The sequence below is a fragment of the Marmota monax genome, unplaced genomic scaffold, assembly GCF_021218885.2.
Source record: "Marmota monax isolate L192 unplaced genomic scaffold, Marmota_monax_Labrador192_F-V1.1 WCK01_AAM20220418_F8-fsc00019, whole genome shotgun sequence".
Taxonomy (NCBI): domain Eukaryota; kingdom Metazoa; phylum Chordata; class Mammalia; order Rodentia; family Sciuridae; genus Marmota; species Marmota monax.
The window spans coordinates 18,427,945-18,716,302 of NW_026695242.1; the positions used below are offsets into that span (position 1 = coordinate 18,427,945).

The following is a 288,358-nucleotide window of genomic DNA, read 5'->3' on the forward strand; positions in this document are numbered from 1 at the left end:
TAAGCTACTTGATTCAATAAATGAAGAAAGTAGGAGAATATATAGAATATATATATATATATATATATATATATATATATATTCATTCTGAAAAACTTTTTCTCTAAAGGATCAGATAGTAAATATTCAGGATTTATGGGCTACAGTTTCTGTAAAAAACACCCAACTCTACTACTATAGTAACAAATAGTCATAGACTATATATATATATATATATATATATATATATATATATATATATATATATATATTATTGAGTGGCTGTGTTCTAATAAATTCTTATTTATGGGCAGTGAAATTTTCATATGGTTTTATTATGGCTTGAAACATTCTTCTGTATTTTTCAACTTCTTAAAAATGTATAAATCACTCTGTTCAAAAATAAATGGCTCATCATGCAGAATGGGAAAAAATCTACTAACTACTCTTCTGACAGAGGATTAATATCCAGAATATATAAAGAATTCAAAATCCTTAATACCAAAAAAAAAAACTAATAACCCAATCAGTGAATGTTCAAAAGGTATAAATAAACATGTCTCAAAAGAAAAAATACTAATGACCAACATTAGCATTGTCTAATGACCAAACATTAGTATATACTAATGACCAAACATCTGAAGAAAATGCCTAACATCCTTAGCAATCAGGAAAATGTGAATCAAAACTACATTAAGATTGCATCTCACTCATTACAATGACAATCATCAAGAATACAAATAACAACAAATGCTGGTAGGGATGTGGGGGGAAAGGTACACTTACACATTGTTGGTGGGGATGCAAATTAGTACAACCACTTTGGAACGCAGTATGGGAATGGAACCACCATATGACCCAACTATTCCACTCATTGATATTTATCCAAAAGATCTAAAATCAGCATATAGTGATACCTGAAAAATAAATACAGACATGCCATCGAGTATTTGCTCAATCATAAAGAATGAAATAGTGTCATTTATGGGTAAATGGATGAAACTGGAGAACATTTACACTAATTAAAATAAGCCAGACTCAGATAGTAAAGGCTTGGATGTTTTCTCTCATATGAGGAAGTTAGAAAAAGAGAGTCAGAAACAAAGGGAATATTTAAAAAAAGGTGGATGTCACAAAAATAGAAGGAAGAGCAATAGAGTAGAAGAAGGGATAGAGATGGAGGTAGGAGGGGAGAGAAAGGGAAGGTACTAGGGAATGAGATTCATCAAATTATGTTATGCACATGTAACAATATGAATAATGAATCCCACAATTATGTATAATTATATTGCACCAATCGACATATAAGAAAAAATGAAAGGCTTCTAGTGGTTTGCTCATTTGGTCTACATTAATAGTTAACTGTAAGAATCTTGGAAACTGTATTTCTGGAGATAAGTTTCAATTAATAAAGAGCATTTAAAGCCTATTTGCAATCACTGAGTCAATCATTTTTCAGTGACTTTTTTTTTGCCATACTTATAGCTAATGTTTGCTCAGTTAATAGGACTGGCTACACAGTGAATTTGATTTGAATGTTAAATGGCCCAACCATTAGATTTCTAAGTAGTTGTTGAATAATATTTTCCCCTAAGGAGGCTTTTACATTATAGAATCTACCTAGACAGTGAATTGAAGGGATCCACAAGTTAGAGAATCGATCAATGTGGTAAATAAGAAGTAGAGATTCACTATTAGAGAATACATTAACTTAGCCATTGGGAGAAATGACTTATAATTTATGTCCATGATCTAAATAGCAAAGAGAATAGCTAAAAGAAGAAGGTAAAATTTAGCAGAAACTCCAAATACCACCTAATTATCAGATATACCAATGTAAAGTGTCCATTGTCATCACCAACACTCTGGTCTTACATGCAAGGCTATGTGCTAGCAGCCAATTGCTCCTGTCTGCTGTCTATCTACCTGTGTATCCATCATTATCTATTAATATCTCTTGATTTATAGATATAAATTGGTTGATATATATAGATAATGATGGATGCATACATAGGTAGATGTTCATGGTATGTGTTGGAAGCTATTTACTTATTCTTTCTATCCATTTGGAAATCAATACAGAAGATACAAAACAGAAATTATGGGAATACTCTTATGTGTTAGTAAATTAAGGCCAATTGAAGATTGTTCAGGGACTTAGTACAGGGAGAAACAAATATATCAAGATTTCCAGATAATGTTCAGATGTATGAAAGTCTGAATTTAATAATAAATTAAGTAACTCAACATCTTATTAGCTCTCTTTTCAAATAGTTCTTGGGACAATCATTATTTTTAATATGTATATAGAGGATTGCCCCCAATCATTCCCCAGGGATTACTAAATCAATCTGAATAAACTTAATTGAGGACACTGAAAATACTTGAAATGACTTAAATAATCCTCAAGAGTTAACCCTAAGGTCTTCCTTTCATAGAGATGAGTTTCTTAACTGAAATATAACTTTGGAACGACCTGTAAGAAGTGAGAGGTATACAAATGCCTGAATGTCCAAACACCTTGGTGCTAGTATGAAAAGCATTTCGATTCAAAAGTAAATGCTCTTTCCCTTTTGTGCAACACTTGAATTTTATTGAGATAGCACTATTTTGTATACTAAACCCACCTTAATTTCATGAATAAAGCAGAGTGTGTGAACAGGATCCTGTTTTCTTTTGTTGCAGAAAAAGGCTAATTCCTGAGAATTGGTGGGTTTTCTTCTTCTTTTAATTTGGTTTCTCCTGTTAGAGGTACTCGGGCCTCCATGTCTTAATTCCTGTTGGGGCAAGAGGGCTTAGGTCAGACAACAGATCGATAATACCAGCATTAAGCTGTAGTGTCTCTAAGTGAAGATGGCTCAGAATTCTTTGATGCATAGTAAAAATCCATGCCCTTTCTTTGCAAACAGGATTAAAACAGTGATAAAATAATTCCCAATACCAACATCTTTTTCAACTATTTTCTAGTGCCAAAATTGCTTTTTCAAGAAAAGAAGCTTATCTGAAGTTGCCTTCTCTCTTTTCAATTTACTTCTCTTTTCTATTCTGCTACTCAGACCTTATTACTTCCCTATTAAAAAGCTCTCAGAGGCTCCCAAAGGATAAAGGACACTCAAAGTTCAAACTCCCAGCAAATTTACAAGGCTCTCCACAGCTAATGGGGACTTGCTCTCCCACCCTGTAACCTACCAGTACACTCCAGACATTATTAAGAAAGCCAGAAAATCTCACACTTTCTGATTCATAACCTTTCTTTACCTCTCTCCAAACCTTTTTTTCCAAACTGTTTCGTACTTCTCCATATATTGAAATTCTACTCATCCTTCAAATTTAGTCACTTTCTCCAAGACAAGACTTCAATATCACAATGGTCCCAGTGACTTCTTTTTTTTTCTTTTTTATTTAGATACAGGGTCTTACTGAGACGCTTAGCATCCTGCCATTGCTGAGGCTGGCTTTGAACTCACTATCCTCCTGTAATTGCTGGGATTACAGGTTTGCACCACCGCGCCCCGCCCCAGTGTGCTTTCTTATAACACTCATTACAATCTATATTGGATTCCACAATCTAAATTGGATTTATACACACACATTTACATAATATCTCATAATATCTCTCTTTCTAGAGGACTAAGTATTTTTTTTTAAGAATGATCAGATTTTTTTTTCATCATTGTAATTCTAGAATTTTCCATGAAATAGAGAGCTAGGACATTAGAGACTAAAATAATACTTCTCTTGTCTCTTTCCTTCTTCCTTTATTTCCTTCATTTATTCTCAGTTTTTCCTCGAGTCTCTTTTCCCTTTTGCAATTCTGTGGCTGATCTTTCCCCCATTTTCCCCCCTTTTCACTTCCTTTCCATTTTTTCTTCATCTATTTTTTTACTCATTCACTTTTTTGCCTCTTTTTTTATTCAATATTGTGAGTTTATAAAAAAAATTTCTACCATTTATTCAACTATTCTTTTGTATTTTTATTGTAAAATGTTTAATATGTTCAGACGCAAATTTTGGCAATGCATATTTAATAACTCACTCATTTATTTAATGTCACTAAATAAATATTTGTTGTTGAATCACTAGTATAAGGCATTTTTCTAAGCACTGGAAACCCAATTTGAATAAGACTGATAGAGTCACTGTTCTTTTATAAAAGTTATTGTGGAGACATACAGAGAATTAAAAACAAAAAAAGCAAAGAAACAAAAATAATTCTAGAATGATGGGTGTTAGGTATAGAATTTAAAAATAGACTGAAAATGATGAATGCCTAATCTGAGCAATGACAAAGTTATAACTGTCAGACTTACCTTCATCCATAAACAAAGGTAAAATTTTTAAAAAATAGCAACTGTTTTCAGATATTTAACAATAGACTGTCCAGGACTGATATCCTCCAAAGAAAAGAAACACATGACGTGAACAATCCATTTGCTCTGGCTTTTGAATTAAGAGTGCAGTGAAATAGAACCCCAAACAGAGATCAGTGGAGTCCAAAGTAGGAATTAAGAGAGTCATGGCGAAGCATGTTAGTAGAAAGGAAGTAACTGTTTAGAAATGTTCAGAAATCTTTACCAAGGTCCTCTTGGGTCAGTCACTACTAGGCCATACACTTGCAGGGCAAGATTCCATGAGGCTCAGCAAGCGCTTGAGGGGTAAAATGAACAGAGATTTTAGTGGTTGCTATTAATAGTGCTAAGACAAACTGGAAGTCTGATGAGCTCAAGAAGTGGGACCTTGCTGAGCACAGGCAGTGTTGGACATTCAGGTGAGATGCCAAAAAGCTCTCAAGAGGATCAGATATAGCTAGCAGTGAGGTAACTGTCTGCCATTTAAAAAGATTAAAAAAAAAAAAAAGCAATAGTAGAGAGAACTTCTTAAAAAATTGTAATTAAAAAGGACATATAAAATTTACCATCTTAAATATCTTTTCATGTATGATTAATTCGTATTTACTATATTCACATTGCTATGCAAAAAAAAAATCTCTAGAACTTTTCCATCTTGCAAAACTGAAATGCTGTAATAATGAAATAGCAATTCATCTTCCCCTCCCCCTAGTCCCTGACAAATACCTTTCTACTTTCTGTTTATATGAGACTGTCTACTCTAGACACCGCATAAAAGCAGACTCATACAGTATTTAGTTTGGGGGCTACCTTCTATCACTTAGCTCATGTTCTTAAGGCACATCTATTTTGTACTATTTTGTAATGTGATAAAATTTCTTCCTCTTTTTAAAACTGTATAATGTTCTACTATATATGCATACCACATTTGATTTGTCTAATGATCCATAGGCAGACATTTGGGTAGTTGCACCTCTTGGCTATTTTAAGAAATAATACATGAACATTGGTGTGTCAATATCTCTTCCAGATCCTGCTTTCAATTCTTTTAGATGTAGACTCAGAAACAGAATTACTGGATCATATGGTAATTCTATTTTTAATTGAAGAATCTTCATACAATTTTCATAGTGGCTGTTCCATTTTACACTCCAAAAAACAGTGCCCAGGAGTTCTAATTCTCCACATCTTTAATCAACTTTAGTTATTTTCTGCTTTTTGATAGTGACCATCCCAATGGGTATGAGGTGATATTGCTATTTTGATTTGCATTTTTCTAATGATTAGCAATATTGAGCTTCTTTTCATATACTTGTTGGCTATTTGTATTTATTCTTTGGAAAAATTTCTATTCAAATCTTTCATTCTTTTAGTTGGATTATTGGTTGTTTTTGTTATTGTTGTTAGAGGAGTTATTTATATATTCTGAATATTAATCTCTTATCAGTCACATGATTTTCAAATATTTCTTTTCATTCTAAGAGCTACTTTTTATTATGTTGGCTACTTCCTTTAATGCATGGAAGTTTAAAAGTTTGATGTAAACCCATTTGTCTGTTTTGGTTTTGTTGCCTATGTTTTTGAGGTCATATCTAAGAAGTAATTGCCATATGCAAAATCCTAAAGATTTTAACCTATGTTTTCATTTAGGAGTTTTATAGTTTTAGGTACTATATGTAGGTTTTTAATCTATTTTGAGTTAATTTTTGTATATGATGTGACATAAGACTCAACTTCATTCTTTGGTATTTGGGTATCTAGTTTTTCCAACATTATTTGTTAAATAAACTGTCCTCTGCCTAATGTATAGTCTTGGCACCCTTGTGGAAGATAATTTGGCTAAACACATGTGTGTCTATTTTGGGGCCCTATATTCTGCTCTACTGTTCTGTATATTTGACTTTTTGCCAGTAAGATACTGTTTTGTGTTTTGATTACTGTGATTTTGTGATTTATTTTTAAATTAGAAATTATGAAACTTCCAACTTTGTTCTTTTTCAAGATTTTTTTTCATGAGTTTTTTTTTTCTTTTAAAATTTTTTTAAATACATGACAGCGGAATGCACCACAATTCTTATTATACATATAGAACAATTTTTCATACCTCTGTTTGTATATAAAGTATGTTCACACCAATTCATGTCTTCATACATGTACTTTGGATAATGATGAGGTCCCTTGAGATGATGTTTTTCTATTTCAAAGAATTTTTGATTTTTTAAAAATTTATGCACACATACAAAATGTCATTAGGATACAGATTACATTGAATCTTAGAAGGTAGTGTTAACATTTTAACAATTTTAGGCCTTCCATTGCACATTGCATTACTTCCATTCATTGGTATATTCTTTACTCTCTTTCAGCAGTGTTTATAGTTTTCAGTGTACAAATCTTTCACCTCCTTGGTTCACTTTATTCCTAAGTATTTTATTAATTGTTATGATATTTTAAAGTGGGGTTGTTTTCTTCATTTTATTTTCAGATTGTTCATTGTTGGTGTATAAAAACACAACAATTTTTGGAATGATTTTGTATCACACAACATTGCTGAATTCATTTATTAGTTCAGTTCTTTTTTGTGGAACAGTGTTTCCTAGGTGATTTTCACTCTACCATGTAATGTCATCTGTGTACCAACATAGGTTTACTTTTTTATTTCTGATTTGTATTTCTTTTATTTATTTTTTTCATATCTAATTGGCTAGAAGTATATATAATGCACAAAAATGATGAGAATGGGCATCTTTATCTTTTTCATGATCATAGAGAATAAGCTTTCAGTTTTTTAGCATTGAATGTCATGGTAGCTGTGGACTTTTCATAATGGCCTTTTTATGTTGAGGTAATTTCTATTTCTAGTTTACAAAACTGTCTTAAATGCTTTTTTTCTGCATCCATTAAGATGATACAGAAGGTTTTTTCCCCTTCATTCTGTCAATATGGTGTATAACATTAATTTTAATATGTAGAATCATTGTTGCATTGAAATAATAAATCCCACTTTGTCATGGTATATGATCCTTTTATTGTGCTGATGAATTTTGTTTTGTTGCATGAACTTTTCACTGCTAGTACAAAATACCTGAGAAAACTCAGAGGAGGAAATATTTATTTTGGCTCATGGTTTCAGAGGTTTCAGTTCATGGTTGACTGGCTCCATTGTTTCTGGACTTGCGATGAGGCCATACTTCATGGCAGAGGGGCATGGTGGAAGTCAAGAAGGAGAGGGAGGGGAATGGAGGAGGAGGAGGGGACAGCCAGAGACAAAATACAGCCCCCTAAGAACATGCCCTTGAGGACCTTTTCCTTCAACTAGGTCTCATGTCCTACAGCTTCTACTACCTCCCAATAATGCCATCAAATTATTAATCTGTTAATGAGGCTAAAGCTCTCAAGACCCAATCACTTTCCCAAAGTTCCACCCTTGGGAGCAAGTCTCCAACACATGAAATTCTGAGGGATATTCGAGATCCAAATCATAACATCAGTATTTTGTTGGGAATTATTTTCATCAAATATTCATTGAGGACACTACTCTTTGGTTTCCTTTTTTGTAGTTATCTTTGTCTAAGTATAGCATCTGGGAAATGTTGATCTCATAAAATAAGACTGTAAACTTTTTTTTCCTCTTCAAGTTTTTGCAGTACTTTGAGAATGGCCTTAATTCTTCATTAGATATTTGATAAAAGTTTTCCTGTGAAGATTTTGGCACTGGGCTTTTCATTGTTGTCAGGTTTCTGTTGTTGTTTTGTCACATATTTTATTGGTCCATTATCGTTGTACGTAACAATGGGATTTGTTATTACATATTCATACATGTACACAATATAACAATATAATTTGGCCAAAATCACTGTTGGCAGGTTTTTGACTACTGATTTAATCTTCTTACTAGTAATAGATTGGTTCTGACTTTATTTCTCTGCTATTCAGTCTTAGGATGTTGTATGTTGGAATGCAGTGGCTCATATTAATCTTTTAACAGATTTTTATAAGTTTCTGTGGCACCAGATGTAATATCTCCTCTTTCATTGATGATTTTATTCATGTTTTCTCTTTGTTTCTTAGTCTAAGTAAGAGTTTATCAATTTTGTTCAGCTTGATAAAGAGCTAACTTTTGATCTTGTTGATGTTCTATATCATTTTTTGTATTCTTAATGATTTCCAGCTTGCTCTTTTTAATTTTCTTCCTTCTTCTAACTTTGAGTTTACTCTTCTTTTTCTGGATTCTTGAAGTTAGATTACTTCTTGGAGGGCAAGCACAGTGAGGATGACCTTCCTTCCTCCCCCAGCTTTTGTTTATCTGGGAAAGTCTTAATAAAACCTTGATTTCTGAAGGACAGTTTTTCTGGATAGTTTGATGGCAGTTTTTTCTTGCAGTACTTTGAACATATCATTTCACTACCTTCTGACCTATAAGATTTCTGCTGCTAATCTAACAGCATCCTTTCATGTGACAAGTTGCTTTCCTCTTGCCATTTTCAAGGTTCTATTTATCTATGAATTTTGATGGATTATAATGTGCCTCAGCATATGCTATTTGCTTTTATCTTAATTGTGGTTCATTGGGCATCTGGACTTTGCATGTCCATTTACTTTTTGAAAATTAAGAAGTATTTGGCCATTAGTTTTTGTATTTATTCTCTCTCCCTTTTTCTCTCTCTCTTCTCATTCATCAACTCTTTATGCCTATATTGTTCTCCTTGATGATGTCACATAAGTATTTTAGAGTTTCTTCATTTTTCTTTATTCCCTTTTCTTTTTGTCCCCCAATAAGATGATTTTAATGAGTTCTCTCCAAGTTGCTCATTTTTTTTCTGTTTTGACAAGACTTCTATTGAACCCCCAGTTAAGTTATTGCACTCTTCAGCTCCAGAATTTGGTTCTTTTAAACAGTTTTTATCCCTTTGTTAACATTCCCATTTTGTTCATATATTTTTTTTCTGATTTTTGTATTAGTTGTCTATCTGTGTTCTCTTTTGATATTTGAGCATTTTCAAATAATTAGTTTCAATTCTTTGTAGTGTGATTTATAGATCTCTTGATTTCTTCGAGTTGTTTTCTGGGCTTATTTGGGCCTTTTGGTTGGGCCTTGTTTCCTGTTTGTTGAATGCATCGTGTGATCTTTTGTTGACAGTTGAGCGTTTGAAAAATAGCCATCACTCTCAGCCTTTAAGGACCAGCTTCATACTAGAGTTGGCTAGAGATTATGGGGACTTCTCAAAACTTTTCCTGTGTGCATCATGTCTGAACTTGTATGTGTGAATTACCTATTAGAAAGGTCTGACATGTTTTATCTGAAGAGTCCTGTGATGGTTAATTTTATGTGTCAGCTTGACTGAATCAAATATACTCAAATGTTTAGTCAAACATTGTTCTGAGTCTTTCTTTGCCGAGTGATTTTTTGGAAGAGATTAAGGCCTAAATGGGCAGATGGAATAAAGCAAATGGCTCTTCCTAATGTGGCTGAGCCTCATCTACTCCATTTAAAGTCTTAATAAAACAAAAAGGCTGATCTTCCCCTGAGTAAGAGAGAACTTGTCCAGGCTTACTGCCTTTGAACTCATCTAATCAGCCCAAGGTCTTAATAAAACGAAAAGACTGACCTTGCCCTGAGTAAAAGAGAATTTTTCCAACCTGATTGGCTTTGAACTAGAACATTGGCTTTTTCCTGTCTTTAGATTCAAGGTGAAACATCAGCTCTTCCTGGCTTTTGAGCCTGCTGCTCTTCAGACCCAAACTATATTACTGGTTCTCCTGATTCTCAGGCCTTCAGTCTCAGGCTAGAACCATATTATCAGGGTTCAGACATTCCAATGAAAAGTTGTAAATTTTGACTGCATAAAGGAAAAACAAGATCTAGTTATATTCTGTTTAGAAGAAAGAGACAGAGAAAAGTAAATTTCAAAGAATGATGTATCATGAAAACACTAATCACCAAAAAACTAGATTTGCTAAATTGATATCAGACACATTATTATTTGATGGCAAGGCGTATTACCACAGAAAAAGCAATATATCATAATAATAGGGTAGATTCGTCAAGAAGAGATAACAATCCTTTGTGCATGAAATAAGCCTACTAGCAAAATTTTTAACTATCTGAAATAAAAATTGAGAGAATTAGGGCTAGTAGGATATAACTCAGTGGTAGAGATTGCCTAGCATGCATGAGGCTCTAAATTTGATCCTGGCACACCAAAAGAAAGAATAAATTAAGAGCATCAAAGGGAGACACATTAGTTCCATGGATATGTCAAAAGATAATTATGCTAAGTAGTTACTATTTCACCCATGAAATTCTAGGAAATGCAGAATATCCTGTATTGACAAAAAGCAGAATCTGTTATTGCCTTAGTATGAGGAATGCATGAGGAGTCTTGAAAGGGAGGAAGAGATTTCATAGGAGTCCTTGCAAATTCTTGGGTTTAGTGGATTTTTTTTTTTTAATCTTGATTGTAGTCATGGTTTTATGAGCATGCATCCACATAAGAAATTTACAAATTTAGACTGAATATATGCAGAATATTATATGTTAATTATACATCAATAAAATTGGAAAACATAAACAAAAATAACTTATTTTCAAAAAATCTTTATTTTTCTTTCATCCCTGACAGATGGTTCCACTGGGAACAGAATTCTAGGTTTACATTCATTTTCACTTATTTCCTTGGAAACTCTTATTCTACTCATGGGTCAGGTGAGACCACTATGATTGGTCCTTCAGGAGGTGGTCTTTCTCTTTGTTCATTTTACAATGTCTTCTTATCTTTAGTATCAGAAGTTTAATTATTATTTTTGTACATTTCTCATTTTAATTACTTCGATGTACTTATCTTGTGTGAAGTTAATAGTACATTTTTGTATCTGTGTCTTAATATCCTTTACTTTTGGGAGAAAATTCTCATGGTTGCATCTTCAAACATTGCTTTTGCTTCATCTAGTTTATTCTTTGTTTCTGGGACTCCAATTACAGTTAGGCTTTCAGTTTATCTCATTTGTGTATTACTGTTCTTTACTAAATTTTCCACTCTTTTATCAAAATTCTCACTCAATTCTAGATATTTTTCTATTGAACTGTATTTTTTTTCATTAGTCTTTCCTCTGAAATATAAATTTTAGGGACCTCTTGACTGTTTCTATAAACTTGCTGAAATTATGTTTGTGATTGTGATTTTGATTCTATCAGTTTGATATATTGAGCAGCTCAATCTATGAATCTGATAAATTCTTACTTATTTAGGTCTTTTTTAATTTCTCTCAGCAATGTTTTAATACTTCACCAATTTTTATTAAAGATGAATCCTAGCCAATTTTTATTAGGCTTATTTCTAGAGTCTTTAAATGCTGATTTCAGTAGAATTTTCTTGTTTACTTTTCAATTGTTCACACATACACACAGACTAATTGTTTTTGTATGTAAATCTGTATCCTGTGACCTTGCTAAATTCATTTGCTAATTTTGTTAGGTTTTTGTTGTTGTTGTTGTTGTTGTTGTTTTTTTAAATTCCTTGGAATTTTCATTGTAAACAATCCTTATCAACTGCAAATGGGGGCAGTTTTAATTCTTCTTTTTCAAACTTTATACTCTTTCCCCCTTGCCTTATTGCAATGACTAGCATGCTAATCAATATTGAATAAAAATAATAAGTAGATATTCTTGTTTTGTTTCAGATTTAAGGTAGTTAATATTATCAAATATTATTAACTAGAGGAAGTTTCTTACTATTTCAAATGTGCTATAAGTTTTCATTATGAAAAATGGATTTTTTTCACATACTTTTTATCACTATACTGAAATAATCATATGATTTTTTGCACTTTATTATATTATTCTAATATAATATTATATTTATTATATTATTCTAATATTCTAAACCAAATGTGCAATTATAGGATAAATCCTGCTTAGTCGTGATATATTATGCTTCCTCTGTATTAAAGAATTTGATTTTGTTTTAGGATATATTGAATAACAATCATTGAATTCAGAAGTAAAGAGAATGAAAAGAAGGAATAGTAACCACATGGGGCTTTTTTAAAAATTTATTTTTTAAGGAATTTGATTTTTAATATATGGTTAATTCCTTATTTTGAAGTGTCTTAATGAGCTTATAGTGAGTATGGCTTCTCAATAAAATATTCCTTTTATGTTATAAAATGTGTCTCTTTATGCTTTTATTTTAGTCGATACGTAGCAATCACACATTTTTTTTAGGGTACAATGTGACATTTCAATCCATGAATACAAGGTGTAAAGATCAGAACAGGTAGCAGGGTAATAAGCATGTATATCATCTCAGACATATATCATTTTTTTGTGTTGGGATTATTCAAAATTTTATCTACTAGCAATTTTGAAATAGTTACATGCTGCCAACCATAATCATCCTACCTATACATAGTAGTATGTCAATTAGTATGTAAATAAATAAATGAAATATATTTTATATTTAAAAGAATATATTTTAGATTATTTATACATACATATATACATGTATGTGTATATATGTGTATATATTTATACATATATATCTGTGTATAAGTAATTTCAAATTGTACCACAGGTTTTGATTGTTTTCTTTTTTAAAAATCTATTTTTCATATCAAACAACTCATACTAGTTTCTATTAACTTATTTTCACCATTCTGTTTCTTGTGTTGAATGTTCTTCTAGTAAGCCCATGCAGTGAATTTTAAAATTTGTGATAAGTACATTTAGTCCTAAAAGTTTTATTTAGTTCCTTCTTGTAAGACTGGAAGACGCCGCACCACACGACACAGATCACCAAAGAGGTTTCCACTTTATTACAAAAGGCTGTGTGTTTATATAGGTCTCAGGAGAGGTAGCAGGGCTGAGGTAGATAACAGGTCGCCTGTTTATTGGCAAGCTCTTCCATATGTCAGTTCCGGAGCCCAAGAAGTTAATTCTAATTGGGGCTAAGGCTTCCCACCAGCAGGGTTTGAACGTTGGCGCCGGCGCGAACGTTTCGCACCAGTGAAAGAAACAAAGAGGAGAAAGAGGGTCATTAGACGCCATGCTGGGGTTTTTCTCTGGGGTGCTGCTGCCATTATATGTTTTTCCAACACTTCTAATATTTTGATTTCTTTGTAAAGGTTACCCTACTTTTTCACTTATTTCAAATGTGTTTTACTTTGCCATGTGGAGCATATGTATGATAATTTCCATAGAATATAATTATTTCAATAAGTAGGCCACCTTAGAGCTAGCTTTTGTTGATTGTATTTTCTCTTGAGAATTAACAATCATTGAATTTTAATTAAATTTTAATTAATTTTTAATTGGATTTAAACATCATTAATGTTATGTCACATGGACTTTGGGTCCTGTTATAATTATTTGGGGAATGTTGTTTTTGACCTAGCAGGAAATCATTGTGGTTAAATCTATACCACAAGTTCTATCTTAGCTTTTGTGGAAAGTGTTTGAAATTTTAGTTAAATTCTCCAAGACTTTGCTGTCACCACATTCTGACCCGCACATTCAAAACTTAAAGAGAATCTAAGGTTGGTACAGGTCTATGAAAAATATTAAGGGATCCCTTTTTTCTGATTCTCTCCTAGGCTAGTTTCCTTCAGTCCTTTAATAAGGCACTATTCTATTTATGAAGGTGAAACCTTCATGACTTATCACCCCTAAAGACCCTACCTCTTAGTACCATCACAACAGGGATTAAGATTCAACATGAACTTTGGAGGGAACTCCATCATTCAAACCATAACAACACATTTCTCTTAGTTTCTCAGGAATTTTCCTACATAGCTTAGGGACCAGCCACTTTCATTAGTCAAACTAGGGAGGACAGGATTAAGTTGTGGGTCTTTGGCTGGGAGTGGGTGGGAAGGCACAAAATAAGGATACAGAATAAAGAAGCACTAAGCTTAGGATGAACTTCTTTAGTGGCAATGAGGGCAACATTTTCTTTGGGCTATTTTGGCACTCTGGAAAAAAGAGAGATTCCAATGACTGGGTTGCTTGATTATCAAGGACATTATGGATTGCTCTCTTTTCCCTATCTTGGCTACTCCAATATCTTTGGCTTATCCAATTTTCCCTCATGAAATGAAAAAATATGTTCTCGTGAAATTTATTTTGCTGAGAACAAACTCTGTTAGAGGAAATGTAAACAATTATGTAAAAGCACTTAGAAGACCTGGAACAAAAGAGGAGTCCAATAAATGCCATTTTTCTTAACCTCACTTTCTCTTGAATTATACCAGCAGTCACACATTAACTAGCAATTTTGTTTTGTTTGAACCATAATGTTGTTGTTGTTGATGATAATAATAATAATAATTCATGATATTAGAAATCCACTTTGCTTAATTCTCTCCATAAAGAAAGGAAGTTGAAGAGACCTGGAAATCTGGACGTGCTTTTTCACATTGTAATAATTGGCTGATGGAACAGTGTCTGCCCATATGCCAGATCACAGGCACTCCAATTCACCAACTCCTCACTACTTACTATCTTTTACCGAGACTGCTTCACTACAACCAGCTTGACTTCTGTAGGCTTTTCTTGCCAACTAGTGATGTATATTTCAAACACAGATTCTGGTCCAAAATTCCCTCATTACCAGTCATCATTATCTACTATGGCCATTACCCACTGATGAAACTATAAACCATTACAGAATGTTGATTTCAAACTTATACTTATTGAGATATGCCTTGAAGACTTGACATCTCGAAATGTGAAATTTGTAGTTAATTTTGAATGGAAGCAGTTTAAACATTTGGAAAGAGTCTTAGAGATTCAGTTAGAATTTTGCTGAGGTCCACCTCTCTGACAATGGCAATTTGAATCCAGATGGTGTGTTTCTTAATTTCCTGTGATACTCCACTATGCCTATTTAAAAAACGTTTATTTTAAGACTGCTTCTCTAAGTGTCTACAATTTTTACGTAATAGTGATTTAGTTGGAATTTGGAACAGGTTTAGCAGTGATTTTCATGAACAGTGGTTTAAGTAAAAGCTGTTGTTTCGGACTACCTGCCTTAGAATCCCAGCTATAACACTTATACACTGTATGCTCTTTGGTATGTTATCTAACTTCTCTATTATATCATTTCTTCATGTATAAGATAGGGGAATACTAATAGTACTGACCTTACAGTATTATTGTGAAGGATAATTAGTTAATATATGTAGAGTGTTTACAACAGTATCTAATACTTCATAAATGCTTTATAATGATTGGTAATTATGTTTTAAGTGATTTATAATAATTAGTCACAAATTTATAATAATGATAATAATAGTTGTTATTGTACAAAAATCTTTGGAGTTTGTCTTAAAATGTAGACTTTTTTTAGGCCTCACCCCACTGATTTTCGTATCCTAGGTCTCCATCAAGTCTGCATCTTTCTTTTTATTATGTCACAGAATGGTTTGTTAACTTCAAATAGACTTTCTTTTATTAAGATAGTTTGATTTTTCATTTGGTACAGAAGAAAGTAAGGACTCAGATTTTTTAAAAAAATATTAGCCTAAAATAAAACTTTAAAAATTACTATTTTTGTCTGAGGAATTTATTGCACATGAATTTGAGTAGTGAAATGCCAAAATCAAGCATATTATACCATATTTGATTGAATCTAAGTCATCATCAATTTTAAGAACATTATTTTATATACCTCTAGAAAGAAAAATTGACGCATCAATCAAATGAAAATCCTCCCTGTGGATGACTAGGAACACTCAGTTGAAAAATAAAATCTTTCTTAAATCTTATAGTAAAATCAGATTAACCATCAGTCTATTTTTGCAATTTGGGAATGTTCGGAGCATTCTGGAAGGCCCTTTTTTCACTGAAGTCCCTTTTCTCTTCTTTCTATATGACTTGAAGTACCACCAATAGTAGAATGGCATCTTTGAATGAAAAGATTGACATTTTCGACATGAAGTTCTTAGCTCTTTAATCTGATGACATTATAAAAGGGAAAGTTAGCTAGTCCATACTTGAGATCCTGAAGGAAATAAGCAAAGATCTTTATTTTAAAAGAGCATTGTAGGTTTACAGTGGCCAGATGTAAGAAAGAATGAAGAAAAAAATTCTCAAAGAGAATTGAGAGATGAAGTCCATATGCCAAACGCTAATGGGACATTTTATTTTGGATATAGTCTCTAAATATTTTTTACTAATCCCTTCCAAAACTTGACAAACATACAAATTATATTTCTGTATTAGATAAACATAACAGTCCAACCAAAATGAGGTAACAGGGTTCAAAATTTCCTTCCTTCCTAAAATAATCAAAAATTAGGACAAAATATGTAAATGGTTTCTAAGACTTTGGGCCTCAGGGAATAAAGGCGAGTGATTCTTGAGAGACAGAAAATAAATGGGAAAACTCCTAGGTTGCCCCATTCTGCTATCACATTTAGAGAGTTTCTAGACTTATCTACAGACAGGGGATCCCATGTGAAGCCTGTGGACTCCATGATTTGGGAAGACAGAACTGTCAAGACAGAGTTTGCAAGTCAAAGAACCAGAAAGAAAAAAGTCACATAAACAGAGAAACCAAAAGATCTACATATACTCTCTTTGAGGAATTAGCAATATCCTAGTAAGTATGTACATGTTTTAAGAAACTACCTGAGTTTTGGGAGAGAAATACCTGGGAGAATTAGAAAATAATGACTAATTTTCTAATAGGGCAGGTAATAATGCCTATTTCCCCAAGCCAACTGGAATATTTGTGGGTCACTGCTTATGATACTCAGAAGCAGTATATTGTCTCAGTTGTGAGGAATAATTGGCTGTAAAACAAACACTTCTCTGATCCCTGTCTAACAAATATTAAAATCAAGATCCAAAATTATCAAACTATATCTAAATAAATCAACTACATCTCAGAACAAAGTTCAGGCATTTTAATGGTAATAAAATTTAAGCACACAACAAGATAAAATTCACAGCATTTGGTAAATAAATACCAAGTATGCACAGAAACAGAAAAATATTACCCATTATCATGGCAAAATTCAAGCAATTGAAACTGGTGTAAATGTTGGTATTAGTAGAGAAAGACAATAAAACATTTATTACTACTCTGTTTTATATGTTCAAAAAATAAGTAGAAATGTGGAAATTTAAACCAGAGAGCTGCTTTTTGAAAAGTACTGTTTTCCCACCCTATTCCTTTTCATATTGAATGTTCTAGGACTATCTTATGCTCCTAGATTCAAATAACTCTCTTATCTACACCAACCTGTTACAACCTTTTGGTCTTCTTGTATCTGCTCTCCACAGTCCTACATAATATGTTCCTGTCACATGAGTTATCCCTTCCTCTACTCAAACTGCTTTAGTTAGTTGATAGTGTTTCTTCTATGTCCTTGTTGATTTTCTGCTTGTAACCTAGAAAATAATAACGAGACTTAAAAATCCCACTTTAAGTAGTGAAAATCCCCAATTATTATTGTTCAACATAAAAATCTTCAATTCTGTCTGTTTTCATGTCATATTTAGGGTTTTTTTTGTTCTACATCTATAATTGTTGTATCATTTTGATGAGGTGACTCATTTATCATTATAAAATACCTTGCTTTGTCATTTAACATTTTTGTCTTAAATTCTATCTTTCTACAATTACCTTCTTCAGCTTTTGCTTGTGATTACATAAAATTAATCTGGATTCATTGGGCTCACAGTGTTTCCCCTTCTTCTACTTCTAGCGGAATACCACCTTCTTCTTGCCTATTTTTATGTGAGTTAAGTAGACAAAAGTAAAACAAGGAATATTATCCCAAGTAATTACATAAAATACAGAAGAAAAAACAATACAAAAAATAAATCAAAAGTTGATTCTTTGAAAAGATCAACAGAATTGCCAAACCTTTGGGCTAGTGCAGGTTGATCAAGAAAAAAGAGAAAAGACCCAGATTACCATATCAGAAATGGAAAAGGAGGCATTACTTCTGATCTTGCAATAATAAATATAGTTATCAGAGAAACAAAGCTGTGTGGGCCACAGCTGTTTAGGTAAGTCCTGCCATGGGTAATAATAACTTAGGCATTACAGACCAGTGAGTTGTAAACAGTGATCCACAGACAAAATTAAACAGGCAGATGTTTTTCAGTCATCACATCCAGTACATTTTAATCTTTAAATAACTTAATGATATTTAATAATCAAGGAATTTCACTTTTACATTTTTCTTTCTGGCTGCTCTAGAAAAATCTCAATATTTGCCTGCCTGTATTCCAAAGGGACAGCATCAGTGTAAGAGAGACACACCGTTCTCTAGAGAGGAGACACGTGTTTTCAATTATTCACAATATCATTAGCCCTTATTATTTTATGCCTGGCCATTTCTCTCATTTATTCAACTTCCCAGTTCTTCTAAGCATTTTATCTTTAATTCCTGTTTACAGAACCATATCCATGACCCATTCAGCTTATGACAATGTACAACAGAAGCTCATTGTTCCTAATATCAAGTTCAAGTGTTAATTTCAGGGAATGTCAAGCTCAACCCTTTTATTCTTCTTACATATGCATGTACAAAGTAAGATGAAAAATCATCAAATGCTGTCCCTAAGGTCACACAGCCAACTTATGGCAGAGCTGAATGTTTAGAACCCAGGTGAGCTTGCCAATCCTTTTCCACTGTGTTTTCTAACTTTACATGTCTTCTAAATTCCTTTGAGAACATTTCAGGTATTATTTATACCAATTCTCTGAGCTGTTAGTTCCATTTTCATTAATTTCTGTGTGATAATGTCTTTTGGTAAAAAGGCCCTAAATTAGCTACTTTCCCACAGAAAGTGTGAGATTTTGTTCAAATAATAATCCATATTCCCTGCTTCTCTATAGCTTCCTGTTTGACAGACTGTAGCAATTTTTCCCTCAGACTTTGTCTTTTGGAATAAAGAACACTAACTTCTCTGTGGGACTTGGCTTAGAAGTGTTGAGAGGCCAATTTGCTACAGATTTTTCTGTTTTATGTTTTAGGGAGACACAGGAATATAAGTTGTAAGAGTTCTCTTCAGCCTCTTGATGCCCCACCTGCAAGGACTACCCCACTTACAGGTAAATCCCTTATGATGTAAAATAGCTCAGCCTCAGAGCTGCTGACCCCGCCATATCACCCTCTACTGAGGCCCACCTGCATGCCCCACCATTGTTTTCAATGGTTCTCTAACATTTGACTTTTCATTTTTAGACCTTTAAACCTAATTTTCTTTAATCCTCCTTATATTAATTTTTTCATAGTTTTTACTTTGCCATTTTATCTCTTAATTCCTGCTCTCAATCCTTGATCTCTTATACTTATATGAGTTTTGTCTAAAATTTTATTTCATAGAGTTTTATTCTTTACCTCTTTTGCTTTTAGGTTTTTAGTTTTTAATCTCATTGACCTCTAGAATTGTATACTTTATTTTAAATGTCATTTATATTCTTTCATTATTTTTAACTGTTCATCTCTTGTCTTTTTGGGCATATTTATTCTCCTATTTAAACCTGTGCTTCACTCTTCTTACCTTTTTACTCCCTTATTTTTAGGGTTTTAATGTTACTTCCTAATCTCCTATTCTTCCTTCACATTCCTTTTCTTCCTTTATTAACTTTGTATCATGACTGACAAGGAGTGTGATCACAAGGCAGTAGCCACAAAGAGCAGCTGTGCTAGAAACAGGGAGAAGTGGAAGATTTCTTCTATGCATATACTGTCTTCCCAGACCCTCTCTTAGTGCTCTTATTTGTCCATATTTCAAGTGAACTGTTCATCTTTTTTTCTTATGATTTTATGAAAGTATTTAACATTTATTTAAACATTTACCAAAATGGGATTATTTATCTTTGAAGATTTGGGTTTGGGGTTTAGCAATGGTCTGAGGGGTCCCACCCAGAACCAAGAGAATAAAATAAACTTGTTATGAAATATTTATTTGAATAAAAATTTTCTCACAAGAGATGTACCTATGAACTGAGATGATGCTGTTTGGTGTATATGGTAGCTTAAAAAACATTCCAGAGAATTTCATCCCAGGGCCTACACTCACCTTTAAGAGTGAGTTGATCACATAGGCTATATACGATGTCAATTATGCCTCCTAGGTTTATGCAATTCCTACAGTGATCTGACTTTATCAAGATTACATCTCTACATATCACCATCTTCAGTATAGTTTATTTGTTTTACATTGAAAAATAAACACAGCATTTTAAAATGTAGCTTGGTTGTCCTATAGTCCATTAATCATCCCCAGACCAGGAGCTTACAGAGCTGAGAAGCTTTCAAACACTGTTGGGACCTACTGATATTCAAAGCATGTTTAAAACTCTGCCCTTGATGCCCCAGTAGAAAATTTATCCTCCCTCTTTTATCAATGTTTTATCTGAGCTTAAAATAAAAACATTTTTACTGTGTGACAGCAAATGTGGGTCTCATCCAAGTGCTTGTTTCAAAATAAACCTTTGTTAGTTTAGAGGGGAAATAGGAACCTAAAAAGACCATCCAAGTCTTGCTTTAAATCAAGTTTCAGTAATTTTGTAAATTTTTAACACTCTTGAAATCCCTTAGATTTAAACCATTGATGGAGGAAGAATTGAATATGAATAATGTGTATGGCCACAAAGGCAGTGTGCCAACAGGAAGTACTGGCATGCGAGGCTAAATCTTGATGGTCAAGAGGGAGTTCAGTCTCTTAGTTTTATAAATAGGACTTATCACTCCAAATTTGCTTTGATAATTTGAAGCTGCCTGCTAATCAGCTCTTTCACAGCACAGATGACCAAATGAACAAATGAATAAACAGAAAATCTTATAATCTAGATAAAACACCTGGGAAGATACCATGCCAATGAATTCACCTTTATCAATGTAATAGCAGAGTATTGTTTAACTAAATCCAGAATGAGGACTACTTCCGAGGTTCTCAAACCATATCCCAGAAACAATCTAGGTCCATAATTTTACTGTGAGAATTTAAAGTACTTTATTTTAATGAAAATCTTTAAAATATAAAAATAAATAAACTCTCAACATAAGCTCTACCTGGATTGTCAGAAGGATACCCTGAAATGGGAGATTTTTAGGAAAGCCAGTGGCCATATAGGCATTTTGTATTCTTGTCCTTGTGGAAGGATATTAAATTGGGAATTTACACAGAAATATTAATAGGGGATAAAATCAGATTTTAAAAAAGAGATAGAGGGATGAACCACCAAGATTCAAATTTTCAAAGACGATATTTGAGAATTGCTTATGACTTTAGGTCTTTCATCCAGATGTAGAACACCAGTGGATAGAAAGAATGGAAATTCAGTGAGACTATTTTGAGACTTCATTTGAAATAAGCTGAGCTATGAAACAGAGAGACAGACAGACAGACAGAAGGCTGGCATATGTCTCATACCCAAGACAGCCCACTATACACTTTAAAAATAAATAAATAAAGAAAGAATACATCTATTAAGTAAGATATATGGTAATAATATTTAATTTTGTATATGTATATGTGGTGCTGAGGATTGAACCCATGGCCTTGTGCATGTGAGGCAAGCACTCTACCAACTAAACTATGTCCCCAGCCCCATAATATTTAATTTTTGAAGGTACATCATTTATTCTGTAAAAATGTTTATTACCTTATTATACATTTATTTTACTTATTTGTGTAAGATATACATTTCTTGATTGCAAGTCTGAGCTTTGGGGATCAAAATTCTAATCAAGGAGCAAATAAATTCTGTTTTGCTCATCATCATGTGGAGGAGGGATTTTTCTAGAATGAACTAAAGCAAGTTCAGTGCTTTTATCCATTTTTTTTCTCCCTGAGTTTGATTCAAGGTAACAGATATCAGTTATGGACTGAGTTGATGAGCTTAAAATAAACCCTTTGTTTTGTTACATATACAGACTTCATATGACTGCAAGTGTCAGGATTATTGTTATATTCTTTTGATTAATCACAAAGCAATTTTTATCTCAGGAGTGTTTTCTGTTCATTTTCCTTTCAGATCAAAGCTTCCCGATCTGAATCTCCTTTAGATGAGATAGAAACACACTGTCTCCCTTTCATAGAATGCAGAAACAAAAACATTTTTGAAATGCAAATGTAATTATTTTATTATCACAAACCAGCAGTTTCCCTGATGGATAACCAAATTGGCTCTGTAATTACTGCCAAAAAAGAAGAGATTCAGATAAAATATTTTTAATATCAAAGACATTGTATTGGAAGGATGAGATTCACCCTGTTTGTGTTTCTATTGTGGCAAGTTTTAACTCTTCAATTATGTTGCATTATAGTTTTAACTGATTTATTTTGGAGGGTATACCAAAGTACATAATTAAGAATATTATCTGGCTTTTCTGATAGTTATATTTTTATTGACACAAGTGAGTATTTGATGCCATACACATTCTCCAGTCTAAAATTACTTTAGCTATGTTCTGTTTGGAATACATGTCTCAACAACTTTTTCATGTATGTGCTAAGTGTAAACCAAAACAATCTCCTGAGAAGCCACACAGTGATTGTAAAGGCAGCCTCTCAGCTCAAAGGTAGAGTAGTGTATTGTCAGACTCCACATTTTTAATGACAGAGTATTAACCCCACCTCATTTCTGTTGGTTGTTGAAATACAAACCTGCATATTTAACTAGAAGTAGGAACTACAATACAGATCTTGATAGTGAACACTCAGTCCATCTATTGTTTTGACTGTCCAACATCACTCCCTATCCTGGTAGGAGTAACTTTCTTCATTAGAAAATGGCCAACCCACCTTGTTATAGATTGAATGCTGTGTCCTTCCAAAATTCATAGCTTGAATTCCTGCATAGCTGTATTTATAGATGGGGCCCATGAGACAGGAATTAAGGTTAAATGAGTCATAAAGGTGGCACCCGGATCCGATAGGATTTGTGTCTTTGTAAGAAGAGACACCAGAGAGCAGCATATTCTCTCCCTCTCCACGCACAGGCCCTAAAGAGAAGCCACGTGAGGATATAGCAACAAGGCGGATGTCTATAAGCTAGGAAGAGAGCCCTTGCAAGAAATGCAACCAGGTACCTCTATCCTTTAGAACTATAAGAGAAAAAAAAAATGTATGCTGTTCAAGCCTCCCAGTCTGTGGTGTTTTGTTACATCAACCTGAGCTGCCTAGTGCAGATCTCTTACTCCCTAGTTTTCTAGTGGGCACTGCCTTATAAAATACTCTCCAATCCTGGCCATTATTTAAACTAAGCCAACCAGAGTTTCTCTTAAGGTGTTTCACATTGAGAGAAAAGGGAAGAAAGTATGGGGTAGTTGAAGATGCCATTCTCAGAATTGCCAGTGGTCAGGATATGAATAGTACTAAAGAAGCCCCTCTGAAAGAAGGAAGAGAATATCCAAGAGAAGCAGAGACTTAACAGGGAGAGTCCTGCTTGTAGTCAAGGCCTTGGTTACAGTTGCTGGTTGTAGGCAAGTTGCTTCTTGGTGATTTCAAGCTAAATTTATTAATTCCTTTTAAACAATGTACGTAAAATTGGGTTTCTGTCACTCATATCTTTCAGTGCTTCTTAATGCAGGTAGCATGACTTTCAAGCTTAATGTAACTCAAGGTTCAGAAAAATTTTTTTCAATGAGCATTTATGAAAAGGAAAAATAAAAATGTAAACTTTTGTCTCCTCAGTCTTCTTCCTGCATTCGCACACGCACACACACACACACACACACACACTCACATATACATACACACACACTTGAAGCAATAAATCCAAGGTTTGAATCAAAATAGATTTGACATAGAAGCAGACAACAGTCTGATAACCAAATAAACCTTTGGGGGAGCCAAATTAGATGAGTCTGCTGTAAACACTCAAAACTTTGGCTGACCTTGCCTTTACCTGCACAGAAGACTCAGAGCCAAGTTTTGGAGCTACATGGCAAATGGAAGATTTGCATTATCTCAGGACAACAGAATTGCTGATCTATCTCACAGATATTTTTGCTTTTTCCACAACCAACTATTCTTCTCAATGTGCAAATTTTTCCAGGAATAAGTATTCAGAGCTCCACTACAGCGTGAAAAAAGAGAGTTAAACAAAATACATATAATATAGAGGAAACATTCATACAAATTAAAATTTATTCAGTAATTCATCTATGGATAAATATTGCTAGCTGCTTCTTTTCTATTCATAATATATTTCTATCATTGAGCTTATGCATATATGCAATTCTGCATCCAGGCTTTTGTGTGTATGACTTCTTTTTAAAAATTAAATGTTAATTTTTAAATGACAAATAGTAATCTTGTGTATTTATGGGTTATAATGTGGTATTTATTCATGTATATACTACAGAAAGATTTAATCATGCTAACATATCTATCACCTCACTAATTTATTATTTTTTGGTGGTGAAAATAGTTAAAAATCTACCCTCTTAATAAATTTCCAGGATACATAGTTATTAACCACAGTTACCATATTGTACAATAGATCTCCTGAACTTGCTCTTCTCATCTACCTGAAATTCTGCATTCTTTGCCTAGAAGCTCCCACTTCGCCTGTCCCCTACCACCCTAGCCTCTGGTCATCATTTTTCTCTCTGCTTCTTTATGTTCAGCATTTTTAGATTTCATAGTAAGTATTTGTATTACTGTGTCTGACTTATTTCACTTAGAATAATGTCTTCTATTTTCATCCATGTTGTCACAAATGACAGGATTTCCTTCTTTTTACGGTTGAATAGTATTTACTGTATTTGTGTGTGTGTGTGTGTGTGTGTGTGTTTATATGTATGTGTGTTTCACATTTCTTTATGTCTCCTCCTTTTATTCACTGATGGTCACTTAGGTTGCTTTAATAGCTATTGTGAATATTGGTTAAATGAACATGGTAGTGGAGATATTTCTTTGACATATTGGTTTGAATTCCTTTGTGAACATACCTAGGACTAGGATTTTTAGATCATATTGTAGAACAACTTTAGGGTTTTCTAAAATATTTTACTAATTTGTATTTCTACCCACAGTGCATAAAATTTCTATTTTCTCCATGTTCTTGCCAACATGTGTTATTATTCATTTTTTTGATAATAACCATTCTAAGAGGTGTGAATGATATCTCATTATGAATTTATTTGCATTTCTTTGATGTTTCGAGATGAGCGTTTTTTTTTAAATATCTGTTGATCACTCATATTTCTTTCATTTCCTGAACAAAGAATTATCTGTTTAAATTCTTTGCCATTTTGTAATTGGGTTATTTACTTTCTTGCCATTGTGTTATTTGAGTTCTTTATGTATCTTGAATACATAAACATGCCCCTTATAAGATGCATGGTTTATAAATATTTTTCCCAATTTCTGGGTTGTCTCCTTACTTTGTTAATTATTTCCTTGGTTGTGCAAAGAAATTTTAGTTTGATATAATCCCGTTTATCTATGTTTGCTTTTGTTGCTTATGCTTTTAATTCCTAGCCAGATAAACGGCATGGAGCTTCCCTCCTGTATCTTCTTCTAGTAGATTTATAAATTCAGATTTAAGTCTTTCATCCACTTTGAGTTGATTTTTATCTATGGGATGATATAACAATCCAACCAATACATGTGTATATTTACCTTGTCTGACATCATTTATTGAAGAGACTGCTCTTTCACCATTGCATGGTCTTAGAAATTTTGTTAAAATTTAATTGACTATAGATAATGTGGTTTTATTTATGAGGATTCTACCCTATTCCATTGGATGATGTTTCTGTTTTTATGCTAGTGTCATGCTGTTTTCATCCCTAAATCCTTGCACTACATTTTGAAATAAGGGAGTGCAATGCCTCCAGCTATATTCTTTTTACTCAAGATTGCTTTGGTTGTTTGAGATCTTTTCTGAGTCCCTAAAAATTTTAGAATGATTTTTTTATATTTAGGTGAGGAATGAGAGTGGAATTTTGATGGTGATGATACTGAATCTGGAGATTGCCTTGGATAATATGAATGTTTTAATAATATTCTTCCAATCCATTAATATGAGTTATCTTTCCATTTGTTATATTTTCTTAAAACCTGTCATCAGTATTTTATGATTTTTAGTGTACCAATATTTCATGTCATTGGTTAAATTGAATGTTAATTATTTTATTCTTTTTGATGCTATTGTAAATGAAATTATTTTCTTAATATCTTTCAGTTGGATAGTTCATTGTTGGTGTGTAGAAATGCTATTTATCTTTATGTTTATTTTTTAATTTGTTATTTTGCTGAACTTGTTTATTGTTTTTAACAGTTTTTTTGGTGGAGTCTATAAGTTTTCTATAAGATCATGTCATCAGCAAACAAAGACAATTTTTTTTCTTTCTTTCCTGTATTGATGCCTTTTTATTGATTTCTTGCACGATTGCTGAGGATAGAACTGTGTTGAATAGAAGTGGTGAGAGGGGACATCTTTTTCTCTTTCCTGACCTTAGAGTAAAGCCTTTAATTTTTCCTTGAGTATGATGCTATCTGTGAATTTTTCACATATGGCCTCTATTATATTGAGGTACATTCCTCCAATACTCATTTTTTGAGAGTATTTAGTATAAACACATGTTGAATTTTGTCAAATGCTCTTTTTACACCTGTTGAGATGATTATACAGCTTTTGACTTTTGTTTTGTTAATATGGAGTATCATATTTATTAATTTAGGCATATGGAAGCATCCTTTCATCTCTGGGATGAACCCCCCTTGATTTTGGTGAATGATCATTTGAATATACTGTTGAAGATTGCTATTATTTTGTTTCATATTTTTGCATCTGTGTGTATCAGGCATCTTGGCCAATAGTTTTCTTTTCTTGTAGTGTCCTTGTCTGGTTTTGGTATTAAAGCAATGTTGGTAATGAATTTATATAACAAAAAATGGAAAATTAATCAAGATGATACATTTTAAATATATATGCAACCAACACCAGAGCATCTAAATATTAAGTAAACATTAATAGATTTGAGTGGAGATATACACTGCAATAGAGTAATTGTAGGAGACTTCAATACCATACTGTACATATGGAACAGTTCATCTAGACAAAAAATTAGTAAGAAGACAATGAACTTGAATTACACTTTATACCAAATGGACCTAACATAGTTCCAGAATATCCCTTCAAATGGACCTAACATAGTTCCAGAATATCCCTTCAAACAGCAAAAGAATACATGTTTTCTCAAGGGTTCATGTGGGCGGGAGTGTCCTCTACATATCAATGAAAGAGCTCTGAAGATAATGTGCAAGTTTATTTGTTCCTAAGTTTAAAAGGACCAGGAAGTCTAATTTCATTTATTGGTGGTAGGAGAAGACAAAGGACCTCTCTCATTATCTAGGTCTTTAAGTTCAAAATCATATACAGAGTATCTTTTCTGACAACTATGGCATAAAACTAGAAATCAATTAGAGGAATAAACTTGGAAACCTCACAGATATGTGTAAATTAAACAACATGTTCCTGAATATGTTGATCAAATAAGAAATTAAAAGGAGAATTTTAAAAATATCTTAAAACAAATAAAAATGGAAACCAACTTACCCAAACTTATGGGATACAGAAAAAGCAGTTCTGAGTGTGATGTTATAGCAATAGATATCATTATTTAAAAAAGAAGAAAGATCTCAAATAAACAACTTCACATTATATCTCAGGGAACTAGAAAATGAAGAACCGGGTAAGCCCACACTTAGCAGAAGGAAGGAAATAACAAAGATCAGAGCAGAACCAAAGACATCAGAGAGAAGAAAAACAATAGTAAAGATCAACAAAACTAAAAGCTGTTTTCTTTGAAAAGTTAAAGAAAGTTGACAAATCTTAAGGTAGAGTAACAAAGGAAAAAAGAGAGAAGACTCAAATAAACAAAATTAGAAATAAAAGAAGTGGCATTACAGCTGATACCACAGAGATGCAAAGGATCATAAAAGAACATGATGTTCATGTCAACAACTATACACTAAAAAACTGCATAGCCTAAAAGGAATGAATGAATTTCTAGAAACATGAAGACTATCAACACTGAATCAGAAACAGACCAATAAGGAGAATGGTGATTGAATTGGAAATAAAAATTCTATCAAAGAAAATTCCAGGATCTGACTTTGCTGTTGAATTTTACCAATCATTTCAGAAAGAATAAACTGATATCAAATTTCAAATTCTACCAAAAATTGTATCCTGTTTTTTAAAGTAACTTCACATATTGATAATTTCCACAAATCATTAGAGTTCTTTGTAAATATAACCAATAGCTATATAATAATCTGTTATGTAGATGTATTGTTCATGTCACATCATTGCCCTATTTGTAAATATTTATTTGAATTCCAAACTTTTACTATTACAAATAATGCTATGATTAATGTATTTGTTTAGAAAAATCAGTACTATTTAAAAGAGAACTTCCCATTTCTCTGTGGTATTTCTTTCGCTATGTGCCCTGCAGAAAGCCATTGGTGAAATACATGAGGATCATCTCTCAGCATAGAAGCCAGAGAGAGTTAGGAACTGAGAACTTTCCATGGCTCTCCCACATTGCCCAATGCCTGTGACCTTTCCCTCTGCTCTGCTAGGAAGCTTCCTCATAGTAGCTCCAAAGATGGGTGTAACCTGCTAGGAATTGAACAGCCCACTGTAACCTTTTATGGAAAAGAACTTTCTATAGATTCTCTGATGTTTCCCAATGTAAATAAAGCAAGTTTGGGCTCCATTTTGTCTAGAAGCTTGATCCGTCTGATCAGCTTGCCCATCCTGGCCCCACTTTTAAAACTACTTTCTGTGTTCTGTGTTTTTTTTTTTTTTGCCATTTTATTTCTCTTAGCTTATATTTCTCAGCCAGCCCCTTCCACCAAGGGGAACCCCATTCATACCACCTGCGCGGGATGTGGGCCAGAGTGTCCTCTACATATTAATTGAAGAGCTCTGAAGATAATGTGTAAGTTCATTTGTTCCTAAGTCTAAAAATACCAGGAAGTCTAATTTAATTTATTGGTGGTAGGAGAAGATGAAGGACTTTTATCATTATCTAGGTCTTTAAGTTGAAAATTTATAAGAAGATGAACTCCTGAGCTAAATTCTTACATGCTGGATCTATTTCTAATCTATTACACAGGTTATCCATTTACCCAATTTTATATCTAGTATATTTTCAAAAAACATATTCTTATGATTATATATATTTACTGTAAAATATGAAATACATATGAATGTATGAAGAAGAAAAAGATACAATGATCTACAACTGTACTGTGCTTGACCTTCAGACATGTATGCTTTTTTCATTGTATGATTTCATGTGTTACTGCCTCCTCACCAATTAAGCTTATAGTACACATGCATGTTGTTATGCTAAGCTCCTTATGAATCAATCCTGATGGTGTGCATTTTACATACTGGTGTAGGAGTTAACTCTCTAGTTTTTTGGTGGGCCATTTTTGTATACTGTATTTCTCTTGCCTTACCCAGTCCTATGGCTGATTACTACTAATAGTGAACTTATTGGTATATAGAGTATATTTTGTGGTCCAGATGGAAAGCAGACATGTAGTCCAATTTCATACTATGTCTACAAACTTTATGACCTTTAGCAAAGTTTATCCTCTCTGAGCCTTATTATTTAGACTTATAAAGCCGAACTGACATTATACCTACTTCACAGTGTGAGGCTCAAATAGAATAATGTATATGAAAATCAAAATGTGTTATCTAAATAGATGCAGAAAAAGCATTTGACAAAATACAGCATGCATTTATGCTCAAAACACTAGAAAAACTAGGAATAGTAGGAACATACCTCAACATTGTCAAAGCTATCTATGCTAAACACAACACAACATCATTATAAATGAAGAAAAACTGAAAGCATTCCCTCTAAAAACTGGAACAAGACAGAGATGCCTTCCTTCACCACTTCTATTCAATAAAGTCCTGGAAACACTAGCCAGAGCAGTTAGATAGAAAAAAGAAATTAAAGGGATACAAATAGAAAAAGAAAAACTCAAATACTATTTGCCAATGACATGATTCTATATTTAGAAGACCCAAAAAACTCCACCAAAAAAAAAAACAACTTCTAGAACTCATAAATGATTTCAGCAAAGTAACAGGACATAAAATTAACACCCATAAATCAATTGTATTCCTATATATCAATGATGAATCAACTGAAACAGAAATCTGGAAAACTATCTCATTTGCAATAGCCTAAAAAATAAAATAAAATAATTGGGAATCATTCTAACAAAAGAGGTGAAACACCACTACAATGAAAACTACAGCAATCTAAGAAAAGAAATTGAAGAAGACCTTAGAAGATGGAAAGATTTCCCATGATCTTGGACAGGCAGAATTAATATTGTCAAAATGGCCACATTACCAAAAGTGCTATACAGATTTAACGTAATTCCTATTAAGGTTCCAATGAAATTCTTCATAGAAATAGAAAAAGAAATCATAAAATTCGTTTGGAAAAATATGAGGCCCAGAATTACAAAAGCAATCTGTAGAGAAACACCTCTGTGGGGAGACTTGTGGGGGAGGTGCACAAAGGACAGACACAGACACACAGGGAAGGTGCAGACAGACAGAAGGATGGCAGACAAAAGTGGGTACCTACCCCTCTCTGCCATCATCTTTAATAACCCAAAAAGTTACATATTACCCGCCACCAATGACTATACTTTAGCCAGTATTCCTTTTAATCCTGAGTGCTAGCTAGCTGAGATAAGGTCCAGGTTAATGCAAGCACAGAGTCTCTCTCCTTCAAAGGATATCAGTATGTAAACCAGGTAGTATATTTGCGTAGTTATTTTAACAGCCTCACCAGGGAATTGCTGAGCATTCCAATAGTGGGAATCAGGGCACCAGTTACCCCCCCTGGAGTTTGCTTGCCAGGGGAATGCTCCCCTGTCTATTTCCATAGTCAGAATACCTACAGCACTCTTTAGTGAGAAAAGTGAAGCAGGAGGCATCACAATACCATACCTTAAAGTATACTACAGAGCTATAGTAACAAAAACAGCATGGTAATGGCACAAAAACAGACTTGAATATCAATGGTACAGAATAAAAGACACAGAGACAAACCCACAAGGTACCATTAACATACATTGGAGAAAAGATAGCCTTTTCAACAAATGGTGTCAGAAAAACTGAAAATCCATATGTAGTAGATGAAAATTTAACCCCTATCTCTCACCCTGCACAAAACTCAGTGGATCAAGGACCTAGGTAGTAGACCAGAGATCCTACACCTACTAGAAGAAAGAGTATGCCCAAATCTCCATCCTGTTGTCTTAGGAACTGAATTCCTCAACAAGACTCCCAAAGCACAATGATTAAAATCAAGAATCAATAAATGGGATGGTATAAAACTAAAAGGCTTTTTTTACAGCAAAGAAAACAATCAAGAACATGGACAGTGAGCCTACAGAATGGGAGAAAATCTTTGTTATCTACACCTCAGATAGAGCATTAGTCTCCAGGATATATGAAGAACTCAGAAAACTTAACACCTAGAAACCTCATAAATAACCCAATCAATAAATGGGCAAAGGAACTAAACAACTACTTCACAGAAGCAATACATTTGGTCAACAAATGCATGAAAAAATGTTCAACATCACATGCAGTTAGATAAATACAAATTAAAACTACACAGATTTTATCTCACTCCAATCAGAAGGGCAATTATCAATAATACAAGTAACAGTGGATGTGGGCAAACATGTGAGGAAGAAGGTACACTCATACAGTGATGGTGGGACTGCAAATTGATGCAACCACTCTGGAAAGCAGTATGGAGATTCCTCAGAAAATTTGGAACGGAACCACCATTTGACCCAGTTATCTAATTCCTTGGCATATTCTCAAAGGACTCAAAATCAACATAGTGTAGTGACATAGCCATATCAATGTTTATAGCAGCTCCATTCACAATAACTAAACTGTGGAACCAACCTAGGTGCTCTTCAAGAGATGAACAGATAAAAAAAAGTGGTGGTACATATGCACAATGGAATATTAATCCACCAAAAAGAAGAATGAAATTATGGCATTTGCTAGTAAATGGATGGAACTGGAGGCTATCCTGTTAAGTGAAATAAGCCAATTCCCCGAAAAAACAAAGGTTTTGGATATGCAGGATGCTGCCTCACAATATGTAGAGGGGAAGGAGGAGTGGGAGTTCATGGGATTGGACAGGAGGAGCTGGGGGAAGGGATGGAACATGGGAATGAGAAAGACAATAGAACGAATTGCATAACTTTCCTATGTTCATATATGAATACATGACCATTGTAACTCCACATCATGTACAACCACAAGAATGGGAAATTACACTTCTTGTATAAATGATATGTCAAAATACCTTCTACTGTCATGTGTAACTAAAAATAACAATTTAAAAAAAAAATCAAAATGTGACCTAAGTACTATATGGTTGTTCACTAACAAGTGAAAGTGAAAAAAAAAATGGTGAATAGAACATCTGAAAAGAGCTATCTGTCCACTTTTATACTACAAAAGCCTAAAATCCAATACTATATTCCATTTCTGGAAATATGTTTGCTTATCTTTGACATCTTGCCAGATTAGCACTGGCTTAGAATCTTGTGGAAAACTTATCTGAATAAGTTATGACAATGTATTTATATGATGATACATTTACTCATTGGTTCATATACTCATTTATTAATTAAATAAAATATTAGTTAATATTCTACTGGTGTCAGGTATTGTGTAAAACTGTATTTTTTTTAAAATTTTTTATTGTTGGTTGTTCAAAACATTACATATTTCTTGATATATCATATTTCACACTTTGATTCAAGTGGGTTATGAACTCCCATTTTTACCCCATATGTAAAACTGTATTTTTAAAAATATAAGTAAAATGTAAAAATTGAACTCATGGGTGCAGAGTGTGGTGTGGAAAACAGAGTGGAGGGACAATCTTACAACCACTGTGCACAAAACTTATTGAGGGAACACAGATAAGGAGCAGTTAATTTTGGTGTTGAGTTGGATCAGTGAGTTTGGTGGTAAGTTGATGGTGAGAAGACCACCAAAAAAGTGGTACTTAAATAAGTCTTACACATGCAAAGAATAGGGAATTTTCCTTCTCATCTAAGAAGACAACATATGCAAAGGCCAGAGAAGAAAGAGGGAATAATGGGTAAGGATAGGGCAGAGCAGATAAAAAGGGAGTTTGTAGAAAATAAGAGAATTTAGTCCAGGATTTGTGGGCTGTGTTTTTCTCCACCTATCCAGGTAAGAACTTGCCTTCTCCTTTTTTTTTTTTGCAAGTCACTTAAATACAGTTGACCCTCCTCCTGCTTGAGTATCAATAGATATCATTAATAAAAATAGAAAAAAATACTTTCATGAATATATCTTTTTGATTTAGTTATTTTATTTTGAAATTAACAGACTTTAATTCTTTGAGTTGCTTTAGGTTTATAGAAAAAGGAGTGGAAAAAGTATAGTTTCCATATGCTTCCTCTCCTTGTTTCATGCTAATATTATTATCTCACATTAGTAAAGTATATTTTGTTACAATTTATGAACCAAGATTAAAAACAGCTTGTTGGATTGACAAAACCTTGCAAGATGCAGAGCTTATCAAGAAAATTAATGAAAGGGACTCCTGGCCTTGATCAAGTTTGGAAAGCACTAATCCATACAACTGGAACATGTCTCCAACTCTAATTTCAATTCAGTAACATAGAATTAGGATATGCATGCAATCCTAACAGCAAATGTAAGATATTTATTTATAGAAGAGGGAGTATAAATTCATATAGACCAGACAATTAGAGCATTTGGTCCTGCGTGAAGAAGTCTTCAAAAAATTAGGCCAACCCCTGGCAACTGTGTGGTTCTCAAAGATTAAATATTTATTTTGGGGTGTCAACTGTTTAAATAATTTAGGTTAGAATAATTCCTTTTCCTGGAATATTTTTTCCCTGGAATAAAAGTATACATCTTTAGTCTTTGCTTCATTTTTTGTTAGTAGACAGCTGGTTAATAATTAATTAACAATGTAATTACGAATGGGGGAATGGATTTCTAAAAAGTATTCCTGGATTTACTCAGAGTGGAGTTGTGTATTCCTGTAAATTCTGGTTCTAATAATTGTGAAATAGGGAAATTGTCAAATTTTGGAAACTTTCAGTATTCTGATGCCATCTTAGAAGCGATCAAGATTGAGTCAGGCTTTATTACTACTTTCTTAACTTTGCCATCCACATTAAAATGTTAAGTCATTTTCTCATCTTACAACAAGGACAAAACAATGGAAAGAACACAGGCCAAAATAACATCAGTAGCTTCTGAATGGAAGAAAGCATTTGGAGGCTACCTGAACTTCCAGTGTGTTACAAAAAGAGTAAAGAGCTTCTGGCCTAGAAAGCTTACTTTTCCATTAATAATGTAAGCATTGATGTCATCATTGTCTCTCCTTTGGCCATGGCTATTAATCTTAAGTTTTCTCAACCATCAACTGGAAGTGAAAAAAAAAATACATGGAATGGCTCTTTTTGTGTGGGATTGAATATAGAACATAGTTCAGAAGAACCATTCCTAATGACATCAATTTGAAGTCAAGATGAAAGATTGTCTAGGCATATCACCCAGCAGCTACATGGCAATAGAAATGTTTTAGCTGGGAGAGATGTGAAGCTAGAAAAAAAAATTATAGGTATAAAAAGTACTTTGTTAGAGATTTGGATGGGAGAAAGAGATGCTCTGTGTTTGTGTGAGTCACACTATTCTGCTGAAAATGGGACATTCTAGCTTGACACAAGTGATATGAAATCAGCTTGATCCAGCTGTCTGAAGCATCAGAAATGATTGCAGCTGGCTAACATCTAATTATAGAATCTCTGTTATTGGTGACGTAAGTGGCTGAATTTGTGGTTTGACTTCTATGATCCCTAGCTTTGTGAAAAGTTGGGATCTTTTAGATAATGTTTTTTTCCCCTCTGCATAATAAATTAAACAAATTTAAATTAACTCTTGGAGCAAATATAATTAAGGAGCTGCAGATGGTATTTTTGTTCCTTTTGCTGACCAGAATATGCCCTAACTGTGATTTTGGATGAAGCTATTAAATCCTGTATCCATGGGACTCAGACCAGAATGTTCAGCTTTGACGTCCTAAGGTATTTGAAAGGGCAAGGTCAACATCAGCAATTCTGAGTTTCAGAGAGAGTTTATTTCTTTAGTGGTTTTGTGTTTAGAGAAGATTTCAGACAGAATTATTACATTTCAACTTCACTCTGAACTCTTCATCGATCATCTGCCTTTCTCATTCTCACTCTCTCCACTAATTTTGCTCTTGCTGACTGGTTTAGACAGACAGAAAGTGTCAAGCTTGAATCTAAGTAAGTCATCAGTGCCAACGTATTACTTTGTATAGTCTGCCATGATGAAAACAAAGACTGGGTGGCTGAAACACAAACATCTAGCCAATTCCATTCCTGGTGAGGGTCCTCTTCCTGGCTTGTAGATAGCCAGTTACTTGCTGTGCCTTCACCTCATGTGGAAGAAAAAGAATGGGCTAGCATTCTGGTTTCTTCCTGTACAAGCACTACTCCATGCATGAGGACCCACCACCAAAGCTTTACCTAAACCTAATGACATACAAAGGCCCCTTCTACAAATACCATCACATTGGGGATTAGGACTTTAACATATGCATTTTGTTGGGGAGGGGGGAGAAACACAAGCATTCAATCTATAATGGTCAGGAAAAACTTTGGTTAATTAGGACTTATCAGACTATAACCCTCAACTTATCACTTTGAGAAAACGAAGCAGATGGGATTTGTTTGGTTAAAGGGATCCCAAACAGTCCCAGGAAGGTCATCCACACAGTCTCTTACATTGTCCCTGTTTGGCATGCCACTGTCATGATTAATATTGAAAACATTAAATAATACACAAAAAATATTGAGGCACCGAAGAGACAATATGCAGTATTCACTCATAAACCTGTGAATTAAGGTTTTCATGTGTTTTGAAGTAACTTGAATGACAAGTAAGCCAGGAAGTTCATGTGACTGGGATTCTGCAACCCCTAAATATTTTAGCAAGATATTCTCTATTATAAAAATAAATAATACAACTTCAGTTTTGATTTTTAAGTAGATAATTCTTGGATGAATTTAACTATTCTTCACTTCCTAAATGAATCTGCTATTGAGCAATCTGCAATCCTAACTCAGAAAGCATGTCTTTTGGGTTTTTCCCACCCCCACCAGAAAGCACAGCCTAAAGCAAAGATTAAAATGCTGCAGCTTGCAGCCAGGCTTGGTAGCACACTCCTGCAATCCCAGCAATTTAGGAGGCTGAGGTACCAGGATTGCCAGTCCAAGGCCAGCCTCAGCAATTTAGCAAGAACCTGTCTCAAAATAAAAAGACTTGGCAGACAACCCCTGGGTTCAATCCCCAGTGTGTCCCTCCCCACCAAACAAAACAAAACCCTGAAGTTTTATTTCAGAGGTATGGTGAGTAGAATAGGGAAGAGGAAGGTGAGTTGAAGAAAGATGAGTTGCTAAGTGATGTGATATGCTCCCAAGCTGGCTAACATATCCCAATGAACCACAAAGAGAAATGTCCAGTTATTCTGGAGTCAGACTCACTAGCATGAAGAACTCTCCAGAAGGGCTTAGAGGACATGCCCTCCCCCACCCCCCTGCAGTGGCAGTGTAGCACACAGAAGTGGAAACTTGACCAGTTTCCCACTGGTCAAGCCTAACTGCTTAGGAACCCCTCTCCTCCACACTTCTGGATTGTATTATCAGGCCAGGTCCCTTGGCAGGTTAGGGAGCCATTTTAGTATTTGAATCGTGAAGCACGGGGGTGATTTGGCATAACAGACATGGGGGCCACAGACACCGGAGAATTTGTCTCATATCTTCCATCTTGGGGACCCTAGTGAAGACAGCAGCACTGTTGTCCAGAAAACATAAGTTGCCTTAGAAAGCAGAGGTAACTCAAGCCAAATTACCTAGCTGACAGAAAGGTTCAACATGATTCAAAATACTTCTGTCCAAATTGGAACTTTGTAATACCAGAAATGTAGAAAAAGTAAAAAGATAAGAGGAGTATTCAAATTATTATTGTATAGGAAAATTGATCTAATTCAGGAATACTTGTGTGAAGAAGGCTGCAATAGAAAAGTAGAAACATATACAGATTTATTATAAGGCATTAGTTCACACAGTCATTGAGGCTGGTAAGTCTAAAGTCTGCAGGGTGAGCCAGTGGCACAGGGTGCCTACAGAAAGCTCATGTTCAAGTTCAAAGTTCAGGAGGCAGGGAAGGCAGATGTTGCAGACAAAGTCTAAAAGCAATATGCTGGGAAATCCTCTCTTACCTCTGGAGGTGTTAGTCTTTTTGTTGTATCTAGACCTTCAACCGATTGAATGAGACCCACCACATTATGGAAGGCAGTCTACTTACTCCACTGATTTAGATGTTAATCAAATCCAGTATTCAAGTGCACCAATTTTAATGTTAATGTCATCCAAAAACACTTTCACAAAATAATCCAGAATAATGTTTGACCAAATAGCTGAGTATCCAATGGCCTAGTCAAGTTGACACATAAAATTAATTATCACCAGGATTGCCCTCTACAATGTGGTGGTCCTCATTAAATCAATTGAAGGTCTGGATACTACAAAAAGACTGAGCCTGCCACAGATAAGAGAGAATTTCCCAGCACATAAAATGATCCATCTTGTGTGAAAATTAAATTTGAAATAATAGGAAGGTTCTAAACCTAAGGAGGTCTGAATCTAAGCCCAGGCCCTGCCAATTATTAGTTTTTTGATTCAAAGTAAATCAATTGATATATTTGGGCCTGGGGCTCCTCATTTATAAACCATGAAGGTTTAGATGTTTAAGGATTTTACAGGGCTAAGATTCACTATTTATGTAAATCTTAAAACTCACTTACCCAAAATGTGTTATAGAGAGATGACAGGTCATTCTCTATTGTTGAAGTTGAATATAAGAAGTTTGATTTAAATTTACAGTAAGATTGATTGATGCCATACATATAGAAAAATTTCCTGATTTACTTAAAAGGATGAGTGAGGCTGAAAAATAGTTAACTGGATAAGATTAAGGAAACAATGAAACCCCTGTTTTCATATGCTTTTTACTTAAAGTAAGGTCCACCATTTGGGACTTGCAGTTCAACATACCACTTCAATTCCGGATGAATAATTACACAGATTGTGTATTTTGTGTTGCAATGTTTGCTGTTTTAATTATTGTTTGACATTTTAAATGTCTAATCTGTGAATAGTTGCTGAGAGCAGAGAAATGTAACTCCCACCATAAAAATAAAGGTTTCCAAGAACAAATTGGAGAGATCGATTTGGAAAGGTCAATTTTTGGAACATCAAGCAAAATGCAATTTTCCCATCCTGTACAGTCTTTTGTGACTACCCTATAAGACAAGCGGTGTTTAGCTTGAAAATCTACCTCATCAGCTTTGACAATTCTCTTACTGGGCTCTCTGTGATGATTTATTTAGCATCATTATTTTCTTGCCCCAGGTATTCTCTACCCCAGTGTGTTTATGTGGTTTATGTGGGAGTAGATGCATTAGCACACAGAATGCAGCCCTAAATGTATTCAACCCTTCCAGGTATAAAAATGGAAAGTTTATTAAACTCAGTTTAATTATCATCTGTTTTATTCATATGCAACAGTCATAATTTAATTACAATATATAGTATGTACACAAATGAATAATTATAATTATTATTAACATCCCAAAATTTACTTCTGTTATTCCAATTTGAGAGTGGGTGAGGTTGAAAAGTTTGGCAATATTCTATATAAAACAGTCAACTTGAGAAATAGGAAATATTTGGTCATTTGGGAACAAAATATTCCTTAAATGTTTGCCCAAATATGCTTCCTCAAAGAATTTTAATCTCAGATTATTCATCTTGCCATCACTGGGGAAAACCTATGGTGCCCAACCACATTCTCCAGGAACTTCTTTTCCTGTTCCAAGGCAGGTAGTGCAAGAGACTCCCTTAGTTAGGCAGGTTCTAACTGGTGAATGTGCCATGAATCACAATGAGAAAGAACAAATTTGAGAGTGAAAGGGGAGAGGAAAGGAAATGAGAAGGGAGGAGGGCAATGAGAGAAAGGTGGAAGAGGAAAGGAAGAGGGAATAAAGGAGGAAGAAAATAAGGAAATAGAAGACAACAGATACCCATAGAGGAGAATGAATGAGAGATGACAGAAGAGTACAAGGTGTGTTAGTTCATGCCCTTGTTACCTTAGAGATTGAAAAATGGTATTTTATTAGTTTAATCTGACCCACAGACACATTTATTCTATGTAGTTAAAAAATCATTTCAATCTGAAAAATTTTATGTGAACATATGCATATTTCCAGTTTCTTATTTTAAAAAGCATAAACTAGCAGTCTGCAATCCACATTCTCACATGGCAACAATAGCTGAGCCTGAGCAATGGGTGTCCCCTTTAGACATAGTATTAGCTCTGCCCATTGTGTCCAAGTCACTACCACTCCACACTACCTTCCTTCCCATTGACTTCACTTGTTATGACATCTGTCTATGGTTTATTGAGTAAAAGACTTTCATAGGAGCTTTTCCTATGGTCTAATCACCTTTAGGTATGTATCCTCTTCAATTTACTTATTATATCATTGGTGCTAATAACTAGTTGTGATTAATGAATAAAGATATTTCCGGAAACAGGCCTGCACTGATCTCTGATAGGCTTCGGACAAGAGTACACACAGTTAGGGTAAAAAGCAAGTCAACAAAATCTTAAGTAAAATATGTTCTATCTTCCTACAATGGCAAATACATCTTCATAACACAACAAAACATTAAGAATGCCTTTGAAACTATAGTTTTAATAGAATTAAATCTGGCAAAGTATCATAAATGGCCAACTTTATTTTTTGGATATATGTGGTCTGTTTCTTGAATAGGCTAGTGATGTTTATACCCGTAGTCAAATACAGACCTACATAATTCATAAAATGTTTTATATTTAAAATTTATGTTTCTTGTTTGTATTTTAGCCAAATAAAGAACTATGTTGCTACAATCAAGATTTTCAAATAATTTTTGATCTCTTCTCTGTAATGTAATTTTTGTGAGTTATTATAGTTTTTAGATAGTTTTTTTAATTGATTTTCTTTCAGATAAACTTTACCCTCCCCAAACAAAAGTAAATGGAATTATCAGGGGGAAAAAAAAGAAAAAAAAATCTTTAGGTTTGGTGATGTAGTTTGGTGGTAGAGTGCTGGTCTACCATGTATGAGGCCCTGCATTTGATCCCCAGTACCACACAAAAAAATATATGAATAAATAAATAAAAATCTTAAAAAAAATTTTATATGTTGATGAATCTTTATTTTATTCATTAATGCTTATTCAGTGCTGAGAATCCAACCCAACGATTCACATATGCTAGGTAAGCAAGCACTCCACCACTGAGCCACAACCCCAGCCTCATAAATAAAAATCTTAAAGCAATATTTTGACTTGATTTGGAAATAATCATGTGCTTTCTATATTACATTAAAGTCATCAATGTATGTATCATGTCCAAATACCATAATAGGATTGCATATGATTAAATATGATCACAAGATATGTTATAAAATAATTTTATTATGTAAGTCTATGGCATACACTCCTCAGTTTTCACCATCTCTTAAAACAATTTTAGATCCATACAAGAATATAAAAAGTGTTATCATGCTTAACACATGTTACCCCTTTAGACATAGGTGTGTGTATGTGTGTTTGTGTGTGTGTATGTGTTTGACCCAGAAAAGCTATCTACAATAAAAGGGCAGCTTTATATCATTCAACTTAATATATATTTTTAAATAAATGAATAAAATCATATTGTAAACTATTCCTTAGCTGCCAACACCTCAAATAGCTCACTAATTGTGAGAATCTCCAGAACACAGAATAACAAAGAAGGAAGAAAGGAAAAACGAATACTCAGCACTCCTGGGGTAACTTCGTTATGCAAGAGCTTAATACATTTATGCTCTCTGAGAGGGAAGATTGACAAGTTAACTAATTTGTCTTTTTACTTCCTCAAGCTGTTCTGTCATTCAGATCCTCCCAGCACTGGAGCATTGTCTGTGGAGAAACACTAAACCACCAGGGCATTTGGACAGTTGTCTTCCTTTCTGAGAACACAAGACAAGCCACAAGAAGGAGTGTGTCCCTGGAACCAAGACAGTATTAGATATAGGAATTGTGGGTCATACTCTGCCAGTCCTGAGACCTGGACCTCAAAGCTAGCATCTCTAATAGCTTGCTAATGATCTTTTAAAGGCTGGTGCCAAGCAGTCTTTGAAAAGTCAAAGCATGACACAGGCTAAGAAATTCATATTGCCAAAGCATGGCTCTAATCATTCCAGCATCCTATTTATAGATATTCATTCACACACAGACTATAGTAAAATATGGCATTGTGAATCATAGATGATCAGACCCCAACATGACCCGCTGTCCTTCCCTCCTACTCTTTAACAGTCTCCTCAAGGGCAAATTGCAATAGAAACATTAGTATGTTCTAGATGTCAGACTCTACACATTCATGACTTCTACCTGATTTTAAAAGCTTGTAAGATGTTGTATTTACTTTTGAAACTTAAGAGACATTAAGAAATTAGATACTAAACAATTCTTTCAAGATTCCCACCCAGGTAAAACTCCGAGGTTGATGTTTCCCTCACCGAGGCAAGCTTTTCCCTTCCGCACAAGCTCTTCTTGTCCTGCATTTAAAACAGGCCCAATTAGGGCTGTGGATATACCTCAGTCAGTAGAGTGTTTGCCTCACGTGCACAAGGCCCTGGGTTCAATCTCCAGCACCACCAAAAAAACAAAAAACAAAAAAACACAGGCCCAATTAATGTTTGTGGCCTGAATTCACTTAATATTTATCAGAACCTCAAAGGAGCAAAGTTCAAGAGCTGTCAATTTACTATTCCACTGCTTTCATTAAAGGACTTCACTATTCCTTAGTATGCTTGCCCAGGAGATAAACATTGTCAAAAGTTTACCTTTTGTTAAGGCTGTTTTCCTCTTTGGAACAATGCTTAATTTACTAAAAGGGGGCTGACTTCACCCAGTGTGCTGCCTACAAAGTCCACATTGAATTGGTGCTGGCTGGTTCTCTCTGTTCCTGGTATCATGGCTTAAACTGGCCGTTTGCCTAATAAGGCAAGGATTTCTGTTTAGAGCTTTTTGATATTCTGAATAGTCTTCAGCATTTTTATGCCAGAGTGTGACAGTGAACTTCTAGCATGCAAGTTATTTCCTTGGCTTTTCTGATGAAGCTAAGAATAGAACAACTGGGAGGAAAAAAAGCAAGTATGTAAGGTTCTGGATTTTAGAGATTTTATGTAATTGTAGAGTGTGTACATGAGTTGGATACCATTGGTAACTTAAAAAAAATAGACAAGCAATAATTTAATATATTCTGGTAAAAAAGAATAAAAGTGAGAAGGGGCTAGAGAATACTGAATACCCAAACACATCACCCACGGAAGGAATGTGTACATTAACAGACTTTAGCTGCTACACTAATATGACTTTACTCTTTTACTGCCTTCATCCATTTGATTTCACTGTTCCAGGGTACCCTTGCCCAGGAAGATAAACATTGCAAATAAATGGGTTTTTTGTTTGTTTGTTTGTTTGTTTCAGGAACTTCCCATGAAACAATTCAAATCTTCAACATATAGTGCCAAGCCACAGTTAATGCACCAAGATTCTTTTGAATCTTTCACCTCAAAATCCTACTCTTATGTCTACAGATCATACATTATCATATCATGATCTGTACTTAATCCTAATGGTGCCCCCTTCGATTCAGAGATTCACCTTATAGCAGACTCCACAACTTCGCAAATACTCCAAGTTTGCCATATTCCCTTCAAGAAGGTGCTAAGACTCTGGCAAGATAGTATCTAACCAGGTGAGCAGAAACTCAGCTTTGTGTTGTCAATAGGTTTTTATTGATTATATTTTGAGGGAGCTGGCATTTGGCAAAAGAGAAATGGCCAAATTCAGATAATTGTTGATGCTGAGTAATGAGCACATGAGGGCTTATCATACCAGTCTTCCTACTTTTGTGTGTGTTGGAAAAGTTAAAAAACAAAAACAAAAAAAAAAAACAGCTAAAAAATCCCTGAGTTAAAGCCTCTCTGGGCTGGAGGCCAAAGAAGGGAGCTTCAGCGATGAGAGCTCAAGACAATGTGATAAGTTGATTGGGAAACAGCCCGGATCAGCTTTCTGTGGCTTCCCTCAATTTAAGAAGTGTGAACATGAAACTCCCAACTCGTTGTTAACAATATACAGCACAAACCCCTCCCTGCCCACTCACCAGTGCCACAAGGTAGACCCCAGCCTGCAACACTGTTCTTAGGAGCTCATGTTATCAAGCAGCAGGCAGTGTTCATGCCAGACCCCGGAGAGTGTGCAGTGAGTCCCTTTCTACTGTGTCACTTCTCATGATGGTAGGAAGAAGATAGATATTATGTACACAGGACAGGGAGGGTTCTATGGGTGTGAAATAGCATAGGAATCAGGTGGTTAGAAGAGTCCAGGGCCTGACTGAAAATGCAGACATCCCCATTGCCTCATAATATCCATGCATACTTCGCCAGCCACTTTTTCCCTCATGCTCTTTGGTACTTCTCATTACCCTTAGTTTTCTCCTTCTAAACCTTCTTCTTGATCTCAGTAGCCTCTAAGATCTTTGCCTTCTCTCCTTGTACTCCTAGACCTTCACTAACTCTAATGGAGGGAGATGTCATCTCAGTCCCCTCAGCTTCCTCTCACTGAAACAACGTCCTGAAGGGTGGAATCCTAGCTGTCCAGGCCTGTGCACAGAATATAATATACCCATCATGTTGCAAAAATTCAAGTCATTTTCCATTGGAAAACCGAAGCAACTACTGAAATAGTCCCTTTCTATTTCCAAAAATACAATTCAATTTTCTGATAAAGTTTTTGTGACTTCTTAGAAGCTTATACATAGAAACTACAAGTTAACAGTCTGTATATTGAGCCAATAATGTTTAGAAGTGCTGTATACCACTACCTCAAATTTGTAACTACTGGCCAGTCCTTTACCATGGTAGTTTCATTAAGCCATTTATTGTGTTAATATCATTAACTAGATAGAGATTTCATTTCAAAGATTTCCCCCCCATATATAGTTTTCTTTCATTTTTCCTTTATTCCTTTTTCCTCCCTCCATCCTTTCTTTCCCTTCCTCTTTTCTTTCTCTTTCAAACATGGGCCATACAACTTACATCATTTCTCCAAAAATCATAGGTTTTTGTTTGTTTGTTTGTTTGTTTTGTGTTGCTGGGGATTGAACCCAGGGCTCTGTGCATGAAAGGCAAGCACTCTACCAACTGAGCTGTATCCCCAGCTCCAAATCATAGAATTTTTAAAGCTCTTAAAAACCATCAAGTCTGGCTGTCCCATACCTAGTGTCTTCTAAGGCATTAAAGTCCAGAAAGGTTTATATATTCACCTCTCAAGGGCAAGGGTGTCAATGGTAGAACCAAGGCAGCTTCCAAATCCCAGAATGGTCTCTGTTGTGTACTTTTTCTTGTATTAATGTTGCTCTTTCAGGGTTTTAAGCTTTCAGTATTGTAGCAATCAGATGCAAAGTATTTCTAACAGATGATACACATTTTTCAAAATTTGTATTTCTTTATAAGTTGATTCTAGATATTCAGTTTTGCTCACTATATTGACCATTTCTAATCAATTTTGTGGCAGAAATTTAAATTGTACTGATTCTAGGACCTGATATTTACTACGGGGTTGAAAGTCATAACATTGCACTTGAAGTTTCAATTTCTTCTTGATTACTAAGAAGCTAGTTGGTTTCCGTGCAAAGTGAAACCTAGTGGTGCAAAGTGAAACCTAGTGACAATAGGCCTAGCAGTGATCTGAGTTGAATCCTTCCCTGAGGGATTGATACCAAATATAGAATCACAGCGCCCAGAGTGCTCCAGAGCCAAGGGAAAGCTGCTATCTGTGGATGCACGTAAACCACCTACATGCCAGGCAACTTGCAAAGGCCATGGAAAACAGAGCCAAGTCATTATCTGAAGGAGGTGATAGGACAATTATTATTTTGTATAAAAATATACTTAGTAATTAGAAATAGTTGTAGAGTAAAACATGATTTTTGGAACTATATTTGTTGTATTCAATATTAGCAAACATTATTCCTGACCCAATTTTACCAAAGTATGACATTGAATTATTTTTGCAATATGATTGGTAGCTCATACATTTTACCAAGTCTTGTTGGTTCACATTTGCAATCCCTTAGGGGAAAAGGCTAGGAAGGAGAGATAAAGGATAAAAAGAGAAGGAAGGACAAGACTATGTTTCTCTCCAACAAACTTCAAACTACTTCATATCTGAGTTTGGTACAGCTTTTATCTCACTAGTTAATACTAGCTTTGTAAGAAAAATGCTCTAAAATAGGATTTTCAATCTTTTTTTTTTCTCTAAGTCAGGTTTGATAAATGATGGCTGGGGTGTAGCTGAGTGTTTTAGTCAGCTTTTTCATTGCTGCTACAAAAAGATCTGACAAGAACAATTAGAGGAGGAAAAGTTTATTTGGGAGCTCATGGTTTCAAAGGTCTCAGTCCATAGAGAGTATGCTCCATTCCCTGGGATGAGAGGTGAGACAGAAATCATGGAGGAAGAATGTGGTGGAGGGAAGTGGCTCAAAAATGACCAGGAAGTAGAGAGAGACTCCACTTGCCAAAGGCACAACCCCAATGTCCACCTCCTCCAGCCACACCCCACCTGCCTTCAGTTACCAGCCTTCGGTTACCATCCTGATGGGGATTAATTCACTAATTCTGATAAGGCTTTCATAACCAATCATTTCACCTTTGAGTGTTCTTGCACTGTTTCACACATGAGTTTTGAGGGGATACCTGTTACCTAAACCATAACACAGGGGTATGAGCATTTCCCAGGGGGAAGAGCTGTAGTTAGTAATCCCTTGTTTCCATTGAAGAACACAGTTAGGAATGCATGTGTGTGAAACAATGATGTTATTATAGAGTAAAACTTGGATCTGATGTATTATTTAGAAATTGAATTATTCACAATTGTCAATATTTGACAAATGACTTCCAAGTGGCAATAGGCCTTACAACTAATCATTGTGTGCCACAGTGTTAAACCAACACTGCAAAGGACTATTGCTTGAGTTAGCTAAGTTAAATAGCCAGACTTTTTGTTCATTGAAAATATCAGAAATTTTGTTTGTCTTCTTAATAGTTATTTCTTTCATCCACCCATATCTTTGTTCATACATATGACGTGTATATATTGGTATCCTAGAAGGGTATATTAATGGTCTACTGATATGAGAAATATAGCTCTCTGCTGTCATGGCCCAAAGAACAAGTAAACCAAGAATTATTCCTAGACACATCATTGCAAATGCCTGTGACAGATTAAAGATTGTCATAAATTATAATTCTCCTCCCAGAAGGAGGTAAGCTCTTTTCTCCTGCCCTTGAATCTGGGCTGACTCATATGTTTGACCAATAGAGTTTGGCCAGTTCTAAGCCAAGCCTTTAAATTGACTACTAGCTTCTGCCTTGGTTTCTTGGAAGTCAGAAATTGTGTAAGATAGATTGCCCTAAAACCATTACATTGGAAGAAGTTCAAGCCACATGTCGAGGCCTTGAATAATGAGATGATACAGGGAGAAGCCATAGAGTGGCTATGTGAGTGAAGAAGCTATTTGGAAGGTAATCCTTCATCTCCTCCTGTTCTAGCTGACACCACATGGATCAGAGATGAATGGCCCAGCTGAATGATACAGGAATTCTTGACACTCAAAATCATTAAAAAAGTAAAATATTTGTTATGGGCCATTAAAATAATAGGGAACCAGAATAATATCCATGGCTTGAGAATTTCAAAGAGATCAAATTATCTGGTAAGAAGCAGACAAAAGCATTTTTATCAAGAGATCACTAGTGGAAAGGTGGATAGATTAACCTAAGGCAAAGTTGAGATGGCATGTATAAAGAAGGAACATATCAAAATTGAAAAAAAGTGGAGGTAAAGGCAACATGGGAGTAGAAAGCAAAACAAAAACTTCTCTTTGAAGGTTAAGGAGGAATTTGGGGGGAGAAAATACCCTTTTAACCTTCATAGACTGGGGAAATTTCTCCTGGTGAAGCTCCCACATTTCATTGTGTCCTGACTTATGTATACTCAAGGAAACACAAGCTGTCCTTCAACAGGGCAACTCGCTAAATTGCTCTCTGTGTTTGACTAGGGCTTCAGGTATACCACCTTACTGAGAGAAAGAGAATGCAAAAGGGGTTAGAAACGCTACTGTCACCTTGCATGGGTTTATGCCTCCATGTTTCCCGCCACCTGGCAACTCTGGGGTCCCCACTTGGCTTTCTCTCACCTAGCAGCACCTCAACTATTAGGTCTAAGCCCCATTTCTCATTTCTTCTCCTTTTACCTACTACCTTTAAAGAAATAATATCAACAGTTTAAATTTTAATATACTAAGTTATTACTCAATAATTTCCCCTAATTTATAAAAGAAAACATGAATTGAATAAAAATGTATTAATTACATGCTATACATTTTTGGAAGGACTTTGTCCACAGAGAACTGATTATGTGAAACTGGAAGGGATAGACACTGTAATTTTTGCTAAAATCTATATCCTCGATGACTTGGAAGGTTGAAGTTAAGGGTACAGAATACCAGATCAAACAATATAGAACTTCATGGAATATACACAAAGATGGTATTTATGTTCAACAAACCAATTGCTCTCCTGAATGGCACAGATACATCTCTGGTATTTTCAATAATGTGAGTCTGAAGTGTGATATAACTGCCAAAACCACTCTTGGAGATCTTGGGCCTCACGCAATGGTATATTGTTAAGGAGAAGGAGGTACAAGTTGCATTTCACTCTTCACTAAATAGACCACACTTGGAGTTATATGTCCAGTGTGGGGGCTACCCTTCAAGAGGATATAGTTGCACTTCATCCAGTACCACGTAAGATGCTGAAAGATTCTGTCATGTCTTATGGGCTTTTACTGAAGGAACTTGGGGCTGGGAGATGAAAAGATAAAGCAGATTAATTCTGAAGGTAATTCAGCCATGGCAGAAGTAAAAAGGAGCAAAGGAGGACTCAAGTTAATTGTTTTTTCCTTCAAGAACTATAGGATCTAATAATGGAGCTTTGTGAAGTATGAATTTCTGGGCCCTGATGATTTTAAGCAGGAGTTGGAGATTGTTCTGGAAGTTTAGGTATTAAAAAAAATCCCCATAGCACAGGAGGCTGAGGCAGGAGGAGGATCACAAGTTCAAAGCTAGCCTCAGAAGTTCAGTGATGCCCTAAGCAATTCAGCAAGACCCTGTCTTAAAATAAATATAAAAAAGGGTTGGGGATGTGGCTCAATGGTTCCCCTGGATTCAATTCCTAGCACCAAAAACAAGAACAAGAAGAAACAAACAAACAACAACATCAACAACAACAAAGAATAAGACCAGATAATTTCTGAGTCTCCACATCAATAGTTGGAATGTATTTGGTTATCTAAAAATTAATTCAAGCTAAGGTGTTAAAAATAAAATATGCTTTTCCCAAGAAAATTTTTATTTTAATAGTTTTCTAGGTTGATACCTCCACTACTATGCCCATATCCTGCTCCCATAGCAAACACTGCTGAGTAAACAATCCCAGAGTTCTGCTGGGTAGAATGGGACCACACCTCAGAACAGTGATTTGGACAGCCAGTACCACCAGCAACTGGGTGCATTACAGAAAGAAAGCAGTTTGTCATCCTTGCAAAGTGAAGGAAGGAATGTCTGATAGAGGAGAGTCTCATCACCTGAAGATAACTTATCATGGAAAATCCTACTTAAATTTGAATCTCTTAAAACAGAGGCTATACCTTCATACTAAATAGAAAAAAGTAGGGAGTTCAATGGAGCTTTATCTTGAATAAAATAGAAGTATTCATTAATTTCATTTCATAAGAATTTATTGGGTAGCTACCATAGTAGATACTACTTTTGGCCCTGGAGAAATAATAGTAAATAAGATCCAATAGTCTTTGTTCCCACTGGGGGAGGCAATTACAAAACAATTAGACAAATGAATATTAAATGCAAGATAGTTACGGGTTCTGTGAAGAAAATAAAGCAGAAAGAGTCATAGACAATACTAATTTAGGAAGGGTGGTTGGGAAGCTCTCCTTGAGGAAGCACATTTTAGCACATTTCAGCTGATGCTCCCGGCAAAGGAAATGATAGGTGCAAAAGTCTAGGGCAGGATCAGGTTCACCTTGTTCTAATAGCAGGGGCACCAGTGTGGTTAGAGAAAAGTTCAGTTGTCCCTTGGAGGAGCACTCAGGACTGCTAGGCCATGGCAAGCAAAAAAATAAATTACAAAAGTATTATAAAAATATTCTTATTTTATATTCTGGATATAATTGACATATTAAGTTAATTCTTAGAAAGAATGGTGATTAAATCTTGTCCATTACTGGAGTTATAAATAATTTTTTAGAAAAAATTAATAACTCAAAATGATAAACTTCACCTGACCTGTGATAACCATTGCATAACTGTAAAAAGGTAACATTTGCAAAATTAATTAAGCGTTTCATAAATTTTTCCAAAGACCACTCTTCATTCTTTTATATTTGATGCATCCCTTTCTGAATTGATATGTCACCAGCTTTGTCAATTTTTTTTACTCTTTGGTTGCTACCACCAAAACCTTCCTTGTAATTAGTTTTGAATGTGATTCAAGCTGTTCACAAATATCATTTTCAATGACTTCATGTGGTTCCAAATCTTTGTAAAAATTGAAATTTCACTTAGTAATCAATTTACATGGTATCTACATTTTATTTTCAGATGAGTCAGAGAGAGATTGGCAGACAAAAAGGTGGACTTGACATACACTAGCTAGCATTAATTAGGGAAGAATGTTTGAATGAAGACCAACAAAATAAACAGTCTGTTTCCAGTATGTGTGTGTGTGTGTGTGTGTGTGTGTGTGTTGGTATCAAGACTTTGCTTCGGTGGGCACCTTTGACTTCTCAAGAGTTCAAATATTGACTACTCAGATAATGAGGCCCCTTTTGTTAGGGTGTCAGGTATTGGGGTTGGCAGAGGAAAATATTAGTGGACAGGGAGTCAAGGAGAGTTTCGATTTTTTTTTAAATGGAAAATTATTGTTTCAGGCAAGAGTCCTCTTTTTCACAGGGAGGCCTGGTCATTCCCGAGGGTACTGGCAGGAAGCTACAAGTCACTATGTCCAGGCCAATAGAGCAGGCCTCTGTTGACTTCCTGTCATTGTGAAGGTTCTGGCTCCTTGCCCCAGCATCTTGCAGAAAGTGATTTCTCAGAATTGTCTGTTCCTCCAGGGATGTGCAAGTATTTTAAATTGAAGAGTCATAAAGTGAGCATAAAGCCATTCTGAGTAAGCTCATTTAATAAAGTTTTAAGTTTTATGACTCTTAAAAATTAAAAAAAAAAAGAAAAAAAAAAGCTATGTAAGGACTGTGACATCACAGGAAATAAAAAGAAAATAGCATCTATAAGTCTACTACCGAAGTACAACAGGTTTTTTCATCTTCTCAAACTTTGTTTATATACTATTTGTTGTACTAATGACAATGAGAATAATGATGATGAAGCTAGTATTAATCAGCTGTTATTTTTTTCATTTCCAAGAATGCCATAAGCTTTGTAAGAACCTACAAGTAGGCAATTATCATCTCTGTTTTACAGATCAGAAGATTGAGGCACATAGTGGTTTTCAAATTTAAGCTCCTGTTGTACTCAACTCAAGTTGCTAGTGTTTAGAGCTCCAGCAACTTTGGAATTTCTTTTTTGATCACTAGCCTATTGTTATACATTTTGCATATGGCTAGGTTAATACACAGAAATTTAAAATTTTCCAATTATAATAAACTATTTCTATTAAATCTGAAATTCAGTTATGGGTTTTGTTTGTTTGGGTTTTTGTTGTTGTTTTTGTACCAGAATTGAACTCAGGGACACTTAATGACTGAGCCACGTCTTCAGCCCTTTTTATTTTATTTTTTTACTTTGAGACAGTCTCACTAATTTGCCAAGGCTGACTTTGAACTTGTAATCCTCCTGCCTCAGCCTCTCAAGCTGCTGGGATTATAGGTGTGTGTCACCACACCTGGCTAGATGTCAGTTTTATGAGCACTGACAGAAAAATTAAAACGTCGAAAATTTTGGCATGTGAGTTAATCGTATTCAAAACTGGCATCTCTATTTTTCCTGTATTCACTTATCTTGTCTAAAATAAGTTTGTACATGTAATACCTATACTATGTATTTTACACATATATACATGTATATGATATATATCTACACTCGAAACTTTATAATAACAGGGACTATGTCTGTCTTGTTCATTACTATGGAATAGAGATAAACATATAGCATCGTTTGTTATTCATTAATTTTTCCCCCCTGCTATATGCAGGAACTGTTTTCTCAAAGTTCTCAGTTATATATGATGTTAACTGGTATGTTTAAGCAAAATATTATTTTACTTTTCAATGAATTTGAGAAGCACCGGTTTAAAATAGATGAAATGCTTTTCTTTTCTGCCAAGTCTCCTTTGTGAATTTATAACATGTCTCCTTTCAAAAACTTATTTTTGACCATGTAACTTAAAAAAAAAAAAAAAACAAAAAAACCTGAACCATTTGGGAGACTAGAATGCCATTGCCACTTTGGGAAATACTAGTCCAGAACTTACTTCTTCACAAATTTCTGTATTAATTTTTCTGCTTCTCCTTTTGAACACTCCAAACTGCTATTTAGATAAGCGAAGGGTCTCAAAAATAACCATATGCTGTGTGATATTCATTAGTACTGTCCTATGTTGAGTAGTACAAATCTTTTTTTTAATGCATTTGAAAAGACATTATAAAGACAGTTTTAAAACTGACTTAAGATAAAACCAAATATAAGAATTGGGTGAGTAGTAGAAATTAAAATGGTTTCTTACAAACTGCCAAATGACAGGATATTCTGGGACACTTTTAGTTTTTAACCATAATATACTATACCAACCAATTGTTTTCATCGTATATGAGTAGTACTTAAAACTTAATTTTGGTTCCTTCTATTCATGAATTTCTGAGAATTCTCATTTCTTTTTTGTGGTCTTTATTTAACACTTGACTTTATGGAATACATTTGTTATTTCATTTCATTTCCAAAATGTCTCCATTATTTTATATACTTGTCCAAGTCCTGGTTCAAAGTTCAAAGCATTACACTTTTCCATCCCAAATGGATTACGAGGATCCTTTACATGAGAAAAGTATGCTCCTTCTTCATACAGGAACAGCTGGAAGCAGTATGACAGCTAATGAGTAAAAGGGCTTTCTGGAAACTGACAACTTCTTGAATCTGTGGAAACAAGAAGGCTGGAATAAGACTTACATTCATCAGTTTCAATAAGTAGAACAGACCTCAATTTGTGATGAATTCAGTGAAGAGACTGTATCTGTCACTCTTGAACCTAGCTCATCTAAGTAAACCACTGTAGGTAGTTTAAGAACAAATATGCACAATATACTTATACATTCAGGGGAATGTATTCTAATTTAATCCGTAGAATTCAAGTTAAAAAAAAACACACTAGGCTTTTATGCAATCGATTTAAAGAATATTTGGAGAAAAGGAAGATTGCAAAAAAACTATTTAAACCTGATTTTCTTTAAAAAATTAATTTTGATTTTTTTCAAAGTATAAACTTTTAAAAGTTACAAACAGACTCTTACAAAAATATAGGCATGCACCAGAGATCTACTCATATATCAATGAGGAAAGCCCTAGTATGGTGAAGCTGCTTCCAAAACCATTTTGAGGATCTGAATATTTGTAGGCATTTATAATGAATGTTAGTTTAGTTAGATGCAAAATTGCTTAAATCCTGCAGTGCAATAAAACATTAAACGTTGACATTATCTTTTTTTTTTTTTTTTTTTGGTGGATAGGCTCAACAAAATGTGCAAGTTAACATGTGACTTCACCTGGGATATAATTAGTAACTAGTTGCAAAGTCAAAAACAAGTGTTTTCCTAGAGAATCAACTAGTCCCAGGCTGGACTTGTTAAACAATGTCTTGGTGTAACAATGGAAGTCATGTTCCTTATTTCCAAGTTTTGGGTAATTTTTCCTAATTAAAAAAAAAAATGTTTAAATCTGAGTTTTTCTTGTTGCTATTGTAATTGAACTCATTAGGTTGGATATTTGGACTAAAAATCACCATCTCAACTGCTTTCAGTAGTGAAGATAATAAAAAAGAGGGATGAGGATCTTTTTATTTTAAAATTCAAATAAGCATCTATCACGTGTGAGTGTTTCATTCCATATCAAGGTCAACATGGGAGGAGACATGAACAATGGAAAGAAGGCAGAACAAATACCCCCATGGGCTGAAGCAAGTGGGAACTGTCTTCCCTTCCCCCAACAGGGTTGCTTTTATTCAAGGGAACAGCCTTTGTGGAATCGGTATCTCCAGCCTTTTGTATAGGTGCCAGGCCGAGGAGCTTATGCAGGCACAGCAAGCCCCACCCCTTGCACCGTGTCCTAGTCACTAGCTAATGCCTGGAATAAATTCGCCACTCGCCCTGCGTGGGCTCATTCACAGCTTCGTCGTCCAGGGCTGGGCGCTTCCTCTTTGGGACTGAAATAACAGAGCACAGACAGCTCGGGCGTGATGCTGGGAGCTCTCCTTCCTAGGCTCTTCTTTTTCCTAGGCAATAAAAAATCAACTCGTAATAAAAATAAAACAAAACCTGCCAGCAGTGTCTCTCTCCCCCTTCCCGTTCCCTCCCGGCTTTTTCTGAACGATGGGTGAATCTTTGCAAGCCTCCATCCCTGGAGGGTGGGGTGGGGGTGGGGGAGGTAGCTCAGTAAAACTGGTAGGAGACGTCTGGAAGAAAGCGAGTCTCCCGGGTATTTCAGCACCTAGGCACAAACAGTGGGGCAGTCGACTGACAGCCCCCCGATTGGTGGGTCTGGAAAGCAGTGAATTCAACGAGGCGCCGAGCCTGGCTAGGTTGGGGTCGTGGGGGTAACTCTCCAGGTGCTCTTTGCTGGATCTTGGGGTCTGGGCCACCGGCGCGCCCCGCCCGGCTCTGTCCCCGCAGCCTCGCCGGCTGCCAGGCTTTGTGGTTCGCTCGTGCGGCTGGGCCCCTGCTGGGGGTGTCGTTACGAGCATGTGCAGACAGCAGCCCAAGGTAGAGCGAGCGTGCCGGGCAAGCCCTGAGACTTGCCTTGCAATGCCATGTTTGTGTATGTGCTCTAACTCCCGGAGAGCAATCAGGGAGACGGCTCCCCCGCCGGACTTGGCTCATGTTTTCTTGTTTCTGTTTCAGCCTTCAGGATAATTCCTTCAGCAGCACCGCTGTAACAGAGTAAGTGATTCTTACCATTAAAAATTAGACTTGCATGCCTTTCTCTGGAAGCAACTATCATGAAGGTATTCACCGTCCCCTACCCCTCTTCGTATTAGATGCATTGTCTCCTGTAATCTGGGACTGCGAAGATCGCCAGACATGCTGACCGATGGGGCCCAGAAATCTTTACAGGTTGAAGTCAGCATTTTAGCAGCTGCAGAGAGATATTAAAACCAGCTGGTTGCTTGCAGAAGCTCCATGCTCCAAGATGAGTTCTTGGAGCTCGAATTTTTAAAAAATCTATCTGACATGTCAGAAAGGGAGCTTGGTTGTATTTTGCCAACATTAGTGTCAGTTTCATGCAGTACAAGCTGTGTACATGTACCACAAATAGGAGATGGATGCGAAATGACTTTGAGTTTAATTTCCAGCATGGGATAAACAAACTAAACTTACCCTTGTTCTCTCCTGTCTACAGATTTTTAAGACACAGTGGAGTAAACTTTTCTTGCATGCTCTTTGTCGTTTTTGTCTTCTGACCTCAGAGATGTGGCTATAGGAGAAATGAGTTATCTGGTCCTACAGTGAAAGCTGTTGACTAGGGCAACTAACACTATTTAAACATGGGACGAAGGAGTACAGTGTTTTACTCAAGTCCAGCAGGCACAGTATTTTTTTTATTAGATATTTATAGTTAATCATTTTAAGTCTTGTCATCCCTTCCTTAATGTTTGCCCAATATTATACTCTACATGTAAAAAATTAATAGGTAGCTTATTTTGCTAATACTGTATGTAATTTATATAGACATATGTGTACAAACTATATATATGCACATCATTTTGCAATATTTCTCTAGGCTAATTTATGTTGTTAACTTCTGGGACCTTTTGTTAGAAGTGGCTCCTAACAGCTTTTTAGGAACAAGACAAGCATAAAGTTGTATTCTTAAATGTCATTTAAAAATATTTTAGAAGTTTGACACAGAAACCCCACTTAACTTGGGTGATGTTTACCGAAGTTTTCAAAAAAGCAAATAAATGTAGAAATGAACATCATTTGAGTTTCAGGTCCCACCACTATCACAGTGACTTGGTGATAGAGAGGTAAGATTCTACAGTACTTCCTATGCCCTCTATTTCCATTATTATTATTATTATTATTATTATTATTACTACTACTACTACTACTACTATTACTACTACTACTACATAATTTCTCTGTATTTGGATTGCGATTCTCTTAGTGTCCAGCTTTGAGCTCACTTAAGTAGTCACTTTAGGGGGAAAAAAGAAGTCAGGGTTGACTTTAGAAGATGCTCCTGTTAATGAGATTTCTTAGTAACCTGTGCTCCACTTTACTTTTCTAAAAGCATAGATAAAAGGAGAGATGTATGACAAAAGTTGCAGGGTGAAGATGAGCTCTTGACATTCTGGTTCAGGTGCACAGGTACTGCTCTCCTCCCTTTGCTGTGCTTCTAAGCACCAAGAGCTTTTCAGAACCTGATTCTCAGGAAGTCTGTGTGATTAAATCCCTGGAAACAGTCACAGGCCTAACAACTTCAAAATGGAAACTCTTAGTTCCATATTTCACATGCTTTTTTCTTCTTCTTCTTCTTCTTCTAAATTTTGGTAAAGGTTCTATGGTTAAATGCTGGAGAGAGTGTGGTGCCTTGTCTTTGGGTACTCCCCAAGGAGTACTGATTGCATAAGATCATGTTGTTACTTTCAGAGAAGTGAGAATGATTTATTTTAAAAGGCTCTGAGTGATAATTGGGAAGCCATCTGGCTAATATAAGAATCTAAGAAACATATTTGGAAACATACCAAAAGCTTCATAGGTATAACACAGCACAGACTAGGGTCATTTAAAACTAGTCATTGTCCAACATAACTCCTGCCACCTGCCTCAATAATCTGAACCATGTTCCTTCTTTCTCTGGGAATGCTCCCTTAGCCAGAAGGACTAGGAGGCACTATCCTGAGACACAGACATAGCAGGTGCTCAGTGAATGTTCCCTTGAGATCTTGCATTGGGGAGGCACTTTCCTCCCTTATATGTTTCAGAGACAAGAAAAGTTGCTCTTCCTCCTGTCCCCATTCTGTTCCTACTTTCTTCTTACTCAAACCCCCTGAAATTGTACCTGGAGATGATTTCTTTGAGATTAAGGATTCTAGTCGTGAATGGAAATATAAGTCTATGCTCCTGGAAGGTGGATTCAAGTTGTCATTAAAATTTTAATATGAGTTATTTTATCAGATATTCTGAAAGGGTTCCACTTGGCCAGTTGGAGATCTCATTAAAGTCAAACAGAAGCGGAATTGGGAAGGACACAAGGACAGATTTTTTTCTCTTCTTGTTTTTTCCTAGTCCTAGCATTGTCTATGTGGCTCTGAACCAATTTCAATTTCTTTTTCTGTCCAGCTTCTTTTAATATCAGAATGGCCTTGGCCTTTTCTTCTGTATCTGCAGCATCTTTCTGTCTATTATTTTTCCATGGTCAATTTCCTATGTTGTCCTGGCTAACTATGTATTTGAAATGAAGCCTGGCCTGGCTTGCAATTATTCTGACTGGTTATCATTCAAAGCATTGATTCTCAAAACCTACTGATCATCACTATATACTGGGAAACAAGATTGGAGTTTATAGACAATATAGACTCCCAGGCTTTATCTCCACAGGGAACTCAGAATGAGTGGGTGGTTGTGTTGGAATCAGCTCAGTGCTGGTCTGGATTTTGGAAATCTTTAGGTGATAACTTTTTAGAAGCTTACTAGTTAAGCAGATGGGTAATCTGGCTTAAATTCTGCATTTCTAGGCCCATTCTTAAGAGAGTTGTAGTGGAGTAGAGATGGTGGGGCAGGGGAAGCTGGTGTCAGCTGTTTTGTTGGGGCACATGGTACTATAGGGTGAATGGAAATCCCTTTCTAACCCAACTACATTTCATCTACCAGCCACTCTTTTCTTCCTATTTAGTCAGAAAAAAGTACTTTTCATGGATACTTCTTTCACTACATTATTCTAAGAAATGTCCTTCTCCCTCTCTCATGAGTCTCTGGGAATACAGACTAAGGAGGCGTTTTGACTCCTGCCTTGTGGACTTTGTGTGGGTAGAGAATAAACAACCCTGGCTCCACTGTTCTAGGCCTTGGAATCCTAGGCAATAAAACCCTGTGAGTGATGGTAATTTCTACCTTGTAGCATGGTCAGGTTGAATTGAGATAGTATAAAAACGCAGGTAAGATGTGAATCACCATGTACATTTACCACTGAGCTACATCTCCAATTCTTTTTATTTTTATTTTGAGACAAGGTCTCACCAAGTTGCCTAGGCTGACCTCGAATGTGGGATCATCCTCCTTAGTACCCTGAATCACTAGGATTACAGGCAGGCATCACTAAACCTGACTCACATTTTTTTTTTACTATGAACAACCCTAAGAAAAACATTCTATATGTCAATCCAATGCACATATGTGTAACTTAAATAAGTTCAGCGAGTTAATAATTAACACTGTACTAACATTTTCTACTGCATCTTACAACCCAAACAAAAAAAAGTGCTGGTAGCTGCTGTGTAATTTTACAATTCACTAACAGGTCACAACATACAATTTGAAAAACATTTCATTACAATATATTACATATTGAATATCTGAGAAAGATCGTGCAAAGGATTGGGCTTAAAATTCCTGTGTAGGGCTGTAAGGTAGGAAGAGAATGCCATGCCCAAAATCAGTTGATCTCTTGGTTTGAGTTTATTTTTTTCCAGGAACGAGGATATGTGGGTATTGGTTCCCACTGTGGAATATGATTTTATAAATGGACTATACATTTGCAATGTACCCCTGAGCAAGAATAGAAAGGAGTTGCTAAATTAATGGAAGCAGATGGTCTTTATTAAAGTAACCAGAAACTCCATAGAACTCAAAGGGTTTGTGTACCTGTGCTCTGTATGCTGGTAGGGAGGTCTACATCAATTGCTAAACTATAGTCTTAGAGTTGTGTTTCTTTGAATGGCAAATGGAGTTATTCACTCTGTATTAAACTTGGATCCACTAATTTGGTCCAGACTCATGTTTCAGAAAGCTTCTGCAATTTTGTATGTTCTGGTGCTCAGTTTCCATTTTTAACTGATTATATTTGAGGAGAAAGATTAATAAATCAAATGAGGGAAAAATAAGTTGTTGCCAAATCCCCAAACAATTGGTATTGTTGAGCTCCAGGGTTAATCTCAGATTGAGTCTTAGAGGCAGCAATTCTAGATGCCTATTCTTCATAGATTTTGCTACTTTGCTATTGGAAAACATTATTATTCACATTATAAAGCACAGTTGATCTGGTAGGTGATTGCTGCTAATGGAGTAGAACAAAACAATACTTGTGAATATAATATTGTTTTCTGTGAGATGGACAGAATGGATTATTGGTGGTCAAAGCCTGGAGAAAGCAAGACAATTTAGATCATTTGGTTAAAAGGAGTGTTTAGGTTTTGTTTTTTGTTTTTTTATAGAGGGAACAAACTATTTCAGCAGGTAAAGAGGGTTAGAGTCTGTAGGTGGCTTTGTTTATTTAACTCACTACAAAAGCCATAATTTAAAAAGATTATAAGGAAAGCTAACTGAAACTTTTATTAACTCATTTTGTGGGTTATTTATATACCATTGCAAGTTAAGACTATTTAAAAATTAAAACCTATTTAATATAGTACAAGTACTATAAATATGATCATCTTTATATGTTTAATAGGTATTCATTTACCTGTTTATTTTTGTCTACTCATTATTCTCCAAATTCTTCAGTGCAGGGACCAAATCTTTTCAAAATTTTGCATCCTTTAGAAGCAATGTTTCTCAAAATGTTGGTATCCAAACTGTAACTTGTATAAGAGAAGAAAAGAACAGAAAATAGGGAGTAAACATTTAATAAGTTTAGTAGAAGTTTGACATTGCTGTGACATCCTTACCAAAGTATTTGTACACAGGGGATGCATTATATAAAACAAACAAACAAACAAACAAAAAGTTGGTCAGTCCTGAACCCCATAAAGTTTTAGAAGCACAGTTACAATGCCTAATTCAGCACTTGGGCTCAGTTAATGTTCAATTAATATTTGTTAAATCATTTCAGGAACTAGACTTGCTGAAGGAACGGAAATAATGTTTTAATTCAAGTAGTTTTTGAGTGTCAACTCTGAAATAGCACTATATCAGTGTATCTAGAAAATGAAATTATAGTTATTTCTTCTCATGAATGAGTAAGCCATTAAATCTCAGAACTGGAAATGATTACATAGCAGTGTGAAGCAAGAAATGGTTTGTTACCTGAGAATGAAGAGTAAACACTGTCAAGGTTGAAGTAAGAACATGGCAGGTGTGTGAACTTGGCTGGGAAGGTTCTCAGAGCTGGTGAGTCCTAACTTGGGCAGTGAAGAATGAGTAACAACTTTAGATGAAAAACGCATTCCAGGATGGGGTGAGGCAAGGTGAGAATGTCTGAGAATAGGAACACAGACTCCTTCCTACCCTAGAGTCGGGGAATGGTCTTACTCCAAGTTTCCCTAGGCAGTATATGAAGTACTGGAGATTTTTCAGTATGAAAGAGCCAAAGCTTTTCACAAGATCAAGAAAGTCTGAGGCCAATGGGAGCAAGCATGGTTTGAGACTACTTGATGCAGAGAAAATGCTAAGAGGTGTGAGATCGAATCTCCTTTGAGTTAACCTCCATCCACTCATCATGGTTCCTGAAGTCCTTGTGCTATGAACATCTATGTCCTTGGTAAGATCTTATTATCTTAGGTAATATCTGTTAGCATGGAGGCAAAAAGAAAAGTCATAGCTGGTTCTGAGCTTTTACGCTTACATGCTGTGACAACACTAGTAGTGACACTGTGACAACACAGGCATCATTATCCAATGACATGTTAGGGCTCAGTTGGTTTGGGAGAGATTTTTGAGGATTGTTGAATTTTGTAGTTTATATGTTAATCTTGATCTAATTCTAGATCATTGCTGCTACTGCCATAGTGGACAGTTGGATCTGACGTGTTTTTCTCCCCACTTTCTTTAGGTGTGACGAAGACATAGTCTCTTTACATGAAGATCAGACTGACTGTTCCAGTCTCAGGTATGGACCATGATTGCTTGATTCTTATTTGTGAGAATCAGAAACCATCTAGGTCTGGTGTCTCTGCATTCTGGTATCTTCTTTATACTCAAATTATTTGTTTTCATCTCTTACACTTGATTTTCAGGGTTTTTGTTTGTTTGCTTTTTATTTGTTTTGGTACTGGGGATTGAATCCACAAGTGCTTAACTACTGAGGCCATATCCCCAACCATTTTTAAAATTTTTTGTTCTGAGACAATGTCTCACTAAGTTGCTTAGGGCCTCCCTAAGTTACTGAGGCTTGCTTTGAACTTGTAATCCTCCTGCCTCAACCTTCCAAGCCATTGGGATTACAAGCATGCACCATATGCCCGGCTAGATTTTTAGCTCTTAAGGGAAGTTTTGTCTTGTATATTTTTGTATACCCACCTTGTACTTAGGACAATTATATCTATTTGGGAAATACTCAATAAATGCCTATTGAACATTGATTAGCCCATCTCACAGAACCCATGGTGCACTCTTAGTAAGAAGTTCTAGACTATTCACCAAACATGTTATTTGGGGCATGTTCTTGGCCATTAGGAGGATCATGGTACAACAGCAAAATGTTTATGGTCTGCTATTTCTTCAACATTTACTTTGTTTTGAGTACTTTCATGAACATTGTCTTATTTAACATAAACAACTGAAAGAAAACTGATGTTTTCTTCTTCATCCAGTAGATGGTAAAACTGAGGCTCAGAGGGATTATAGCTCATACAAATAACATGACACTCTGAGGCAGAATTTGGACCCAAATCTGTCAAATTCTACAGTTCAGTTATTGCATAACAACATTTGTTGAGGGACTATTTTGTATGTCAGAAATGAGTCAAGATTTGGGATAAAGTCAAACCAATCCTAATTCCTCTAGCAGAATTTGGTTGCCTAAAGAAGATAGGCAAGAACACAGATGAAGTATTGCAGTGTTAATATATTATAGGTAAGTACAGGATTCACCTAGGACTGTATTAGTCAACTTTTTATTGCTGTGACTAAAAATATCTGACAAGAACAATTTAGGGGAGCAAAAGTTTATTTTCCACTCGCGATTTCAGAGGACTCAGTCCATGGTGGCGACTATTGCTCTGAGCCTGAGGTCATATAGAACATCATGGTGGAAAGGCCTGGGGGAGGAAAGGTGCTCACCTCATGTCAGCCGGAAAGCAGAGAGAAAACTAGGAGTCACAAAATATATACCCTCCTTAGATTACAACTCTCATAATCTAATCATTTCACCTCCTATATTAACACAGGAGCTATACAAACAAACTATAACAAGAACTAAATAGCCCAGACAGTATTCTGGGATAGATTCCTGAAGAAAATTACACATGGCAAAAAACTGTTTTTTTTTCTTTTTCTTTCTATCTATCTATCTATTTTTTTTTTTTTTGTGTGTGTGTGTGTGTGTGATTCTAAGGCCACAAAAAATTTGATGCCACCAAGCAGAGGGAGCAGCTTAATGGAAAGCCAACAGTAGGCAGAGAGAATATTGGAGTTGGGGGAATAACAAGCAATTCAGGTAGTAGGAACCCTGAGAAGTGGGGGTAAAAATGCAAGGGGTGATAAGAAATGAAGCTTTAGAGATAAGCAAAAATCAGATTGCATAGGGTTTGCATGCCCTACTAAGGAGTTTGGAATTAAGTTTTTAAGTATTGAGGAAACTAAAAAGAACATGAATGTGTGTGAGTGTGTGCAAATAATCACTTGGCCAAGGCCCTGCCCAAGAGACACAATAGCTTTCATTTATTGGGTTGTGACCTGGAGCCAACTTTCTGTGGTAGGCATTTTATAGAGATCATACAATGCTGCGAGGTAGAGATGATGTCCATTTTATTGTATGAGGATTGTAGAGCTGAAGTGATGTAGCCCAGACTGCACAACTAAATGGAAAGATCTTTCAAACTCGTATCCTTTTCTGGACACCATGTTCCTTGTCAGTTATGATTTATTCCAATGAGTAGTGACATAAAATACATAACGTGTACTTTTCTGTTTTGGGAATCCTAAGGAACCAATAAATAATATGTAAAAGGTATATTTCTGGAGATGACTTTGATAATCAGGTCTTACATGTGTATATAGGTGAAAGATGCTTTGCTCCTTTCCCCCTTTCTTTCCCTTCAAAGTTAACATATAATCACATTTATAAATATTGGGCAACTTGGAAATATGACGTAAAACAAACTTTAGGCATTTTGGGGGAATGAGTCTATCAAAGTCATTTTAGATTTGAAAAAACTCCTTTTTTTCCCTCTTATTCCAGAGTGTTCCGGAATTCTACTTGAATCAGGAACATTAAGTTAATTGTAAACTTTTCTTTCTCCCACAGGAACATAAAGTAGATGAGTATTATTCCATATTTCCTTGTGGGAAAAAATTCATTTCAAATGAACTAGTATGATTTCCAATTCATGGTTTGATATTAATTTCTAAACTCATTAGTGACTTAGATTTTTTTTTTCAGGGCGTTTTTGTATGCCAGGTAATCTGTCTACCACTAAGCTGTATCCTCATCCTGGGGAAAAAATAATTGTGAATTATCTTAAGATCAGTGTCATTGGCATTGATTTTTTTTTTCAGTTACTGACAATGAAGAATTATTTCACTTGTTGAGTTCTCTTTTATCAGGGAACAGGAAGTTTGTCCTGAGACTTAAGCTTAACTGTTCTACATTGTTTAATTTCTACCCTTTGCCCACTGCACAAGGCCTCTACTACTGATTATCTATCCCAATCTTTGCTTTGGTCTTTTCCAGAGACTAATGGAAGTTCATTCTCCCCTGAGATTATCTTAGTGAATTTAATCTTTCTTTTATTTGTGAAAATGTGTCTTTAGCAGAGAGCATAGAAATCGTCCTTTGTTGGTCTTGCCTCTTGGCTTTATGTGTCCTTCAGCAAGGAGGAATATCTTCCCAGATCTCACCAAAACTCTTTTATGGGTGGTTCCAATAAGAGAGCATAAAGCAAAAACACCTGGGGAAAGTGGCTGCTCCTAATGAATTGCATGATCTGGCCTAAGTGATTTCCAGAGGGTTAAGGTTGATGAAATTCTGTTTGCTTCATTCTTAGCAAAATGAAAAATAAAATGTATTTAGGTTTAAGTAAGACCAATGGCTTCAAATAGGAGTGTTACCATGTCAGTATTTCTGAGAAGATTAGAACTGAAGGGGTGGGGGAACACTGTATTGAATTTGTGGAGTGAAAAATGCAAGCACCATTCCTTGCACCTGAAGTGTATGTATGGTGGTAATGCCAGCCTCTTCTATGTTCTTTAGTGACTTGGGACTAACAGAACCCAAACACCAAGATCTTTGACTTTCCACTAGGGGCTTTGCTCAGATGGCCTGGTTAAGTAAAATCAGGCTCTTACCTTATATTTGATCCAGGTGACTTGTATTCTATCAAAGTAGGTCCCATTAAACTCTTAAATGCCTCTGAAAATTGTAAGGAGATGATTATAAGCTTGGGAGGCATCCCATCTTGAACCCAGAATACAGGCTTGAGAAACTGAGATCTTCCTGACCACCGTGAGTCTGGGTAAATTGGCCCTTTCATTAGGCATGTTGTTTGGTTGCTGCATTTTAATCTATAAATTTGGGATTACAATGTCTACCCTGAAAATTTCATATTATTATTGTGAGGAAAATGTGATTTATGTGAAAGCATCTTAAAGTGTAAAATTTAAAACCAATGATGGTATGCACATAGTGACAACTATAAAAAGTATGTATCCCCTTGAAGAATGGAAGGGAGAGTAGAGAAATTAAAAAGCGTGAAATTCTCCATTTCTTAAGTTGTTCCTATAAAATTAATTCTTAAGTAGTTCCTGAGCCTGCACTAAAAATTTTGTTAGGAATCCTATTGGTATAGCAGCAATGAATGTATATCATCAGCGTCTCTTTTGTCCACAGCTTTATTCAATTTTTGGTGCTTTTTAATTGGGACTCTCTTCTTGTAGGGATGAAGACAATAAAGAGAATTACCCAGACGCCCGGGCTCCTGTAGAGGAGCACGCGCCGCCCCACGGAGAGGCACCGCAGCATGTAGAGCAGACGGTGCAGGTGGACTGCGTACTGCGACCCGCCATGGGCAACTTCAAGTCCAGGAAGCCCAAGTCCATCTTCAGAACTGAGAGTGGGAGGACCCACGGAGAAAGTCAGGTATGGCTAACATTTTGCTGGGTACCTTGGCAGAGATGAGGGTAGTTTGAGGGCACTGCCAGCCCGAGACACTTGGATGCTCTTGTGAGTAGAAATTGTGCATTCTGGACAGGCTAATAATGCTTTAGTGCCCTTTCAAACCGGCGTTCTTAAATATTGGATTTTCACGGAAAGGAGCGGTCTCTCTTTTGCCGGGAAGGGGAAGACCTCTTTTTCCTTTCTTCATTCAAGACAGTGTAGCTCTTGCTCCAAACTTGGGGATTCTAGTCAGCAAAATCAAAAGTGCCAGCTTGATCTGGAGCCATGTATTCTTAGACTACAGTTTAGTGGCCTTGAATAAACATTCAGGTGTGTATGTGTGTGTGTTTCTGTGTGCTGGTGGTATTGGGTTCTTTGGAGCCAATCAGTATTTAAATGAACGAATGCAGCGTCTTTCCAACCAGATTCTGGTTATCAGTTGGTATTTTATAATTGTTTTTCTAGTTGTCTAGACTATAGCAAAGAACGTGATTTTAAAAATCCAAAAGTTCCTCATAATTTATGATGCTTTTAAAAGAGATTAAATATAATCTGCTTTTATCTTACTACGAAGTTAATATTGCCAACATATAGATTATACTTATAATGCACTTAACATAGTTTTGAGGACATGGATGCTCCATAAATGTAAGCTTTACTCTTTTGTTAAGATGTTAACTTTAAAAATAATGCAGGAGACTCTTAAGTGGAATATGCTAATTATGTAGGAACTTTAAGTCCAATCCTATTTAGCAACGGGTGCCAGGTGATCTTCCTGTTAGAACAACTTTTGCTGGGCAGCTTATTTGACCTTGCAGTTTTGTTATGTACCTTGTGAATTTTGTTTCTCTTCTTCCTTGGCATTGTGACCTCTTATTTTTGCAGTGAAGTGTGAATGCCTCTGCATTCATGAAGCTGTATTGTGATTATCTTATTCTGTGTATGACTCCCATTGCAGAGGAGAGCCTGGACTACCACTGGGTTGTTATAAGCTTGATGCCCTGAGTGCTACTGAATGTACCCCACCATCTGTCTCTTTAGAGTTTCGCTGGGAAGGCACAGGTTCCAAAGGGTGCTTAAGTCTGAGTGATTTCAGGAATCACCTGTGACATTGTGGGCTTCAGAGTGACTAGCCATCTCAGAATACCCTCTTCTTGTCATTCTGTAGTCTGGCCTTACAGAAATTACACAGATGTCAGTTTGTAATAAGGTGGTAATGGTGTATGTAATTCCCAGCCTGTTGCTTATACATAGGAAAGTTAGAGGAGAGAGACATATTGGCATAGTCTTTGCACATAAAACTGTATAGGAATTCTGATGGGATTTGAGTGGCCAATTCTGATTCATTGAGCTTTATTTTCAAATATAATTTGTGTAGTCAAAATATTGGTTGTATTATAAATTCTCCCAATTATATCCTGGTTAAAAGGAAGATTATTGTTGAATGCATACAAACAACCTCTTTAGAAAAAGTAGGGACACTTGGTATGAATTTTTGAACTCTGGGGTTCAGTGAGACTCCAATATCATTTTTAAATGTTTCATTTTATTTGACATAAGCAGTGTGGGCTATCGATAGTTGAAATAGAAAACTCCTTATTTTCAGAAAATAGAACATTAAAAATACATTGAACAAAGAACATTATAATAATACTACTTAGAGTAGTCTTAACATAACTGATTCTTTTTTCCCTTGACCTGGGTTTGGTGGTATCATGAAGTGGTCTGCTTCTTCACAAAGTCTTGCAAATCCTGACAGTCTGCTGGTGTCACAAGATATCTATATCCAAGGTTCAGTTCTTTGAGCTGTCAATTGTTTAAAGGATGTGGTGCTTTTCCATGGAGTGCTTGAGATTCTTTGTCAGAGACACAAACCTGGCCTAAAACTGAGTAAAGCCTTAAGCATTGGAGGAAAACAAAACTATAGATGATTGAAACTGAAATGGCTATGATTAATTTACTACTGATAATTTTAAAATGTGAAATGCCTAATGAGCCTCATAATAGAATAATGCATAATGTGAAGTGCAAAACAATAAAATCATCCCCCTCACAATTAGACAGAATACCTTGAAGGATAATGACTAAGCCAGTGACTAAGCCTATTTTCAAATAAGCCAGGGAATATTATTTCTGGTATTATAAAAATGGATGAATATAGGTTTTCAGAGGAAAAAAAACCTTAATGTAAAACATAATTATCCTAAGACTATACCAAGAATATCAAGTAAAAAGATGCATTAAGTTGGGTGTAGGTCCTAGACATCTGTGTTTTTATTAGCTCCATAGGTAATCTGTCTTCCTTTTAACCAGGATTTAATTGGAAAAATCTATTATGCAACCAACATCTTGTGTACAGTGTTGTTTTCAGAATGAAACACAAATGAAGCTCGCTGCTATATTTGAGAAAGAACTGAATTATAACAGGCCACTTAAATTTTGGGCATCTTACTTCTGCTGTGTACCCTAGGTTGAAAACCTGTAGCTTTGATGATGCTAGATTCAAGTGAAGGCTGTGGACAGGTCAACATCTTAAATAGTAAATGTTTATCACTGATAACACTATAGAATTGCCTGATATCAGGTAAAGTTTCACCAAATATAGGACAAATATAGGGAAATTTGATAGAACTGTCTGGTAAGAGTTTTGATTACAGGGCAAATGTTATATTCATTAGGCTTACCATGCAAGGTTGTAGAGAGAATCATTTTCTGTAAAGCTGGATGGATGCACTTGGGGGAAACTAAGTTGAAATTGTAGCTGTGAGTCCTGTCTGATGCTCGTTGCCACTATTAAGACGTTGAGTTCTCATATTGTTATGGGATCATCATTCCCTAAGAGCAACTGTAAAGAACCGATGGGTATAACCCTCTTTGAGACTGAAGAACACTATTGTGTATGGGCTGGGGTTGTGGCTCAGTGGTAGAGTGCTTGCCTCGCATGTATGAGGCACTGGGTTCGATCACCGGCACCACATGAAAAAACTAGATAAACAGAAATAAAGGTAATGTGTCCATCTACAATTTAAAATATTTTAAAAAAAGAACACTATTGTGTGTGTTGAGCTATTGAGATTTCTGGGTTTTTCTTTTCACAGAATTTGTATGTAGGATCTGAGAGTAGTTTTTCATTCTGATCCCAATCAGAATGTAGGGAAGGCAGAAGAAGCCAGATGGAAGCCATTGAAAGTTTGGCTTGATGCCCACCTTTCTTACCTTTAAAGTTCAAAATGAGCTGGGAATCTAGCTCAGTTGGTAGAGTGCCTGCCTCGCATGCACAAGGCCCTGGGTTCAAACCCCAGCACCAAAAAAAAAAAACAAAAACAAGAATTCAATTTGGAGAAGGAAGATGGCGGCGAGGGGAGTGCATTACCCCCGTGTGCTGCTAAAGTTCAAAATGAGCAGTTCCACTTCTAGTTGGTCAAGTTAGGACTTTAATTTGAGCAAGTTTTCTTTAATCTTGGCCTTGACCCACCTCTATGAGAAGGAACCAGAGTAGAGTAGCAGAATCTAAGATTTTCTGTGCATTTGTGAATGACTAAAATTCCAGTTTTGCATCCACTTTGAATGTCTTAAAATGAGAAAGCTTAGTATATTTACAATAAAAAAGAAGACCAGGATCCATGAAGACAATGTAAGAATGTCCTCCAAGAAGTTAAAATGTTTGGGATTAGGAGAATTTTTATTTGAACCAGAATCAGTTTTCCTTTCTGCTTGTTTATCGGTTTCTCTCGTAGACAATGAGCTTTGGAAAAGAATGGCTTGGGTTAGGATCATTTAAGGACCTGTCTCCAGAAAGGCTGGGTTTTCATTGATATATTGAAGTTAAAACAAGATGTATGAGTCTGTGCTAAGCATAAATTCTTGAGTGAAATGTCTAGTCAAATTGCAAACACTCTTTCCAAGGAGAAGAACTGATTGAAGGCATGGATTGTATGTTTTAGTATTTTGTGGAAAAATTAAAAGTGGTCCTGTACTGAATGCTATGCAAGTTGTAATATTAATTCCTGACAGGCTGATTTGAAACAGATTAGATTTGATGAACAGAAACTACTTCCTGTATTGGACCTTAACACTGTCCAGAGGGTATTCATTTTTAGCATTAGTAGATGGAGTCTTGTCATCCTCACTCCCTGCCATCTGGCATCATACTATGCATCATCCTTCTGTCCTCTCCTCTGGTGGCTATTTTAGCAAAATACAAAAAGTACAAAGCTATATAGAGAGCTTTTCTGCAGTGAGCTGTGTACTGTGATCCTTCTGCTAATCCACTTCCTTGGGGAGACCAGCTGTTTGGGCTGTTGTATATCAGCATCAGGTTTCTTCTACTTGGCTGTAGTAGGTGCTGTAAGAAGCTGGAATGAAATCCAGGTCTGATTGTAAAATTTTCATGTTAATGTTTCTGCAGAAATAAAAAATTAAAAATAATAATTTCAAGCAAAGTAACTCAACTATAAAATATTTATTTATGGGGAATATTATTATTGCAATAGGCTCTGAATTAAAAGAAAGATAATAGTTAATTCTGGGTCATTCCTCCCACCTCTCCAAAATTCTGTTTTCAATTATGGATCTTCTTTATGCATTGTTTGCTTTTTTGCAGGGTGTTGAGAGCATGAATTCATTGATTCTAATAATGGGGAGGTAATTGTTTTAACTGTCAATTTATGACCCATTATTTCTCATGCATGATTTTTACAGCTCCAGTGTGGATGTTTTACTTTAATTTCTGTTTATGTATGGATGTTCTGAAAGATTTTACTGGTGAGGAAGAAAAGTGGTCCTCTAGTATGTTTTCTTTTTTTTTTTTCCCAGATCACATGTAGTACTGTTTTTATTCATGTGTTGCCTCCATGAGGAGGCACCACATGAATAAATCTATAGCTTGAATAGAATAAATCTATTCATTCACCACATGAATGAATCTATAGCTTTGTTCCCAAAGCTATAGATCCCATTCTGGAAGTTCAAAATCAACAGCCCCAGGAAAGCACCAACAGCTCCTTCTCACAGGCCATATTTCTAAGTTTTACTTATTTTTTATTTTTGATTCTTTTTTTATTATTGTTCAAAACATTACAAAGCTCTTGACATATCATATTTCATACATTTGATTCAAGCAGGTATGAACTCCCATTTTTACCCCGTATACATATTGCAGATTCACATTGGTTCCACATCCACTTTTTTACATACTGCCATACTAGTGTCGTATTCTGCTGCCCTTCCTATCCTCTACTATCCCCCCTCCCCTCCCCTGCCCTCCCCTGTTTTCTTAGTTTCCCTTAATTATCCCAAGAGTAAAGTGATAGAGATTCAGGAGAACAGGGTTCTGAGAAATGCAGTGTTCTTAAAAGTGAGGCCAACTGAGTCAATGTTTAGATTTAGTGGTTTCTCATGGTCTATAAGATTTGATACTCCTCTTTGAATTTAACTATCAACTCCTGTTCTTAAACAGTGAATCTAAAGATGTTTAAAAAGAAACATAATGTCTGCAACATAAATTTGTCACTTTTTCGAAATACGCAAATATATTTAGCTTACATACTGACACAAAGGAATCTCAAAGAGATGTGCTTTGTTTACTTGGACATTTAATGTGAGAAGTGTTAAAAAATTGATACTCGTATGGAATTTGCATTCAGAACAACTGATTTGAGACTTTCAAGTTTATAAGGAAAGGGAAACTTGAAAATTTTACAGTGCTCAGGGCTATATTATCTGATAGTCCATCTATTATAGAATTTACAGAAGGATTATTTTAAAAAATGAACAAGGACACTGGGGATATGCAGCTCATTGGTAGAGTGCCTACTTAGCTAGGGAAAGGCCCTGAGTTCAATCCCCAGCACCACCTCCCTGAAAAAACTAATTGAAATAATAATAAAGTACTGATGCTATTGGTTGAGTGTAGCAATGGAGGTTGGTAAGGACTTATCTCCAGTTACCACTGCCTATAATATTAAACAGATACAGACTGCTTCTGTATAGGATATTAAAATGGTCTGTTTTGCTTCTTCCTTTGCATCTTTTGCATACACAAATTCTTAAATAATTTCTGATTTTTCCTACAGAGTTCCCAGGATGGTTTCTGACATTATGCAGCCATTTAAATTCATCCCATAATAAAATAAGTCAATACATACATGGGAAAAAGAGCATCTTTGGGACATTTTCCTTCTCGGCTATTTTCCTTTGTTACTTTAAACATCAGCTAACTAGATCTTTAAGGTCCATCTTTTTATTTTGATAAATGGAGGTAATTATATCAATCTTAAGAGATTATTGAGGATTAAAAGGGATAGTGATATAAACTTAAATGTTCAACAAATTTTAGGAGACTAAAAGTAGTTTGTAGCTTGTAGAATATTTTATACCCATTTGGCTGGATATATAATAAATCTTATTATTTGTAAGTCTCCTGAGTTGTGCAAGGTTGGTAGTGTCCAAAGTAACCCAGAGCATTATGATTTAAGCCATCAAAAGTGCATTTTTCACACACACACTAGCAAGCCATCATTGGTCACTAGGAGGTATGTGGACAGAGCCAATTAAGGAATATGGTTAATGAAGCATTTTTAGTCTTGAATGTTTCTGGTTTGAGTCAGAGAGAAAAGATCTCTGAAGAGTCCTGTACCAACCATTAGAAACTCCAGTCCTGAAGTTGTATACAGGATTTCTTCACTCATTGACCAGAGTTGGTCATATGCTTCCTTCATTAACACAAGCCCAAAATACACTGGGCCAAGAAGTACAATCCTACCACACTTACTAAGGAGGAGAATAAAATAACGGCCAACAACACTAGTGACTTCCACATTCTTTATTCAAAATAGCAAGTAACCCAAAGCAAAATTAAATTATGTCCCCCTCTTTCTGATGTGTAAAATACTAAAATATTGATGTTATTAATGTGAAGGACTAGAAGAAGAAAAAACTTAGGTTGTCTCTAAATTATATACCTTATTGTTTTCAATAAGAGCTGGAGTTTTGTCAAGCATCCCTTCAATTAAGTACCTGCTTTATTATTATGTGGAACAAAGAAGTAGGTCTAGTATTGATTTCTTCTGGATTGCCAAATGAAAATTTAGAGCTCACTAATTTTGCTGTTTTGTTAGGAATAATTGGGGTCTTACTCTTGCCAGAATATTGTAGTATCTTTGGGTTATGATGGAGTGATTTGGAGGCAATTTGATCCAAAAATACTTCCTGTAAAAAGTGTATTTGGCAATTTGAATATTGTAAGATGTGGGAGCTGGGTTTCTGCATTCGCATACATATGCAAATTCACATCTTCACTTACTTGGTGATATTTATCCAAGAGCAGAGTGTTCTTCAGGCAAAGAAAACAGCTTAGCAAGGACTTCCACAGCCTGTTTTGGAGCTTGGAAGTAAAGCTGTTTGGAAGGTTTGGATAGTAGAAACGTAATGAACTGACATTTTGGGCAACCGAGAATCACTAATCTAAACTTTATCAAACACAGTTAAATATCACTCTGGGACTGAGACATAACATATCAACCTCAAGCCTACAATTTTGGGCCCCATATTTTGTGAGAGAAATAGTTGCCAGATACAATTAAAATTTGAATTCCAGATAAACAATATTTTTAGAACAAGCATGTTCCAAATATTACATGAGATATACTTAACATAAATTACATATTCAACATAAATTCATTGTGTGTCTGAAATTCAAATGTAACTAGGCATCCTGGGTTTTTTTTTTATTTGCTAACTCTAGTGACCCTATCAAGAATGAGCAGCCTGAGCATTTAATCATATGCACTGTCTCTTCTCAAGTAACCCATAGTATCCCTGTAAGCCTGAGAACTGGCTTGTTTTGTTTGTTGTTTGTTTCCTTGTCTTTCAAGAATGGTTAAAGATGGCCTAGGAAGGGAGGTCTGCAGCCTGTCTAAATGGAGAAGATTTGTTAAAAGCATTTATTTTATCTGTAGTGTTCAAAGAACATGAAACATTTTGGAAAAAGCTGCCCACTCTCTTGGGATGATAAATCCTTAAAAAAAGGACAGAAGCACTCAAAATTTGAAAATTTACCCTCAAAGTTTGTGAACCTATTCTATAGAATCCTGCTTGCTATGATCAGTGGCCACAATCAAATCAATAGGAAGGGTGACTTTTATGATCCAGCTTCTGCATTAAAGTGACCAAAAGTGACATAGCTTTTGCCATAAGCAGACAGAACAGTACTGCCATGTTTTGAGACTTAATTCTATTGAAGATAAGTGGCCAACCAGAGCCTCCTAGTTTTGAAAAGTGCTGCTCTGCACTGAGGCTAGTGTTGCACAAACATGTACACAAGCATGTGAGGATAGTTAGCTATTTTAAGCTTGATGTTATTATGTGTATGCCTCCAGGCACAGGTAACTTGATGTTTTTTGATCCTGATGGAACTTTATCTTTCCACCCAGTGATCCTGGGTGTGGTTTTGTTCTGAATCTTTATTTAGATGAATGCCTCACAGCTTTATTGTTTAATAAGTTGTAGCCACAATTAGGGGATTTTGTGTAGAGACAGATGTTTGGCACTATTCCTTTTGTGCTTTAACATGCTGAGCTGTAGGGTTATGATTGCTTGACTTGGTAATGTTGTGTGCCTGAGCAATTTCAACAGGAAAGGTCAATTCAATGTTAGATTTGGGGGCTTCTTCTCTGTAAATAATGTTAAATACCCCAGGTTTAAAGCTAATTCAGTTTGTCAGCCTGGTAAGGGGTTGTGATTGTCTTTCATTGTGTTTTAATCAGAAAACATGATTAAAACAAAAACCACCACGGGAAGCCATCAGATGAGTGCTTGTGGATCCACAGGAGGGCATATTTTTCTCCTACCTCTTTATTCTGTCAGTTTCTCCCTGTTGCTAGTCTTCTCTGCACTATTGAAACTGGCATTAGATTTAGAAATATAGCCTGGCCTTATGAACACCTGGATACTTATCTCTCTCTGAAAACCAAGAGGATTGAACAAAAGCCTGAATTAGTTGAGTTCTAAATATAAAATAGCTTTAAATCCTGAATATTTGCCGATTTCTTTTAAAAATTTGTTGAATTTGTTTTTTACTGGTTACTTACAAAGACTTTGGTAGTTTGTGACTCTTTCTACCTGATGTGAAGCAGCTTGATGGAAGTGTGGGGGTCAGGGAAGTCTTAAATCCCCCACTTTCCCATCCAGCTTATGCCAAAATTCAGGATGGGAACTCAGTGATTGGTTCCTGATGAAGTGCCTGGAGGTTAGAATCCTAGCTGGGCCATGTGCTAGGCAGGGATCATTAGAGCTCTGTTCCAGTCAATATAGCTTTGATGTCTTCAGGGTTTGGTGGCAAATGAGGGGCTTAAGCCCAGTTCACCAAGAAGTCGCCAAACCTATGTAGAGACTGTGGTGCTCTCAAGGTGGGCATCAGGATGGGGAGCAGTATGAGGGAACTCGTACTGGGTCAGACAGAGATTCTGATCTCTTGGAAATGGAGGCAAAATTTTAATACAACAAATAATGAAGGTCTTTGTAAACTGTTTTTTTTAAACGATTTTTAATAGAAAAAATGAAATAGGTGCAACAATTATTGAGCATTATTTTACTTTCATGTTATTGAAATTTTCATTATTTGGTTAGAATTTTAGAAATAACACACCCAGAATTTATTAGGGTGTCTGATTGTGATGCTATACCTCTGAATACATTTTGTTGTTGACTAAGGTACTTTTGAAGTTGGTTTATTTTGGCTTCCTCTTACTCACAAACTAGTTGCTGTGATTTGTTTCAGACTTTAATATTATGTTCTTTAAAGGGAGTCTTTTTCATTGTATTCAAGACTAAAGAGTATGCCTTTAATGCACATGCACACACAAAAGTAAACACCTGTCTCCTTATTTTGAAATAGATAATTTTAATCGGTTACCTGTATTTCTTTAGTGATGTCAGGATCTACATTCTATTCAAAGATGGTCCGCCCCAGACACATTAAGTTAGCCTTTTCCTTTTCAAACTGCCAATTATACTAACTGTCCCTTCCTGGGCAAAGCCTCCAGTTGGTTTTGTTTGATTTGACAAATTTGCTTGATTTGGGTCAATAACAACATAGTCTTTCATCAATGATGCCAGTTTAAGTGTGTCTGAAAGGACTTTGAGGGCTACTGGATTGAATAATGTTTCCCCCAAAATTCATATCAACTTGGAACCTCAGGATGTGACCTTATATGCAAATAGGTTTGATCATTGCATCAAAGATGGAAAATTGGCTACAAAGTAGTTGGCAACCACATAGAATAGATAGTCTTAAAGTCTGGCTTTCTTAAGATGATAGATATAGTTGACATATTGGTCTCAGTGTTGATTTTATTATCATCTGAGACCATGGTTGGATGGCAAGATGCAGAACTTGTTGACCTTTAGATCAGGTTTCTAACTAATAGGAATCCTAAGAAGCCTTGGACCACTGTAGCTGTGACCACAAAGACAGATGAGATCCAGACGAGATTTGATGCTTGTGGCAGGCATACTGTCTATCACAGGGGAGATAGGTGCCAAGTCCTTGGAGTCCTCAAGTGCTGGCAGCAACATGGTATCTGTTGTCATTGTGTTCACTTGGATCCTGGTGAAGCACCTAAGGTGACTGAGGGATGAGAGTACCCACCTATACATTTGTTTGAAGGATTGAGGTAATACTTTTAAAGTACTTACTATAGTTCTTTGTGTATAAATAACTATCAAATAAATGATAATATTTATTGAGCATTCATTTAACATTATTAACTAGTATATTTATTATATCCTCACATATTGTCACTATAGTAAGAATGAAAATGATAAGTTCATTTTTTCTTGGGAAAAGACAGATTTTTTTTCTCCCCTGTGGCCATGGTGACCAGTAACCATCAGGACCTGTCTTATCCCTGTCTATATGGATCAGTAACAACTTGCTTCTGCAATTTTGCATGTCTCTTTAAGCTAGCCAGTCAGGGCATCTGCCAGCACATGAGATTGTAAAGCCCGACAATTAGCAACAGCTTAACTGTCGTAATATGCTTCTGCAAATCAGTCAGTCAACAATATTCTCACTCCAGCTTTGCTTCTGCAGCTGAAGGTCACCTGATGCCTCAGCACATTCTGAAGTCTGCCAGTCCCTGACCTCTAAGGGTCTTCAAACCCTGGGTACGATGAGCTCTTTGCTTAGTTTAGGTAGACTCTCTTAAAATGCAGCTCTCTTGGTTTAGCAAGCAAGAAATTCCACTTTGAGTTCATATATTAAGTTGGGACCTTTTTCTTCAATGGTAGAGATCTGTATAAAGTGATAAGGGGGTCACAAAGATGGGGCCATATGGAAGAATTCATATAAGAGGTGATTTTCAATCCAAATTGTGCAACAGGAGTCATCCAAGTGGAGAAAATGGCAGGGAGGTTTCCTAGGTAGAAGGAATATACCATGAGTGAAGAGATGAGGGATACTGGCAGTTCAAAGGCTGCCACCTGATTTGTCATGCCTACACTGTGAGATGTGGTAAAGGAAGATAGACTAGAGAAGTTTGTTCTGGCTGCGTTGTAAGGGTTTTGGATTCCATTCTAAGGAGCTTTCTTATTCTGGTGTTGCTCTAACATTTTGTTTGTTTGTTTTCTAAGTCCTAACAGCAGAGGAGACCCAACTTTTACCATAAGAGGGAGTTTCTTTTAAATCTTTCTATAGAGGATATTTTTCATTCCATTTTGACTGCCAAGCATCTGAACTCTGTTCTTGTGTTTGGAGAATTTCCCACAGGAGAAAATAAAAGCTGACTCCTTTTCTTTTTCCTTCCTTTACTTCTGTAGAAGTGGAAAAGGCCAATATTTACTCTTCCATCTTCCTTTCAGATAGAACAGGGGGGCAATCTAGGTTCTGCCATTTGGATGTACTTGCCTCAATCTTGGCTTAAGAGCATATGGCTCAAAGAAACTCCAGGGATGGAGTGTTTGCCATAAGAAATAAGATCTGGCTGCATGCAGTGGGCATGGTGGTACCCATTTTTCAGTGTGTGGTGAGCATTGCATACTATAGAATTAACAGTTTTTCATCAATCCTAAAATTTACATATTACCAACATTTTGATATCATTGAAATGAGAAAGCCCCTTAAAATCAGTGTTGTGATAGTTGATAATGTTATAAGAGTTGACAATAATGTTAAGCAGCATTATTTACTTAGACTATTATGCTATTATTTTACTTTTAAAGATTAATTATCAAAAAATGCAGTATCCAGATTAGATTAGTTCTGAAGCGAATTTTGTTTTTATCCTGGCCTAGCAGTCCAATGGATTGCTTCTCCAGCCCTTAGGGTTGTTCTGTAAGTTTCCCAATAAATTCATTCTTTGCTTAAATTATTTAGTTTTTCATCATCATGACCAAAATACCCAATAAGAACCACTTGGAGGAGGAAATGTTTATTTGGGGCTTATGTTTTCAGAGGTCCAGTCCATATTTGACTAACTCCATCAATCTGGGCCTTAGGTTAAGCAGAACAATATGGTGGAAGGGAGTGGCTTAAGAGCAGAACTAGCTCATGGCAGCCAGGAAGCAGAGAGAGGACAAGTAGCCATGGTAATAAGATATCATCCCCAAGGGTATGCACCCAGTGACCTACTTTCTTTAGCTTATGGTTACCACAACAGTCCATGCAAACTATTAATCCATCATATGGATCCACTGATTAGGTTACAGCTTTCATTGCATTTCTGAATATTCCTGCATTATATATTACAGGAGCTTACTGGGAGACACTTTCAAATCATAATAGTTCATTTCTACTGTTTAAAGCTAAGGATCTTGATTGATACATGATATCATCTTAAAATGTTTGAGAACTCCACGGTTTATTAATGTTTAAGTGAAAAAAAAAATTCTAAATTATATTTGATGTCCCAGGAAATTATGTTAATAACATAGTCAACAAATATTTATCGAGTATCTGTGTGATATGATAGAGAATGAGTTCTGTGATAGAGTAGATACCATGAAAATTTCATTCTAATACATATCTTATGGGCTTAAAGCCCCTGGCACAGCACCCAGTGCATGCAATGAAACACTGGTAGATACCTTAACACCAGGAAATGATGTCACCTAATTTTGGAATCTCTTCTTATGGACTTTCTTCAGTTATTCTTAGGATTCCACCACGGAAATTATACTATCTCCCTTCAGGATTTCCTGTATCTTTAAGCCGTAGGGAAGATAGTTTGTAGTATGGATATGTGGCCTTTAAATTGGAGATGCTGTAATATCCATCAGCCCACCTCCAAATGTTATTGAATGGAAACGTTCTGTGTTGAGCTCTTCTTCTTCCTTCCAGATAACCTCTAGGTTTCCAAATAAAAATCCTCAGAATGAGCAGTGCTCATTCAAATTAGTATTTAAATCTAATAATCTTTTCTTAGACTTTTCTCAGGTCCATATAAAGACTTTCCTACAGTGTATGTACCCTTCACTTGGAATATTCAATTCAATCCAAATGCGTCATCTGATCCTGTTGTGTAAATGGAAGCCCTCTTTGAAACAAAACCTCTACATAGTCTACTTTTGGCTAAAGAGTCTGTATTAATCAGCTTCTGTCACTAAAAATACATGGATATCTGTCAGCCCAGCTCCAAATGCTGAACATTCCTCCTACTTTTGAATTAAAGAAAAGATTATTTAGCTTTCAGTTTTGGAACTTCAAAGGCCCAGATTGGGCAGTGTGGGTGTAGGCTTTCCTCTGGTGATAGCGGTGGCTGTAAGCACATTGTGGCAGGAATGTGTAGGAGCAAACTATTGCCTCTTGAACTGGAGCAGAGACAGAAAGAATAGGCAGGGTCCCACATCCCTTTCAAGGACATGCTTCCAGCAACCTTAAAACTTCTCATAGGCACTGCTTTTAAAGTTCTAAAAACCCTTCATCGACCACACCCTGGTGACCAAGCCTCTCTATATATCCCTTTGGGAGATACTCAGTAAACAAACCATAGCAGAGTATGATAAAAGACTTAGAGAGAGAAAGTCCTAATGGCTGTTAAATGGAGAATCAGACAGAGAATCTAAGATGAGGGTTGGCCCCTGTCAGGTCAGTCCTGCTTGTCTTGTCCCTTTACCTCTTACCCAAAGTCTAGCATCTTGGGTTCTGAAGATATGAATGGTGTATTATTGTTGACTTAACATTAAAGATTGGGCATCTTTTAATTACTGTTAAAATGGATGTGAAATCATAATTGTAAGTGAATATTTGAGATTGATAAGATACCACTATTTTCAATATGTCTTTTCTTTTTACATATCTTAGAAAATTAATCCCCAAAAGAAAATTATTTCTCATAATTTATTTTTAGTTTAAGATGGTATGGTACATAGAATTTCATTTCTATCTTAGTTTATTGTTGTCCCAGTTATAAAATGTTTCTTAAGTAATTTTCTGTGAAACTGAAATCCATCAAAGCTTTTCTGGTTTCTGAGATAATACTATTTCCCCTCTTTCTTCCCCTGTGTTCTGAAAAAAGATAAAACAGAACCATGTATTGTAATACTAGGAAATATCTGATGTTTCCACAGTCATTAAAAGGGGGATGTTCAAATGGCGTGATTCCCCTTTATGTTAACTGATCCATGTTTCAGGAGAACAGTTAGACTTGCCTTGAAATCCTCAATGACTAGTTCAGTGGCAGGGAAGACAGACATGTCCCTTGATGATACAGGAATGTGTTTAGAGCCCAGTGCTGAAAACTGTCAAATGTCCCTGCCTAATGCCGTGTTTTATTCAGTACTTGGATAGATTTCAGTGCTATATAAGAAAACCTAAAGCTGTTGAATTTAAATTTGCTCAGAATTTGTGAGAAAAATGTCTGGTTTGACTTTTACACAACCACCATCTATGAAAAATTGTTAGGCATAATCCTGATGTAGGCAAGGAAAAAAAAACACTTAAAACTAATACTCTCCAAGTACCTAAATGCCCTCATTTAAAAACATACTCGATAAGTTATGCTAATGGATGGGAAAGCAGTTGAAAAGTTTACATACTGCCAATGCCAGCTGCTGTTAGTGTTTGGCAGTTTCTTATTTATTCAGTAAAACAGCTGTTCAAGGCCCTTCCTTAGGCCAAACTCTCTTAGCCTCATTCCAGTTACAGAAAAGAGCAGGCAAGCAATGAGAAACTGGCATTTCAGTAAAGAGATTTAGTAGTTCCTACTTTCCAGAAATAATTCAACTGGCATTTCCCTTGAATATGTCCCAATTTTTAGAGGTTTTATGTTGTGTGTGTGTTTGTGTGTTTGTGTGTGTGTGTGTGTGTGTGTGTTTCATGTTTCCTGAACATACAAATGGCAGTGCCAGGCACTGGTGCTCAGAGGACCTGTCAGGACTGACTGAATGAATTGTCACATATTTTTTATGATGCTGAAAAACTTTGAGAGAGTGAAAAGAAATGTGAGACAGACATTCTTCTTTGGGGTGCTTATGTTTTTAGCATGGAGGACATACACCAAGCACACAGATTCTGTATAGACTGCAAAATACAGTTGTAAAGGATTCAACACCACAGAAAATGAGAGTCAAGAAAGACACAGGACTGCTCATGTGGCCTCAGGAATGGGGGAGGTGGGACATGGAGTCAACCATCCAGGATCCCTGGGATAGAACTACAGTGGGAGTTAAGGCAAATAATCCCTGGAATGAGGAAACTGCATTGAGAAAGCAAAGGGTGTGGATTGAGGGATGGTTGGGGTACAGGGTCCTCCTCAAAAGATATTTTACATCTTGCAGTGCTCTTTGGCTTGTTGGTTTGATCATTCATTATGAAAACTAAGAAATGTGGGGGAAATCTTCACTGATTGTGCAAAAGCCTAGAACCTTATTCTTGCTTTGTGGTTGTTGATTCCTGAGTTGTGATGTATTTTGTTTGCTACTGTAGTCTATGGCTATATTTGTCCCTGGAAGAATATAAAGTATTTCATAAATATTTGTATAAGGAGCCACCATAAAAGCACAGATTTTATTCACAACTAGAATTATAAAAGCCCTTTTGCCCCCCTCCCTCATTGAGTATGGACCTTTCTTTGAAGGTCCCTGATTCTCCTTGGGCTTAGCCCTAGTCGGGGAGCTTGAGCAACTGGGGTAATTGTTATGATGGTAATTTTGGATTTTTCTCATGACTGTTTTGGGAACTGAAGGGTAATTTGATTTTTGCTAAGCTAAATAAAATAAACAAGGGAGCTTGTGAAATGAAGCATTGAGAGAGCTTTAAAAGCAAAGAATAACTCACATATTTTAATAATTTCAGAAAAGAGCATGGTAGAGATTTCATATTAACAGGCTGTTTGCCTTGTCAGGCAAAAATGAATAAAAGATACTTTTTTTCAAGTAATTATCTGGAGTAAGAGGTATGTATGGGAACTTAAACATCAACTCAAAGGGAGACTATTTAAAAGTGTTTTTAATTGATATTAAAATCAGAAATATTTCCAATTTTTAAATTACAATGATCTTTTAAGGTTAAAATAATTCACTAGCTTCTGTCACAAGCCTGAGATGCTGTGTGGATGAGAAGGAAATGCACACTTGTCAAAAGGACCATTTTTTTTTTCTTTGATACCTCTGCATTGTGCCTATGACCAATTTCTGATAGGAAGGCTTGAGCTTGTGTTGCCATATTTATAGGCACTGACTCACTCTCGAGTTGTCCCATTTAACCATGAGTTTTGATTCATTGCTTTAAAAAATGATTGTCTTTAAAAATTTAACAAGCTGTGAGAAACAGTGACACCTAGTTTGAAACTTTATAACATCTTAAGACAGGTTGTATTATTGAATGCATTTTTACTAATATTTAATGTTTTAAATTTTTTTACCCTGTTTTTTTCCTAAAAATTCTTTAGCATTTCACTGAAATATGAAAGAGGTAGATCAGGCAATAATCTTCCTCCTTAAACCTTCCATGACAATACACACTGTATTTTCTTTCTATCTGTCTTTCTAGGTCTTCTTTGAGGTCTCCTTTTCATCTGCCTGTCTCTTAAATTTTTTTAAAAAGTCAGTATTCTTATTTTAAATTATAAAAGCAACACATATTCATTAAATAGGTCAAGCAATTGAGTAATTTATGAATCAACACATTCCACATTTTTTAAAAAACCATAAATACACAGTAATATCCACATCCTCACCATCCCCCCCCCACATTTGATCTTACTATCCCCTATTTTACAGCTTTATTTCTAATATGGCAGTATGTCACCAATCCCATAAATGTTGGCATTCCTCAGGGATTTCTCCTGGAAATTCTTTCAAGTTTTCTCTTCCCTCTCTGCACACTGACTAGGTACCCCACTTGTGGTTTTAGTCACCCTCACACTCATTCCCAAATTTGTAATCCTACCTTTGCTGTAAGATTCTAGCTCACCTATAATTTCCTACTGGATTCATCATAGGCACCTCATACTCCATTGCCCCTGATCACCATGTTTCATCTTGTTGCTGTCTCGGTGATGACAATAAGTCATTCCGTTTTCCTAACTAGAACATTTAGCATCGCCTTTGGTCTTTCCTATTTTTCATTCAGTCACATCCTGTCAATCAATAGGCCTCTCTCTCTACCTCTTTAGTCTTTTAAAGCAATTAATCTTTGTCCATACTGACAACCACCTCAGTAATCCAAGTAATGGTGGTTTCTTTCTTGGGAAGTTGTAATTGTCTAACTCTCCTCCTTTCTTCTACTCTTCCTCTTCACTTTGAAATTTACCAATGCACAAGCCTGAGATGGTCTTCCTCTGGTGTAAATCCAAACATATCTTTCTTCTAATATTAAGTGACTTGCTATTGTCTTTAAAGAAAGCCCAGACTCTTCAGGACTTAAAGGTTTTAATACTTATAAGGTTCATGTGACATGTGCTATGACTGTGCCCTCCTTGCTCGCCTTGTTGGTCACCATCTCCCCTTTTGGCTCCAGCTCCAAAGATGGCCACACACTCTGAAGTCCTTGAACATGCTGTGTTCTCACTTTCACATGTTTGCCTTGTAGCATTCTCTTCCCATCTCTGTCTCTTCTGGGGTTGTTGCTTCATCCTAGTGATACTTCTCCTGTGACTGGGCTTGGTGTCATTCCTATATGTTCTCAAAGCATCTCACACACCTTCATTCTATTGTGGCCTCAGTCATTATTGTACTATAGTTGGCTGTTTATGGTTTGTGTTGCCTACTTTTCAGTGCCATTCCCATCATCATTACTAGACTGTGAACTTCCTAAGGGCAGAACGAGGAAAAGAACAGAATAGGTACTCCATAGAAACAAATGACAAATAAATACAGCCAGAATTCCAGGAGGCCCATAAAGCTGTAGGGATGGTCAGTTCCTGAATCCTTAGTTAATAGCAGTCAAGTCTAGAAAGCCTCCTTACCTTTGAGGGATTGGTCTGGTTCAAAGGTCAGGGTAAGCACATTTCAGTGTTTGGGCCTGGCAGTTATACACACCAGTACTACCCAGGAGTGAAGCAACGTGATCATGACCAGAACTTGTTGGCTTTTGTTTTCCTTCATGCTTCATTCTATTTGGGGCATTCTGTAGACTGGATGAAGTATTATAATTGCAGAGTTGGAGGTTCATACAGGCTTAATTCCTCTGTGGGGCAGAAGAATAAATGTAAAGATTCTAGGAAAGAGGTAGTAAGATTTGGGGTAGCTCATTATTAGAACACCCAGAGGTTAATCTTGCATTTCACTTAGCTGATAAATCCTGCCCCTGATAGCATCTGTGTAAACTCATTGAAGAAAAGACTTTAATTACTTTATGAATCTCCCTCACTTATGAGTCTCTGTGTCTTTAGCCACATGCTGCAGAGCAGAAAAAACAAATACCATTGAAAATTCTTATTATATTGATTTTATATTTGAATAACACCAGCCCCAGCTGTTATATTTTGTTAACTGTGACTGTGTTCACACTGATTTCCTTGGGAGCACCTCTCAGTTTTTTTTTGTAAACCTGGGTCATTGAAACAGCAGGAAGAGCTTTGAATTTGGGTTTAGGAGATTAGGGTTTGGAACTGGGATGTTTAGCTCAGTTAAGGAATACAGAGTGGTCCTAATTTATGCAATTTTAAATTAAGTATGGGGTTTAAAGTAATTGTCTCTTTTAATGGAAACTACTTGAAATAATGAAGGTCCCCTCAAATTAACGAAAAAATGGTAGAATTCAAGGCTAATGGATCTATTGAATGATAAAACTGTATTTCATTGAATCTTTTCTACTTTAGCCAGAAAATAGAAATACCTACTATCTTCTGTCCTGGGAATAGTCTTAAAATACATGAATATTAGCTATAATTTGCAAGTTCTTCCAGAAAGCATTTCTTGCACGAAAGTTCATCTTTCTGGCCTAGGGAACTCATCTCTCTTCTTCATCATGGAGAAAACGGGCAGACTAAAACACACCTCCTAGTTTTCTTTTTGTTTCTTTTCTTTACATGACAACAGAATGCATTACAATTCTTATTATACACATAGAGCACAATTTTTCATATCTCTGGTTGTATACAAAGTATATTCACACTGATTTGTGTCTTCATACATGTACTTTGGGTAATAATGATCCTCACATTCCACCATCATTTCTAACCCCATGCCCCCTCCCTTCCTCTCCAACCCCTCTGCCCTATCTAGAGTTCGTCTGTTCCTCCCATTCTCCCTTTCCCTATCCCACTATGAATTAGCCTCCTTATATCAAAGAAAACATTCAACATTGTTTTTTGGGGATTGGCTAATTTAACTTAGCATTATCTTCTCTAAATCCATCCATTTACCTGCAAATGCCATGATTTTATTCTCTTTTACTGCTGAGTAATATTCCATTGTGTACATATACCACATTTTTAAAACCCATTCATCTACTGAAGGGCATCTAGGTTGGCTCCAAAGTTTAACTATTGTGAATTGTGCTGCTATAAACATTGATGTGGCTGTGTCCCTGTAGTATGCTGTTTTTAAGTCCTTTGGTATAGACCGAGGAGTGGGATAGCTGGGTCAAAATGGTGGTTCCATTTCCAATTTTCCAAGAAACTGCCATACTACTTTCCATATTGGCTTTACCCTCATTTTTCTAATGGAGCTAAAATTCCTTTTCATTGCAATGAAATATGAAAGAGGTGAGTCAGGCTCCTTCTTGAAACTTTCATGACAGCACACTCTGCATTTTCTTTCCATCTGTCTTTTTGGGTTATTGCCGCAGTCAGGCTGCAGCAAAATAACCGGGGGGTGACGAACAACTTGTGTAGATTGCTACAGCAGGAGTGGGAGCTGTTTATTGTAGGACAACAGAGGTATTTATACATTCCACACAGCTTATCTTAATTAACATAAACTAGATACAGCAGTCAACCAATAAGGAATCTCCACACTTAATGGCTCGCTGGTGCCACCTCACAAACCACTCCCCCTGGCAAAATACCAGGTGCCATCCTGACTTGTTTACAGACTCTAACAGGTCATCTTTGCAGTCTCCTTTTCATTTATCTGTTTTTAGAATAGTGGATAGTAGGATCCCATGAGGAAAGGTAGAGGGAAAGCTCAAATGTCGGGGTTGGGGTGTGATGGGATGTGGATATTACTGTGTACTTAAGGGTTTTTTTAAATTTGTGGGCTGTGTTGATTCATAAATTCAATTGCTTGACCTGTTTCATGATTATTTGTTGCTTTTATAATTTAAAATAAGAATAAGGACTGTTTTAAAATTTAAGGAAATGTAGATGAAGTGCCTGGTTTAAGTTCAGGCACTCAGTGCATGGGAAGTGGATAAAATAGACATTTAAATCTGTTTTCTACTAGAAATTCTTACAATAGAGCAATATCTGAGTACTACTTCTATATTATAGATACTTCTATATTACAAATTCCAAGGAGATCCTACTTTGTGGACATGTATGGATTATGAAACCATGCCTCCCTTCAGGATTTATTTATTGAAATAATGACTATGGTAACCAAAAATTAGTTTCAAAAATAGATCTGAAGAAACTGTTCATACTGGTCAGAACATTTTAAATAATGGATACATGTTTCTGAAATTAGCTCTTTCAGGGCCTCCTTTACTCCAATTATGGCACAAATGTAATAATCCAGTAGTTCTTTTAATCAGGAGATTAAAAAAAGTTTTTAAGCTTCTCCAATCATTCAACAGAATATTAAGTCACTTTCACAGATGTATGCAGGTTTGAGGTAAGAAGAAAGCTAAGGTGATATAGTATAGAGTAACTTCATAGTAACTTCATAGCACTTGTTTATCTTAAAGGTCGACTATACATAGTTTTCCAAACTGTCAAGCTATCAACTATCGTCATAGTGGTAAGAATTGGGACTCTTCGGGGCACATGCTCTGAAAATGCAAAGCATTGCTATTAGCATGAAATGATTAGTTATTGAACATTTTCTTTAAAATACAAGATAGCAGTTAAAGAAAATAAGTATAATCAATTTTAGAATAGAATGAACAAAGTGTGAGAAGATAAAAAAGATTCAATATTTTGATCTGCCACATCTCGGAAGGAAGATTTAGAAGATACATATATCTTGAGATCCAAAAGTACCATTTTGACTTATCAAGCAAGTCAAAAAACTGGGCAAGTACAGAGATGAAGATGTAGAATGCTCCCCGCCCCCCGTTATGGATTTGTACAAATTGGGGAACTTGGGAGGTTCTGAAGCAACAGCCATGCCATTGAAACAAAACTAGATTCTCCCAAGTTCTACAGGAGTCACCTGAGCTCATTAAAATCCCAACAAGGATGAAATGTATTTCATCATTCCTGCTTTGGGGAAGCTAATTATTCCTTAATTAAGCTGGGAATTTGAGCCTCTCAAGTTAATTCCTTTCCTGTTGTCATTGTGCACACTAGTCACTCCTCTGTGCATGGATCAGAAAATAACCTAAAAAGTGTGTTTCGTAGGCAGCGTTCTAATGGAATATCACAGAGCTTAGTCAATTTGATGGCTTATGGATATAGCAGAACTACAAAATCACTTGGCTGAAGCTGGACTTGGGATATATTGGGGTGAAGTAGAAGAAGATGACTGGGAGCAGGAAAAGATATACAATGACTCTTTTTCCAAGTGGCCATCCAAACTCTCCCTGGCCAGGTGGCAGGCAGGAAGACCAACATAGAAGAGAGGGGTTAGGCTTCTCCTTCCCTCGTGTTCGTAGTCAGCTTGGACCTGACTGTTTAAAAAATGCACAAATACAGAAGTAAGAAAATTAGAGTGTGCCATCTTATACTTTAGTCTTTGTCAAATAGTAGATTTAGAATTCTTTGGAGGAAGGCGTGTCTTATTCACCTTTACATAACCTCCTCAACTATCAAATGCCTGCTATGCAGTAGTGGATTTTTTTTTTAAGTAAAAAACGTGTCTCAATTATTTCAGAAGAAACACTCTAGTGTTCTAGAATTTTTGAGCTAGGTGTTAACACCTAATTCTGAACAAAGATGTGATGAAGCGTAAATGGGGAAGGTAACCAAATGCATTGTTTCTTGTTCGTATGTTGTCACCTTTGGAGGAGAGACAGGACTGGGGATAAAATGTTAACTCCCAATCATCCTGAAGTGTATTATATACTCTGACGACTTTGTGACTTTGTTTGATAGCCCTTGTTAACCTTGACACTGGCCAAACCATGGAGTCCAGCTGGAACAGATGTGGGATAACCAAGGGCGTGAGACCTGGTCTCTCCTATGTGTAGCTAAAGCTTTTTAATGGAAGCAGATACATTTGAGTACTATTGTTCTTGTTTTGTATTTTTCCTTTCCCTATGAATAAATTATGACTAGCACAATACCTTTGAAAGTTATTGTTCTGTTAATTCAGTAAGATGATATTCCCCTTTTCTTCTGCTTTCTCCTTTGAGGGAAAGTATGAAATTATTTTTAAAAACTAGTACAGCTTACGGGTTGGGTTTTCTTCCCTTATTGCTTTTGAGGCTTCCAGATTGGACTCTTTTTTAAAATATTTATATTCCAATTTGTTATAACAGCAGAATGCATTATAATTCATATTACACATCTAGAGCAAAATTTTTCATATCTCTAGTTGTATACAAAATATATTCACACCATTCATGTCTTCATATAGGTACTTTGGGGGATGATGGCCACCTCATTACACCATAATTTCTAACCCCATGCCCCCTACTTTACCCTCCCACCCATATGCCATATCTAGAGTTCATCTATTCCTCCCATGCTCCCCCTCCCTACCCCACTATGAATCAGCCTCCTTATAGCACAGAAAAAATCCGGTATTTTTTTTTTTTTTTGGATTGGCTAACTTCACTTGGCATTATCTTCTCCAACTCCATCCATTTACCTGCAAATGCCATGATTCTATTCTCTTTTATTGCTGAGTAAAATTCCATTGTGTATGTATGCCACATTTTTTTTATCCATTCATCTACTAAAGCACATCTAGGTTGGTTCCACAGTTTAGCTATTGTGAATTGTGCTGCTATAAACATTGATGTGGCTGTGTCCCTGTAACTGTGTTTAAGTCCTTTGGTTATAGACTGAGGAGTGGGATAGCTGCGTCAAATGGTGGTTCCATTTCCAGTTTTCCAAGGAATCCCCATACTCCTTTTCATATTTCCATACTGCACCAATTTGCAGTCCCACCAGCAATGTATGAGTGTACCTTTTCCCCCACATCCTCGCCAACACTTATTGTTGTTTATATTCTTAATAGCTGCCATTCTGACTGGAGTGAGGTGAAATCTTAGAGAAATGCATAACAGAACTACTCTAATTAGTAGTGATGATGAACATTTTTTCATATATTTGTTGATTGATTGTATATTGTCTTCTGAGAAGTGTCTGTTCAGGTCCTTGGCTCATTTATTGATTGGGTTATTTTTTTGGTGCTTAGCTCTTTGATTTCTTTATATACCTTTATAACCCTAGAGATTAGTGCTCTATCTGATGTGTGAGGGGGAAAGATTTGCTCCCATTCTGTAGACTCTCTATTCACCTCACTGATTGTTTCTTTGGCTGAGAAGAAACTTTTAGTTTGAATATATCCCATTTATTGATTCTTGATTTTTTTTTTTTTTTTTTAGAGTGGAAAATAGAAGTTTATTAAAGGACAGCAGAAAAGACTTCTCCTGGAGGAAGAAGGGGACCCAAGAGATGGAATCCCTGATTCTTGATTTTAATTCTTGCACTACAGGAGTCTTATTAAGGAAGTTGGGATCTAATCCGACGTGATGGAGATTAGGGCCTACTTTATATTTTATTAGACGTAGGGCTTCTGGTTAATTCGTAGGTCTTTGATCCACTTTGAGTTGAGCTTTGTGCATGATGAGAGGTGTTTAATTTCATTTTGTTGCATACAAATTTCTAGTTTTCCCAGAACCATTTGTTGAAGAGGTTATCTTCAATGTATGTTTTTGGCACTTTTGTCTAATATAAGATAATTGTAATTTTGTTTAGTCTCTATGTCTTCTGTTCTGTACCATTGATCTACCAATCTATTTTGGTGCCAATCCAAGAGCAAGGTAGATTTTTTCCATCTTCTAAGGTCATCTTTGATTTCTTTAAGATTCTGTAGTTTCATTGTATAGGTCTTTCACCGATTTCCCAATTTTTTTTTGAGGCTATTATAAATGGGGTAGTCATCCTTTCTGAGGATTTGTCACTGATATACAGAAATGTATTTGATTTATGGGTGTTTATTTTTATATCCTGCTACTTTGCTGAATTCATTTACTAGTTCTAGCAGTTTTCTGGTGGAACTTTTTTAGTCTTCTAGGTATAGAATCATATCATCAGCTTTTTGATTTCTTTATATACCCTAGAGATTAGTGCTCTATCTGATTTGCTCATTTGAGTTCTTCTTTTCCTATCCATATCCCTTTAATTTCTTTCATCTAATTGTTCTGGCCAGTGTTTCAAGAACTATGTTAAATAAAAATGGTGACAGAGGGGGCATCCCTGTCTTGCTCCAGTTTTTAGAGGGAATGCCTTCAATTTTTCTCTATTTAGAATGATATTGGCCTGGGCTTAGCATAGATAGCCTTTAAGATGTTGAGATATGTTCCTGTTATCTATAATTTTTCTAGTGTTTTGAACATAAAGGGGTGTTTTATTTTGTGAAATGTTTTTTCTATGTCTATTGAAATGATCATAAGGTTCTTTAAGTCTATTGATGTGATGAATTACAGTTATTGATTTCTGTATGTTGAACCAACCTTACATCTCTGGGATGAATCCCACTTGATCATACTTAATACACTATGTTTTGATATGTTTTTGTATTCAATTTGCCAGAATTTAATTGAGAATTTTTGCATCTATGATCATTAGAGATATTGGTCTGAAGTTTTTTTTTTTTTTTTCTTTTTTTGATGTGTCTGCCTGGTTTAGGAGTCAGGATGATATTGGCCTCATAGAATGAGTTTGGAAGTGTCCCCTCTATTTCTATTTCCTGAAATAAATTGAAGAGTATTGGTATTAGTTCTTTAAAGGTCTGGTAGAACTCGGCTGTGTATCCACCAGTCCTGGGCTTTTCTTAGTTGGTAGGCTTCTGATGGCATCTTCTATTTCATCACTTGATATTAGTCTGTTTAAATTGTGTATAATATATCATCCTAATTCAATTTGGGCAAATCATTGACTTACAAAATTTTTCAATGCCTTCAATAGTTTCTATTTTATTGGAATATAAGTTTTCAAAATAATTTCTAAATATATCCTGTATTTCTTTAGTGTCTATTGTAATTTTTTTTCATCATGTATGTTAGTAATTTGAGTTTTCTCTCTCCTTCTCTTCATTCGCATAGCTAAGGGTCTGTCAATTTTATTTTTCCAAAGATCCAACTTTTCATTTTGTCAAGTATTTTAATTCTTTTATTTCGATTTCATTGATTTCTTTTCCAATTTTAATTATTTCTTGTGTTCTAATGCTTTTGGTGTTCTTTTTCTAGAGCTTGAGATATAACGTTAGGTCATTTATTTGTTGACTTTTTCTTCTTTTAAGGAATCAACTCTTTGCAATGAACTTTCCTCTTAGTATTGCCTTCATAGTGTCCCAGAAATTTCAATATGTTGTGTCAGTATTCTCATTTACCTCAGAATTTTAAAATATCCTCCTTGATGTCTTTTGCAACCAATTGTTCATTCAGTACCATATTATTTAGTCTCCAGGTGTTGGAATAATTTTTATTTTTTATTTTATCATTGGTTTCTAATTTCATTCCATTATGGTCATACAGAATGCAATGTAGTATCTCTATTTTTTTTGTATTTGCTAAGAGTTGCTTTGTAGCATATTATATGGCCTATTTTAGAGAAGGATCCATGTGGTGCTGAGAATAAAGTATATTTGCTTGTTGAAGGATGAAATATTCTATATATGTCAGTTAAGTCTAAGTTATTGATTGTATTATTGAGTTCTATAGTTACTTTGCTTAGCTCTTGTTTGAAAGATCTATCCAGTGGTGAGAGAGGTGTGTTAATGTTACCCAAGATTATTGTATTGTGGTCAATTTGACTCTTGAACTTGAAGAATTTGTTTGAACATAGATGCTTCATTGTTTGGGGAGTATATATAATTATTATGTCTTGTTGCTGTATGGTTCCCTTGAGCAGTATGAAATGTCCTCCTTTATCCCTTTTGATTAACTTTAGCTTGAAGTCTATTTTATTTGATACGAGGGTGGAAACCCCTGCTTGCTTCTGCAGACTGTGTGAGTGGTATGATTTTTCCCAACATTTTACCTCCAGTCTGTGTATGTCTTATATCTTTTCCTAATAGATGAGTCTCCTGGAGGCAGCATATTGTTGGATCTTTTTTTTTTTTTTTTTTTTAAATCAAGCCTGCTAACCTGTGTCTTTTGATTGGTGAGTTTAGGCCTTTAACATTCAGGGTTATTATTGAGACATGATTTGTATTCCTAGCCTTTTTTGTTGTTGTTATTTAATGACTTGGTTTCTCCTTTGATTAGTTTTTCCTTTAGTGTAATACCTCCTTCTGCTGATTTTCATTGTTGTTTTTCATTTCCTCTTCATGGATGTTTTGTAGTGCCAATTTTCTAGTTGTAAATTCTTTTAACTTTTGTTCATCATGGAAGGTTTTTATTTCATCATCAAATCTGAAGCTTAATTTTGCTGGATGCAAGATTTTTGGTTGGCATCCATTTTCTTTCAGAGCTTGATACATGTTGTTCCAGGATTGTCGAGCTTGCAGATTTTTCAACCCAGACCCTGAAGTTATCCTAATTGGTTTCCCCCTATATGTAATGTAACAAAATTGGAGGAAAAGGGAGAAAAAAGGTATATACTACACAAGTATAATATACTATTAAGATGTCCCAGTCCTCAAAATCCTAATTCATGCAAAGTACTTGGTTTCACATATGTTGGAGATGTGAGGGTGGGAGAATAGAAGGGGAGAAGACAAATCTCGAAGGAAGAAACCAGGATTATTAATTTTTTTGGTTGGAGATGGGTATCTTTCCTGCTTGTCTTCTCATCTAATAGGTGGGGTTGTCTGTTAGCTGATATCTCCGCCCTAAGGATGGTGAAGGTAACCAGGATGGGGGCTAGTCCTGGTGCAAGGTACCTGGAAGCGAGGTGTAGCACCCACCAGCCCCTTGAGGGAGACTGCACCACAAGGGTCTCTTTTTGGATCCGCTCATTTGACTTGAGCACCGGGTCCTGTCTCCCTATCTTGCCTCAAGATTTCCCAGTTCCTGATGTATTAGTCTCCACACTGTTGCAACCTTTCCCTTTATCTTAATAGTTCCCAATTAATGGGCCTCTCTCACTGGGGCTTCTGTGGGCAGTGCCCTGGTCCCACTGAGCTGTTTTGTGTTAGGCAGTTACTGTGTGGGATTACAGGACACTGGGGAGAGGGAGGAGTTGGAAACCGGATACCTGGCCAGCTGGAGTTCCAATCTGGAAGCTGCGCCCCCCAATCAGAGATGGCGAGGAAGGGCACCCAAGATGGAGGTAGGCTGCTTCCCATGGTGGGGTGTTGGGTCGAGCGACACAAAAATGCTGCCTCCCTATGGCCCACCATCTTAGATCCCCCAGATTGGAATCTTGCAATAATTTTTTCTGGGTTTGTTTTTTTGACACAACTTACTGTGTCTTTCACATGCCAGGCTCTACCAGGCATGATTTGTGATTTCTTGATGCCAACACACAGATCCTTTCAGACTTTCAACTTTTTCATATCAGTACCTTAAAATGTATAGGTGCATTTAGTGTGCATTATTTTCTGCTAAAAATATTATTTAATCAAATAGATGGTGGTTTTTTTCATTATTGGTATCTTAGAGGAAAGATTTACTGCTGTGTGACAAATAACTCTTAAATTTAAATTAATAACTACTTATTACATTTCATAGTTTATGTTGGTCAGCAGCTCGGGACACAAGGAGGTATTATCTCTGTGATGTCTTGGACCTTAGCTGGAAGACTTATGGACTTAAAGTTACAATCACTTAAAGCCTTATACATTCCCGTGTGAGATTTGCTGGGGTTATTGGCTCACACAGGGACATTTCATGAAGAGATAATGGAATAGAAGCGACTAAATGGAAAATCTTTAATATTTTTCTTATAAACAGAAGGTTTTTCCAAGCTCATAGGGGCTTTGAAGGAATTCATTCATCATTTTCTGATAGAGGCTAGATTTGAGTTTCTGATTGGAGGGGATTTTGGAGATCTGAACTTTGGGGTGTGATCTTTGGACATTGGAAAGAGCAAGCTGTCATTGCCATCATGCATCTGTTTCACATCAGAGCCTGCTTTGTTCCTCAGTGTTCATGATGATTTTCACTCTACTCCTTACTCTTTCCCCATCTCCACACACATTGAGGTTTGGAATTCTTAGTGCCTAAGGAAGCATGATAGTTGCATTTTCTCTGCATTTGATTTGGCAACTTGATTGTCAGCCATCTCCAAGTACTCCTTATTCACCATCTCAGAAGTTCTCCTCTTGCAATGCTTTGAGAATTCTGACCAGATTAAGAGACTACTCTCTTCAAATTCCCTCTTATTGATCTCTGAGATAAATTGTTACATCTAAGGGAATCCAGCAGTGAGTGATCTCTTCTACCCTTCTCAATGAGTTGAAGGCTCAAAGAATTAGATGAAATACTGTCTTTGGAAAAACAAGCTGTTCTTTCCTAAAGAGGAGAGTTTTAATAACATGTGAATTTTGTGTTTAAACTTTTTTAGAGACTAGCAGGGTAATTTCTTAAGGCCTTAAGTCTTAAATTTCTTAAGTCATTGAGGCTGTAAATATGATGTTTAATATTAATGTTAATATAGAAACCTTTAGGTCTTTTGCTGAAATTAGGTTAAGCATTTCCTTAGCCCAAGTTTTAGAATGTTGATTTTTTTTCTAAGGGAATTTTATGTATCTTGAGGCCCAATATATCTCAAGGAATATTATCATCATCAACAGTTTTGATCTGCTATATATTCTAGTTGTCAGGCACTAAAACAGCTGTTAATCGCATCTTGTTTAACAACCTTGTGAGGTTGGAAGGAAAATTCCCATTTTATAGACGAGGATACTGAGGGCTACATAATTTAAATAACTTGGCCAAGGTCACATACCTAGTGAGTAATAAGCAAAGCCATCTTACTTGAAATCATTGTGTGGGGGAAGTTGGCCAGTGTTTGTGTAGCTATAGAATTTCTCACAAACTACTGTCTATAAAACTAGACATGTTCCACAAGTGGATGCTTGTGGAACATTTCATGTAAAGAGTCTTTGTCCTGAATAGGGAGGCTTGGAAGTATTACAGTTCCTAATAGATTTAATTCATTCCTTCCCTTCAGCTCTCCTACCAATCCCACCATTCAACTTACCTTATGTGAAGGCATTTGTAAGATTTTGTTTCAGAAGTTTGTGATGATGACTTGGCAAATAACCCCACCAGATTATTATAGTATTTTAGAAAAATGACTTCTTAGACGTTTGACACATTGTCACTTGTATCGACTTCAATGCAACTCCTAGTACAAGGGCTGGGGATCTATTTGTCAACACAATATACTACACAAACAAAAAAAAATCATTGCACTTGTCAAACATTTTGACTATATGGTGGTAACCATCTGGATTTATGGAATTTCTTATGGATTTTCATTTTATTATCTTGTTTATTAGGTAAAGAGGAATGTCTTATTCTAAGAATTTGGAGGTTTGCAAAGTTTCAATGGTTATAATAATTGAACTGCTAGACTTTTAAATCTTTCATTTTGTAAGTCTTTGTATTAAATCCAGACTATTTTTAGCTGGGTGTGTTTATGATATTCTCCAGTGTTTAGCACTCTGGAGTTTTTCTAAATCAATGAGTGGATTGCATCATGGATGCCCAATATGGTGGTTTTTTGGATGCGGTGTAGCCAATGGCAATAGTTATGTGTGAAAGGGGGACATATCAATCATGTTTGGGATTTGGATTTTATAAAATGGGTTGTTCCTTAGTTAACTCAGATTAACTTAAATTTCTTATTTTAGAAAATCCATATGGGCACCCAAAAGAGACAAAAATGACATCTCCAGAGTTAATCATAGTTAAGATTTTGATTTGGTTTATCCCTGTGTAAATGTACATTCACATAGGTTTGTCTTACAAATATTAGCCTATACTATAAATATTCTATAAATTATATTTTCAGATGTAGCTATTCATTAAATTGTCTTCTATAACATTATCTTTAATGCCTGTAAAAGTCTACTGGGTGGCTATTTCAGAACTTTTGGACATTGGATTTTTTTCAGTTTTTTTTTTCTTTTCTCCTATAATCTTGCAGCAACTGACTGATAGAAATATTTTAAATTTTTGACCACTGAATTTCTCCCTTCCCACACTATATTCAGTAGAGTGTGTGTGTGATATGTGGCTGCTTCTCTGCCCTAAGAAGGCCCCCAGCCACAGAAAGCTGTGGAACTGATCTCTGCTGACAGCTCATCTACATTTACAATTTCTTCTTGTAGGAGACAGAGCACGTGGGGCCCAGCCAGTTGGAGTGCCAGGGCAGAACAGGAACGCCAGTTCATGAGAGTCCACAGAACAACACCTTCAGGTGTCAAGAAGCAGTTCGACTTCAACCAAGGTGGGTCCTCTGTTGTCAGGAGCTGCACTGTGCCTGGAGTTTGTTTTCCAAAAGTACTAACTTGTGTGATGCCACCGCCATACAGTCAAGGCTTTCTGATCTTTGGCATTCTTTATAGTCTGAGAAGGGGCAAAGAGAAACGTAAAGACCTTTCTATTCGAAGATAATCAGTGTTAAGATTCAAGGAAGAGTGGAGATAGGTCCTCCTTTGGGGGAGAAATATTGATTTAATTTATTCTGCCCCTTTCATTTCATGGCAGAGGGATTAGATTTTCTTCTGGGATAATGACAAAATAGTGATGACTGTGTACACATCATGCCAGTTACTTTTCAACTCTGATCTCATTTAGCCGTCTATACTTGCTGAAAAAGCTAGTCACTCATAGTTCCATTTTGTGGAGGAGGTTGAAGCTGAGAGACATTAAGGCCCTTGCTGAAAACTGCACAAGATAAAAGACTGAACCAGAGGTAGGAGGATCACAGGTTCAAGATCAGCCTCAGACCTGTCTCAAAAAATAAAAAGGTTTGATGGTAGAATGCCCCTAGGTTTAATCCCCAGTACTGTGCCCCCTCCAAGAAAAAAAGGCTGAGTCAGAATTTGAACCTACAAATGTCAGAGTGTGGCATGGCAGGTATAGTTTCTAATGCTTCTATGCTGACCCAAGTGTCCAGTGACCTTAGTTCTGAAGTAACCCATGGCTGGCCTTTGTAGCCTATCAGATCTGCTGGACCCAGGGTAAGGATGTGGGTGGAAATCTGCCTGCAGAAAGGTTGGCATGACGTTCTGATGGGAGACTGGCACTGCAGCTGTCTATGGAAAGTCTCTTCTGAAAATAAACAGAAGAAAGAATTCAACTGTGAGTTGTGTCAGCTGTTTTTGTAGGATCTTGTGTGTGGTGTAATCATAGCCCTCACTCAGTGGAAAGGGAGTGTTGTGCCTCTGAGTTTGACCTTTAGATTTTTTTTTTTCCTAAGGCAGCACAGTCTAAGTGAACCAACTGCAGAGAGATTGGCTGTGCTCTATAATCATGCTTTAAAACGTTCAGCATACTAAATTTAGAATCCTAGAACCCTAAAGGGTTGGTAGGGACCTGCAAGGAAAAATGACCCACTAGCCAAGTGAATTCACAGGCACCTTCTGAACTCTCCTCACAAGTTGCTATCTCTTACCTGTTTATTCTTATCTGACCTTAGATAACACCTGTTGGACTCAATCATATCATTTCCTCATGGATAAGAATATTCTCCCTACTATTTTAGGCCTAATTGTAATTAAAATACTTTTAGCTGGCTAGAATCAACTTAGGCAATGACCGTGTCTCCCTGCACTAGCCTGAGGACTGCATCTCAGCAAGAATAAGGTCAACTAGTTCCCAAGCATATTTCAAAATAGTATAAGAGCAAAACAAAACACACAAGACCCAAAACTAAATCATTCAGGCTTGTGTGTGGAATGTATGGTGGTCCCTTGGGGGTGGACATTCAGCAGAAGCTGATAGGGAAAAATGGTATTGGCAATTAACTTTCTTTAGTTTGCTTAAATATATCCTATTGATGGTAGGGATGCTAACGATAATTTTAATGTTGTCAGAGGGCAAGTCTGAAATCTAGTAAGATTCTGTGGCGGAGATCATTCATATGAGTAGTTAAAAACAAAGAATATTGATTTTAAGATAGAACTATTTTAAATATTCCATTATTGGGGCGGGGAGTTGTACTTTATTCAAATCCTCAGATTCATAGTAACCTGCCACAAGAAAGAAAGAAAATGCACACCCAGACACACATAGGTTGGGTAAAATTTTAGGAGGTTCCTGGACCTTCTCTACATAATGGAGGGGAAAAATCAGGTATGGAATGACCTTTCTCATTAAGTCTGAGGACCAGAACATAGTCTTATTGATTGGCAGCTTCTCCTTATACACGCAGATTTGGTTTGTCTACAGCTAACCTTTAACAAACCTTTATAAGATTCAAAATACTTTGTAATCCTTTTCCTCTTCTAGCTCCCAATGCCCCACTTTTACGATTTTCATACAATCTAGGTTTCTGAACTAGCAGCACTACAGAATCTTCAATGCACTGGTGTCAGTCAGAGGATCTGATCTTAAGTCATAGATGGGGAGTGATGCTAGGCCAGTTCTGTCTAGAACTATTAGGTTTAGCATTTAGATTAGGTTGGTAACCTTTAAACTACAGGGTTATTCATTATAATTATGATGCATTACCCAAGGACCTTCTAATGGAATTTTTTAAAAACAATACATACCTCAAAATATTACTGGGATTGTGAAATTTGATGAACTGGTGAAAGAAGATCTGAGGCTAAAAACAACTTTGAGTCAGGTAGCTCACATTCCTGATAACATTCCTCTTCTGTCTTAAGCCAGGATATGGCCAGGTTCAGACACATCATGCCCAGTAAAATCTTGATAGAGACATGATACTGTAACAGGACACGCCAGACCTTGGTCTGGCTGAGAGTGAGGGAAGAAGCCAGGCTAAATCTCAGCAGGTGTAAAATGCCACCTTCTTGGAGGTGGGGGTGTGCTGCATAGGGAAAAGGTTATTAACATAACCAACCCCACAAGTAAAGAAGGAAAATCATTCTGTAGCAAGGAGCCACAAAGGGTTCACATGTCATGTGGCTGAGACTTGAAGGAGCAGCTTTCAGAGAATTAATTCATCCTTTTAAAAGTGGGATTTCAGAGCTTTTCGAGATCATGGGGTAGGTATTGATCTTTCCACACAAATCTACAGCTTATACAATTTGTTGTACCTTGAGCTCTTTCCAGCAAAAGTAGCTGTGTCTTTGTCTGTAGATGAGCTTCAGAAAGATGTAGGAATGCTTTTGCCAAAGTCTCAGAGTATATATACTACATTGATTTTTTTCCCGATTTTAATGTAGTAAGGGACCACAACTTGAGGCTTAAAACAAAACAAACTTATTATCTTACAGTTTTGTAGGATAAAAGGCTAACATGGCCCCATGGGCCAAAATAAAGGTGTCAGCAGGACTGTATTCCTTTTCAGAGGCTCTGGATCATCCATTTCCTTGCTTTTTCAGCTTTCACAGGCTGCCTGTGTTCCGTGGACCATGGCCCTTCCTCTGTATTCAAAGCCAGCAGCATTGCATCTCTCTGGCCTTTATTCCATAATCGCATCTCCCTTTTGACAAGGGCCAGGCCAGGACAGATTTTCTGGTTTTTAGGGATTCATGTGATTAGATTGGGCTCATTAGGATAACCCAGGATAATCCCTCTATCTCAAGATCTTTAATTTAATCATATCTGCAAAATTTTTTTAACTATGAAGTAACAGTGGTGGGGGTGGAATGGGTAAGGGAGGAGGACATGGACATCTTTGGGGAGTCCTTATTTGGCCTGCCACATTTAATTTTTCCTCAGAAAATCCCTGAAGAAAAGCATATGGAGTTAATCACACCAAAGAGCTTTAACATCACTGATTTGATATCTTTTACCCCCGAGTTTGCTTGCTCTTCTGAATTTCCTAGCGGAGCCAATCTCACTTCCTCACATCATTTTAGCCCCTCGGTCCTTCCCATTTACCGTGCCTCCCCGCCACCCCTCTTCTATGTTATATCCTTCCCTATGTTATGTTCCTTGACGGTAGAGTGTGCTACATCCAAACTCTCAGGTGTATTTGGTGTGGAGACATGTTTGACTTATACAATGTTTTAAAATATTTTGATCCAATATTTTAAAATTGAGAGATTTTATAGCTTTTCACTCTTATTTGGAAAAGTCTGAAGATGGGATAACCCCAAGCCTTGATTCCTCAGGCAGCAATCAGTTAGAGCTGAGGACCACCTCTACATTTTTTTCACACCCCCATTCGGCTCTTCCCATTTGTTTGTGCTCTTAGCCTGTCTCCTACAGGCATTTGATTTATAAAGCCTGCTTCAATCTTTTCTTCCCAGCAACTGCTCATCCTGGGAACTCTGATTGCCTGAAGCTAACTCCTAATATGGTGTTGGCTGATAATCTTATTGCCACTTTCCCCAGATGGTGGGTTTACATTTTAACGTGGACTTTCTGTGCATAGGAGTGGAGGGCATTCCACTACATTACACTACGGCATCGACTCAATTTCTGGTGCTTTTCCAAACATGTAAAATCGTAGAACTGCATTTAGCTGGAGCTGGAAGAAGCCTTAGTAATAGTTTAATACAACTCTCTCATTTTCTAGTGAAGCAAATCACAGCGTTGCTGGGTGCCAAAGTTCTTACTCCCCTTAGTAATTGAATCAAAAAAATCATCATCGATCTGTTTAGAGCAGCTGCTTGATGCAATATGTAGCAGTCTGACTGATTTTTAGCTAAAGCCAGTGCCAATCCTATAAACCCTTAGATATGACAAAGGGGAATTTGTGAATGTCAGAGAATACTAATGGAGTTGGGGATTTCTTACCCAGCTAAATTTATTTTTGAGAGTGATTAATCACTTGTATTTAAAATGTCTTAAAATTTGTGACAGAATTACACTTTTCATGTTATTAAAGACTTTGTATAAATAGCACTGTTACTGCTAATTAGGCAAGTGGTTACATTGATGAGTTCCAGTTCGCTGACTTTTTTTCTCTGGAAGTCTCCTATTAGAAGAGGTTGAAGATTCTTAGCAAGAATAATGGTCTTTGATGGTTTCCAATATTTTTGTAATATCCAGATAAAAGAAAAAAAGCTGGAAAGTTTTGTTGCTTTTCAGAAAGAGGAAGTTTTGTTGGCAGCAACTTTTCCAGAGGGGATAAATTCTTTCATCTTTTGATTTTGAGATGGACAACTGTGTGTGTGTGTGTGTGTGTGTGTGTGTGTGTGTGTGTGTGTGTGTGTGTTTCTGATAAGCAGATTCTCTCCGCCCCTCCCCTCCCCCATTACTGGGGATTGAACCAAGGGTGCTCTACCACCAAGCTGCATCCCCAGCCCCTTCTAATTCTTTTAAGATGAGATTTCACTAAATAGTCCAGGCCAGCCTGGAATTTGTGATCCTCCTGCTTCCAGAGTAACTGGGACTACAGGTGCCACCACTATGCCTAGCTAAGCACAGTCTTGATCAGTTGTGCTAAAAAGGGAAAGAATGAGAGAAAGAATGAATACCCAGGAATTTTTATCCATACATAGGACATAATCCTCCTTGGTCTGTACCAGAGCAAGAGCTTTGCATGTCTCTGGCATATTCTTCTTCCTTGTTAGTGTGATCCTAGTGTTTTGTTTTTTATGGGAGTGGCAGGGATGAGGTAGAGATGAGAAAAATGTAGCTTGTATTGACGATATTTAGGGTTGACAATGATTGGGTAATAAGTGGGTCCTAACTTACTTTACACTGAGAATATTGCATGGGAAGGTGATCAGGGCTGTCATTCGCTACCCTTTCCCACTGCCTCCACCCATGGGCACAGAAGCAGTTTGGTAGAATGAAAAGAATATTTGAATTAAGAAATTTAGGGTCTTATGTCAATCAGATGATCTTGGTTGCTTCATTATAAGTCCTGTCTTCTCATATAAGGAATTTGGTTCAATGATTCTAAGGCCCTTTCTGTCTCTAACATTGAAAATGCTCAACATTCTGTAAGTGTTCAGAGGGTTAGACTTGAACAGTTAATTTAAGAATACAAAATCTTAAAGACACAGATAAAAATAATTTTCCACTCCCTGCTGTAGAGTACACACACACACAAATCCCACACTAAATCCTTAAATTGCTGATTGAAAAGAACCCACACTTGATTATTTTGGGAATGAAAATTCCCTCCCTCACCTGTTTTCTCCTCTCTCTCCTCTCTTTAAAGGAAGATGCCCTTGCTCATTTGATAAATTTTTTGCACTTTCATCACACAACAATTAAACATCAGGATAAAAAAGAAACCCCAAAGTCCTTTAATAACAACAATAATGAAATACTGGAAAACAGAAAATCCCAAGGTCATAAAAATGTCTTATAATCCTGCCATCCATAAATAAGCACTGCTACTATTGTGTAAATTTCTAAATTTTGGTTACTATTTTAACACGGGTGTAAAAAGGATATGTGTCTGAAAGGAGCTCCCTAGTACATTGGGATCTGGATCTTCTAGAAGCACTGTTGATTTCAAATAGGCCCAAGGGTAGAAAGGCCAGAATGAATTCTGACCACATGATATTTATATTCAATAGTGTGTTTTTTCAATATAAGGCCATAAGTTGAGTACTAAATAGGTTAATCATCACAAGATAAGTTCATTCATGGCTAAAGTGAACAAGTTTAGTTTTCTGTAATAAATATGCTAATACACAATTCCTATAGTGAACATATTTTACAAGCTTTGGTGTCATTAAACCCTGCACTAGAAATATTTCTAGGAGACAAAACAGAAAAACTTGTCTTTAACATCTGAACATCTTGGAAAGCCTCTTGGTTTAACTTGGAATAGATTTAAGAGAGAAATTTTAGTAATGATTATACCATACTTAAGCAGGTGGTCAAAATTCTAAATTAGGATTAAGTATTCAGCACTCATGAGGTCACTAGAATGAGGCCATCCTTCCACTTACTTTTCATCTTGTCAATGATGAAATGGCTACTACTTCTGTTATAGTATTTGTCAACAAAATTATTCTTTTCAGGATTTATGTTAATTACCATACATAGCTCCTAGCCACCCCTTTTATATGTATTTTCCCTTTCTATTGTTAACTAATACTGGATTAAAAATTTGGAGAAATAAATTTATGTGTGCATACATCAATATTTTCTATATATAAAATAGAAACACGTTGCTATGTAACTTGTTTATATCACTTAGAGCATTTTATGATGTGAAAAATCATTATCATATTTAATTAAAAATTAAAATATCCCGTTCTGTGATATGCCATCATTTACTTAACTAATTACAGACTTTTTGATATATTTGTTACTTCTATGAGTTATATTTAGATATTTCTATAGAAAACATCTTTTAAAATCTTTTTTCACCTATTATAGTTTTCTTTATTTGTGCTCAAAGGTCAAGCTGTCTAGGTATAGGATTTGAATTGGTGAACTGAAATATGATTTAGGACATAAATTTTTCAGTTGTCTGGTTATGGAAGAAGAGAGGAGTATAATAGGAAATTAATAACTTTGAGAGAACCATGTGGCTGGATTTCTGAAATACTAACTTGTGGCTCTGGTTAGAATATTTGAAACAATTAAATAAAATCCCTTCTCTCCTTATTACTAGATATTTATATTTCATACACTGGCCCCATCATTCTAGTTCAGATTAAGAAGCTTGGAGTTTTCAGATCTACTGATTCAATGAAATCCCCTTCAAAGTACCAGTGACTTTCTTCATGGAACTAAAACAACAACAACAACAAAAAAAAAAACACAAACAAACAAAACACTCTGAATTTGTATGGACACACAGAAAGACCATTAATATTCAAAGCAATTCTGAGTAAAAAGAGCAGTGCTGATTATGGAACCCATCTAGGTAGATAAATAAGATGTTATATGGGCTGGGACTATAGCTCATTGTCAGAGTGGTTGCCTAGATATGTGAGGAACTGGGTTCAATCCTTGCACTGCATAAAAATAAATGAAATGCATTTTATCCATGTACAACTATAAAAACATTTTTTTAAAAACAAATATTTGATATACACACACACATCCCATATATACACATATTGGAGTTTGGTTCAGACACAAGAACACATTATGTTATTTGCAGAAAAATGGATGAAACTGAAGAACTTTATGCAAAGTGAGATCAGCCAGATCCAGAAAGTTAAGAGTTGTGTGTTCTCTCTCATGGACACTAGAGAGGGGCAGCGGGGAGGGGGATGGACTTAAAGGAAAGGGTGGTTAGTGAATAGATCAGGTTATGCATTGTGCACGTATGACTATATCACAGTGAATCCCATTATTATGTATAATTATAAGAAAGACTAATGCTGGGGAGGCTCACAATACCCAATTTCAAAATATACTTTAGAGCCATAGTGACAAAAACAGCATGGTATTGGCATATAAACAGACACATAGACCAATGGAACAGAATAGAGAACCCAGAATTAAATCCACACATCCACAGTTAACTGATTCTCAACAAAGTTGCCAAAAACATAAGTTGTAGAAAAGACACCTCTTCAACAAATGGTGCTGAGAAAATTGGATGACCATATATAGAAGATTGAAACTAGACTCCTCTCTCACCTTGTATAAAATTCAGCTCAAAATGGATGAAAGACTTTAATGTAAGACCTGAAACATTGAAACTACTAGAAGAAAACATAAGGAAACACTCCGAGATATTGGCATTGGCAATAATTTCCTAAATAAGACTCAAATGGCTCAGAAAACAAAAGCAAGACTTCACAAATGGGATTTCATCAAACTAAAAGCTGCTTCACAGCAAAGTAATAGGGTGAAGTGACAACCTACAGATGAGAGAGAAATCTTTGCAGCTATTTATCTGAAAGAAAATTAATATCCAGAATATATAAAGAAATCTAAAAACAAAATAAATAATCCAATCAAAAATGGGCAAATGAACATGTTTTTCAAAAGAACTTGTACAAATGACAATAAAATCATGGGAAAAAAGCTCTATTTTTATCCATCGGGGAAATACAAAACCAAATTACATTGAAATGAGATTCCATTTCACCCCTGGAAGAATGCCTATTATAAAAAATAACAAATTCTGGTGAGAATGTGGAGAGAAAAGAACCTTTACTGTTGGTGGGAATGTAAATTAATATATTCATTCTGGAAAAAAGTATAGTGGTTCCTAAAAACTAAAAATTGAACCACCATGATATAGCTATATTCTGATATTATATACACACACACACACACACACACACACACACACACATATATATATATATATATATATATATATATATATATGTATGTACATTCAAAGAAAATGAAATTGGCATACAGAAGAGATACCTGCATGCCCCTGTTTACTGTAGCACTTTTCACAGTAGCCAAGATATCAAATCAGCTTGGCTGTTCCTCAACTGATAAATGGATAAAGAAAATATGTAGATAAACACAGTGGAATATTAGCCACAAGGAAGAATGATATCTTGTAATTTACAGGAAAATGAATGGAACTGGAGAACATTATATTAAGCAAAATGAGCCAGACACAAAAGGAAAATCACATATTTTCTCTCCTATATGGAAATAGGGACTTGAAGGGAAGCGGATGGGGGGAGGGGATTATGGGAAAAGGAATGGCAGAGGGAAAAGGGAAGGTGGACAATATGATTAAGACACAATACATGCATGTAAATGTCCAATGAAATTAATTTTTATAATGCATTAATTATAATTAAAAATAACATCATGTTTGAGTATTAAAGTAGGTAAATGTTCATCTCAAATAGAAAAAGCAATTATGTAACAGTACTATAATGCTATCCATTTTTATATAATTATGTACAGAAATGTACTGAAAAAAGACATAAGTCAATATTGGTGATGGCTTTTGGGTGGGATGATTGTGGGCGATTTAAAAAAAAATATTATTTTTTCTGTTGCTTTTCAACTTTATTTTCCATTGAGTCCCCTATTAGTTGTAGAATTGGGGGAAGTGATAAATTTGTTAATCCAAGAAAAATGATAGTACATACTATTTCTATGAATTTCCTTGTTTGATTTACTATTATATCATACTTTGGAGTAGATAAGAATATTAGAAAAGTATTAAGAGAGAATGGATTTATTTTTTATATCATCTTAGAATCTTAAAAGGAATTTTCTGGGGTATTTGTGGCTTTTATGATTTGGGTTAGTTGGTATCAGAAAGCATATATTAAAGATGATTTCTCTGGACTTGGATGATATTTAGAACTGGAATTTATGCCCCCTCTTTCCCTGAATGCTTGACTCTGGATGAAAGCAGAAGAAAGGTTCTTTCCAAGCCTTCAGCAGCTCTAAGCCTTTCCAGGGTCCAATAACAGTGACACCCCATCACCAGCAGATGCCAGGAACAAAGGAAATTCCAAGGCCCTTTCAAGTAGAGTGGGGTCCAAAAGGAGAAAGCTTGAGAAGCAGTAGAAATAGGAGCCAGATATCAGATGCTTCTTAGACAATGCCTTGAACTTAGCACCAACATAAGAAAACAATTTTGGTCACACCCAGTCTATTGAATAAATTCAAACACACATAATAGAGCCTCTGGGAAGGGCCTAGAAGTATATCCAAGATGCTGTAATGTAAAAAGGAAGGGCTTCTGCAGTAGGCAGAACTGGATGCCAATTCCAGCTTTGCTGCTTTCTTTCTTGGACAAATTTGCTAACCTCTCCAGGCTTTGACTTCTTCAGATGTACATGGAAGTAAAAGGACCTGTTTCCCAGAGCTTCGGTTGTAAGGATTAAAGGAGATACTATAAGTCCAGCTTCCATTAGAGTCTGGCCTGCAGCTTATGCTTAACACATTGATGTTGCTGATCCTCAGAGACCAGTCCAGTTCCTTTACGCAGGTCTCCATCTGGCTTCACAGAACTGACCTAGGCACTGCCTACACATGCCTCTTGTCTCTGATGGTCTCCTTTCTCCTGTCCATTTATCCAAATTCTGAGATTGGTCTCAGAGCCCAGCTCACTTCTAGCTTTTCCTGCACTTTTCTCTTTTCCCATCAGGCCACATTAATCTCCATAGTTAGAGAATGTTCAACTGAACTGTGCACATGAGTTGAAACAAGAGTCATTTGCTTTTTCTTTTCAAATAGGATATAAGGTTATTTTTCTATAATTCTTTTGAATGATCTCAGAAAAGTTTCTACTTATTGATTTGTAGGTAGACAAAGTTCTTAAAATTCTAGGTGGCTCTCCAGAGTCCCATGACTCTCTTGGCCATGCTTCTTTATGAATTAATTACAGGCCCTTTGCAAACTCTAGTTTGTCATTATGTGCACTGCCTGCATTTGCCATGCTTCTGTGCCTCTCCTTCACAGAATTCAGATAACCTTCATGCCCTGCTCTTCTGTTCATCTTTTAGTTAGGCCTTATCTTCTTGCTGGTTGAATCAAAAACTTTGTATACTTGAAGCCAATTGGTTTTCCTGAATTGTCTGTTGAGACCTCAAAGATTTGGACTCCTTTGCTTAACTTGGACATTAAGATAATTTTGAAGAAGCTTATATAGGTACTATACATAGCCATATGGTCCTAGGTGGCTGTGGAAAGGGGCAATTGGGAAAACAGGCATCAAGAAGATGGTCCTGGGGGCTCAGTGGTAGAGCACCCGCTTTGCACGTGTGAGGCACTGGGTTCGATCCTCAGCACCACATAAATAATAAAGATATTGTGTCCAACTACAACTAAAATAATATTTAAAAAAAGAAGATGGTCCTGTACATTATGAAGTTTCTGGCAACTTTACTTTTTTGGCTTGTGTGCAGCAAAGGAGACCTAGGCTATTATTGCATGTCCAGTGATTATTTCTTGGTAAGAATCACATTTGTAAAAGGAAAGAGGATTGGTGTTCTTTGTAAACAGTGGGAAGTCAAGCAAGTAAAGGGTATCTAATGGAAGTTTATGGATTTAACTTACAAAATTGAACTAAGGGTAGCCAGCCCAGCCATGGGAAGAGAAAGGGTTCAGACCTGGTAGATGGATTTCTAGAATCTCAGTGACAGGGACTTATCCTCCTGGGGTTTCCCCATTAGATGATCCAGTGCTAATAGCTTTCCATTCCTGATCAAATTTCAACTTCCAGGGAGAAGTCACTAATGCACACAGCTTAGGCCTGTGTTTACTGTTGCACATGAAATAATGAAGGGCTTATTCCTAAATGGAAGGAAAGGAAATTGGTGTCAGAAAAAAGTGGGTTGGAGACAAAAAGTACTGGGCACATAAAATCAGTGTTGGGTGACTTAGGGGCATGGGAAGAATCTATAACTAATGAAAGAAAAGAATTAGGAACTAATTTTAAACAAACTGAAAAAAAAAGTCTGATGTACCTCATGAACCTTGATTGCAACAAAGGTATATAGGAAGACACAGGCTGCTCTGACTTGACTCTCAGACTGACCCTGGACTAGATACTGTTCACCTTGTGCCAAGTCCACATCAGCCAGGACAAGGAAGGCTGGAGAGTATAGTGAAATGCAGAGAAATGGGATTGGATGACTTCAGAAAGACTGAGAGTGACCAGACTGCGTGGTCCTGTGTGGGTTCTGAATTTATCTAAGTCCAGAGGGAAATTATTGGAGGTTATGAAAAGGGTAATGATGTGCTCAGATTGACTTTTTTTTTTAAAAAAGCCACACTGGGTACTCTCTGGTACTTGAGAGACATCTTATAAACTAATAGGTCATCCATATGGGAGATGATGCTGGCAATAAAGATGGTGAGTGAAGAATATAGGCTCAGGACTCTCTCCTTTTGGGAGAGAAAGAAAAGTTTTAATAGGGAACAGGTAGCATTTAGGTTATATCAGTACCTACTCAAATCCTAGGTGCTTTTCTTTTTAAAGTTCTTTCATTTTTAGAGCTAGTCTGACTCATACTTTAAAAGTTATAGTGTTCAAAGTCTGAGCACAGCTGTAATATCACAGTGCCAGTACAATAAGTATTTATACCTATGCAACCAGTATTCATCTGTGATCCTCTGTACCCTTCATTACAGCTGCCCCTGAAATTATTTGTGCAATTGGTTTATTTTGTCTTTCCCTGGCTGTCAGCTCCAGAAACACAGGGATTGGGTCTGCTTTGTCATGTTGCTTACTGTCTTACTCCAGCTTTCTCCTGAAAGCAGATCTTGGGAGGGAGGAGGACCTAGATAATAGGGAAGGTAGAAGAGCCCACACAGGTGTGTAGCTTAGTAGGTCACCACTCTGGTGCCCCTCTGAGGAGCCCCTCATTTACACTCTGAAATTTGGAGCTGTGCATTCCTCATTCCACAGACAGTGGCCTCCAGACAGTCGGCTGTAACACACAGGGTTGAAGAGCAAGCTGTGCCTTGCAAAAAAAAAAAAAAAAAAGAGGCAGAAAAGGGAGACTTGGCTGGTGCTTGAGGGGAGTTGAAGCAAATGATCAGAACTGTTCACAGAGCTGAAGCATCAGCTACAACCCCTCGGTCTCCTGGGCTACATGCTGCCTGGGACAGGGAGCAGGTATCTGATAATTACTTATTAATTAATGCAGTGAATGAGGCAATGCAAGCACAGTGCTTTGTGGTCTGCTCAACAAACCAGGAGCTGCTATATTGTTGCTACTAATAATGCATTACTGGGGCCTCTGCCCTCACTTCGTCCTAAATACAATCTGGCTGGATCCCAGTGTCCTCAATATCCCATCCCGGTCTTCCTTTCTGGTTCACAGGATGTTTTCATCCACCCCCATGACTATTCTGCTATCTTCCTTCTGCCAGTTCTGATCCTGATTCACTGTTTCCCTATTTTCCAGGCATTGGCATTGATCCTGCCTATTTCTGGCTACGTTGGCCCACCAAAGTGAGGAGAGGTACCTATTCCAGGGAAGCTCGTATTTGGGGTTTCTCTTAGTGTCCCCAGGGTCACAGTCTTTCCCTCTCTGGTTATGTATCCCCTTTGAGGCCAGGCCAGAAATACCTAATCATTCCTGCACTCCAGCAAGTCCCTCACCTATGCCCTTGAGCCACTGGTCTCCTCCCAGGGTGTTGCACTTGAACTTTAGGATAAAGAATTTTAGGATAAAAATTCCCAATTAAAATCCCCTGGGGTGCTTCTTAACTACACCTTGCCATTCTGCTCCTCTGGAAATTCTGATTCAGTAAGTCTGGATTTGGGCCCAGGAATTTCTGTTTTAATAGTACTGGTTGATTCTAATCTCTAGAGAAGTGTAAGGTGGGAGGTATGGGTGGGTTGAGGCTTGGGCCCAATTTACTAGGAGTGTGTGCAACTGGGAATTGGTCTGTTTCTACCTGTGACCTTTGTCCCCTCTACAGGAATTTTCAGACCTGGACAAGTGGATATGAGTTGGACAGTCAGTTCATGATTATTTATTCTAGTTTCTTTTCTGTTAGTGGTGGTCTCTGGGAATAATTTCAGACTCTGTGCCTCAGTTTTAGAATCTGAAGTTTGCTGTCCAATATTTGACCTCAGTCATTTAGCACAGAAAATTGATTCTTAAAAGAAAATGCCTTCAGTGTGGTTTAGACTCCCAGAAAATGGCACTTTATATTAACTGGTATTGAGGGTTGTTATTGTTTCTAATAATATTACTGGAATTTATTGGCATCTTCTCTGTGTCTGCATATAGACCAATTGTTTTTATATAAAGAATGTTTTGCACAGACGGTTGTCCTCTTGGGATATACCTTTTGTTTTCAAAAGAGTTTCAGGAAGCAGCAGTCGTACAGCCAGCCAGCAGTCATCCGGGTATACATTAGTATATCCCCAGTGTTGCTTTCTAATACAGAAGCTTAAATTAATGCAGTGGATTATCTTAAATCTGAAGAAGTGATCTGAGGTTGGCACTTTTCCGTCCTAAGGCTGTGTTTCTACACGAAGCATTCAAGTCACTTGTTAAACGTTAGTAGGTGTTCTTAGGGGAAGAAATGTATTTGCTTAGGGGAGCATGCTGCCAGGGTAGGAAGGAGCATGATTTGTGTTGCAGTCATTGTGCACACTCAAGGCTGTGCTGGAATTGGTAGCTGCACATAACCCCGTGATGAGTACTTCAGTAACAAACAGTTGAGGGCCCACCATATGTCCTAGGCCAGAGTAGGCACTAAAAAGAAAGTGCTAAATAAGACTTATATGGTTCCTGCCTCATTGAGCTTACTGTCATTAGAAAGAGTCAATTAAATATGTGATTAGAAACCAAGAAATAATTTTCTACTTCTACATGGCTGAAGTAGAAAATCATAATACAAGAATATATAAAGAATATATAAAAATGAGACCCACTTAGGAGCTACCTGGTATTTAAAGGATAAATTATTTTATTAGAAGAGACAGTTGCCTGGGAAGAGCTTTATGGACACAGGGACAGTCCATCTGGAGACATAAGCTTTGAAGAAGCATGGTGCATCCAAGGAACTGAAACAATGTCATTGTAGCCAGAGCCCAGAGAGGGAGTGAGGCACAGGGTGTGGTTGAAGAGGTGGGCAGGAGCCAAATCCTTCAGAATATCATCAGGTATTTTAAGAAATGTACTCTTTATTTTAAATGTTGTACACTAAGGGTAGTGACAAAATCTCAAATGGGAAACAGTTTGGGGAGGGCAGATGGGAAGATGGGAAATAAGGAACTTTGTCACTAGGTAGTGCAGATGAGAGGTGGAACAGATGCAAAAGTTATTTGGGTTACAAAAGTAATGAACTGGCTGTTGGACTTGAAGGAGAGGAATGTTTCAGATAACTCTCAAGTGTCTTCCATGAACTAGATGGCAATCTTTTCACTGAGAAAGGGAACGTGTTTCTCTATTAACTTAATTATAAAATGTTGATATAAATATAAATATAAAATCTTAAGCTAAAATGTGGCTTTTTCACAAAATACTGTATTCTGTGGTTTGATGTTGTTCTCGGCTAAGAAAAATACTATAATGCTTAGTTGGCTTGGCTGTTTTGAATTCCATTACTTGTCCAAAGAGAGATCCACTGCAGGATGACCCCGACTCAGCACATACTAGAGGGTTCTGGAAAAATAGAAACATGAACAATTTTTAGAAAAGTTGCACTTCAAGAGGCTGTCCACAAGTCTGTAGTCACAGAATCCAGGGAGAACTCTTTAATATCAGAACAAAATTAAGTTCTGTATTTCTCAGTTGAAAAGTTTTTATTTTGAATGATATAGTGGTAGTAGCAATGGTAGTGTGTATGGTGGCGATGGTGGTGGTGGTGCTGGTGGAGGTGGTGGTAGTGGCGGCGATGGTGCTGTTGGTGATGGTGTTTGCAGTACTAGTGGTGATAATGACAATGGTGTTGGTGATGGTGATGGCATTATGGGTGATGGTGATGGCATTGTGGATGATGCTGATGGTGGCAACTTTGGTGTGTATGATGGCAGGCTTGAAGGTAATGAGGGTGGTGATTGGAGCCGTGATGCACTCATTACTACCAAGGACTGCGGTTGGGCTCTGAGAAGCAGACTAAATTTCCCATTACTGAAGCCTGGGCTAGAAGGCAAGATTATAATAGAGTGGCAGATTACTGACTCACTTACTCATCTTTGCCCCCTCCAGAAGTGAAATTGGATATAGATGTGCTAATCACTTCGCTTTTATTGTTGTGGGTGGAAGGAGGCAGAAGAATTTGGGGGTGGGGTGTTTCAGCGTGATAGTTTGTGAGTAGGCTCTCTTCCTGGCAGGATTGTGCATGGCTTGAGCAATATCTTTAAAAATATTAAAAGAGGATTTGAGACGGCTACTGTACTATTTCTCCTCTTCTCACTGCTGTACTTTACCAGGTGGGAAGGTTCCTTTTTCCTCTTCTGCCATGACCTTTATCTTTTTTAATCCACTGTTTTTGATCTCATTGTCTCTGGATGACTTACACTTCATGGAAGCATGAGCTTGGACAGTCCTTCTGCAGGTCCTGTGTTCCCTGCTTTCTATTCCTCTATAAAACCTAGCATTTGGTGCATTATAGATTATTCTGTTTTATTTCTTTATATTCTCTCTTCTCCCATTGGAATAAACATTCCACAAGGACAGACTGCTTTGTCTATGTTTTTATTTCCAACACTAGAATAGTACCTGACATAGTCAGGGCTTAACACATATTTTTTGAATGAAGTTTTTTAACTGTCCTTTTACCTGTTAAGTCAAATAGATGTACTAATACATATGGTTACCATGGACATTACTATGTACATTATTATGTACGTAGACTGTCTGGCCTACCCAGCTTGGCATAGTAAGGGCTGGTGAAGGGTTAGGAGCCTCTTCATGCTCCCTGTCTTAGCATTTTTCTCTGCTGCAACCAAAAGACCTGACAAGAACAAGGTACAGGAGGGACAGTTTATTTGGGACTCATGGTTATAGAGGTCTCAGTATAATTGGCCAACTCCATTGTTCTGGGCCTGAGGTGAGACAGAACATCATAGGTGGAAGAAAGTAGTTAAGGACATGGAGACAAGGGAGCAGAGAGAGTGTTCCTCATGGAAGACAAGATATAAACCCCAAGGGCATGCCCCCTTTGACCCACGTCCTCCAATCACTCTACCTGCCTATAGTTTCCTCCCAGTTAATTCATATCAGTGGATGATCCACTGATTAGGTTTAGGCTCTCGTAGTTCAAGAATTTCACCACTGAACTTTCTTGAATTGTCTCACACATGAAATTTTTGGGGACACCTTGTATCTAAACTATAGCACTCCCATTTCTTATAACTTCCTTCGCTGGTATTTAGAACACTGATTCCAGTTAACTTCTTGCCTCCTTAGAGATGCTTCTGTATTTTCTTCATAGCTTGTCTCTCTTGTTTTCTAAATGGCCTTGATTTCTTCTCTCCTTCAGCTTATTAACCAGACTTTAATCTCATTAATGAAATATACCATTAATTATAATTATGATCATTCTAATATGGAATTCTTATGGTTATGGAATTCATGTGTTATTTTCTATTGCTGTTAGCTATATTAAATGTATTATTCACCAACTATCCTTAACATCATGAAAGCCCATGAGGTAGCTATCATTATCTTCATTTTACAGGTGAGGAAACTGAGACTCCAAGAGGTATATACACCAGGAGTACAGACCTAGTAAGCAATAGATTAGAACTCATTCTTGGGTTTATTTTTTTTTCTGTTTATCTATTCATCTAAAATGGTATTTGTACTGGCAATGCACCATATGCGGGGCACAAAGCTAGGCTCTGTCTACACAGTGAGGAAAAAATTGGTATAGGACCTGACCATGTGACCTCACCTGGGGTCACAGTGATCATTGTCATCATCACTTGTGCTCTGCTGATCACTGTCATCATCACTTGTGCTCTGCTGAACACATGAGACATGAGCGGGTGCCCCCATGCTCATGTCTTATGTGAACCCTGACCAGCTGTTTTTACTTCTCTATTTCAGCCTTATCTCAACTTTGAATATCTAAATCTGAATTTATTACCTCTCTTTCTCTCTCCAAATTATATATTTTTCTAATATTACATTATTAAAAAAATCACCTCTCATTTTTCTTGCCACATAGGCTCACAACTTTGGAATCATTTTGATCCTCCCATCTCTTCATTTCATATTTTGAATTCATTCCCAAAGCCTCTTGGTTGCTTTATCTTTGAAAAATGTCTTTTACTAGCCTCTACCTCTCGAATTCCTCTCTAGTGTTCTAACATCATGTCCCATGCTTGTATTCACTAGAATATCCTCAAGGCTATGTGTTCATTAGTTTTATCCTTTAAGATTCCATTAGATTTTAAGATTCCTTAAGGCACAGACTCTGCTTCTTTTCATTGTTGTTATATTATTTCTCCAACAAAGAGAAAGGTTTATCTCTGTCCCTAGTACCAGGCATGTACCAATAGACATTCAGATGATTAGTAAATTAAAGTACTTCGATGTTTCAGACTATGGTTATCAAACTTGTTTTGGAGGTTTATGTAATGGTTAGGAGTTTTATGTGAGATTATGTGGTACTATACAAAGGCTGTTCTCTGCATCTCCATAACATACACTGCATTTTTTTTGCACAGTAGATTTCTTCCCGCCTCCATTCGTGTTTGCCATTTCTTTTGCCATCTCCTGTCACTCATCAACAGGGAGCTGAGTCCAAAGCCCCATAAAAATTTATGTTTGAAAGGTGTAAACTGGGAAATATTCCCCCTATTCAGAAACAGCTCTTCCATTTTTCGGGTGCTACCATAACTCTTATAAACATTGTTTGAGAACCACTGGCCAGTCATTGGTCTGCTGATTGTATAAGTGTGGAAGGCATCAGGCTATTTTTTTTTTTAACCATATCCTTATTTTTCTCACTTGAAGCAAATTGCTTGAATCAGGTATGGTGGGTGCATGCCATGGTGGGGCTTATAGCTACTTGGGAGTCTAAGGAAGAAGGGTGCAGACCTGCCTGGGCAACATAGCAAGACCCCATCTCCCTGTCCAAAAAATAAGTAAATAAATAAAGTATACAGTTAACAACACCAGTAGCCTGAAAGAATTCTCATTCTTAAGAACATTTGAGGTTGAGCTTATGGCATTTCTAAATGCACATTTCTAAGTGACACTTAGAAATCATTAATCCTATTGACCATTCAGAGAAGAAATATTCTTTAAGATTCAAATTGGGGCAGAATAATAGCAAGAATTAATTACATCCCCAAATAAATCTTTTTTATAAATAACTTACTGACTAAATCTCTTATTCATTAAGATAGCTGGCCTTTTTTTATAAGGATAATAACTATAATGTAATGTTTATTATATAATGTCTTGCATACTGCTGCAGAAAAAAACTTGAATGCTGTGTAACAGATGCTGTTGGGACTTAGAATTTGCCAAATCATGATTTGGACCTAAGCATCTGTCAGCACTATCAGCAGTAAGACTTTTTTTTTTCTTTTCTTTTTTTAAACTAAAGAAAATTGACTCAAAGTGATATGGTTTCCTTTAAGTCCTTTTTCTTGTACTGGAAATTATGTAGTGACAAAATCCAGCTTTACCATGTAAGCTAACACTGTAACATTTATTGTGTAGATTAGAAGATAAGATTTCTAAAAATCTGACTTTAGTGAATAAATAGTATCTTTCGTAGCAACTGTATCAGATAATATTCATTCACTCAAAAATTATTAAACTTCTACCATGTATTGAGGATTTAGCAGTGTATAAAATGAACATAATTAATGCTTTCTTGTACATTTTAGTGCAGAAGTGCCAATAAACACATAATTTCAGATAATAAGACACACCAAGAATAAAATGTACGGGACAGTACTAGGGCGTGAGGAGGAGGGCTGCTTCTGATTAGGGAGGTCAGGAGGTGTTCTTTGGGAGGTGATATGTGAGCTGAGCTAATGCTTAGGTGATGAGGAGAGTCAATTGTGTTCAGACCTTGCGGGAGAGCAGCCTGGGCCCAGAGACGGCAAGTACAGAAGTTTGAACAGCAGACAAGTACTATGTGTTCAAGAAACAGAAAGCTAGGGTGCCTGGGGTGTGTGGACAAGGATGAGACTGGTAGGAGACGGTGTTAGAAAGGCCCCACCAAACACAATAATGTGTCCCAGTTCATTTTCAGGAGTCTAGATTTTATTCTCTAGTCAGGGGACCTCACTAAGGGATTTTAACAGAGGTATTGTCAGATCTATAGCTACCAGCTTCAACTGTGCATTGTTGAAAGGTTTCTTTTAAATGGACATAATTTTCTTTGTATCTTACAGAATAGACCAGAGGGCTACCAATTGGCCAAAGGATGCTTTTGAAACTCAGCAGGACTTAAATGAGGTAAGTGCAATTGTTTCTGGTCATATGAACATGAATTAAACGATCATGAAATTTACTGTTATTTTTTTGACAGTAGTAGAAATTCTTTCTGATTAAAACTATAAGTATTTTTGCTCTTTAGTAAACTTGTCGTGCTTATACTCCATTGTTCAGTTGGAATGCTTTTCCTTGCTATGGTGCAAACACATTCAAAATGTTATTTTAGAGATTGTTCACCATGTCTTGTACCTGACACCAGTCCAGTAGTCATTTTATCATACACTTTTCACATTTGCTTTAGGTTGTATAGCTATGCCTGTGGTTTGCAAATTAACATTTGTAACATTTTTTCTTAATTTTATTTATCTGCATCTCTGTTTTTCCCATTGGCCTTTGCATTCTCAGATATAATTGTGCTTATTCTTTATTCACTAAGCCTCATGTAGACTGGTGTTTGCAATATGGTCTTCTGAGTAAGTATGCTTTGAGAAAAAAGCCATGTTTCCTAATCCAGATAGTTTTCCACTGAACTGGACATCACAACGGTAGCTTATTCTAGATTGTTTTGCAATATAGAATTGAATTCTAATGATGGAAATCAATATAATTATGATGATTACTTTTATGAATTCCTTGGCTTAAAACATTGGTTTGGAATACCCAGTCTGATTTTTTTTGTCTTCATTAAATCAGAGCAGAAGATGGTATGTGGTATGTCTAATGGATTATAGAAAATAAAATAAAAAAAACTTGACACTCAGATGCCTAGATGAGAAATGATGGACTTCAGACAAATTGTTTATTTGACATTTTGAAGGCACAAGGGCTGTGCCCCTCAACACTCCCATAAAAAGCATTAAACTAAATGTAGGTGTTTTCCAGTAAAACTTGGCAAAAATGAATAGTCAAAAGTGAACTAGCTATTTGGTTAAGCCAAGTAAAATAGCTAAAGTTGTGAAAAAATGTCTTAAAGGTAACAGAATAGTGTGAGTTATTTTTCTGTATTCACAAAGATAGCCCTTAAATTTCACACCCTTACTTATGGTAACAAAAAAGTGGAAAAAGTCTCAAAAGAAAAGAGGCAAGAGCTTGAAGCATGTGTGCAGCTCTCTGCCCCACTGGGAACAACCACAATGCTAGCTGTAAAGAAGCAGTGATTTCATTTTAACATAGGTGACTAGAAAAATTAGGTGATTGTAACAGTAGATTCATGATAACTTTCAAGTATTTGGAAGAAATTGATTTTTTAAGCTGGAAACCCGTGAGAATGCTAGGAGTATTTGAGCATTCCTAAATCACAGTTGTGAAAAGCTTTACTTAAAAAATCTGCTTTTCTGTATTCCTTCACTGTATCCAATTTGCAAATGATCTGAAATGTGTGTATTCCTGTGACATCATATGGGCTCAAGAGCACTGAATGGAAATGCGCATTCTAAAGGGCAGGCTGTGCTGTATTTTGAATGTGACTGCCTCCAGGCAAAGGTTGTGCTAAAGATCAGTTGAACATAGAGAGCGTGTGCTCCATCCAGATAGTTTTTGTTCCAGTCAGGGTGTAAACTGTATGTACTAGCCCATATTCTTTTATGCAGCTTCTGTTGTGACCACAATTTGGGGTACTGAAAGAGACCTTAGAGAAACGGGAAGTGGGGCAGCATGAGTAGAAAAGAAGTCTCAGGGGAGCGTCAGTAGGGTCACATTCATTGATTTAAAACAATCTATAGAATGGAAATCTAAAATGTGTCCTCGGCATTTCTCAAACTTAATGAATACCACACTCTGTTTTTTCTTTTTTGGTACCGAGGATTGAACTCAGGGGTGCTTAACTGTTGAACCAGATCCCCAACCTTTTTTTTATATTTTATTTAGAAACAGGGTCTCACTGAGTTGCTGAGGCTGGCTTTGAACTCAGGAGCCTCCTGGCTTAGCAACCCAAGCCTCTGGGATTAAGGTGTGCACCACCACACCAAGCAAAGACTTCACTCATATGGAAGAACTGCCTAATAATAGTTTTTAGGTGATAGAGTCCGATGGAACATGGATGGGAAGCTTTGCTTTGTTATTTTTAATGGAAATAGAAAATATATAAGGGCAAGTGCATAGATAATAAACATGTAGGTAGATGAATTCTTAGGAAATGAGTAACCAATACCTAGATCTAGACAGAGAACACCACCAGCATCATGGATATCTCTAATTCTTTCAAGTTACTACTCCACTTTGAGAATAATTATTATTCAGATTTTTTTGCCTATTTTTGAGTCTTTTACATATGAATTGCATAAAATCTTTTGCATGCTTGACTACATTTGTTCAATGTTATATTTGTGAGACTTATCCATGTTTTGCATGGGGTTGTAGTTTCCATTTGCCTTGAGGTAACCAATTGCATTGTTTATTCCTATTTTTTTAAACTATTATGATCAGGTGTTATTTATTGTAATCTCATTATGAACTGTTTTCTTTTTAAATTTTTTTTAATTTTTAATTTTAATTTTAATTTTTTAAAAAAATAAATGACAGTGGAATGCATTACAATTCTTATTACACTTATACAGCATAAAGTTGTATATAAAGTATGTTGACACCAATTTGTGTCTTCATACATGTACTTTGGATAATGATGTCTATCATATTCCACCATCATTGCTAATCCCCTGCTCCCTCCCTTTCTCTCCCACCCCTCTGCCCTATCTAGAATTCATCTATTCCTCCCATGCTCCCCCTCCCTACCCCACTATGAGTCAGCCTCCTTATATCAGAAAACATTCGTCATTTGGTTTTTTGGGATTGGCTAGCTTCACTTAGCATGGTATTCTCCAACTCTATCTATTTACCTGCACATGCCATGATTTTATTCTCTTTTATTGATGAGTAAAATTCCATCATGTATATATGCCACATTTTTTAATCCATTCATCCACTGAAGGGTATCTAGGTTGGCTCCACAGTTTAGCTATTGTGAATTGAGCTGCTATGAACACTGATGTGGCTGCATTATGATAGTATACTGATTCTTTAAGTCCTTTGGATATAGATCGAGGAGTGGAATAGCTGGGTCAAATGATGGTTCTATTCCAAATTTTCTAAGGAATCTCCATACTGCTTTCCAGATTGCTGGTGGGACTGCAAATTGGTGCAACCAATCTATGAGTGTGGCTTTTCCCCCACATCCTTGCCAACACTTATTGTTGTTTGTATTCTTGATAATTACCATTCTGAGTGGCTTGAGATTAAATCTTAGAGTAGTTTTGATTTGCATTTCTCTAATTACTAGACATGTTGGGCATTTTTTATCTATTTATTGATTGATCATATATCTTGTTCTGAGAAGTATCTGTTCAGTTTCTTAGGCCATTTATTGATTGGGTTGTTTGTATTTTTAGTGTTAAGTTTTTTGATTTCTTCACATATCATGGAGATTAGTGCTCTATCTGATGTGCGTGTGGCAAAAATTAGCCCCCAAAATGTAGACTCTCTCTTCACCTCATTGATTGTTTCTTTTGTTGAGAAGAAGTTTTTTAGTTTGAATCCATTCCATTTATTAATTCTTGATTTTATTTCTTGTGCTTTAGGAGTCTTGTTATAGAATTCAGGAGTTGATCTGACATGATGAACATTTGGGCCTACTTTTTCCTCTATTAGGCTCAGGGTCTCTGGTCTAATTCCTAGATCATTGATCTACTTTGAGTTTTGTGCATGGTGAGAAATAGGGGTTTATTTTCGTTTTGCTGCATATGGATTTCCAGTTCTCCCAGCACCATTTGTTGAAGAGGCTATCTTTTCTCCAATGTATGTTTTTGGCTCCTTGGTCTAGAGATACAAGAGATATCTTATCTATGGGATTTCCCATCTATGGGATAACTCTATTTATGTGGGCTTGTCTCTGTGTCTTCTATTCTATACCATTGGTCTACATGTCTATTTTGGTGCCAATACCATGCTGTTTTGTTACTACAGCTTTGTAATTTTGTTTAAGGTCTAGTATTGTGATGCCTCCTGCTTCACTCTTCTTACTAAAGATTGCTTTGGCTATTCTGGGTCTCTTATTTTTCCAAAGGAATTTCATGATTGCTTTTTCTATTCTATAAGGAATGATGCTGGGATTTTAATTGAAATCACATTGAGTCTGTATAGCACTTTGGGTAGTATGACCATTTGACAATATTAATTTTGTCTATCCAAGAGTGCAGGAGATCTTTTCATATTCTGAGGACTTCTTTGATTTCTTTCTTTAGTGTTCTGTAGTCTTCATTGTAGAGGTCTTTCACCTCTTTTGTTAAGTTGATTCCCAAGTATTTTGTTTTGTCTTATTTTTTTGAGGCTATTGTGAATGGGGTAGTTTTCCTAATTTCTTTTTCAGAGGATTCATCACTGATATATAGAAAAGCATTTGATTTATAGGTATTGATTTTATATCGTGCTACTTTGCTGAATTTATTTATTAATTCTAGAAGTTTTCTGATGGAGTTTTTTTTATCCTGTTAGTGTAGAATTATGTCGTCAGCAAATGATAGTTTGAGTTCTTCTTTTCCTATTCATATCCTTTTAATTTCTTTCATCTGTCTAATTGCTGTGGCTAGAGTTTCAAGTATTATGTTGAATAGAAATGCTGAAGGAGGGAATCCCTGCCTTGTTCCAGTTTTTAGATGGAATGCTTCCAATTTTTCTCCATTTAGAATGATGTTGGCCTTGGGTTTAACATAGATAGCTTTTACAATGTTGAGGTATGTTCCTACTATTCCTAGTTTTTCTAGTATTTTGAACATGAAGGGGTGGTGTATTTTGTCAAGTGCTTTCTCTGCATCAATTGGTATAATCATATGATTTTTTAAGTCTATTGATGTGATGAATTATATTTTTTTGAACCAACCTTCCATCCCTGGAATAAACCCACTCAATCTGGTGCACTATATTTTTATGTTTTTGTATATAATTTGCCAGAAATTTATTGAGAATTTTTACATCAATGTTCATGAGGGATATTGATTTAAAATTTTCTTTCCTTGATGTGTCTCTACTTGGTTTTGGTATCAGGATGGTACTAGCCTCATAGAATTAGTTTGGAAGGGTTCCCTCCTCTTCTATTTCTTGGAATAATTTGAGAAGTACTGGTATTAATTCTTCTTTGTAAATCTTGTAGAACTCAGCTGTGAATCTGTCTGGTCCCAGGATTTTCTTGATTGGTAGGCTTTTGATGGTGTCTTCTTCCTTATTTGAAATTGATCTGTTTAAATTGTGCATGTCCCCTTGAATCAGTTTGGGTTGATCATATGCCTCTAGAAATTTGTTGATGTCTTTGAGGTGTTCTATTTTACTGGAGTAGAAATTTTCAAAATAGTTTCTAATTGTTTTCTATTGTTTTTCAATAGTGTCTATTGTGATATTTTCTTTTTCATCACAAATTTTATTAATTTGAGTTTTCTCTCTCCTTCTCTTTGTAGGGTGGCTAAGGGTTTATCAATTTTATTTTATTTTCAAAGTACCACCTTTTTGTTTTGTCAAATTTTTGAAATGTACCGTTTCAATTTCATTGATTTCTGCCCTGATTTTAATTATTTCCTGTCTTCCGATACTTTTAGTGTTGGTTTGTTCTTTTTCTAGGGCTTTGAGATGTAATGTCAGGTTGTTTATTTGTTGGCCATTTTTTCTTTTAATGAATTGCTTAATGCAATCAACTTTCCTCTTAGCACTGCCTTCATAGTGTCCCATAGAATTTTGATAATTTATTTTGGAGTTCTCATTTATCTCCAAGAATTTTTTTTTATCTCCACCATGATGTCTTCTGTTATCCACACATCATTAAGTAGCATGTTGTCTGGTCTCCAGGTGTTGGAGTAGCTTCTAGTTTTTATTTTATCATTGATTTCTAATTTCATTTCATTATGGTCAGATAGAATGCAAGGTAGTATCTCTGTTTTTTTTTTTAATTTGCAAAGATTTGCTCAATGGCATAACATATGGTCTATTTTGGAGAAGGATCTATCTGCTACTAAGAAGAAAGTGTATTCACTAGTTGATGGATAGAATATTCTATATAGGTCTTATATATAAGTCCAAATTATTGATTGTATTATTGAGCTCTGTAGTTTAATTGTTTAGTTTTGGTTTGGAAGATCTATCCATTGGTGAGAGAGGTATATTTAAAGTCACCCAGTATTATTGTATTGTGTTCTATTTGGTTCATGTAGTTGAGAAGGGTTTGTTTGATATACATAGATGCCCCATTGTTTGGTACATAGATATTTATGTTTGTTATGTCTAAAGAAAAAAATAAAATAACCAGTTTCTTTTGTCTCATAAGAAGATGATCCACAAGTGTTTTCGTATGCTTCCGTCTATGAAATATCATATAAATAAATCATATATAAATAATAACACTAATGATACTAGATTTGCCCCTTATACTTTAACTTCTACTATTGGAATTTCTTGATCCATTTGCTCTGCTACAAGTAAATGGGGCATACCTGTGCACTGTTTTGGGGACTGGTCCTCCACCTGAGGTTTCTTATGCCCATCATGGTGATTTATGGTATGTCCTCTTTTTATGTGTTTTTCATATCTTCTTGGTGGGTTGAAAAGCTTCCTAACTTCTTGTTTCCACTTAGCAGAAATATACATCGAGTCTTGTCAATATCGCTTTTCTTCTACTAGTCTAGAGTTCTCAGTTTTTGACTTGGGTCTCGTGATAGGATTTGCATCTTCATTTCTGCACATGTATGTGTGTGTTTGTCTGTGGTATTGGAATTTGTTTTTTAAAAAGCAATTAAATCCTCCTCCTACGATTCACCTGAGCCATCTGTCTTTCTAAGATATCTGGTGATTTTATTTGTTGGGGTTCTCCTGAATCCTGTATTAGACTGGACAATGGTAAATTTCTCATCCACCTTAATCCTTGGTCTTTAGTTATTCCACCACATCCATATAATTGGTAAGCATTCAATTCAGTAGATCCAAAAACTGCTTGAAAGATAAACTGAGGAAAAATGACTGTTTTCTCTGTTTGTACCTAGATTCCATTCTTGACTTCAGTTCTAATTAAGAGAAATTACAGATATATAAACAAACTTCTTGATCTCCCTTTCCATAAGCAAACATGCCTAATTGGACCCTTGAATCAATTCCTGACTACACAGCACACATCACATCAACTCAGTTTACATTTGTAAAATTGGGGAAGAGGTTATGGATTGGGTTAACTCCAAGAACCCCTTCAGATTTAATACTTCTTGATTCTACTCCCTTTTTTATTTTCTCAGTTTTTGTAGAATTTAGTCATATGTTCCCATCTGGGAAGGGATGAGTCACATTGTCCCAGAGTTACTCATAATAAGGCCACCTCAAGTTCAGCCCTATGAAGGCCTAGTTGAGGGAAGTGAATAGTAAATAGGGCTATAAAAGCTACCTGTGCTTACATAATTATTTATCAATGGGGAAGGGCAGGTCACATTCACATTTTCATAAATGAAGAATTGGGAGTAATTTAGGATTTGAAAAAAACTCTGGGTCAATTTGAGCTTTCTCTCTGATTCTGCATTATATTTGCTCAACTTTTATGTTATCCTATAAAAAGAGATGATCACCTCAGAAGTGTCCCTGGTCTCTGTGATCAGGTTCCTGTGCTCATTTTTTTTAATCTCATAGATACTATGAAAGGTATTCTTCACTTAACTTTGGAATAAAGCAAGTGTCAGCTGGAGAAGAGTTTGTTTCCATGTCACATTTAAAAAAAATTATTTCTTTATACAAATTTGTTATACATGACAGCAGAATGCATTCCAGTTCATAGTATACATATAGAGCTTTGGTTGTACACCAAATAGAGTCACACCATTCGTGTCTTCATACATATACTTAGGGTAAAGATGTCCATCTCATTCCACCATCTTTCCTACTCTCATGCCCCCTCCCTTTCCTTTCCTCCCCTTTTTTCCTATCTAAAGTTCCCCCATTCCTTCCATGCTTCCCCCCCCCCCACCATTATGGATCAGCATCCACATATCAGAGAAAACATTTGGTCTTTGGTTCTTTGGGATTGTCTTAGTTAGCATGATATTCTCCAGCTCCATCTATTTACCTGCAAATGTCATGATTTTATTCTCTTTTAATGCTGAGTAATATTCCATTTTTTGTGTAAAATTTCAGGATGCTAAATATAAGATTATTCATTAGCCAACAAGTCTCTGAAGAGAAGTTTGTCTTTGCTGCTCTTACATGGGTTCCTTATTTACCACCCCTTTTGAGGCTTGTTAGCTGGCATGGACCAATACTATATTTTATCTTCTCCAGGTATACAAAGTTGGTTTATAAATCTGGAGAAAAATGTTTTTCCATGGCATAATGGACTTACCCAAGAGAGATGTGTCAAATACAGTAAAGCAGATGCTTAGTTTTGGAATGGAAAAGTGAATAAACTCTGCATTAGTTTTTGCCTGACAATAAACCTTTCACCTTTACTGGTGATGATTCTAGAGTAGCCAATACTTAAAATGTCCTGGAGGGAAACACTTTTAGGTACATATATTGTCATTCTGTGTCTCCAGAATAAAACTGTGATGATACTAGCTGCCTATTTCCCCACATATGGTTCCCATGAGTTTAGAAGTCTGAGGTAACTGATCTTAAGAACATAGAAGACACCAGAACTTTAATGTAATTAGAAGGACAGAATAAGCTCTCTTCCAGGGTATGATAAGAAGAGATGGAAGAAATGGGGTTTAGTTCACAGCAACCTGCTGAGGTAGCTAAGACATATTTAGTACCATTGATATTGAGGAATTATGTGACCAGATATTAGCATAGACATCAATGTGGATGTTAAAGAAACTAAATATGGAAGGGGGCTACAGGTAGAGATTAAGAAACCAATCTAGATAGAAGTTACTGTGTTGTATACATCCAGGTCATAGAAAACAAGAGGATGGTATTGTCTTTTTTAGGGAAGGAGAAATTTATTTTCTGTGTAGTTCATTGCACTGGGAATGAGAGCCAGGACTCTCATTGTGACAGTTGGCTACAGGACATCCTTGTTGACACTGACAGCAAAAGTTGGCTAAAATTAAATGAATCATAGGACACTGTTCTAGCTGAGAAAGACGCCTTGGTAAGAGAATAAGGTTACTTTATCTCAACTGAAATTAGTGGACTCAACAGCTAGGGTCAAAGGGTAATGGTAATAACCTAGCCTTCCCACTCTTCCTTTTGCCTCACTCTGTGAAGTAGAGAGGATGAAAGGAATGGTTTGTGCAAGTGAAGATAAACTACAAATGATAAAAGTGAAGAAAATTCTAGTCACACTTACCCTTCTTGAAAAAAGCTGACAGTCACATGAGCTATGCTACTTCACCTTGTTGTCACAAGTTTGATACCATGTTTTGCTCCTTTTCTGAATGCCTTAGCTCTTGAATGGGAAGACTATTAGTGTAACTTTATTTTGAGGACTTCATTGTGGGTAGTTTTTTGAGCTTAGAGAATAGAGTTTAAACATTTTGCGTGTTAATGACCTTGCAGGATATCCTAGAGATATATCATAGTTTTATGGCTGCTTTGAAGTTTGATTTTATCAAAAATAGCTGGGAGACTTCCAGGTTTGTGTGTGTAATCCTCACTCAGTGTTTGGTGAAAAGCATACATAGAGAAGATGCTTATAGTCAGAGTGTGCTGGGCAATATTTTCATTGAGCTTCTACCATAAAGGGGCAAAACTGTTAGGAATTTTCAGAAATGGCCTATGTTATAAAAAGCAAAAGTAATAAGTTACTGGCATGATACAAATACTTAATGACCTAATATTAATAGCCATCTTAAATTGTAATCTTACTACTTCTCATACAAAGGCAGCATCTGTTTGTGTTTGAGTATGAAAGAGATTATTTTTCACCAAATATGAAATGTTAATCTTTCTTTCATAAAATACTGTTACCTTTTATTTGTTAATTATGCAGGCACAATAGCTCAACATCAGCCTCAATATTAGATATCTTCTTCCTCTTAAAACTGTGAAGAATCTTTTTAATATTTTTGTTAAAAGTAGAATAATTTACACATTTATAGTTTCCTATTTGAGTCTTTATATATGTGTCTGTATGTGTGTGTCTCCATGAGGAAGATGAGGTTGTCTTATTATTATCATTTGTAGTTTATCATAGAGATACGTTTTCATCAAGCCATAGCAGACCTCAAAATGATAATCACCTCTCAGTATACTGGAGGTATTTTTTTCAGAACACCCTACAGATCCCCAAATCCGTCCTATAAAATGGAATAGTATTTGTAAGTTATGCACATACTCCTGCATACTATAAATCATGTCTAGATTACTTATAATCAGCTAATACAAAGTGAATACTATTTAAATATTCTTATACTGCACTGCTAATATAACAAAAACAATTCTGTACCTGTTCAGTCTAGACACAATATTTTTTAAACTTTTCTATTTGCAGTTGGATGTGAAAACCAAAAAATATGAAGAATTGGATGTACTCAGTGTTTTGATTGAAATGTCTCTCTCCCTAAAAATTATTTGAGTTTTGGGAAAATTGTCTATCACGTCTTCTCTAGCCCTTTGACAGTCCCAACTTGGCTGAATATTATTATTTCTATAAGAATAGACAGCTGGTTTTTTTTTTTTTTTGCTTTTATTGCTTTTTTTTAATGCCTACATAGTCTATAGGATTGGACCTTAGTTCAGGATTGAGTTTTTATTGTTGGTGTTGGTTTTTTTTTATTGGCACACACTTTAAAGTTTGGCATTGGAATAGGCTCCAAGCATGTGTAGAACCAGGGATTAAATACTTGTTGTAGAGATCCATCTCTATCTCTGGGCTCTTTTTCCTTAAATTGGAAAGTTAGCCTCTCTCTAGCCACTATATTGGAGGTTAGCCCCTTTCTAGTGACACATTATTCTTCAGGTAATTCTAGCATATATGTTTTCAATTGCTGTGTAACAAATTATCAAAAGTTTAGTAGCTTTAACTACCCACTTACTGGCTCACAGTTATGTACATAAAAATCTGGGTGCCCTCAACCATGTTCTCTGCTTAGAGTCTCACAAAATTGAAATCAAGGCATTGTCTCAGATGGTTTCTTATCTGTAGATTCTGGAGAAGGGTCCACATCCAAGCTCATTCTAGTGGTTTCTTGTAATTGTAGGACTGTGTCTGCTGTCCCCTAGCTGCTTATCAGCTGGGTTACTCTCAACTTTCAAAGGTGGCCACATTTTTACTCACAAGGCTACCTTCACCTTTGAGCCAGCCACAGTACACTAAAGCCTTCTCTTGTTTTGAATCTCTTTGATGTCGTCTTCTGCTACCAGTTAGAAAAACTCCACTTTTTAAAGAGCTCATCTTATTGGGCCAGGCTCACTCAAATAATCTCTGTATTGGGTCAAATGTTTAGGGATTAATTAGTTTTTCAAAATCCCTCAGAATGGTACCTAGAATAGTGTTTGATTGAATAACCAGGTATAGGAATCTTGGGAGCCATTTTTGGATCCTGCCTACCACACAGTGGAATCAGAAACTGTCCATTTTAGTTCTAAAACTAAAGCATTCTAAAAGTTTCATACTTGAGTCTCATTTGTCTAGCTTGGGGCCTTTGTCCTTTCCTGAACTACTCACCATGAGCTTGGGGTTTATATTAAGATTATTGCTAGACATGGGCCATATTTTCCATTTTGAAACTGGGAATCCTGTTCACAGAAGATGAGTAATTGGATGCTGATCCCTGGTAACATGATCTCCAGGTTAATTTTCCTCTCTGCTGGACCACTGCAGGATGCCACTTGGCATTTTCTGGTATTGTTTTTGAAGTTGAGATAAAGTAACCTTATTCCCTTACCAAGGTGTCTTTCTCAGCTAGAACAGTGTCCTATGATTCATTTAATTTTAGCCAACTTTTGCTGTCAGTGTCAACAAGGATGTCCTGTAGCCAACAGTCATGATGAGAGTCCTGGCTCTCATTCCCAGTGCAATGAACTACACAGAAAATAAATTCTTAACTGCTTCCGGGCCTGCTTTATTCTGCCCCATCATTCAGAAGCAACTGTCCACTGACTTCTCGTTTCCAGGGGAACCGGGTCTGTAGTCCTCACCCCCAGGAGATTCGTTAGAGAGGTATTGGCAGAAAAGGTGGCAGCCGTGCCAACTGCTGCCCATATTCTTCCTTGCCTGAGAATTAAGTTGGAGAAACATGTCAGGTATTGGGTTGAGCAGAAAATATGTGGAAAGACTTGCCATAGCCAATACACCTGTGTTTATCTTCTTCTTGCCATTACCCATCTACCCAACTCCCCTATGACTTTGTCCCAGGGACCCCTGCTTACTTTTCTGCCTGCATCTTGGTCATTTCTCTTGTTTCTCATTCTTTTATTTATTCTTCTTTGTGCTATGGATTTCCTGCTCTCTCACTGGAAGATGGAAAAGTCTCTGTCCAGTTTCGTGGCCCTCAGGGGTCAGCCTATGTTGCAGTTTTCATGACTTTGCAGCAGAAGAATAAACATAAGAATAAAGAGATTTTAAGTTTTCTTTTTTTCCATTCTGTGATGAAATGACCAGGAGAGATTTGGTTTGTTTTCCAACAGGCTCTCACTTGGTGACGTATTTTTCCATATATTTATTGATGTACTATAACTATAAATAATAGTGGGATTCATTGTTACATATTCATTTATGCACACAATGTAATAGTATAATTTGGCCACTATTATTCCCCAGAATTTTCCCTTTCCCTCTTCTCCCTCTCCCTAATCCTTTGCCTCTACTCTACTGATCTACTGAACTCCCTTAAATTTTCTTGAAGGATTCTCACCCTGCCTTTCTTTTCCTCTTTTCTCTCTAGTTTCCACATATGAGAGAAAAAATACAAAACTTGACCTTGTGAGTTTGGTTTATTTCACTTAATATAATTTCTTGAGTTCCATCCCTTCTCCTGGTAATGATATAATTTCACTTTTTTGTAGCTGAGTTGAACTCCATTGTGTATATATGCCCCATTTTCTCTATCATTTCACCCATTGAGGGTCATGTAGGCTGCTTCCCTCATTTGGCTATTGTGAATTATACTGCTATAACCTTGGATATACATGCATTACTGTATCATGTTGACTTTAATTCTTTAGGATAAATATCAAGGAGTGGTATAGGTGGGTCATACGATAGTTCCAGTTCTTAGTCTTTTGGGGAACCTACATACTGATTTCTATAGTGATTTTATTGTTTAACAACTCTAATTTTTTACATCCTCTCCAGGATTTATTGTTTTTATTCTTGATGGCTGCCATTTTAACTGGAGTGAGAAAATCTCAGTGTTATTTTGATTTGCTTCCCTAATCGCTAAAGTTGTTGAACATTTCACTTGGTGTGAGATATAAAGTTGACACATACATATACCACTTTCTCCAGTCCCATTAACTTTAAAAAAATATTACTGCTGGTCCCAAGACCAAATTTTGCCTGAGAGCTGTAACCTTTTGGATGTCTTGTCTTTTTTTTTCCAATTTATTTCTTACATACATGACAATAGTGGAGTGCATTTCATTCATAATTATCCATTCATAGCACATTTTTTTATAACTCTGTATATTCACTCCAAATTATGCCATTATACATGAGCTCTCTTACTTTGTTTTCATACAATTCTTAATACAGCTTTATACCACAATTTATCATATCTTTGAGGGTGTATTTTCTAATAAGCAATTATTTTAGCAGTAATTTATCATATCTTTGAGGGTGTATTTTCTAATAAGCAATTATTTTAGCAGTATATTTTGACACAGAAGTGGGGTACATGGTTGCAATAGAATGAGCTTTGTCATTCCCATTTTCCAGAGTTGTATAGGGACACATGTCAACTTCAAACTATACTACAGAGCAATAGTAACAAAAACAGCATGGTACTGGTACCAAAACAGGCGGGTGGACCAATGGTACAGAATAGAGGACACAGAAACCAATCCACAAAACTACAACTATCTTATATTTGATAAAGGGGCTAAAAGCATGCAATGGAGGAAGGATAGCATCTTCAACAAATGGTTCTGGGAAAACTGGAAATCCATATGCAACAAAATGAAACTGAATCCCTTTCTTTCGCCATGCACAAAAGTGAATTCAAAATGGATCAAGGAGCTTGATATCAAATCAGAGACACGCCATCTGATAGAAGAAAAAGTTGGCTATGATCTACATACCGTGGGGTCGGGCTCCAAATTCCTCAATAGGACACCCATAGCACAAAAGTTAATAACTAGAATCAACAAATGGGACTTACTCAAACTAAAAAGTTTTTTTCTCAGCAAAAGAAACAATAAGAGAGGTAAATAGGGAGCCTACATCCTGGGAACAAATCTTTATTCCTCACACTTCAGATAGAGCCCTAATATCCAGAGTATACAAAGAACTCAAAAAATTAGACAATAAGAGAACAAACAACCCAATCAACAAATGGGCCAAGGACCTGAACAGACACTTCTCAGAGGAGGACATACAGTCAATCAACAAGTACATGAAAAAATGCTCACCATCTCTAGCTGTCAGAGAAATGCAAATCAAAACCACCCTAAGATACCATCTCACTCCAGTAAGATTGGCAGCCATTATGAAGTCAAACAACAACAAGTGCTGGCGAGGATGTGGGGAAAAGGGTACACTTGTACATTGCTGGTGGGACTGCAAATTGGTGCAGCCAATTTGGAAAGCAGTATGGAGATTTCTTGGAAAGCTGGGAATGGAGCCACCATTTGACCCAGCTATTCCCCTTCTCGGTCTATTCCCTAAAGACCTAAAAAGAGCATGCTACAGGGACACTGCTACATCGATGTTCATAGCAGCTCAATTCACAATAGCAAGACTGTGGAACCAACCTAGATGCCCTTCAATAGACGAATGGATAAAAAAAATGTGGCATTTATACACAATGGAGTATTACTCTGCATTAAAAAATGACAAAATCATAGAATTTACAGGGAAATGGATGGCATTAGAGCAGATTATGCTAAGTGAAGCTAGCCAATCCCTAAAAAACAAATGCCAAATGTCTTCTTTGATATAAGGAGAGTAACTAAGAACAGAGTAGGGACGAAGAGCATGAGAAGAAGATTAACATTAAACAGGGATGAGAGGTGGGAGGGAAAGGGAGAGAGAAGGGAAATTGCATGGAAATGGAAGGAGACCCTCAGGGTTATACAAAAGAACATACAAGAGGAAGTGAGGGGAAAGGGAAAAATAATGCAAGGGGGAGAAATGAATGACAGTAGAGGGGGTAGAGAGAGAAGAGGGGAGGGGAGGGGAGGGGGGATAGTAGAGGATAGGAAAGGCAGCAGAACACAACAGACACTAGTATGGCAATATGTAAATCAATGGATGTGTAACTGATGTGATTCTGCAATCTGTATATGGGGTAAAAATGGGAGTTCATAACCCACTTGAATCAAAGTGTGAAATATGATATATCAAGAACTATGTAATGTTTTGAACAACCAACAATAAAAAATTAAAAAAAAATTCTGGACTTACTATTCCTAGAGTCTGTCTTTTCTTGCATTGGCACATTTTGCCCTTTATAGGATGGTGTTGGCTTTCTTAGGGCTATAAAACTCACATTTTAAGGCAGGAAAAAGCTGGATTTTCTTATTTTCTAACAAAATATTTGTATTTGAGTAAATGGCTAATGCTTTCCATTGTGGCTTGTGATCATTAAAGATGTAAATACATCATGTATTTTATATGACATACAACTTTATGATTTCCAGTAGGAGAGTTACCAATTTCAAATATTCTTGAAATTTAGAAATTGAAGGTAGTTTAAGGTAGTGATGTCATAAGAAAAAATAAAAGGCCTGTGGGTAAGCATAGTTAGGTGGTTTGCCCAGTGACATAGAATGAGGCAGAATAGGGGTTCAGTTGTCCTCTGTATGTAGGACCACAAAAACTAAACCTCTTCCTGAGTTTAGTTTTTAAACATAATATTTTTCAGAGCTAAAGAGAAAAACAACAACAAAAACAACCAGAATAAAATTAGCCACAAAGGAGCCACATGAGTAATAACAGAGTAGCTTTGTGGACTTCAGCCCATGAGATACAATAAAAAAGGGTTAACTTGTGGGGGGGCAGTATATCCATTATGACACCCACGCCACTGTGTTGTTAAGGACTAGTAACTCTAGTGAGAAACTACTGACATTCATTCCATGAGTTGCAAATGAGACACATTGTATTTTTAGAAAAATATAAATCAGTCTTATTTATCTAGAAAATTTATCTAGATTTAAAATGTGAAATTATTAAACTCTATTAATTTTTCCAAAATACCTTGCTTTTATTATTTAACAAGACAAATAAATAAAATCACACATTGTAGTGATTGTTAAGAGGGAAATAAACATGGTGCTAAGAGAAATTAGGGAAAACACCTTTTAGATGAGGCAATCAGAACTGGCTCAATAATTAGATGAAAACTGAACCCCCAAGCAAGTAAGATCTGAGAGTCTAGGCTATTGTGTGTATATGGGAGTTGGGTGAGGGGAGTTTATATTCAGGGAACATGAGTAAGAAGTGTAGGTAGGTACTTGGGGACTCAAGTTATATTCCAAAATTTTTAAGCAGAGTTCCTGTTTGATTTGTTTCATATCACCATAGAGAATCTACATACAATTCTTAGAAAGACAAAAGAATGGAAGAGGGGCACTAAACCCCTTTGTAGAAACTAATTGGGAACTGTCCCTGCTCTGCAACTGGTGTATTACAGACAAATGCACCCTAAAATAGTTCATCTAACTGGTGTGGTTGTTCTCTATCCCAACCCAACTAAAGTAGGATCTGGGTAATTGTAGAGAAGAGAAAATGAGTATTTTCTAAAACAAGAAGCATATTCTCCATTATGTAAAAGAGAAAAATTAGCTTTTATAAAACCACACGTAGGTTTCAAGGACTTCTCTCTCATTTTTTGTTACCCAGATGGGACAGTTAAGAGGCGGAGACAGTCATCATTCTTTATTGAATCCATGAACCCTTACTCATTTTTTCTAAAGATTCTAGGTATCCATCCATGGAGACTTTGGATATAAACCTGGAAGAGCATTAGCAGGCTGGCTCTGAATGATTGGCTGGGGCAGTTAGTCTCACAGGGAATAGAAGTCCCAGGCGAGAAGGGATGGACTGAGGTAGCACTTGAATCACAAGTGAGGTAGGGTACTTCATCATGCTTCTATAGAAGGCAAAGCACATTCTTGTATTAAAGGTCACAGGTTAGGCATGTCAGATTAGTGAAATGGCAGTTTTGACACTCTTTATGGGCTCACCATTTCTTTCCTGCATAGCCCTAAAAAATGATAAATGTCATTGTTACTCATTTGCTCACTTATTTTTACACTGGACTAGAGGCCCCATAAGGAAGGGGCTGATGCTCATTTCATACTCTGGAGCCTAGTAAGGCTCTTTGTGCACTGAAAGCTGCCTTAGCATGAGCACTGCATAGTAGCACCATGTCTGCCAGAGGGACATGACCCCTGCCTGTGTGGTGAGAGCTGCCCATAAACCTTCTTGGTGTGACTCTATGGGGCTCAGTCCTGATACTACAGGCTAGAAGTCTCCTGTTGTCCATAGGAAAGACATGCATGCAACGTTGCTATAGACTCTTCCTAGGTAAGTCTGCCCTCCCCCCGTCCTTGGGTTACCTGGTCACCAAGAAAGGTACCCTGTCGTGGACCTTACCCATATGGGGTGTCCCAGTTCCCACCTTCTGTTCAGGATGACATAAGAGTATCCTGTAATGCCAAAAGGCTGGTTGTCATCAGGTCATGGGACAGTACAGGGTTGGGATGTGAGAGCCGATGATCTGCAGAGTTTCTTCCATTCTGTCTTCTTGTCCTTTATAGCAATAATGTGTTCCCTTCTACTTGAAGATCTTCTTGACTCTTGAGACCTTCATCTTCTCTCTCCTGTTCCATTTGCCAGTTCTTTTCTCTTCCCATTCCTTTAAGCAAACCAGCCATGCAAATAGATCTGTGGCACTCAAAATCCTATTCAGATGAGTATAAGTGAAGGAGAAAATGGCAGAGGGAGATGGAAGAGAGCAACTGGTTCATACTTCTAATCATTATGGGGTCACAGAATTACACCTCTGTCTCTAAGGGGATTCAGAAGTTTCTGAATATGAAGTATAATGTACTTGTATGCAATGAGATTTTTTTTTTTAATGTTCATGTTGCATGAACTCTTTGTTCCATTAAGTAGTCTAAGTACCCATTGGTTCCAGATTCTGGGTCTCAATCCTCAGTACATTGCTTTTTCTCTCCCTTCAAGTTGGAAGGAGACTTACAAGTCATCTATCCTGAGGTCCTTGCTGTGCAGGTACAGAAGTGAGACCTAAGAGGTGGAGCAACAGGTGGAGGCTTCAGAGACAGTGTGGAGTATGTCCTTACTATACGGTCAGGGCTTTCCCATTGACACCTAGGGTTTGGAGATGCTCATACTCATCACGAAGTCCAGTGCTGGAGGATGGGCCTCATGCTGGTGGCTCTGCAAAGTGCCTGCCTTCCCGCATTATGTTCTTGAGCAGCCCTCATAGCAAATGCCATCATGACTGTTATCTTTGCCTCTTATTACAAATGAAAAACTGGGGCTTGGAATAGCCAGGATGCTTGCCTAAAGTCAGCCACAGTACACAGCAGAGTTGATGTCCCTTCTACTTCTTTAGGAACCTGAAATCTGTGCCCTCTTTTACTTTGCAGGAATATAAACAGCACATATGAGTTTGAGCCAGGCTGCTGGTACCATAACTTTATTTTTTAAAGAATTATAGGTAAAAGGTCTATCCCCTTTTATCTTTCATTTTTTAATGCTATAAAATATATATAATATAAAACTTGACATTTTAATCACTTTTAAGTGTATGTTTTTAGTAGGGTTATATTGATGGCAACCATCTTCACCATTCATCCCCAGATCTCTCTTCATTGCATACAACTGAAGCTCTGTGCCCATTAAAAAATAACTCCCCATCTCCCTCACTGCCAGCCCTGGGCAACCACTATTCTACTTTCTGTCTCATGAACTTCACTATTGTAAGGACCTTACGTAAGTGGAATTATACAGTATTCATCCTTTGGTGACTGGGCTTATTTTGCTTAACATAATGTCTTCAGAGTTTTTCTATGTGTCAGAATTTTCTTTTTAATACTGAATGATGTTCCATTGCAAGTATATGCCACATTTTGTTTATCCGTTTACCTTTCCATGGACATTTTGAGTTGCTTCCTCTTTGTATTAGTTTTTGAGGGCTGCCTTAATAAAATATTATAAATGAGATGACTTATACAACAGAAACTTATTTTTTCACAGTTCTGAAGGCTGGAATTTCAAGATCAGAGTGTTAGCAGTGTTGGTTTCTCCTAAGACATCTGTCCTTAGCTTATAGATACTTGCTATCTGACAGGGTCCTCATGTGGCCTTCTCTCTGTGGGAGCATCCCTGGTGTCTTTTCCTCTTCTTGTGAGGACACTAGTTATATTGGATTAGGTTTAAAGGTAATTACCTGTTTAAAGGTCCTGTCTTCAAATACAATCATATTGGAGGTTAGAGCTTCAGCTTATAAATTTTGGAGAGAGACATTTAGTCTATAATATTCCTATTGGCTGTTAAAATGCTTTGAACATAGGTATACAAATAACTGTCCAAGTCCCTGCTTTCAATTGTTTTTGGTATATACACAGTGATGGAATTGCTGAATTATATGGTAATTCTAGTTGTAATATTTTCAGGCCCACCATACTTTTTCCATAGTGACAGCACCATTTTACATTCCCATGGCATTATTTCTAAATTTTCAGAGCAGTTTTGCTCTTTTTGAGAGGTCACTCTAATTCCAAGGCCCTCCGGTAGGAAATTTGTCTGATATTCTTTTGCATGCCATCTGGTTGGTTACTAACTACTAAATCTTTCCAGAAATTCCGTGCCCTTGCTCATTCTGTACCTCCCGTTAACACTCAGGAGCTCCTGCTCCTGCACTCAGCTGCTGGGAAAACTCTCAGGGAGGAGGAGGGAGTCATAAAATGTCTGGTCTTAGGCAGGTGCTTCATCTGAGCTGTGTTCTCTCAGCCTCTGAGCACTAGAAAACTTTTTCAGATCCTGCCCCATATCTGGCAGAGAAGGCGCTCACTGCTTTCCAAGCGGCAGAGGAGCTAATATTTAAGACATTGCTTGGTGAACAGATTTTAAAACACTGGTATAGCCTGATAGCTACTCATGTCAAAAGAAGGGTTAAGGCTGACTGTGTGGGAGTTGGTATTGAATGGAAGGTAGTAGTGTTGGTGTGAGACCAAGTATGAGAATATGTGTGGGGTATGGGGGTATATGTTTCTGGAATAAGATATGAAGTAATAGGTGTTGGTGTGAGGTACTGGGTATTATGAGGGAGAGGTAGGTATGTGGGGCAATCAGGAATGGGGTGTATATTTGTCACAGGGTGAAGAGTATGGGGTTGGTATGTGAGTGTATGGTAGGTAGGGTATGAATGTGGGGAGGTGTTTTATGTGTGTAGACTATGGTATGAGTGACAGTTGCGTGTGAGGGTGTTTATGGGGTAGGGTATGAGGAGTGCGTGAGGCAGAAGAAGGGGGCCATTTGTGGGTTAGGGTGTTTGTGGAGTAGAGAGAGTGGGTTGGGTATGAAGGGGGGTGTACGTGTGTGTGTGTGGAATAGGATATATGGATGAGGGATAGGGATAAGGGCGTCTATGAGGTATGGAGTAGAGCCGTGGAGGAGGGTGCTTGGCTGTGTGGAAGGTAGTATGTGAGTAGGAGCATGTGTATATTGGGAGGTTATAGAAGGAAAAGGATCATTTTCTTTGCTCTCTATGGCTGTTCTTGCTGGAACTGGAACCAGGTGGGTGGAAGAGTTCCTGAGACCCGCAGGGCTTGCCCATTGTCAAGGAGCAGCACTCAGCCAGAGCCTCGGGCATGACTCACTTTCACCTCATTAGGGCAATTAGTTTTCTGAGCATCTGCATCATGGCAGGATATGTGCGTCAGTCTGTATGACTTGTTCTTAGTAAGAACATGGGAGAAATTTAAAATGAGAAATGAAAGGAGTGGGCATGAGATTGTACTGGGGGCTAAGAAAGATAAATTGCTTCTCCCTCTGTGATTAGGTTAAACTGAGGGACCAAGATTGTCTCCCTCACCCTGTTCTTGATACAAGACAGCTGCAGCCATCCCATGTGAGAGAAGTAACTTTAGAAGATGCACACACAGCCACAGTGTGGATGAGGGAGCCTGAAGCCCCTCCCAGATGCCAGGGAGCCTCTGCAGCAGTAACTCTTTGTGCACTGCGGTTTGCTGCAGTCTTTGCATTGGAGGGACGATGGCTTTTATGAATGGTAGCCTGGGAGGGGCCTAATGTCACCGACTCCTGATGTCAGCACAATGAATGAAACACTTGCAAAGCGTAAAGGCTCAGCGCTCAGGAAGCAGATACCTTCTGAGATTGGTTCTCCAGATGCAGCGTCGTTTGCTGACGAAATCAATCGCCAGTCCCATGGGTCACTGATAATCCATATACATTAGGATTTAAATGAGGCAGGAACTGAGGCTGCATGTGGAATAATGCGCATCTGATTGAGGCACAACCAGCTCTGTTTCTGAAGCAGCTATTCCACGATACCCTCCTGCCAGGCACTGGAGAAAGGTGCCTGCAGGAGCTGCAGACCCACCGTTGTGTGTTAGGCATCTACTTAGCTGGCCTGATGTTCTGCTTTTGCTGGCAGAATTCCTTGCTGAAGCTCCAAGCTCTCGAATCTGATCTGTGTTCTGCATTTTTGACAAACCAGGAAGAAGCTCCCCAGGTGCATGGAATCAAGGAGCCAGCCCCCGTGACAACCCAAAGTGTGCCTGCCGATGAGGCAGATTCTGCAGGTAAGAGGCAGGGTTTGGGGATGTCCCAGATCATACTCTCAAGATAGTTTATCCTCTTGCTGCTTCATCTTTCACCTGAGCCCCTGAAAGAAATGGTGATACATGAGAGCCCAAGTGTTGCCCAGAAGGTGCTGAGAGGAAACGGAAGGAATTAAGATCTGCTGTAACATAGATCTCTCTGGCTCAGACCAAAAGTCAGACTTTTAAATGGGTGTCAGTCAGTTGAAATCACCCATATACCTTCTCATCTGGGTTTTCTTATGTGGTCTCTTATGACAAAGGAGTGGTGTGTTATTTTATATCACTGAACCTAGATGCTCTATGCTGTCTGTCTTTGAACTCCTGATATATTTGAGGGAGTTTCAACACTACTTCCTCTTTTCTTGTTCAATGCTTATAAGATGACCCATCAAGACAGGAGAAGTGGAGATAAGTGCTCTACTATTCACTCATTTGGATCCTTTATTCTTGTTCTGTCTCAATATTTTTTGCACTAATTTATGTGTCAAAAAGTCTCAAAATTAAGTCTGTTAGTGTATTTCTGTTATTGTAGTTTTAATCCTGAGGGTGATATATTGGTTGACAAATTAATGCTCCCAGAAAGACTTAGAGCAGAAAGAAGCACTAATTTATATGAGTAGAAATAAGAGCCTAGCTTGTGTTTTCTAAAACAAATGGGTCAGAGTCTTGCAGACTGCTTTCTGGATAGATAGTAGAAATAGACTTAGGTAAGCTTGTTTATAAGACATCCTTAATCTCCAAGAGTTGAAGGAAGAGATCTACAAAGGTAATCTACTACAATACCATTAGCAATAATACATTTAAGACACTACTGTTTAAAGCAGTCCCAGGTGGTCTAAGCAGGCCAAACAGTCATCTCCAGTGTTGAGATGTATATTATTAATAATAGTGGCTAATAGGAACAATCAAGAGTAGCTACTATTTTTATTTAAACCTTTTTATGATCTAAGAACTATTTAAGCACTTTATGTATGTTTTATTAAATCTTTAAGGTGACTTTTGAAATAATACTAGTTATAGTAAGGACACTAAGGAAGGCCTCCTAGTATGACATTACTACAAATGGTCAATTACCTGGATACACATTGTTGGGAAGTTGGCTGTCCTTGTTGTATTGTGAATGCTATTGCTCTGTTGGCCACTATGTTTGGATGAAATGCAAAAATTGGGTGAGGCCCTGATCAGGGGTTTAAGTTAGGGTATTTGACAATGTCCTTTTTCTCTCCCACAACCTCATATTCTACCTTCTCCAAACAAATAGCATACAAAACACATAAAGAAGTCTCAAGCCAGATCCTCATTAACTTCAGAATTATCTGACATTTTTGATTAGCTATAGTAGTGTCTAGCAAAGAGGGTTCAATATCTGTTGCATGTTGGAGATATATATGTATATATGTATATATATGTATATGTATATATGTGTATATGTATATGTATATATGTATATGTATATATGTATATATGTGTATATGTATATATGTGTATATGTATATATTTTTTTAAATCATGACTTTTATTTCTAAATATCAATAATAGTGTTGCATTTTCTCATTCTGGCTGGACATTATGTTAAAAGCTTATTAACACTCTTTCTAAAATGAAAATAAATACCGGTTTGTGGTGAGGTTGCTAGCATGAAGGAGACTCAGCCATACAGTTCATGTTAAGTATCAAATGTCAGAAATGGGCAAAGGCTTCTTACAGAAGAGGCTTGTGATTTGGATGCTGGATTTTCCAAAATGTAGATAAATTTGAGTTATCTCAGAGCCCTTCTAAGAGAATCTTAGAGCACTAGACTCTAGAAACATCTAGAAAACTTGTTGTTTTCAGAGATCTAAGGCATATGTCATTTGGCAGAGACATTGTCAAAGTGACAGGCATTTGTAAGATACTTTCATGATTGAAAATATGGGATGGTTTTGTCTCACTGGTTTCTAAAATGTGTGCATTCTTATAGGAAGTCCATACATTTTCTAATCCATGTGTGTTTCAGCAGGAAGAAACATGTTCTCAGATCTGCTGTTTCTAACTTGGGGGTCTCTAAACAGATTATTTTGAGTGATTCTTTTTTAATACCTTGAAACTGTGGGGATTTTGATGGGTAAGTCCCTGCCAATAGGTGTTCATATAATATTAGCGCAAATGATCATAAGTCTGTAATATATTATAGTAACTTAAAAATAATTCTCTTCATGGCACCCCATAGGGACCTTGTGTTTTCAGCAATGTTCTAGAACCTTCTTAGCCATTATGTTGGAAGAGCTTTTTGTTGATTGTGGAGATTCTCAGGCTTCATTAACAGTCAGAGGTAGAAGTCCTGGATTCTTCATATTTCATAAACACTCCTGAGTATTGGGATCCACTAGTCAAGAGGTTGCAAACCACATACTGTGAGATAGAAACTACTAGGCTGAATCTGTGTGTCCCCACAAAATTCATATGTTGAAATCTAATCCCTAGTGTGATGGTACTTAGATGTAGGGCCTTGGGGTTGTAATTAGGTCATGAGAATGGAGCCTTCATAAATGGGATCAGTGCCATCATAAAGAGTCCAGAAAGCTAGCTTGCTCTCTTTCTGACATGTGAGAATACAATAAGAAGTCAGCCATCTGCAACCTGAGAGAGGATCCTCAGCAGAACTTGACCATGCTGGCATACTGACCTCAGACTTCCAGCCTCCAGAAATGTAAAAAGTAAATTTCTCCTATGTATAAGCTACCCAGTCTATGGTAGTTTGTTATAGCAACTTAAACTGACTGAGACGGAAACCTACATAATAAGCTGAAAAATTATTCCAACTAGATCAATAGCCTCTTATAGCTAAAATAAATGTTTCTTCCATGGAATTAGTAAGCATCTATTCTGGTGTCATTGAATGGAAAATGGAATGAGGATTGCCATATTAACTGCCTGCTATTTTCAAAGTATGCAGAAGGACTGTTTGACATTCCACATGACTAAGCATAACTCTTATTCTGTCTCACCAAGGATAATTGATGGTATGAAGGTTTAGCAAAAACTGTCAACAGCAATGACTTGAGACCTATTACTAGAAGCAATAGTTTTATAGTAGTTTCTAATTCCTTTTGGCTAAAATTTTGATTTTCAGATTGAATTTTTCATTTAGTTAAGATACTACTAATATAGTGTATCCATTTGCAGTCTATAATTATTCTAATAAAGAGTTCTGTATAATCTGTAGGTCCCATCCTAATGCAGACTTTGAAGTGGGGCAGAGTCAAAGAAAACTTGACCAACCTCTCACGTATTTCAAGAAACTTCCTACTTGACCAGTAGTTTCCAATTAATTGGGAACGTACTTTAATTTTTACTTTGTTAAAAGTGAAATTATTAATAATAACTATTAAATAATTTATAAATTAATAATTAGAAATGAACTTTACTTTTACTTTCTAAAGTGGAGAATAAAAATAAAACTAAAGTGGAGATCTGAGGGCTGAGAATATCTGTTGGCAGCTCCCTTGGTGATTCTGACATGCAAGAAGGTTCAGACACACTCCAGAACACAGTGTCATACTAGGGATAACATGAAATATATTCTTGTTGCAGAAAACTTTATAATTGGATTTCTAGAACAGAAAAGCATCTCAAGTATCCTTCTAGGGTGGGGCCGATTATCCAATCCTTGGTTTTTCATCCTTTTGGTGGGCTGCCCTAGTGAGACTTTGAAAGTCAGTAAGAACAGAGTCTCCAAACTCAGGAGTATACAGAATCCCCAAATATATTTTAGAAGCTTTATGGACTGTTTTTTTTTTGTGTGTGTGTGTGTGTGTTTATGTGATTTCAAACCCTTTTTGGATCTTTCTGCATTTTCACTATGCACCACTTGTTATTTTACTAAAAAATAGCCACTACTGTGGAAAATAGAACTTCATTTGTTTGTCCTAAGTTGGTTCCTTTAAAATGATGGTTTCAATGGGGGTTTATGGTTTGTTATTACTATTGTTATTGTTTTTCCCTCTCCTTTGGAGACATTCTACAATATCTGGAGACAGTATTTGTCACTACTGAGGAGTGGGCACTATTGGCTACTTCTAGTAAGTACTGGCTAGAGATTCTGCTAACTATCCCACAATGCATAAGACTAGCCCCAGCCCCCAGGGAGGAATTATCTGATCTCAAAAGTCAGTAGTGCTGATGTTTAGAAACACCTCATTAAATAGCTTTTAAATGAATGACAAAATTAGATGACCTCCTGGCTTGTATCAGAAATCATTGCATGCATTTTCATATGTTATTCTCATAAGAATCCTATGAGGTAGGTTTCATTATTATCCTCACATTAAAGAAGATGAAATAAACTTGGAAAGTCAATTTGCTGAAGGTTCCATGGCTACAGATTAGTGGAGGGGTTGGAGGAAAGGGGATAGGTCCGAGTGGGGAATTCCCCACTCTGACTTCATAGTCTAAACTCTTTACCACTTGCTGTTTACCAAGTAGCCTAAGTGTGAAGTCCCCATATTTCTAATATTTTATAATTTGAAAGTATGTCAATATACACTATATACATGTCATATAATTAATGTTTTGAAAGTTACTTTTAAAATTCATAAAGACCTAGATTTGTAGTTGATTAGCCTATTGCAGCACCATTGTTCCCAGTTTCATTTCAGCTCCACTGATTTGAACTATCTGTAGGCCTCTGCACTTGTTTTGATTTATCTGACTTGCAAGAGTATTCCAGATGGAGTCTATTAGTAGAATTTTATTCATAAATATGGCAGAAGTTATATAGTCTTGCAAAATGTTACTACTGAGGCAAACTAGATCAAAGTGGCAAAAGTGGACAAGGAATCTCTCTGTCATTTCTTATGATAACATGTGGATGTATAATCATCTCAAATGTAAAAGTTAATATTTTAAAAAATACAGGCCTGGGATGTTTTATAAACTAATTACAAGATGGTTATAACCATAGGAATGTTTTGCAATCACTTCCTAAAGGTGCACGCTATTTTCTTGGCTTTTCTGTTCTATCAGAATATTCTATTCAGCTACAAAAATGAGATCCACTCTCAAACTAGTATTTTAGTGCTTACTATTTGTTAAAAGTAGTTTTATCTAGAAAAGAAGAGTTGAAGATTAATTTTCTTTAATTCCATTACCTCTTGACCCACAGTTTAGGTATCTACAACTGTTTGTGAGTTGGCTCTGTGGTTGCTTTGTGTTTTTTACTCATTGGAAGATGTCAACATCATTTGCAAACTTAGACTTCTGTACTTCCCCTTCTGTGTCATTTCTGAAATGTAAAATAAGATTAATCCAGGATCTGTTTGCAAGGATTGATACTGACTGGTCCATCAAAAAGCTATTTAATTTGACTCTGCCCTTTGGTACATACTTTTAATGTTCATGGTCCAATCATTGGTTTTATTTTACACCTGATTTTAGCCAAAAGACCATGAAGTGATTGTTTTTGTTTTCAATCTAGATATGAAAACTATTCTATAGACTTCTTGAATCCCAAAATATGTTATACTTATTGACTCTGCTTTGTTCTAAAACATTACTCCTTGCAGAACTTCATGTACTAGTTGGGTGATATTGGATAAGTTATTTAATATTTCTATGTCTCAGTCTTATTTTCTTTAAAATGGTAGAAAGCATATTATTTTGATTGTTGTGAGGATTACAGTGCATAATACATATGAAATTTCTCATACCTTGCCCATGATGAATACTCAATAAATGTTAGCTACCACTATTTAAAAAGCTGGCTGTTCTTGCCCTGTTCAAAATTTATGTTGCCTTTCCTCCAGTTAATATTGTTTATATTTGTCTTTAAATACTACTCTGTAAGAATTTATGACTGCTCTCAGGGTATATAAATGACATTTCCTACTCCTTAGATTCCCTCTCAAATCTTGCATATCATTGACATTACACTAGTTCCCTTAAGCCAAAGATATTTATGATGGCAATAATCTGTAGAGCTGATGGTTAAATAATTACCACCTATTAAAGTTGAAACTACATTTGTTATAATAAAATCTGTCCTGTGCTACACCTATAAGTTGACTAGAAAAGTTCTATTAATTTTTTTATCTGAGGCTTTTATGACCATTTTGATAGCTTCTAAAGGAGGGAGTGTTATGTTAACTTCTTGTTTTCCAAAGAAAGTATTTTTAAAATGATTTCAAAATTTATAGAGGATAAAGTAATTCTCTGTGGCCATTTCTGCACCTGACTTATAGGAAGGGAAATAATGAGTTGTACAGTGCAAATTGCCAGGTGATTATTCACAAATGTTTTTTAAATTCAATTGTAAAGTTAGGACAAATACTGTGTTAACATACATTATCCTGATTATCTTCACTACAACCCTATACTGAATTTGAAGAGGCTTGCCTAGCCAAACATGTAACAAGTCTCATCAAGTGGCATCACAGGCCAAGCCCACAACTCTGACTCCAGAGCCCAGGATTTTAGCCAGCAGACTCATATTCATTTTAAAAAATTAAGAATTTTTTTTTAAATTTAAATTTTATAGAAAATTGAGTAGATTATACAGAGAATTCTCATTTATCACCTTTCCTCTGTGCAGAGATTTCCCACATGTTGTAGTCATTTTAAAAATACCTTTTATTTGGGTTATTTTGGTATTGTTCTTCCATCCTTATAATATTTATAGGTTAGGAGTAGCCTGATGGCACGTAGAAGCTTGGTGTCTGAAACTGCTCCAGATACCTCCCAAGCCTAGAGCCAGCTGGTCAACCTCTCCCCTGTCTTCTGGTTCTCTGAGAATTATCTTTTCCTGGGGGCTCTGTCAAGCTGCTCATCCAACTTCTTTGATCAAATTGACCAATTCAGCCGAACTAATAGACACTTGAAAGCTATGCTTCCTAACTGACTTTGGATAAGCCCAGAAAATGTACAGCTCACAATGAAGATTGAATTTCCTTCAGCAGTTTTCCCGTCTACTTTGTGTATTTAATGTTCCTTGTGTTTTTCAAAGCATTTCTGCTTGTAAATGAAAGCTCCCTTCTGAAAATGGCTTCTGTCATCTTAATAACTGATTTTTATCAACTGTACCACTGAGATGATCAGTTGTGCAGGAATTGACTAGAAGACCTGGGGAGTCAATTAGGCTGAAAACTGAAGAGCATCACAACACCCAGCTCTCTCTCTGCTCTGACAGGGTGCTTCTGGATGATTAGCACTATCATAGATGATGCTTACTCTTTCCCCAGCTCCACAGTTCAGGAAGATTCCTCTACCTAGGTAGGGCAGCCTGATTGTTATGTGAGTAGTTGGCTTCACTTGGGTGACATGGAGAGGGAAAATGATGTTCCCAGAAATCAGACATGGCTCATTAGCCATTTTCCTTAATAATATTTGTCTCTTTCTGAGTTTGAAAGATTGTGTCCCAGATCACACAGGTGGCAAACTGGGACTTGATTCTAGATTTTTCTGAGCTTGCAACCCATGCTTTCACCTGTGATGGCAAACTGTCTTTTGGGACCTACAGGGTCCCTGTCATGAAGCCAAGCCCTACTTTCATGGTTGGCAAATTTTCCTGCCTGCTTGGAGTGTATGCCTCTACCTGCTAGGTCAGCCAGCCCTACCCGCTTCTTCTCTCTCAATGCTCTCTAACAGCCAAGTTCATGTTTCTCTAGTGGTGGATATACTGCGATGACTACAGGTTCTTTGTCATCTGGCCCTGTAGCTAACCCTTATTAGTATCTTCTTAACCTTAAATTCAGTATACTTAAAACTGAAAGCATCATGTATCCATCAGATGTTTTTTATTGTCTCTTATTTTTGCAGCTTTCTTTGTGTTTGTGACACTATTATCCTCCCTTCTATCTGTCCTTAGACATGTTGGGTAAGAACTCTAATGCTTAAACCTCATTAGAATCATGGACATGCTTTTGGCTCATTTAGCTTTTAAAACCAACACAGGCTGATATTTGGCATTTTGGGGATATAGCTGAATGTTACCTATGAGCCCACCACAATAGGCAAATCTGAGGGTGCAACTTAACAAATCTACAAGACTGTAGCTGATTTATTACAGTTAAGTTTCAACAGTGCCTCTCAAGCTATTTCAGAGAGAGATTTATTTCAATTTTGAATTGCTTTAAAAACTCACATTAAAAAGATATATTTTAAAATCTGACTGAGTCATTGAACAGCTGTAATATAGCATCTGCTTCTGCCTGGGGTTGCAGCCAGAGAAGAAGTGGTCTCTTGGCCTTCACATACTGATAATTATTTCTCTTCTCCGTGTTCCCTACTGCTCAGTGAGTGGGTTGCCAGAAACACTTCAGCTTCCAGAGTAGAGATGTGGATTCTTCAACCATAGGCACTGGTCAAACCCTCCCTGAATTGAATTAGCATAGTTAGACAACTTTCCCTACTGAATTTAAAGTGGGAATCACATTACTACTAGTCTCATATGGTTGTTATGAAGATTAAATATATGTGAAAACTTTCAGAGCAAGTGTGAAGACATCATGAGTCACTCCATAAATATTAGATATTATTAGATTATTATTCTTAGTTATTTATAAATAAGAACTAATAGGAGATAGGGATGAGATACTGAGGGATATGCTGATTCTCACCTCCCATATTAACCCCATAAGGGCTCAGTAAAATAATATTTAAGTGTCTTATTTTAATAATAATGATTAAAATGATTTGCATGGATATCATGTTTTTCTATGCCTTATTCTACTTTTTTCCACCAAGTATGCTATACAAAGGATGCATGGATGCATGTTATTAGTTTTAAGAGCAAATTATTTTAATGTGTATGAGTTTGAGAAAATGTGACTAGAACATCAAGTTTATGATTTCTTGATCATCATTGCTCGGTATGAAGCTGAAATATTTCAAAATCTGTAAGCCAAAAGTATGTTTGTGTGCATATATATAAATTATATATATGTGTGTATAAAAATAGTGTAAACATATAGATGTGTATGGTATGGCAAAATTTTTATAGGAACACAGTTTTATTTCATTTCATCCTCAATTTTGTGAGGCAGGCATTATTATTATTCTCCCCATTTAACATATTAAGAGATTGGGGTTCAAAAAGGATCATCATTTTCATTCTCTTACCTAGTGGTCAGCTAAGTCTTTGCTGCATCTGAGATGCTTCCTCACTTTCCTTCTCAGGAAAGCTTTATTCTTCCCAAAATTTTCATTAACTTATGTTTACCTTCCTAAAAAGATATATTTGTTACAAATCTTTTTTTTTAATAGAAGAACATTTTACCGGAGTAAGAGCCCTCAACATGGTCTATCCTTTTAACAAAAATCTTAAGTATACAATAGGTATTTATTTACTAAAGACACAGTTTTGAACAGCAAATCTCCTCTTATTTTTCTTATCACAGCTCTATGAGAAAGATGGGCCAAACAAGGAAACTGAGAGAGGTTGCGAAATTGATTGGAGTCCCATAATAAAAGCACAGGCATGGCAGATGCTTGGCTTTCAGACCCCTTCCTCTAAACCATAATGTATCACAGCACAGGCTCTGAAAATCTGCCCTTGCCTCTGGAAGAAAAAATAATGTGACTCTAGGGGGAATCTTCCAGACCCCTCCCCATTAGGAACAGGGTCTGAAAGTGGTGGCCTGTGCTGTTTTCCCAGGAGGGTAGCAGCGCTGGCTCTGAATTTACATTTGCCTCTTTTAACCAAAGAGCTCAATGGTTCTGTCTACATAAATGCACACACTGATACAGATGCCAGCTGATTTAATTAAACCCCTTCTCAACTCAAATAGTGAGTTTGGACAAAAAACTGAAGCTTTACCAAATTACCAGTTTGGGTTTCTGTGTCTTTTCAACTAGTTGCTTTTGGGATCTTTCTGGCTCCCAGCTTCCTTCAGTAGTGAATTGAAGGGAAAGGGAGATTAGGATATTAATTAGGCAGTACTGGTAAATTATGTAAGTGCCCATTGAAAGTGGTTTCACCTAAATGGAGGTATACCGTCACTATTGCAATACAGTTCAAAAAAAGCCATTCAAAGTGATCTGTGATTCTGTGAAGTTGTATCTTAGGACTCTGTGGGGTTTATAAATTGAACTCTTTTCCCAGCTCTACTTCATGATCTTGTGTCTAGGAACCCAAGGGCTTCCGTTTGGACATTATAAAATGACAACAACAGACCTATGTTAATTTGGGCCTCAGGACCTTAGTTGAGGCGAATAGTTGAAGGTGTCAGAACTTATGCAATTTCAATTAAAAACATGCTGATCTCAGGTGCTTGCTAAAGATTATTTTCTTCTCCATTATTACCAGAATATAATTCCAAGAAATAGGCAACATGAATAAAATATATTTCTTCCTAGAGCCTGATGGTTTAAGGGAAGGATTTGGTAGGATCTTCTGGAGGATTCTGAAGGTGACTGTACTGTATGTGCCAAGACTTATTGGATAGTAGGTCTTGTTCCTATTATTCATCATGGCTCCTGCCCAGCCTCAGTGCAGGCACTGCTGTTTTATCACCTGGGTCCACTCTGCCTTCACTATCCTCAGCTTCTGACAAAAGTGCTGTCAGCGAACTTCAGAGATACAATGGGAAGTATTGTCTACCCTTCCAGTGTACAACCCACCAGAAGGGAAGCCAACCGAAAACACATCAGGACTAATCAGACCTTTGATGTTACACAAAGCAAATTGCATTTCAAGCTCTAGAGAATAAGGAGTCATTCTAAATCTGATTAAGATTCATCCAGTAACAAATTGTGATAAATGTTTGTTTTGGAAAAGTGAATTGTCAGTATTTTCTGATTCTGCTTATTCACTCAGAAAATCCGTTTTCCACTTTCTTTACAGAAGTAGGCATTACAAAAAAACTTGAGTTGTCCTGACTTGTCTGCTAGGGAAAATCAAGAAGTTCATTTGGGCTGCCTCCAGAGCCCTAGGTGAAGAGTCTTTTATCCAGGTCCTGAGGATCCTTCATTGACACATCTCACTTCCTACCGTCCATAGCACAGGTGTACTCACCTTCAAGACTGAGGTGCTTGTACTGTACTCACCTTCAAGCTCCTGAGGTGGGGGGCTAAAAGAATGGCCATTGCAAGAATTCAGGCACAGGGTTGGCTAGCTGGGGAGAGGACTTTTTTTTTGGAGGACTTGTTTCCATTTTATTTTGTCTGAAGTAAAATGTTACATATGATTTCAAGGAAGGAAACAGAATCATTCCTAATCTTACCATGTTTTGCAGTTACTTCATAACTACTTTGATCTTTTGATACATTTATTTGTACACATATATGTGAAATGAAACCATTACTGCTTAGTTGTGACACCTGTGGTTTCCATTTAGCATATTCTGAACATTATTCCATGTTGATGAGCAAAGATCTCCATAATTTTTGAGAACTGTTGGATAATTTTCACTTTGGGGACTCCCATTCCCTCTCTTCCTTTTTTTGTTTTCTTCCTTCCTACTTTCTTTGCTGGCAATTTTATTATCCCTTTTATTCTTCATAATCTATAATCTTTTGCTACAGTTCAATTTCATTCTCTTTTTATTCACCCTCATACTTTGTCATATATCCTCCAACATATGCAAATACTATGAAATAAAAATATTTTTTTGTAGTTTTGGGTTATGCTGATTGAATAACTCATATTGAAATAATGCTTCCTTTTTTATTGTTGTTGGCGGCTTTGTCATATTTTCTCCCCGTGTTCTGTGAGGGGAGAAAAAAAAACATGACAGTATTTTGAAAGCTTTTCATATCCCCAGAAGGAAGAAATGACAAAGAGGCAAGCCATTATAATGAATGTTTATGATCTTTATTTAGGAACATGACAGTTTCAAGCCCTCTGTCACTTCTAAGTGTTGATCAATTATCTTGTTTCCCCAGACCCCATGCCAGTCCACAAAGATGGGCAGAATGAAGCCGACAGCACACCAGAAGACCTCCAGTCTGTTGGGACCAGCAGGCTGCTTTATCACATCACTGATGGTGACAACCCACTGCTGTCGCCACGATGCTCCATCTTTAGCCAAAGCCAGAGATTCAATTTAGACCCTGAGTCAGCCCCTTCTCCACCCAGCACTCAGCAGTTCATGATGTAAGAAAACCTTGTTTTATAATAGTCTTCATTTCATACAGTTTTTCAAATACCACATTTACAAATGAACTATTGTGCCTCTGGAATAGTGCAAACAACCTGACAAAATGCAACTGTGAGATCTGAATGATAAAGCTAAAATTGGTGTACTTTCTAATTGGGAATCCTGTTTCTGGACTTAATCCCTAAGGAGGAAATGGTTATGAGAGACGAGCTAATTAGGAGCATGCAGGTTTTAAAAGATTTTGGTGAAATTACCAGAATTCTAATCCTATGAATGTTCTAGTATCAGGAATATCATTCTCAATTAGTGCAATCTATTTTTCCTTGTCAAACAGTGGTGTAAATGGATGGATTATAGAAACATTAGATAATTTGCCACCTCAGTTTCTTAGACTCTAGAAAAGTGGTAACTTATAATTGGTGTTCCCCAAAATTAGATGTAGATATCTAAATAGATATATTTCCCTCAATCCACTCCATTTGGACTTTTATATTTGGCATTGGAATAAGATAAAAGAATAATATATGTTATTTATTTGGGGGTTTCATAAATCCTTTTGGTGTATAACTAAAACTGAGAATCCCTTGGCTGAAAATATGCCCAGGAAATCCTAAATTTTTTCCCCATAACTCATTCTTTAATTGATCTAAACTGGGTCCTTTGACTATCTACTTGAATTTGAGGGAGTTAGTGATTATTACTATAGCATGTAAAATATGTGTCATGTGACGGTGTACACATTTTCTGGGGAGGAGGCCCATTTTTTTCATCATATTTGAAAACATTTGCTTTTTTATGTCAACAAAGTTAAACACTAATATAAATCTTCTTTTGAAATTGTTGATAAGAGTGGCTAATGTAACCTATTGAAGATAACACCTCAATATGGGTGTCTCTTCTGAGCTTTAAATTGGCCTCTATCAATTTTAAGAAACATGTTTCCTGGACTTATATTCTGACATTTTGTCTACTAAAGACCCTGAGGACATCTGCTCATAATGCAGTTCTGTTATCAGGGCTATTAATGAGCAGATGGTTGACTCATCAAATTATGAACTGCACTCTAGCCTTCTCTGATAATGTTGGTTTGTAGAACAAGCAGCAGTGTTTACTGGGGTACCATTGTTTCTCATGCTCTTTCCCTCCTTCTAATCATGGTAGGCCCCGAAGTTCTTCTCGGTGTAGCTGTGGTGATGGCAAGGAGCCACAGACCATTACCCAGCTCACCAAGCACATCCAGAGCCTCAAGCGGAAAATTCGGAAATTTGAAGAGAAATTTGAACAAGAAAAGAAATACCGGGTAAGCACCTTAAGATTTAATATGAGAACAGATCGTGTTAGGCTGAGATGTGTGGACCTTCCTGAGTCTCTGTCCTTCCTATTTGGGTACCCCTCTTTGTCAGGGGACAGTTCTGTTCCCACTGGTCAATCTAGGTCTTGTTGATGAGTTCCCATCTTGACTCTTGTCTTGTTCTCATATGCTGCCAGTTATCTCCTCTAAGACACTTCCCAGTGATGGATTTTAACTCTCATTTCTGAACTTAGTATTCATCCCCCTCTCTCCTGCTATTCTTTTTTTTCCCCTAAGGAATCTTACTATCACTAGATTATCTAGGACCAAAATTTGGAAAACTTTTGAAGTATAGTCTTTTTTTTTTCTTTAACCTTTTTCTATTTGCATTGTGATAAGAACCTATTATGTACTTGAAGGGCAGACTCTCTAAGGGTGCAGCACAATGAGAGGGAGATGATTTTAGTATTTCCTGGTTGTCGAGTGGAGACTTCTCACATGAGATCTTTTCAGGCCCCTCATAAGAACAAACTTGAACAATCATTTCCAATCAGACACCAGTCTTCATGCTGGTAGTATAGTGCTATAAAAACAAGTCTTGTCTCTTCTCAGTAAGAAACAACAAGAGCCATAGGTAAGCATCTTGATGGCCAATGCTGCTTTTGTTTTCTCTCATAGTGACTATGACATAGAGAAAAATCATATTCATGCAGAATTGCATAAAGATATTGGGTCTTTGGAAGAAGGCCCAGAATAGCTTGTTATTAAAATAAATTTCTCATACATCTTGAAATATTTAAAGCTCACTAAGCACTTGGTACAGAGGCAAGTGGAACTGTGAGTATAAGTTCTGGGGAGGGAGCTGAGAATAGGTAAGATTCCACTCTTTTGTTCAACTTGTCCTGTGTGGCCTCAAATTCACTAAAAGAGAGGTTTTAAGGAGTGATTTTTAGTTTTGCAAAATAAAAAAATTTAAAAATTAGAAAAAAAAAAACTGGCTTTCAAGACAGCCTCAGTCACTTTGTGGCAGATCCTTCTCTCCTCCAAAGTCAGGCAGTCACAGCTACTTGCTATATTTTTTTAATGGAGCAGGAGGGAACGCTAAGCCTTTCCCCCCCCCCCCAAAGATAGGGAAATTGAGGCCCAGTGAAGATTTATAAATCGCCTAAAGTATTTGTGTTCTATCAGCTGAGGCTTGGAGTAGTGAATTAAAGACGAGTGGGCTTTGTAATTTAGGAGTAGAAGTAAAATTCTCAAGTGTCCATATTTTACTTTTTCAGGGTTTTTGTTTTTGTTTTTTTTGTGGGTCTGATGCATAAACCCAGGGTCTTCAACATGCTAGGCAAGTGTTCTTTCACTGAGTTACATCCACGACCCCTCAAGTATCCATATATTGAAAGGTCCAGATATCCCAAGAGAAGCTGATTTCACCTGTTTGCTGCTGGAGTGTTATTGGATCTTTGATTTACTCTGTAGAGTAACAACTAGGGGGTCCATTCCTAGGGCCTGTTGACTCTTCTGGATTTGAATCCAGCCAGACACTTAAGAAATTTGCAACTTTGGACTTGTTACTTCACACTTGAGTCTCAGTTTGTCCATCTGTAAAGTTGAGTTATCAATTGTAACTTAAGTTTAAGGGTATTAAAATGAGTGAACACATGTATAATGTTTATTGTAGTATTTTCATAAAGGGAGTGGTTCTAGATTTTGTTAACTAATCAGTTTGAGCAGTCTGTGCCTTGTCAGAAAATGAAGGGAAATTGTACACATTAAATCTTCCCTGGATTTCTACCTGCAGCCACAGATCCTGAATTATTTCCCTTGACTACAGCAATCATCCACAAGTTGCCTATTTTGGAACAGAAATTCTCTAAGCATCTCCTGCTTTTGTTTAGAGAAAGTTTAAAGAGGATAGACACACCTAAGTACTTATGCGCAAGGATGGATGCAGAAGCAGGAGGAGGAAGAAGAGGTTCAAGGTCATCATTCTTTACTGTCTATAACTCTTTGATGTAATTAGATCCTTGGATGTTCTAGGAAATAGGGCTTCCCCTTGCCCTTTCTGTCAGGAAGCCAGGCTATGGTTAGAGGTTTGATATGTCAGTAGGATTTAATTGGTTGCTGTGAATAAGACTTCCCTTCCTGGCATCCTGACTATGGAATTAATAGCACCCACTGTTAATTTTTGAATCCAAGCTCTTGCTGGGCTTCTGTGCTACTCTGATGTCTGGGTATAACATACGTTTTTCCATCTCTATTGAATGTAACCATTTCATATTTCTATTCAAAACTGTACTTATTTTCTACAACTTGACTTTGCATTTGATAAACAGGCTCATGGGTTTAGAAAAGGCTACTGCCACCAGATGTGTGCTTTCAGTGGAAACAGAAAATGTTAGAACTGGAAGGATCAGCTCATCAATTTTCTTATCAGATGATTGAAGAAATTGAGACCCGGGAGGTGAATTTCCAATAATCACACAGCAAAGAATTGATATAGTCAAGAAAATATCGCAGGTCTTTTCATTACCAATCCATAAATCCCAAAGATGGTTTATGAACCATCTTTGGCAGACCACAAAACTTCTCCAATGATATCCCCAGTAATGTGGTCTGGGTGTCCGTCCCATTTTAATTGTATTGAACAAAGCCAAATCTCTGTAAATTCAAGTATATGATTGTTAGTGTCTATTAAGTCAGATTATTTCAGTTATAAAGTTAGAAGGATTAAAGATCCACACTAGTATATGAAAACTTTTATGTCACATGAGTGCTGCCATCCATGTGAGCTTAATTTAACATCTTTTAAAAGTTCCCTAAAGGGCAAAGGAATAAGAAATTCATTTCTGAACTGATTTCAGGCTTTAAATTACTTTGCTGGAAAATTGAGCCTTAAATTTCTCTTAAGTCTGATGTGCAGTAGTAAAAGCTCATTTTGTTGTTGGTCAATGGCTTAGGATTTTTGTTTTTGTTTTTACTGTATTTCAAAAGATGGAATTAACAGTATGGAGCAGATCCAGTTAAGCACTGTTCAACAAGATAGTTCTTAGACTGAAATGGAGGAATCTCTGAAGATTCTGAGAAACCAAATGCTTTAAAACATTGACTGTCTGTATAACCAGACTGCTACCCAAAGCCAAATGCTAGACTGTATGCCAGGGAACTAGTACAGAACATCATTCTGTAGACCCTAGGTAGGATTACATTAAGCTGGTTTGGGGGACAGATTAGTGACCCATGTGGCACTGTCCATGATCCTAAATTTAGGGCCCCTTTATGGAAATCAGTCTTCCATTCAAGCTCCCTTAGGAAAGAATCATCCTTCATCAACTTCTTTCCTTTTCTTTCCATCTTGATTTTAAAATGTGAACAAATGTCCCATGTATATTTGATCTTGTCAAAAATTACTGTTTTGTCCTTTGAACTTAAAAGAAATGTGTTCTCTATCTTCTTACACCTGGATTTGGGGGATCATTAAAGAAACATGACAGCTCCTAAATTTATTCACTAACAATACACACATTTCACACAATAATGTTTATGATCATCCTTTTTTTATTATATAGTTCTTTATATATCCTTAGTATCCATTTGATCCGCCCAAGCCCACAACTAAGTAATTGTGGAGGCCTTGGATTATTTAAGAATGCTCCTTACTGATCTGTGGGGGTAGAGGGTATGTTTGGCTACTCGTCATTCCTACTTTGTTTTCTGTAGAAAGTCCACTTTTGTGTTCTGAGAAGGAATCCAGAAGTCAAGTAAGTGATTTGTATTGACAAGAGATTATTCCTTTTAAAATGTTCTTAATACCACATCTAAGGTGTGATTGGCTACTTGTAGGACCTACATACCCCTCCATGTGTATTTGCCAGTGAAAACATTCAGTATTCCTTTGAAGGTTTAGTGGAAATACTACTACTATCACTGCTGCTACTGAAAATAAAACCAGTAATTGCAGCTAACTCTATAGTGTTTGGCGTGCATCTGGAATTGTTTTCTGTGCTTTATCAATATTAACTCCTTGCATCAGCCCTACAAGGGAGACACTGTTATAATTCTTATTTAATACATGAGGCCATGAAGAACAGAGAAGCTAAATAATTTGCCCAAGGTCACATATATATGATTAAGTTTCATGTTAATGTTAGCCTCATTAGGATATTAAGGTTAGAAATATGGCTACCCTCCCTGACAGTCGGACTTCTCCTGACTATTGTCAAGTTTTAGACCCTGGGATCTTCTTTCTTCAGCTCGGAGGATATGGCAGATAAGAGCCAAACTCCCAGTTTGTATCTTCCATCGGGTTATGGTCACAAGCCATGTATGTGAGCCATAGGCAAGATAATAAGAAATGATCTGTATTATCATCTGCACTGATACAGAGAATGGCCAGGCAACATTGTATGTGGTACAGGAGGCCTCACAGGTGATATGTGGGTTAGAAAGAAGCGGGGCAATGGCATGGTTAGAACTATGAAAATGCTGGGTGGCCAGGCATGTTTAGAAATGTGCCCATGTCAAGGGTGAGTGAATGGAAGAGGTCGAGAACATGTGCTGTTTTCCAGAAGCACCTCCATCAGCTGGAGTTTTCATGCCTGGATGTCTCTCCCAGGTTTTTATGTTCTTGAACTATCTTCATGTAGCTCAGCTGTCTAAATTTTTTTTTCTGCTTTTCTCTCTCCCTCCCTCCCTTCTTAATTCCCTTCCACCTTCCCTTTTCTCTCCTTTGGTAGCCTTCACATGGAGACAAGACTTCTAATCCTGAAGTCCTGAAATGGATGAATGATTTGGCTAAAGGTCGTAAACAGCTCAAAGGTAAATGCCATCCAAAGGTCTCTTTTCTCAGAAGCAGATAAAATAGTATAAAGTGCTGCAGGATATTTTTGATTCATTTCCACCTGTGCCTTCTTGAACTTAGTTTACCACTTAGATAGGAGGCCCTATTTGAAATAAAGATTCCTCAATCTCCTTTGCTCTTCAGCCCTACTTGGTAAACCTCCTTACAGAGACTGGGAACCTCCAGCCTCCTAGTGGAATGATTCAGTTTAATGCTAGGAACATTTCAACCTGTGAAGCTATAACCTCCCTGGTTATTGGATTCTTAGATGATAGAAACAACATCTAATACATAATAATGAGAATTTATTCTATATGCCCAGTTGCATAGATGAGCATGTTTATGCCCAGAAAGGTCACACAGCTTGGAGATGGTAAACCAGAGCTAAGACTTGGTTCTCCTGTATCCTAGTTCAGTGCTTGTCTTTCTTTATCCCTCTCTGGAGATGATGGTGTATTAATTAGCTCTAAAATACATTGAAACAGGACTATCGTTATTTACCAATAAATTTTTCTTCTTACCTCCACATCCCAATTTCATTTCTTAGACATGGGAGTGTTTCCAAATTTCTAGAAGGATAGTGATTAAGAAGTAGAAGGGAATTCATTGCTATTAAACTATAATGATGTAGCATATTTAGAAGATGTGCAGTTTTTAAACACAAAACTAGTATCACTAAAATTTTATTCACTAACAATACACGCATTCCAAAAAATAAACATCAAAGAAAATGAGCTATGTAATTGAGAAATCAATATAAATAGTCTCATTAAAACCACCAGTCCCCTAACATATTCTGAAATGCAATTCCCTAATAAGTCCCTGGTGCCTTTTTAATTTTTAATTATATAAGTTTATAAAAAGCCACATTGCAATAACAGTGGTTCCTGGATTTTGAAATCTGGACTTCGACAAGTTTGTAAAATATGTCAATCTGGGGCTGGCATTCCCATTTCCCCTTTCCTATACTTGCCTGCATTTCCTTGGGTATCTACATATGTAATGCCCTCTAGACGAACTAGTATTTCCACAGAAGCTACCCTGATGAACACACGACTTTCAAAATTTACATCAGCAAATCTTTGGGTATAGAATTCAGGTGCTATAAGTAGGTAACAGGTGGGAACTCTGGGGTCAGGTACTAATGATCTTCCTCCAGAATTCTGCTGAAGTCTACACCAGAGTTACTACTACATATTATCCTCTGCTTCATGAGGACCCAGCTGTTGGGGCTCACTGTTTTTACACTTGTTTGGGTGCTTGTGAAATTAATCATGGTTATTAGGGCTGCCCTTGCCACATAGAAAGCTATTATTAGCATTTTTCATTTCTACCAATATGGCATCCAGCGAGGGAATTCCTGAAGGGTTCTACATTCTGATTAGGGATAGTGAGTCCTCTTCCTCATGGTAACTCATGACCTTTCTCTTAGAATTAAAGCTGAAGCTGTCTGAAGAACAGAGGAGTGCTCCCAAAGGCCCACCTAGAAATCTGTCCTGTGAGCAACCCACGGTCCCCAGAGAAAATGGGAAGCCAGAAGCTGCAGGCCCTGAGCCAAGCTCCTCTGGAGAGGAAACTTTAGATGCTGTGTTGACATGCCTGAAGGAGAAGAGAGAGCACCTTCCTCCGCAGGAGGATTTTAAGGTACCTGACCATATCATCATGGGGCCCCAACATTCCACATAGTGCCAGTAAGATCATCCTGTTTACCAATTTATCAGAGCACTTTGCCACCATAGACATCTTTAGGAGACTGGCTCCAAACTTTCAGTCAGATGATTTCTGGTGGGTTACTGGCTGTGACCTCTGGGCATTGCCCAATGATTGAAGGATGTACTGCTGTTTGTGAGGTTATAGTTTTGTATGGAGGATAGAAATTGGCAAAGACATGGGATATATCATCCCTTTCTCAACTAATTTCCTTCCCTTACAAATTGGCAAATGAACTCAAGACTGGGGAATTAGTATATTGTCTGAAAGGACAGAGATCCAGTTATAGTCCCTTCCCCATATGTTAAAATATAATAAAGCAGGGATGAGGCATAAATAGCAATAAAAGTGTTTTGGTATTTTATGTAATAAGGACAGAGAGATAGGGTTTCTTTGGAAGTGTTAAGTTAGAACTAAAGACTTCAGATAAAATTGGTCTAATTTTATCTGAAATCTTTAGTCGAATTCTTTAGACAAATTAGTTTTGAAATCTCAGACAACTGGATGGAGTTACCACTAGACATTAGGCTATATGATACTGGAGCTTAAAGAAAAGTCTTATTGTAATTAACAAAGAAGAAAATGATCAGCATTTACCTGGTTAATCCCCCATCATCCTACTTATCATTGCTTACATTTCAGTTGTGACAGGGAAGCTTTCCTGTGGTTCTTTTGTATCAACTCTAAGACTGGCATAATTGCGGTTTTCTCCTGATTAAGAGTTGAAGCTATCCTGTCATAGCTTCATGTATTCTGCCATCCCTACACTTTAAACTTCTTGCATTCTTCATGATCCCTTAGTGTCTGTACATAATAGGTATCAAATACATGTTTGTTGAATAAATGGACAGGAACAAACTAGCACATTTATCTTCAGTATGAAGTCTTCTTGAGGAGAATGATGCTTTTCTCTATTGTATTGTACTTAATCTGGTCTTAATAAGGTGGTAACATATATCAAATCCCAGAAGGCTCACAGTTAGCCCCTAGGTTAGTCCTTTACATTGGAACTTTGTGATCTACAAGTAGAAATTGAGCTGTGGTCACTTCCATCTTCATGAAATACACTGTTGTTGTTTTAAGTCTAAAGATATGTTGTGAGTAGTGAATAGTTTTTCATTTGTGTAGCCAACCTATTCCATCTCCTACCAAAGATGCCAGACTTTTGTAATAATATCTATGGATAATGTCTGTGTATACAAACACACACACCCAGACACATCTATGGTTTTCTAGGGGTCTCTCCTGTATTACCTTGACCACATTTACAACAGCATTTTTGTCAATACCCAAATCCTAATTCTAAATTCTACTCAATTAGGGCAGTGAGGGTAGTGTTGGGTTGGTATAGAATACTTAGACTAGGTTTTAGTGCTTAACTAACCACTTGATAATCATGTTTACTTAGCAAGTGAACTAATTCTGAGATTTAACTTCCTCATAGGCAAAATACAGATAACACTGATATAATTATTGTGACAATAAAAGAAATGCCTTGTGACTGGTAGACAATCATTCATTTGCAAAAAGATGCTAGGTCTAAAAAATAAGAGAAGTCATGGTGGGGTTTGCTGCCCTCTTGGAGCTCAAGTTCTTAGAATGGTATACAAGATATGAACAAAATCAATAAGGAGTTTGGTAAGTACTGTGCATGAAATTAAACAAGTGAAATGATAGAAAATAATGGGTATGGTTTCTTCTTTTGCTAGGGTGATTAGGAAGGCTAAGAACATGACAATTTTAGGCCAAGAGGGGATGAAGAAGATTCTTGAAAAAATTGGAAGTATAAAGTTCTTAAAGGAAGGAAGAGCTTCTTGTGTTCTTGGAATTCACAGGTCTGAGGGCTAGAACACAGGATGGAGTGAGATGAGAGGCATGAGATGAGATCAGAAAGGTAGATGGGAATCCATCAAACAGAATCTTTTAGGCTTTGAAAAGAATTAAGTTGCCAAATGATCATAAGCAGAAAAGTGATGTGAGATGAATCATATTTAAGAGATCTTTCTGATTGCTGGCTGAATCATAGGGGAAAAGTGAAAATGGGAAGATGGAATTAGTGACTTCATTAGCGTAGTGGCACTGGAGATGGAGAGAAGTGAACATAATCAAAGTATATTTTGGTTGGAAACAAAAAGAACTTGCTAAAGCATTAGATAAGAGAAAGAGGAAGAAAGGAGGGATCTTGAATGGTGATGAGTCCATTTACTGGCATGAGAAAACTAAGGAACAGGGCTGGAGTCAGTGGAGTGCTTCCCACATGTGAGATCCTGGGTTCAATCCTCAGCGACACATGAAAATAAATAAATTAAAATAAAGGTATAAAAAAGAAATCTAAGGAACAGATTTCTGATTGGGGATGAAAACTTAAAAGGGTTCTGTTTAGGATACATTAAATTTAAGATCATTCAAGAATAGAGTAACCAACCATCCTGGGAAATGTCTCAGTACTAAGCAAAATGAGACGGTAGTTCATCCTTCTGAGGCATCTAAGTCAAATAGGCACATGCAAATGAATTCTGAAGATTAAACAAAAATCTCTGAGTGCTTCAAGAGTTATCCTTATATAAATGGCAGTTATTTCTATTACTCTAAACAAATATATATGTTAGAAGCCCCTTCAAATAAACATGGTAGCCCTATAGTAAGTGAAAGTTTGAGGCCTCTAGCTAGAGAATCTAAAGTTAACTATGTAAACTTACATACTCAGTATTATTCCTGAGAGAGCAAGACACAGTATACCATGTTGTGGCTAGTCAGCTGTAAGATGAGTCCTCAAGGTGAGTCCAGAGGCTACAAGCATGTCTCTAAGGCAATATTATATATTTCCAAAGCAGCGATTCTTATTTCTGTTTCCTCAATAAACTCAGCAACATTTCACGTCATCTCATTAGGTTCCATTTCTTCAAACTCAAAATGCCAGATGACTTTCATCTGGGATCCTTCCTTGCCGTATTGCTAAAATTACATTAAATATTAAAAATTTTAAAGTGAAGAATGATTTCTTTTCTGGAAACACTTTTATTATTCTTCTCAATTTTTTTGTATTATTTTATATGACTAGAGTCAGAGCCCCTGCTGATGCTGATAATTCCTACAGTATTGCCTTCTTGATTTAGATATCAGCTAATGGGTAATTTCCTTCCTTTTTTAGCTATGGATTTTTTTTTAAATTTCACTTTTGCACACAGGGCATTGTAGTGCACCAGAAATGAATAATTCTACTTCCTTCCTAATTCTATACATTGCTGGCTCCCTATAGTATGTAACATGTATCTACCTTTTAATTTTTGTTATGTGAATGGAGGAAACCATGTTGAGTAATCTAAAATGGCCAAATAGAGCTATCCAGAGTACAAATGGATGTGCTATTTTCAAGGTAAGTATAAGCAGATAAACCACAAAGGATAATTATACTTACTTCCTACATTTTTATAGTAGAAGGGTTAAAACTAAGAGGAGACTGAAGAAAGAACTTGTATAAACTTAATATGATCTAATTTGTTGATAGCTCAACAACTTTGCCTTACAAAAGCTCCTAGCCCCCTATTGCAGTAGATAATTCAGTCATCAAAGACTGGTAGAGTAGCCTAAAATTGAGATGGTTTTCCTAGAGGGAAACACTATTTAATGGTCAGCCCAGATATTTCTTGCTGGGTCCTGGTCAGAAAGTTGGAAACAAATCTGCCATAATTCTAGTACATTTACTAGTGTACTTATTTTCCTTCCTTCCCATGGAACTGATGCCAGGTATTCTTTTTCAGAAAACCACAGGAATTTATAAACAAAATAATTCCTAATAATCCTCATAAAGGAGATTTCTCTTAAAAGTCAGAAGGAAAACTGACATTCTCCTCTCTGAACAGTGAATGATAGAAAATTTACTCTTTAGCTTTATGAATCAAGTCCTGCCAAGAGTTCTCTTTGTCTAAGAAACACATCTGAGCTGGTTACTGAACCCTCATGTTTCTCTTTGGGGATTGTTTCAGTAATGATCCTAAAAGTAAACTTATGGAGTTATTAGAGTAAAAGGTGAGTACATACATTGTATGTGTTACCCTAGTTTTAATCTTTAATTTTTTTTCAAATGGCATTTATCATTCTAACTTTTTGGTGACTCTTGTTGCATTTAAGATCAATTTTAGCTTTTCTAGAATGGGTAATATAAAATCACAAAAATCAAATTTCAAAAGAAAAGCCAATAATAGATACATAATTTTCTTAAGTGTTTTCTGTAGAATATATATAAAATCCCAAATGAGATAGTAAAAAGCATTATTTCAATATTTTTTGAACTTAAAGATGGAGATTTTTTTTCCTCCTTCTGTCACCTCTTAAAATACCATGGAGTGCAGTTTGGTAGACTTTCTTTTTTTCATGGAAAGGTGTGTTATCACTAAGAAAATGTTTATAGAGGGACTGGGCTAGAAAACTAAAGCCTTTAGGAGTTATTTAACCCATGCTTAAGAGGCTTATACAGGGAGGTGATCTTTCTACTGAAAAATAAAGAAAAATGCAAGAACTTAGGTTATAGCTTGTGAAATATATATGAAAAAGGACTCTAAAATTAGATTTCTTTTTGTATATAAACTTGTGTTGACAGTATGGTAGTAGAGGCTGGGTTGTTTCAGGTACCGAGAGAACTTAAAAGAATTATGTGATGTGATCTAGGCCCTCCGGAAACTTTGATTTGGGGAGATAAGACTGAAACACAAAACAGTTAAGGAAACAGTTAAGATAGAGAAGTTCAAAGAAAAGGAGATTAATATGGGCTACACTGGTTTGTAATTGGAATGGGCAGACGGTATTCTAACTGGGAAGCTTAACTCATGGTTAAGCCATTTTCTTTTCCCTCAATTTTCTCTTTCAAAGCTCTACAAGACTGCTGTTTGGCAGTCTGTCGTGTGTACTTTGATAAAAAGATATCTGAATGATTATACTTTGAGCTATTTCTATCACTCCCTTTTCACTACCTGCTGGTGCAAACCAATGGCATAGAATGAAAAGGAGGCTGTGAATAGTGGACGTGTAGTAAGTAAATGAGGATACAAAGGAGAAAAATCAAGGCAAATAAAGGAGTGAAGTAGACAGAAAAAAATTGATACCTATTTAAAATTTTATATACAATGTGACTTGTGGACAGTAGTGCCTAGGGATGAGTCAGATGTAGATGGGTACAAGAATCCATTAGAATACCAAGAGGCTATGGAATTTCTTAGTTGAAAGTAACTTTGGATAATCAATTGAGAATACTTCACTATTTTCAGACTGGTCTAGAAGAGACTTTGTAACTGTAACCTCTTTGTTGTGTAGGTAGGAAACTGAGGGTTCAAGGAAGTAAATTGTTTTGTTCAAAATAGCTTAGTTTAGTATCAGAGCTAACCAGTAAGCTAGTATATAATCATGATGAAGACCTTCATACAGTTCATGTTTGTGAATATAATCATTAAAGTCCAGATTAAATAGATATTTCAGAAGAAAAAAAATCAAAGTCTTATTTATTCTTTAAAAAAGTGATTAAGAAGTTTCATACTTCCTTAAAGAAGTTTCATACTATTTATGCTTTGCAGACACTTTCAGAAAGCTTTTAAAAACCAACTTTCTAGACTTAGACCTATTCTTTAAGAGACCATTCTTAGAAAAAATTGACCTCTTACTACATACAGTATCTTATAACTTCCCCTTTTCTAATTAGTATTGTATTTCAGAAATAAAATCTTTTACTTTGAGGCTTCGAGACTTTTATTTTTGGTCAAGAAAATTGACATGTTTTTAATCTTGTATGAAAAAGGAAAAATAATTTTATGTTTTTCAGGTAACTAAGCAAGACAAGAACCTCATAAAGCCTCTTTATGACCGATACAGAATTATCAAGCAAATCTTGTCAACGCCTTCCCTTATTCCAACAATTGTAAGTCAGGATAACTATATTAACTGAAAACTTGTACTGGTGCTCTGTATTGATGTTTAGTTGGCACTGTCATAGCTAGTACTATTAGAATTGTGAAGCAGTCCTCTTGACCATATACACCACCGACACCATTGCTGTTACTTCAAAAAAGCAGGAATGTCATCTTCTCTAGACTCAATATTATGACTAATAATTAGACTTATTATGCAGCAGAAATATATAACACTTATATATTTGAATCCAGTTCTGATGTCTGCTTTCATTACCTTGGATGAAGAGAAAAAATGATAAATTTCAGTTTGGCATAATCTTATTTATAATACAGCTAGACAAACCAGAGCCTCTCTATTTTGCATGTATTGGTTAATTTTTCTCCTTTAATAAGAAAATTGACAGTATATTCCTTCATACAGTGCAACATTTGTTATTGTACAATTTGACTACACTATCTGAGTATATTTATTTTAATAGAAAATAGGAGTACTGACAATTGAGTTAACTAGGTTTAATAAAGAATGATATATGGGAATACAAAACTAGAAAAGCACCACAAATCCTACTTCATTAATATCCAAATAGCCACTTGGTCAAGATGTCAATATAAAAAAAGATTAAATGTTTACACATATAAATTTTAGTATACTTGAGTACATTTACAAAGAAAATAAGAGAATAATAATTTATAGTCTTTAAAGTTTTCCCATCAAGGAAACATAACTTAAAGTGGAATTTTCAGATTTCTCTATAAGAAAATCATTTGGTTGTGATAGTTATCAGAATATGTTAAGGAGGAAACCCACTTTACTTTGGTCTTCAAAGGGCTCTTTGAATTCATCAATTTTTTAAGTGTCCTTTGTGTCTGACCCACACTGGGCCCTGACTTGGAGTATTTCTGAATGGAAAGGTGTCTGTAGACCATCTCATCCTAACTCCTCTCACTGGTGTGAAGCTGGAGCCCAGGTATAGGTAAAAGGGAGGAACTATTTGGCAGTACAGTCCAGACTGGGTCACATCCTATCTGTGCCTTCTCTGGCCAAGCAAATACAAATGAACTTGGTGTTTTGGCTTAGCATACATGCCTTTTTGCTCATTAACTTTTCCAGGTTTTTTAATGCAAATGAGGAAGTTCTTGTTTGCTTCCAATTCCAGTTCTCAGAGAGCACATGGGTCACCTATGAGTTTTCATGGTGTCTATTTGTGGTTCCCCTTCCCATTTTTGCATTCTAAAGAGGCAGCATTTTGTGACTTTCTTACATTTAACTTTGCCTATGACAAGCAGGAAGAAGAAGACTCTGATGAAGATTGTCCACAGGGAAGCCAACAACATTCTTTACCAGATCCAGCATCTTTCCTTCCTGTCAGTGACCACCTCACCTATTCTAATGAAACTGAGCCTGTTAGGGCCCTACCACCTGATGAAAAGAAGGAAGTAAAACAACCAGCCCTCTCCATGTCCAATTTACATGAAGCAACCATGTGAGTATGAATCCTAAGTACAGAGTCTCTTTAACTTCTGGTTTGAGGTACCTTATTCATGCTTAGAAAGTTTATAATGACTATTAGGTCTCTCTAAAAGGAACTGTCCTGCAGAGAGTAGCCCTAAAAGCCTAATCTGATTGTCCTCTTAACTGGAAAATCTAGAAGACCAAAGTTATGAGGAACCACAGCTACCAGTAAAGTTCTGAAGATGCCATAAATGTTAATATTCAATTTACTTTAATCAGGCCTCTTTTTAGCAGGCTTCTGGCAGCAGTGTAACCCTTGGCTGTGTGTGAATCAGAACTGACCTTTGAAGATGCTGGACCCAAAGGAGTTAAGATCCTGTTTGGGTCAACAAATATCAAAGTCTGTATTCTAGCCTATTATTGGAGAATCCATCTCATCTAAATGTAGGAATCCCTTAGCTTTAAGTAAATGAGTTGTTCTTTGTCTCCTAATGGATCTTTAGCTTTAAATAAATGAGTTGTTCTTTGTCTCCTAATGGATCTTTAGTCAGGAGCTATTTGTATTTTCATTAATATTATCATTACTCAGTAGCTGGCATTTTCTTGATCATTTGGCCTTCTTTCATTTATACATTACAGTCCAGATTATGAGATTTTCTTAAACATATAGCCTGGTGAGTTTCTATATGCAAATTAGGATGAGGTAAGACCAAGAACCAAAATAAAAAATGAAGTTTTAATCTGTTTGGAAGTAGAAAAATCTTTTGTATGTGTTTTTAAAGAAAATGCTCACATATAATTTCAGATTCTCCAGATTCTCTGAAACCATATATAAGTTCTAGAATAAAAGAAAAACTTGCCATGGAACTACAGCTTTCTTCTGGGTCTTAGTTTCATTCCAAGGGGTTTTATCATCCTAACCACACTCCAGATTAAGGAAAGAATTTTCTTTAAGATCATTTCCTCCTTTGTCTCTTGTTCAGTCTATCATCCAACTGCAGATGACTATTCCTTCAAACTGTCTATTCCATGCCCTCATCACACATCGCCATTGATCTCACCATTTCTTACAATGGACTCAATCCACTTGCCTCTTTTCTGCCTTTTCTCCTTTCCCATATTTCAATTAGGTAATTTCCCATGCTTTTGGGCTGCCCTATAGTTAGTGCCATACTTACTCAAGAGACTCTTATGATCCAAACACTTTTCAATCATGATATATTTATTTTTGCTGAACAGATAAGTCTGCCCATGATATCTCAATTATGTCAGTGCTCATTAGTGGCAAATATATATTTTACCTAATACAGGCCTGTACTTCTTGATCATCTTCGAGAAACTAGGGCTGACAAGAAGAGATTGCGAAAAGCCCTAAGAGAATTTGAAGAACAGTTTTTTAAACAAACAGGAAGGTAAGTATGGGCAGATTTTTTAAAGTTACATTTTCCCAGATAACTGTTGTTCAAAATAAGCTATAATGTTTTGCAGACCAGTGATACTATACAAAATATAAATAACTTCCATACCAACTTAGACTTGGAATTTTTCTAATTTAACATTCCAATAGGGCTGTTATTAGGAATGTTTTATGGGAGACTGTAGCTTTCAAGTATGACAGCAAGCTTTAAGAAATTAACAATGTGCAGTGGCACATGCTTATAATCCCACCAGCTTGTGAGGCTGAGGCAGGAGGATTGAGAGTTCAAAACCAGCCTCAACAACTTAGAAAAATCTTGTTTCTAAGTAAAAATATAAAACAAGGTTGGGGATGTGTTTTAGTGGTTGAGAACCCCTGGGTTTAATCCCTGATACAAAAAAATGAACTCTAAAAAAATAAATCTCTATCTTGGCATAACCTTACTATATTGAACTTAAATTTAACTTTTAAAAACACCTACTTGATTTTTCAGCTCATATAATTTCTTTGTTCTTGGTTCTACAAGCTCTACTTATTTAATAACAATTCTTCCTTTACTTTAAATATCTTCTTTAAACTCCAGGATGTGCCCCTGATTATTGTTTCAGGGATTGGTCAAAAGATCATATCCAGTCTTTCTATCCCTTAATAATTAGCTATCTCCTCTACCTATCCTCTATTTTTATGCCTCAACCTAAGTCATCTTATACATTTCATTAGTGTCTCTTAATTTTTAGTTTATCACCAACAAAATTACATATATGTAATCAGGAGATAAGTGTTACTGCTCTACTTCTGGAAGAGATGGGGACAAATCACATAGCTAACCTGAGAGCCTCAGCTTCTAATTTTATAAGCTGAAATGATTTGACTCCTGAGATCATTTAGGAAGTTACAAATGTCATAAGAGCATAACTGTCCCAAAGGCAAACAGTTATTAAATGAGAGAGAGAGAGATTTAAGTATTTGGGGGGGGGGGTTAGAGCATAAGCATTATAGTCAGTGATAATTATCTCCTTGGTATTCCTCCCCATCTAGGTATTTGGTTTTTTATGAACTGTTTTCAGATTCAGCAGCCTGGGAGTTTCCCTGATGAAGGGACTATTTTCCAAACATTCAAGCTTGGTCTACTTATCTTTAGTCCTTGTCAGCTTTTCCATTTCAGTTCATCAGAGAGCTATTCACTAGGAGTGGACCTATTAAGTGAGAAACTTTTTGCATTTAGAATATACGCGTAATTCACTCAAGTGTTTCATCTGAAATCGTTCTTGCCAGTGAATTGCTACAAGTCTAACTTATTTTTCTGCTTATGTTAACTATGTGAGAAATGTTATGTGTTAAATTTAGATGATTTGTTTTCTTCTATAAAACATTCATGCAACTTTCCCTTCAAAACATTCCTTGGAATAGTGACTTTGTCTGGACTGTCTTCTCTATTATGCTTTGCGAATACAGGTGACTTGTATTAAAAACTTTGATCTATGTCTTTTTAAAGGCATCCTGTGTGAATTTTTCATTTGGGGAATTATCAAGGAAGATGTTTTTGTAACCTAAATCCAAATAGTCACTGCATGACTAAATAGTCTAAACAGTTATAAAGTGGGTTCACTTTAAGATGTGCATACATTCTTTTCATAACTTTGAATTCCTAAAATAAATTTACATTTTTACCTGTTTGAACCCAGTATTCTACTTTGAAGAGTCAGAAAATTCCCAAGATGTTGGTAGTCCTGCCCTAGTGGATTTACAGTGCTACTCCGCATGCCCTTTGACATACTGGAAGGTTAATTTTTTGTGTTTTACGTACAGCGTTCTATTGTATCTCTGAGTCCTAAACCCACTTCTGATATACCTATATTTGGTTATGAAGTTGCATGCCCCCTTGTGGTGACAGCATTTCATCTAAATATAAAAGTGGTAATTTATTACAATTAAAATCAAACAGTTGAATGTCTAAGAAATATGAACTGTAATTTTGTTTTCCTACAGTATTTTATTGGGAAGGCCTAACTATCCATAAAGTAAAATAACAATGCAAATGATGACTAAAAGTTTTATGGCACCATAAAAGTTCTCAGTAATAGTATATTACATATGTATCAAAATTTATGCCTTGTTACATATCCCAGTAGAGAATTAGTGTGAAGAGAACAAATTCAATTTGGACAGATAAATTACTTCACTCAATGAACTGCTTAGTGATTCTACTACACATTAGCAGAGACGGGCATTATAATTATAAGAAAACTTGGAGATGTTTCAAGTTTGTAACCATTGGGGGTATATTTTCTTGTCACCACAAATTTATGAACTATTTATGATCAGATTTCTCTAGGGTTTTCAGGTTGACAATTTTAACAACTTTAAGACTGAACATTCTGCATAGGCATTGGCCTTTGGCAAATAGTGGGGGGACAACTAAGAAAGGACTAGCCTTTGTTTTTCCTCAGAATTTTCACTTACCCTATTGTTATACAACTAAGCACTAGATAGAATAACTGACATTCAAATCCTCCAAGGAAATTATTTATAAACATGGAAGAGTAAGTGAAGCTGAAGAATGGGTAAAGATGACTATGCAAAAACCAAGCAGAAGCTGCTACCTTGTACTTTCATGTATGAATTATAAAAGTATATGTAATGGGGGCTGGGGATGTGGCTTAAGCAGTAGCGCGCTCGCCTGGCATGCACGAGGCACTGGGTTCAATCCTCAGTACCACATACAAATAAGATAAAGATGTTGTGTCCACCGAAAACTAAAAAATAAATATTAAAAAAATTATCTCTTAAAAAAAGTATTTGTAATGACTTGGTTCACTGTAAACAAATAGATCATCTTTTCTGTTTTGCAGAAGTCCACAAAAAGAAGATAGGATACCAATGGCAGACGAGTACTATGAATACAAGCACATAAAAGCCAAACTGAGATTACTAGAGGTCCTTATCAGCAAGCAAGATGTGGCCAAAACTATTTGAGGTTCAGGAAATGTCTATGATCACTTTCACCCAAGATAAGGTCAAGTGTATTTCTCTCTACCACTCTTGCTAAGTAGTTCTGACATACTGAAAATGTAAGCACTTTAGCTGTAGTATTAGCTATTTTTAAGATGGGATAATAAGTGTAATTATATATGAGAAGGGATTTAAATGGGGGAAACATGCAACAGGTAACCATCTAACTGAGGGAGAAAAATTGAGCCTCCTCCATTCCAAGAAGAAAACTCAGTCAATATAATTATTTCAAAATGCATCCAATATTTTGTCAAATCTGAATAGTATATAGTTGGGCCACATTTGATAGGGAAAATTTATTAGTGTCCAAAGATTGTTTATATTGATGTATGGAAAAAAGCATGTTTGTTTTGTTTTTCCCATGAGGAAAACAAATTCTGCTTTTTGTGAAAGACAGCTAGTACAAAAAATAATTTATTTGAAATTTCTAATCAGCTTTTAAGTGATACAACATTGACTACCTTGTCCCTTAGTATGTTAGGCTTTCAATATCCTAGAATATACTAGAGTGTGTCACTGCTAATTTTTTTATTTCTATATAAAAATAACACATCATTTTATGTTATTTGAATTTTACATTTCTGGTTACCAAAGTTCATTCTGATAGCATGTACTTTGTGAATTATCTTTTGTCTATAACTGACAGATGTTTATATTATTAAAATTTTAAAATAGGTATTTTGGATAGATGTGTCTGCAGTATAATAATCTAATGTGATCATAGTATTATTGCTAATCTTTTGTTTACAATAACTAAAAGTTATATAACTATTTTTCCATTGGGAATATGCATTTTTCTTAATGTTCCAAGGTATATACTTTGTAATGTGAAAAAATTTTCTCATGCACTGTAGTGATTCATTCTATATAAAAACGGAAGGTTTGGAAATTGTTATAACACCTTGGCAAAGAAGCCAGAATATTTTATTTGCTTCATCAACATCAGTGTATATTGTTTTGTTATTTTGTACTAAATTGCTTTTTTATAAAAACAAGTAAAAGGTTGACATTTTTCTCATGTACCAATCATTTCTATTTTATGTAATGTTTAAGCATGAAGAAATTCACATTTTCATATAGTTTGGATGAGAATATTGATGATTTCAGAAGCAGACTATTTCAGAGGCTCATTTTCTCTGTATATTTCATAACTTTTATGAATGAGAATAATGTCCTTCATAAATTTGTTTAATTGAAGTCATCTACTTGGAACAGGACAAATACACAACTATTTGAGGTTTACAAATTACATCTTTGATAAGGGAAATGGTTTCGTGACATGTATACAATTGCTATTAAAATGTAACTATATATTCTATATGATTGTAAATATTTTATACAACAATACAAATAAAATATTTTTCTATTATATTTATTATGTTGAAACACAGTAGTTGTTTCCTGTTAGCTAATATAAATAACATAAATAACACTGTCAAACAACAAGTTGGAAGTGCTGACAATTCTAGGCTTCAAGATTTAACTCATGCTGCAATTACACCCTTTCATGCAGTTTGGAGTTATCCCAATATTTGTTCAGTAGATTAAAATGAATGCACATTTAAACACCATTTATAAGCCATTATTTTGTATTTTGCTAAAGCGGTCTATAATTGTTTTGTTATGTTTGGCATAAAGTAAAAATAAAAACATTGCAGCATCTAGGCAAAGTGTCAGAAGGAAAACATCATTGAAAGTAGTGGGAAAGGTGGGGAATAGGAAACACTAAAACAGCTCTGAATGAAATTTGAAAAGTGGTAGTTTACTTTTGGTGATAGCGGCATGTGCATGCTTCAGTGGAAAACATCTGATGATAAATGGATAACAGAGAATGGTCCTAAGGGAAGAAAAGGGGCTGAGTAAGAATAAGAAAAGTGGTCATTAACGTCCAACACTGATATTACAGGTTTTGCAGCTGGGATCTTTCTTTGCATTTGCGGTAGACAAACTCATGAGCTGATGACCAGTGATCTCTGCCACGGTGCCCAGAGAAAGATCCACAGGGTCAGTAAAAATGACTTCTAAAATGACATCCTGGGCGTGGTGGTAAACCAGCACCCCATCTTCTTCTGTACAGGTCAAAAATTTATTATCCTTGGAATTGAGTTGCGGAAGGCGCAGCTTACAAAATTCATCTCCTGGTGATCCCACAGGGGCAATAACAAGAATCACATAATGATAAGCAGTGTACATACAGTAGAAGTCCCCAAAGTATAGGTTAGTGTTGGGGTTAAAAAGTTTTTCCGCTGCAATCTCAAACCTGTATCTTCCATAAGGTGAATCCTGGGGTGGCTTCCCAGTATTGAATTCAGTGCTGCAGCTGAAGAAGATGCCTTCTAATTTTCCACTGATAGGAGAGCCATGGCTACCACTGTTATCCTTGACAGAGGGCTGCATAGCATTCCCATGGTGTTCCCTGGAAGAAAAAAAGAAATGGTAATTTTAGTATAACAGTGGTAAACTTATTGATTTATACGTATCAATGATCCAGGTATAAGTCTTTTACTGCCAAAGGCCTGATTGCTTATACTACTATTAGACCAAGAGAATGCATCTTTTTCTATCCTTGAACCAAACTAAGGATGATCTACTACAAACCTGGAGATATTTATTGGACACAATAAATTTCCTTGACAGAAAAAAAAAGGAAACCAAAAGCAAACAAGAATAGCTATACTCATATAAAGACTTTATATAATGACCTCCTTTGACATTTTTAAATTTAATGAAAAAACAATCATTTTGGTAAGAAGAAAATTGTAAAAATACATGTACCCCATATGGGACGACTCAAATATATAAAGCAAATATTAGAGCCAAAGGGAAAGATAGATTCTAATACAGTAATAGATGGGGACTTCAATACCCTACTTTCTTCAATGGACAGATATGACAGGAAGTCAAAAACCAAACATTTGAAATGAACCATAGTACAGAACCAATCAACCTAACAGTTACAGAAATTTCATCCAAGTGCAGCAGAATACACACTTATCAGTACAATATTTTCCAGGATAAATCATATATAAGGCCACAAATCAAATCTCAATAAATTTTAAGAATCTGAATTCATATCATGTATCTTCTCAGACAATTAGAGAAAACTATAAATCAACAACAGTAATGGAAAGTATGCAAATACATGGAAATTGAATAACGTGTGTCTATATGACCAAGAGGTAGAAAGAGAAAATAGAAATTAAAAGACAAAAAAATTAAAAATAATATATCAAAATATGTGGGATATAGCAAAAGCAGTAAAGGAAAGTTTACAGAAATAAATGTATACATCAAAAAAAAAAAAACCCACAAAAACAAAAATCCTGATCTCTAATAACCTAACAGTTCACCTCAAGAACTTACAAAAGAACAAATGAAACCCAAATTAGTAGAAATAACTAATATCAGAGCAGAAGAAAAAATAAAAACAAAAATCCCAAAAGATCAATGAAGTAGGTTTTTTTTTTAAAGTATAAACAAAATTGATAAACCTTTGACTACACTAAGAAAAAAAGAAGACCGAAATAACTAAAACCAGAGATGGAAAAGGAGACATTACAAGTGATACTACAGAAATACTAAGAACAATTATATGTAAACAAACCCCTGGGAAGCCTAGAAGCAAAGAATAAATACATGAACACATACAATCTACTAATATTGAGTTAAAAAGAAACAAAATCTAAAAAGATCACTAATGAGATAGAAGCAGTAATCAAAACTCCCATCTAAAAAATGGCCAGGGCCTGATGGTTTTAATGCTGAAGAACAACTAATTCCAATTCTTCTTAAACTATTCAAAACAAAAGGAACTTTGCCAAACTCTTTACAAGGCCAGCATTACCCTGATATCAAAATATAAAATACAAAAGAAAACTAGATTCATATCCCTGATAAACATACATGCAAAAATTCTCAATAAAATACTAGCAAACTGAATTCAATAGTACATTAAGCAGATCATATACCAGGATTAAGTGCAATTCATCCCAGGGATGCAAGGATGGTTAAACACATGCAAATTAACACACAATAAAACACAACAGAATGAAGGAAAAAAAAACATGATCATTTGAAAACATGAAAAAATAACATTTGAGAAGACTCAACATGTCTTCATAGTAAAAACTCTCAAGTAAGGTATAGAAGGAACATACCTCAAAATATTAATGGGCATATATGAAAAACCCATAGCCAATATCACTGAATGGGTAAAGCTGACAGTATTTCTTCAAAGATTAGGAACAAGTCAAGGTGTCCACTTTTACTACCTTTATAATATAGTAGCGGAAATCTTAGGAAGAGTAATTAGGCAAGAGAAGTAAAGGGCATCCAAATTAGAAAAGAAGAAATTAAATTATCCATGTTTGTAGATGACATGATTTTAAACACAGAAAAACCTAAATATCTCATCAAAAAGCTATTAGCACATTTGAATGAATTCAATAAAGTTGCAGGATAAAAAATTAACATAAAACATGAACATTTTTATACCAGTAATGAAAATGCTGAAAAAAGAAATTAAGAAAGCAGTCATATTCACAACAGCTACAAAAAATTAGAAATTTAATGTAGTAAATTATCTCTATAATGAAAATTATAAAACCTTGTGAATGAAATTATAGAAGACAAAAAATGGAAAAATTATACAGTGTTCATGGATTAGAATAATATTGTCAAAATGACCTTAATACCATCATAAAGGAATCTGTAGTTGCAATGCAATTTCCGTCAAACTACCAAAGACTATTCACAGAAATAGAAGAAAAAAATCCTCAAATTCACAGGGAACTACAAAAGACTCAAAGCAATCTGGAGGGAGAAACACCAACATATTATTATTATTATTATTATTATTATTATTATTATTATTTGTGGTGCTGGGGATTGAACCAGGGCTTTGTGTGCTATATCCCCAGTCCACCAATACCTTATTTTAAAACATACTATTATATTAAAGTAAAAAAACAATGATCCTGGCATAAGAAAGATTCATAAACCAATAGAACAGCATTAGAGAACCCCCAAATTAATCCATGTTCATAAAGCCAACTGATTTTTGACAAAGGCACCAAGAACATATAATAAAGAAAAGACTGCCTCTGCAATAAATGGTGCTGACAAAATTGTATATATACATGCTGACGAGTGAAACTAGATCCCTTCCTCACACTGTACCCCAAAATTAACTCTAAATGAATCAAAGACCTAAATGTAAAACCTGAAACTATGAAATAAGAAAACATAGGGGAAACACTTCAAAACATTGTATAGGCAATGGTTTTTCAAATAGGAACCACAAAGGCACAGGCAACAAAAGTGAAAGTAGATGGGATTATGTTAAGTTTAAGAAGTTTCTGCACAGCAAAGAACATAATCAACAAAAGTGAGAAAACCTACAGAATGGGAGAGTATCTGTGAACAATTCATATGATAGGGGATTAATATCCAGGATATATAAGGAACTGAAAAAAAAAAAACCAAAACTCCCCCCAAATAATCCAATTAAAATGGCAAAAGAGCTAAACAGATACTTCTCAAAAGAAGACATACAAATGGTCAATGAATATATTTAAAAAACACTCAATCTAATTATCAGGGAAACACAAATCAAAACCACAATGTGGTATCTCACCCTACTAAGAAGGGCTATTGTCAAAAAGACAAAAACTAACAAATGCAGACAAGGGTGCAGAGAAAGGAGAAAGCTTATATACTGTTGGTGGGAATGTAAACTAGCAGTCATTGCTAAAAACAATATGCAGATTCCTCAAAAAACTCAGAACTGGTATATGATCCAGCAATTCCAATACTGGGTACATAGCCAAAGGAGATGAAATCATTCTATCAAAAAATACTTAACACTCCCATGTATGTATGTATGTACGTACGTACTTTTGGAACTGGGGATTGAACGCAGGGGTGCTTTATCACTGAGCTATATCCCTAGCCCTTTTTATTTTTAGAAAGTGTCTAAATTGCCCAGGCAGATAGAGAATTTATGATCTGCCTACCTTAGCCTCCTGAGTCAAGTCACTGGGATTACAGGCATGAACTACACCATGCTCGGCCCATGTATATTTTAAAAATATTTTATATTGGTGGGTTAAAATCACACATATTCATTGTTACCTATTCATATATGCACACAACATAATTTGGGCAATTTAATTTCTCAGTACTACCTCATTTTCTCCCTTTCTCCCCGCAGTTGTCTTCTTCTACTCTACTGGTTTCCTTTCTGTTTTCAGATGATTCCCTTTCATACACACATTTTTACCTTTTTTTTTTCTCTATAGTTTCCACAAATGAGGGAATACATATGACCCTTAACTAAGTTTAGTTTATTTCACTTAACAAAATGTTCTCAAGTTCTATTCATTTTCCTATAAATGACATTTTCTTCTTCATGGCGGAATAAAGCTCCATTGTGTATATAAATCACATTTTCTTTATCCATTCATCTGTTGACAGACACCTAGGCTGTTCCACAATTTTTTTTTTGTGAAATATGCTATTATAACCATAGGTATGTATGTATCACTATAGTATGCTGATTTTTAATTCTTTAGGATAAATACCAAGGAGTGGTATACCTGGGTCACATGGTAGTTTCATTCCTGATCTTTTGAGATACCTCCATAGTGATTTCTGCAGTGGTTGTACTAACTTAAGTCTCACCAACAGCATCTGAAGGCTCCTTTCACTGTTCCTATCCTCACCAGCATTATTATTTGTAGTCTTGATGATCATCATTGTAACTAGAGTGAGATGAAATCAGTATCATTTTGATTTGCATTTTCTTAACTGCAAAAGATGTTAAACATTTTCTCATATATTTTCTGGCCTTTTGTATTTCTTCTTTTGAGGAGTGTTCATTTAGTTCATTTGGCTATTTATAGATATATTGTTTTTTGGTGTTTTGAGTTCTTTATATATTCTTGATATTAATCCTGTGTCAGAAGAGTAGCTAGCAAAGTTTCTCCCATTCTATAGGCTCTCTTTTCATGCTCTTAATCATTTCCTTTGCTGTGCATAAGCATCTTAATTTGATGGCATTCCATTTGTTAATTTCTCATATACTTCCTGAGCTTTAGAAGTCCTACGGAGGAAGTCATTGTCTATACCTATATGTTGGAGTGTTGACTCTACATTTTTTTCCCAGTGGTTGCAAAGTTTACAGTCTTATTCCTACCATTCTGATCCATTCTGAGTTGACTTTTGTGCAAGGTGAGGGTTAGGGATCTAGTTTCTTTCTTCTAAATACGGATATCTAGTTTATCCAGCACAGTTTGTTTAAAAGTCTGTCTTTTTCCCAACATATTTTTAGCGCCTTTGCCAAGGATCTGGAGACTATATCTGTATCATTCATTCCCATGCTTATTGCAGCATTATTCACAAATACCTAAAATATAGTATCAATCAAGATACCCATCAGTGGATGCATGAATAAAGAAAGTATTGTATACACACATAACAGAATATTATTCAGCCATAAAAAGAATGAAATTTTATCATTAGTAGCAACATGGATGAAACTGGAGGTCTTATGTGAAGTATGATACAAGAAAACAAATATGTGTTCTCACTCATTTGGAGAAATTAAAACTTGATCTTGTCAAAGAATGTAATGGAATAGTGGTCACTAGAAACTAGGAAGGCAGAAGAGAGGAAGAATGCAAAGAAGTTCAACAAGAGAAATCAAAACACAGAAAGGAGGAATTAGTTGTTATTTTTTCTATGACACAGTAGTGTAACTATTGCTTAAAACAATCTATATTTCCAAATGACTAGGAAAGTATGAAATTCCCAACACATGAAACGATTAATGTTAAAGAGATGGAAATGCTTATTACCCTGGCTTGAGTATTACACATTGTACACATGCATCTAATTCCCATAATGTATCCTCATAAAGATGAACAAATAAGTATCAATAAAGAATTTTAAAAAGAATAAAGGATGTTTATTATAGTTTGTAACAGCAAGAAAAAAAATCAGTTGGTGGTACCTCCATACTATGGAATACAAGGTAGAATTAAAATAGTTAAGATCTGCTTTTTTTGGTAAGATATATATTCTATTTATAGATAAGATTCAGTACTGTGTATATATTAATCATCTCAATTATCTCCTTTTTTTAAATTTGTTTTAGTTAGTTACACATGACAGTACAATGATCTTGACATATCATACATTTGAATCAGATGAGATAGAATCCAGGGGTGTTTAACCACTGGGCCACATCCCCAGCCATATATATATATATATATATATATATATTAGAGAGAGGGTCTCATTGAGTTGCTTAGGGCCTTGCTTAATTGCTGAGGCTGGCTTTGAACTTGCAATCTTCCTGCCTTAACCTTGTGAGTTGCTGGGATTGCAGGCGTAATTTACCATGCCTGGCAAGATATGCATTTTTGAAGCAAGTTCTAAAACCACATTTGTAAGTCCACTTATGTAGAATGAGAACCCTAACCATTTACACATGTCAGTGTATAGCAAAAGCCCTGGGAGTATTCCCAACACATTGTTCAAGTGATTACCTAAGGGGAAAAGAGTTGAGAAAACGAAGCTAAAGACAGACTTTCACATTTAATCTCCATACTTCTGTCTAAACCTATATAATTGTTTTTTTAGTTGAATAATTTAAAAATCAATTAAACAAAAAAGTAACAAATGAGTTCTGTCCATGTATATTGTATAAAAGTATTTTGTTTGGCTTTTTTTTTAACCATGCACAGTTTACAAATCAAGTTTATCTTCCTTGAATTTTGCTTTCGACACTCATGGTTATTTTACCTCATTCCCAGATGTATTCTTCACCTCTCTTACCTACCACTGTGGCCTGAAGACTCTAACATCCAATTCTTTGTCCTTTGGTCTCTCCATTTCAGTTATACCAATCGGAGATAGCAGAAGATCTGGTGTGTAAGGAGGTAAATCCTTGGATGTCTCTCTTACTTCATGTTTTGGGGCCTTGTGGTTCTGGCTTGGTAGGGTTCTTCTAGAACTACATCTCTCTGTCCACTACTACTCTTGCTGGATTGACTCCCTACTCATTCTGTTTCCAACAATGGTCTTAACTTCTGATTGTTTCTGGTTGCTTTATTATGCCTTATTAGTTGCTTAACCCTGCAACCACCTTTGTAAGTGGTGGTTTTGTTAAATTTCCCCCAGAATGCCTTGAGCATGTCTTTTTCTTGCTGTTCCTACCAGTATGACTTGAAATGAAAAGTTCAAGCTACCAATGAAGCAAAGAAAGATTTCCCTAATCACCATGCTTCTTAAAGAGTTTGTGAGCCAGTGAGGTATGCTCAGGATCTGCCAATGACTTTAGAATAGGAATGGTCTTAAATTCCATCACCTGAAAACTACCTAGGGAACTTATTAAAAAAATTAAGATTCAAGAAAAGACCAAGACTCGTGGATAGGAAAACAAGGAGGCATAAGAAATACATGCATTGTAACAGTATGTAGCCTATGTTTCACTCTGTTGTTCTTTCTTTCTTCTGATGTTCTAAGATTTCTTCTTTAATTATTTTGTTCCTGTCTTAGCAACTCCCTCTTACCATTCTTTAGGTTAGGTATGCTGGCAACAAATTCTCTTAGTTTTTCTTCATCTAAGTATGTCTTTATTCCCCATTATTCTTATAGAATTTTTTCACTTCAAATAGGATTCTTGGTTACTTGAAAATACTGTGCCACTTCTGGCTTCAATGGTTTCTGGTAATGGTATCAGTCCAACTATTCTTTTCCCTACAGATAAGGTGCTTTTTTTTTATCCCTCTTACCACTTTGAAGATTTTTTTTCTTTTTCTTCAGTTTTCAGGTGATTCTGATATGTCTTGGCATGGGTTTGTTTGGATTTATCTAATTTGAGGTTTTCTCAGTTTGAATCTGTAGGTTTAGGTTGTTTGCTAAATTTGAGGGATATTCCAGATACATCAATGCGTACTTTTTAGTCCCATTTTCTTTCTTTCCTTGATACTAAAGACATGAATACTAGATCTGCTATAGTTTCACATGTCCATAATGTTCTGGCAAATAGAATACAAAAACATATCAAAAAGATAGTGCATCATGATCAAGTGGGGTTCATCCCAAAGATGAAAGGTTTGTTCAACACATGGAAATCAATAAACATAATTCATAACATCAATAGACTTAAAACAAGAGCCATATGATCATCTCAATAGATAGAGAAAAACTATTTGACAAAATGTAGCAGTGCTTCATGATCTAAACATGAGAAAATCTATTGTAAAAGTCACATATGCTAAACCCAAGGCCAACATCATTCTAAATGGTGAAAAATTGAAAGCATTCCCTCTAAGAACTAGAACAAGACAAGGATGCCCTCTTTCACCATTTTTTTCATCATTATCCTTAAAACTCTAGCCAGAGCAATTAGAAGAAAGAAATTAAAGAGATACAAACAGAAAAAGAAGAATTCAAACTATCACTCTTTGCCCACAACATGATTCTATATTTAGAAGACTCAAAAATTTTCACCAGAAAACTTCTAAAACTAATGAATGAATTCAGCAAAGGAGCTGGATATAAAATTAACACCCATATCTGGGCATGATGGTGCACACTTGTAATTTCGGCAGCTTGGGAGGCTGAGGCAGGAGGATCAAGAGTTCAAAGCCAGCCTCAGCAAAAGTGAGGTAAGCAAAAGTAAGCAACTCAGTGAGACCATGTCTCTAAATAAAATAAAAAATAGAGCTGAAGATGTGGCTCAGTGGTCAAGTGCCCATGAGTTCAACCCTCAGAACCAAAAAAAATAAAAAAATTAACACCCATAAATAAAATGCATTCCTATACATAAGTGATAAATCCACTAAAAGATAAATTAGAAAATCTACCCCATTCATAATAGCCTAAAAAGATAAAATAATTGGGAATCAATCTAACAAAAGAGGTGAAAGATACTTAAAAAAAAAAAAAAAACTACTGAAGAAAAGACAGAAAGATCCACGGTCTTGGATGGGCAAAATTAACATTGTGAAAATGGTCATACTACCAAGAATGCTATACAGATTTAATGCAATTCCTATTAAAATCCCAAAGACATTCTTCATAGAAATAGAAATAGAAAAAACAATCATGAAATTCATTTGGAAAAATAAGAGACCCAGGATAGACAAAGCAATTCTTAGTAAGAAAAATGAAGCAGTAGGCATCACAATGCCAGACTTAAATTAAACTATAAAGCCATAGTAGCAAAAATGGCATGGTATTAGCACCAAAACAGACATGTAGACAAATGGTACAGAATAGAAGACATAGAGACAAATCCACATAAATACAGTTATCTCATATTAGACAAAGGAGCCAAAAACATACATTGAGAAAAGATAGCTTCTTCAATGAATGGTTCTGGGAAAACTGGAAATCCAGCAAAATGAAATTAGATCCCTATCTCTCACCCTGCACAAAACTCAACTCTAAGTAGATCACAGACCTAGGCACTACAACAGAGAACCTTGTGCCTAATAGAAGAAAAAGTGGGCCCAAATCTTTACCATGTCGGCTTGGGAACTGACTTCCTTAACAAGATTCCCGAAGCACAAGAAGTAAAATCAAGAATCAATAAATGGGATGGATTCAAATTAAAAAGCTTCTTCACAGCAAAGGAAACAATCAAGAACATGAAGAGAGGAACTAAAGAATGGGAGAAAAAACTTTACCACATGTACCTCAGATACAGCACTAATCTTCAGGATATATAAAGAATTCAAAAAACTTAACACCAAAAAACAAATAACCCAATCAATAAATTGGCTAAAGAACTAAAAAGATACTTCCCAGAAGAAGAAATACAATCGATCAACAAATATATGAAAAAATGTTCAACATTTCTAGCAGTTAAAGAAATGCAAATCAAAACTACACTGAGATTTCATTTCACTCTAGTCAGAATGGCAACTGCCAAGTATACAAGCAACAATAAATGTTGGCAAGGATGTAGGGAAAGAGGTACACTCATACATTTCTGTTGGGACTGCAAATTGGTATAGCCACTGTGTAAAGCAGTATGAAGATTTCTCAGAAAACTTGAAATGGAACCACCATTTGACCCAGTTATCCCCCTGCTGTTTTTTTTAAATATTTCTTTTTTAGTTGTAGTTGGACACAATACCTTTATTTCACTTATTTATTTTTATGTGGTGCTGAGGATGGAACCCAGGGTCTCGCACGTGCAAGGTGAGCCCTCTACCACTGAGCCACAATCCCAGCCCCCACCCCCAGCTCTGTTTATACCCAAAGGACTTAAAATCAGCATACTACAGTGACACAGCCACATCAATGTTTATAGCAGCTCAATTCACAATAGCTAAACTATGAACCAACCTAGGTGCCCTTCAACTGATAAAGGGGTAAAGAAAATGTGGTATACATTCCAGACTTAAATTATACTACAGAGCCATAGTAGCAAAAACAGCATAGTATTGGCACCAAAACAGACATGTAGATCAATAAATCCACATAAATAAAAGTTATCCCATATTAGACAAAAGTGGTATATATTCACAATGGAATATTACTCAGCCTTAGAGAAGAATGAAATTCTGCAGCGCTATCCATTTGCCTGTTAGTGGATGGAGCTAGAGAATATCATGCTCAGCAAAACAAGCCATTCCCAATGAACCAAAGGTCCAATGTTTTCTGATATGCGGATGCTAATTCACAGTAAGGGGGTGGGTGGATAGAGGTACTTTGGATTAGACAGAGGGGAGTGAAGGGAGGTGAGTGGGTATGGGGGAAGGAAGGGTAGCAGAATGAATTGGACATTATTATCCTATGTACATATATGATTACATGACCAGTATAATTCTACCTCATACACAACCAGAAGAATGAAAAATTATGCTCCATTTACGCATGATGTGTTGAAATACATTCTACTGTCATGTATAACTAATTAGAACAAATAAAAAAAGAAACACATCTACATAAAAAGCATCATAGAATTAACAAGTGAAAGTGAATTAAAAACTTGATTTTACACGTGACCAAAAAAAAAAAAAAAGTAAAAGAAACCTAGTTAACTCATCCCTGTGTTGTTTCTCCAGTTCCAGAATACCTGGTTGGTCTACCTTCTTCTTTTTACTTTGCAAAATTTAATATTTCTTTTATATATAATGCCAAAAATTTTAGTTGTACTTAGTAAAAAGAATATGGAAATGTGTGTCTTTTTAATTTTGCCCCTGATCAAAATTTGTTACCTTTGTTTCATTTTCATTAATAAAATTCATATGCCCTTCATAAAGAGCCACAAGCACAACTATATGAATTAATAACAGCAGAAAATATATAAATAGGAATTCAAGTTAGGGAATGAGACCTACTATTAATGGCAGAACCTCAACTTTAAGGTTATCCGAAATCTGACACCAAAAATATAAGAATTCCTACACATACCTACTGATCTTATTGAATTCTTGAAGATAAAATTTCAGATACAGTAAGGAATTTAAGGACAATTAAGTTCTCTATTGAAAATGAAAAGCAGTAAGAGGTAAAGTCTTATTTTTCATTTAAAGTAAGGGAAAACAATATTCACTTTGAAATTCTTTTCAAGAGTCAAAAATGAGTTCATTCCTTATAGTTTAAATCAGACTTTATCTAGGTTTTTTTCCCAAAAATAATGATTTGGAAAGTTTATCAGGTAATTTAAAGGTTCCTTCATATTTAAGCATCTGAATAAGATCATGACATTTTAAATGGACTCTAAGAAAATGTGTCCTAACTAAAATTCATAGCATAAGACGAATACCAAGATCTGCCGAGATAAAGGCTTTTTAATAAACCATCATTAAGAAACAATGTTGAAAGATTCTATCAATTCCTTCACAAAGTATACTTATTTATATGTACTGCTTGAAAATATAATTTACATGGATTTTACTACTATCATTACAGGAAATCCATCAAAGGCAAATTTTCTTCGTAATAAACACATCTTTCATGTTACAATTTGGAATCATATCATGCCATGTGTACATCAACTTTATGCATTTTCCGTATGCTATTTATTCCTTTTACTTCTTGGGAGAATTTCTGAAAACAGATGAAGCAAGTATGGAAGGCCAGTTCCCATCCGAAGGACAAATAAAGTTGTAGAGAAACACTGACCTCCAGTGGCCATCTAAAATTGACATCAACAATACTTCAGGAATATAAACCTAGTACCATGATCTTGATTTAAGAGAAACAGAAATATAAAGAAAACAGAAAGAATGCCAAAGCTTCCTAAATTTTTTTCATATATAGTCCTGTCAACTTAAGAATCCTTTGAAGTCTAAAGCGAGACCAGGGCTTTTAAAAATGACAAAATTATAGTGATTTCTGTATAAAAGTTATAGAACCAAAATAGCACTTGTCATTTTGAAATCCTGAATCTCACTTTAAAACATATATCTGCCTGTTTATGCTCTTGAAATTGTCTTCTACAAATATGAAAATGTTGCAAGTATTAAACTACCTATGGGATAGAGTTCTATTAACTTCTTGAGAATTGCTTCAAGGGATTGAAATAGGTGATCTTTAAACATCCAGTTGAAATCACTACAATTCAAAAGTAAACAAAAGAGATTGTTCTCATGAATAATTAATTTGCACTAATGATTAAGAGCTTTCCACTCTGGAGAAAGTCTGAAAATCCCACCTGAATTATCATAATAATTCATGACATAGTCTTTTTTCTTATCCTCTCATTTCAATGTCTTAAAGAGATCCACAAAAAGAGAAGAACATTTGGTAGTGTGAAGCAGAGGACATTTGAGTTAGTGGGATTTGCAGGAATATGTATAATAAATACTCATCAATCTAAATACCAGATTTAAGACATTCCAGTCAAATAGACCAGAATTGTTATGTGATCATGGAAAGCAATCTAAGTGATGTGGGGGGAAAATCATCAGATGTTTTTTTTCATTTACTTTTTCTAAGAAATAAAAGTCAGTATAATTAACTATTTACAAAAGAAATCTGGAATTCCAATTTTATAAAACTAGAGTAATGGGAAACATGAGCCTAGAATTTGAATCATTTTTAGTTAAAAAAAAACACCAAATTTTTTTATTCTTACCGAACATAGTCAAAATATTCTTTGTGCTGGTTACGATAAAAAACAGAAAATTTAAGCATACGTCCTGCAATCACTTCAGCCTTCTCCAACAGTTGTGTTAGATGAACTTTTGAATAGTCTGTAATTTAAAAAAAAGTCTTTTTATTTAAAATATAGCACCAAAAGTACCAGCTACATACTTAATAAATTAGAGATTATTAATAATTACCTTTAGAGAATTCAACTAAATAAACAGTAATTGCAATTTATAAAAAACAAACATACATTCACTGTCCTTGTGTGGCACATTTTTCTTTAAACAAGTGCTCTACCACTGAGCTACATCTCTAGCCCCTTGTTATGGTTTATGTTGTTTCTTAGAATATCCTTGTACTTTTTTACTCTTTGAAATTGAATATCCTGAAACAAACGTATGTTCAATATAAGTCTTCATAACCCAATTAATGTCCATCAGCACTATAGCAACTTGTCTACAATCAATTGATAAACTGAATGAAAGAAATTTATAATCTGCAAGCAATCAGCAAAGTTGGAGAGTAGAAATAATACTTAATTTATTTTCTAAACCTCTGAGGTTCATAAGATAGATTAAATATGGCTGTTTTAATGATGTAAAAATTGAAGCTCATCAAAGTTAAATGTTTTTGCTCAGTGTTCATATAGCCAGTAACTTTGAGACTCCATTTCTGGCTCATAGATGTCTTTGAGTACAAAAGACTAGTACAACTCTTAAAATTATTTGATACTTCTTAATAAACTTTTTGTTTTGAAAATTGAGAATTACTTCAAACACCTGCAACAAAAACTAAGGAAACTTTTGGTCTATAAAGGTTACTTAGAGTTTCTAAACAGACCAACCTAGTTAAAGTGCTCATGACAGAATTTGTTTACTTACTCTGTACCAGATCAACCAGCATTTATTTATATTAAAATGTACTATATACAAAGCACTATGCAAAATTAGACAATCAGATTAAAAGATAAAAATATATTTTTCCCTTCAAAGAACTAATGATCCATAGGAGATAAATATTATCTAAATAGTCAATAATGGCATTATTATAGTGAGTATTGTTTTAGCTCTGTTACATACTAGAAGTAGATTAGTCTGTGGTATTCTATTTTATATGATTGTATCATATTGTATTTCCAATACCTTGTAAAGTGCCTAGCTCACAGTATGGGCTCAATAAATGATATGTGAATTAATGTCAAGATTAAATGACAATTATTCACAATAGCTTTCTTAAAATATAAGAGACCAAGTTATAAAGTTTATAAGAAACAGTCCCCAAATAAACTGATAAACTCAAACTACAGCTCTGAACAGCTTAAGTTCCTCTTAGATTTGACTTACAAAAATAAAAAGGCAAAATAATGTATAGAAATTGTTGTAGTTCACTTAAAAGCAGGCAGTTTCTCTATAATTTTTAGGAGAATTATGCGATGTACATAATGAACTACAGGGAGATTCCACTCTAAATGAAAACAAAATAAAAAAAGAATTTTCCTTCATACATACAGAAATAACAACATGCACTTATATAGTTGAACAGAATGAATACATGTGCATGTGTGTGCATTTGTATGCATGTGTGTGCATGCGTGCTATTTGTGAACTGGAAGGATCTTCCTGAAACTAAAAAAGAAACAATATTTCAAACCTTTCCCTAATGTCATATGGGATTTTGGCAAATAAATTTTAGCTCCTTTTAGTGACAAATACCTGATATTGTTTCATTTGTCATAGAGAAAACTGCAGGCATTATAGGTTGAATATCCCTTATCCAAAATGCTTGACACCAGAGTATTTCAAATTTCAGAGTTTTCTGGATTTTGGAATATTTGCATATACTTTAACTGATTGAGCATTCCCACTCCCCAAGCCTAAAATGCTCAAAAATTCAAAAACATCAGTGTTAAAAATGTTCCAGATTTCAAATTTTCAGATCAGGGATACTCAAATTGTGTGACACAATGGAAAAAGAGATTGTGCCTTTTTGTCTTAGATTAAACCTCCCCAGTAAAGCAGTTTCCTTACATCAGATTTCTTAATGCCAAATGGCTATTAAGGTACTTTTTAATAAAGAAAAGACACACAAACAGGACACTAGTTTAAAGCTATCTTTTCCTTAAGCTCTTCCACTACTCAAGTGAAAAATCCAACATTTCTATTAGGCATAGTTATTGAGACCTGCCTCTATTCCCCTATATTAGAGAAGTATATTTCTGTCTTCCTTCCTTCAATATCTGTGAAAATCAAAGAATAAAAAGAAGAAAATGAAGTTCAAAATATGATGAGTATATTATCAAACTGCATGTATTTTTATTTATAAAGCTTTCATTGCAAATAATATCAAACTATATATGCAGCAAAAAAGTGATTTGATGACATCACTCAAGTTTGAGAACTGAGAACCTCAGTTCCCTCCAATCAATACAATATTGTTCATTCTGTTACACAATGCTACTGACAATGAAAAACTAACCTATGCAATACCTATTCACTTTATAATTACAAAAAAGAATACTTTTTGGTAATTACCTTTCTGGAAACAAGTAACATTTTGTTTTTCTTGTATTTGTATCTAGTTTTCTTACCTGCTGTGCAGAATTCTATAATTTCACTCCATTCAGATACAACATAATCACCATCAACTTGTTTTGAGGCAGTCTGCACTGCTACCGTATATTCAGTTCTTGGGCTCAGAAACCAGTGTCCACGGACAGTCATTGGCAAGGGAACAGCTTTTGCCACCAATTTTGTTGGAACATCCTAAAAATGAAAAAAGGAAGAATAGGAACAAAAATGAAGGAAAGGAAGGGAAGGGATAAAAAGGAAGGAAATAAGAAAGGTGGGAGGGAGGGAAGGGCATTCAAGTGTAACTTTAGTCACTTATAAACAACAGAGAGAAGAGAAACTTAAATTCCTAGCTAACAAAAGAATTTACCTATTTAAAAATACTTTACACAAAGGTGAAATTCTCTGTGGTATATTCATATATGTACACAGGAAAGTTTGGTCAGATTAATTTCACCCTTTTCTTATCTCTCTTCCCATCCCCTCAAACTCCTTCCTTTACTCCACTGATCTATCTTCTGTTTTCAAGGAAATCCCTCATTCACCTTTTAATTTTTCCCCCTTATTTTGGTCTAGCTTCCACATATGAGAAAAAACACTTCACCCTTGACTTTCTGCCTCTGGGTTATTTCACTTAGCATGATATTCTCCAGTTCCAACCTTTATCAGTATATGACATCAATTCATTCTCTGGGACTAAGTAGAATTCCATTGTGTATGTGTGTGTGTGTGTGTGTGTGTGTGTGTGTGTGTGTGTATAAAATGTGTGTATAGAGACATACATACACACACACACATAATGTGTATGTGTATACACACATTATTTTTTTCTTTATCCATTCATCTGTTGGCTGACTCCTAGGTGGTTCCATAATGTGTGAACTGTGCTGCTATAAACACTGAAATGATGTAATGTCCATATCATCATAATATGCTGATTTCAGTTCTTTTGGATAAATATCAAAGAGTAGAATATTTAAGTCATATAGTATTTGCATTCATTTAACAATAATCAGAGCATTTCATTTTCTTCCAAAATATATTAGAGGTACAGGGTTTTTAAATCACATACAATTTTTATTCTTCCCAATGCTAAGTGTATCATATGTTACTAATAGAACATTATTCTTCTTTTAAAGTGTCCTCATACTTAGAAAGCATTTAAGATAAATAAGTACTTGTTAGATTTTTACCTTATGTTTAAATTTATTAGAGTTCTTGTTCTCTTTCTTGTTGAGGTCAATGAAATAGTGTGTAATTCGGTCTTTGGATTTTGAATCCATTTCCCATGAAATCTTGAATGAGTCACATGTGATATTGCTTATTTTGATGTTATGTGGTACAGGAAGCTCTTCCATCTCTGCTATGCCACTGTCTTGTGATTTGTTACCTGCCAAAAAAATGCATAGAATCCAATTAGTGGATTTTTCTAGCTATGAAATCTGTAGCAATGTACATATTTCTGAAAATAATTCTCTAATTACTAAATCTGGGATTTCATTTTGTTCATTAAATAATTTGAATGATAATGATCATAAAGGATGTTTTCAAGGTTGTATTATGAATAAAAAGCAGAAATGACTTAATTCTCATCATGTCTACAATTTCAATTTAGTTGCTCAATTTCTGCTTCATAGAGTAAAAACAAAAACATTGATGATTCATCTTTATAATATATGAAACATTACTCTTAAATGATTAGATTTCTTCTGAAAAGTCCCAAGAGACCATTTCCCTACATGATCAATTCTGCCCTCATGTAGTATTGGGTGTTTCAGCTACATGATTTCATAGAGATGTTGATAATGAAGGGTTCCAGTCAAATAAATGAAATATTTTTATAAAACTGTATGAAGTAGCAATAACATACTATACAAATTGTTCCTCCTTTTCATTGTGGAGATATTATATAGAAATAGCATGTAACCGTTCTACTAGCATGTAATTTGTTCTACTATATAACAAATAATATTGAAGACTATTCACTTACAACTTACTCTGTTGTTAAGGATTACTCTAGGAATCTTTTCCCTGTGGTATCCTGATAAATTTATGTATAGATAGGTTCAAAAGAAAACACAAAAAGATGATTGCCATGTTCACTGATATCACTAAAATCTTGAAGAACTGATCCAACATCTGGAAATTGCAGACTTTAAAGACTGTCTCTGTACTTAAAGAAATTATCACCACTTTGGCTGATAGTACAGAGCAGGACAAGACTGATGACAGGACAAAAAAAGAAAATTCAGATTCGCCAAGTTTATTTCATGTATAAGAAGACATATGGAATCAAATTCTACTCCATTTCTTCCCACATTCTCTTTCCCCCAAGCTAATATAATATTCAATGCCCCCAAAGGGGAAAAAAGGAATTGATAATAATATAAAAATATGGTAGGTCATACATAAATCAGCTAATAATTTTTTCTTTAACAGGACAAAATATCAAACTTTAATCAACAATAATTAAAAGTAACAACAATGAAAGCTACTTTACGGCAATACCTTCCTCTTCCAGATAAAATTGTTCTCCCTCCTCCAACTTCCATGAAAATCACTGACATAAAACGTTAGACAATTCCCAACTGTATTAAATATTTGAGCCACACTGTCTCATCTCAAATTTTACTATGATCAAAGGAAACTGATGGCAGTTGAAAACTAATTTCAAAGCAACCTAAGTTCTTCAATTTCATTTCTTAAACAATAGCGGAAAAATTCCTTTCTTCTCTTAAAAACTTCTCTCACACTTTAAGTTTCTCCAAATTCCCTCTACAAGAAACTGTTAGAAACTCCCCTTTCATTTTCCTCCCCATCTGGTCTCAAAAATAACCCAAATTTGCTTCTGGCTTAAAGCTTTTCAAAAAATCAAAGGAATAGAAAAAAATCCAACTGGAATCCTTTCATTGGAGCTAGAAAAGTAAAAGGCAGTAAAATAACACCCAAACATTAGCAATTTTGTCTTATTTTGAAAAGCTCACATTTCAACCTATTATTCTAACTGAAGTTATCTTTAAAACATCAGTAACATTAATGAAAAACTTTCTAGACTCAAATAGTATAAATTTCTATGTCTCATCTGTATTATACTACAGCCATATAATTTCACAACTCAGTGAAAAAAATAATTAAAATTGTTATTTAGGATCATATGGAGAAAAAATAAAGCTCTTCCATTTGATCCAATTTTAACTTAAAACTTATAACACTATCAAAGACATTATATTTTCCCATTTAAATTTCCATCATCATCTTAGTTAACAATTGATATGTATTTAATAGAATGCTTTGTTTTATATATTTTTCCTGTAAATGTTAAGATTTGAGAAAAGTTATTCTCTTTATTAAAATGTGGAAATCTTTGCTCAAATAATATTATCCCATTGGGGGCAATATAAAGATTTTGTTATATCAACAATCTTCATCTTTCAGCTACTTATGATAGTCCCAATTTTTAACAAAACCATTAGATTAAATACCTGCATTGCAGCTTTCTTACTTGGGTAGAGGAAGTAAATAATTTAAGTAAATTCTGTGAGTTCACATGTAACTTGCTTCTTCCTCATACTCTGTGAATCAATTTTTAACTGATAGATTTTTACATGAGGGACAGGAAACAATGATTCTGTCTATAAAATCTAATAAAACAACAGTTAGATAACATCACACTAATATTTTTTTAAAAAACAGTAATATCTTAGTTCTGTCAATCAAATATACTTCCAAATGCAGTTCTGTATCTGTATCCCTAGTAAGATTTCATCTTAAGGGTAATTCTAAATACCTTTCTCTACTTTACATTCTAAATTATTCTAATATTTGTGACTATATTTCTGATTAGTGATGTTGAATACAGAACAATGGCTTGATATACTTCTATCTAACCAAACATGAACTTTTCTTTCTAAGCATTTCATCATGTATTTCATTGTATCTTAACACAGCTATTTTTTCATCTGATCATCATTTTTAAGGTGATTTAAGTTCTTTTTTTGAAAACTTATTACTTTTATTTTTAAAAGTAGGGCTGGGGTTGTGGCTTAATGGTAGAGTGCTTGCCTAGCATGTGTGAGGCACTGGGTTCAAATCTCAGCACCACATATAAATAAATAAGTAAAATAGAGATCCATTAACTATTTAAAAAAGTTTAAAAAAATAGGGAAAATCAACTTGGGGCAAATCTGGGGCACTGTCAGTCCAAAACAGAGTCAGAAATTTACAGTTTATCAAAATAATTTTATGTAGTATACAGTGTTTCAGATGGATTGAACTGAGATTATAAATAGACACTTTGGCAGTAATTAGGCAAACAAATTGAATAATTTTTGGTAAAATAAATTCATGGGCAAATAAAGAACATACATTATGAATAGGAGAATCTTTTGAAAATAATACCATCACCTCACTGGTACAAAGTTTACTCTGAAAATTTGATGGTTCTAGAAATATTTGTATTGGTTGTTGAATGATGTGAAAGTCACACAAGATTTTTACTTGTGAAGTCTGAGGTTGATCTATGTGATTAGAAAGAGTATGTGTGATTAGAAAGAGAAGAGACACAGTGCATTCCTCTTGTAAAGTTTCAGTCATTTGAATTTGAGTCACAATGTGGAATGGAAGAGTTCCTTTTACATGTTTCATTTACAGAAAGAATTATCCTTGGGGGAAGGCATGATGTATGTTCATGATAAACTTCAACTGTTTTCAAATACCTCAGGTCACCAGTAACACATCTGCTAAATTTTCACTTTGGGGGAGCAGTGTTGAATATCCCATTGAGTTAAAAATGTTTCCTTTGGGGGCTGGGGCTATAGCTCAGTGGTAGAGCACTTGCTTCACACGTGTGAGACACTGGGTTTGATCCTCAGCACCACATAGAAATAAAGTTTAAAAAAAGTTTCCTTTTTAACCTTAAATTATTAAAATCTTTGAAATTCCCAATCCTTTTTGACTTTTTCTCAAAATGTTTGATAAATTTCTATAAAACTTCAGCATTCTCATTATAAGTCAGCCTTCTGTTTGTTTAATACCTACATCTGTTACAATTTACAACCCAGTAGACATAAATTCAAAAACATGGAGAAATTTGTTATGAGGGGTCAAGTGATAACTTTTTATGACTTAAAAAAAATTCCTTCTAATTAGTTATACATGATAGCAGAATGCATCCAATGCAGCCAACTGCATCTTGGGACACCACCGCCACCCCCATAACCACCTTAACACAGTAGGCTTGTAAGTAGTTTTAATAGCAGCAAATATAAAAATGCAAGATAAAAATGCTGTGAAATTACACTAATAATATTTTATATTTAGCTCTTTACTCACTGAACTTAAATCACCTTAAAAATGATGGATGATCAGATGAAAAAATAGCTGTGTTAAGATACAATTCACATACCATACATTCATTCATTTAAAGCACACAATTCAGTGGCCTTTAGTAGATTCAGAGGTATGCATCCACTCCATAATCAACTATAGAAAAAATTTTACCCCCCCAAGAAACTCTACATACCTTAGTCATTATCTCTATCCATATACATATGCCCCTTTCTCTCAGCCTTAAGCAACCACTGCTTTATCACTTGTCTTCATAGATTTACCTATTCTGTACATTTCACATGAATAGTATAATACCATATGTGCTCCTTTGTGATGGGCCTGTTACATCATCCCTGTTACATCATGCCTCATTTGTTTTTATTGCTAAATAATATTCCATTGTATGGATATGCCACCTGCTATTTATCTATTATCAGTTGATATACATTGAGTTTTTCCACATTTGTACTGCTATAAATAAGGCTGCTATGTGTACATGCATTTCAACTCTCATGGGTATATAACCTAGGAGTGGAATTGCTGCATCATATGGATAACTCTATGTTTAACTTACTGAGGAAATGACAAAACTGTTTTCCAAAACTGCTGCACCATTTGACATTCCCTCTAGCATAGTATATAAGGGTTCTTACCAACACATATAATCTATTGTTTTTATTACAGTCATCCTTTGCCCTTCCACTTTCTGACATGAGGATATACTGCTCATCTCCTCTACAGGAATTGAAGATACCATCTTGAAGCAGAAACTAGTTCTTAATGTACACTGAGGCTACTAGTGCCTTGTTTCTGAACTTTCCTGCTTTGAAAACTGTGAGAAATTAATTTCTATTATATAAATTACTCAGCCCCAAGTATTTTTATTATTTCAGCACAAGTGGCCTAAGACAATCTGTTATACTATGGTTATTTGTTACTCAATTTGCCTTACAGATAGCCAACTGAAGTCCTTCAAGATGGTTTCTATGTCCTTTAGGCATGGCCTCACAATTATTTAAGTCCTTTTCACTTTCTTTCTTTAACAAGGTGTTCTAGCTTATTTTGTACTTCTCTGCTGAAATCAACCATTTCTCTAGGAATTAGGAGTCATTTTAGAAGAGAATGGCAGTCATTGCTTCCAGGGCCTCTCAATAGCTAGAAGAGCTAGAAAATACATGCATATGTATATTTCTATACTTAAATAGAATCCAACAGCAGATATTTAATTACATTCTCCCCCTTATGACATCTATAATTATTTTCAACAAAATGAAAACTGGTTCAAGTGATTCATAATATATTTCCTTATTTGTTTGAGAAAGAACACACTGATTTTTGACTTGCTATTTCACTTTACTATGTACTAACTATAACTGGTTCAATACCACTTACAATCATTTTTGTCTTTAGTCTGAAGAAAATAAACAAATTACTGATTTCAAAAACTTGGAAAGCCTTAAAAATAGTTTTTAACCTAAAAATATTAGTAAATAATATGAATTTTGAAGAGTTGAGATAGTTTTTCTGCTATCCATTACTTCTAAATTAATCATTAGACAGGCAGGTTGATATGTATAAATTAAATCAGCCAACAAAGAAGTGGTGGTTATTCACTTTTTCCATATTTTAGAAAATTTCATACCAAAAATAAAATATAATACAAGATTTACTCTTGAGTGTAATTATTATGCTTTAAAAATTAATTTAAATGAAAAATAAGCATTTAAAATTATGGGATAATTAAACATAAGTTATGTTAATAACTTCCTTTACAGAGATACAGTCTGCTGAGGGAAAAATACCTTCCGTTTCCTTAAAATAACTTTAAAATATTACAGTACTTAAAAAATGTTTTTATTAATGCATTATAATCATATGTAATAGTGTTGTTCACTGTGACATATTCATGTATGCACATAACAATTTGCTCCATTTTATTCTCCAGTCTCTCCTCCTCCCTCAGATCCCTTTCCTCTACTCTTGTTTCTCTTGAATTCACTTTTAATTTTGGTGCATTATACAGAGAAGTGGGATTCACCATGGTATATTCATATATAGTACTGCAGTACTTTTAAATTCATGAAAGAAAACTTCAAACAGTAATAAAATTCAAATTAGTAACCACAAAGAAACTATTCTCTACAACTCTCTAAATTAAAAATACTCTTAGTAAGTAGCAATGAATATTATTGGAACGTTTAGGAAAAAAATACAAAGAATAAAAAATCACTCGTAAACTCTATACTAATAACATTTTATGCATACTATTTTTATATGTGATAATATATTGCGAATATTTTTACATGACAAGTAATTCTAATGTTGGTGTATTCTATCTAACTAATAAATCAATCACAATACAGGACATTTATTCTATGTAAATTTTTGATACATATGATTATTTATCTTTGGGTCAATCCCAAGAAGTCCAATTGTGGACAATTATTAACAACAATGTGTATTTTCAACCACAGTTTTATAATACCCAGTTTTTGCACCTGAAGTCTATATTTTGTTATTTAAAGTATCCATGTGCTCTAATTGGCAAAAAAGTTGAACTCTTATTTCATCTTAAAAGAGCAAAAAAGCACTGAACCTAACCTTGCACCTTCATAAAAGTTAACTCAAACTGAAGAAAAACTGAAAACAATAAAACTTTAGAAGAAAAAAAAGGCTAAAAAAATCACTGAGAACTGGGATTACTAGGATTAGACAAAAAGTTCTTGGACTTAAACCAAAAGCATGAAAATGTATGATCTATAAAAGGAAAACTATTCAGATCATCTCTAACCTTGTTCTATTCGTTTTTGCCTACTTGAAGAACTTGACTACTGTTTCATAATTTCTTTTCATATGTTTAAAATTGTATTTTATTTATTTTGATAACATAGTATGAAATACATGTATTTTGTTTATTTTTATACAATACTATGAAACATAATGCATAGATACATGACAGTTATAGCTTCACGACAGTTATAGCTTCCCTGAGGATGTTGGCTTTCTTCAATTAAAAAATGACTATTTTAGAATACTCAGTAAGTGTAATAATACATGGACTGCACTTGAAAATACTTTCATATTCTGCTTTATTTCAATTTACATGTAGTGAAATATCTTTGTTAATTTTCCACTTTATTTTTTAAAAATCTTTTGGGGCAATGTTTTTAGGTACAACTTTTGTATTTAGACAATTTAAATAATTTTGCCAATTATTAGAATTGTTTTCTTCTTGTCAATGAGAGCTTATGTTTAATAAATTATTCTTTGTTGTTCCTTAGTTTCTTTTACTATATGGAATATATTTTCTCTCAAATATCTTTTCCCTAGTAATTTCAAAGATATAAATCGCATTACGTATTCTATTAGAAGTTATTTTTCTTCAGCATCAAAGATGAAACAAATATCTATTGAACTTTCATATGTAGAAGAAATTGACATATTTTTACTTTTGATTTTCTAATAGTATAAGAGTTTAGGGTCAAAATACTTTAAATTTTTATAAAAAAATATTAGTTTCCCATGAAAAATAATTTACAATATTTTCATTCCATTTCATAACCTTATTTACACCAATTCTTTGAACTCCATTACTTAAATAATTTTGCTACTTTGTACCAGTACTTTAAACATTACCTTTCCAATCTTTAGTTTGGTTGAACGACATTTTCAAATCATTTTTTCAATATCAGTATTTTATAAATATTTGTGTTTCTGAAAGTGTTTTCATTGTTGTCTTTGTACTTGAATAACAACTTGGTTAAATGAAGAATTCTCTAGGTATAACATTTTTGCCATAAAAAATGTAGATATTCTTTTATTATCACATTGTTCCCTGGCTATGAAGATTGTTGTGAAGTTTGGGACAAACGTGATTTTTTCTTCATTTTAACCTGTTCCATCCCCCTGTTTTTTACTAGATTATTTTTAGCATTCTTACAATTCAAGGAGATGTCTGACTTCTCCAAAAATCTATATACAATCTTTCACACCTAATCATAGACAGGAGGTTTTCCTTGCCGTACTTCATGGTAGTAGGTATCCCCTCCATACCAGATTTGGTACAGTCAGTAACTTGGTACAGTCAAGGAGGCAGGCCCTTCACCTCTGCTACACATGCATACATGCACACATACACACCAATACACCAGCCATGCTCACAAGCATACTTGCATTCCAATTCCAGGTACCTCTTTTTCTTATCAGGCACCTCTACAAAGACTTTGTCATGGGGGATGGGGACACTGAAGGCAGGAGGCACTTTTCTCCACTGCTCCTTGGATATAATGGGATATAGTCACCACCACCACGCCCATCTCTTGCCTAGGGTGGCTGTGTGTAAAGAAATGGAACACTGGAGAGCTGAGCCTTTTTTGCTGCTTGACTATACATACTGTCCAAGTAAATTAGTAAAGGTTTTGCTTGGTTATTTTGATTTGGCTCTAAATCTTAATTGATCCCTTTGATAGAGGACAGATAGTTGCAACATGAGATTAAGGGAACAATTCCATAAAATGGGTCCACTCTGCTGAACCCCACATGCTTTCTTTTCCAAGAAGCAATTTACTTGCAGCCTTGCCTGGCTTAAATGAACAGGTTATGTCACATTCCTCAGCAAACTACCTGTTACTGGCAAGAGAAATGCAGGTCCAAAATAATGTCAATAAAAGGAGCCCAAGTTACCCTGAAGGGAGAAGCTTTTGTGACCATTTTCACAGACCAGATCCTGAAACTCAGGGAGATAAGGATAATTCCTCATAACCACAGGAGGAATCTTTAAGAATTTATGGCTATGAATTCCATTAGAATTCCTCAGCATGGGCTAAAGTGACCTAGAGTTGGCATGGTATCGGGGACTTAAAAGTCTGATGTCATCTTGCTGTCAATCTAAAGTCAAGAGGTGGACCTCGGTGAGACTCTCTGGAAACTTCTCTGGAATCCCCAATAAAACTGGAGTGCAGGAGAGGGATGTTATACTTCTCCTCTCTGAGAGGAGTGTCCCCTTTCTCTTTTCCTATCCCTTCAATAAACTCATGCCTGTTACTTTGAGTGACATGTTTGAAATCTTTCTGACTTGATCACAAGAAATGGGGTTTGATGGGGTGAGTGATCTTTGTGCTGCCTGAGTTTCCCAGAAGGCTGGAGTTCTGTAACACTTTTAGGATCTGATTACACAATAATTTTTCTGTTCAATTTATTCTTATCTCTTCCTTCCTGCGTCCATAAGTATCAGTATATTGAATGTTTGCCCTCCATATATATCATCTTCTATTTTCATCTGTCTTTTCCTTTATATTCTGAAAGAAAAATTTCAAGTGTTTCCCCATATCTCTGATCTTTTTTCCTTCAGTGTGGTTTCCACTCTTTGCTATGAATGGAATTTGAAAATTTGTATAGCATTAATAATTATCTTACATTCTTTCTCATTCCGAATTACATCTTTTTATATGTAAGTTCATTATTTAATCTTTCATGTTTTGGTTCATTAAATCCAATCTTTTTTAATTCTTTCTTTCTTTATTTTTAGTCATACATGACAGCAAAATGAATTTTTACATATAATACATACATGGAATGTACATACATCAATCATATTGTCAATTCTATTCTGCTGCCCTTCCTATCCTCCTTACTCCTCCCCTCCTCTCCCATCCTTTCTCTCTATCCAATCTAATGTGACACACATTTTTTTTCTTTCTCTCATTACATCATATACGTATTCTGTATAATAATGAGGTTCTCCTTCCATCTTCCGTGCAATCTTGAATTTTACTGAAAACACAAATCAGAATTTAAAAATTTACAGTTTTATTATTAAAAAAATCTAAAAATGTATCATTCTTCCATCTCTCATTAAAAATTTTCCTTCAGCCATTTCTTTGTAGAGGCTTTTCATAGACTTCACTTTGGTTTTTCTGTATTCAGGCTTGAGAAAGAAGTCTTTCTTCAGGTCTAGCGTACAACTGATAGATACTATTTAAATCTCATTTCTTATAAGAGGATGATTTTAAAGTTTTCTTATACCTTAATTTGAAGGGGGTAGTTATATATGTTTATTTTTTCTGGTTAAGAAATTTTTGTGTCTGAGAAACAAAAAAATAGTGCTATGGATAATTTCAACAAAGAAACCTCATTCAGTTTTTTTCTCTTGGTCATTCTAAGAATTAGGCACCTGTTTTCTTCTGCTAGTAATCTATCTGGTGTAAGTTCCTCCTTCAGTACAATATGTAGTCAAGTTTGGATTCTTCGATTTCTGACTTCTACAGCAGAGTCTACATAAAGAGATTAGCTTCCCTTACCCACCAGGTGGTAGCAGAGTTCTGATTATTGTGGTCCCTAGAACACCTACTTTTCAGTAACTACTGATCTGTAGTAACAAAGGGAATTCTAAGTAAAGTTACTAGCTAGCCATCCTCTCTCCACCAAGTCGGAGAGTACTACTATAAAAATCCTTCCAAGAATTTCTCTACTATTTTCCCTATAACAACAAATGGTTTTCTGAGGAGGAAGGGGCAAGTTTTTACATACTTCTTAAACAATAGGATTCTATGAGTAAATTCCATAACATTTCTCAGTAAATACAATAAATAAAATAAAATAAAACTTTCATTGTTAAGAAAAGTTTTTCTCTATTTTCATTTTTCTTTATTTTTGCCAAGATCTTGTGAAGGTGGTAGTTTGATACTCATGTTCAAAATTCCCATCTTACCTGAAGGTTTTCTAAGTTTCATTTTAAGAATACTAAGTTTTTATATAACTTTCCTTTCATCCTTTTTTTTAATTTGAAAAATTTCTGGTAGTATTTGCCAAGTTATTCTTATGCAGCTAATTATATTATTGAACAAAAGTAAATAGTAGAGCTATAATTTTTATATTCAGACATTCTTCTTTCTTCTAGGAAGCAAGGCCTTAGAGATCTAGCCAATGCTTCTTAATCTCTTAATTCAACAGACTAGTAATTTTTTTTAAAAAAATTCTTTTGATTTTATGAAGAGCAAAAAGGAAATCATATGCTCTTATAATCACAATTACAATGTAATTAAATAAATTATATTTTATCCTAAAATATGGAAAAATCTCAGAATAAAAGTCCTATAAAAATCAAGTAAATTTAACTGTATGAAGATCTCACTAAAATTTCTGTATCTGTCTCATTTAGCAGAAGCCAAATGTAAACTTCTCCATGGTTCAACACTAGTTTCAAGAACTGATATTTATAAACTGTCTTATATAATTTAATTCTCCTCTCTACATATAAATAAAGTAGGGCTCAGAAAGACTAAAAAAATGACTGGAGTCAAAGAATGGGTAATTAAAAGAAATAATGCAAATCTATGCCTTTTTTTCCTCTAAGTCCATGACCTTTTTCATTACATGATGATTTCTTAGTTTAAGTTTGTGTTGGGTTTCTATTTTGAATACTGTTAGAAAGGTGAAAAGATGCTGGTAGTGAAAATCAATTAAATTAACAATTTGGGCATTTTAGGTATATTATATAAAGCATAAAATATTAAACCTTAATATCCTTGTAGTCTAACTGAACAGCTCAATAATAATTTATATTCAAAGTGTATAATTTCAAAAGGTACTGTTTTTAACTCATTAATTCATGAAGTCTAGAATTAATTAAATGAGTTTGTAATAAAAATGTTAGTCTAGACCTTTTCTGATTTTCAATCTTATTATTCACATAGGGGACATTTGGAAAAGTATGGAGATGTTTTCGAACATCACAAACTTGGAAAGGTGCCACTGACATCTATCTTCATAGGGTCAATGAATATAAGATGAGGTAATGTTAGTCAAAGGCAATTTTTAATCTACTGTATCCTTTGGTCTAATTAATACATAACTTTTCATTTTTCCTTTTTTTCTTTTCTTGTACTAAGGATTGAACCACAGGGTACTTTCCAACAGAGCTATATTCCCAGTTATTTTTAATTTTTTGTTTTGAGGCAGGGTTTCCATAACCTGTTGAGGGACTTGCTAAATTCAGGAGGCTGGCCTTGAATTTGTGATCCTACTGTCTCATCCTCCAGAGTCCATGAGATTATAGGTATGGTATACCCACCATACCCAGCTTATGCAAAACTTTTCTGATTCCCTTCAGAATGTCAGTTCTGCCAGAAATATTTAATGTTTTTTCCTTTGAAAAAAATAATTGCTGAAATTAGTATTCATGTATTTTTAGTAAATCCTCCTTTAGGAGGCTATAGTTTTCTAATTTTGATGTGTTACTTGAATATAAACAATCTCTAAATTTAATCTCATGCTTCTTTCTCATACTCCTTCCCTTTTATTTTCTTTTAACTAAATTGTGCTGCAGATCACATAACATTTCCTGTCTTTAAGGTCTCATTTAATCTAGTGCTTGGTACATTCTATCTTTTATTTTTATGCAACACATCGTTTTTTTTATTGCCTCTTTTTCTATAAACGTAACATAATTCAGCCCCTCTTTCTGAATTATGTTTCTCTTACATTTATGTTCATAATACTTTCTAATTATCCACACATTTTTCCCACAGTGATTTCACATCCAAATGAGTTAATACAGATTTTTTAAAAGCATATTTTCCCCATAACTATAGTTTCCAAATGTCATTTCACCTCAATTTTGGATCTCAAAATCTCTATTTTGTGATTATCATTCTAGGATTTACTTTAAATACAGATAGCACTACTTTTTTATTACAAAAATTGCAATTCATTTTCAGTGAAGTTTTATGAATTGCTATTTGGTTCTTCACCAAGGATACAACTACATCTATTGCAACAGTTATGAGGTTCACAAAACCTCCTGATACCAACACTGTCTCATAGCTTCTCAGACTCCAAGTGTTTGTTAGGAGTTCCAAAAGGAGGACATGGAAATTCATCTGTCACAATATTAGGAAAATAGCTCCATAGAGAATAATTTGATATCTATATATTGAAGAAAATATTTCTTTTCTACAAAGATACCCTATGTGGTCAAAGCAGGGAAATATGATCATCCTCAGTCTCAGAAGCCCAATACACCAGTGGTCTGAATTAGTTAATTTACAATGCTCGTGGATTTTGGTGTTTGTGGAGTTTTATGAGAAACCAATAAAACATATATATCTTTGTAGTGCTGACCCTTCACATATAGCACAGAAGGAAAACAAATTTTTGTCTTCAATGACATAAGAAAGAGTGTAAGATAAATGTTTCACACTCCTATTTATAAGCTTAGCCACATCCTATGTTAAATTCCAAGTTAAATTGTCTAATCAGTTTTAAAATTCATGTGATCTATACCCTTAAAATTGAACTGAAGTACTTTGTTTTGACCACTTTGTAGTCAACTCTTGTGAGGTCAACTCAAATTCAGAGAAAAATACATATTTGAAGTAAAATTATTGCATAAATCTACCTTTGGGAAAAAGGTATCTTGTCCACTACTGATATCAACTCAAAGTTCTTCTTTCACTTTCACTAATCTTTCTTTGCTCAGTGTATTTAGTCATATTAAAAAATTACCAACCTATAAGCAAATTCACTTAATTGACATATATGTTTATACTTCTATGTTGTAACTAATGAGCATCAATTATCAAGTCTAAAATTTCTTCCTGCAAAAGAGTGGTCATTATCCATGTAAAAATGAAAATAAGTTCTTAACTTTATTCATATATCTAATTAGCATAATTTTGTGATTTATAAAAGCAATTATGGATACAACAATTTGGGGTATTAAATAAACCAGCTGCACAAAATTTAACATATATAAAACTAATTAGAGAGCCTCATTTGAATTTATTTTTTCCTACCTGAGCAACTAAATATACTTTTACTGTAGAAAACATTGCAAGGGGGTACTGGGAATTAAATCCAGGAGCACTTAACCACTGACCCACATCACCAGCCCTTTTTTTTTTTTTTTTTTTGAGACAGGGCCTCACTAACTTGCTTAGGGCCTTGTTAAATTGCTGAGGCTGGCCTCAAACTTGTGATTCTCCTGCTTCAGTCTCCCAAGTTGCTGGGTTTATAGGCCACACCCAGCTTATAGTAGAAAACTTACTGATGGGTATTTCGTTTTTACAAACAACATTACAGAACATAAATATCAAACTATAAAGAATACCTTCCATGTGCAAGATACCAAAATACTAACACTAATTTATTCATATTTCTTTCACCTGCCACTTTTCATCATTTATTTTACATAGTACTTCCTCTTTTTTTTTTAAGAATACATGCAGAAAACAGTCCAAATATGATGAATGGACATCAAAATGTCTCTCAAAATAGTCAGAATATTATTTTTCTGCATGTGGTCAACACTGGATTATTTCAGAAGCAGACTTAATACAGTAATAACACACTATCTATATTTCCCTCAAAAGAATAAATTTTGCATACAAAATTGGTAGTGCTACATTGTAATAAGATGAATCTTATGATGAGATTAATGAAGCTTAATGTTCTGGGTCTCTCATTTGCATGGTCTATTTCTATAACCCAACAAAATTACATAATTTTTAATTAAATGTATTTTTTCTTCTAAAGAGGGTCCCCCCAAGTTATATAAAGTTGAGGTGACACATTTTTTGAATAAATATGATTCTAATCATATTTTTAATTTATTCTGTGAAATTAACTTCAAGTCTTAACCTACTACTGACAACTGTGTCTGTACCGGTATATGAGGTACAAATTCTTCACTACTCTATTCTTCCATATTGTATAAGCTTTGGAATAGGGCTTTAGGATCAAAAATCTCTTTAAAAGTTTATAGAGATTACTGAAATTATTTGTACTCAAGGGATTCACCTCAAAAATTGGGAGAATGATTTGTACTACACCATTAGAAGTAAATTTACCAGGAAGCTAATGAAGCTAAATGTTAAGAGACCCTCACTTGCACTTGCTCCTGGCACTTTATTACGTATTTAAATAATTTACATTGTTTTTGACAACTAGGGCTTTAAACTGTTTTTCTCAATTAGGACACCTCAAGTTGCATAAATGTAGGCACAACAAAACCTGGATTCATCCATACATTTAACAAGAAATAAATACGCAAGCCTAACATGTTCAAAAACAAGAACTGCTAGTTAATCAAAACTCCTTAGCTAAGGAACTTGGATGACTCAGAGCACTGGCACTTACACAGTGAAGTCTGATTTCAATGAGACATATGTAAATTTAAAAAAATTATTTTCACTCAGAAAGTAATAATGAGTGAAAAAGAGTATAAACATTTTATCTTAGTCTAAAGTTTGCACTAGCAGCATACTTGAATCCCTGGATATAAAAGAAAAAATGTTTCTTCTAATAAGCATCATTTAAAAAAAATTTCTCAAGTGAAAGTAAGAATGATGAAATGGTATTATATCTATACAGTAAAAAGTGATTTACATTCAATTTTCCTTACTTTTTGGTTATGAATCATCATAAATATATTAAAGTTATCTAGATTTTATTTTTAAATTGAATTATATATAAAATATAATTCATATTTTAGGTAGATATTTCCCCTACATTTATACCTACATTTAGGTGCCATATTTTTTAAATATTTCTTTTTAGTTGTAGTTGGACAAAATACCTTTATTTTATTTTTTATGTGGTGCTGGATGTTGAGAGCCACAGCTGAAGGGGCCCCAGCAAACTTCCAGCTGCCAGCAAACTTCCAGCTGCCGGCTGATGATTGGCTCACAGCGGCCCTAGCAACATCTAGCTGATTGGCTCCTCTGTGGTGATGCTCATTGGGCTGTTTCCCTGCCCTTTCAGACCACGGAGCTGCTCATTGGGGGACTTTTTTGGCTCTGCCCACATGAGCCAGCCAATCAGCCTCAAGAGCAGGAGGATTGTGGGAGGTGGAGAGAGGCTGGTGTGGGAGAGAGAGGCTTGTGGGAAGGCAGTGGTGGCAGTTGGGGCTCTGAGGGTTTTTCCTGAGAGGCTGTTTTGTTTGGTGTGTGGTTCTAAAAATAAAGTTAGTTTCTTTTGACAAGTGGCTCCTGATTGTGCCCAGCCAGACTGCGGCAGCTGAGGATTGAACCCAGGGCCTCACACGTGCTTGGTGAGTGCTCCAGCACGGAGCCACAATCTCAGCCCTAGGTGCCATATTTTAAGTAGAAATTTTCCCTACATTTACTCTGTCATGGTCAAAACAATGAATTTATGCAAAATAAATTTTCAATGCAATATACATTCACAATATACTAACATCACAGGTATCAAAATGCACAGAAGCTGCTAAAACATTTCAAAAGCAAGTATTTCTTTGAAACTCAAATACCACAATTGCATATTATAGAGAAAAATTAGGAATGTGTACATTTTGTATATCTGCACTAGGAATTCAAAACTTTTGAATCTTTTTTATTAATTTTTTTAATTTATGTATGACAGTGGAATGCACTTCAATTCTTATTACATATATAGAGCATAATTTTCATACAAATACATGTTCATGTTTCATACAAATGTGAATGTTCTTAAATACAAAGAATATTCACTCCAATTCGTGTCTTTATACATGTACTTTGGATAATAATGTCCATCACATTCCACTATCATTTCTAACCCCATGTCACCTCCCTTCCCCTCCCATCCCTCTGTCCTATCTGGAGTTCATCTATTCTTCCCGTGATCTCCCCTCCTTAACCCCACTATGAATCAGCCTCCTTATATCAGAGAAAACATTCGGCATTTGTTTTTTTGGGATTGGATAACTTAGCATTATCTTCTCTAACTCCATCCATTTACCTGCAAATGCCATGATCTTATTCTCTTTTATTGATTAGTAATATTCCATTGTGTATATATGCTATATTTTTTAAATCCATTCATCTATTGAAGGCCATCTAGGTTGGTTCCACAGTTTAGCTATTGTGAATTGTGCTGCTGTGTCCCCGTAGTGTGCTGTTTTTAAGTCCTTTAGGTATAGACCAAGGAGAGGGATAGCTGGGTCGAATGGTGGTTCCATTCCCAATTTTCTAAGAAATTTCTATACTACTTTTCATATTGGCTGCACCAATTTGAAAAAAACCAGCAGTGTGTGAGTGTACTTTTTTCCCCACATCCTCACCAACACTTATTGTTGTTTGTCTTCATAATAGCTGCCATTCTGACTGGAGTGAGGTAAAATCTTAGTTTTGATTTGCATTTCTCTAATTGCTAGAGATTATTGAACATTTTTTCATATATTTGTTGATTGATTGTATATCATCTTCTGAGAAGTGTCTGTTCAGGTTCTTGGCCCATCTATTGATTGGGTTGTTTTTTGGTGTTTAGCTTTTTGAGTTCTTTATATACCCTAGAGATTAGTGCTCTATCTGATGTGTGAGGGGTAAAGATTTGCTCCCAAGATGTAGGCTCTCTATTCACCTCACAGATTATTTCTTTTAACTTTTGCATCTTAAAACATAGTTTTTGTTCAAAAATTAGTCATTTTGTATTATTTCAATTTTTACTAAAATGCTTATAAACACAAGTCTACTGCATCCTAAAGTGCTTTCTTTAAAACTAAGGCTCCATTTGTATTCAGAGAACTGTTATAAAGTTGACCAGCTCACCAAAATCTATCTTCTTAAAAAAAAAGATCATTTTTTATTGTCACTTCAAGTTTCCTTTAGTTATTTGAAGACTAAAAAGTGTCCAAGTTGCAAAATAAACATCTGAGAGAAGTTATTTCTGTAAAAGATAGTCTAGTATACTATTACTTGCCACCTCAAGGTTATGAAAAGGCAAAAGCAGGTCTCCACAAGCAAATATACAAGTTTTGGAGACTAGAATCTCACTCCAAGAATATTAAAATAAATATTAAAAATTTGTTTTCTCAGCTAGAAGACTGACTTTCATATTCAACAGACATGCATTATTGTTCAATGCATCCATGCAGGAGGATTAAAAGACGAATCAATAAAACAGTAAATGTCATGCTTTCAAGGAACTTAAATTACAATGTAGTATTCTATATATGTGTGTGTGCATAAATGCAAATTTTTAAAGCCCCTACTTCTGCATAGTCTTTTAGATAATCGTTTTCTTTGCTTCCCTTTATAATAATTTAACTGCTCCAAATACCTGCCAAAAGCTATCTCCATTTCTTCACCTACTATTCACTTTTAGGGGGAGTTACTATGGATTAAACCTAGGGGTGCTTTACCACTGAACAATACAGTCCTTTTTTATTTTTAGACAGGGTTTTGCTAAGCTGCTAGGGCCTCATTAAGTTGCTGAGTCTGGCTTTGATCTTGCAATTTTCCTGCCTCAGCCTTCCTATTCACTCTTTTTTTTTTTTCCCTACTCACTCTTAAACACAATCAAATCTAGTTTCTATCGCTACCACTTCAACAAAAATTCTCTGGTCAAGTCACCAATAAGCTGTATGGTGGCAAAACCAATGGGCACTTTTCATTTATTTCCTGGCTTTACATCTGATGGGGTTTAAGACTGCTAACGCAAAATATGGCACCTTAGTATTGGAGGAAATGGTTAAAGAAACCTTCTCCCCTGAAGCAGGACATTAAGAATTCTCTGATTTTACTATGAAGTAGGTGATACTAAGGCTCTCTTCCATAGGGATCTTTCCTCTATCTAGAAGTACAATTGTTATTGCTTAACACCACGGACAGAGAAGAATCTGAGCAAGTCTTGCTAAGTTTCCCCCAGTTTAAAACCATCATGGTTCTTTGTCCAATCACCTCTACAGCTATCCACTTACTTCTTCATAAGACTTAGCATAAAATATGTGTATAAACACACACACATACATACATAATATAGGCTTCCATATTTCTTTGAGTCTTCACTTCTGAAGGTTCTGTGTCACATAAAATGAATATTAAATAAATTTGTACATTTTCTTCTTGTTCATCTGTCTTTTGTTTTATTAGTCTCCACCACTAATCTAGTGATGAGTGAGAAAATTTTCTTCCCTCACAACTCTCAATAGAATTTAATAGAGTTGACCATTTGCTGCTTCTTAAACATTGTCTTAGTTTTTCTCCTATCTTACTAACTTTTCCTTCATATTCTATAGCTCTTTGCCTAATCAAAAATTATTAATGTTTCTCAGTCCAGCACTCTTTGTCAATGAGTGCTGCCAATGAGAAATAGCACTGAATGTCCTTAACCATATATAGCTTTGAGCACATGAAATATAATTAGTACAATAGAAGAGTTAACTCTGATGTAATTTTTATTAATTTAAGTAGTTATGACTCTAGTGATTACTGTTTTATAAAGTTCTATTTTTCCTACTCACTATAAATGATCTTATTGATAATTTTCAAGTTTATATTACAAGGTCTGCAATATAGTCAACACTTCCCTTTGGGTGTCTTAAAGATACCTCAAATTTTAAGTAATCTGAAATGACTCCCAAATCCTGTATTCCCCCAATTCAGCAAGTGACCTCAACATCCACCCAGATGCTCCATCCATAAATTTCAGATTTCAATTACTAATATAGGTTAACTCATCCTTTGTAACTTCTACCAAAACCCAAGCTGTTTTCTTCTCAAAGACTGTATCACCTACATGTTTTTTTTAAACAAAAATATTTTTTGTGTGTATCCCCTATCTTATAATATTTTTTACATACAGTTTTTTAAAAGCTATTCCTCTCATTCCTAAGTTGGTTATCCTAACATAAAAGCTGTTTTTAAAATATTAGATTTCTAAAAATATTCTCAAACTTTGTCAAAGATAGCATGGGGTATATTAAAGGCAATACAAGCAGAATGATTTGGTTCGAAAGAGATAAAGAGAAATGGTAGGAAATACAACTAGACTAGGAGGGTCACAAAGAGCTTCTTAATGTTAGAGAATGGCTAATTAGAACTAGTAGTTAGTAAAAAATGTAGTCAAAAGGCGATTAATGAATGACATGGCAAGATTTCTATGTTAAAAGGATGACTCTATGACTCTTGGCATTACTCAAGAAAATGAAATGAAAATCAATTTTTTTTTTTTTTTACACAAAACCAAACCATTTTATCCAAATCGATTCAGGACCTTACCACCCAGTGTAAACACTTCTGCAAATAATTAACCAAAATCCAAACTTTGGAACAATATAAAGAATACGATTGCCAACTAATCAATGAAGTTTATAGTTAGGAGCTAATAAATAATATGAATATAAAATTAGTAATCAACTGTTGCCTTGAAAATGACACAGACAATAAATATGGTTCCTAATGAGGCAAATAAAATCTATATCTAAATTACATTTTATCATTAATTTACTATCATTGATGCACAATTTGATAAGCAAATAAAATATACATTTAGAAAATCACTGCATAATTTGGAATGCATACCAGTTATGCAGCATATAATCTTAAATCCTAAAGTATAATGAATATCATTAAATATACAAGGGTCCACAGCTACTTGTGGAAACATTTCCATTACAATTTGATTTTACTTGTATGAAAACATAATAATCCCCTTCTATGAGAAAAAATAAAATCAGAAATTTCTTACTTTACAAAATTAACTTGTACTGAAGACAAATTATACAACAAAATCACATGACCTAAAAAGTATTTTGGTTTACTCAGATGTTATGCTATAATGAAGCTAAATTTACCCTTTATAAACTAAACGAAGTATCCATTTGCCATATTATTAAGGTGAATTAGTTCTGTTCTGTTCTTTAAGTCAAAGGTTGTAACTACCTATCATTTATTGAGCAAAAAAAACCCTCTTATTTTACTAAAGAAGCCAATCTTATATGAAATGTGCAGCACTATGTTAATGATCATGTAGATACTTTCCATAACTTTGGAATTTGATAAAACCTGACTAGTATAATACTTGTAGTTAATCACTTAAAACGTAACAGCCATGAAATAATAGGAATTTTATTATTTTCTCTTTTGCAGTTAAGTGATCCAAAATCTACCAACAATAAGATAAATTTAAAAATTAAAATACCCAGGGCAGTTTTTACTTAGTGTTATGGTTTGGATGTGAGGTGTCCCCAGAAAGCTCATATGAGATTGCAAAAAGGTTTGGAGGAGAAATGATTGAGTTTTATATAGCCTTAGTCTAATCAAGTGAGTTAGTTCCCCATGGGATTAATTAAGTGATGGGATGTGGTTGGAGGAGATGAGAATTGGGGTGTGGCTTTGGGTGTGTATTTTTATCTGGAGAGTGGAGTCTCCCTGCTTCCTGGTCACCATGATGTGAGCTGCTTCCCTCTGCCACACACTCTGGTCATTATGTTCAGCCTCACCTCACCTCAATCCCTATGGAATGAAGTCGGCCTTTTATGGACCAAGACCTCTGAAACCATAAACCCTCAAATAAACTCTTCCTCCAATACTGTTGTTCTGGTCAGATCCTTTAGTAACAGCAGGGGAAAGATGACTAAGACAGTCACTTTTATATTTTTTGTCTTCCTCATGTACAAGCATACATGTTTGAATCAGATAATTTTTCTTCTGAATGTTTCTAAGAATAAATACAAAATGAAATTGTAATCCTCAGGTTTAAATTTCCAGAAATAGTCATTATTTACACAGAATTTCTAAGTGGCTACTGTAAAAGCAGAGAATCTCAGATTAAGGATGGATTACACTGTTGATACTTGATACATAGTCTCAGAGATTAGACAGGACTATGAGGTGAATATACCAATAGGGCAAATTCTAGACAACTGGAAGGGAAACAAAACCAGACAGAATATCAGGTAGTCTTTATATGGCAAAAGTCTCATTTGAAAGGTCAAGTATGACCTAGAATAAAAGAAAATACTCTAGTAGTAGATAACAGGAAGAAGTTCGGGGGATCAGGCTGTTGTATCAAAGAGGCTTAACAGCAAGTTGTATAGTATTAATCATGAGGAACATGAAAGGCAAAATACAGATAATGGGCAAGAAAATAAGGCATAGATTCATTTATAGATACAAACACAAGAAAGATTCAGCTTCTAGAGATAGATATAAGAAGGGTTTGATCAGAGAGGTCAAAGTAAGAGCTTCATTACTAGAAACAAAACACCAAGATAAATTAATGTCAGGAATTAGTTGACACCAAGATCATGAAGTCCAGACCTTGAGTTCCTTACAATATCTGTTCTTAGATACAGAACTGTTCCAAAGGATAAATTTACAAGTGGTATTAAGAAACTCAAGTTATGAAAGCCAGACCAATTCTCAGGTTAAGATCTATAATCATTCAAACCTTACTGTTGTTGCTATCACCCCCAAATCTGAGCTTTCAGTGGGACTGTTACTTAAATCTAAAAAGCAAAAACATTAATTGAAGCAGAACTGTATTCACAGGTTACTCATAAAACTGCAATTGTCTAGCATATTACTAACTAGGATGTTATACCATTCTTTTAGCAGGAGACATGAAGATAAATATGTGACAAGAACACTCACAAATATGTTCTTTATGGTGTGCTGACAAAATGGGTGATTAAAGACTTAAAACAAAATTTAAAAAAAATATTAATAATGTGAATAATTGGGAAATTTCATTGTTGGTGCAGAAGAAAAATGTTATGATTAGAAAAAATCAAGAGAAAATTCTTCTATAGAAAATGTATGAGTTAATTAAATCTTTTTAGGCCTTATGACCAAAACATACAACATTCATGAAAAATATCTATTTAAAATGCCATTTGGGCAAGAAAGATCTCCTACATCAGCATAATATGAATAAAATGTTCACAAGGAACTGCAATGATGTTATCTCTTTGCAATCTAATTTTGAGTATATCAATTTGATAAATTTTAAACAACTTTATGAGATTCTTTCCTACTGTGTTAATGAGCACCTGGCCCTAATAAATATTTGCTGAGTGAATGATAAATGCATTAATGAATTGAAATATGAAAGCATGAAAACACAATTAATGAAAGCATACTAGAGAAGGTACTCACTACCAAGGTTAGCAAAACTTAATATATTAATTGCAAAAATATCAGATTAAAAACCAAAATTAAAACATTATTATTATAGTTTGGATATGAGATGTCCCCCAAAACCACCTATATTAATGCAGGAATGTTCAGAGGTGAAATGATTGGACTGTGAGAGCTGTAAGAAAAGCAATCTATCCCAGTTTGAAAAGACTGACTGGGTGGTAACTGGAAGCAGGTTAGGCATGGCTAGAGAAGGTACACGTGACCTAGAAGGGTTCATCTTCCCTGTAGCCCCTTCCCCCCTCTGTCTCCTGATGACCATGAGGTAAGCTGTTTTCTTTAGCCCTGTCCTTTGATTATGATGCTCTGCTTCATATTGGGACCAGAGCAATGGAGTCAGCCATCTTATGGACTGATTCTTTTTACCTACAATCCATGTATTTTAGTCAACTTTACATTACTATGATCAAAAGACCCATATAATTTCCTAAGCAAGAGAATATATCAGAAAAATGTTAGTAAGTGCTGAGTTTAGGACATACTGCTCCAAACTATACTAAGCTGAAAGAATTTGAGAAAACAGCTTAAGAAGTTCACACCCTGACCTTTTCTTACCTTTTCCAAAACAGGTCATAAGACTTTCAGGAGCAGGTGATCTACCTATACCCAGAGAAAAAGAACATTCTTAACTCTGAAGACATAAGAATACAGAGGAGGGCTACAGATATAGCTCAACTGGTACAATGCTTGCCTTGCATGCAGAAGTCCCTGGGTTCTATCCCCAGCACCACACATACACACACACACACACACACACACACAAAAAAGAATACAGAGAAGTTGAAAACAATAGGCCTGGTTAAATTCCCCTAGTTTATTATCATTAGATCAGATCCTCTTTTCTTCCAATCATATTTCTCCAAATCTAGGGAAAAATTGGAGATTCTTTGGATCTTAATTTCCTCAAGGTGGCTTCTGTGTCACATAAAATTTATGTTAAATCAAATTTAATATGCTTTTCTTTAGTTAATCTGTCTTTACTATAGGGGCCCCTAAGACATGAGCCTAAGATAAGAAACTAAAATATATTCATCACCTACAAAAGTCACAGACCCTTAATGATAATGCAAGCCAATAAAAATCACTTTAAAAAGAGTTAAATTACAGTGCCAAAATAAACTTTACAATGCCATAATTTATATTATTAATAAATATTATTCAACGTAAAAATTTTCCAAAATGCTTTTGATTTTCACAAAAACTGTTCTGGTTAAAATTCTTTTTTCCCTTTCTTACATCACCACACTTAAACATAATATTTTTTTTTTGTTTATAAGTGTTCTGTGGACCATAAGGAAAAATGAATATTGACAGAAACACTGGATAAGCTTGGCACATTTACAGGTAAATGACACAAATTTGGCCTTTTAGAGTACAATTTTAATATAATTATCAGCAAAACTATTTAAAAATAATTTTTGGCAAGATTATAATTTAGCTACCTATGACATGGCTTAAATATAGATAACACAGAAAATATGAAATCTGTTAATATCCAATTTAGTATATGCTTCCTCTCATAAAACTTTCAGGAATAATTTAAGAAATCATTACGTAAGAGAATTATTTGTTTTCACTTTTTGCCATTTTACCTTTCTGTCATATTCTAAAGCAGTAATGGTGAATACTATTATAGGAAAAATATTGCCTGACTAATGTGTCTTATAAGTTTAGATTTCATATTTCAGATTTTCTTAAAATACACACCATCTGAATTTAAAGTACAATGAAAATAACAAAATACCACCACATGATTTGTGCTAAATAGCATAATGAATGTTACCAGGAAATTATTTAAGATTTTCATTTCAATATTATTACATAATAAGAAAACTAGGTGGTCATTGTACTTTAGAAAATTAAAATTAGAAAGTATTAATACTATAGGAAAAATATTTTCAAACTGTTAAGAGACAAGCAAAAAAAAGTTCAATAGTTGATTCATATGAAACTCTTAGAAATATATGTAAAGCTCTTAGAAATATCTATATAAATTAAGATACATTACTACAAAATATGGTACAAAAAGAGTTCTTGTATAGTAGAAATGGCTAGATTCTATTTGGAACATTTATCATTACTGCAATCAAATTTTGTTAGTATCAATTTTACCTTTAGAATTTAAATAAATGAAGCTTTTAGCAAAACAAGTAATATGAAGAGTTATTTCCAGAACCATTGCTTTTTAGTCACTAGACTTTCCTTTTTTAAAAAAAAAATCACTAAACATAACCAACATATTAAGCCCCAGAAAAAAACTGGATATAACAAATTGCACCAGAATACACAAATAGGGTAAAATACCCAGCTTGAAAATGTTAGAGAAAAATTATACTTTAAAATGGAAGGGTTACCTAAAAAGAAAGAATCTGCAAAAAACAAAATGTAAGTGTAAAAAAAGGTCTCATTTAGGTTAGCTCTACACAAATACTCTCGTAAACATTAAAATAATAGGCTCAAGGTTAAATCGTCAGCACAATTATAATTTAGCTACCTAAGACATGGTTTAGAAGTAAAACGAAAAATGCTAAATCTTTGCATTTCCAGTTTAGTATATGCTTCCTCTCATAAAAATTTCAGAGATAATTTAATAGTATATATTCAGTATGAAACCTAAGAAATAGATTTGGTGAAGATTTGTTTTTCTTTAAGCTCCCATGTAATTTAAGCTCCAACAGTTCATTTATTTTATGAATAAGAATATTTATTTATGTTACAGCAGAATATATTGCTAAGTAAGAAAAATTAATCCAGTGTTATTTCCATAGTAAACAAAATAATCATATACAGTCAAAAGTAGGGAAAGAAACATAGCCAGTACAGAGCTTAGGTCAATTGTATTTCATCCATGTTTAACTGCCTAAAATGTACCCTACTAAAACTGATAATATATTAAAAAAACACTAATTTTCAAATGATACTTTAAGATACTGCCAAAGCAAGCACCAGTATTCTAATTTATTCACTCTAATAAGCAGTTCCACACCTGACATGGATCTCAAACACTGACAAGATAAGGAATGAACATTTGAAAAAGGAAAAATAAAGGCAACTGAGAAACAGTTTAGACTACCAAATTTCCATCTTTGTCCACAATTTTACTCTCTATGAGACATGGATGTATATTTCTAATGGCCTTCTACACATTTCTATCTAGATATTTCAAAAACATTTCAAATCTAAACTGACCCAGAGATGACTTTAATAGATTATTACACCAAGCCTACCTCTTTATGTTCCCTCCATCCAATAATTCCTATTTTGTTTCTGTAGTCAAAATATACCCAACTTCCCAATCTATCAAAATGAGCCATTCTCAACAACTCATTTTTCATGTCTCACTTGAGATATTCCAATTTAATTACAAATTTACAGATCTTTACCTTAGAATATTCATTGATTCCACCACTGATTTTTACCTGTCTTGTTTTAGGAATCCTACCTACTATAATCAGTTGTCATTAACTGGTTAAACTCCTAGAGTTCAATATCTCAGTTAAGTCATCAAAAGGAATGCCAGAATACCACTTCTAAAATCCAAAATTTAATATCTCTATTTAATTTTATATGTTTTGGATGTAGTTTGTCCCCAAGGTTTCTTGTGTTAAAAGTGTGGTCTCAGTGTGGCAATGTTAAGAGATGTTGGGATCATTAAGAGGCAAGGCTTGGCCAGGTGTGGTGGTGAATGCCTGTACCTGCAGCGATTTGAAAGGCTAACAGGAGAATTCTAAGTTCAAAACTAGCCTCAGCAATTTAGTGAGACACTGTCTCAAAATAAAAAATAAAGAACGACTGGGGATGAAGCTCAGTGTGGATCACCCCCCACACACTCTTCCCTGCCCAGAGTTCAATCCCTAGTACCTAGGTGAATGCTTTTTCTATTTCTATGAGGAATGCCATTGGGATTTTGATCGGAATTGCATTAAATCTGTATAGTGCTTTTGGTAGTTTAGTCATTTTCATAACATTAATTCTGCCTATCCAAGAGCAAGGTAGATCTTTCCATCTTCTAAGGTCTTCTTTGATTTCTTTCTTTAGGGTTCTGTAGTTTTCATTGTATAGGTCTTTCATCTCTTTCATTGATTCACAAGTATTTTTTTTTTGAGGCTATTGTAAATGGGGTAGTTTTCCTCATTTCCCTCTCAGAGGATTTACCACTGATATACAGAAATGCTTTTGATTTATGGGTGTTGATTTTATATCCTGCTACTTTGCTGAATTCATTTACTAGTTCTGACATGAACAGACACTTGACTTATCAGAAGAGGATATACAATCAATCAACAAATATATAAAAAATGTTCATCATCTCCAGCAATTAGAGAAATGCAAATCAAAACCACTCTAAGATATCATCTCACTCCAGTCAGAATGTCAGCTATTATGAAGACAAACAACAATAAGTGTTGGTGAGGATGTGGGGAAAAAGGCACTCTCATACACTGCTGGTGGGACTGCAAATTGGTACAGCCAATATGGAAAGCAATATGGAGATTTCCTTGGAAAACTGGGAATGGAACCACCATTGACCCAGCTATTCCTCTCCTGGGTCTAACCCAAAGGACTTAAAATCAGCATACTACAGGGACACAGCCACATCAATGTTTATAGCAGCACAATTCATGATAGCTAAACTGTGGAGCTATCTGTTAACTAAATGAACCTATTTTCCTTACAAATCACCCAGCCTCCAGCATTCCCTTATAGTAATGGAAAATTGAGAAATATACTTCCTTACCCAAAAACTATGCTTATCTATAGCATTGTTTCTCCAATGGGTCACTGACATCAGCATCATCTGGAAACTTGTTAGAAAAGCAAATTCTTGGGCTCCACCCCACATCTAATCAATCTGAAACTCAGGGGATGGAGCTCAGCAATCTGTGCTCTAACAAGCCCTCTAGGATAAATTGTGAGAACTACTGAAAACTGAAAACTGATTTAAATATTTTTATTAAAGAGATGACCTCAGCAAACATCATCATTTAACTTTCTTTGTAATTATTTTTAAACTAATTTTAAAATAGTAATATGAATGGCATACATTAAATTGTGCCATATTATGTGATTTGGGGTGAGCAGCAAAATAAAACATTGCCTACAATTCAGTGCACAAAATGGTACAGTGTATAAAAACATGTGGTTCTATTTCCTGTTTGTTGAAATTCAAGCCACCAAAAATATGATCAAGTAAAACATTACTACATGTAGCATTCAGTTAGTTGCAGGAAAGGTTCACCTGCATCTGTTTGGATTTTCTTCTCATCATAACAAATTAAACAGGTTAAGGAATTGGTCTGAGTTTTGTTTATTTCATCTCTAATTATATTAATAATGAAGTTACTTCTAAGTTTGGGATACAATTACACCTTTTCCAGTAATAGGTAATAAATTAATTACCTATAAAACTAAAAATGGATTCCTAGATATACAAGAAATACTAACCAAGTTTAACATGGATATACCGTTCAAAGTTAAATAAATCTGCTAGCAGTTCTGAGAAATACTCAGTTAAAATAAAAAGATAGTCATTTATCATTAGTACTTAATTTGTAATGATAAAATCTGACAAGTTTTCATTAAGTTTCACATGAAAAGATTTTGCAAAATAGTGATATAGTCTCTGATAAAGTCCATAATTTTGCAACAAAATAGTAACTGAAGTTGTAAATCTGACAATAGAACAAAGTCATTATGCCACTTACCAAAAAAAAAAAAAAAAAGCATACACAATTGGAAAAAAACTCATTAAATCCTGCATTTCTCATATTGCAACCAATGTTAAATAAGTATGCTGTTTTTTAAAAACAAAACAAAAAGACATATGCCTTGATACATGTCTTAAAATGCAGAGAATACAAAAATATTCAACACATATACATGATTAATTGAAATGCTAAGATTATATAAAATCTTTCCAATTTAACTGAATGAGAATATGAATGTGGCAGATTTCATTTGTCTTTGTGGTTTTCTAAGTAGGTAAATTCAAAAAACAGTAAAATAATGCAGAAGAAAAATATATTGTTTAAATCAGTTCTCAAAACACCATCCACTAAATTATCAGAAATGTTGAGACAACTATATTAAGGGAAGTATAGAATATAAAAAAATTCCTATAAAAGCTATTGCCAGATTTTATAAAGTAGTAACTGCATTAATAAGGATTAGACATGGAGGTATTTCAAAGTAATTTTGGATAATCACATATAAAATGTCCTTTAAATTGTAGTTTTTTTTTTCTCTAAGTCAACTATAATATTATAGACAGAAAATTTCAAAACCCATTAGTGAGTGTCCTGAAGCAAGGCATAAGTGCTTCAAAAGAAATATTTTTATTAAAATTAAAATTTTTATAAATCCTTTGAATATAAATAACTTGAGCAAACCAATTTATCTAACTCTTTAATAAAATGAAGAAAATTTGATAATACATTCAGAATGTCAGTAAGTTTATAAATGTAGATAAGTTTTCAAAATAAAATTGAACCGTACAGGTAGGATTCATCATATAACTAAAATAAATTTAACTGATTTAACTGACTAAACTTTTAATAAGCACAAAAGGATATCAACAAATATCTCAGAATGTTACAAGATGTATTATTTTATCATAAATGAAAAAAAAATGAACTGACTGATAATCCACTCTAATATTTGCCTCCAAATGAAATATTTACTCTTTCATGATTCAAGTTTTAAAAAAACTTACTATTTCTCATTAATTCTGGATCAGTTTATTTGGATAATGTCTTGAGATTGTAAATGAGTTAAAAACATTAGTTTGCCACTACTTATTTGTATGAACTTATAATTATCAACACATAATACAAAAAAAAAGATAAAATAAAGAAATAAAATGAATGTTAAGGCTGATATAAAACAGAAATTTCAAAGATAACTGCTAATTTAAATCTCCTCCTATGTTACTCATTGACTTTATTCTGCTTTATTTTTCTGTTAAGTTTAGAATTACAGGATAAATGTACCCTAGTGAAATGCTATTTTCACTTATTAAATGGACTTCTATAAAAAGTTTTTTTTTTAAATTAAAGGTTCACTACAAATTAGAAAGTTTGCAATCTACTAATCTATACTCCTCATAATTACATACCTTAGCTAGCATTAATTAGCTTTCAGCTTAATTTCCAACCAGGCATACTTCTTTCCTCCAGCAATACAAAAAGCTATACATCCCATACATAGAACTTACATGGTTTTATGCCTTTAGATATGCTCCTGTCTCTACCAGAAATGCCCTTCTCCCCCTTATTCTGGAAAAATTTTACTTTTAATATCCAGAAAAATGCTGATTCTCAAATTTAAGACAGAACTAAACACTTTCTCTTCTATACGCCATTACAGTGCTTATCACATATTAATATTTATATATTTAAATATATTATCTTCCCAAATAAATTATACCTCAAAATTTTTTGAATGAAGGAGCCAAGTTCTTAGATCCTTCCCCTAACCCTGTCACTTGCTCTTTATACAGACCCTACAGTTGGAATGCATATACAGACAAATAGCGAAAAATAGCAGTTAACTAAGAGAACAAAAGGAAACAAAGTGTGAGTCTTAACTAGTTAAGATAAGTACCTAAAAATTATCTAAGGATAACAGAATGATACCATCCTCTAGCTAGTCCAACTTAAGTATTTCTACTCAAAAGTGATAGTCTACAAAGTATCAGTCTGCAATGAGATAAATATTTAAAAAATACTAAATTTAAAAAGAAACTTTTACAGGAATTTATCTGATTTTATGTATGTTGAAAAATTTGTTATCTTTTAAAATTTTTTAGTAATTTAAAAAATATTCTGTAAATTTCAGTGACAGGATTTTTTTAAAGGGTCTTTTACTACAGATAGTTGATAGACTATGGACAACAAAAAGTGAATGACTCTTTTTTTAAAAAAGAAGAGACAGAGAGAGAGAGAGAGAGAGAATCTTTTTTTTTTTTTTTTTGTAGATGGACACACACAATGCCTTTTTTATTATTTTATGTGGTGCTGAGAATCAAACCCGGGTCCCACCAGTGCTAGGCAAGCACTCTATCGCTGAGCCACAATCCCAGCCCAAGTATGACTCTTTTTTAATGAGAGTTTGGTTAAGAAGTAAGGATGTATGGTACCTACATAAATTTCATAATATATATCAATATAATTGTACATATTCTCAGTTATCTTTGACACTTTAAAACATATTAATAGAATTATAAGTGCACTTGGAAATACCTAATCATAAATAGTCTTTCTAAATTTTATTAAATGAAAGCCAGATTCATGTTAAAATTAGGATTTGTTTTCTGTCTATCAGACACAATGGAATAATAAAGGGCCATCCATCTTGGGACTAACCCCACACATTAGCTAACATTGTTGTGCTAACAGTCAGGTTTCCACAGTTCTCTGCATGACCTGCATAATCTTAAAATCCTGATACCATGTAAATTCAAAATGAGCATACAATTTTCTATCAGAAATTCTTTCAATATCTTTCTTTCAGGAGACACTAACTTGCATTCTCAATTTTCTATCTAACATGTTAGTAAACTTTGACAATAAAGAGTCAGACAATAAGTATTTTAAGGTTTATGGGCTATGGAGTCTATCACAGCTACTCTTCTCTGCTGCTGTGGCAAAAGAATAACTGTGGATAAACATGCAAACAAATGTGCATGGCTGTGTTCCAATAAAGTTTTAGTTGTAAAAAAGACAGGTTAATAGATCTGGCCTAAAGACCATAACTTGCTGATTTCTAGTCTACATCATAGATGCAACTCTAAAATGTAACCACTAAGAATCTATCACATAGTAGATGATTATTTTGATTCTTGTTGGCATTAGTAACCAGCTTTTAAAATGTTAAAGGCTGAGAAATTTACCATATCATTCAAATTAGTGGACAATAAGACAAAAGTATATTGAAAAAAAATGTTGTGCCTTGTCTTTAATGGCATATGTCTGGAAAAGCTACAAGTCTTTCATACTATAATTAGATAGCAACACTCCCACAGGCTATAGAAACAAAAGGACAGATTTATTTACTAAAGTTGCCACAACCACTTTAACAAATAGTAGATACGCAAAATTCCCAGAGAAGTCTGTTCTTTAAATGAGCCACAAACTAGGCTTAATTAGTCATGAAAAACAAAACGAACCAATTCCAAGTGTCATGCTCTTTGTTCAATTCACATCTATAGAGCAATTTCAAAATGCAGTTTTTGTTTGCGTTTTTAACAAACCTGACTGTAGATTCATTTCATCTTTGGGGTTCAAAGTTGACCATCCCCAGGATATTATCACTTTTCCTTCAAGGAGTAAGATACAAGCAAAGCTCATTAGAGACTAACACTAAAGTCAAATCCTAAGCTTCCCCTTTCACATAAGTTCTAGAATCCCTAATGGAACATGTATTTCTATGAGCAATTCTTCTCTGCATTCTAGAATTTTTCTTCCCATAATACAAGAATTGATGAATATTTATTGTAACCTTCCAAGGGGTCTCAAAGTTGTATTTCAAATGTTTTAACATAACTTAAATGTTCTTTTTGTTTTATACTAATCCCTCTAAAAAGTCTGTCAGGACTCAGACTGGAGACTCTATATCTTTAAGCAGATGATTTTTCACAATCCTCTCTAAATATCCAAATGGTTAGTTTTATATAGTAATGATTCTAAAAGTTTTATCATCAGGCTGTAAGAAGTTTTTGAGGAGTAGGAATGAAGAAAAAGAACCTAAAATGAATGTAAGGTCTCTCAAGGAGATCCACACTAAAAACAATGACAAAGTAGTACACAATATTATTCTGGCAATATAGTATCTATGAGAGAGGGAAGAGGCCCTGGAAAGAGCTTAGGACATACTTGGATGTTCGCTGAGACCTAAAATTTGAAACATAAAACCTGATGTCATCATGATGTCTAAATATCATTTCCTTTCTCCTTATTTTTATTTTCTATCAATGATTCTTCTGATTTTCAGAACTTTCCAGACAAAATTCTAACATTACTCCTAATCACATTTCATTTTGCCTGAAAATTCAATCAATTCTTTAATAGTTACTTTGTAAATTTCTTTTATACCATTGCCACTCATCATCTTACATAAAAGATTGTAAAGCTTTCTAATTTTTTCTGCCTACTTCTTCTATAGATTTCTACTAGAAGCCTGCCCAAACGCTAATTTTACTTCTCAAATGTATGTGTATGAAACATTACCTGCTCAGTAAATATTTAACTACTGTCTGGTAATAACAAAATATTTTAAACAGTTAAGGCATGAGGCATGCGTTTTCAAGTAGTCATGTCAGGATTTAAATAATAAAAGACAGACAAAAGACTTTTACAGAGAAATTTAACAATAATGGAAAATAAATCCAAGAAAGAGGCATATTCTACAAGGCAAAACTTAAATTATGCATTTACTAAGGACAAAGAAGGGAAATCATAAACTAGAAGGATCATGCTTGCTGCAATAAGCAATATAACTGTTGCTAACACTGAAGTCCAGGATACAATTCAAAAGAGGAAAAGTTTATTTACATCAGAGTGAAAAATCAAGATTGGGCATACACAAGGTGGAAATACTAGTGGAGATAAAACCAAGTAGTCTGGGACATTGTGTAGATACTGTTCTTTATAGAGTGAATTTCTGACCAGCCTACCTGGGCAATAGAGCAAATTGCCAGTGTTACTACTTATGACACATCAGTCATTCTACCACTGGAGGGAGTCTGGCCACATATCCTTTGATGAAACTTTTACTGTAATAACTTCTTGGTCTTCCAGGGGAATGAATGAGAATCTGTACCAAGAATATGAATTGGTTTAACATAATTCTGATGAGTTTCAATTTTTAGTTTCTTTTAAGTTCTTATTTTTGTTTTTTTCCATATTCACTAATGAGAATTTGCAGCATCTTCATAGTCATACCAGAGTAAAAGAAATGAATACAGAGGTCATATGACCTCATACAGAGCTATCCTTAGAAAAAATATTTTAAAAAGTACTGAAAAGGAAGACAAAGAAGGGCTCTTATGCAAACACCTACTCAAAATAGGTATTAAGGTCATAAGGCACAAGAAAAGAAAACAAAAAGATTTGAATTAGAATATGAAAACATATTTTAGAGCTAAGGCTAACAAATATTATTGATGAGATGGTAAGATAAAATCAAGGGATAAGACTACTTAACTGTGATTTTTAAATTTACTGTTCTTTTAAAATACATAATTTAGTTTGCATTAATTACTCATAATGTAGAAGATTTCCTAAATAACAATACACAACTGAAATTATGAAAAACAACATAGACTAATACATTAGCAAAAAAAAGAGAGATAAAGCAGTTTAATTCAATAACATATTTGGAGAATAATATTTCATTTACAATAATTATTACTCTATTTGTATACTATATACTTCATTTTATTATTTCAACACTTCTATACAACTGACATTACTATGCCCACTTTGTTAAAAATGTTAAGTCACTTGCCTACGGTTGGACAGCTATGGAATCAATATTCTAACCAAAGTCATATTTGTTATGGTATTATTATACACACATACCCCCACAGCATGTCAGTGAGACTGAGTAATTACATTATTGTAATAAAGATATTAAAGAGTATGGGTACTTTTCCTAGATGTTTGTTTCAGAAAATGTTATCAAGGATTATCTAATAGGCACTGTGCTTCCCAGCATGTGGATTACTTTGTTTTGAGTCAAAATTTGTTTAATTCACACATGCATGAGCATAAATAACGAGGTTCAACAGATTTATAATTTAAATAGGTATGATAAAGTCCACATTTGAAGAAATCTATTTTTTAAACATATAAAAAGGAAAAAACTGTTTTTTTCTTTTTCTTCACAGAACTATTGTTAGAAACAAAGAAAGTTAAATCTGTCAGCTTCTGTGTAATTTCTTTAAAATTTATTCCCATCAGGTCAACGAGCATCTGAAATTTCTACAAGAAGAAAAGAAATGACCTGGAAATGAGTTCCCATATTACTGATGCTAACAAGTGAAAAATTATTTTTTCCTCCCATTTTTTTGAGAAGTCATAATGAAATCATATCATGTTTGCAATCTGAGTATATTTCAGCACAGCAGAGATGGAGAAACAAACATAGTCTCCTATTTCCAATACAGACTTATATGAGCCCCTAAATCTACAGTGCATCTTAAATATTTCCTAATAGAAATCTATTCAGAATCCTTATTTGAACTTCAAGTAACTTCACACCTGGGCAGGGACCAAATACTATCAACCAAAAGAAAGACTACCCATAATGTGTTTGTGTGTTTATAAGAACCCTCTTGCTTAATTAAAAATCCAATTACATGACCACTTGAACTCTAATTTATATTCTTCCAAGACTACTAAATATCTTTATAGGCTAGGAAAAAAGAAACATTGTGAATTGATGCTAATAATGTAAACATCAATGTACAGGAAAATAGGCAAGTAACAATTAAAAATACAAAATAGAAGAGCCAAGGGAACATAAGAAAGACATACAGTTATGTTCCTAGATGCTATAGCTTTTAGTTCATACAATATGCAAAACATTATAAAATTTAAAACATGTATGAGTGGAGAGGATAAAGGAATGTACATTTAACAATCATACTATACTTTCAACTGTTACACTTTATTATACTTTTAAGGAATTGATGTTCTATTTTTTTCATTATCAAATTAACAGTGGAGTAAAATGAGAAAAGAATAAATGAGAAAAATCTATTTCAATGATCATAAAATTATGAAAATATAACGCTTATTATATACTTAAGCACATAAGTATGTCTTCTGCCACACACTTATAACTATATAGTGTAGAAAGGCAAGTGTGTGGCAGAAGATATACTTATGTGCTTAAGGCAAAAGTAAAATAAGGAGACCTGAGAGGAAGGAAAGTGAACGAAGCAAAAGGAACAAAATACCACCCAGCTGAAAATTTCTCAATGTAAAATGATGCTAAATAAGGTCTGATTGACAAATTTAATGCAATACTTTACAAACTATTTTTCAAAAACAACTACATTATCCCCTCTAAATAATTCCCATCGAGCCAATTTAATATTTTTGGAATTGATACATTAAGGTAGGATCATAAAGAAAAAAAAAGTTAACCATTTAACAACTGCCCACACTAGTCATTCCAAATTTTTATGAATCTTCTAATAGAATAGTTAGCTTGTTGTACTCATTGGTATAAGCTATTTTACCTACTGAAGCCTGCTTAGTCTCTAATAAATCAATCAGAGGTCTTCAAATAGTAATTTTCATAGAAACTGCTTATTGCAAATATCCCCAATTAAATGTTACATAATTTGCTCGTTTTGCAAAATTCACAATGTGAACAGAAACAACTACAAAATATTACCAGAACAAAATAGCTACTACTCTAGAAAAGACCACAATAAATGTAGCATTAATTTTTGCACTCTACATTAACTCGCTGTAAACTTCATTTAAAAAGCCCCTAAACTTTATTTTCCCTAATATCTTTGAAACATGATTAATTCACTTTAAATATCGAGATTACTTCGATCTGAGGAACAACAATGAATTACCCACTTCCAACTACTGACATCTACTTCTTATTTGATTCTTCATTTCCTCTCAAACCAATCTAAGAAAATTAAAATATTTGCAAATTAAAATGGTAGCATTACAAAGTCACTTCATGAAAGTATAAATTAAAACTCAAATAACTTCCTATGTGATATATTTAAAATAACCTTTAGTCTAATCACACAAACTTATATAAGGCATTCCAAAAAGATTTTTAGATGAGCTAAATATACACACTTAACCATCCATGAATAAAGGAAATATAAGTAGCCTTGGTAAGAATACATATTTATTATACTATACCTATTTCAGAAATTATTCAAACTGTCATTGGTTTGAATTTTGGTTCCAAAATTAGTAGATATTAACAGAAGTAAACTAAACTTTGGTGTTTACTTAACCTAAATATACCAAACAGCAACACCTAAACAACTTTAAGACCATTTAAATGACTTTGAAAACAAGATTTCTGCTCCCTATTTGGCCTACACTAATAAAATTTTATGATCTTACTGGGAGCATATTGGTATCTCTACATAACTTTGGTTTAAAAATGTTTTACAATCATTAGCTCTCTATATAGTTAAACATTAATTTCATTTATAGTCCAAAGAATTCAGAGTCCTCTTGACAATCTGTAAATTGGTTTTCTGTTGCCAGATGTAGAATTTTACAATTGTTTGGCCAACCAAACACTAATTAAATGACTTCTTTACAAATGAAGTTTTATTCCACATTATTGCAAATGCACTGACTCTCCAGCTAATCCAACTAACACAGATGCCCGGTAACCCACACTGCACACAGTACTAGTTTATCCCCTTAACGCTCAGACCTGTGTCCAATTTCCTTCTTTAGGAGATTGCCAACTTTAACAATAGAATAAACAATACAATATCGGCAAACAATGGTGCTTAGCTCGCACATAATCTGAATCACAGAAGCTATATTAGGCCAATTCCTTTACAGACATTTTTTGACAGTCTGAATCACAGCCCTGAACCTTGAAGCCAGTGCCTGTCCTTGGTGCTGAAATGCTTGGGATTTCCAACCCACCCCACCCTCGCCCCTTCACTAAAAAACTGTCACTCTCACCCCAATTTGAGAGGATAAATGGACTTAATTTAGGGAGTCTGAGGATGGGGGGCTTCCAAAAGCATTGTCTGTAAGTTTCTAGGCAGGGAATGCTAACTACTGTTTGCGTGCCTGATGGAAGTGACAGAAACCCCCAAAGGGCATTTTCCCTCGGTGCCAACGGACCCGGGAAATCCGGACTGCGGCAAAGATCGGAAACGCCTGGTCCCGGCAGGAGCCGCGGGCGCCAACGGCGCCCTCCCCGGGCCAGGCAGGCGAAGGCGGCGACCCACGCCGTGGACCAGGGCGACTTTCCGCGCCAAGACGCAAGCCCTGGGGTCCTTTTGTTTCTGGGGTGAGAGGGGAAGGAGGGGACCTCGCACCTGCATTTATTAGCACCCTGGGGGACAACAAAAGACCCTGCCGCCCGAACGGGCGACGTCGGCGGGGCCCGGGCGGCCGCAAGCCTTGGCGCGGGCTCGGCCCCTCTCCTCTCGGTCCCGGCCGCTCTTACCGTCCCGGTCGCACAGCTGAATGGCCTCCAGGCTAAGGTTTTTGATCACCTCCTCACAGGGGCTGGTGGGGCTGTTGAGGGCATGATCCAGGCGCGGCACCTCCATTTTTCCAACCCCCTTCTCAAGCCCGCCTGCTTCGTATCCAGGCTCTCTCTCAGTGGGGTGGGTGGGTCAGAAGGGCGGGAAAGGAAGGGTAGTGGTGAAGCGGGAGGAGATCTGAGACAGGGCGCCGAGAGGCCAAGGCTGAGCCGCCGGGCTGGAGAGCCGCGGCCGAGGCGACGGCCCTGGCAGGAGCTCTAGGGAGTGTGCGGCTGACAGACTGAGCGGGACCCGGCGCGAGGGCGGGAGGCGCGCGCTCTCGGCGGGGAGGGGACGAGGCGCACCGGGAACGTGAGAAAGAGTGTGCGCGCACGCGCGCGGGAGGACGCGCCCACCTGCTGGCGCGCGGTGCCCCCTCCCTTTACGCGCGCACGCGCCCGGGGCTGCCCTTGCGCCGCGGCCCCCGCAACCTCGCGCGTGAGGCGTCGGACGACGGAGCACGCGGGAAAGACGGGCACCTGGGGGCGCAGCTCTGTGCGTGGCGCGTTCGCCTCGCTCCCGCTCCTAGCGGTGGTGACTTGCTGTTTCTCTTTTCTCACGGTGTCAGGCGGAGCTGGTATTGGCACCGAGGCGTCTGTCTGCATGGGGAGGCGAGGGCGAGCAGGTTGGTTGTTTATCACGGTTTGGAAAAGCAAGGGCCCAGACTCTTTGTTTGGGGTGTTGGAGCCAGAGGGCTGAGTCCAGGTCTGCTTGCTGCCCACACTCAGCTGAGCCAGAAAGTCCTCAGAAACAGCTGCAGCTGTGTGAGAAATTAGCGGGTTACCTGAGGAGTGTAAGGATATAGGGACCCCGTTTTGGCCACCCTGAGGGTGAGGAGATAAGAAAATGCCAGCTAGCCTGCTGAAAAGATTGCATACCTGCTTCAGGGCGACAGTCACTTCCCAGCTCGCAAACTCGAGTATCTTTCATTTGTTCAACAAATAAGTATTAAATGCTCATTTTGGGCTAGGCATTGTTCTGGACGCTAATGGGGTTTCTATATTTATGTATAGAAGGAATCTTTGCTACAGTAGAAAATGAAGATTTACATTGCTTCCTCAAGTTACCTTAAACTTATATGCCCATTGCTTTTAAAAGCATTTAAAATTCTGCAGTGCACTTAGTAAATGTGTAGTGTTTTAAAAATAAAAGACAAAAAGCAAAGCCTATTGACTTCTGTTCCCATTTGCTGTTTTGAAATAGGATTTAGTTTTGTTGCTATCTTGGAATCAAAAATAGTGACACCTGACCCCCTTTTTGTAATGGATGGTTCTTGGAAATTAATTTAAGTTCCTTTTAATTGATTTTCCAATTTCAAACATAAATGTTAACCAATAGAGAAATAATTTACATAGAGATTGCTATATGCTACCCTTTTCTAGTCACATCCATTTAGCCATGACACAACTAAATCTAGTTAATTGAAGCCTCCTAAAATGGAAGGACCGGCCTGTGAAAAAACTTGGCACAACTGCAAGTTGATAAAATCTGTGAAAGGTAATTGGATATGGTAAAGTGAAACACCCTGTTTATAAATTTAGGTATTAATGAAGATGGATCGCCTTTTTGAAGTTTGAAAACATACTGTTATGGTAGGGGTGTCCCTAAGGATAGGGTAAATTATTACTTGTCAAAAGATATGACAAGGTAGTACTTAGGGTGAAATCCTTGTATTCAAAACCTTAGCTCTGTAGAACTAGAAATTTATAGCCTAACCACAGTGGGTTCGTCTTTCTGGTTTACAACTGAGAAATATAACATAATTAGGACTATAACTCTTAGAAATATTTGTTAATCACCTAGGACAATATCCAATATGTGGAGTTCAAATCTATCAGGAAAGACAGCTATTTTAAAAGATAAGTGTGATTGATGTGAAGGAAGAAGTACAGGAACTTCAACAAATTAGGTATAGAATAAATGCAAGTGCATATAAGGGTTATAACTTAGTCTGGATTGTCATGGAAAACTCTAAAATGACTTTATCTTGGGCTGGGGATGTGGCTCAAGCGGTAACGCGCTCGCATGGCATGCACGGGGCACTGGGTTCGATCCTCGGCACCACATAAAAATAAAAAAATAAAGATGTTGTGTCCACCGAAAACTGAAAAATAAATATTAAAAAATTCTCTCTCTTTCTCTTCTCTCCCCTCCCCCCCTCAAAAATAAATAAAATGACTTTATCTTAAGGAAATGATAAATTGTTAAAAAATTTGAAATAGTAAATTAGCATGATCACATTTGTAAACTAGACTGTATAAATCAGGAAATGGTTAATACTTTGAGAATTATTAATGTGACTTTCTGAGATCTAGTCAGTGCAAGGCACCTTTCTGCTGAGGATCTGGATTATGACAAATACAAAAGAAGATGGAATGAGATAATGCATATAAACTCTATGAACTATAAAGTACCTTATAAAATCATGATATTATTATGGGACACTGAGGATCTCTTTAAGAAAGGATAGCTGGTCAATTTTATAATACAAAGTCCTGGAAGTATTTTAGTAACTTTTAAAACACTGAGGAAAACTTCTATATTTATTATAACTTTATGGTTTAAGTGTGTTCAGGCTTGTAAAACAGGAAGATGGTTCAACCTATGCAAATCAGTGAATGTGATGCACCACATTAAGATAATGAAAGAAAAAACTGTATAATTATGTCAGTAAATACAGAAAGAGCATTCAGAAGCATAATGGCACATACTTGTAATCCTAGCAACTGGGAAAACTGAGGTAAGAGTATTGCAAATTCAAGGCCAGTCTCGACAATTTTGTGAGATCCCATCTCAAAAAATAATAAGGGCTGAGGGTATAGCTCAGTGGTAAAGTGCCCCTGGGTTCAATCCCCAGTACAAAACAGAAAAAGAGAACATTTAATATTCAACATAGTTTCATAACAAAAACCTTCAACAAATTAGGTATAGAATAAATGTACCTCAATGTAATAAAGGCCATACTGGATAAGCCCATAGCTAATATCATACTCAACAGTGAAAACTTAAATATTTACCTTTAAATCAGAAACTAGACAGTATTCATACTTCTGTTCCAGATTACTGGAAGTCTTAGCCAGAAGAATTAGTTAGGAAAAAGAAAAGGCATTCAGATTGAAAGGAAGATCTTAAATTGGCTGTTTATACATGACACGTTCTTTTGTATAAAAAAAATCCTGAAGATTTCCACCAAAAACAAATGAGAATAAGAAGATACACACACAAAAAAAATCTTAGAACTAATAAATTCAGTCAAGTTGTAGGATACAAAAACGGCATACAAAAATCTGTTGTGCTTCCATAAACTAATAATGAACCATTCATAAAAGAAACCAAAGAATCCTATATTCTCGATGGCTTCAGAAAAAAATATAATATTAGTTGAACTACTGAGGTAAAAGATCTGTATGATGAAAACTGAATGAAAGAAATTGTAGAAGACACATTTGTTCATATACTGGAAAATTAGTGGTGTTAAAATTTCCACACTATTACAAATTCAGATAATCCCTATGAAATTTTCAATAGTGTTTTTCACAGAAGTCAAAAATTTAAAACTCATATGAAACCACACACACACACAAATGCATCCCAAAGAACTACAGCAGTCTTGAGCAAGAACAAAACTGGAAAGTATCACATTTCCTGATTTCAAATTATATTAAAAAGCTATAACAACACTGTGGTACTGGCATAAAAATAGACACATGGACAAAAAGAAAAGAGAGCTAAGAAATAAATGCTTATCTCCAGTCATCTAATTTTCTACAAAAGTGTCAAGAATACACAATGTGGAAATTATAGACTCTTCAATAAATGGTGTGGAAAAACTTTATATTCACATAAAAAGAAAATGAAATTGGATCTTCTCTTATACCATACACAGAAGTCAATTCAAAGTGATTAAAGACTTAAAACCTGAAGCCAAAAATCTCCTAGAAGAAAACATGGAAGAAAAGCTGCTTGACATTGATATTGGCAATGAATTTTTTTAGATTTGACTCCAAAGTACAGGCAACAAAAGCAAAAAATGGACAAGTGAGACAATAAACTAAGAAGTGTTTGTACAGTGAAAGAAATAATCAACAAAATGAAAAGACATCCTACAGAATGGGAGAAAATATTTTTTTAACCATATATTAAAAAAGGAGTTAATATCCAAAATGTATAAGAAACTCATGCAATGCAATAGTAAAATACAAATAACCCAATTAAAATATGGGCAAAGGACTTAAATAGACAAAGTTCCAAAGACAACCTACAAATTGCTAACAGATATATGAAAAGATGTTCAATAGTATTAATCATAAGGGAAATAAAAAGTCAAAAGAACAATGAGATACCATCTCAAGTCTGTCAGAATGACTTATCAAAAAATTCAAAAGATAACAAGTGTTAGCAAGAATATGGAGAAAAGGAAAACCTTGTTGGTGGGAATATAAATTGGTACCATCACTATGGAAAACAGTATGGAGGTTCCTCGAAACATTAGAAATAGGACTACAAAATGATTCAACAATTCTGTTGGGTATATGTCCAAAGGAAATTAAATCAGTACATCATCGAGATATCTGACTCTCATTATTACAGCATTATTTACAATAGTCAAAATGTGGAAACAACCTAAAACCTGTTGGTGGATGAATGGAAAAGGAAAATGTGATACACATACACACAGTAGACTACTATTCAGCATTTACAAAGGAGATAATCCAATTTGTATCAACATGGATAGATCTTGAGGACATTACACTAAATAAAATAATCCATACCTAGAAAGATAAGTGCTGCATGATATCACTTATAAGTGCAATCTAAAACAGAATTAAGATTTACAGTGGTTTTTAGGGGTTGGAAGGTAGAGAAAAGAGGAATAGGTCAAAGAGTTCAAACCTTCAGCTATGAGATGAATGAGCATTAGAAACCTAATATACAACATGGTGGCTATAGTTAATGTGTATTTGAACAAGAGACTAGATCATAAATGCTCTTACACACAAAAAAAGATAAATATGTGATGTTAATTAGCTTAATTTGGTAATAATTTCGCACTGTATACAAATATTAAAACATCACATAGTACATATAAAATATATGGGATTTTCATTTGCCAAGCATAGTTTAATAGAGCAAGAAAAAATTTTAATTCTAAAATAAACATGATCTCATCTTCTTTCCTGGGGGAAGAAAATGAAAGCTGAAGTTTCTCCTTTGTTCCTGTCCTTTATTCACTAGTTTCTGGTTAAACCTACTATGCTACCTATTCAGTGCATTGTATTACAGAGTAGAGTTATCTTTCTATTTCCCTATCTCCAGTTTCTTCAGTTTTTCTCTTCCTTTTTCAGTATTTTCACATCACCAATGTCCTTGTTTTAAAAATTGTCTTACTGAACAATTTATTCAATTTCTTAATATTTATTCCAGTGTATATTAGGAACCCATCGTACATTGTTACACTCTATAAAAGTGTTATTTATTGCTCCATTTACTTTTAACCCTCCACAACTTATCATCAGTCTTTAGTACTCTGATTCTTATTCTTCAGAAGTCATTTGGATTTGATGACATTTCAGAGCACCAAATATAAAGACCTTTTATCATCTGCAGTCGCTTTGATATCTCAACGGTTTACTTCTGTTGAACTTCTGTATTGCTGAACTTTATTGGATCTCTTTCTATATGTGTCCTTAATACTTATCAACTCTTAACTTCTATGTTGCTCTCAAGTGTAGGTGTTCTATAAAGTTGAACCTCTGACATTATCTTCTTTTCCTGTTTAAAGAAATTTCCTCCGGGAATTCATGTTTTAATCTCTTAATGTTTAAATTTTCACCTTTGTTTTCTTTTTTTATTTGTTTGTTTTAGATATACATGACAGTAGAATGCACTTTGACATATTAAACATAAATGTAGTACAACTTATTTTAATTTGGATCCCATTACATGGGTTGTCCATGATGTGGAGTTCTACTGTTTGTGTATTCATATCCTGTCTCAAGTCCCCAACTCTCAACAGAAGCCATTGCCCTGTTTCCAACTCTCTAATGAACATGTTTATTTACATTCTTATAATCATTTCTAATTAATCAATTTCTCCTCAAACTGATTCACTTTTCTAATTTTTCCCATTTTACTCTTTAGTAGCAGTAACCTCTTAATTATGTAGTACCATCAAACTTTGTGGTTTTTACCTTTCTGCTATTTAAATCAAACTATCATCAAAACCATTGAAATTTTAAAATATTTCTTGGTTATGTGACTTTTCCCTGAATTATTAGTAATACTATTATATTGTTATCATTTTAACCAAATTATTGAAATTGCCATGTATTTATGTAGTCTTCCTACTTCCCTTCTTTAATCTGTACTACTATTAAGATCAACACACTAAAACACTTTGTTAATCAGAACTTGGTCACTTACATTGGAAGCCTGTTTAGATGCTATAGTTAATGTTGAGCTACTGAACTTTTTAGCTGCTATATGACAAATTGCAATTATGTTATGATAATACTCTGCCTGTGTTTCATAAGATGAATGGAATGGAGAGAGTAGAGTTTGGGAGAATATTATAGTCCAAACAAGAAATTATAAGGTATTATAGAGCAGGCAGTATAATTAGGGATAAAAAGGAAACAATGGATTTAATATAGTGATGTTATACTATTATGTTTCTGATATTGTAAAAAAATTACAAAAAGGAGAAGTCCTTCAATATGTTGATATTGTGAAAGATAAAATTCTGATATTTATATACTATAAATGTTAATATTACAGCATAGCATCATAAAGCATATGAAGAAAAATGTACACATTTTTCAGTGTATTTTCCAGTGATAAATAGATTATCCTAAGAACATTTTTAAAGCAACATCTTTAGTTGTTGCTATTCCAGATTTCTTAATAAACCAACCTAACTGAAAAACAGCAGTTAGAATATCCTATCTTGAAATATCCTCTGCTAAAACCAGTCAAAATTTGATAGGATTTGGTATTGAGAGAAAAAATCTTGAGAAGAATGGAAAAGAAAGAACTTCTTTATATACAGAACCACTCAAATTTTTTTCTTCTTTGGTTCTGTGCCTTCTATTCAGTGTCTGTTGCACAGAGAATATTCAGGATGTGTTCAAGTGCACAGTCCTCCTTAAGTACCTTGTCATGGGAGAAATAAACTGCACAGGTTGAGAAAGGTTATAAGTATATAATCACAATTAGTTTGTCATATGTTCCAGGTAGATATTGCCTTCTTGATATATCCTTCTAGTATTGAGGGATTGTGTTGTTGTTGTTGTTATTATTAGGTACAAAACTAATTTCCTAAGTTCTTCACAGCTCCCCCCCCAAAAAGACCTTTAGTTTTGTACACAGCTCAAAACTGCTCCCCTTAAATGCTGATTTAGTTAGCATTCTCTTAAATATAGCCACAGAAATGTCACAAGGATTTTTATCTCAGCAAAATTAGAGCTTGACTTTTATAATGATGAGTACAATTTAGTTTCCCCCAAGTTCTTTCTAAGCTAAAACAAATGTCTTTAGGACCTCTAAAGCAGCCTCATTGTTTTTTTCTGAACATTCCACAACCCCTTCTCAAATTTTATTGTAGTATCAATGACATACACTAATTAGTATGATAAGAAAGGACACTTTTAACAATCACATTTTCCTTGAAATTTTCTCTGTAATATTTATATTAGTAAATAATCATAATACAAACATTTGAAGTTAACTTCCCAGGCTCCAAATTATGCCTGCTCTAAAACATATGATGAGAAAAACTTCAGGGTATGTAGAGGCTTATTACAGAGATTACTCAGTCAATAACACCCACTTAATGATGATCCAAATCTATGTATTCATGGATGTAGAATATATATGTGTGTGTATATATATATATATATATATATATATATATATATAAAGTACATTATTGAATAGACTCTCAGTTTTATGTTATAATACAAAGACATTTTCCTTCCCAGCATATCCCCTACCCTGAACTGTTGCTATTATCTTAGAATGCAGATAGATGGAGTTATTTCTGGTTAACTATTCTTAGCAATGGGGGATAGCATCATAAATATTAACTCAGTAGCTATTCATAGGTGTGGTTTCAGTTAGAAAGTAGCAATAGGGAAGGCTGTGGAGACAGATGACTTTTACCTTCCACTGTTATTAACAAGGGACTCCAGTGTTGGTACACATAGATGAGACTATTTATTGTTCCTAACTATACTCATAAACATGAGTTTAATAAACATTGCATAACATTCATAAAGGTTTCAAATGCACTCAGATTGGAATATGTCTTTTACCACTGCCTTTCTTATATATGAAATTTACCCATTATAGCTAGCAAAGTTGTATGTAAATATGTGTAATAACTATAGAACTATTTCCTCTTGGGGTAGCCTGTTCCATCTAGAATGCTCTGTTTATCTCGTTATGTGGAATCAACATTCTCCACTGTGAATGTTTCCTTACTTGTCTTAGAGACACAGAGAATAGTTAATTTTTCACATGGCAGCCATGATATCTCTTCTGATTCTTTTTTTCTTTCTCTAGGTTAAATATTTCCACATACTACAGCTTTGTTCCAAAGTTATAATGTCCTTGTTGTACTCTAAAATTCCATGTTTTCCTCTTAAAATACAATGTTCAAAACTTATAAGCACCCTATAATGAGAGTGATCTGATAACTATAGAGTAGTTGTATAGCTATCTGAGCTATTTGACTACAAATAAGTACTTTTAAATCAATTACCAGCTTATTCACATTGAAATTTTTCTTTATTATTTTTCATTATATGGCTGTTTGTATGCATAAAGTCCTTCACAAAAACTTTCATTTATTATTCTGCACAATAGTCTTCTTGAAACTTGTATTTCTAAGATGAAAAAAAAATGCTTACAGGTTTCATTTGTACAAATCATGGATGATTTTAAAGCTAATTATGCATAGCATATACAAAGGAAATGCCTGCTGCAGTGTAGTTACATTTTATGTACTCTTTTGGTTACTCTGTGATCTCTAAGACTTAAATCAGGACATGTCATAAAGCTTTATAATAAGATTCTCTATTTATGATAAGTGTCATATAACCACAAAGTATCTGTGGATTCACACATTTGTGGGACAGATCATGAGCTAATCTTCCATGGCGTGGAAGGTGTTGACAGTCCATGAAATGTAACAGTCTTATTTCAGATATTCACAGAGCAAACCTGACAGCTTTGTATGGATTTAGTTGATGTTTCAGTAGTGATGAAAGAGATTATTTCTTTGGTCTCTCATGTGATACTTCTCTTATGATAGCACAATACTACATTGCATTTAATTTTTCCTCCCCCCAAAATTGTTTTGCAGCTAAAACAGTGATTTGCTTTTTTAAGATATCACAGAAGTTAATTAAACATAACCAAAGAAAGACTAAATCTATAGCAATACTACATGAACAGTAAGCCTATGAAAAAGGTCCAAATATTCCAAGAAACCTGAGTAATACAAAATTCAATTTTATTCCATTATCTTGCAAAAAATGAGCTTTAGAAGCAAACCAAACATATTTAGTTTGTTCTTGCCACATAACTACTTTACTATATTCTATTGTCCTGGATTCTGTTCAATATTATTTCACTATCTCAATTCATGAATCAATCATTCTTTCTAGATCATTTTCTTATTTCTTGTTTGGTAATAGTCAAATGCCCTTGTGGGTGGCGGGGCAAGAAAAGAGAACAAAGCAAAGCAGATGTTACACTCAATAGGACTTAAGGGCCCTTAGTAGTCAACTTATCTATTTCTCTTTTAAGGATATCATTATACATGTGACCCAAACATATATTATTTTAGGATATGTATCAGTATATTTTAAATCAAATAAATCTGTCTATGCCACATAAACAAATCAAACATCTAATTTGTTTGTAGTTATTTACATTTTCACTATTATGTATTATAATTATAATGCACCAATACAGTTTTTAAAAGGTAAAAAATAATTAAATAAAATGTAATACATTTTCAGTTGAAACCATACAAGAACTTTGTAAAACAACTCATGATGACTTTGTCCTTTGTCTTTCTTACAAGGAAGCTGAAGCTGTGAATTTACAGTAGTAGATGATACTGCCATAGTCTGGCTGGGCACAAATAACCGAGCCGCCATAAAGCCTTGTAGGTTCAAACAGCAACTGTTTATTCCCCAACTCTCACTGGCACTGCACACACACTACTCGGGAACACATTCCCCGAACCCCCTCCCCCCCACTCAAAAGTAGCTGGCGCCCAGCAAGATTCCTGGAGCCGCCCTATTCCCGGAGCAGGGTCCATATACAACTCAATCAATCCGTCACAGCAATTATATACAGCTTAACTCAAATCATCATCTCACTGGTTCAGTCACTTTTCAACCATTCCCTCCAGCAATATGCCAGGCGTCATTCTGACTTGCCTGTGGCTCTCAACATGATACAAATGTTATTGTTCTCACCTGTGGGTGTGCAGCAAAATCTATACTGGTCCTAATATGATTGACTTCTTTTTCCTGCCACCTCACAAGAAGACTTAATTTGGATATGTTGAATTTCTTTTAGAGGCTCTGTCTTTTCTTTCTCCAAAGGCCTCAATGCCTTTGTCAAGACAGTGGTTTCTAGGGCTCCAGTTGCGGCTCAGTGAGGCTCCTAGCACTCAGGAGGCATTGAGTTTGATCCTCAGCCCCACATAAAAAAAATGAAGGTGTTGTATCCACCTACAATTTAAAAAACTTAAAATAAAAAAGACAATGGTTTCTAAATGAAGTAAAAGGGTAAACTTGTGAAATTGTCTTTGGCATCTGAATTATAATTTCAAATTTATAATTTTCAAATTATATTTCAAATTTCAAAATTATAATTTCAAAGTTTCACCCTTGACCAGATCTGTTTGCTCTCCCTCAGCTCCCCAGACTACAAAGAAAACATCTAAAGCTAAGATGGGTTAAAATCTCTCATTCTTCCTCTCTCTCCCTCTCACACTCTCTCTTATTTTCTCCCTACCCCCATGCCCTCTCAATAGAAATGGCCCATGGATAGTGAGAGTGGAGAGAGGTTTGCCTTAAAGACAAGAATCAACACATAAAAATAAATAAAAAATAAAGGCATTGTGTCCAACTACAACTAAAAATATGTAAACTCCATTGGTTTAATGTACTTTTAACAAAGAATTTTAGTTCTTTCTGTTGTAAAGCATTAAGTACTAGGATACAGAGAAGTAGAAGACATTTATTCAGAAAGTGAACTTGCTCATGAGGAGATAAAAGTCTGTTTGCCATCAGCCTGACACAAATTATCTGCTTTTCATAATTTGGTATATATTACAAACATTTCTTGGTCAGTAACACACACAGTTTTCTGGCATACCAATATCTAGACTAAAAATATAAAAAATCATGGTTCCTTCATTCTAGTTCACTCTATTCTTTCATTTTCCTTGTTACTTGTTTGTCTGATAATGCTACTAATACTTTGAATTCTGCATAGAAAGCATGTGCTTTGGAGTATTGATTTAGAAATGAAGGTTTAATTTGGAGGGAAGAAAGAAAAACATTAAAATTTGTATCGAGATATTTGTAAATATTAATATTTCACCTTTTACATTAAAAAGTACAGCTTAGAATAAGGCAACATATAGCAAAGACTATATGAGAGAAAGGAATCATGTGCTGTATAAGCACAAAAAGGGGAGAAATTGATTTCAGCTAGGGAAATCTATGTGAATAAAAACCTTGTCCTGAGCACTGTAAGTATAATAAACTAAAGTGCCATCAGGTTGCTTCTCCAGGCTCTACATTGTAAAGTGCTGCTGAGTCAACCATTTTAATCTGTAGAGGGATACACAAAAGCATTCATCTTACCCCTAAAAACACTTTTTAAACAATTTTTTTCCATAGATATATCAGAAAAATATTATGTTCTTTTAAAGAACAGGGAAGGATTGAGTGTTTTCTGTGCCATGGCAATTAAACAATGATGAATAGGAAACCAGATATGTAGGCAACTTTGATTTCATGTAATGAAAATATATGTATAGATTATAAAATACCTACATATTATTTTAAAGATTAGTACTAAGTCATCTTTATTTTCTTATTTTATCTAAATATGAGAATCACTCTGATGATGCTATTGTTTGAAAATCTGGGCTTCTTATTGATTGAGGTTTCTGGTTGGTTCTGAATGAGTATCATATCATAAATTTTAGTTTTGAAATAATTACAATTAGAGCTATAGATGTGGTTCAATAATAGAGTAGTTGCCTAACATGTATGAAGCCCTGAGTTTGATTCCTAGGACCTCAATGAATTATTATATAATAGTTTCCTTACAATATAGTCCATGACCATTATATTCAAAGTGAGACAATTTGGTCTCTTCTAGATAAAAGAATAATTTTCTATTTATTAGAACCATGGTAATTTCCACATTAATATCCTCAATATTTCTTTTCTTTGCACATATCCTACAAAAAAAGCCTGGAAAAGAAACTGAACTTGTTTTATAGATTCTGCCTAACATTGTCACAGCATGTGATTTCCCAAACAGATAAGCAAATTACATAGTTACTCTATATTGCTCTGGGGACAAGCACTATGTAATAGAAACATTTTATGTAACTTTTATTGTCAAATATTACTCATATAGCTTTTTTATCGAGACATACATGCATTTGTCTGTCTATATAAGATTTCCAATTATCTCTTTTGTATAATTAAGTTCCATGTGTACAACTTATGAAAAGTCTTTGCATTTCAGTTTAGTACATTATGAAAGCATAATTTATTTTTATAGTAATTCACATGCCATTACCAGGACCATTTACTCTTCCTTTTTCTAGTTATATCTTCTGGACTTTAGCTAGTTGTACGCCATAAAGACATAACTCACACTTTCTCTTTGACCCCAGTGTGAAGTTATAGGTATGAAAAGAAAAATGCAAGTAAATATTTCTAATACACTAATGATTTCCTGTAGCTAAAAATATCTAAATATGAATAATTATAAGGCACACTTTGAGCTATTCTGTTATATGATAATTATCAGGCATATGGGATTATAGGTGGTATAATATGTGTTCTCATAAGATCTTTTTTTTTTACTGATACTTCTGTATAAATTAATACATATACGGCCTTCAAAGCTGAAATGACCCTGTCCCTAGACTGCTAATGTCCTCCTCAGTGTGTATATGTACTCCTTAGCATAGCTAAACATGATAAATCCTTAATGATTAAAGTGATATTTTAAACAATGACAACTAATATGATGAAACTTTCTGAGTTAACCAATTAGTTTTTAAAAAATGACTGAAATGGAATTGGCTTGGGTATCATATAATAATTGCCAGACTGCAGCAGTAGGTAATCCTTTATTTACTGAAAATTAATAGACATATTCTAAGTACATTATATGTATGAGCACATTTATAGTCATAACAATTCTATGCGTTAGATACTGTTTTATCCACATTTTACAGATGAACACAGTTTAAATGTTTACTCACAGAGCTTGGATTTGAATTGAAATAGCTTGACTTCAGATATAGTCTATATATGTGTGTGTGTGTTTGTATACACACACATATGTACACACACTTTGTTTTGCAATGTAAATAGTCACAAAAAGAGAAAGGAGGAGATGATATATGTGTATGAGCTCATATCCACTGTTTTCATTTCTAATAAGGGATACTGGGAACAGTTTTACAATTTCTGTAGTTAAAATTTTTCACAAAGAATAGCTTTATGCTTTGCTTACCTTCTGAGGAAGAAAAAACAAAAATATACAATAATTTTCAAAGCCAGCATTACACAATTTTTTTGAATTATGTAATGATGTTCTGATGGTAACTTTTCTTTTTTTCTTTTTGACAGTGACTAATATGAGACTAGAGATTTGAAGAATAGGTCAAAGGTTAGAAAGTTACATTTCCTGCATCTACAGATTCATCAGACTCAGGGTTTTTTGAAACACATATACTTCTTCTTGAAATAGAATGAATTTCTATTTTATTTTTGTGATGCAAGTATACTCCTATACTCATATATTTTGAATGGCAAAAGGATCCTCCCCCAGATTTGGTTTTTTTTTTTTAGATCAATCTAACTTACAACTTTAATTGTCAATAGACAAAAATTTATAGATACTGTAACCTGGTGGTGTTGTCCGTGGAATTGTCTACAGCAAATTTATGAAAAACTCAGAATGAAAGAAAATGAAAATACCCTTATACTTAGCAAATTGGAATCTTTAGACTTACAAGTAATTCACTTGATGATGTTTACTTAATTACTGTTACACTGTACATGTCAAGAAATTAGCTATCTATCTTTAGAACAATTAATTTTAGGCTATTTGCATATGCTCAAGGTAATTAAGGAAAAGAAAACAAAATTGCACTCTGATAATTATCTGTATATTTTCTTTGATATACAAAGTGTAACTTGATCACATAATCACTTGGAATTTTCTATACATAGGAGAAGCATTAAATTGAAAGTTTTAAAATGCATATAATGTGTATGCTGGCAAACTGACTTCACAAAGCTCTGATTTGTAGTTTCCTAGGCTTTTTGTTATAAATGCTCCCATATACTGATTTAAAGTTACCAATGGTTTAATAACTGGCTCAAAATTTTTCCAAAAATTTGGTAGTAGATCTCATACACAACTGAATACATGCTCATGTGCCTTAGTTGCTTAGTTCCAACGATGATGAATGTAGTAGATTGACTGTATTAATGGCCCCAGTTCTTCATACCTCATATATCCACATATACATTTGATGCCAAGTAAAATTGTAGTTTCTTCCTACTGATTTCTGCATTCAGCCAAGTGACTTGCTTTGACCAATGGGATGTTAGCATTTGCAACAAAAATGAAAGGTTGAAAGAGATCTTCTATATTTTTCCTCTTTCTCTTAAACTTCTACAATTGCTGTATGCACATGCCTGGAAAAGCAGAGTCAAATTGCTCCTGTCATTATAATACCATTTGCAATTAACTAATCCCAAGACAGTGTAACCAGGATCAGGAAATCTACCTGATCTACTGTTGAATACGGATGCATGAGCAAACCCAGTTTAACTCATGCAAGCCAAGCCAAATAGGGCAAGCTACACAGATATGTAATGTAAACACATTTTTTAAAAAGTATTTGTTAAAAGTTTTGAGGTTGTTCATTATGAAGGATTATTTTGTCAATAGATAACTGATACAATGATATTATTCTTTGGCAAGCTTTAATTAGGATAAAAAGAATTTATACAGAAGGCAATGTGATTTGTAAGAAGGAGCTTTGGAATCAGTCAAGTCTGGATTTGAATCCAGTATCTACTACTTCCTGAGAAATTTATGTAACTTCTTTGTGCCTAAGTTTTATCATTTAAGAATTGTGGACAATTTGCCTTATAGTTATATAAGGATGGAGAATATATATATATATATATATATATATATATATATATATATATATATATATATGTAACTTTGTATGATAATATGTGCAGTATTCAATTGTGTATATATGCATTTGTGTGTGTATGTGTGTCTGTGCATGTGTCAGTAATTAAGAATAAAAATCTGGAATTAGATGTCCAGGAATTGATTCCCAGCTGCCCCATTTTAATATTTGAAATCACTTGGAATTATTATTTTGCACATAGGGCCCATATTAGAGGAGCTACCTATACTGGAATTTGATAAAAATAAAGCACCTGTCACACATAGGAATTCGTTAAATATAAGTATTATGTAACATAGCTATTCATTTACTAAGGAAAAGCAGACTTGATATTCTGGTAAAGTGAGCTCCCCTAATTATTGTTTAATGCTATCAGAGATTACCTGAGAGAAGAGCTAAGTGGTCAGCTAGGTAAAGGCAGTATTTGTAGGAGACCATTTAATCTCCACAAAATGGGCACATTAAATCATTCTTACAACTTCTAAGAAGAACCTTAAAATTTCAACTTGAAAACCCTTAGTATAAATTTGGGTAGTCTGTTTAAATTGCTGGCAGGGATAGGATTTTTTTTTGCCTTCCTATCCAGCATACTCAGGCAAGTTAGCTGTTGTGTTCGCAGATAATCTAAAGAAATTGAGAAATATTCATCAAAACCTTGGCTTATATGTCAGGATAAAGTCTTCTTAAATAAGATTAAAAAATATTCAGAAAGCAAGTCAAAAAGAAAAAAAAGTTCCAGGAAATAAAAAGCAATCAAAACCAGTGCCAAGAGGTTAACATGGAGTGGAACCTGCCCCGGTTAACATGGAGTAGAATCTGTACAGAAAAAGGAATAGAAATTCAGCACAGTTAATTGCAAATCTGTTCATGCTGTAGGTGACTGAACATTCCTTATTTCACAGGCCTAGAAGATAGGGGAGGTCATGGTCAGTAATTGGTGTTTACAGTCAAGATATCATTTCTTGAAGGAAGATATGCCCTACTTTTAATGGGTGACTTAATATCAGGCCTGAGTAACTTAGTAGACTTTTATATTTTGACATTATGGCCTACAAAATCATCTAAACATTTTTTGTTGTCAGTAGAATACTCCATTCAGCTCAATTTGGCTCACAAAAGCCAAATGTTAAATTTTCAGGAACTTTGCAATCCAGTTGCTATCAATATAACCATTACTAAAAATTAAATTACATAACAAAGAAATAAAATTGTAAGTACTTAATGCATCATTTTTAATTTATTTTACTCTCCTGTATGGTTTTTGAGGTTATTTACATCTATTTTATCTATGTGGAGAAAATACCATACAATAGTGTGCTGTTATTCATTACTTTCAAACTCTGTGTTCAGTGATGTCATGGTGGAAGCTTGAAATTTGCCATAATGGCAAATACATTAGCTAATGCTACAACTCAGAAAGCCCCCTGACCTATAGCTAGTTGTTAAGCCTTTATCACTCTTATTACTGCAAAACTAATAAACTCTATCCTACTGCAAATCCTATACCTTAGTACTCCCACTTGAATTTCCATTTGTAGGTCTTCAGATATATATTTAAAACATGATTTCCCAGTAGTTGGTGTTAATAGTGATTCACATTGCCTAATAATCTGTCTTAAGGATATCAATTCATTAAATTGCCCATTTTATTTTCTATTAAATTTGGAGAGATACTTTTTCCTCTTAGTTTGGAAAAACTAATCAATCAAGCTGTCATTTTTTACTTACCTGTACTTTTACTATCTCTATTCTGAGAAATTTTACTTTTTTAATATTTATTTTTTAGTTGTAGTTCCACATAATACCTTTATTTATATGTGGTGCTGAGAATCAAACCCAGGGCCTCACACATGATAGGTGAGCACTCTACTGCTGAGCCACAACCCCAGCCCTGAAATTTTACTTTTTAATACCTCTTTATAAAATCTATTTTTGATCACTAAGTTATTTCTTCTCAATTTTTTTCTGGTCCATCCACATTTCAACCTATCTGTGTGAAAAGAGGCCACTTTGAGAGAGGAGTATTGGGGATGAAAACCACTTTGGAAACCAAGGTGAGATCTAAATTTAACCAGAAAGTATGAGAAGAAAATAAAAATAATAAGGGGTGGCAAGATAGCCCAGTTGGTAAGGGCACAGGCTCTGAAGGAAAGCTTTTGCATTCTAAATTCTAGCTCTGCTAATTACTATTGTGTAACTTTTAATGTTACTTGACCTCTTGGTTCATTATTTTCCATCTCTATCATATGGGTATAATAACTGGATCCATTTCATATGGTTGTTGTACAATAAAGGAGTCAATGCCTACAATAAAACATTGCCTGGTGCATGATAGGTATTATGCTAGGATTTTTAATTATTCCCTATGTAAGTCAAAAATAGGGATTTTTCTCCCAAAACAGCAGGTGGATCTTCAATTTGTTACAAACTTTCAGTCAAGACTTTGTTTAGTTAAAAATATTTAAAGTAGCTTATACTTAGAATATTTATTCTATTGAAAAACTTTAAACTTTGGGGCAAGTGTTCCAAACTAATATTCCTCACTTTTTAATTATATTCTTATTGCATGAGCTGTTGTAGTTGAAACAAATAGACATAACAAGAAAATTCATTCAATCTATCCGAGTGTTCTATATAACAAATCAATTGTGGAGTGACCTACTTGGATCTTTAAGAGAGCTAACTAAATGACATCCTGTGTGAACAGGTGGCCATTTGGCCATGTGTAGACAGAGCCCTTGGGACAACTACTTGTGATCAAAACCCAAAATGGGACGTTTGACTTGTCCTAAAGTGTGTAATACTGATATTTTTAAATATGATTAAAGAACTGTGAATTTTTATTTAATAATTATTGTAGAATTAAATATATATGATCCCAATAGAGATGACCCTATTTTTAAAACATTTCTCTACTATCTAGTGACTCAGAAGTAATTATGGGTGAGAAAATTTGATTTGAGGTTTTATATGTAAGCAAAGTTTAAAAACATAAAAAATTGTATAAAGCAAAAGATAATTTGGTGGTATTTTATGAATAAATAAAGACAATGGCCATGTACTACTTATTTTTGTCATAGGCTATTAATAAAATCTTTGGCTACAATTATAATGTTTTTATTATCTTCTTATTTAAAGGTTATAATTATTCATATGGCTTGGGTGTATGTATACACACACACGTTCCTAGCTAGTATGTTTCCCTCAAAGTCAAATTATGGGTATTTTCTATTTTCTCACTAAATTCATGAATCTCACACGTTGTTACTCCAATCACATTATTACCATCTGACCAAATTTAGGAATAAAAATACTAGGCTAACTCATTACTATTACTGGTTTATAATGATAATGAAAGATTTTTATCCTGCCATGAAATTTCAGCTTTTCATGTTAAGGAGAAAAATACTTTGGGTAATGAAATCTATAGATAAGAAAAAGCACACTTAATCAATTAGTTTGGATTGGATATACAAGTTCAGGCAACACCATACCTGTGGATGACATAACATAGTTAATTGTATCACTTACATGGAGTCTCTCTATCTGGAGTCTCTTGTACCAGGCATTTAGCATATAGAATTAAGAAAATTATTCAGTTTTTTCACAATTTGATTCTTGTTTGTTTCTTATCCCCTATAAAATAGTCACTTGAGTGCAATGGGAAAATTATGTATGAATAAGTTATAGAATGTGACAAAGGCTCCCCCAAATCAAAGTTACCTGCTAAAGTTTAATGTAGAATTTTGTTTTCCTTGACAATTGAATGGATTTCTTATGAATCACAACTTAATATTTATATCCAAAACTTAGTCTGGTGTGGGTACATGTGCATGTGTGCATTCTAAATGGTATGTTAGGTATTTTATAGTAGCTGATTGATCTTTTCATGTGAAAGGTTGAGTATGCATATGAAATCAGAGATTGCTGATATTCTAGGAATACATACTCTAGGACTAGGCAAAATCCTGCCTTTTCTCCCCCATTTTCATCCTTTTTGTCTTATTTTTTGCATCTTATTTTCTGTCTGCAAACTCTGTCCTGTCATTATCACAGAGGATTTATGTACATGGCTGATTCAGGAAATGTATACATAGATTTGTGATATGTATGCCCATCTGCCATATCAGACTGGATTTTTCTGAAGATATGTTGCCTGTACACAAGAGGGATTTTGATGCCTCAGTTTATGTCTCATTGACAATGATGAACCCAGTGCCCTAGTTAACATCACCTTAGATAGATGCAATAACTACCAGATTATTGCATCAATAAAGACAAAAAGTAAAACAACAAAATTTAAAGAGGGGAAAGAACTCAAGTCTACATTGAATAGATTGCTGCTTCTAATTTCCCCCATATTTTCCTTGCCCCCATCTTTTTCTTTTCTTTTTTTTTTTTTTTTTTTGTCTTTTCTTTTTTGGAACTGGGGATCAAACCCAGAGCTTTGAGAATGTGGGCAAACACTTTGCAGCTATATTACATTCCAGCCCAACATTTTCCCTATTCTCAAACAAGGAAACTATCACTTTGTTATGTTTAAGAATAGTTATTAAAATAACTAACATTTACACCGGGAAATTTTATGGGAAGCCATAAATTTTATGCACTAAAATATTAACTAAAAGCATCTCTCTCAATTTGGGGAACTTATTTTATTTTATTTTTTTATTTTTTATTTTTTTTTTTCTGGCTTCTTTCATTTATTTTTTTTTTTAAATTTTTTATTGTTGGCTGTTCAAAACATTACATAGTTCTTGATATATCATATTTCACAATTTGATTCAAGTGGGTTATGAGCTCCCATTTTTACCCCATATACAGATTGCAGAATCACATCAGTTACACATCCATTGATTTACATATTGCCATACTAGTGTCTGTTGTATTCTGCTGCCTTTCCTATCCTCTACTATCCCCCCTCCCCTCCCCTCCCCTCCCCTCTTCTCTCTCTGCTCCCTCTACTGACATCCGTTTGTCCCCCTTATATTATTTTTCCCCTTCCCCTCACTTCCTCTTGTATGTACTTTTGTATAACTCTGAGGGTCTCCTTCCATTTCCATGCATTTTCCCTTCTCTCTCCCTTTCCCTCCCACCTCTCATCCCTGTTTAATGTTAATCTTCTTCTCATGCTCTTCGACCCTACTCTGTTCTTAGTTACTCTCCTTATATCAAAGAAGACATTTGGCATTTGTTTTTTAGGGATTGGCTAGCTTCACTTAGCATAATCTGCTCTAATGCCATCCATTTCCCTGTAAATTCTATGATTTTGTCATTTTTTAATGCAGAGTAATACTCCATTGTGTATAAATGCCACATTTTTTTTATCCATTCATCCATTGAAGGGCATCTAGGTTGGTTCCACAGTCTAGCTATTGTGAATTGTGCTGCTATGAACATCGATGTAGCAGTGTCCCTGTAGCATGCTCTTTTTAGGTCTTTAGGGAATAGACCGAGAAGGGGAATAGCTGGGTCAAATGGTGGCTCCATTCCCAGCTTTCCAAGAAATCTCCATACTGCTTTCCAAATTGGCTGCACCAATTTGCAGTCCCACCAGCAATGTACAAGTGTACCCTTTTCCCCACATCCTCGCCAGCACTTGTTGTTGTTTGACTTCATAATGGCTGCCAATCTAACTGGAGTGAGATGGTATCTTGGGGTGGTTTTGATTTGCATTTCTCTGACTGCTAGAGATGGTGAGCATTTTTTCATGTACTTGTTGATTGATTGTATGTCCTCCTCTGAGAAGTGTCTGTTCAGGTCCTTGGCCCATTTGTTGATTGGGTTGTTTGTTCTCTTATTGTCTAATTTTTTGAGTTCTTTGTATACTCTGGATATTAGGGCTCTATCTGAAGTGTGAGGAGTAAAGATTTGTTCCCAGGATGTAGGCTCTCTATTTACCTCTCTTATTGTATCTTTTGCTGAGAAAAAACTTTTTAGTTTGAGTAAGTCCCATTTGTTGATTCTTGTTATTAACTTTTGTGCTATGGGTGTCCTATTGAGGAATTTGGAGCCCGACCCCACAGTATGTAGATCGTAGCCAACTTTTTCTTCTATCAGACGGCGTGTCTCTGATTTGATATCAAGCTCCTTGATCCATTTTGAATTAACTTTTGTGCATGGCGAGAGAAAGGGATTCAGTTTCATTTTGTTGCATATGGATTTCCAGTTTTCCCAGCACCATTTGTTGAAGATGCTATCCTTCCTCCATTGCATGCTTTTAGCCCCTTTATCAAATATAAGGTAGTTGTAGTTTTGTGGATTGGTTTCTGTGTCCTCTGTTCTGTACCATTGGTCCACCCGCCTGTTTTGGTACCAGTACCATGCTGTTTTTGTTACTATTGCTCTGTAGTATAGTTTGAAGTCTGGTATCGCTATACCGCCTGATTCACACTTCCTGCTTAGCATTGTTTTTGCTATTCTGGGTCTTTTGTTTTTCCATATGAATTTCATGATTGCTTTCTCTATTTCTACAAGAAATGCCGTTGGGATTTTGATTGGCATTGCATTAAACCTATAGAGAACTTTTGGTAATATCGCCATTTTGATGATGTTAGTTCTGCCTATCCATGAACAGGGTATATTTTTCCATCTTCTAAGATCTTCTTCTATTTCTCTCTTTAGGGTTCTGTAGTTTTCATTGTATAAGTCTTTCACCTCTTTTGTTAGGTTGATTCCCAAGTATTTTATTTTTTTTGAAGATACTGTGAATGGAGTGGTTGTCCTCATTTCCATTTCAGAGGATTTGTCGCTGATATACAGGAATGCCTTTGATTTATGCGTGTTGATTTTATATCCTGCCACTTTGCTGAATTCATTTATTAGCTCTAATAGTTTCTTTGTAGACCCTTTTGGGTCTGCTAGGTATAGAATCATGTCATCTGCAAATAGTGATAATTTAAGTTCTTCTTTTCCTATTTTTATGCCTTTAATTTCTTTCGTCTGTCTAATTGCTCTGGCCAGTGTTTCGAGAACTATGTTGAACAGAAGTGGTGAGAGAGGGCATCCCTGTCTTGTTCCAGATTTTAGAGGGAATGCCTTCAATTTTTCTCCATTCAGAATGATGCTAGCCTGAGGCTTAGCATAAATTGCTTTTACAATATTGAGGTATGTTCCTGTTATCCCTAGTTTTTCTAGAGTTTTGAACATAAAGGGATGCTGTACTTTGTCGAATGCTTTTTCCGCATCTATCGAGATGATCATATGATTCTTATTTTTAAGTCTATTGATGTGGTGAGTAACATTTATTGATTTCCGTATATTGAACCAGCCTTGCATCCCAGGGATGAATCCTACTTGATCATGGTGCACAATTTTTTTGATAAGTTTTTGTATCCGAGTGGCCAGACTTTTATTGAGGATTTTTGCATCTAGGTTCATTAGAGATATTGGTCTGTAGTTTTCTTTCTTTGAAGTGTCTTTGTCTGGTGTAGGTATCAGGGTGATGTTGGCCTCGTAGAATGAATTTGGAAGTTCTCCCTCTTTTTCTATTTCCCGAAGTAGCTTGAAAAGTATTGGTATTAGTTCCTCTTTAAAGGTTTTGTAAAACTCTGCTGTATACCCATCCGGTCCTGGGCTTTTCTTAGTTGGTAGTCTTTTGATGGTTTCTTCTATTTCCTCAATTGATATTGGTCTGTTTAGGTTGTCTATATCCTCCTGACTCAATCTGGGCAGATCATATGACTTAAGAAATTTATCTATGCCTTCACTATCTTCTAATTTATGGGAGTATAAGGATTCAAAATAATTTTTGATTATCTTCTGTATTTCTGAAGTGTCTGTTGTGATATTGCCTCTTTCATCCCGTATGTTAGTAATTTGAGTTCTCTCTCTTCTTCTCTTCGCTAGCATGGCTAAGGGTCTGTCGATTTTGTTTATTTTTTCAAAGAACCAACTTTTAGTTTTGTCAATTTTTTCAATTGTTTCTTTTGTTTCGATTTCATTAATTTCAGCTCTGATTTTAATTATTTCTTGCCTTCTACTTCTTTTGCTGTTGTTTTGCTCTTCTTTTTCTAGGATTTTGAGATGAAGTATGAGATCATTTATTTGTTGGTTTTTTCTTTTTTTAAGGAATGAACTCCAAGCAATGAATTTTCCTCTTAGAACTGCTTTCAATGTGTCCCATAGATTCCGATATGTTGTGTCTGTGTTTTCATTAATCTCTAAGAATTTTTTAATTTCTTCCTTGATGTCTTCTATAACCCATTGATCATTCAGTAACCTATTGTTCATTCTCCAAGTGATGTATTCTTTTCCCTTCCTTCTTTTATCGTTGATTTTCAGTTCCATTCCATTATGATCAGATAGGATGCATGGTATTATCTCTACTCCTTTATATTGTCTAAGAGTTTCCCTGTGACATAATATATGATCTATTTTTGAGAAGGATCCATGTGCTGCTGAGAAAAAAGTGTAACTGCTTGATGTTGGGTGGTATATTCTATATATGTCAATTAAGTCTAGGTTATTAATTGTGTTATTGAGTTCTATAGTTTCCTTATTCAACTTTTGTTTGGAAGATCTGTCCAGTGGTGATAGAGGTGTGTTGAAGTCTCCCATGATTATTGTATGGTGGTCTATTAGACTCTTGAACTTGAGAAGAGTTTGTTTGATGAACATAGCTGCACCATTGTTTGGGGCATATATATTTATGATTGTTATGTCTTGTTGGTGTATGGTTCCCTTGAGCAGTATGTAGTGTCCCTCTTTATCCCTTTTGATTAACTTTGGCTTGAAATCTATTTTATTTGATATGAGTATGGATACTCCTGCTTGTTTCCGAAGTCCATATGAGTGATATGATTTTTCCCAACCTTTCACCTTCAGCCTATGTATGTCTTTTCCTATCAAATGCATCTCCTGTAGGCAGCATATTGTTGGGTCTTGTTTTGTGATCCATTCTACTAGCCTGTGTCTCTTGATTGGTGAGTTTAAGCCATTAACATTTAGGGTTATTATTGAGATATGGGTTGTTCTTCCAGCCATATTTGTTTATTTATGTTACTAAACATGGTTTGTTTTCCTCTTTGATTATTTTCCCCCCTTTAGTGTCCTACCTCCCACTGTTGGTTTTCATTGTTATTTTCCATTTCCTCTTCCTGTAATGTTTTGCCAAGGATGTTTTGAAGAGATGGTTTTCTAGCTGCAAATTCTTTTAACTTTTGTTTATCGTGGAAGGTTTTAATTTCATCTTCCATCCTGAAGCTTAATTTCGCTGGATACACAATTCTTGGTTGGAACCCATTTTCTTTCAGTGTTTGAAATATGTTATTCCAGGATCTTCTAGCTTTCAGAGTCTGTGTTGAAAGATCAGCTGTTATCCTGATTGGCTTACCTCTAAATGTGATCTGCTTCCTTTCTCTTGTAGCTTTTAAGATTCTCTCCTTATTCTGTATGTTGGGCATCTTCATTATAATGTGTCTAGGTGTGGGTCTCTTATGATTTTGCACATTCGGCGTCCTGTAGGCTTCTAGGATTTGGGTTCTGTCTCATTCTTCAAGTCTGGGAAGTTTTCTCGTATTATTTCATTGAATAGATTGCTCATTCCTTTGGTTTGAAACTCTGTCCCTTCCTGTATCCCAATGACTCTTAAATTTGGTCTCTTGATGTTATCCCATATTTCTTGGATGTTCTGCTCATGGTTTCTTAACAGTCTTGCTGAGCTGTCTATGTTCTTTTCAAGTTGAAATACTTTATCTTCGTTGTCTGATGTTCTGTCTTCTAAGTGTTCTACTCTGCTGGTAGTATTCTCAATTGAGTTTTTAAGTTGGCTTATTGCTTCCTGCATTTCTAAGATTTCTGTTTGTTTGTTTTTTATAACCTCTATTTCCCTGTATAGTTGATCTTTTGCTTCTTGGATTTGTTTATGTAATTCATTGTTGAAGTGATCTTTCATTGTCTGATTTTGCTGTCTGATGTCTTCCTTGAGACTCCAGATCATCTGAAGCATGTATATCCTGAATTCTTTATCTGACATTCCATCTGCTGCAGCTATTACCTCTTCTAACGTTGAGTTGACCTGCAATGCTTGTGGTCCTTTCTTTCCTTGTCTCTTCATACTGTTCGCGTTCCTTTCTACTTGGTGAAACTGTTGTGCTATTGAATTTTCCCCCTATATATTTATATTGGTCTTGTATAGTTTCAAAGTCTCCCTCGCAGGCGCGGGCGGTGGCTCTGTCCCTCTGCGGGCCGCTAGGCTTGTTCTGTCGGTGGTCACAGTTCTGTCTACTTTGCAGGCGCAGGCAGCGGCACTGCCCCTCTGCAGGCCTCTGGGGCTGTACTGCCAGTGGGTCGCAGGTCCGCCTACCTTGCAGGCGTGGGGGGGGGCGGCTCTACCCTTCCTCAGGCCACTGGGCCTGTTCTGTCTCTCGGTTGCAGGTCTGGCCTGTTCTGATGGTGGTCACAGTTCCGTCTACCTTGCAGGCGTGGGGGGAGGGGGCGGCTCTGCCTCTCAGCAGGCCGCTGCTCCTCTTCTGCCGGTGGGTCGCAGGCCCGCCTACCTTGCAGGAGTGATTGGAAGCTCTGCCACTCCGCGGGCCACTGGGCCTTTTCTGTCAGTGGTCACCGTTCCGCCTACCTGACAGGCGCGGGGGGTGGGGGGCGGCTCTGCCCCTCAGCAGGCCGCTGGGCCTGTTCTGTGGGTGGTCACAGTTCCCTCTACCTTGCCGGCGCAGGGGGAGGGGGCGGCTCTGCCTCTCAGCAGGCCGCTGCTCCTCTTCTGCCGGTGGGTCGCAGGCCCGCCTACCTTGCAGGAGTGATTGGAAGCTCTGTCCCGCCGCGGGCCACTGGGCCTTTTCTGTCGGTGGTCACAGTTCCCCTACCTGGCAGGCGCGGGGAACTTATTTTAGACAGTGATTCAGAAGTAGTTAGTAGAGAAAGGGTAGTCCTGTCAACAAATAAGGTCAATTTAAAAATATATATATATCTGATAGACCCAACCTGATCTTTTCTTAAAATTGGGCATCTCGCCACAAAACCATGAAAAGATAATTTCGGCTTTACTATAAATTACTGCAAATTCTGAACCTGCTTGGAATGCCTGCCCGTGCCTTGAACTCACCCATGCCTGGCTCTCTGACCAGATAGCAGCCCTCTCTGAAACTTAGTGACACCTCATAAATATTGGCCTTCCCTGGCCAGACAATGACCCTCTCTGAGGCTCTAATGGTCCTCATAAATTCTGATGTTGGGGCCAGCAAAAAATGAAAACTACCATTAGTGTGATGCTTGTCAGAGTTCTGTTATCTGTAACCCCCCTTTGTGTAACTTTCTGGGCTATAAAGCTGGGCTGTAGGAAAGCTGGGGTGCTGTCTTGTTCCTGCCATTTTGGGAGGGAGAGGCAGCCGGCTGGTCGAAATAATAAGCTTGCTTTAATTTGATTTTAATTGGAGTCAGTGGTCTTTTCTTGCGTCCTGGTCTAACATTATCATGGAACAGAGGAAGTCCAATCCATAGCTCATACCTCAAACCATACATGAAAAGGTAAATTAAAATAATTAAAAATTTAAATTAAAAAATTTAAAACTATAGGTTCTAGAAAAAAAATGGGGAAAATCTTTGTGGTTTCATGTTAGTAAATATTTTCTACAATATGACACCAAAACTATAATCCATAAAATTTGAGCTTCACCAAAATTAAAAATTTCTCTTCAAGAAACAGTATTGTACAAATTAAAAGCCACATACTGGGGGCAAACATTAAAAATGCACTACCTGTTAAAGGACTTACATCCAAAATATATAAATAACTCTATAAGTGCAATGGTAAGAAAGCGAAAAACTATAATAAAGATATATAAATGTTTAAAATATGCTCTACATGATTAGTTATTAGGTAAATGCAAACTTAAAGCACGATGTGTTAATACTACAGATCTACTATAATGTCTAAAATTGAAAAGACTGCAGAAAGTATTGACAAACACATAGATATACTGAAACTCTGATACACTACTGATGGGGTTTTAAAATGTTACAACCACTTTGAGGAATAGTTAGACAAGTTTTTGAGAATATCCTGGAGCTACCATAAGATATCTGACATTACCACTCAAAATACATGCACATACATACCAGACTGAATTTCAGAAATATGGTCTGTGAATTATATGACCCAGCCACTCCTCCTATTTACCCAAGAGGGAAAAAAAGTATGTGAGTATGAAAATTTTTTACTATATAAAAACATTTGTAACAAATATTCACAAAATCATATTTGTAATAGTTTAAAAACAATTCAAATACTCAACAGGTGCATGGATAAAGAAACTTAATTGTACAATAGGCTCAGCAATATAAGAAATGAACTATTGATTTACACAACAATATGGGTCAATCTCATTAATGCTGAGTGAGAAAAAACAGACACAAAAGAGTACTTAAGGATTTGATTTATATAAAACATTTATTTTACAAATATATAGTGGCAATGGCTTATTAGTGATTGCTTGGGGATGAGATAGCAGTGGAAGGGTATGGAGAAGAATAGGGAGGAAGGATTACAAAGGACCAGAGGGAGTGATGTAAATGATCATTATTTTGATTGAATTAATGGTTTCATGGGGTATATATACTTATGTTAAAATGTATCAAATTGTGTACCTCAAGCATACACATTTATTGTATGTTATGCTTCAAAACTAAGATTTATGCATTTTTATCTTGCCAAATATTTTTATTTAATGAGAAATTTTATTTTTAGGAGATAAACATTAACTAGTTCAATGAATACCAGTTATAGGGCATCTTAGATTTGCTTACATATATAATTTGAAAAATAATAGTGATAGATATTTAAGTTTATTGCAATAGAGTGCTTTTGTTTCAGAAAAAAATGTTATTTTCATTGAGCAAACAGAAATGTTCTAGAGAGCAATTTGGTACAACAAAATGATTTTTGTCATAATTATGAAAGATATTCTGGCTTATTTCCAGCACATTGTTAAATAGAATAAATTAAAACTATCTAAATGTATGCAAAGCTTAAATTTTCACTCCAATTCTTAAAAAGTTTTATGAGAAAAATGCAGATCTTTGAACACCTGGGAAGATCCATGAATAAACCTGGCAAACATAATTTAAAATAAATGGGGCTGGGTTATGACCAACTGACTTAGATTCAATAATTGAGCACAGAGACCTATAATGATACTAGAAATTCAATCTAGAAAAATAATATTATTTTGAACAAGAAGAGGTTTAAGTCCCAATGGAGAATGCTATTTGGGTGTATTTACATGTAACTAATGAGAAAACTGCCCAGGGCCAACCTGCTTGAATCTTAAAGGTGGTTGATGAGGACACCTACTTCTCCTCTATCCCCTTGAGCATTCAGAGTTCTTTATTATGATAAGTGAAAGAAGGAAAGAAAAGCAAATAGTTAAAAGCACAAAATTTACAAATTTACCATAGAGGAGATGACCAGCACTGCTAAAGGTCCTTCTTCCTGCTCAGGATGGTGTAAGCCACCTAAGAAATTAAAGTCTAAAATAATTAGTGAAGAACAAAAACAAAGTTGGAAAAATAGTTTCAAAGGATGGAGCACCTGATAGGTCTAGTCCACACAGGATCTGGAGCTAGACAATTAGAAAATGGCTCCCGTGGTTTATTTAAGGGGGTACCTCAAAGGCAGGATAAGATTTCAGGGGTGGAGTCTTGCTTCATGGTGTCTTGGCATGAAGAGATTTCCTTTAAAAAGTCACACCCATCTCAGAGAGGCTGTGTAACTGCAGCAGGTCACCCCATCTCTGGTGCTATGTGGGACTAGCAGAGCTTGAATAGGGCTCATAATATGTCTGGGCAGTCTTAGCCAGAGGAAATTTCCACTGGAAGTTCCCAGACACCAGATTCTCCTATTCACTAGGCTTCAATGCCAATCTAGTCCACACACAGCCCAGGAATGGCTCTTGACATTCCCACAATGATTTGTCAAGGCAACACAGTGCAGAAACCATTACCACAACAATGCCAAATGTCTATTGAGTTGGTGATGTTACTCATTCATCATTCAGTAGTGTATCATTTATTCTCCATTTGTTAGAGTAGCTTCTATTTTTTATTTTATTGTTGATTTCTAATTTCATTCCATTATGATCTGATTGTGAATACAGAGTATTATCTCTGTCTTTTCATGGGATTGCCAGGCCCAGATGGGCCCACACAGACCTAGTCATTATCTGATGGATCTGGGTTTCAGATACTCCAGGATTGGCCATGCTGCATTCCCAAGATCTCAGTGCTGTTCCAACTTGCAGAGAGACCACCAAGAATGCACTCACACAAAAGTGTGATCCTGTGAAGAAGCAGCAAGATGGCAGCCAATAGCACTTCCAACAGGAAGACCTCAGGTGCAGCCAAACCTTCAGGGACCCTGACACTGGACCTCCAGGCACTGGCTGGTATCCCTATATGGAGGTGGCCGCACCCTGAGATGGCGATGGCAGTGGACCTCTGGGCAGTGACTGGGTGGTGGTGGCAGTGGCACCCTGAGAATAGACCTCTGGTTTGTGGCAGCACTAGCAGCACTAGCAGCAACAGGGGCTGTGGCAGCAGCCACAGCTGAGTCTTTATGTATTTTAGAGGAAAATCATCTAAACTTAAGATGGTGGTAATGGTTGAAAAAAACATATGAATAGTCTAACAATCATTTTGTTGTACACTTCATTTTGTGGTACTGGAAATTGATATTGTATACTTTACTGGGTAGATTGTAAGTTATATGACTCAATAAATCTTTTAAAAAAGTTTATATAAAGAAGGTATAGATAGGGGCTGGAAATATAGCACAATTGGTAGAGGGCTTGCATAAGTCCATGTGTTCAGTCCCCAACACCAAAAAAAAAAGGTATAGATAATTAGCCTAGGTCAAAGTAACAAAAAGAAAAAGAAGAAGAAGAGATTTCCTTTAAAAATAACCCAAATGAAACAAAACGCAAATAACTATATTTGGTGGTTTAGTCAAACAGAGAAGAAATCTTTCAAGTAACTTGAAAACTCAGTAAATATAAACTTGAAATATAAACTCAGAAATATAAACCTGAGTTCATATTTCTAGGAGATATGTGTTGAAGACAAAAAAAAAATGTAAAACCACATAGTAAGCATATTGGTGTTTCTATTTTATAATTAATACATGTTTGTATTAGGTTCTTATGTAATTCATTAATTTATTCACTTTCCCATGAATAATTATGTTAATATCTTTAGGAATTCTAATTTCCAAGTAAGTGAAAAGAGGTACAAATATTGATATCAAATGAGTTATGGAAAATATTCTCTAATCTTAAATTCGGTTTATTTATCTTGCAGAATTTAAATTGCTTATACTAATATAAATTCATGATGCATTTTGATTTTTGAAAAATTTAGGTTATAATTTTATCCACTGTCAGATTTACTGTTTTGGTTTGAGTGAATGAGATTATTTTCTTCATTCTTTTATTTTTTCAAAGAGATAAAGACATGAATATTAAATAATATAAAATGTAGAGAAACTACCAAGGGCAAAAATAAATAATTTCACAGATTTTAGGAATCAACCATGTATACTTCATCTCTGGGTGTGGTGAGACCATCCTCATAATACTAATGAAGTATCACCCCTAGTACTCATCTGTTGGTGGTGATAATCCTCATCATCATCCTTATTGTCATCATCATTAGCAGCATCACCCTTACAGGAAAGAGGACTGAGTGGAAGAAAATTAACATGAAGGGAGAAAATAAGATATAGAAAAATGGACACAACAAAAGAAAGGTGGAGAAAGGAATGGAATTAGAAGAAATTTTAGTGAAGATTGAAAGAGGTAAAGGGGGTAAGGAACATAAAAATAAGATAATGATATTTGCAAAACAGTTTGCTGTTTATTAAGACCTTAATATGTATTATCTAAATCTAATCTTTATGCCACTTTTTTTACATGAAACAGGATTCACTTTATCTAATGTGTACATTTTGTTTTTAAGTATGTAATGGCTAAATTGATCTAATTTATATCACTTTCTAATGATGTCTTATATATGGATGAGGAGAGATGGACAGGGCTAGAAGAATACAATTTAATCATTAATATTTTTCTATTAAAGGTATTTTGAGCCAGCCATAGACTATGTTAGTTGTTTAAAATATTATAAGCAAACAAACATGATATCTGCCTTTATAACTTAAAGTCAGTCTAGTAGAGTAAAAAAATCATTCTAACTTACAGAACCAACTGAAAAGTTGCAACAAATTTAGAGAACATGGTACTATGAAAACAAAATAAAATGATTTCCTGTAATTAAATTATTCTGATTACAGGTGTTTTGACAAATATGAGAAAGTTACCTTGCTTGAATCTGTTTTTTGGATACATTTCAACCAAATACGATTGCACATTAAATAAAGAAATATTTTCCAACTATGCTTGCATTTTAAAAATAAGTTTTCCAGGGCTGGGGTTGTGGCTCAGTGGTGGAATGTTCAGCTAGCAAGTGCAAGGCGCTGAGTTTGATCCTCAACACCACATAAAAATAAATACATAAAATAAAGGTATTGTGTTCAACTACAACTAAAAAATAAATACAAAAAATAATTTCTTATTAAAATTAAATTATTAAAATAATTTTTTATTAAAAATTAAAACCTTGCTTATTTTTATGCATAGAACTGTCTTATCGTGCCACCATTTATTGAATCAGGTTTCCATATTTTGTAGTTTTTAATAAGAACTGGCTAACAAGGTCACTTAGAGGCAGGCAGAGAAAAGCATATTCTAAAAATGAGAATTTAACTACTACCTGTGTACCTGTGTAACCATCTATCAGTCAGGAGATGATTAAGGTCTGTGCCTCTAGTCCCTAGAGTTTCCCTTTTCTTAGACTTCTTGGAGTAAATGTTATCTTTCTGCACCACTAGATAGAAGAGATGATGATCAAATAAGATTTGTATTTAAAAACTTCTGCTCTACAAGAAAAAGCACAAAATTTAAACACTGAGTGTCCAGTATTACTACTCTAAGACATAAACCCTGAATGAACCATCTTCTCAAATTACCCCAAATGGTTTCAGATTATTAAATCATTAATTATTCTAAAAGGCCATGATCTAGGTTGGTATGAATAACAGGAAGCTACAATAACAGGGATAACAGGAAACTACAATACAAATAGTTGAACTGAGTATTCTGGGTTCCCCAAGTTGACCAAGAACAGAATTTGTAAAGCTTCTTTTTCTCAGTATAAACATGTTTCTAAATGAAATAACCAGTGTTTATCTTTCCTAGAAATGTGGACTACGACCATAAGTGCTAAATAATCTATTATTTATTTCCTGCTTTCCCTATTTTTGAGAATCTTCACACTTAAGGTTTACTTTGTAAGATTTTATTATTATCCAAATTTGGGGTTTGGACAATTAATAATAATTGCTGTCCTTTATATTATTTTTATAAATATTTTCCATTTAATAATATTTTGATGAAAGTTTCAACACTATCTTTTCAAGGCATCCCTTTGTAAGTTTTCATATCTTTTGATTTTCCTCCATGAAATTCTTTGATATCTGTTACTGATTTCTTATTCAATTCCATTGTGATCAGAAAGCATACTTTGTGTAGTTTATTTCCTTTTTTCTTTTTTTTATTTTGGTGACCATAACATGTACATTTGAAATTAATATGTATTTTGGCCCCGGGTGGTTGATATTGTTGTTCAGATTATTTATGCCTTTACTGAAATTGCCTAGATATTCTATCAAATTATAGGGGAAGGGTGTTGATATCTGTGGGATAATGAAATCATATGCTTCTTTTTAATTCTGTCAACTTTTGCTTCATGTATTTTAAAGATCTGTTATTAAGTATACATGCAAATTGGTGCGGCCAATTTGGAATGCAGTATGGAGATTCCTGGGAAAGCTGGGAATGGAACCACCATTTGACCCAGCTATTGCCCTTCTCGGACTATTCCCTGAAGACCTTAAAAGAGCGTACTACAGGGATACTGCCACATCGATGTTCATAGCAGCACAATTCACAATAGCTAGACTATGGAACCAACCCAGATGCCCTTCAATAGATGAATGGATAAAAAAAATGTGGCATTTATACACAATGGAGTATTATGCAGCACTTTTTAAAAATGACAAAATCATGGAATTTGCAGGGAAATGGATGGCATTAGAGCAGATTATGCTAAGTGAAGCTAGCCAATCCCTAAAAAACAAATGCCAAACTTCTTCTCTGATATAATGAGAGCAACTAAGAACAGAGCAGGGAGGAAGAGCAGGAGGAAAAGAATAACATTAAACAGAGACATGAGGTGGGAGGGAAAGGGAGAGAAAAGGGAAATTGCATGGAAATGGAAGGAGACCCTCATTGTTATACAAAATTACATATAAGAGGTTGCGAGGGGAATGGGGAAAAAACAAGGAGAGAAATGAAGTACAGTAGATGGGGTAGAGAGAGAATATGGGAGGGGAGGGGAGGGGGGATAATAGAGGATAGGAAAGGTAGCAGAATACAACAGTCACTAATATGGCATCATGTAAAAATGTGGATGTGTAACTGATGTGATTCTGCAATCTGTATTTGGGGTAAAAATGGGAGTTCATAACCCACTTGAATCTAATGTATGAAATATGATATGTCAAGAGCTTTGTAATGCTTTGAACAACCAATAAAAAAAGAAAAAAAAGAAGAAAAAAGAAAAAACCCAGCTAACACACATACACACAAAAAAAGTATACATATGATTTTTTCTTTCTTATGAATGGAACATTTATCATTTGTCATATCCTCTTTTATCTCTGGTTGTATTTTGTCTTGAAGATTTATTTATCTGATATTAATAATGGGTCTGCTCTTTCACCTTGGTTTTTTTTTATACCCTCCTTTTTATTTTTTATTTATTTATTTTAGATGGTGCTAAGTATTGAACCCAGTGCCTCACATGTGCCAGGCAAGTGCTGTACCACTGAACCACAACCCCAGTCCTTCACCTTCTTATGTTTACTGTTTACATAATATAATTTCTAATTCATTTACTTTCTTTATCTCCATAGCTGTACATTTAAATAAACCCTTATAAAAAGCAATAATTCAGTCTTTTTATTATTTCTTTATGATAATCTCTAAATTTTATTTAGCGTATTTAGCTCATTAAAATTTATTATAATTGTTGATATGTTTAAATTTAGATCTAATGTGTTGATTTTCATTTGTCTTTTCTATTTTGTTTCCCTTTGTTCCTTATTGCTAGCTTCTATGGATTACTTAAACTTTTTAAGGAATCCATGTTAATATATTTATTGACATTTTAACTCTACCTCTAAATGTAAACAATATAAACTTTTTATAGTCTGCTTAGGGTTAATACTACTTAATATAAAACACAGAAAGCTTGTACCTATATAGGCCAATTTACTGCAATGCTCCATCCTTTTTACTACAGTTGTCACATAAGTTACATCTACATACTTAAATCCCACAGCACAAAAGCATACTCTTTTTGTCTGGAGGGAGAGGTGTTGTTCTGGGGACCAAACCCAGGCATATGCTCTACTACTGAGCTACATCTGCAGCTCTGCTATGATTTTTAAAAGTCACATGTATTACATTAAATAACAGTAGATAGTATCTTTCATATTTACAATTTCAGATTCTATTCATTTCTTTCTCATATTCTGAGCTTCAATCTGATATTTCTCATCACCCTGAGAACTTCCTTGAACATTTTTATGCATGTCTGCTGATGGTTAATGATAAATTCTCTAGTCTGAAAAGGTCTTTATTTTACCTTCATTTTTGAAGAATACATTTCACTTGATATAGAATTCTTGGTTGATAGATTTTCCCTTTCAACCCTTTGACAATTTTGTTCCAGTGTCTTCTGGCCTCCTCCGTTTCTGAAGAGAAGTGAGCAGTCATTTAAATCATTGTTTCCTGTATTTATAGGTCATTTCCCTCTGGCTACCTTTAACATTTTCTAGAATACTCTTTTATGGAATAATGTTCCTTTCCTCCTTCCAACACATACTTACATTCCAGTGGCTGGGTTTGTCCTTCATTTTGACTTCTGGTTCTTCATGAAAGAAACTGTAGGATTTCTTTCTTTACTTTACTGTTTTTTTTTAGTTTTTAAAAAATTTGTTCTAATTAGTAATATATGACAGAATGCATGTTGACACATCATACATAAATGAAGTATAATTCTTGTTCTTCTAGTTGTATATGTTGCAGAATCATACCAGTCATGTAATCATATATGTACATAAAATAATAATGTCCAATTCATTCTACTATCCTTCCTACTTCCACTCCTTCCCTCCCTTCACTCCTCTCTATTTTTCTCTAGCCCCGCTCCCCAACCACTTATTGTGAATTAGTATCCGCACATCAGAGAAAACATTTGGCTTCTGGTTTTGGGGACTGGCTTATTTCACTTAGCATGATACTCTCCAGCTCCGTCCATTTACTGGCAAATGCCATCATTTCATTCTTCTTTACAGATGAGTAATATTCTACTGTGTATATATACCACATTTTCTTTATCCATTTGTCTGTTGAAGGGCATCTAGGTTGGTTCCATAGTTTGGCTATTGTGAGCTGAGCTGCTATCAACGTTGATGTGGCTGTGTCACTATAGTATGCTGATAAGTCCTTTGGGCATAGACCTAGGAGTGGGATAGCTGGGTCAAATGGTGGTTCCATTCCAAGTTTTCTAAGGAATCTCCATACTGCTTTCCATAATGGTTGCACAAATTTGCAGTCCACCAGCAATGTGTGAATGTACCTTTTCCCTACATCTTTGCCAACCTTTATTGTTCCTTATATTCTTGATAATTGCCATTCTTACTCTAAAATTTTAGAGTAGCTTTGATTTTCATTTCTCTAATTGGTAAAGATGTTGAACATTTTTTTTCATATATTTGTTAATTGATTGTATTTCTTCTGTGAAGTGCCTGTTCAGTTCCTTAGTCCACTCATTGATTGGGTTATTTATTTTTTTTCTATTGGAATTTCAGGTACTCCATACAGTGTCTGCTATGGTTTTACCTCAATCTAAAAGTCTTTCTTCACCTTGTTAAGTCTTATTCATTGACCAAGACTCAGCTTAATCATCATCTTTTCAAAAGGCTTCTCTAAATAGCTAGGTTCATGTGGATGTGTCCAGAAGTTGGGAATGTATTTGTAGGCATTTAATAGAAAATATTATTACAGCAACTTGAAGGAAAAAAGAACTGAGTTGAATTTTCTCATATGATAAGAAATTCAGAGGTAGGCAATTCAAAACTGATATAACTACACAGATGAGGGACCTATTTTTTTTCTATCTAATCTGCTATTCAAAGAAAGCTTTTGTCATCATAGTCTCAGAGGAAAATTTATGTCCTTGTGAATTACTTTCATTTTCCATGTAGGCAGAATAGTCAAGAACAATTGATAGGTTGACTAACTCATCCCAGTTTGCCTGAGACTTGCTCATTCTTAACCCTGAAAGATAAAATAAAAGAGAAAGAAAAATCACATGAGTTGTCACACATAGTGTTTGTTTTCCATGCATAAAATATAGTCTATAAGACTGAAAAATAAGAATCATAGCCTATTCATCCTTCTATGTAGATGAGATTTGACCAAGCTATGGTTGCAACTCATATTCACAATTTTGGATTATAATATATTGCTATATTATTTGGATCATGACATTAACAATATAGTTGATTATTTCCAGAGATTTCTATTCCAAAATTTATTTAGGTAATTTTTCTTAGGATCTATTCCTAGGAATGGCTGAATTAAATATTAATATCACTCTTGATTATTTTACCAAGCTTGTAAAGTTCAATATTTTTATTATCAAAGTACATAAAATAAAAGGAAAAATCAGAAATACATATTTCTTTTAACATTTTCAAATGTAAGTCAAAACAGTAAGATAAAAACAAAATAAACTCAAAGAAATCTCAGTGCTCTGATATATCCAATTAGTAAAACCATAAATTGAAACATAAATATATTAAAATTTAAAAATAATCATTTATATTTATGGTAAACACACTAGAATAAAATTTAAATATTGATGTTTCAGAGAAGAAATGTATTCCTTAAGTGTGAAATTGCCTTCATCAGACTGTTTCTGATATCAAAGAAGTTGAAGGACATAAAAAATAATAATCAATGGTACATATTCCAAGGAAATTTAAACTTATTTCTAGCCTGTTCATTAATTGTTTCTGTCAAGTCATAAAATATCATTTCCTAGCCCTAGGAGCAGGATATATATCTTTCCATGATAAGCATAAACTATAAAATATGGCTAATAATTGTGTAAATTCTTTCTTAAATAATCTAATATTATGTAACCACACTTAAGGATATGTAGCATGTATACAGTTTTTTAAAGCCACGAAACAAACATAATACCTAGTATTTTCTTTTTTCTTGCCTCATTTTTCCCTCCGTTTTTGTATGAACTGCTGATCACAAAGAGTGAATTCTAATAAAGTAATCCTTAACTTTTAATCAGAATGCTTTCATACATTTTTCTCTTAAGCCTAAGAATTATTTGACACAAATGTCCCTCAGTAATGTTTCAGCAATGCTAAATATGTGGGGGGTTTTTCTACAAATGAAAACAAGAATTCATTTTCTTGACTAGAAATTAAATATATTTTTAGTAATATTCTCTGACCCCAAGACTTCCAAGGAGCTACTCCTCTGACTTCAGTTGCCAAATAAGTCTAAGTAGGTACATAACTGTCTTTCCCAAAGGATTGGAAATAAAACCTGCTAGAAAAACTTGGTTTAGGTATATATGGATATTTGAACAGATGTGGCTGTTTTTAATGACTTTTAATAAGTGATTAATTGAGAAGATGTAAGAGTTTCCAATTATATGAACTGTTTGATGACCCCCATCTCAAGTCTGGGCCCATCCCTTCCTCTCAATCTTAAAGCCACAGTCTAATCCAGGCCTTAGAAAACATTCTCTATCCTCAGATTATTAACTTTAAATCTGGAGTTCATTTCCAAATTCAACTTCCAAATTTAAATTCACTTCCAAATTGACAAATTCAACTCCCTTCTGAACCCAGTATTTTGAATATCATTGTCTCACCAGTTGGTACTCTTAACCACTAAGATATACTGTTTACTCAAATTCCTGCAATGTCAATTATCTGTTAGCAATAAAGAGCAATATAAGTTAGGATCTTTCTCAACTTTTTCCACCTGAGAGCTCCAACAGCCAAAATACTGCACATGATTATATTGGTACACCTACATGTTCAACTCCCAAAGATCTAACATGCAAAGCTTAGGTGAACTTTCCATCACAATGAGATAGCATAATGTTATAAAATCTCTTAGTGAATACCACAGTTTGAATCTTGAGTCCCCTAAAGGTCCCTATGGGTGAAGGCTTGGTCTCCAAAGTGGTGGTATCAGAAGTGGTAGAAACCTTAAGAGGTGGACTAAATGGAAGATTTTCAGGTCACTGGGGCATGTCCTCAAAGGGGATTGTGGGATCCTGATCTCTTTCTCTGCCTCTTTCGTTATGTCTATGAGGTCAGTGGATTTGCTCTGCCACATGACCCTACCAAAAATGTGCTGCCTTGACACAGGACTAATAGCAATGGAGCCAACTGATAATGGAATAAAACCTCCAAATTAAGAGCCAAACTAAACTTTTCCCCTTTATAAGTTGACTATCTCAGGCATTCATTATAGTGAAAGAAAGCTGACTAACCCGGAATTATTCTTATTTGTACAATTACTCTGTTTCATTAGAAGTTTATCATGTTCACTAGCATTAGAACTCTTATTTGGATAGCTGCTCATGGAAACAAGACTTCATGTTACATCTTTTTACCTTAAAATGAAAAATTATTTTTCAGTCAACCTTATTATTCCATAGTTAGTCTAGAAGTATAAAAGAACCATTTCCCGTGTATTAGAATCAAGAAATCACACACAGAAAATTAATGTATGATAGTATACCTTTCCCTATTATATTTACTTCTTGCCAAATCTTTAAGTCAATGTACATTTGTAGGCAAATTCTAAGTAATGTTAAAGAAGGCATCTTTTGTCTCAGTACATGGAAGTATTAGGAAAGTTACAAATAAATAAGGTCAGTCAAGAGACAATATAAACTGGTGGAAACTTCAGTTTTACAAAGGTGTATACATTCATCTGGCTTAATTAATAAGGCCCCAAAGTTCAGCACAGGTATGTGCCATGTATTCAATAAATGCTTATAAAATACTATGAAGAATAACTTTTTATTTTCTACTAAAATGGTATTTATGTGGGCTGAAGAGTAGAATGTACTATGAGACAAGTAGAAAACAAATGTAGAGTCATAAGGGTGGATATAAGTCTCTACCATTTACTAGTGGGGTAACCTACAAGGAGTCATTTCACCTCTTAGCTTCCTTGCTTGAAAAATGCAGACTGAAATTACTCTCACAGGGTGTAGTGAGAAAAAAAATACACTAAAATGGGTGAAATTACTTTATAAATATAAAAACCACACAAAAGTAAAATGGTATTTTTAAGTTAGAATAATAAGAAAAAATGTTTAGAATTTTTTCTAAGACTAAATATTCTCTAGAATTTTTGCACATAGAAATTTGATCACATAAAAAATGGAGTTGCAAAATTCAGAAGATTAAATCAGATTTGTTTTCTCATTTTACAGTTGACAAAATTGATGACCAATGGTGCAATGTCCTAATGTATAAGCTGTATTTATGTTTGTGCTAGATCCTCTTTTCCTAAATTAAAAAAAAATCATATACAGAGAGAGATATAGACATAGATATCTTTGTTTTACTTTGACAAGTTATAGAAAAGTAATTGTCAATACCATTCCACAAAAGGACATGGAGGACTGATAAAAAATATACTACTTTCTACCTTAAGGCACTCTACACATTCAGGATAAAACTTAGTAAACACACACACATAAAAACAGCACCATATTTTATCTTAATGTTCTTTTAAATTGTCTCCAAAGCTACATTCAAAACGTTATCAACATATTATAATCTAAATATAAACTTAGAAAGTTGCTATTTCTCATATTTTAATGCTCTCTCCTGGGAGAATATTATTCATATACTATCACCTTTCTTTTCTTTTTCTTTCTTTTATTTTTTTAATCCACTGCCTTATTTTTTAGCCCCAATTGAACCACTATGTTATTTCCTATCATGTGTGATATGCTGGTTTTCCAGGATACTCTATTCATTTTGACAATTAGGAAGGTACGCCTAAGGCACTGACATCTCAAGAAATGCTGCTGCAGTTGACACTGTTTTTGATGTGTATCTCCAAGAACTAAGTTTTCAATCTGTGCTTTTATATTGTTTTCTACTGATGATTGATATCATTAGAACTGTGAGAAACAAACCTCTTTTATTTAAGTTCCCCAAGTTATGGTATTTTGTTGTGACAGATTAAGCTGATTAATAATACATGAATAGTTTTAAGTATTAAAATATTTCTTTTATTGAATTAGTAGTACTAGCAAGAGAAATTACTATGTGTAGACACATGTGCAATCTCATTATGGCTGCTTTGTTAGTTTCTTCATTAACTACATCCTATTGGATCACCTGAATTCAACTGAATAGGGTTTTTTGTTTTGTTTTTGTTTTTAATCTGGCTCCTTTTCCCCCTCTCTCTCAGTGGTTCCAACTACTTGGCACAGTTGGTGCTATTAACTTGTTGAGAAACACAGATGCTGTTTCCTTGTATTCAGAAGCAACTCAGACTCTATGCTCTTTATTTGTTCCTTTTCTCCCCAGCTAAATTGATGATGCATGGTTGCCTTTTCATTGTTTGGCTGAGGTTTATTTCCTCGCCTTGCACTTTTTATTCATTAGACAAACATAGAGCAGATGATAAATAGTCATTGGGAAAATAACATGCTACACAAAAATACAACAACATGTTCCACAGAAAGTGGGTGTCATAGACACATTGTATCTAAAGTAGAAGGATTTAAAGATCCTTTGTGTACAGAAAAAACATCTGTTGAAAAAAAAAAGCCATGGGAAAGCACCACTTCAGCCTATTTTATAGGTGTTTAACACTGGGCAAAAGAATTATTACATATGTATTTGGCCACAGTCCTAATGCCTTTCTTGTACAATTTCATAAGACTGTGGATGTATTTCTCTAACAGCACTCAACACACTGAAGTTACATCTTTACCTGGCCAAGTCCTCCCTAGAATAGAATCTCCTTAATAGATTTCATTTATTTTTGTTTCCCCATCATGTGGCTCATAAAAGTTTTTTAATACATGTTTATTGGATTTTAAAAAATGTTCAGTAAACCTATTTTTATTAAACCAGTCAGCATAATTCCTTAAGCATTAGAAAAGAAGTATTTTCTTCTCAGACTGTTCACACACCAAGGCATTCCATTTAATAGTACACATTAGATATTGTTCCACACAATTAAACTAATGCCTATAGATAGATAGTATCTTAGGAGAAATTGAGATTTTGACAAGGTTGAAATGAACAGAAATTACTAATTTCTGGATTAATCTCATCAATGAGAAAGGCTAACAAGGAATGTTTTTGCTTCAGAAATTAGAAGTGTTAAATCAAGAATATGAAAAACTGAAGCATAACCAGGCATTTGCCTTTCCTAATAGGTGAAACAAGACTTGGGACTAGATTAGATGTAGAGGAGAACTATGGAAATAGAGTTGAAATGCTAGAGAACCAGGGAAACTTTATGAATCTTTCAAAGTTAGAGGGATTGGCATTTAGTTTTCTGATATCATATTTGATGACTTGGTAATTTTTTCAAGATCTACTTTTTTCCTCTGTTCAGGACTTTTTTTTATTAAACTTTTATTTTGAAATAATTTTAGATTTATGGAAGTACTACAAAGATAGTTCAGAAAGTTCTAGTATATACTTCACCTAGCTTTTTCCAGTGTCAGCATCTTACATAACCATGGTACAGTTAGGAAAATTAAAAAATTAACATGGGTATAATACTATGAACTAAACCATAGACTTTATTCAAATTTCCCCAGCTTTTCCACTAAGGAAATATTTCAATTCCAAGATCCAATTTAGCTTTTTTATTGATTTTTTTTAAAAAATAAATAACAGTGGAACTCATTATAATTATTATTACATGTATGCAGCACAATTTTTCATATCTCTGATTGTATATAAAGAATGTTGACACCAATTTGTGTCTTCATACATGTACTTTGGATGATGATGTCTATCCATTCCACCATCCTTGCTAATCCCCTGCCCTGTATGTGGCTCTTTAACTTTTACATTTGAGTCTTAATATTTATATTATACAAAGTTTATATAGCAAATCATTTTTGTGTTTTTGCTATTTTCTGATTTTAATTGTATTTGCTATGTTCATCATTTATTCACGTGTGCAGAAGAGGACTAAATTTCTCTCCAGTTCCTAGTCCCTCTCTGGCACTCTTTCTCTCTGCTTTGCCTTCCCATCTCCATCCTCTGGGTCCTATTCTATTGAAAGACACCTTGCCTTTGACCAGACATGCAATTTATGTAAAGTAGATCAGCTGAAATATACAATTTTAACCTTCCCTTGCATAATTTGGGTCCTTAGATAAAACAATAAGCAGGGATTGTCAAGTCAATCTGACAGCCCTGTTTAATGTTCTATTTAATTTGTATTATAACATAAACAGTGAAGGTTTTAATAATTTCTTAGAGTTAGGGATTAAGTAGAAACTCTCTGTGTTTCCCAATGCTTATCATTTTAGGATGTCATGATTCTTCTCTGAAAAATAATAATTTTTATTTTCCAGCTGTCATATTTAAATGAGGATAAAATATTTTATTCTTATCCCTTTATCAGAGAATATTTGAGTTCATGAAGGTTTACTGTGTCCACATCCATAAACCACTAAAATTATACAGATAACGTTTTGTTTATAGGTGTGTTTTTTCTTCCCATACAAGGAGACTCCACATCTCTGAGTAGCTTCTTAACAATATCTCATGATTCCTAAAATCTGAAGAACCATTTATTCTATGCTGGGTACATAGGGAAATCTACATCATTAGAAAGGTTTGACATATAAATTTGGATGCAAAAAATATTTGGAGCATTAATATAAACCCCAGATACCTTAAGTTTACAAACTAAATGTTCTTTCTTCTCCAAATAATAATTTAGGAATTTAAAGTTTATTATGATCTTTGTATTAGTTACTCTTTGTACCCTCATGTTCTTTTTTGAATAAATTCTTTCTTTTCTTCTTTTACTTCCAGAGTTCTTTCAACATGTTATTATTCTTCCTGCCTTTGCCTGTCTCTGTTCACAAGCCATTCTTTCAGCTATCATTTTGAATCCCATTACTTTTCTAGACAAGGTGACTTGCTGGGCATTTTCCCGCTCACTCCACCATTCTGTTCCCTACATCTCTGCTTGCCTGCTTGCTTGAAGGAAGTTTTCTGGCTAACAGAGTGTGTAACCATAGGGACTGTCAGTGCCAACAGCATACCAAAAACACAAGTCTGGAAAAAAAAAAACTTAGCCTACCCCTTTTGTGGGACCTTCTTAACAGAAGCAGCTCATGTCCCTGGATAGAGTTAGAAATTTATAGCATGGAACTGAATTTAAACATAAAGAAAACAATCTCCCTTTTCATTTGAGAAGGCTTACTTTGCACAGTCCTTAGAAAGGGAAGGATTGAAGATAAGAGGAAGGAAGAATAGGAAATTGCCTCTCACGTATTCATATTCAGGGAAAATTCTCCCACACTAGTTCCCATAGTATAAGAGAATTTTATCCTGTTACAGCTCTGTCAAAAATCCTTCAATAATTTTGAGTACAGTCTAAACACCTTAGTGTGGTTTCCAAGGTTCCTAATGCCCTGTACTGCCTACTTTTTGCATCTTAACTCTTGATTGAACTCCACCTTTTACCCTGCCATGTTGAATGTATTTTAAGTTGTCTTTCATTCACTGTTGGTCCTTTACACATGCTAACTCCTCTCAGTGAACAAAGGGATCATTTTCCCATTTTGCCTTTCTTATTTTATTAATTGTTTCCATTAGAACAGGTCCATTAGAACACATCCTCATGTACTAGAATTTGAGGTTCTGGATCTGAAGCAGTTTTGATCTCTAAACTGGGGGTTATAATTTATATGGTTCAGCGGTAGAGAGTTGGTAGAATTATCAAAAATTATTATGAAGATGAAAGGTATAATGGCTCGTGGAGGGGGAAACTGAACCATCTGCTAAGAGCATTTGAGCAACGCAAGAAAATGTGCCAGAGGTCAGTATACAACAAAGTGAGGATTTTGCTTTGATTTGGGATTGACATTACAGATTACTTTGGAAGAGGTTATTCCCTGAGCTGCCAAGTCAGTGACTATTATAGCAATAACATTAAAACAATCCTGACTCTGATTTTCAGGATTAATGTTCTACCTCCAACAGAGCCTCAGCTATGTCCATAGGGAGTTTAATAGCTACAGTTAGAATATAGTGGCACAAAGCAGCAAAGTTATGGAGGTAGACAGACTATTGCTTATATATACTTTAGAAAAAGTTCCATAGACAGAACTGATTAGAGGAACAATATCTAGTAGAGAACAATTGATGGGAATAGTTTATTATATTAATGATTAACTTCTGTAAATCTATACTTCTTCAGACTTCTTATTAAAATGCATGTGTAAATAAAGTCTTATATTTTTATACTTCAGGCCCAACATTTGTAGGTCAATAAATAAATTCTACTTACAAGGATTAAACACCAAGAGAAACTCATAAAAATGTGCACAGGCTGACATGCAGAAGGATGCTCAGTATTACCTAGTTTGTAATAGCAAATATTTAGAAATAACCTAAATGTCTAACAATAGGAATGGATAAATACTTATACTACATGTATATGATGGAATAGTATAGAGTAGTTAAAGTGAATTAATCTTATTTACATGTCTGTACAAAAATCTTAAACAAACGTGAAATAAAAATTTGTAGGGAGTAAGATACCATTTTTAAACAAATTGACACTTTAAAATAATACATATAATTTATGAAAATATCTGAATGGTAAATATTTTAAAATGCATTATAAAAGTGAAGCATAATAATTTCACACAAGTGGCTATCTTTGGGGAAAGAAGAGAATGAGATAAGGTCTTCAGCTATAGGTTACACTTCATTTTTGTAATGAAAACTATGTGAGGTAAAAATAATCTGAATATGGCAAAATGTCAATATTTGTTGATTCTTAGTGGTAGATATGATTTGAATGATGTACATTCTGTGTATTTTCCTGCATGTTTAAAATATTTTATTACCTATCATACTTTTTTATTAAAAAGCAGCAGTGGTTAGTAGAAATTAAAAAGTGAACAGGAGTCTGGGACTGGTTTTGTAAGCATTTGTCCAGAATAGAGAAGCAGTGACATCTCCTCTGCCTAAGCCTTCTATAAATATTATCTTCTGCCTTCCCAGACTGTTCTGGCAGACTTAGAAACACCTCATCTGGTACTGGCACTTCCGTGTACATTTATTTTCATTAAAACAGTTACCCTTATAATTACAATTACTTATGGCTAAATAACTGTATTGCTTTAAAAGCCATCGACTCTTTAAATACAGTGATCACATCTTTGTATCTTTGAATCTTCAAAATTTTGCAGTTTCCAAACTCATTAGATACAGAAATAAATATCCTTGAATGTATGACTTTAATAAATTTTACATCTGCAATTTATTTCAGGTCCATGCAAGCCCAACAACAAAAACTGCTCATACTTTTTATTCCAGTCAACTATTGAAGATGGCACAGTTGACTCAGAATTTAACATATGTCCAGTGAGCAAAGCCCATTAAAAACAAAAAAAAAATTAAAATTTTCTACACTTCCTGAAAGGGTCAGTCTATTTAGATTTTTATGAGTGCATTATAGTTATACATAATAGTGGGGTTCATTTTGACATAATCATATATACATGGAACATAATTTGCTCCATTACAATCCCTATTATTTCTACTTTCCATCCTCTCCTCTCTTACCCTGTTCCCCTCTTTACTCTGTTGGTCTTCCTTCTATTTATCGTTCTTTTAATTTGTGCTTTATAAATATGCATAACTCTGGAATTTCCTGTGATATATTCATATATGTGTATAGCATAATTTGGTTAATTACATTTTAAAGTTCCTCTCTTTGCCTGACCCTCCTCCTGGCCCCCTCAACCTCTGTTTTCTACTCTATTGATCTCCCTTCTATTTTCATGGGATCCCCCTTTATTTACTTAATTCTCTTTATCTTCCACATATGAGAGAAAACATTCAATGCAGGAAAGCACCCGTGAATTCCTTGAGGGTCTTCTCTCAGTATAGAAGCTGGGAGATTCATATTTGGCATTGTGAACTATTTTGTGGCTCTTCCCACTCAATGGATTGCCCAATGCATGTGACTTCTATCTCTACTCTCCTAGGAAGATTGCTCTCATAGCTCTGGAGCTGGACTGGGCGTAACCCATTGGGAACTGGACAGCCCACCTCCTACCTTATTTGGCAAAGAACCTTTCATGGAAAACCTTTGATGTTCCCCAATATAAATAAAGCAAGCACGGGATCCATCTCATTCTTTTTAGAAGCTCCATTCCAAAGATTGGCTAGCCCATCCTGCCCCCACTTTTAAAATTACTTTCTATGTCCTGTGTTTTTTCTCTGTTCTCTCTTTCTTAGCTTTTATGCCACAGCCATCCCATTCCACGAAGAGGAATTCATTTCTACAGGTGAGAATTCAACTCTGAATTTCTGAGTTACATATTCTAATTTCAGTTCCTTTGGATAAATGCCAAGGAATGGAATAGCTGGGTCATATAATGGCTTAATTTCTAGTCTTTGAAGAATCTCTGTACTACTTTCCAAAGTGGTTATAGCAATTTGAAGTCTCACCAAGAATGTATGCTTGTACATTTTTCCTCCCATCCTCACCGGTATTTATTATCATTTGTATTCTCAATGATTGCCATTTTAAGTGGAGTGAGATAAAACCTCAATGTTTTCATTTTCATTTCCTTATAAATAGGGATGTTAAACATTTCTTCATATATTTATGGGCCATTTGTATTTCTTCTTTTGAAGAATGTCTATTTCACTCATTTGCTCATTTATTGATTGGGTTATTGTTGTTGTTGTTGTGTGTGTGTATTTGTGGTTTTTTTTTTTATTTCTTTATATATTCTGGGTATTAATCCCATGTCAGAGAAAGAGCTGGCAAAGCTTTTATCCCATTATGTATGCATTCCCTTTAACACTCTGTTTCCTTTGTGATACAAAAGCTTTTTCATTTGATGCTGTCCTATTTGTTGATTCTTTATTTCTTGAGCTTTAGGGGTCTTGTTAAGGAAGTAGATGACTGTGCTACTATACTGGAGTAATTGCCCTTATTTTCTTCTAGCAGTTGCAAAGTTTCTGTTTTAATTTCTAGGTCTTTGATATACTTTGAGTTGATTTTTGCACCATTTGTTATTACAAGAGTCTCTCCATATAGACAAAAACATCCACAAGCTGAAGATGAAAGGATGAAAAAGACATACCATGCAAATGGAGACCATAAGCAAGCAGGAATAGCTGCTCTCATATCTGACAAAGTGGATTTTAAGCCAAAATTAATCAAAAGGAACAAAGAATGTCATTTCATACTGGTTAAGAGAATTATCCAACATCAAGATATAATTATAAAAAATTTATGTCCCAAAGGTCAGTACATCTCCATACACAAAACAAACCCTACTCAATACAAAGACTCAAATAGACCCTAGTGCAATAATTCTAGATAATTTCAACACACGTCTCTCACCAATAGATAGGTCAGCCAGACATAAACTTAGCAAAAACTCTCCAAAACTAAATAAGATATTACTAATCGATAGGACCTAATAGATATCTGTAGAATATTCCATTATCAAAACTGAATTCCTTGCACATGGAATCATCTCTAGAACAGACCATATTTGGGGACAAAGAAAGTCTTAGCAAATACAAAAAAATAGAGATAATTCCTTATATCCTATCATATAGTAATGGAATAAAAGTAGTAATCAATAACAAGATAAAAATCAGAAATCATTTTAATAGGTGGAAATTGAAAAATATGTTTTTGAATGAGGAATTGGTCATAGAAGATATAAAAAAATCAAAAATTTTAGAAACAAATTCGTACAAGGGACAATTGTATTATCCCTTTTAAAAGCAAAGGTCTGATTTGTATTATATGCAAACATAGCAAGAGCCATTTTTTCTTTCTTTTCTTTTTCTTTTGTTTTTAAGAATACCTGTTTCATATTCTCAAGATAAATGAATCCTCTTAGGAAGTTTCTGGGTTTTCCTCCAAAAAGAATTGTTGGGTAAAGACCAGACACTTATCTCAAAAGATTTTCTTTATTGATATGCTTTCATCTTTTGAGGTCATTATAATTCCTTCAAATAAGTGAAAATAATACTTTCTGAACAAAAAGAGCAAAGCTGGAAGCATCATAACGCTTGACTTCAAAATATACTATAAGCTGCAGTAATCAAAAGAGCAGGGGACAAAAACAGACACATAGACAAATATGACAGAATAGAAAGCCTAAAAATAAATCTAGCCATTTACAGGTAATTGATTTTCTACAAAGATACCAAGAACACACAATGGGGAAATGACAATCTCTTCAGTAAATGGTGTTGGGACAACTAAATCTCCACATGCAGAAAAATAAAAGTAGATCTTTATCTAATACAACTATACAAAAATCAACTCAAAATGAATTGAAGATTTAAATGTAAGACTTGAAATTTGTAAAATTACTAGAAGAAAATAGGGGAAATACTCCCCCAAATTGGTCTTGACCAATTTGGAAATAATCAACATGGAAGTAATCAACAGAGTGGAAGAGGCAACCTATGGAATAGCAGAAAATATTTGCAAATGATATATCTGATTAAGGATTAATATCTAAAATATGTAAGGAACTCAGTGATAGGAAACTTAAAAAATAGGAAAAGGCACTGGGCCTTGTGGTACATGCCTGCCTGCAATTTCAGCTACTTGGGAGGCAAAGGCAGGAGGATCACAAGTTCAAGGCCAGTCTGGGAAAGTTAGTAAGAAAAATAGAAAATATTAATGATGATGATGATAATAATAATAATAAAAATAATTTAAAAATAATAAATAAATATAAATAGAAAATTAAAAATAGAATTATCTAGCTCAGCAATAGATCTCTTGCCTAGCAGGAGCAAGGCCCTGGTTCAATACCCAGTATTGAGAACAAAATAAAACAAATGAAAAAAAAAAAAAGGTCAAGGATCTGAATAGATATTTCTTGGAAGAAGACCAACAATGGTCTATAAGCATATGAAACAATGCTTAAAATCACTATTCATTAGAGAAATGCAAATTAAAACCACAATGAGTTATCACCTCATACTTGTTAAACTGAACATTATTGATAAGACAAAAGTTAACAAGTGTTGAAGAGAATTCGAAGAAAAGGGAATCCTTGTACATTGTTAGTGGTAATGTAAAGTAATATAGCCATTATGAAAAAAGTATATAGGTACCCCCAAACAATTGAAAATAGAACTAACATAAAATCAGAAACCATGCATACATCCAAAGGAAATAAAAAAATCAATATGTCAAAAATATATCTGCATCCCCACGTTCACTACAGCATTCTTAATAGCAAAGATTTGGAAATTATCCTGTGTCCATCAGTTAATGAATGAATAAAGAAAATATGTTCTAAATACACAATTAAATGCTACTCAACCCGAAAAAGGAGAAAATCTTGTCATTTGTGACAACATGTGTGAATGAGGGGAACATTATGCTATGTGGAAATAAACCATGCACAGAAAGACAAATAATGCATTATTTCGCTTATATGTGGAATCTGAAAAAGTTGAATTCACAGAAATAGAGACAAGAAAAGTGGTTACCAGGGGCTGAATGGTGAGAGCAAGTGGGAGAAATGTTGGTCAATGTGTATAAAATTTAAGTTAGATAGATGGAAAAAGTTTGTAATCTATCATACAACATGGTTAACACAGTTAAATCAATGTTTTGTATTCTTAAAAACTGTTAAGAGAGAAGTTTCAAATATTTTAGCACATATACACACATAAAATAAGAAGTCTATAAGGGCTTATCAATCATTAATTAGCTTGATTTAGTTATTCAACAAAGTATACTATTTCAACAACACATTGTGCAAAATATATATAGGTTTTTGTCAGTAAATACATAAAACATTAGGCCACATATAAAAAAAATTACCAATTTTTCTAATAGTACAGCCCAGATTTGAGCTCTGCAGTTCCATACCATATATTTCTTTGCATCTAGATTTCTACCATTTCCTTTGGCTTGTAACTGATCTATCGAGAACTTCCTTTTAGAGAAACAACCCTCAGTATCCCAAAGACTTAAACCACTAATGAAACAAATATTTAGATTATAGCATCCTCAGGTTTTCAAAATCTCCCAAACTTAACTCTGCCTGTTCAACTATCCAGAAAGAGATTCACATACAATTCGGTTGGGATGACTTTGGGCTTAAAAGCTTTGTTGTGTGTTTTTAGAATTGTACTTGTGCATATAAATAGACATAAGAATGAGGTTTGTGACAAATAGATTATAACATCTAACATTTAATTGTATTCTTTAGTGGGGTTTTATTGTTGTTGTTGTTTGCTTTGTTTTAGGTATAAAATATGAAGTTTTGATCAAAGGCTTTGATTTGGTTATTGACTTTTGCTGTTAGTTTTGCTTCACAATCTATCAGTTATCCTTTCACAATTTTGTTGCTTTTTAGCAAAAGTGGAAAGGTATATGAATTCTTTAGAATTATTACATTGTCCCATAATTACATTATTAGTACTGAGGAATATATAAAACAAGGCTAAGACTCTTCTCTTTTGTAATGAAAAGATTGGAAACAAGTTAGGATAGTGGTTTAAAATTTGCCTTGCCATCTGACAGATTGTGACTCAATCTCTGTAACTTTCTATCTCAGAATGTTTAGACAAATTTCTTAACTTTTCTAAGATTCACTTTTTATTGTCTATAAAATGGGGATAATAAATAAATGTACAATATAATTTTTCTAAGTATACTAAGTGAGTTACTGCATGCTAAAAACAGTAAGCGTGTAGTCTAGTACATAGTACATTTTCAACTAATAGTGATTGTTATTTTAAACTTTAGTCAGTAATTTTTAGTAAAGGTGAAGGTTTCTGAGTAATGGCTGGAGCTGGGTATAAAGTGGTAGAGTGTTAACATGAATTGAAGGATTATTGGGGTTCAAAAATTCAATTACACAAGAAAGACATTGGGCAACTCACTTAATTCTCACTTATCTTCAATTTTTAAAAAATACCCTTTTCTGTCCCAGCCTCATTTTCCACATCTTCTTCCCTACTATGTACTTTATTTTTAGTTCCCTTGATCACAAATTTACCTAGAAAATAATCTGTTGAGACTTGTTGATACATGAAGCAATGAGTTTCTTCTCTTCCCAGCAATCTGTTTTTCAGCATAATCATTCAGTAGGCACTGATAGACTATAATTTACTAAAGGAACTACAGGTATGGAGAAATGGCTAAGGATTCTAAAGTATTGGAGACTTGCAATGACTCTGAAATAATTTTATATGGATATTCTTCTCTCTGGCTCTCTGTAAAGCTGGCTACATTAAAAAAAAAAAAAGCAAACAAATAAAACTCATAGTTCCCTTTTTTTTCTGGGTTGTTTTACCAACATAATTTGTTTTGTAAATCAGTTAAAAACCTTTTTTTTTTCCTTTTAGTAAATTTTCCATTTCATACTTGACCTCAATCTGAAAATAAGCAGAATATAATAATTAAGGACACTTAATTTTCTTTACAAGCCAGCTCTGTCATCCTGTATCACACAATGTTTGGCCCTAAAGGATTACGAAGACATTCTGGAATGCCTGTGCTCAGAGTTAGGGTCCCGGTCCCAATATTAGTACTGCAGTTGACAGGAAGTCTCTATTCCCATATATGTAAAATTAAGAGAATGGACTATATCCTCAATGACAAAGAAGATGTTCTTTTCTTTATTGTTTTACTTTTAGTAATAAGTAGTGCCTGCCTAGGTTACTTGAACTGAGATACCTGAGATAAATCTTTTTGTAACAGTGGAATGTTTTGTGATCAATTAGTTCTAAGCACAGGATACAAGAATGAGGGCCTCGTGCTTGATGTTTGAAACTCCTGGACTAATTGCCGCAGTCTGGCAGGGCACAATTCAGGAGCCACTTGTCAAAAGAAAGGAACTTTATTTTTAGAACACACACACTGCACCACACAGCTCTTCAGGAAAAACCCTCAGAGCCCAACTGCCACCACCAACTTCCCACAAGCCTCTCAACCTCCCCTACTCCTCCTGCTCTTGAGGCCCATTGGCTGGGTTGCGTGGGCGGAGCCAAAAAAAGTCCCCCAATGAGCAGCTCCATGGTCTGAAAGGGCGGGAAAACAACTCAATGAGCATCCCCGCAGAGGAACCAATCAGTTGGCAGCTAGAAGTTTGCTGGGCCAGCTGTGAGCCAATCATCAGCTGGCAGCTGGAAGTTTGCTAGGGCCCCTTCTGCTGGGGCCACTGTGAGCCAATCATCAGCTGGCAGCTGGTGCTGGCAGCTGAAAGTTTGCTGGGGCCCCTTGGCTGTGGCTCTCAACAGGCCTCATACTTGATGTTTGAAACTCCTGGACTAGGCAGTCTCTAAGGTCTTTATAGCTTTAGCATCACATTAGGCTATGATTGACTCCTGGACTTGACAAAGATGGGAAGTGTCTGCCCTCCAAATATGTCAGCCATGTGCAGTAACAACCTAGATTACTGTTTGCATGTAGTGAAAGTATTTCCATGTAGTGCTTTCTAAAAGAATTTGAGAAGTACCATAAATTATTTTTTTAAACATTTTGGAAATGGGGTTCACAAAATGGAAGAGAAAGAAAGCGAAATATAAAAGAGAAGTCTAAAAGGCAACTATGAAATTTAAGGTTTGATTTTAATTTAACAATATTCTCTATTATTCTACTCTCTTTCCATTTATTGTCAGTAGACCATGGCAAAAAAAAAAAAAAAAAAAAAGATTCACATTGACCTGTTAATACTATGTGAAATCCTGGACATTTTTCAAATTTTCTCATGAAATGGTTGGTAGGATCTTGAGATTTGTTGAAGGGAAATGCTGTTGCTGTCTTACTAAGTTAGACTTCAGTGGAGCAATCAAAATGATTGTTGTATTTAAGATTCACCAACAGAAATGATCACTTCATCATCTTCAAAAAGTGTGACTTGGTTCTTATGTGAAAGAATTCAAAGGCTTATTGCCATTCACAGTCCCCTTATATGCAAGTTACTCAAAACATAGTAAATAGATCAGCATAGCCAAATGGGGTCAGAGTAAATAGTCACATGTTCTAAAACTATACACTTTTTGTCTGGAATGACATTTGTGCTTTTATATTTTGCATTGAGAATATATAGAAATAATGACAGTGAAAAGAAATTAACAAAGCATGCATATAATATATTTCTTGAGCCTTTCTTCAGGACAAAATTTAAAAGCCTATACTATAACTTTTTTATTTATATTTTTAAGCATTAAAATTTAGATAATTCCTTTATCTAAAATGTTGTGGAAGCTTCCCCCACCCCCTGCCCGGAGATTTCTGTTCTCTTACCCTCTCTTTTATGTAATGTTAAGTTACTTTAAAAATAGAGAAGACTTCTGGTTCTAAGAAGAAAAAATAGGAATTGAGTTTATCCTCCTGCCAGAAAAAAATTATAAAGTCAAATAAAGTTAACAAAAAAAATTATTTTCAAGATTCCGAATATCAGGCAATGCGGAACAGTCATCTCTAAGAGATGGTAAACAAATGAAGGACACCCTGTGATTGCCTTGAGAGAGTTTCCAGGTCAAGTGCACTGATGAGAAACACAATCAGAACCCAAGAAATCCTTGAGTTGAAGAGACGAAAGCATGTTTAGAGATAACAGAGCACTTAGAGTTTGCAGAGTACTAGAAATGAAAGGACTGCAAAGAAAGGGTACTCCCAAAATAAGAAGAGGTCCTTCTCAATTATTGAACAAATAATACTCAGGCATGGGCAGAAATGATCTGAGAGTAGGGAAAGAAATACTCAAAAACATTATATGCAACAGTGCTCAGATTCCACATAGGGCCAGAAATAGTGCTCAATTTTCTTCCAGAAAGGAAGACTTCATAATTCATGAGCTATTAGAGAGTATTAAGGAGAATCTTCTATATTGGGGAACAATTAGACCTAGATAAAATATTGCTTAGGTCTTGCCTAATAAATCTTAAAAGCAGTAGCAAAAAGGATCAAATTATTTCCAAATTACTTAACGGTGTACTACAACAAAACTCAAGAATAGTTATTAGAATACACAGAGATTCACAGCACTCAACAAGGTAAAGCATGGAATATCTTGTATCCTATCAAAAATTACCAGGTGTGCAAAGAGACAGGAAAATACCACCTATGATGAAGAGAAAGGTCAGTCAAACAAACTGACCCTCGCCTAAAAGATATGTTGGAATTCTCAAAACCCCTAATAACAAGAAATCTAAAGAATTGTATAACAAGGCACATCTTAAACAACTTGTCCCAAATCAGTGATGATTAGAAAGTTTTATAAGCAGCTAGAGGAAAAGAAAACATTGCAATATATATACAGAGGAACAAAACTAAAGTTAGAGATTTCATATCAAAACCAATAGAAACACAGTAAAGCAATATTTTTAATGTACCAAAAAGGGAGGAAAAAACTGTCAATCTGGAATTTTATACCCAGTGAAAATATCTTTAAGAAAATCTGACATAAAGCTTTTAACATAAAAATATGGGAAGAATTTATCACTAGCAGTCTTGCCATACAAGAACTATTTACAGAAATACTCAGGCAAAAGGAAAATGATATCTGAAGAAAATATGAATCTACATGAAGGCATTACAGATTTGTGGGGTCTTTTGGGTTTTTGTTTTCTTATGGTACTAAGGGTTGAATCAGAGTCACCTTACCACTGAGCCACATAAACAGCCTTTTTAAATTTTTATTTTGAGACAGGGTCTCACTACATTGCTTAGGGCTTCACTAAGTTACTGAGGCTGGTTTCCAACTTTCCATCCTCTTGTCTCAGCCTTCCATTTAGCTGAGATTATAGGCATGTACCACAGGACAATTTACTGCACATGCCAAAAAAACAATAGCAATGGAATATAGAGTTATAAAATTATGTGAAAGTAAAATACATGATGATAATAGCACAAAGACCAAGAAGGGAGAAATGGAAGTATTATGAGGTCCTTCTACTATACAGGAAATAGTTGCTTATCCTAAGTTAAAGATTTATACTATAAACTGTGAGGCATTCCCTAAGGTAACAAATTACAACTAATGATCAGATAAAATAGGATAATAAAAAAAATTTATCCAAAAGAAGGCAGAAAAAAGTAAATGGAGAACAAAAAGCATATAAAGAGAAAACAAATAGGAGGTCAATTTAAATCTTGCCATCCTAATAATCACATGATATATGAATGATCTAGACACAATTAAAAAACCGAGATTGTTAATTTAGAATGAAAAATTAATATCCACATATATGAGGACTACCAAAGACTCATTTCAAATATAAAAGCCAAATAAATTAAGAAGTAAAAGTATGGAAAAAGATATGCTATGCTAACATTAACAAAGGAAAGCTGGAATGGCTATATCAGACTAAGTAGATTTTAGAACTCAGAATGTCATTAGGGATAGAGAAGTTATTTGTAATGATAAAAGGGAGACACTTTGTTGGTGTTTTACAAATGGCGCAACTTTGTTAGAAAACAGTTTGAAAGGTTTTATAAAGCTAAATATATATCTAGCATATGACTTAGACATTCTACTCCTTGGTAATTTACCCCAAAGAAATGCAAGCCACAGAAAGAAAAGTATGCAAAAGTTCCTGTTACTGATTTATAAAAGCTCCAAATTAAAATCAATCCTAATGTCCATCAATACATTAATAGAGAAACAAATTGTATTATATCTGTATAATGGATATAAATAAATAAAGGGACAAACATGATGCATGTTGTAACATAGATGAATCTGGTTATACTCATTCGGTTTTAAAGAAACCAGAAAAAAAGTATATTCTGTATAATTCTATTTATGTAAAAATTCTAGGAAATCCAAACTAATTTATAGTGATAAAAAACAGATCAATGGTTGTCTGGAAACAACCAGGTGGTGAATATGAAGGGTGTTATGGGCAGGATGGAAGGAAAAAATGATAAAGAGGCACAAGGAACCTTTTGGGTCTACTATATATGATCATTATCTTTATTATGGTAATGGATTTATAGGTCATACTTAACATGCAGGCATGTATCAAAACTTCTAAAAATATGTATTTTAAAAATATGCAGTTTGTTGTATGTCAATTAAAGTTCAATAAATTTGCCTAAAAAGAAGTGAAAATAGTAATATAGAAGATATTACCTAGAGTTATTAGGATGCAAATATTTTACCATTTTCTATTCTTTACTTTGCACCTTGAGCATCAGGATTTTATTTTATCAGCTGAACAACTAACTTAATAACTATCTCAGACATAAGGAGATTCTATCTAGGGACCTCTGTTACACTCATAATAACTGCATATTTATCCAAGAAATAATGCCTACTGTGTTGACAATAAAAATATGTCTGTCCTGTTGTAATCTTTCATCAATTTAAACAAATTTATGATAACCTCAGTCAAAATTTCCTAAGCCAAAAAAAGAAAACATTCCATACATTCCTTGTGGCATGATTATAAATGCAGTCACAGACTCATAGAGTTTGAAAAGACCTCAGAAATATCTGGCTTGACACTTTCTTTGATAGAGAAAGAGATTGATGGTCAGAGGAAAATGAGTGACCAGCTTTATGTTTCACACTAAATGAAACTAGAACTCATGTCTCCTGACTCTGAGTAAGAGTTTAGTATTTCAAAATTTAGAGGGCTTCAATATAGACCATTCAAGAAATGTTTGTTAAACTCAAAATGAATATCCCAGAACGAACTCCTGACATTATACTTCCAAAGTTTAAATAAGCACTGAGTTATTATCAAAGAAATATTCTGGTGCCAAAACCCATACCCCCTACCTTCCTACATTAACAAGTTTCTGTTTTTGGAAAGGGACACAGTAGGAAGAGCATAAACTGCCCTCATCTCTTTTTGTTCTGTTATTTCTGCTTTGTTATATTTAGGTCATGGCCCATTTATTTAGGTTTATGGAAAAAATTGAGGAAGTGCAAACTTCTTTTCTTTCTTTCTTCTTGTGTTTTTAAAAAATGTATTGCATTTGGATTTTTGTCCATCTCTTATTTGTCTTTTTATTAAATTGCTGGAAATAACCTTTCTAGGGATTCTGGGAACATTCATTCAGACTTCTCAAAGATACCTGGGACATAAACTAAACTATGCATAAGGACTAAGATGGGGTTAGGGTAAGAGGGAGAAACACAATCATCAGAATAAGTGGGAGAAAAATTGGCACATATTAGTTAAAACAGTATCAGTCATTAAAAACAAACACATTAAATAAATATAGAGCAATTGTGGGTTTTGCCATGAAAGCATACATATATAATATTTCTCAGCTCTATTCTTGCTACTCTGCTATTGTTTTTTATGATTATCTTATAAACATAATCTAAAGAGAAAAATGCTAATTCTTTGACCCAACTCAAGGATAAAATTTAATCCTCTGACATATTCTTTTTTTTTTTTAATTTTTTATTGTTGGTTGTTCAAAACATTACAAATTTGTTGATATATCATATTTCACACTTTGATTCAAGTGGGTTATGAACTCCCATTTTTACCCCATATACAGATTGCAGAATTACATCAGTTACACATCCATTGATTTACATATTGCCATACTAGTGTCTGTTGTGTTCTGCTGCCTTTCCTATCCTCTACTATCCCCCCTCCCCTCCCCTCCCCTCTTCTCTCTCTACCCCCTCTACTGTCATTCATTTCTCCCCCTTGTATTATTTTCCCCTTTCCCCTCACTTCCTCTTGTATGTACTTTTGTATAACCCTGAGGGTCTCCTTCCATTTCCATGCAATTTCCCCTTCTCTCTCCCTTTCCCTCCCACCTCTCATCCCTGTTTAATGTTAATCTTCTTCTCCTGCTCTTCATCCCTACTCTGTTCTTAGTTACTCTCCTTATATCAAGGAAGACATTAGGGATTTGTTTTTTAGGGATTGGCTAGCTTCACTTAGCATAATCTGCTCTAATGCCATCCATTTCCCTGCAAATTCTATGATTTTGTCATTTTTTAATGCAGAGTAATACTCCATTGTGTATAAATGCCACATTTTTTTTATCCATTCGTCTATTGAAGGGCATCTAGGTTGGTTCCACAGTCTTGCTATTGTGAATTGTGCTGCTATGAACATCGATGTAGCAGTGTCCCTGTAGCATGCTCTTTTTAGGTCTTTAGGGAATAGACCGAGAAGGGGAATAGCTGGGTCAAATGGTGGCTCCATTCCCAGCTTTCCAAGAAATCTCCATACTGCTTTCCAAATTGGCTGCACCAATTTGCAGTCCCACCAGCAATGTACAAGTGTACCCTTTTCCCCACATCCTCGCCAGCACTTGTTGTTGTTTGACTTCATAATGGCTGCCAATCTTACTGGAGTGAGATGGTATCTTAGGGTGGTTTTGATTTGCATTTCTCTGACAGCTAGAGATGGTGAGCATTTTTTCATGTACTTGTTGATTAACTGTATGTCCTCCTCTGAGAAGTGTCTGTTCAGGTCCTTGGCCCATTTGTTGATTGGGTTGTTTGTTTTCTTATTGTCTAATTTTTTGAGTTCTTTGTATACTCTGGATATTAGGGCTCTATCTGAAGTGTGAGGAGTAAAGATTTGTTCCCAGGGTGTAGGCTCCCTATTTACCTCTCTTATTGTTTCTTTTGCTGAGAAAAAACTTTTTAGTTTGAGTAAGTCCCATTTGTTGATTCTTGTTATTAACTTTTGTGCTATGGGTGTCCTATTGAGGAATTTGGATCCCGACCCCACCGAATGTAGATCGTAGCCAACTTTTTCTTCTATCAGATGCCGTGTCTCTGATTTGATATCAAGCTCCTTGATCCATTTTGAGTTAACTTTTGTGCATGGCGAGAGAAAGGGATTCAGTTTCATTTTGTTGCATATGGATTTCCAGTTTTCCCAGCACCATTTGTTGAAGATGCTATCCTTCCTCCATTGCATGCTTTTAGCCCCTTTATCAAATATAAGGTAGTTGTAGTTTTGTGGATTGGTTTCTGTGTCCTCTATTCTGTACCATTGGTCCACCCGCCTGTTTTGGTACCAGTACCATGCTGTTTTTGTTACTATTGCTCTGTAGTATAGTTTGAAGTCTGGTATCGCTATACCGCCTGATTCACACTTCCTGCTTAGCATTGTTTTTGCTATTCTGGGTCTTTTGTTTTTCCATATGAATTTCATGATTGCTTTCTCTATTTCTACAAGAAATGCCGTTGGGATTTTGATTGGCATTGCATTAAACCTATAGAGAACTTTTGGTAATATCGCCATTTTGATGATGTTAGTTCTGCCTATCCATGAACAGGGTATATTTTTCCATCTTCTAAGATCTTCTTCTATTTCTCTCTTTAGGGTTCTGTAGTTTTCATTGTATAAGTCTTTCACCTCTTTTGTTAGGTTGATTCCCAAGTATTTTATTTTTTTTGAAGATATTTTGAATGGAGTGGTTGTCCTCATTTCCATTTCAGAGGATTTGTCGCTGATATACAGGAATGCCTTTGATTTATGCGTGTTGATTTTATATCCTGCCACTTTGCTGAATTCATTTATTAGCTCTAATAGTTTCTTTGTAGACCCTTTTGGGTCTGCTAGGTATAGAATCATGTCATCTGCAAATAGTGATAATTTAAGTTCTTCTTTTCCTATTTTTATGCCTTTAATTTCTTTCGTCTGTCTAATTGCTCTGGCCAGTGTTTCGAGAACTATGTTGAACAGAAGTGGTGAGAGAGGGCATCCCTGTCTTGTTCCAGATTTTAGAGGGAATGCCTTCAATTTTTCTCCATTCAGAATGATGCTAGCCTGAGGCTTAGCATAAATTGCTTTTACAATATTGAGGTATGTTCCTGTTATCCCTAGTTTTTCTAGAGTTTTGAACATAAAGGGATGCTGTACTTTGTCAAATGCTTTTTCCGCATCTATCGAGATGATCATATGATTCTTATTTTTAAGTCT

At 35.1% G+C, this 288,358-nt stretch overlaps 2 protein-coding genes across 8 annotated transcripts; one reads left to right on the forward strand and one right to left on the reverse strand.

Annotated features, from left to right (window-relative positions):
- The first annotated feature begins 54,382 nt into the window (after nt 1-54,382).
- On the forward strand, nt 54,383-171,687 carry Fam13c (family with sequence similarity 13 member C). Of its 6 annotated transcripts, none has more exons than XM_058578033.1 (15): nt 54,383-54,486; nt 54,853-54,891; nt 60,944-61,000; nt 64,987-65,188; nt 96,206-96,324; nt 116,650-116,713; nt 138,520-138,604; nt 150,482-150,692; nt 151,858-151,996; nt 156,721-156,802; nt 158,257-158,468; nt 164,347-164,442; nt 165,719-165,918; nt 167,198-167,299; nt 170,157-171,687. In XM_058578033.1, exons 4-15 carry the CDS (start codon nt 65,114-65,116, stop codon nt 170,278-170,280), a joined length of 1,509 nt encoding a protein of 502 aa, XP_058434016.1. In that variant the 5' UTR covers nt 54,383-54,486; nt 54,853-54,891; nt 60,944-61,000; nt 64,987-65,113; the 3' UTR covers nt 170,281-171,687. The 6 variants fall into 6 exon arrangements, with proteins under 6 accessions (XP_058434016.1, XP_046275724.1, XP_046275722.1 ...); XM_046419768.2 differs by lacking the exon at nt 54,383-54,486 and adding an exon at nt 54,510-54,714; XM_046419766.2 differs by lacking the exon at nt 54,383-54,486 and having other exon boundaries at nt 54,721-54,891.
- Phyhipl (phytanoyl-CoA 2-hydroxylase interacting protein like) lies at nt 171,487-227,780 on the reverse strand. 2 transcript variants are annotated; one of them, XM_046419769.2, is made up of 5 exons: nt 227,432-227,780; nt 189,194-189,390; nt 188,021-188,195; nt 185,420-185,537; nt 171,487-172,732 (listed from the first exon to the last, which is right to left on the reverse strand). In XM_046419769.2, the coding sequence occupies exons 1-5, from the start codon at nt 227,535-227,537 to the stop codon at nt 172,198-172,200; spliced, it is 1,131 nt and encodes a 376-aa protein (XP_046275725.1). In that variant the 5' UTR covers nt 227,538-227,780; the 3' UTR covers nt 171,487-172,197. The 2 variants fall into 2 exon arrangements, with proteins under 2 accessions (XP_046275725.1, XP_046275726.1); XM_046419770.1 differs by lacking the exon at nt 227,432-227,780 and adding an exon at nt 212,804-212,837.
- Nucleotides 227,781-288,358: the final 60,578 nt, after the last annotated feature.

Bases quoted from the DNA above. Each gene is read 5' to 3' on its own strand.
- Fam13c (XM_058578031.1), top strand. From the start codon at position 55,882: ATGTTTACCGAAGTTTTCAAAAAAGCAAATAAATGTAGAAATGAACAT. The intron at 150,693-151,857 runs GTAAGAAAACCT...TAATCATGGTAG, and splicing joins AGCACTCAGCAGTTCATGAT to GCCCCGAAGTTCTTCTCGGT. The intron at 156,803-158,256 runs GTAAATGCCATC...CCTTTCTCTTAG, and splicing joins AGGTCGTAAACAGCTCAAAG to AATTAAAGCTGAAGCTGTCT.
- Phyhipl (XM_046419769.2), bottom strand. From the start codon at position 227,537: ATGGAGGTGCCGCGCCTGGATCATGCCCTCAACAGCCCCACCAGCCCC. The intron at 189,391-227,431 runs GTAAGAGCGGCC...TTTTTTTGGCAG, and splicing joins TCAGCTGTGCGACCGGGACG to GTAACAAATCACAAGACAGT. The intron at 188,196-189,193 runs GTAAAAATCTAA...TTTCATTTTTAG, and splicing joins CTAATAAATTTAAACATAAG to GATGTTCCAACAAAATTGGT.